This window comes from Capricornis sumatraensis, chromosome 19 (genome assembly GCF_032405125.1).
Source record: "Capricornis sumatraensis isolate serow.1 chromosome 19, serow.2, whole genome shotgun sequence".
Classification (NCBI taxonomy): Eukaryota; Metazoa; Chordata; class Mammalia; order Artiodactyla; family Bovidae; genus Capricornis; species Capricornis sumatraensis.
Window position 1 is genome coordinate 74,059,849 of NC_091087.1, and position 286,797 is coordinate 74,346,645.

General features: G+C 48.0%; 1 protein-coding gene and 1 non-coding gene across 2 annotated transcripts; both read left to right on the forward strand.

Annotated features, from left to right (window-relative positions):
• Positions 1 to 64,235: 64,235 nt before the first annotated feature.
• Positions 64,236 to 179,869, forward strand: RCOR1 (REST corepressor 1). The gene is made up of 12 exons (XM_068991313.1): positions 64,236 to 64,542; positions 64,627 to 64,686; positions 146,785 to 146,868; positions 160,400 to 160,452; positions 161,839 to 162,000; positions 162,616 to 162,734; positions 164,992 to 165,070; positions 170,081 to 170,275; positions 175,356 to 175,433; positions 175,656 to 175,713; positions 176,393 to 176,619; positions 179,567 to 179,869. Exons 1-12 carry the CDS (start codon positions 64,236 to 64,238, stop codon positions 179,606 to 179,608), a joined length of 1,464 nt encoding a protein of 487 aa, XP_068847414.1. The 3' UTR covers positions 179,609 to 179,869.
• Positions 165,182 to 165,254, forward strand: TRNAC-ACA (transfer RNA cysteine (anticodon ACA)). The gene has a single exon. It is a non-coding gene; the product is annotated as a tRNA-Cys (tRNA).
• Positions 179,870 to 286,797: the final 106,928 nt, after the last annotated feature.

Consider the following 286,797-nt stretch of genomic DNA (forward strand, 5'->3'; position numbering starts at 1 on the left):
GGCTGTGCTGTGTACACGTGTGTGTACACGTGTCCGTGTGCAGTGTGCTGCATCTTGCTCGTGCGTGTGCATGTGTGCTCATGTGAGCAGGACACCGATGCAGGAAAGACCTGTGGCGCCAGGACCTTCAGGCCCTCGGGGACGGCCACCAGGCGTGGAGGGGAGCCCCCAGCCTCCAGCATGGACCCTTCTTCCTGGGCGGCGTAGGGTTGGGCATGGGTGCCAATGAGAGTACGGGTGAGTCAGAGGTCTGCTTTGATGGCTTCTGTTTCCAAGGTCATCTGCTGAGCGTGACAAGGGGTGCAGGGCGGGGCTGGAGAGTTCATTGGCCACGCGGAGATCCTCCCTGACCTGAGTCCCAGCTGCCGCCAGCAAGCCTGGCCCATGGCATCAGAGCAGAGGGCAGGTGGCAGGTGGCCTGGGCCTGGGAGCACAGTTCGGGCTGCGCACTGCGCAGGGAGTCGGGGGCACAGAGCTTCCTGGGGGAGGCTGGTGCCAAATGAGCCGGGTGCTAGTCACTGCTCACCAGCTGTGTGTGACTGCACCTGTCCGAGCGCCAGTCACTTACCTGTGAAATGAGTCAGGTAGATTTTTGGATCTCAAAAGGAAGGTGTTCCAGGGGGCAGGCTTGGCCATGGCCAGTATGGGAGGTGGCCAGGATCAGGCAAGAGGCTGGGAACATCCCTCTCACCCCCACCTCACCTGGGCCCTGCGCTTCCACCACTGGGCTGGACCGGGTCAAAGCCCACCTGGCCTCCAGGGGTCTGTATTCAGAATGAGTAAGGAGCTCCTGCAGCCAATTAGTGGAGAAGGCGACGGCAGCCACTCCAGTGCTCTTGCCTGGAAAATCCCATGGACGGAGGAGCCTGGTAGGCTCAGTCCATGGGGTCGCTAAGAGTCGGACACAACTGAGCAACTTCACTTTCACTTTTCACTTTCATGCATTGGAGAAGGAAATGGCGACCCACTCCAGTGTTCTTGCCTGGAGAATCCCAGGGACAGGGGAGCCTGGTGGGCTGCCGTCTATGGGGTCGCACAGAGTCGGACACGACTGAAGCGACTTAAAGCAGCAGCAGCAGCCAATTAGGACTAACCCAGGAAGATGGGGGAGGGGTATGAATAGGCAGTTTACAGGTTGACCAGTAAACGCCTGATACTCAGCTCTAATAATTCTCCTAATGGCAAAATCCAAGGAGACGGAAAACAGCCTGTACCGACAAGGTCAGGAGTCAGGCCCTCACTCTCACACGAGGGGCGGGCAAGCACCTGGGTAAGGCCCACCAGCGGGGAAAACACTTGTGCTGTTGGGTCCAGCAGTACCTTTTGTGGGTATCTTACTCCAGATAAATACTGGCCCAAGTGCCAGGTTCCATGTACGATGCTCACTGTTATGGTTTTTGTTCACTTGCTTAATTCTTTACAATTTTAGGAGAGAATTCAAGCTTAATTTTATAGGCAGACCTCAGAGATACTGCAAGCTCTGTTCCAGACACCATGATAAAGCAAGTATCGCAATAAAAGGAGACACAAAAATATTTTGGCTTCCCCAGGCATGTGAACATTACATTCACACTACACTAAAGTTTACTAAGCGTGCAATAGTAATATGTCTAAACAACCAAGGTTTGTTTCAGTTCAGTTGCTCGTGTCTGACTCTTTGCGACCCCATGGACTGCAGCACGGCCAAGCTTCCCTGTCCATCACCAACTCCTGGAGCTTGCTCAGACTCATGTCCGTTGAGTCAGTGATGCCATTCAGCCATCTCATCTCTGTCGTCCCCTTCTCCTTCCGCCTTCGATCTTTCCCAGCATCAGTCTTTTCCAATGAGTCAGCTCTTGGCATCAGTGGCCAAAGTACTGGAGTTTCAGCTTTAGCATCATTCCTTCCAAAGAAATCCCAGGGTTGATCTCCTTCAGAATGGACTGGTTGGATCTCCTTGCAGTCCAAGGGACTCTCAAGAGTTTTCTCCAACACCACACTTCAAAAGCATCAATTCTTCAGTGCTCAGCCTTCTTCACAGTCCAACTCTCACATCCATACATGGGCATTGGAGAAACCATAGCTTTGACTAAATAGACCTTTGTCTGTAAAAGAATGTCTCTGCTTTTTAGTATGCTGTCTAGGTTGATCATAGCTTTTCTTCCAAAGAGCAAGAATCTTTTAATTTCATGGCTGCAATCACCATCTGCAGTGATTTTGGAGCCCCCCAAAATAAAGTCTGACACTGTTTCCACTGTTTCCCCATCTATTTGCCATGAAGTGATGGGATCAGATGCCATGATCTTCGTTTTCTGAATGTTGAGCTTTAAGCCAGCTTTTTCACTCTCCTCTTTCACTTTCATCAAGAGGCTATTTAGTTCCTCTTTGATTTTCGCCATACAGGTGGTATCATCTGCATATCTGAGGTTATTGATATTTCTCCTGGCAACCTTGATTCCAGCTGGTGCTTCAGCCAGCCTGGCATTTCTCACGATGCACTCTGCATAGAAGTTACATAAGCAGGGTGACAGTACGCAGCCTTGACGTGCTCCTTTTCCTGTTTGGAACCAGTCCATTGTTCCATGTCCAGTTCTAACTGTTGCTTCCTGACCTGCATACAGATTTCTCAGGAGGCAAATAAGGTGCTCTGGTATCCCCATCCCTTTAAGAAAATCACGGTACATACCTTAATTAAAAACTACTTTCTTGTGGGGCTTCCCTGGTGGTCTAGTGGCAGAGACACCGTGCTCCTGAGGTAGGGGGCTGAGATTTGATCCCTGGTGGGGGAGCTAGATCCCACATGCTGCAACTAAGAGTTTGCTTGGCACAGCTGAAGACCCCTTGTGCTGCAATTAAGACCTGATACCATCAAAGAAATAAGTTAACTTATTAAAAACATTACTTCATTGCTAAAAATGCCAAGTATTATCTTGGCTTCAGTGAGATGTAGTGGGAACATAGCTGATGACAGAAATCAGAAAAATATAAACGAGAAAGTTGGAAATATTGTGAGAATTACCAGAATGTGATACAGAGACGCGAAGTGAGGAAACGCAGTTGGGAAAATGGCCCCCGTAGACTTGCTCGCCGGAGGATAGCCACCAGCCTTCCGTCTGAGAAAAGCGGAGCGTCTGTGGGGCACCGGGAAGTGAAGTGCAGTAAAGTGAGGGCTGCCTTGGAAGACAGTGCGGCTCAGCCACCAAATAGACCATCACTGCTGTGGGTTTTTTTCTCTGAATTTTTTTTAAATTATGAAAGTATGATACTGCTGTGTTTTTAATAAAAAATTGGAAATGTCCTAGGTGGCCGTCTGAAGGGGCGCACAAAATGGTCGTGATGCCTTTTCCCAGCTGGAAGGCTTGCATCCTCCCCAACCCCCGGGGCCCTGCTGGCTCGCAGAGAGGACCTTGTGTAGGCCTGCAGCCTAGGGCACCTCTCCCTCACACCCCCCACGCCCCCACCCGCTGTGAGACACTCTTGATAGCATCTCTCAGTCCATGGGGAATCCATGGAGACAGCCATGCCTGAGGACTCCAGCTCTCTCATTAAGTGAGCCAGCTGGATTTTTATTTTTTAATGCACTATTTAATTACATGAATATTTTATCTAATATTTATATTAAAATATAAATCTCTTACTTCAGTTCAGTTCAGTCGCTCAGTCGTGTCCGACTCTTTGCAACCCCATGAATAGCAGCACGCCAGGCCTCCCTGTCCATCACCATCTCCCGGAGTTCACTCAGACTCACATCCATCAAGTCCGTGATGCCATCCAGCCATCTCATCCTCGGTCGTCCCCTTCTCCTCCTGCCCCCAGTCCCTCCCAGCATCAGTGTCTTTTCCAATGAGTCAACTCTTCGCATGAGGTGGCCAAAGTACTGGAGCTTCAGCTTTAGCATCATTCCTTCCAAAGAAATCCCAGGGCTGATCTCCTTCAGAATGGACTGGTTGGATCTCCTTGCAGTCCAAGGGACTCTCAAGAGTCTTCTCCAACGCCACAGTTCAAACGCATCAATTCTTCGGCGCTCAGCCTTCTTCACAGTCCAACTCTCACATCCATACATGACCACTGGAAAAACCATACCCTTGACTAGACGGACCTTAGTTGGCAAAGTAACATCTCTGCTTTTGAATATACTATCTAGGTTGGTCATAACTTTTCTTCCAAGGAGAAAGCGTCTTTTAATTTCATGGCTGCAGTCACCATCTGCAGTGATTTTCGAGCCCAAAAAAAGAAAGTCTGACACTGTTTCTACTGTTTCCCCATCTATTTCCCACGAAGTGATGGGACCGGATGCCGTGATCTTCGTTTTCTGAATGTTGAGCTTTAGGCCAACTTTTTCGCTCTCCTCTTTCACTTTCATCAAGAGGCTTTTTAGCTCCTCTTCACTTTCTGCCGTAAGGGTGGTGTCATCCGCATATCTGAGGTTATTGATATTTCTCCCAGCAATCTTGATTCCAGCTTGTGTTTCTTCCAGCCCAGCGTTTCTCATGATGTACTCTGCATAGAAGTTAAATAAGCAGGGTGACAATATACAGCCTTGACATACTCCTTTTCCTATTGGTAACCAGTCTGTTGTTCTATGTCCAGTTCTAACTGTTGCTTCCTGACCTGCATACAGATTTCTCAAGAGGCAGGTTAGGTGGTCTGGTATTCCCATCTCTTTCAGAATTTTCCACAGTTTATTGTGATTGACACAGTCAAAGGCTTTGACATAGCCAATACACCAGAAATAGATGTTTTTCTGGAACTCTCTTGCTTTTTCCATGATCCAGCAGATGTTGGCAATTGGATCTCTGGTTCCTCTGCCTTTTCTAAAACCAGCTTGAACAACAGGGAGTTCACGGTTCACGTATTGCTGAAGTCTGGCTTGGAGAATTTTGAGCATTACTTTACTAGCATGTGAGATGAGTGCAATTGTGTGGTAGTTTGAGCATTCTTTGGCATTGCCTTACTTTGGAATTGGAATGAAAACGGACCTTTTCCAGTCCTGTGGCCACTGCTGAGTTTTCCAAACTTGCTGGCATATTGAGTGCAGCACTTTCACAGCATCATCTTTCAGGATTTGAAACAGCTCAACTGGAATTCCATCACCTCCACTAGCTTTGTTCGTAGTGATGCCTTCTAAGGCTCACTTGACTTCACATTCCAAGATGTCTGGCTCTAGATGAGTGATCACATCATCATGATTATCCGGGTTGTTTTTGTACCGTTCTTCTGTGTATTCTTGCCACCTCTTCTTAATATCTTCTGCTTCTGTTAGGTCCAGACCATTTCTGTCCTTTATCAAGTCCATCTTTGCATGAAATGTTCCCTTGGTATCTCTAATTTTCTTGAAGAGATCTCTAGTCTTTCACATTCTGTTGCTTTCCTCTATCTCTTAGTATTTTATTTAATATGTGAATCATCTAGTTTTAGGATTAGGCCAATTGGAGACAGGGCTTTGTCACTTGAAAAAGCCCTGACTCAAGGGTATTTGCTCAGGACAGTCCCTGTCATCTCAGTGCAATTGTAACAGTGTCCCCCTTGTATTAAAAAGCAGAGCCATCACTTTGCTGACAAAGGTCCGTATAGTCAAAGCTATGGTTTTTCCAGTAGCCATGTACAGATGTGAGAGTTGGACTATACAGAAAGCTGAGTGCCGAAGAACTGATGCTTTTGAACTGTGGTGCTAGAGAACTCTTGAGAGTCCCTTGGACTGCAAGGAGATCCAACCAGTCCATCCTGAAGGAGATCAGTCCTGGGTGTTCATTGGAGGGACTGATGCTGAAGCTGAAGTTCTAATACTTTGGCCACCTGATATGAAGAGCCAGCTCATTGGAAAAGACCCTGATGCTGGGAAAGATTGAAGGCAAGAGGAGGACACGACAGAGGATGAGATGGTTGGATGGCATCACCGACTCAATGGACATGAGTTTGAGTGAACTCCGAGAGATGGTGAAGGACAAGGAAGCCTGATGTGCTACAGTCCATGGGGTCCTAGAGAATTGGACACACTGAACAACAACACTCTCAACAGGTCCTTGTTTAAATTTTTTTTTTCCCTTCTCCACTTGCAGGATCTAGTTCCCTGATCAGGGATTCAACCTGTGCCCCCTACAGTGGAAGGGCAGAGTCCTAACCACTGGACGGCCAGGGAGATTCCTGCCTGGCTCCAGTTCAGGACGGAAATCTACAGCTGCCCTGTGACTCATGCTCATCCCAAGTATTAATGTCAAGCAGCCACAGCCTCCAGTAAAGAACCTGAGTCTCCCCATCTGTCAGTGGGGATCAGAGAGCTGTCCTTGAGAAGTTACGACGTTCTTGCAGGACTCCGCTGTGCTGGGCATGGAGCTGCCCTCAATAACTGAGCTCTTAGGATTAATTTTCAACATTTCAGCATAAAAATGTTAAAAGGAAAAGCATATACATGTGTTTTGGGTTTTGGTCACACTCTGTGGCAAGCGGGATCTTCGTTCCCTGACCAGGGATCAAATGCCCCTGGCACTGGGAACATAGAGTCTTAACCACTGGACGCCCAGGAAAGTCCCTCATGATGTTTGAAAAATACTGGAAGCCACACAATGATGTGTGGGTTGCAGGGCCTCCTGGAGAGAAAGTCAGGGAGGAGGAGGAAAGGACTCTTGATTCCCTGCACCTTCTCTGTGGTTTGAGTCATTCACATATTCAAATATTATTTGTGTAATTAAGGCAAGTTTTTAAAGAGGCAGGTCCTGTGGGTGAAATGCTGCCTCATGGATCTGCCCGGTGAGGAAGGCTGCACCGTCAGCCTGCTCTCTAGGTAGGGAACCGAGCTCAGAGAAGAGACAGGACTCTGCCCACAGGGTCGGAGCAAAGAGGCCTCATCCTGGTCTGGGAAGGGAAAGCTCTGCTTTCGTGAACTCCCAAGCCTTGGTGAAGGCTGACATAAGTTCTGCTAGAAATCTCTGCCACTCACAGGATGGCGGGGGCCTTGGATGCAGGTGGAGGTGGTGGGAGCCCCTTCATCCCTGGCCAGGGAACTCGGATGGTCAGCCAGCCCTTCTGAGCAGCTTAACTGGGTAATTCAACTGACAAGCCCCTGGAGCCTGCTCTTGAGGACCCGAGGTGAGTGGGCAGGAGAGGCTTCCTGGAGGAGGCCACCTGAGAAGAAGAGGAGTCACCAGCACCCGTCACATCACCCCCAGGACTCTGCGTTCAAACACCTTGCCCCCCTCCTCACCACTCTGTTCCCCCTCCAGGGTCAGGCTGCCCCAGACCTTCCAGGCTGCAGCTTCAGCCTCAGCCTCCTTCCCGCCGAGGCGACCCTGTCAACTCAGCCCTTCTTCTGGGAGCCTTTCCTGCTCAAAGGTGCCACCCACCTGCGTGGAAAACCCCTGCTCTGCCTCAAGGCCAGTTGTTCAGTTGCTCAGTGGAGTCTGACTCTTCGTGACCCCATGGACTGCAACATACCAGGCTTCCCTGTCCTTCACCATCTCCCAGAGTTTGCTCAGATTCATGTCCACTGAGTCAGTGATGCCATCCAACCATCTCAGTCCTCAAGGCTGAACCCCTTCACATTCCAGGAGAACCTTGGCCTTCAGGCCCCAGAAGTCCAAAGGGATTCACTTCAGGTGTGACCTGGCTAGAGGAGCGGGCCCCGCCCATCTGACCATATCACCCACGGCGTCCTGCGGTCTTAGGGGGTTTCTCCTCTGTTGGCTCACAGCGTGGGGCCTGCCTGTCCCGGGGGAGGGTAGTAGGTGCTGGATAAATGCAGGTGACTAAGTGCAGAAGGAGTTGATCAGGGTGGGGCTGGGGCGGGCTAGGAAGTGAGGGAGCAGGCTGGGTGGGAGCCGGGTAAGGCCCAGTCACCCCATGGAAGAGCAGGCCCGCCCCTGGAGGGGCTGATTCACCCCTGCTGCGCCGGGGGCCGGGACACCAGGGAGCCCTGGGCGCGAGGGGACCCAGCTGGGCCCCAGCCCAGCTTCTGGCTGGCAGGAGCCCACAGAACTCGGACCTGGCTCCTCCTGGGGGAGGCCAGGTGGCAGAGCCGGACGCAGAGGGAAGATGGGTTTGCTGTCTCCAGAAGCCTCCCAGCACAGAGGGGCTGGACTCCTGCCTGGCTATGCCTTTGGGCAGGCCAGGTGAACATCCGGAGGGGCTCCCACCAGACCTCAGCCACTCGGGGGGAGAGGGCAGCACTCCAGGTGGGCCGCGCCGCGAGCAGCCCCCCTTTGTGGCCCTCCGGCTTTGTTTTCCACGTCCCCTTGAGTAAATAGTTGTGGCCTGCAGTGCAGTGTGTCAGCAGGGGAAACTGAGGCCTCACCCTAGCCATTCAGCTTAGCCAGCCGCGCACAGGAGCTTCCGCCTTCTCAAGACCCCAGACGGTCGGGGACTGGATGCCCACGTCCTCACTATCACTTTCTCGGGGGACACCAGGGGAAACGGGTGCGGGGCGGCGGAGCCAATGGGCAGGGGGGCATGAGCGTCAACTAGGTTTACAGGACTCATCAGGTCCAGGGCTTGGGGAGCGGGTCCCCTTATCGGATGCCGCTGTGCAGCCACAGGGAGGCGGCGGAGGAGGGCGACGCCCTGACTCAGTTTCCCCGTCGGCTCAGTCCGGGACACGGCGTCCGGTGCCACCTCCCGGCGCGGGCCGACACCGCCACCTGGCGGCCCCGCGCGTTAGCGCAGCCCGCGGGCCGTCACCTGGCCCCGCGAGGGAGCCGGACGCCTGGTCACCGGAGGACGGGGGTCGTCTGAGCGCCCTTGCACCGCGCCGGGGTCCACGAACAGATTCCCACCCCGCCCTCCACTCGCCGTGCGGCCGCCACCGACCCTTTCCCATTCTGGGTCTGTCTCCGCCGTGACAGTCGTGCCCATCTTACGCCTGTGGCTACTAGGCCACCCCCTCGGGGCCCGCGAACCCCGATTTCCTTCCGCGCGCGGTCACCCAGGGTGAGCGGTACCCCCCTTTCCTAGTGCGCGAGGCCACTGCCCCGGAAGGCCACTGCGAAATCCGGGGACGTGGCGGGGGCCGAAGTGGGGCCCCTCCCTGCATTGCTCCGTCCAGGCATCTCCCCTCCTGGGGTGCCCCGCTCCGGGGAGGCCTCGGACCAGCAGGGGGCAGGGTGGGGAGGGCAACAGGGCCTCTGGCCCAACGGAGGCCCCGGTGCCCCGCCCAGCCCCAGTCCTCCGCAAAGGCCTCCTCTCCCCGCAGGGAACAGAACTTCCCGCCAGCTGTTGCCCGGAATGAGGTCCACCCAGCTGGGCCTGCCTGGGCAAGCGGGCTAACTGCCCTCACCAGGGGAGAGTTCATCCTACCTCGGGCCCATTTTACAGAATGCTGGCACCGAGACCAGAGTGTCCGCAGAAGCAGGCCACAAGGTGCCCGCCTGGGAGGTGGGCTGGCGGGAAACAACGGTTGGTTGTGACCCACTTCTGTGCCACCCACCCCCATGGCACCGTGTCCCAAGCCTGTCTCTCTGCTCCCACTCCGGGGGCCAATGGACAGCACGTGCCTGGCAGAGCCCACTGATGGTCTGCTGCCGTCTGGGTGGGAGGCTCAGGGATCCCCCAGGGGCCGCTTCTCACTCTGCCACCGCTTCTCCAATGGGGAGCTGAGGCTCTGCAGAGGCAGGGAGGGCCTTGCCACGTGGCACTAAGGGCCTGAGCTTTCCCGATGACCCCTGTGCAGGGAGCATGGAACTGGGCTGCGAGGAGACAGGTCAGTAAGGCCTGGGAGGGACTTCTGTGCAAGGACAGGGAGGACTGGGCAAACTGACCAACTCCAAGAGCAGTGAACAGGAAGGGGGCAGGAGTGGTGGACGGGTGGGTGAGCTGCAGTTAGTTTGCCAATAAGCCCTGAGAGACCAGAGAGACTTCCACAGGTGGATCGGTCATCTACTGCTGTGTAACAAACAACCCCACACTGGTGGCTTGAAACACTGATTGCTCATTTCTCACCATCCTCTGGGTTGACTGGACAGTTCTTCATATTTTGCTGGCTGAGATCATTTATACAGCTGCAATTAGCTGGGGGCTCAAAGGGGGTGAAATGTCCAAGGTGGCTTTACCCACACAGCTGCCGTTGATGTTAACTGTCAACTTGGCAGTCAAATTAATAAATATTTTTAAAATAACTAAGTATACAGAAGGATATTGCATAGGTTATATGCAAATACTGTGTCACTTATTATTTATTTTTTGCTGCAGCACATGGCCTGTGGAATCTTAGTTTCCTGACCAGAGATTGAACCTGGGCTCAGGCAATGGAAGCCCCGAGTTCTAACCACTGGACCGCCAGGAATCCCCCCATGCCACCATGTACCAGGGACTTGAGCACCCTTGGAGACTGGTATTTGCAGAGGTCCTGGCATCAGCCCCTGTGCTTTGTCCTCCTTGGCTTGGCCTCTACACAGGGCTAACTTGGGCTTCTTCACACCATGGCAGCTGTGTTCCACTAAGACAAGCTTCAGTATGCAAAAGCTCATCAAACCTCTACTTCCATCACATTTGCTAGTATTTCACTGGCCAGGATAAGTGACATGACCAACCCGGAGTCAGTGTGGAATGCGACTTCCCCAGGACATGAATACCAGGAAGCATGAGCCATTGTGGGCCACCAGCTGTAAGTTTACTGAAGTGGGAAAGGAAGGCAGACAGACAAGAGACAGGAGAGCTTTGGGGGTCAGAATACCCGAGGAGGCCTCCTGAAGGAGGAAGGGCTTGGCTAAAGAGCGCTAGGAGCTCTGTTCTCCACCCTCAACCCCATCCCACCCCCACCCCGCTCCATCCTGGGGCCCGTGGAGGCTGGAGGATAACCATCCAGTGAGTAAAGATACAAACTGGGAAAACATCGGGAGATGTGTGCTCTGTGGACAATGAAAATAGGTTGATGTAATAAAATTATCGGATGTGGGGGTGGGGCAGCTGCTTTAGATAAGGTGGTCAGGGAAGCCTTCTCAGAAGAGGTGACATTTGGGCTGAGTTCAGACCAACAAAAGGAGCCAGGCCTGGGGAGTGCAGGGGAAATGAATCACAGGCTAAAGCACTGGCCCTGAGATGGGAATGAGCTTGACACGTTTGAGGGTTAGCGGGCAGATCAGGGTGGCAGGAGAGGGGTGGGCAAGGGGGCAGGCCGGGTAGGGTCGGACCGTGTTGAGTCTTCTGTGTGCTATGCTGCGCTCAGCCGCTCAGTTGTATCCAACTCTTTGCGACACCCTGGACTGTAGCCTGCCAGGTTCCTCTGTCCATGGGATTCTCCAGGCAAGAATAGTGGAGTGGGTTCCATTTCCTTCTCCAGGGGATCTGTTTAACCCAGGGATCTAACTCACGTCTCCTACCTCTCTTGCACTGGCAAGCAGATTCTTTACCACAAATCACCTGGGAAGCCCCTGTTGAGTCTTGAAGGCCTGGACACTGAAGCTGCATTTTCTCCAAGTGCAGCCCAGTGTCTCCCAAGGAACAATATGACCCAACCCAACTCGGTGCTCAGTGACTCCATGTAGGTGCTCAGGGTTATCTACTGAGCAGCTACTGTATGCCAGGCACTGTTCCAGGCACTTGGGACTGACTAGTGATCAAAACAGAGAACCATTCCTGCCCTTGTGGAGTGTGATTTGATTTGGGATTTTTTAAAAAATCACTGCTGGAACTTCCCTAGCAATTCAGTCCTTATGATCCACGCTTCCAATGCAGAGGGGTTTGACACCTGATCAGGGAATTAAGATCCCACCAGCCATGAAGTGCAGCCTAAAGATAAAAAAAAAAATTAAAGTCACCACTGAAATGGAATAAAAGGAGGTGGCTGAGTGTGAGAAGAAAAAACTGAGGAGGTGGAACTGTCAGATCTAGGAAACAGGGGGTGAAGGGTAAGAAGACAAATTCAAGAATGAGCTTGGGAGATCATCTTCATGATCTTGGGTTAGACAAAGATATCTTAGCTTTTCTTCCTATAAAACAAATAAAAAGATTTTGATAAATTGGTGGCTGTTGTTCATTGTTGTTGTCCAGTCGCTCAGTCTTGTCTGACTCTTTGCGAGCCCATGGACTGCAGCACGCCAGGCTTCCCTGTCCTTCACCATCTTCCAGAGCTTGCTCAAACTCATGGCCATTGAGTCAGTGATGCCATCCAGCCATCTCATCCTGTCATCCCCTTCTCCTCCTGCTCTCAATCTTTCCCAGCATCAGGGTCTTTTCCAGGCTCTTCACATCAGGTGGCCCAAGTATTGGAGCTTCAGCTTCAGCATCAGTCCTTCTAGTGAATATTCAGGATCGATTTCCTTTACGATTGCTGTCCAAGGGACTCTCAAGAATCTTTTTCGGCACCACAGTTCGAAAGCATCAATTCTTTGGTGCTCAGCCTTCTTTATGGTCCAGCTCTGACTACTGGAAAACCAAGCTTTGACTATACTGTTGGGAAAGTGATGTCTCTGCTTTCTAATATGCTGTCTAGGTTTGTCATAACTTTTCTTCCAGGGAGCAAATATCTTTTAATTTCATGGCTGCAGTCACTGTCCACAATGATTTTGGAGCCCAAGAAAGTAAAATCTGTCCTGCTTCCATTTTCCCCCATCTATTTGCCATAAAGTGATGGGACCAGATGCCATTTGATCTTCGTTTTTTGAGTGTTGAGCTTTAAGCCAACTTTTTCACTCTCCTCTTTCACCCTTCCCTGGAGAAGGACATGGCAACCTATTCCAGTATTCTTGCCTGGAGAATTCCATGGACAGAGGAGCCTGGCAGATATAGTCCAAGGGGTCGCAAAGAGTCAGACACAACTGAGCCACTATCACTCATCCCTCTGTCTCCCTCATCAAGAGCCTCTTTAGCTCCTCTTCCCCTTCTGCCATTAGAGTGGTATCGTCTGCATATCTGAGGTTGTTGATGTTCCTCCTGACAATCTTCATTCCAGCTGAAAATCAAGAAAATGAAAAAGATGCACCATGTCAGCTCTTGACAAGGAAGTGGAGTAGCTGGAGCTCTCACATACTGGGAGTCAGGTGCAGCCACTTTGGAAACCTTTGGCAGTTTCTGGATGACCCAGTAATTTCACTCCCAGGTATAAAACCAAGAGAAATGAAAATATATGTTCCCACAAAGACTTGTACACTCACAGCAGCACTGCTCATCACAGTCCAAAGATGGGAACATATGTCCACATGCCATTAACTGGCAAATAGATTAATAAACTGTGGTCTGTCCACATAACAGGAAATGATTCACCAATAAAAAGGAACAAACTCTGGGCTTTCCTGCGGCTCAGTGGTGAAGAATCCACCTGCCAGTGCAGGAGGCAGGACTTCAATCCGTGATCCAGGAAGATGCCACCTGCTGCAGAGTAACTAATCTGGTGCACCTCAGTTATTATGCCTGCGCTCCAGAGCCCAGGAGTCGCGACTACAGAGCCCACAGGCAGCGTCTACTGAACGCCGCACCCCTAGAGCCGGTGCTCCCGCAAGGAGAAGCCCTCTCTCCGCAAGCAGAGAAAAAGGGCCTTGCAGCAACGAAGACCCAGCATAGCCAAAGATAAATAATTATTTAGTTTTAAAAAACTGAAAAAGGAACAAAGTCTGATACATGCCACAACAAGGAGGAACCTCAAAAATATGATGCTAAGTAAAAGAAATCAAACACTCCAGGGGCACACTTCAAGTTGCGTTAGGAGGGTAGATCTTATCACAATAAAATACAACTCAAAAAAAAGAAAATCTTAGAAGGAATTCCTAAACAACTTGGGGCTTCCCTGGTGGCTTAGATGATAAAGAATCCACCTGCAGTGTAGGAGACCTGGGTTTGATCCCTGGATTGGGAAGATCCCCTGGAGGAGGGCATGGGAACCCAATCCAGTACTCTTGCCTGGAGAATCCTCATGGATGGAGGCGCCTGGCGGGTTACAGTCCATGAGGTTGAAAAGAGTCAGACACAACTGAGTGACTAAGCACACCACACACACACAAAAAGAAACCAAACACAAAAGAGTAAATATTGTGTGGTTCCATTTTGGCAGTGTGTACAGAAAAAAAGCAAGTATATAGGTAATAGGTCAATGCTTGCTGAGGTGGGAGCAGGGATTAACTGAAAAGAGGTGCTGGAAACTTGGGGGGGAGGAGGATGGAATGACCTAGAACCAGACTGTAGTGGTGGCTGCACAATTCTATAAATGTGCTGGAGATCTCTGAGTTGTGCCCTTCCGATTTGGGAAGCTTCACGGCACAAAAGCGATATATCAACAAAGCTCTTAGAAGAAGGAGAAAGAAACCAGGGCCAGCCCTTCAGGGTGGGTGGGGCTCGGCTGAGGGCGCAGCCTGCTGGAGTCGGCCCCAGCCTTTCCGGTTACAGATCCCAGACCTGCAGGGGCCTGTGCAGGGTCGTGGCACCCTGGGTGCCACCCTTGCCCCTTAGGCCAGGAACCCCAGTGGGGTAGGAGCCCAGATGATGAGGGATCCCTTCTAAGCTGTTGACAGAAAACCCACCGTGAGCGAATGAGGCCTGCTGTGAATGATCAAGGCTCCAAACCAGCAGACGTCACCCCCCAAGCCTGAATCTTTCTAACCTGGGGAAATCAGTTTCCTCCCGGTAACAAGCTCCAGCCCCAGGGGAGGCCCTGCCCAGCTGCACAGGTGAAGCGGCAATTAGAAAGGCTTCTCTGCTGGGCTGGGGGCCTGCTTCTGTTAGGAGTGCAGGGCGGAGGAGGGGGGAGTAGCCACCGGACAGACACAGGTCACCTTCCAGAGCATCTGCGTTACTCAGGCATTTAGGGTGAGAGGTGGAGAATTGAGTAAATGCATAAACGTCTTGTTGCTGAAGCGCCCCCATGTTAAAGGGACAGAGCACAACATCCACAGGCACTTGGTTCCGTGAACCAAGGGATTCGGTGCCAGCAGCCGCCGCCTGAGCCCACTGGCTTCCACAACTGAGGGGCTGCTGATGGACGAGCTGGTGTTCCATCTGCCACCGTGGGGTCAGCAAGGGTGGCATCTGCGGCTGCCTGCCAAGCCCCCCAGGTTGGCAACGTGCACACCAGCCTCTCACCCCAGAGCCCTGCTCTCATCTGTTCTCTCTGAGTCACAGAGCAGCGTGGGAGGGAGACGGGCAGGGCAAGGAGCCATGTGCCCACTTGACAGAAGGCAGCACTGATGCCAGGAGAGCCCAGGGGCCAGGAAGAGAGCGGCACGGTGCTGAGGGTCCCGCCGGAGGACTGTGGCGCCAGCCGCTCGTGGTCCTGTGGGTTGGATCTTGATTCCAGCTGCCTAGCCATTGCCAGGCAGTAGCTTGCGTGTCTTGGGGTTGGGGGGGGCGCGCGCCTTCTGTCACGTGTCCCCCAGGATGAGGAGGGCTCAGGGAGGGATGCAGCTGTACCCAGAGTCCCTGGGGTCTGGGATGCTCTGGGGATGTCAGAGCCACCACTCTGGGAGTAGGGGTTGTTTATACCGCTAGGTTGAGTCACTGCAACCTTCCATCAGTCAGTCTGTCTGACACTTGGGGACCTGGGATGGGGGAACAGGGGTGCAGGCAGGTGCTTCTAAGAACAGATGCTGGGTGGGCTCAGGGGCTTTGGGACACGTCAGCAAAGGCTGAGCAGGGGGCTCCTGCCCTCTTCCTTTCAACTGGAAAGAAGGGACTGTGATCTTTTAGGGATCTGAGTGAGATTTCCTCACTCAGGGCTTAAGCTATTTCAAAAACATTTGGGGTCCCTGCACTCGCATGCAGTGTCAAGTCACAAAGCCCAGGGCTTGCTCTGCACCCAGACCTGGTGTTTCCTTGTGAAGTCTCCTTAGAGAAGACACCCTGGGAGAGGAAGGAGAGCCCTGGCCTGAGTCAGACAGACCCAGCGGGAAACCCAAAATGCCAGTGTGTGCTGCGTTCAGTCGCTCAGTCGTATCTGACTCTTTGTGACCTCATGGACTGCAGCCCACCAGCTTCCCCTGTCCATGGGATTCTCCAGGCAAGAACACTGGAGTGGGTTGCCATGCCCTCCTCCAGGGGATCTTCCCAACCCAGGGATTGGCAAGCTGGTTCCTTACCCGCTGAGCCAGGGGCTTTCACGAGATGGAAGTTTAGTTTTCTCTCATACTGCAGATGGTTAGAGGTGGTCAGGGCAGCATCAGAAACCTGGGCTCCTTCTGTACATGGCTCTGCCATGCAGTTTTCATGTGAAAAAACTGTAGCCCAAGATGGCTGCTGAAACTCCTGCCATTATATCTGCATTACAGGCAGCAGGAAAGAATCAGGCGGACAGGATGTGCCTTGTCCTTTAAAGGCTCTTTCTGAAATGAAACATTATTCACATCTAGGCCAAAACTATATGGCCACACCACACCTAGATGTAAGAGGGGCTGGGAATTCGTTCCAGGCAGCAAATACCCAGACAGACCTTCAGAGGTTTTATATCCTTGGACAATGGAGGTGGCAGGGTGGGGACAGGAACCTGAGGGACCGAGAGAAGTCTCTGAGAAGCTGTGTGCCCTTGGGCAAGCCCCTTCACCTCTCTGAGCTCCTGGCTGACTCTGTGAACCAGGGCTGTAGGAAGACTGTCTCCAAGGCCCCTCCCTGCTCTGACACCTCATGACCCTGCAGCAGGGAGCCCAGGGAGGCGGAGACCAAGGGTACAACAGCTCCTTTTAAAAAGTGCCTGTTCCAAGATGCGCAAATCTTCAGCAGCTTAAAACCTGACTATTGATTTTCAAACTGTCAACTGATTAACACAGCCTGGGAGACCCTTTTGGGGAGGGGGGCAAGGAAGGCCCCCACGGCCTTCCTGAGACAGGAGGGATCTGGGGGGCGGAAGTCGGCTGGGCTGTCCTCTCTTAGGGCCGTCCAGCTGGGGAAGAGAGGAACAAAGCTGGGTTGGGTGCCTTTGGGGAGGGACTCGGGGGCTGGTGAGGAGGGGCAGCGGGGAGGGGGAGGTCACCCCCCCAGAGCTGGGATGGCTCTCTAGGGGTGGGGCGGGGAAGAAAGAAATCTTGGGTTGTTTTCCTCTCAAGCCTTTCTGTTTCTTTTCTCTTTAATATTTATTTGCATTTGTTTATGTGTTTGCCAGCGCTGGGGATCTTTTCTTAGTTGCGGCATGTGAGATCTAGTTCCCTGGCCAGGGGTCAAACCCCAGCCCCCTGCTCAGTGTGCTTAGCCACTAGACCACCAGGGAAGTCCCCCTAGAGCTCCCTTTTCTCCTAACGTCATCCCTTGTATGACCGTGATAACAAATATTAAAGAGATCTAGAGAGGTCCCTGGTGGTCCGGTGGTTAGGACGGACTCAGCACTCTCACTGCCCAGGGCCTGGGTTCAATCCCTTGTCAGGGAACTAAGATCCTGTAAGCCACGCAGTGCAGCCAAAAAATAAATAAGGAGCTCTTCAAAAAACTGAAGAGTCACCTGACCTGCTGGAAGCGGGGAGCCGAGGCTTCGGGACACCCCACTTGCTGTGCTCAGGCCCTTATGGGGCTGGCAGGAAGGGGTAGGGCCTGGGGAACTGCAGGGAGTCTGCCGTGAGCCAGGCCTGGGGGTGGCTTGTGACTCCTGTGTAACCAAAGGGTGATTCCTGGCAGCCAGGCCCTGGGAGCCGCCCCACCCCCTCCCTTCCTGTCCCTTGACCCCCGCCCCCGTGGGGTGGCCCCGGCGGTCAGGGAGCCAGGCAGCCTGGCCCCGTCATGCAGCAGACTTCCTAGTCCTCGTCCAGGCCTGAGCGAGGCCTGGGGTGCCTGGACTTCCCATGGGATGGGGTGAGGGGTTAGGAGGGGAAGAAGCACATTCTCCCTGTCTCAAGGTGGGGGCTCAAGCTGTTTGATACAAAAGACACATGACCCTGGTGAGCAACAGCAGGGTTTCAAGTCCCCGGTCCTCCACGTACCAGCTGCGTAACCTCAGAGCAGCCACACAGCCTCTGTGCCTTGCTTCTCCCATCTGCGGAATCAGGGGTCAAGTGAGAGCCTCCAGAGCAGCTCTCAGAGCGGCCAAGTGCCTGCTGTGCGCTCCTGCTCACTCGCTCAGTTGTGTCCGACTCTGCGACCCCTGAACTGTGGCCCGCCAGGCTCCTCTGTCCATGGGATTCTCCAGCCAAGAATACTGGAGTGGGTTGCCATGCCCCCCAACAGGGGAATCTTCCTGACCCAGGGATGGAACCGGGGTCTCCCGCATTAGTGAAAGCTAATAGGATGGCTGAGGGTCGTCAGCGATAATGACGGGAGACACAAGGCCCCCGATCTGCCCTGACGAAAGCCGAGGGCACGGGCCACACCACAGCCTCACGGCGGAGCCAGGGGCACACGGGACTGCCCGCCTCTCCTGCCAAGGCGGAGACAGCAGACCGTGTGGAGATGAGGCTTGTTTGAAGGGCAGACAGACGCCAGTCCGCTGCTGCCCGTGTCCCCACCTGGACTCTGAGGGCAGCGGGATGGCAGAGGGCTTCTGGGGTCCCCCGACTCCTCAGACCGCCACTGCTGTGCAGAGGTGACCTCCACGGGGGCCGGAGTAAACGGGGCTCCTCAGCCACCAGCTGGCCGGCCTGTGCAGGGCCAAGCCCGGACGGCGCCCTGGGGCCGGGGGCAGGCTCTGTGCTCTCAGAGCCCTGGGCCAGGGGCAGAGCCCCTCTCTTGAAATCTGAACCCCTCTCTCCATGGGTCCCTGCTTTGGACAATGTCCTTCTCCAGGCAGGAAGCTTCCTCCAGCAGCTCCCCCCTCCTCCCAGGGCAAGACCTGGAGTCCATTTCTGCACCTGTCAGCCTGACTGACCTGCATCTCGTCAGGGGCCCAAGAGGCCCACTGTGCGCATGCTCAGTCGTGTGTGGCTCTCTGTGGCCCCGTGGACTGTAGCTCTCCAGGCTCCTCTGTCCGTGGGATTCTCCAGGCAAGAATACTGGAGTGGGTTGCCATTTCCTTCTCCAGGGGATCGAACCCAGGTCTCCCACATTGCAGGCAGACGCTTTAACCTCTGCACCACCAGGGAAGCCTGCACTGGCCTTCCTTTAAATCAGCTCTGCCACTTCCAGGCAGTGTGGCTTCAAGCAAGTCACTTAACCTTGCAGAGCCCACTTCATCAGTAAACTGGGGACAACGTGGGATTCTCGTGAGGCTACGAGTAGCGTCTGTTGATTTGTGTTTCTGTCCTTCAGACAGAAACGGCTCTTGGTGCTGGGTCCTTGGCTCCCAGAGCAGGCGATGCAGGACCCTGCCCTCGGGGGTGTCCACTTCAGTGGGGCATAGGTGATCAGGGCCCACCGCTCTGGCTGATGAATTAATTCCAACTGGGGAGGAATGGGAGGGGCCATCTGAGGACGGACAGATGGGGAGGAAGGCAGAGCCTTGCTGGTAGGGGCCCTGGCAAGGGCAGAGTCCTGAGGTGTGAATCTCAGAGCGGCAGCGTGCGGGCCAGTGGGGGAGGCGGGGGCAGCCTGGGCAGCCCAGAAGGTGCATCCGTGGGGCTGAGCTTCTGGGAGGGGCTGGGGACCCCCAGGGCCCTGCACTGTCCACCCCCACACCCTGATGTTCCTATGGAGAAACAGCCACTGTCTTCCAGGGCCTGCCCTGCTGGCCTGGCCTTCCAAGACTGAGGGTAGGAGGGTTGGGCCCCAAATCTCGGCCCTAAAGTAGACCTGGCTCTTGTAGAAGTTTCCAGATGTTTAAATGCCAGGCACCAGCCTCACCCGCTTTGAAGTTCTTGGCAGTCCATTCCTAAGGCCACCAGGCTAATGGGGAAGAGGGCAGGCCACAGGCCAGGCTGGCACTTCCGGATGTTCTCTGGTCCTCACTGCAGCCCTTGAGGTGGGTTATTCCCACTCCACAGGCTGGAGACTGAAGCCGGGCAAGTCTGAAACGCTTGGGCTTTTACTGACCCCTGGGGGCTCAGATCCCAGACTCTAGGCCTGGCCCCAGCCACAGTTTGGGGCTCCTCGAGGCTCTGCGGGGGTCCATGGTCTGATTAGAACATGACTTGATGCTCGAGTCAAGAAAGCTCCTCCCAGAGACCCTGGGGTGCGCCCCACCCCCGCCTAGGGCGAGCTCTGGGCATGCCCTCTGTGCCCGTGACCACGGAGCTCCTGAGGCTGGGCACGAGCCAGCTCCCAGCTGCCCAGGCAGGGTGTGCAGGGTCCCTGGCAAGCGGTGAGCGTGGGGATGTTTCGTTACATCAGCCCCCTCAGCCGCTCAGCGCGAAGGGTGGGTGCGGAGAGCACCCTGCGAACTAAGACTCGGGAGGCTCCGGAGGCCCCGCCCCCCGTGTCTCTCGAGGCCCCGCCCCTCCCCGGGTCTCCCGGAGGCCCCACCCCCGGTCTCCCAAGGCCCCGCCCCACCCCCGGTCTCCCGAGGCCCCGCCCCGCCCCGCCCCGCCCCCTGGGTCTCCCGAGGCCCCGCCCTGCCTGGAGGGGCCGCTTGGGCCAGGGCTGGTTTGGCCTCCAGGTCGCTGCAGTCCCGCGCTGAGGAGGATGGGTGGGTCGGTGGGTCAGTGGGTGGACTCCGCCGGCCCTGGTGTCCTCAGCCGGATAAGGGGCCGTTGCTCCCTCCTGGTGACCCTGCAGGGCAAGGACAGGAGCCTTCAGGGTGGGATTGAGCCCCCAAAGCGGGATTCACTCACCCAGGATCAGAGACCAGGAAACTCCGAGAATAGAGCCCCAAGGTTCCGCAGGAAGAGCTCCATCCTGCTCGCCATTGCTTCCGAGGCCTTGGACCTGGGGGACTGAACGAAAAGCGCTCAGCTGCCTGAAGGACAGGGACCTCACAGGACCTAACACGACCCCCAGCAGCCCAAGCTCTGGAGGCCGTCCTTGGTCCAGGCTTCCCTGTCCTGGGGTTCTGGAGTCTGAGTCCAGGAGCTAGGTTCTGAGATCCTGGGTTCTAGCACCTGGGGTCCACAACCCCTCTAGTGACCTGGGAAGGAGGTGAGGGGCGTGGGGTGAAGAAAGGAGCACCCAAAGTCCAGGAGATCCAAGTGCGCGGAGCCCAGCCCCACCCAGCCCACTCGTTTTACAAAAGTGGAGACTGAGGCCTGGGCCTTTGGCGCCGGCGGGGATCTGTCCCAGGGCACTTCTGAGCGGGGATCTGGTGTGTGGGAGGCGGGGCGGGGAAGGCGACCCTGGGCCTGAGATGACCCTTCCCCTCCTCCACCAGCTTGGGGCTTTTTTGGTGGCTCAGAAGGTAAAGCATCTGCCTGCAATGCGGGAGACCCAGGTTCGTATCCCTGGGTCGGGAAAATCCCCTGGAGAAGGAAATGGCAACCCACTCCAGTACTCTTCCCTGGAAAATCCCATGGATAGAGGAGCCTGGTAGGGCTCCCAAAGAGTCAGACACGACTGAGCGACTTCCCTTTCTTTCCTCCACCAGCTGGAGGCGCTGCCCTCGGGGCCCGGCCTCTCCAGGTGCGGGGGATGGAGGCCCTTCCTGGGGAGGCCGGGCTGCTCGCTCTCCCGAGCCCGCAGCTTCCGCCCCCGCCTGGTCTCCTCCTCCGGAGCCGGGACTCGCTGCCTGCTGCCAAGAACGCCCACGGCCTGCCAGGCCGGTGGGGGAGGACGTGCGGGCCCCACCCTAGCCCATCCGCACGGATCTTCGGGGCCCTAGGCGGGTCTTCTTGGGGGAAACTGAGGCCCGGGGCGGGGGTGGGGGGGGAGTCAGGGCCCTCTAGGCCCCCGGGCTCCGGAGGAGTTTTGGAGGCTGTGCTTTAGTGGGGTCTCTTCACCCTCTCTTTTCAACCGTGAGAGCGTTGAAGGGGAGGCTGCTGGGCTTGGAGCCAGGGTCGGGGTGGAAGGGGGAGTTGGCAAGGGTCTTGGCAGGAGGCCGGGCAGGGGGGAGACGCCAGGGCCCCTCTCGGTGCTCCCTCCTGACGCCTGCCTCCCCCGACTCCTCAGCCCCCCATCCATACCCGAGATTCTCCAGCAGGCTGCCTGGCAAGCTCGGAGTGGTCTGGGGCCCAGAGGGGCTGAGGGCTGCCCTGGGAGGCCCCAGGCACCACACACCCCAGGCTGCAGGAAGGAGGGTCCTGATGGGATCCGGGAGGGCCTGGGCTGCTGGTCACACACGGCCTCTTAGGAAGAATAAGCGTTTCCCTTGCAGCTTTGTCCTGGGGTGTTTGGCAGAGTGGTGTTTGAATTCAGAAAGAGGCCAAAACTTTTCTTCCCCCAGGGCTATAGACTGGCCCCGGGGTGTGGTGTGTGCGTGTGTGCATTCGGGTTGAGTGTGTTGGTGACAGTCTTACGGGGGCACGTATGTGAGGATGTGATTGAGGTGGTAAATCGCTCCCTGTCCTACACACACACTTGGGTATTGGGGCATCCAGGGCAGACTTCCTGTCCCAAACATGCCTCTGCCCCTCCATCAGCTTGTCTGGAGTTCCTCCTGAGCATCTTCTTGTTTGTTTGTTTGTTTTAAACATTTATTTATTTATTTTATTTTGGCTGCAACGGGCCTTCCTTGCGGCACTCGTGATCTTTAATTGTGGCTCGTGGGGTCTAGTTCCTTGACCAGGAATCAGACTCAGCCCCCGGCATTGGGAGCGAGGCATCTTAGCCACTGGACCACCCAGGCTGTCCCTGAGCATCTTCTGAGTGGCGCACATGTTCCCTAAGATGGAGGGGTCATGCCTAAACCTGGAAAACAGACGGGGCTGCGTGGCAGCTGAGTTGCCTGCTCCGGCAAGCAGGGTTTTGACGCAGGCATGGCACACGCTGACACATGAGAGGCACTCAGATGGCCTACCTAGGACGCTGAGACTGGATGGGCTGTGAGGGGCTCCTGTCTCTCCTTCCTTGGGAGGGGACCCCAGCAGGGCTGGGGGAGCTCTGTACCCCGTGCTCTAGCTCCCTCTGCCTCTGTGTCACTGGCTGGGCCAGGGTCTGTCCTCCCCAAAGGTTTCCTTGTATCTGGTTCACTCTGTTCCTTCTTTCTTTCTTTCCTTTCTCACTTTTTTCATCTTAATCCCTTTAAGCCTCCTGAGGCCTCAAGCCTAGACCTCGTCAGCCTCCCTTAAACTGTGTCTCAAGTGCCAGAGCAGTGATCAGAGACCCTGAGGAACGGATGGAGAGAGGAGCCCCCACCAGGCACCCAGGCTGCGCTGCTCACTCCTTCCCACGAGGCTCAAGCAACCACAGCCATGCGGGAGGCCAGGAACTGAGGCTCACAGTGTGAAAACCTTGCCCAGAGCCCAGGGCCACCTGTCTTACTCTCAGAGGCCTGAGAGTTGATCTTTCTGGGCTTTTTCCTCCACACACACACGCACAAATCTATTGTATGACTACATTACCGTAAAGAATATATTAATAATATATTAGAACATTTTCTTCATCCTAAAAGTTCCTCCCCCCCATTCTGATTTTAAATAAAATTGAGCCATTTCATGGCCCCTACAAATATTGCAGCTCCAGCACCCAGTTGCTGTATCTGGGGAAGGGGGGTTGGCCTGGCAGGCTCCTCTCCTTGGAAGGGGACTTGAACCCAGGTCTTCTGAACCCCCAACCTCTTCTCCCCCCAAGTCTGCCACTTTGGGGAAAGACCTGGTGGATTTTTGCTGCTTTTTGGTGTTTCTTACTAGCCACCCTATGGCTTGGACTCTTTTGTTTCTGAGTGCTTGTAACAACACTGATAATTAATATTAGTGATAGTGATAGTGAAGTTGCTCAGCCGTGTCCAACTCTTTGCAACCTCATGGATTGTAGACTGCCAGGCTCCTCTGACCACAGGATTTTCCAGGCAAGGATACTGGAGTGGGTTGCCATTTCCTTTGCCAGGGGGTCTTCCCGACCCAGGGATCGAACCCAGGTCTCCCGCATTGCAGGCAGTCTCTCTACCATCTGAGCCACCACAAAAGCCCCTAATTAATAATAATGATTATTATTTTAATCATCACATTATTATTCATCATCACTCCTTCACAAAGTCTTTGACCCTTCCCAAGCCCTTTCTTCTCTATTATCTTATTCCCCCAACAATCCTGGGAAGAGCATGGAGAGCCATCGTTACTTCTGTCCTAGAGCTGGGCCAACTAGGACGCAGAGGACAGGTAAGCAGTGCCGGCTGGTAGGATCAGAGCCCTGGGCTGTGCACATCCTCTATCTGCCCTCTATCTGGGTGAGCAGGTGGCAAGGAGGGGCCTTGGAAATGTACCTGGGTGAGGTGGGAAGGTTGGAATTTAAAGGGCAGAAGGGGGAGCCGTAGAAGGAGGAGTTGGCAAGTGGGGCAGAGGGATGGCTGAAGGGGAGGGGTGGGCAGGTGTCAGCAGGGGAGGGACAGATACCTTCCGGCTGCCTATGAGGACAGGAAGAGTCCAGGGCAGCCTTCTGGAAGGAGCTGAATGGAGGCAGGGGGCAGTGTGGTTACTGGGAGGGAGAAAAGGAGACCCCGGGGGACATGTGAGAGGTACAACCACTGAGCCTCGGTGACAGACGGGACACAGAGCTTAATGTGGGGGTGGGCAGGGATGCTCCCTCAGTTGAGGCTCTTAGAAGCCCCAGAGGCTGGAAACACCATAGCCATGTGGGTAGTTAAACCACAGCCGTGAGTCAGCTCGTCACTGACTCACTGGAAAAGACCTGATGCTGGGTAAGATTGAGGGCAGGGGAAGAAGAGAGTGGCAGAGGGTGAGATGATTGGATGGCATCACCAACTCAATGGACATGAGTTTGAGCAAACTCTGGGAGATGGTGAAGGACAGGGAAGCCTGGAGTGCTCCAGTTTATGGGGTCCCAAAGAGTCCAGCATGACTTAGTGACTGAACGGCAACAATCTCAGAAGTGACGATCCTCTCAAGTCCGCCCTTTTCATAGCACAGGTCATTACCTCCCAACCACCCTGAAGGGGCAGGCATTGTGCCCAGGTATGAATACCACTGCCAAGATCATTTGGGGTCTTTTTGAAAGCTGCCCATCATGATCTCAAGGATAAAATGTCCATTTTGAGTGGGATAAGGGTCTTCTTAGAATCTAATTCACTCAGGACAGAGCATTTACTGTGGACACTGATTCAGGACCACTATCTACCACTCTGTACGTGCTTGCTAGGTTGCTTCAGTCATGTCCAACTCTTTGAGACCCCATGGACTGTACCCCGCCAGGCTCCTCTGTGCATGGGATTCTCCAAGCAAGAATGCTGGAGTGGGTTGTCGTGCCCTTCTCCAACCACCCTATGAGTTCAGCGCTATTATCCTCCCCATTTGGGGGGGACACAAAGAGGGAAGGAGCTTGTCCTCAAACCCCACAGCCCGGATCAGGCTGGGATTCGAACCCACACGGATCTGAGCCCAAGGAGGAAGCTGGGTTGGGCATGGCGTGTCTGAGGAGCCTGCCAGTGCCCTCAGGGGAGCTGTTGTTTGGGTCTGAAGTTCAGGAAGAGGCAGGTTGGAACTGGCACGCGATGGGCGCCTTTAGCTGCGGGAGGGGTGGGGGTGATGAGCCCTGGGGAGGCAGGCTCGCCCCCAGGAAGAGTGAGTACAGACCACCTCCCTTGGCCGCCACAGATCTGCCTCCTTGGAGCGGTGCTGGGAGGGGGCAGAGACAACCCGAGAGTGAGAGAGGCCACGGGGTTGGGGCGGGGGCGGAGGTGAGGGGAGCATCTCTAGAGAACGGCCCGGCTGTGTTAGAACAAACCTTAGAACAAGTCCTAAGATTTCTGTTAGGGGTGGCGCGGGGATGGGGGGGGCGGGGCGGGGGCGTATCCCGGCCGTGGCCACACCCTCTGCGCTCTCTGAGGGGCGGAGCAAACCCAGACCCCGCCCAGGGTGACACCCCCGGATGTGGCTTCCCTGGTCACCAGCCTCCAGGCAGGAATGTGTCACGGGTGCCGCGCCCAGGGGCTGTGCCCCCTCCCCAGCCGGTCCGACCCGTTGACCGGGCGCCCGGTTGGCTGTCCTCTGCCCTCAGCCTCTGCGGCCCCCACCGCCTTCCGTGGAGCAACCCACCGCCTCCAAGCAGGCTGTCGCACTGCCAGGTGCCTCCTCCTCCCGGGAGCCCGCTGGGCCTCCTGACCACTCCCAGACCCTTCGAGGGGGCAGATGAGGCATCTGTGCAGAGAGAGCTGCAGGAGTCACCCTCACGCCCCAGCAAAGGCAGACACGTCATGCTTTCTCCCGAGAACCAGCTTCCCAGCGCTCACCAGGTGCCACAGGCTGGTCCTCTTTCCCCGCCCGCCTCCAGACCAGACGGACCATCTCTGGAACCTCCGGGCTGTTCCCCCGATCGCATCTGATCGCCCAGCTCCCCAGCTAAGCCTCCTGCCCTCCGGCGGGCGGATGCCCTCCAGCGCGCCCTCTGGCCGACCCCGCTCTCCGCCGGCCCCGCCCGGGGCTTAGCCCCCCGCATCCTGGCCCACCGCCTTCGCCCAAGCGGGTCCCCTGCCTAACACGCAACTCTCCCTCCCCAAATGCCCAGATCGCCGTCGAGCTTGAACCAGCGACCTAACCACTCTGGGCCTCAGTTTCCCCGGCTGCAACAGGAAGCGAATTCTGGTCGGGGAGCGGGGAGGAGCGAAGGGCGCGCGGCCTGTGGGGCGCCTGGCGCACAGGAGGGCCCTGAGCCTCGCGGCCTTCTGGGCCCGTCTGCCAGCCCGCTGTGCTCCTCTTCCCGGCCAGGTGCTCGCCGAGCCTTGCCAGGTGGTGATGACACCACTGGCGGCCCATCCCCACCCCCCAAGAACCAGCGAAGGGCCCCTAAAAGGCGGCGCGGGAAGCCCGAGGGGAGACCCTCTGTGCGCCCGCTGGGAACAGGTGGCGGGGTGAAATCCGAGAGCCCGGGGCTCCACCTGACCCGGGCTGGGGGTGGAGGGGGCTCTGTGTGTGTGTGTGTGTGTGTGTTGGTGTATGTGTGAGAGCCCGGGGCTAGCCTGACTCGGGCCTGTGGGTGTGTGGGGGGCGGGGCCTCTGTGTGTGTGTGTGTGTGTTTGTGTGTGTGTGTGTGTGTGATGTTTTGCCCGCTCAGCCTGGCTGAGCTCCAGGAATTCTCGGTCCGCCCCCAGCCGTGCGCCTCTGTGAAATGGGGCGATCGCACCGCCTCCAAGCCTCACCCCTAACTGCGAGTCTCTTGAGGGAAGGTTTATTGTCCAAGACCGACAGTAATGTACAGTCACTGGCGGGGGGGGGGGGGCGAAATCAGTAAATAACTCCCCTCCCCCATAAAGTGAAGAAGTGAAGTCGCTCAGTCTTGTCCGACTCTTTGAGACCCCATGGACTGTAGCCTACCAGGCTCTATCCGTGGGATTTTCCAGGCAAGAATACTGGAGTGGGTTGTCATTTCCTCCCCCATAAAAATACCACCAAATCTATGACCCGAACGCCACCCCTAGAAGTACCCTTGCCGCTATGGGGCGGGGGAGCGGAGCGCGTCCTCACGAGGCAGGTTTTATTTATATTATCCCACGTTTTAGGGGTGAAGAGCGAGGAGAGGGAGATACCGAGGAGCTCAGTGGCCCCCAAGGTCTCAGGAGGGGGAGATGGCGTCGAGATTCGAACTCCCCACCCCCGCCTCCACACACAGCCTTGCGCGCTCCATCAAGGGCCGCCCTTCTTCCCTGGTAAGGACTCGCTACTGTCAGGCACCTGCCCCAGCTCAAGCCAGGAGCAACACAGCACAGCCCGGGGACCGGGACGGGGACCGAGCGGGGCTTGAGGATGCGAGTGTCGCGTCCAGACGCGATCCTGTGGACTTGGGGCTCCACATCGCGCACCCACCGGCGAGTGGCTCCCCCGGCCCAGGGCGCATGCGCCCCTCTGCCTCTCACGCGAGGAGATTACTTGTGAACTTTGAACCCTGTCCCCAAACCCTGATGGGGAAGATTAACCCGATTGTTTTCAAACCCTGGCCTCGCAAAAGAGCCCCGCACCTAGGCTGCCCGCCCCGTCTCTCAGGCTGGTCTGCGACGCCCCCTGGCTTTGTGCTGGGCGATTGTTGACCCATTTCACGGGCGGCAAATGGGCCGGGGATCCCAGGGACTCTTTCCTGTGGGTGTGGACGCTTCCCTGCCCGCTGGAAGCCCAGCTCCAGAGGCCCACCTTATCCCGGAAGCCTACTCTCCACTTGGTGACTCACCGCCCGGGAGTGGGTCCTTTGTTCAGCTCCCTGGGCGCTGCGGGGCAAGGAAGGCACGCAGGCCCCTGCTTTATTCCTCCAGCTCCGGGCTGGACCACTGTGCGGCCTGGCCCTGGACCAGCGCTCGCAGTGCTGGACTCAGTGGCCTAGGACAGCTCTGCAGTGGCCCCAGGGCTGGTCCCACTCCTCTGGGCTCACCCTGGGAGGGATGTCTAATCCCTCCTTCTTCTAAGAGCACCCTGGTTCTCCAGGGGGACCCTACCCAGGCCCCTTCCAGGGATACGGTGAGGGAGTGGCGCCCTATCCTCCTAGTTCTAAGCCTGCAAGCAGCATTCTGCCCCACTGGTTTGGAGAAGGACCCCCAGCCCTGCGGGTGGGGAGGGGGCTGGTGACCTGGGGGCACCTGGGCTACCTCAGGTGGAGACCTCATCGGAGGGAGGGTGAGGGGCAGAGAGCGCAGCCCCGGGCTAGCTGCGGCTGAGGCTGGGTCGCTGCACTTGTCTGCTCGACTTGATGGCTTCAGGCTGTTTACAGGTTTCGCCTCACCACCTGACCCCCGAGGATCCTCTGACTTGGTTATCTGTCCACTGGAAGCTGCACAGTGGGTTCTGCTGCCCATGTTCCTGCACTCAGCCCCTGCTGTCTGAGACGGGACCTGTCCTGAGTGAGGCAGACACAGCCCTGCCCCCCGGGGCTCACAGCCTGGGGATGCTCAGGGGGGTCTGTGCCTCGGAACTGTGGGGAGGGGGACGTAAGCGGGGCCGGGGCTGGAGACTGCCTGAGAGGGAGAGCCTGAGAGCCCTCAGGAAATGACTGGGGGAGGGTCTGGAGTTGAAGGGAGAGAAAGAGCTCCAAGTTTTCCACCCCGAGACTGGGGAGGATTCCTGGTCTCCCTTGAAACAACGACGAGGTGGGGGCGGGGCGCGGAGACCGCCCGCAGAGCATTGTGGGCCTTTGGATCTTAGCCCAGCCACACATGGATGGGCTGTAAGCAGGGGTTTAGCGCGGCCAGTTAGGGTTTTAATAGATCCCTCTGGCCTTGATGCCTTCCCAGGGCTCTGCCAGCTTGTGAAGGAAAGAATTCCTTGCTTGTCATGCAATCCTGCCAACAATGCCTCCTCGCCCTGGTCGGCTTCATGGGGGTCGAGGGACATGGATGGGAGCCCCACTTTGCAGATCTTTGTGGATACGAGATCCTGGACCACTTGGAGAAGGCTCCCAAGGACAGGGGCCCCAGCCTTCAGCTGAGTGGGCATCACTGGGAGATATGCCCAGAGGTAGGGGAGGGGAGGAATCCCAGAGAGGGGCTAGCATGTGCAAAGGCACCGAGGCAGGAGACAGTGCAGGGTGCTCAGGGAACTCCTGCATGAGAACTTGAGTGTGAAGGACTTGGAGTGTGTCTGCGCGTGTGTCAGTGTCTCTCTGAAGGTGCAGGCAAGGAGCAGCGAGAGGCCTCTGCATTGGGTGGGCTTGTGGTTGCAGGACGTGCGGGGTGGAGGATGGGCAGAGGGGGCAGGGAAGACCACATCAAAGCCAGGCTGTCAGATGGGGGAGGCTTAGCTGGTGGGTAGAGGGGGAGGTTTAACCTGGAGACTAAACCTCATGCTCACCTCTGCTTCCTCTGGAAACTTCATGAAAATGATGGCAAAACAGTTTAAAAAGGTATAAACACGAGACAGGAGAGTTCTGCAGATGAGAGGGGCCGCACACTTTAGGAAGATGGAAACTGACCTGTGTGCCTCCCTGGTACCAGAGACTGGCACCCACAGACTGGCAGGGACTGGTGGTGGGGCTGGGTCTGGGCCCCACTGCGGAAGGTGGGGGCAGGTCTGATGACAGCCCTTGTAGTGGACAGACCCTAATGTGACCCCAGCGATTTCCTGTCCCTTGATGTTCACACCCCTGTGTAACCCCTGGCAGGAGCTGTGACCCGCTTCTAACCAATAGACTACGGCACAGGTGATGGGATGGCCCACCCCTGTCTAAGGAGACCCTCCTGGCAGGCTGGACAAGATAAGCAGCCTTGAAGAGGAAGCCCATGAGGCGAGACACGGCGTGTGGCCTCCAGCCAGCAGCCTGCAAGAAGCTGGAGCCCTCAGTCACACAGCCACAAGGACAGAAATCCTGCCAGCAACCAACCAAATGAGCCTGGAAGTGGACCTTTTCCCCAGTAGACCCTCCAGGTGGGCACGCAGTGAGTGGCACCTTGATTGCAGCCACGTGAGACCCGAAGCAGAGCAGCAGCCCACCTAGACCTCCAACCCCTAGCAACTGTGAAAGAATAGATGTCTGTGGTTTTCAGTTGTTCCGTCTGTGGTCATCTGTTACTCGGCGTAGAAAACACAGACTCCCAGGCCCTCCCACAGCTGCTCACCATTCACTTCCCTGTTTGCACCGGCCCCTCCTGCAGAAGACAAAATGCATCCTCTTTGGAGAGAGATTCCAAAATCAGGACCTTGGGCATGGCAGAGGCAGGAATGAGTGTGGAGCTGAAAAAGATGCTTAAGTGACCACGGATTCCCAATCCTTCCCTGCCCTGCCTCTGGAATGCCGGCAACCACGTGTGTGTCCCTGGGAGGAAGATGGAGGGTCTTCTGTGGACACCCAGAAGCACCAGCACGGGAAGATTCCCCATCACTCACTGCCCCGTGCTGCAAAGGCCATGTGACCTGCTTTGGTGAATGAAGAGAGAGTGGAAGTGACATGTACTTTCTGAAAATGTCAAAAGTCGTCCTGTGGTCCCACCATTGCTCTTTTCCTCTGCCACAGAAGACTGTCCTACATGGAGGCAGCTCCTTCAGCCGAGGGCCCAGGATGAAAAGGACATGTGGAGCAGAGCTGCAGCAACCTGCAGGCACCAAATAAACCTTTGCCGTTGTGTGTCTCTGAGATTTGGGGGGATTGTTTGTTACTGAAGCATAACTTTGCAAAGCTGACTGATACACCCAAGAAAGCTGCCTGGATGCCTGAAAATCCAGGGAGTCCTTCCACACAGGGATTCCAACTGGCCCTTCTGTGCCCTCTGGGGGTGTGCATGGCAGCTGAGTGTCATCAGACATTAGAGGAAACCCATCAGTGGAAGAAGAGAGAGCAAAACAAAGATAGAAAAGGAAGTAAGATGAAAGGAGAGGAATCAGGGGGCAGAAGAAAACGTCAGAATTAATCCTAATTCCTCAGAGAGGACATTAAGCCAGAACAATGTTATTTGTTTTAATGGAGCCAAGAGCTTGTAGAAGTTTAAAAGACAGTAGTTGAAATAAGGATGGAGTAAAAGGTAGGGAAATTGCTAAGGAGTAGACTTGAATGACAAAGAAATGGGGAGCGGGGGAAATTAGAGGATAAGAGCTAAATCCAAGTACAGAAGTCCCAGAAGGAGAGGCCTGCAGAGTATGAGTCCCCAGAATGCAGAGGCCTGCCCTGCACAGAGTTGCACAAAGACTATCCCCGTCTTCCCCTCCCCTCAAGGCAGAGGGGTTCCAGAGCACCAGGAATAAAGCAAAGATACTAATCAGTTCCAGAGACGAAAAGTCTGTCTCATGGAAAGGACTGAGGGTCAGAGACACTCTGGGCTTCTCAGCAGCAGCCCTGGGAGCTAAGAAGTCGATGGAGAAATGCCCTCAAAGTGCTGCTGAAGGAGATTCCCTGGTGGTCCAGTGGTTAACAATTCACCTTGCTGAGCAGACAGGGCAGGTTCAACCCCTGGTCTGGGAACTAAGATCCCACATGCCATGTGACATGGCCGAAATGTTTAAAAAATAGTTTAAATATTTTTAATTAAAAAAAAATTAACTCTAAAAAGAATTGCTGGCAAAAATGATTTTTAACTTGAAATTCTATACTTAGCCAAGCTATCACCAAGCATGATGTTGGCTGAAGACCTCTTCAGATGTGCAAGAGTTATACTAATCAATCTTCCATGCTCCTTTTCTCAGGAAGTTCCTGGAGGAGGTTCTCTAGCAAAGCAAGGAAACCAAGAACAAGAAAGACTGGGTCGGGGAAATGGAAGCAGCCAGCCTGTATTGTTGAGGGGTGGTGATGATGATGGGGTGGTTCTGGCAGGGAAGGTAAGGACCGAGTGGAGCACAGTTTCTTTGATAGTTAGGAAATAATATTGAGAGACTGTCCACCATCGGGTATACTTAGAAATGGATAAGTAAGCAAGCTATTAGTAACCCATCATTGCCTAACAAACTGTCACAAATTTACCTTCTGGGCAAGTCTGGGCATAACTGAGCTGAGTCGTTGGCTGAGGGCTTCACAAGGCTACACTCAGGGTGCTTGATGGTACTGCAGACTCATCTGAGGCTGGACTGGGGAAGGATCCATTTCCAGGCTTGCTGACAATGTTGCTGGAACTCAGTTCCTTGCTGTATAGGACTGAGGGCTTCAGCTTCTTACTGACTGTTGCCCAGCATCTGCCTTCGACTTCTAGAGGCCACACACAATTTCTTGCTGTGACCGCACGACTTGGCAGCTTGCTCCTTCCTAGTCAAGGGGGGTCCAAGAGCCACCTGCGTGACAGGCTCTGCGATCTTATACTACAAGACCGTGTCTATCCCGTTGCCTTTGCCATGGTCACTTGGTTAGAATGAGTCAAGGTCAGGCCCACACTCAAGGACAGGGGCTGCAAAAGGGTGTGAACACCAGATGGTGGGGTCTTTGGGAGCCACTTATTTCTATTAAGTAATTTTTATTGGAGTATAGTTGCTTTACAATGCTGTGTGAGCTTCTACTGCATAGCAAAATGAATGAGCCATACATACACATACTTCCCCCCTTTTTTGGGGTGTCCCTCCCATCTAGAACACTGTAGTGCATTAAGCAGAATTCCCTGTGCTCTGCAGTGTGTTCCCATGAGTTGTCTATTTTATGCACAGTTTCAATAGTGTAGATGTGTCAATTCCAACCCTCCAACTCCTCCTACCCCACTCCCCCTTGTTATCCATACATTTGTTCTTCATATCCATGTCTCTGTCTCTGCTTTGTAAGTAAGGTCACCTGTATCGTTTTTCTAGATTCCACATATATGCATTAATATACAATATTTACTTTTCTCTTTCTGGCTTACACTCTGTATGACTCTCTCTAGGTCCATCCACGGCTCTACAAATGATCCAATTTCATTCTTTTATATTGGGAGCCACTTTCTTAAAATTTAGGACCCACTTTTAAAGTAGCCTAAACAAAGCTAATTATTAACTTCATGAAAAACTAAAAGTTAAACCAGAAAGGAAATACAACCACATTTACATTACTTGACTCAGTAGCAGACAGTGTTTACATAATCATTAAACAACTGAATATTCCTTGAACTAAAAATTGTTGCATATTGGTAATAAGAAGTGACAGAGGGGGAGAGTGCTGTGTGGGTGTGTAGCCGAGGGGGACTGTGTGTGAGAGAGCTCAACCCTTGTCTTCTGTAAGAGGAAGTCAGCAGATAATGGCTCAAATTGGTAAATCAAGTAACAGCAGCACAAGCATGTTATTTATAAACATGGAGATAAAACCCAGAAGAAGCCAAAAGCGTTGACTGTGGTTGTTTCCGGGGAGGGTTGGGGGTGGGGTGGTTGGGGAGGGCTTGCTGCTCGTCACTGTAGGCCTGTGTATCTTGGAAAATTCTGTGCGTGTCAAGTGCATATGCTTTAAACTATTACATTGCTTCGATAAAAATACACATTAATTAATAGAGAAAGAGATAAGGGGTAGGAGCACCATCCCCTGGAGGGAACAGTGGAGTCCCCGGGGATGCTGAGCCATCCGAGCTTCTCCTTACCCTGCGGGGAGGGGTTCTGTGGATCCAGGGCAAGAATGGCAGTCCCGGGGGAGAAACTGAGTGGCACATACTCCGGGGAATGTGGTAACTGGAGCTTCCACATGGAGAATACGGTAACAGCCTGGGAACTGGGAGGGTTTGGGAAGGAAGTAGGGAGGGGCAACCAGGATCCCTACCCCAGGATTGAGGGGGGGACTCAGGCCCCCGGCGAGATGCCCCCACCCTTGTTGTCCCCCTCTCCGTAGACATTTCTTGGAAAAACTCTGAAGCTTCCCGTGAGGCTTTGTTTTTCGTTCAGTAGATTTTGTATAATTTGTTTTTAATCTAAGTAGTAAATGTTTCTGGTAAGAACACTGGGAAGCAGGATGCCTTGGAAAAGCGCGGCCCAGCAGGGGTGTCCAGCCCCTTGCAGGTCCCCAGGGGTCCTCCTGTTCCTGCTGACGTCTGTCTCTCTCTCCCAGGCACGCAGGGATCTCTCTCTGCACACCCATGTTCTGCACCCCGCTTTATTCACTTTGCTGCCTGGCCAGGCACTCTTCTCTCATGCCAAGACCCCCAGAGAGAGCCGTCTCACCCCTTTTTCCAGACCCCTGTGCCAGGAGCCTGCACTGGTGTGCCCAGTCCCCAGTGGTGGGTGTTCAGCTTGAGTGTAAGATTTTGCTCTTAGTAACTCAGCTGCTGGACATGAGTTTGAGCACACTCTGGGAGTTGGTGATCGACAGGGAAGTCTGGCATGCTGCAGTTCATGGGCTCCCAAAGAGTTGGACATGACTGAGTAACTGAACTGAACGGACTCAACTGTGGCTGGACACCTCCGGGCAGACCGCTGGGCTTTCTCCCCCACCCCCTCACTGCCCTGGGAACCTGAGTCTGTCTGGGAACACCTGTCACAGGCCTGAGTCCTAGGACCTCATAGCAGTGTGGCCTGAATGTTGAGGAAGGTCTGGTGCAAAGTTGCTGGGAGGAGAGGAATGGTGTGAGAGGTGGAGACAGAAAGGGATCGCTGGGGGTGTCTGCCCACCTTCGTGGGCAGGGCACGGGGCCACTCAGGGCTGCCCACCTGCCAAGCAGGGCTGGGACTGGCTGAGACACCCCGTGCCTGGAACATTGTGGTTGGAGGACGACTCTGGCTTCGTCACTTCCTCCCTATACCTGCTTTAAAGTGGCCTTGACAACTTGCTTAACCTCTCCAGGCCTCAGTTTTCTCATCTGCAAAATGGGGATGACAAGAGCACAGCTGTCCTCGGAGAGGAGGCAAGAGACGGTGAGGAGGGCAGAGGGAGGATTCGGGGGCCCTCCAAGGGGAGCGTGGATGGGACTGGGCCATGAGAACAAGAAGATCCTCCCGAGTAGAACCGGAAAGGAGTGTGTGTCAGAATTTGGGTCTGAACTGCCTCCCCACCCCCCACCCCCCATCCCCCCGTCCCAGTGCTCCAGCCCCTCTCGTGGCTGGGCCCCAGTCTCTTGGCCTCAGTTGACTCAGGCTGTCCTGGAGGGACAGCTTAGAGCTAATAAGAGACACGTGCCTGCCCAGGGACCCCTGCAGCCCAAGTCCAAGGCCCCCCAGGGGGGTGTTTTCAGGCTCCTTTCCGGAGCTCCCCGGTCTCCCACAATCAGGGCTCAGGTTGTAGCAGGGGAGGAAATCCTGATGGTGGGGATGGGGTCTGAGAGGAAGGGCTGCTGAGCCGCAGAAGTTGGACTGCCTCCCAGGCTTCCCTAGCTCTAGAAGGAGGTGGGGACCAGCCAGAGGGTGGGGCCTGACACCCTCCCAGAGACCGTCGGGGGTCCCACTGCCTGAGCCCAGACCTCCGGGTCAGTGGATCCCTTTTCAGACACAGACCACTCTCTCCACTCCTACGCTTGCCCAGAGCAAAGCCTGCTGAGTTCTGATGTGGACTCCACTTGCCCCCGACCATGGACACGGGCGCTCCGGAGCTGGTTGCTCCATGCGGCGGCAGGAAGCGTTGCATTCTACCCCATGCCCTGCACATACGTCTTCAATTACAGCAAGGAAAAGCTTATGGAACAGAGCTTACCCTTATTTCATTTAAAAAAGTGCTTCATTTGTAGTTGTCCAAAAATGGAAACAATCCAACTTTCCATCAGCCATGGACGGATAAACAAATGTGGTGTATCTGCACAGAGGAACACCGCTTTGCAGTGAAAATAAAGTTCTAGTGCACAGGGCTTCCCTGGTGGCTCAGCGGTAAAGAACCCACCTGCCAATGCAGGAGACGTGGGTTTGATCCCAGGGTTGGGAAGATCTTCCGAAGAAGGAAATGGCAACCCACTCCTGTATCCTTGCCTGGGAAATTCCATGGACAGAGGAGCCTGATGCGCTACAGTCCATGGGGTCACAGAGTCAGACACGACTTATTGACTAAACAATACCCACAACACCACGCATGAATTTCACAGACATGACAGTGAGTTGAAAGAATCCTGGTGGATTCTTACCTACTGTATGGTCCCATTTATGTGAAGTGCTAAAGCAGGCCAAGTTAATCTACGGCGACAAGAAGTTGATCTGTGGTGGCTGGGGGCCCAAGGATTGATGGGGAGGGGCACTGGTGAACATCTTGGGGTATGGAAATGCTGTTTCATGACTGATACATACACTGGCTAAAACTTAAAGAACTAGCTACTTAAAATGAGCACGTTGCCCTGTATGAAAATTTTGCATAAAAGAAAGAAAACGCTGCTTATTTCATAAATTGATTTCATGATCCGCTTGTAAATCAGTAGCCCACCACAGCGGCTGTGCTAACCTCTGCTGCGAAGAGGGGCAGGGAACTACAGATGTGTGCGAAGGGCCACGCTGGGAAGGTGGAAAGACTGCTTTGAGAAAGAAAGTCTGAGGGGAGCATGAGAGAATTAAAGCAAAAGAAGTGAGGGGAGGGGTGCGTACAGGCGGGGGAGTAAGTCCCAGGGCCGGGTGGGGGTGGGGGAACTGGCAGCCCTAGGCCTATGCTTCTCTGGAGGCAGGTCTTTGTCCTTCTTGTTCTCTGATGTACCCCCAGCACCTGATACATTGTTGCTGTTGTCGTTGGTCAGTTATTCAGTCCTGTCCTGACTCTTTGGAACCCCATGGACTGCAGCATGCCAAGCTTCCCTGTCCTTCACCATCTCCTGGAGTTGGCTCAAACTCATGTCCATTGAATTAGTGATGCCATCCAGCCATCTCATCCTCTGTCACCTCCTTCCGTTTTTAATCTTTACCAGCATCAGGGTCTTTTCCAGTGAGTTGCCTCTTCGCATCAGGTGGCCAAAGGACTGGAGCTTCCGTTTCAGCCTTAGTCCTTCCAATGAATATTCAGGACTGATTTCCTTTAGGACTGACTGGTTTGATCTCACAGTCCAAGAGACTCTCAAGAGTCTTCTCCAACACCACAGTTCAAAAGCATCAGTTCTTTGGTGCTCAGTCTTCTTTATGGTCTAACTCTCACATCCATACATGATTACTGGAAAACCTATAGCTTTGACTATATGGGCCTTTGTCAGCAAAGTAATGACTTTGTTTTCTAATATGCTGTCTAGGTTTGTCATACATAGAAGGTTTTCATTAACAGAAACATACTGATAACAGAAAAGTGAATGCTGGGACCAAGGGTGGGTATTGTCGGGTGAGGCTGGGGCTGGACAGGTGAGACTGTAAGCCACGGGGAACCCTCTGGCTTTATCTCTATGGAAGGGTGATTGGATAAATTATGTGGTTTATCCATCCAGTAGCGTATATTCAAGGCTTCAAAGGGAAGGAGATTCGGACAGAAGCTACAGCATGAATGAACCTTGAGAATGTTATGCTGAGTAAAATAACCCAGCCACGGAAGGGCAAGTCTCCATGATCCCATTTATGGGAGATGCTTAGTGTAACCTTGCTCAGAGACAGAAAGCAGAAGGGTGGTTGCCAGGGGCTGAGGGGATGAGGAGTGGTTTAGCTTTGCAAGATGAAGAGTTCTGTGGATGGATGGTGGTGATGGCTGCACACAATGTGTGTTATTTAATGCCTCTGAAGTACACACTTTTGCAATTATTATTGTTTTGGTGGGAAGTAAAGTTATTTCAGATGCTGGGAATGGGGCTAGGGACTGGGGTAGGCAGGTGGGGAGGACAGGCTCCTGTCCAAAGGCTGACTCCCTGCCCTGACTGTCAGGGGCAAGAGTTTTTATATGCAGAGGGAGGGGGCTACATGTAGAAACAGCAGTCAGCTCTGACAGTCATCCTGAACTTGGTCATCAGGGGGTCTGACCGGCATCATCTTGCTTTTTTTTTTAATGTGTTTTTTAATCGGAGTATAATTGCCTTACAATTTTGTTAGTTTCTGCTGTACAAGTGGAATCAGCCCTAAGTATGTATATACGCCTCCCCCTGAGCCTCCCTCCCACCCTTCCCCAAATTATTATTATTTTTTTAAGTGTTTATTTATTTGACTGTGCCAGGTCTTAGTCACAGCATGTGGGATCCAGTTTCCTGACCAGGGACTGAATCCAGGGCCCTCTGTATTGGGAGCTCTGAGTCTTAGCCACTGGACCACCAGGGAAGTCCTCCCCAAATTGTTATTATTTTAATTGAAGTATAGTTGACTTATAAGATTGTGTTAGTTTCTGGTGTTCAGGAAGGTGATGGTCTTCACACACACACACACACACACACACACACACACACACACATATATACATGTTTTCTTTTTCATACCCTTCCACTGTGGTTTATTTCAGGATATTGAATAAGTTCCCTGTGAACTGCACACTTTAAAATGGTAAATTCTATGTATAAAAAAATAATAATTAAACACAAAACCCTCCATTGGCTCCACACTGCCTCGGTGAAGACCAGCTGCATAATCTGCAGGCCCCAGTGTAAAAGGAGACTGCAGGAACTCTGTTCAAAAATTAAGAATTCCAGACTGGGCAACAGCAGGGCTGAGGACCAAACACGGGCTCCTCTGGGTAGGAGCCAGAAGGGCTGGCCTCCCCGCAGGTCTCTGCGGGGTCCTCCTGTGACCTGGCTTGCTTTCAGCTTAGGGAGGGGCCCCAGACCTCTGACGTCTGGATCTTTGTCTACGTTGTTCCCTCCGCATAAAGTGCTCTTCCCTGCAGTATCCTTTGTCGTCAGGTCCAGGCTCAGCTCTTCCTAATACTGGCTGGGGGTGGAGGTGTGGTCTGCTCAATGAGGCCGCCGCCCTGCACCAGCCGGGCCTGCAGACCCGGCCACCTGGACCCAGGTCACCACGTTTTATTCAGAATAATGGCACTGCCTACCAAGGAGTGGGCACCTGCCCGTGTCCCTCGGCTCCTGGGCCCTTCCCGCCACCGCCTGCCATCTCATCCACGTGACATGGGCGGGAAGGGGCGCAGAGACCCCAGGCCACTCAGCACCCCTAAGGAGAGGGTCAGGGGCTCCGCCGGCCCCTCCCTGGCGGCGTGCCCGCCCATTTGCCGGGTCAGGAGACCGAGGCCCGCCCGCCCGCGCCGCCGGCCGCGTCCCGCCCCCGCCTGCGGCCGGGTCCTTGCAGCCCCGCGCGGAAGAGAAATCCCGCCGGCCACGGTCGGAGGCGGCGCTGGGACGCGTAGCCATGGTGACCGCGGGAGACAAAGAACCCGGCGCCCGGCGACGGAGGCGGCGTAGGCCTGCGGGGACCCCCGCGGGGGCCAGCGCCCGCCGCGGCTCAGCCCGGGGCTCCGGGTGGCCTCGGGCCAGCCTCTCGCGCTTGGGGCCTCAGTTTCCTTGTCTGGACAGCGGGCCCGGCCACACTGGCTCCTCTGACCTCTCGCTGGGTTTGGCCGCGCTGTCCCTTCCTTGCACCGCCTCCTCCCTCGGAAAGATGAATCAGTCTGGAGGGTCCTCCTAAGGAGGCCCCGGGGAGGCAGTGCGCGGGGCAGGCGGGGAGCAGCCCCCCTCGTCACAGGAGAAGCAGACAGGTCCTGAATGGGGACGGAGGGTCCCCCGGCCCCTGCTGAGGCCCAGGGCCGCCCCTCCCAGCGTGGGGACAGGCTGTGAGGAGCCCTGAGTGACCGAGATGGTCCCCCTCTTGGCCTGGCCCCGCCTTGGCACTGGCCACAACCCAGGGGGCCCCCCAGGACCAGGTGGCAGAGGCCCCAGTCCCAGCTCCACTTCCGGCCCTGCGTGCCCTTCCGGTGGAGAGGCAAGGCCCAGCCCGGCTCTCCACCTCCTTCTTGAGAGTCCAGAGAGTCTACAGGCTGGGGGACACTGGTCCTCTCCTTTACCCCCAAGCTGGGCCTGTTTCCCCATTTGTAAAAGGGGGCACGCAGAGGTTTAGACTCTAGCTTTTTGCAGCCCTAAACTCTGCCAGGCCTTTCCTGGTCCCCGTGGGCTGATCTGAGGGGTGACAGAGCCCTGGGCCCCTCTGGGCTGTGTGTGCCACCCTGGGCAACCGAGGAGATGCTGCAGGTAACAGGTGAACAGGTGGTCTTCTTCTGTGCCCAGTCCCCTTGGGCTAGACTCCAAGCCAAGGGTCTGGTCCCAGTGAGGGCTGGGCCTGGGCCCTGCCTCCCAGAGCCCCCCAGCCCCAGGACCCAGCAGAGGGGGCCAGGAGGAGACCTGAGCTTGTTCCTCACCTAACAGTGCGGGCTGACCCCAGTTCCTCCCCTTGTGTGTGACCAGCGGGGAGGGGCCGGAGCGGAGAGGCTCTTCCTAAATGGACAGTGAAGAGTGAGGGGTCACTCCCGGGGTTGGGGGGTCATCACAGAGGCCCACCCACCCCTGCTGCTTGGGGTCATGGGAGCTCAGGGCCCCAGAGGCAGGCCAGCAGGAAAGCTGCCCCAAGCCTCAGCCCAGCTCCCACCGTGGGACTGCCCTCTCCAGCTGCAGGGTGCCCGAGGGCAGAGGCTTCACACTGACCCTCTCCTGCCTCCCGAAGCCTGGGGTGTCCTTCGCACCCTTGGCTGCCTGGTAAACCTTTGATTGTCCCTCACCCCTCAGCTCACATCTCCCCTCCTCCAACCCCCTCGTGGATCCGCACAGCACTGTAAAAAATGTTTGTGTGTGTGTGTGGTAAAAGTCGTGGGGTCGCAAAAGAGTCAGCCAAGACTTAGCGACTAAATAACAGCAGCGTAAGTCACATCATACAAAACATACTATTTTAACCATATTTCACTGCGCAGTTCGGTGACACTAAGGACATTCATAGTGTTGTGCAGCTCTCACCATCATCCATCTCCTGAATTTTTCTCCCCTAAGCTTCCCAGTGGCTCAGATGAGCCTGGAGCCTGGTGGGCTGCAGACTGTGGAGTCACAGAGTCGGACTCTGCTGAGCAGCCAAGTTTCACTTCTTTCAAGCTGAAACTGCGTGCTCATTAAACACCAACTCCTCATTGCCCCTCCGCACCCCCAGCCCCAGGCATCTACTAGTGTGCTTTCTGACTATGAATTTAACTGATCTAGGAATCAAACAGTATTTGTCTGGATCTAATGTATGATGCTCAGTCGCTCAGTTGTGTCTGACTGTTTGCAGCCCCATGAACTGTAACCCGCCAGGCTCCTCTGTCCATGGAATTTTCCAGGCAAGAATACTGGAGTGGGGTAGCCATTTCCTATTCCAGGGGATCTAAATCAGGATTGAACTCAAGTCTCCTGCGTCTCCTGCATTGGCAGGCGGATTCTTCCCCACTGGCACCTAATGTATACTGGAATACATTTTGCAGGTTAGCATGTGCCCTATAAACAGCTTGTGCCTTCTCTCCCGCCCCAACCACCGTGGGTTCTCATTAGTGACCTCTTGTATACATAGCACTGTATATACCCAGACAGCACTATTACCCATCCTGGTGGCTCAGTCCCTTTGCTGGTCTGTCCCCCAGCAGCCAGGGAGAGGCTACGGCTCTCTGTGGGGTCGCTGTCTCCGCCCCTCTGGGCCTGGTGTATTTGTGGGACCATCTGATAGAGACTGTCCTCTGAGTAGGGAGGCAGGATCCTCCTCCCCTCGGTGAGGATGGGGACACTGAGGCCCTCCAACAGGAAATGATGTGGCCCAAGGCTGCAAGTGGAGCCAGAGCTGGGACCGCAGCCAGATGGCTCCTTCAGGCAGGGAAGGGGCACTGCAGTTCAGAGGGCAGCGCCAGAGTCCGGCTCTGCTCGGGTTCAAGTCCCCGCTCTGCCGCTGTCTCATGCGCGTGGCACTGAGCAGGTGACTTCTGATTACTCCTGGGCACAAGGGGGACGATGACAGATGACGGCTTCACGGGAGCCAGCGGGTTAACCCGTGGAGCACTTGGCAAGAGCTCACCTGGGCTGAGTCTGATGAGTAGAGCCTTGGCAACCACCTCGTTGGCATCCCTGCACCTACCCCAGCCAGAGACAGGGCCAGGGGCCTCTCTGCTCCTCGGTTCCCTCCTACTTAGCCTCCAGCAGCAGAGACTTGGACCAACGAGACAGGCTGGGGAAGGGCATTCCAGGCGAGGGAACGCAGTGAACAAAACGGAGGGATGGGATCAGCTAGGGGCCATTCCAAGAACAGTTTGGAATCAGGTTCCTTTTGCAGGAGCCCTGGGCATTCATGTGATGGGAAAGGCAGGGACCGGACCTCAAAGGGCCTTGAATGCTAGGCTGAGGAGCTTGGTTTGGCCTGGAAGTGTCTGGGAGTCACCAGATGTTCGGGGCTGGGACCAGCCACGGTCGTGTAACTGGGGCTGGACCGGAGGGTCTGGTGGGGGCCCAGTGACTGGTAGGGTGGCCTCCAGGACAAGGAGGGTGTCCAGGGGATGCAATGCTGCCCCCAGTACCCAATTCAGGACCGCATGGTGCAGACCCTTGATTAACGAATGATTGAGGCTGTACCCGGGATGGGAGCCACTTAAGAGATGGGTCCATGTGTCCCGTGAATACTGCAGCCCTGGTGAAACTGCTGGGAAGGGCTCTGGGGAGGGGGGCTGTGGTTCCCTCAGCCCCACACGGAGCTCAAGAGAAGAGTGGCTCTGTTCTTGGCAGAAATGGGAAATCACCCGGTTCCATCTTGGCTGTGATTATATTTGGGGATCCAACTGCCCCCTGCATAGCAGCTGCCAGGCAGTCTCTCTAGGGAGCCACAGCTGTCCTCCAGGGTGGGACATGGAGAATAGAGGGGGGCTGCCCAGGTACCACCAGAAGACCCAAGGTCTGGGACCCACCAGGGTCACAGTCTCCGTTCCACCGCCAGGGGAATGCGGCAAGGGGTGGGTGGCCAGCCCTGCTGCCCACCAGCCATGAGGTCTGGGCAAGTCCCTTCCTCTCTCTGAATTATATTATACAGGATGGGCTAGGATATGTGATACTAATAAGCAACCTCAGATTCTTTTTTTTTTTTTTTTTCCTTTTCGCCTACAGATTTTAAAAAATCTAGAAGGTTTTTGAGATACCATAGAACTCCCCACCTGGAACGTACCATTCAGTTAATGCACTCGCAGAGCTGTGTAACATCAACATAAACAATTTTAGAATGCTTTCATCACCCCCAAAAGCAACCTCAAACGCACTGGTAATCCATCTCCATTAACCCACTCCCTACTCCCAGCTCCTGGCAACCACTAATCTTTCTGCCTGGATAGCTTTATCTATTCTGAATATTTCATATAAATGGAACCTTGTATGTTGCCTTTTGTGGCTAATTTCTTACCATAAGTTGAAGGTTAACCCGTGGTGTACTTTGTTCCTTTTAATGATTGAATAATATTCCATCATATGGGTAGAAAACATTTTGCTTATCCATTCATCAGCTGATAAACACTAAGTTCTTTTTGCTGCTGCTGCTGCTGCTAAGTCACTTCAGTCACGTCCGACTGTGCGACCCCATAGACGGCAGCTCACCAGGCTCCCCCGTCCCTGGGATTCTCCAGGCAAGAACACTGGAGTGGGTTGCCATTTCCTTCTCCAATGCGTGAAAGTGAAGACGCTCAGTTGTGTCTGACTCTTCACGACCCCATGGACTGAAGCCTACCAGGTTCCTCCGTCCATGGGATTTTCTAGGCAAGAGTACTGGAGTGGCTTGCCATTGCCTTCTCCGAAGTTCTTTCTATGTTTTAGCTGTTATGAATAATACAATTGTGACCATTTGGATACAAGATTTTCGTAGACCTAAGTTTTCATTTATCTGGGGTGTAGACCTAGAAATGGGATTTCTGGGTCTTACAGTAACTCTGTGTTTAACATTTTGAGAAACTGCCCAAATGCTTTTCTAAGTGACTGTACTATTTCACATCCCACCAACAGTGTATGAGGGTTCTAGTTTCTTCATTTCCTGCCACCGCTTGGTATTGTCTGTCTTTTTAGTGAAAGCCATCCTTCTGGGTGTGGAACCTCGCTGTGGTTTTGCATTCCCCTAACTAACTGATGGCCATTTTTTGACGTGTTTATTGGCTGTTTATATAACTTCTTTGGAGGGACATCTATTCAGATCCTCTGCCCATATTCAATTTTTTAAATTTTTAATTGTAGTTGATTTACAAAATATTAATTTCTGATTTACTGCAAGATGGTTCATATATGTATGTAATATCTTTTTCATAGTTTTTTCCATTGTGATTTATTACATGATATGGAATATAATTCCTCGTACTATACATTAGGACCTTGTTATTTGTTTATTTTATTGTTAAATTTAATATGTATTTATTTGGCCGTGCCAGGTCTTAGTTGTAGCACATGGGGTCTTCGATCTTTGTTGGTGGCATGTGAAACCTAATTCCCTGACCAGGTATCAAGCTTGGGCCCCCTGCTTTACGATCTCAGAGTCTTAGCCATTGAACCACCATGGAAGTTCCATCTATTTTATACATGATAGTTTGTATCTGCTAACCCTAATCTCCTAATTTATCCCTCTCCCTCTTTCCTCTCTGGTAAGCATTAGTTTTGTTCCCCCTGTCTGTGACGGTTTCTGTTTTGTAAATAAGTTCATTTGTATCAGATTTTAGATGCCACATATAAGTAAAGGGCTTCCCTGATAGCTCAGTTGGTAAAGAATCCACCTGCAAGGCAGGAGACCTCGGTTCAATCCCTAGGAAGATCCCCTGGAGAAAGGATAGGCTACTCACTCCAGTATTCTGGCCTGGAGCATTCCAGGGACTATATAGTCCATGGGGTCGCAAAGAGTCAGACACGCCTGACTTTCACTTTCACTTTTCACGTATAAGTAATACCACGAGATATTTGTTTTCCTCCAACTTGCTTCATTTAGTATGATAACCTCTAGGTCCATTCATGTTGCTGTGAGCAGCATTATCTCGTTCTTTATTACGGCTAGTAATGTTCCATTGGATGTGCGTGCCACAGCTTTGCTCCTTTGTCGGTGAACATTTAGGTTGCTTCCATGTCTTGGTGGTGGTGGTGGTTTAGTCACTAAGTTGTGTCTGACTCTTGCGACCCCATGGACTGTAACCTGCCAGGCTCCTCTATCTTTGGGATTCTCCAGGCAAGAATACTGGGGTGGGTTGCCAGTTCCTTCTCCAGGGGATCTTCCCAACCCAGGGATCAAACCTAGGTCTCCTGCCCTGCAGGCAGATTCTTTACCGACTGAGCTCTTGGCCATTGTAAATAGTATGGCTATGAATATTGGGGTGCATGTATCTTTTCAACTTAGACATATGCCCAGGACTGGGATTTCTGGGTCGTATGCACTGCCCTTTTTTTTTTTTTTAAATTAGACTTTATTCTTTAGGTTCACCCCCCAGTGAATTTTCCCATATGCCCCTCCACCCCGTTCATTCGTTAGAGGCGCAAAACAGGAGGGACATTTTCCTGGTCTTGTTTCACATCCATCACTGGCTGGCACGGTCTCTGCTCCAAGTCTCCTCAGTCCAGGACCCAGGCTGTTGGAGCTACACTGGTGGCCAAGGCGGGCGTGAGGGGGAAGTGGAGGGGGAAGTGTTCACTCACCCACTGGCTCGTAAAGTTTCCACTCAGAACACATCGCTTTGCATCTCAGTGGCACAGCGAGTTCCCCAGCCATGCCTCCCTCCAAGGAGATGTGCAGTCTTCCCCTGAGCCTGGAAGGAGAGGATTCCAATATCTTGGAACATCTCTGATGACTCAGCAGTTGAATAGCATCCTTTCCTGCAGGACTTCTCAGTGCCTTTACTGCGCTGTTGTTCCCTGTCCCTCTCTGGAGAGAGTGGGGTGCAGCAGGCAGAGGAGCCCAGATTTACTTGCCTGGGAAACCTTTTCTCCCAGAGCATCTCATGGGCTGAGAGTTTCCTAGAATCCCCTATGGGAACCACTGCCAATTCCTAGAACAGGGATGGGCAGACGTTTTGGGAAGCATCGGATAGCAAGTAGTTCAGGCTTCGCAGTGGGTGGGGGGAGCCTCTGAACCAACTGTATCTTTGCGTGAAAAGCAGCTGCATGCAATATGCAAACAAGTGGGCGTGACTGCGTTCCAATAAAATGTTATTTATAGAAACTGAAACTTGAATTTCAGACTCTTTTGATTTTTCCAACCATTTAAAAAAGTAAATAGCCAAAGTGGAAACAGAGACTTCCCAGTGGTCCAGTGGTTAAGAATCCTCCTTGCAATGCAGGCGACTCAGGTTCCATCCCCAGTTAGGGAACTAAGACCCCACTTGCCTCCGTGCACAACTACTGAGCCCATGAGTCACAACGAGGGACTCCACGTGCTGCAGTGAAAGATCCTGCACGAAGCCACCAAGACTGCAGGTGATGCAGCTGAGACCTGACGCAGCCACATCAATTAATTAATTAGTTAATTAAAAAAATAAAGTGAAACCATTAGCTCACGGGCTGTACGAACACCGGTGATGGGGTAGATGTAGTGCCTTTGGGTTGGTCTGCTCACTCCTGTCCTGGGGGATGAAGCCCATTCAAAGTCCTCATGTTCCTCAGCTTTTTCTGCCACCACATCTCTACACAGAACCGGGCTGGGGGTGTGGTGGGTGATTTTCCAGGAACAAGTCATATTCTTTCACTCCTGGGCCTTTGCACAGGCTGTTCCTCCCTCCGGGAATGCCCTTCCAGCTCTTCTCAGTTTGGGAATGCTGCAGCCTCTCTTGGCCCTGGGGGAGGATCAGAAGCTGCCACGGCTGTCAGCTCTTTCACTCCCAAGGTGCCTTTGCCTTGTATTCTGCCCTCGTAGCTCAGTTGGTAAAGAATCTGCCTGCAATGGAGATCTGGGTGCGATCCCTGGGTCGGGAAGATCCCCAGGATGAAGAATATGGCAACCCACTGCAGTATTCTTGCCTGGAGAATCCCATGGACAGAGGAGCCTGGCAGGCTGCAGTCCGTGGGGTCCCAAGCGACTAAACCACCACGACATTCTGGTTTTTCATAGATGTATTTGCTTCTGCAAATCTGAGCTTCTGGAGGGTGGGGATCTTGTCCTCCTGATCTCTGGGCCCAAGGGAGGGAGCGCTGGCATGGCCTAAGGGCCACTAAGGAGGAAAGGAAAGGAGACCAGGTTGGGGGTGGAGGGGTGCTCCCCAGGGGACCCCAGCCCCAGCCAAGGTCCCAAGATGGGGACACGTTTGGAACCTGGAGGGACCCAGACACCGTCTGCTGCAGCCAGTTGGGGGGTGACAAGGGACATGGGGCTAGGAGGCCTGTGTGGCTGAGGAGCAGGAGCCACGGAAGGGTCGTGAGCAGAGGAGTGTCTTGACGAAACTGATCTTTGGGGTGCTCTAGCTCTCACTGTGGTCTTGGCCAGGTCCAGCCCCTCTGGCTGTTCTCCACGGCCCCGAGCCCAGTGGAGTCTGTGAGCTTGGGTCCATCTGTCTTTGACTGAGAACAGGGGCCCCTTCCCAGCTTTTAAGGCCCCATCTTGGTGCTCCTCAGGGGTGTCCAGATGCAAGTCCTGGACCAGCACTCAGAAGTACAGGTTCAAGGTCTGGTTCCACCTGCCCAGCTTCCTGTGTGGTCTGGAACAAACAAGTCCCTTCCTCTCTCAGGGCCTCATTTTGTACATCTGTCAAGTGGGAGCAATGACTCCTGTGTTGGAGGCCTCCTGTGGTGCTGCGATGGTCAAATAAAGCCTGGTCTCGAGGGGACTGGGACCAGGAGAGAGCTAACCTTGGTGGGGGACCCTGTCGCTGTGTCCCCGGCACCTGGCTCAGTGGGGTGCTCTCAGGGTGTGGAGCTCTCGTGAAGAGGGACGGAGGCTGATGGGAATTCCCTGATGGTCTAGTGGTTACGGCGTCCCTGGTGGCTCAGCTGGTAAGGAATCTGCCTGCAATGCGGGAGACCTGGGTTTGATCCCTGGGTTGGGAAGATCCTCTGGAGAAGGGAAAGGCCACCCCACTCCAGTATTCTGGCCTGGAGAATTCCTTAAACTGTACAGTCCATGGGGTCCCAAAGAGTCGGACTCAACTGAGCAACTTTCACTCATACTCACTGGTGGTTAAGACTCTCCCCTCTCCCTGTCAGGGCCTGGGTTCAGTTCCTGGTCAGGGAACGAAGATCCCACAGCACAGTTAAAGAGTGAAGGAGGCTGTGGACTTCCCTGGTGGTGCAGGAAGGCAGGGGACATGGGTTTGATACCTGGTCCGGGAAGATCCCACATGCAACTGAGGTCGTTCGTCACAACTACTGAAGCCCGCGTGACTAGAGCCTGTGTTCTGCAACTAAAGAGGTCACCGTGGTGAGAAGCCCGAGCCCCACAACTAGCGAGGAGCCCCCGCTTGGCGCAACCGGAGAAAGCCCCCAGCGCGACAAAGACCCAGTGCAGCCAAAACTAAAATTTTAAAAATAAGTAAATAAAGTGAACGAGGCTGAGAGTGGGCTTAAGTGAAAGGGGCTCAAGTCTCTGAGGTTCAGATAAAACCACTCAAGCCTCACCAGCACTGGCACATGGCGTCAGAGCATCCTGTAGCAGATCAGGTCCCATTTGGACCTGAAGCTGAGGCAGAAGCCTCTTATTTTACAGATGGGGAAACTGAGGCCAGAGAGCCCCAGGGACGGGCTCAGGGGCCCTCAGGGCAGCCCTAGTGCAGCAAATCTTGGCCCAGGTTCAAGCTACACTGCCCTCTGCCTTGGGGGTCCCCTCGCAGCATCCAGAGAGTCTCGCCACTATGCCCTCTCCCCGGGAGACACAGATGCCAGGATGTGCGGGGAGTCGGTGCCGCTAATTAGGCACATCATTTTTGGCATCTCACACAGCCTCAGGGAAGTGGAGAACGTCATTGTCAAAGTATTTTTGAATATTTGCCTTCTCAGCAAGAAGACGCAGTGAGAACACTCCGTCTTGCATACGGGCGGCTACTAACAGAAATAACAAGCGCCGTGGGCTGGAGGGATCTGGGAGCCCGAGAGAGAGGCCTGAAGGAAGCCCTGGAGCTGCTAGTCAGAGCTGCACCGCTCTGCCCCTCTGGGCCCGGTGTCCTCCGTTTATCAGATACTTACAGAAGCCCACTGTGTGCCATGCACTGCTCTAGGTTCTGGAGAAACAGAGTGAACGAAGAACACAGGAGTACTTGCCCTCAGGAGGCTGTCATCCTAGGCGCGAGCCAGACAGGGTTATCTGTGGTCCAGTCGCTCAGTCCGGTCCAACTCCTTGCAACCCCGTGGACTGCAGCACGCCAGGCTTCCCTGTCCATCACCAACTCCTGGAACTTGCTCAAAGTCACATCCATTGAGTCGGTAATGCTATACAACCATCTCATCCTCTGTTGCTCCCTTCTCCTCCTGCCTTCAATCTTTCCCAGCATCAGGGTCTTTTCCAATGAATCTGTTCTTCACATCAGGTGGCCAGAGTATTGGAGTTTCGGCTTCAGCCTCAGTCCTTCCAATGAATATTCAGTGTTGATTTCCTTTAGGATTGACTGATTTGACCTCTCTGCTGTCCAATGGACTCTCAAGAGGATTCTCCAGGATCATAGTTCAGAAGCATCAATTCTTTGGCACTCAGCCTTCTTGACGGTCCACCTCTCACATCCATACATGACTACTGGAAAAAACACGGCTTTGACTAGATGGACCTTTTTCGGCAAAAACACACCAGCTGATGATGTGTGCAAATGAAAAAGTGTGTTGGATGGAGGGTGGCCCGTTTCAAAAGGGCGGTCAGATCCGAAAGAGGTAAGGAGTGAGCTGAGGGGCTCTCTAGGGGAAGAGCACTCCTGGCACAGAGAACAGCAGGCGCCCAGGCCCTGAGGGCTGGCCGAGCTTGGTTTGTTCGAGGAGCAGCAGGAAGGATAGTGGGGCAACAGCCAAGTGGTGACAGAGAGGAGGCCAGGTGACAAGACAGGGCCCAGGAGGGCCCAGGGGCCTGCTTGGGTGGGGCCTTCGGAGCCACTGGAAAGCCTTTGCTTCCATTCTGAACAAGGTGGGAGCCCCTGGAAGGTCTGAAAAGTGCAAGTGTTAGCCACTCAAGCTGTGGCATCTGACTGCGAAGCCGAGGACGATAGCCCACGAGGCTCCCCAGTCCCTGGGGTTCTCCAGGCAAGAATACTGGAGTGGGCAGCCATTCCCCTCCCCAGGGGATCTTCCCGACCCAGAGGTCAATCCCAGATGTCCTGCACTGCAAGCAGATTCTTTACTGTCTGAGCCCCCAGGGCGGCCCGGAGATGGTTTAGAGCAGGAGAATGAGCGACCTGGTTTCTGTTTTCACCATCTTCCTCTGGCAGAGGCCGAGAAGCCAGTCGTAGTAGTCCAGGTGAGAGGTGACAGGTCTCCTCCCGGGCAGGGACCCTGGAGGAACCAGCGGAGGCTGGCTTCTGCACACGCCTGGGGGCAGAGCAGATGGCGGAGTTTGAGGAGGAGAGAAGCCAAGCAAGGTGCCTCCAAAGTTGTGAAGTGAGCGCATGGGAGAAGAGGTGACAGTCCCCGGGGTGGGGGTGGGGGGGCGGGAGGGCAGGGCGTGATGCCCATGGGCCACCAGACAGTCCTGGAGCGGGCGGCCGGGCTTGAGGGGCGAGTTTCTGCTAGAGACTTACATTTGGGAGTCATCTGGTAGAGGTGTTCTTTAAGGCCATGAGCCAGCCTGAGATCACCAAGGGGTGAGCGAGAGAGGAGGCTGGGGGCGGATAGTACCAGCAGCGCCTCCCACTCCGGGAGCACTGGCGGGTGCTCAGGCCCGGGTGCTTCTCTCACTGTGACAGTCGTGCCTGACACCCAGGCCGCTCCATCACAGACCACGTCCAGACAAGAGCTGGGGTGGCAGCTAAGCCTGTGCATTGCAACTACTGAGCCTGTGCTCTGGAGGCCGGGAGCCACAGCTACCGGGCCCACGGACCCCAGGACCCATGATCCACAACCCAAGAAGCCACCGCAGTGAGAAACCCTCGCGCTGCAGCTAGACGGCAGCGCCCTCTCTGCATGACTAGAGAGAAGCTGCCACAACAAAGAAACAGCACAGCCAAAATAAATTAAAATCATAAAAATCATAATAAAAAAAAGAGCTGGGGTCGGAAGGCTGAGGGAGAGTGCAGGGTGCACAGCTGTGTCCAGATGCAAGGCTGTCTACCGCCTGCCCCACCATCCCCTCTGGCCCTGTTAGGGGGTCCTGGCCTTGAATTTGAAGGCTGGACTCCAACCCTGGCCCCTCAATTCCTGTATGTGTGTTTGAGAGAGAGAGAGAGAAAATACACATACGATGTATCATTTTACCATTTTGGCGCCTGCCTATAGCTCAGCTGCAGTTAGGTCCATCCACAGTGTTGTGCAATCATCTCTATTATCAGTTGCAGATCCTTCTCCTCGCCTCGGCAGGAAACCCTGGCCCCATAAACAGTCACTCCTATTCCCTCTTCCCCAGCACCGGACAACCCAGATCTGCTTTCTGTCTCTGTGGACTTGCCTGTTCTGTATGTCACAGAAATGGAATCAGACACAGTGGGGCCTGTTTCCTTCACTTAGCATGTTGCTCTCAGGCTCATCCACACAGTCGCCGTCTGCCCACGGTTCATGCCTTTCTTTGGCCGGGTCTCTCCGTCCTTGGCCGGCTCTGCCACCTGGAGTCACATACCTTAGTCCACTGGGTTGACATGAGGAGGTTTCAGTACACCAGAAGGTAGTGAGCCCTCCTCCTCCTGGGCCAGGGCGGGGGAAGAGAGGTGGGCCTGGTGGGGATGGGAGGGCTTTGGGGGTCTGCACAGTCAGAGGCAACCCCTCGCTTCCCCCAAGTGGGACTTGGAACCAGCTCTAGCTGTGGGTGAAGTCAGTGACCACTCACCCACCTGATTTTTGGCTTCCAAGATTTTGCCGCTCTTCTTTCTGTCCATTTTGATGGGGCTTGGGGCAAGACCGAGGGCTTCCCTGGTGGCTCAGAGGGAAGCATTGCAAGCATCTGCCTGCAATGCTGGAGACCCAGGTTTGATCCCTGGGTTGGGAAGATCCCCTGGAGAAGGAAATGGCAACCCACTCCAGTACTCTTGCCTGGAAAATCCCACGGAGGGAGGAACCTGGTAGGCTACAGTCCATGGGGTCACAAAGAGTCGGACACGACTGAGCAACTTCACTTTCTTTTCTTTTCTGGGGCAAGACTGAAGGTGAGCGAATGGGCTCCACCGACCATCATTCCATTCCTTCGCAGGCTTCCTGAGATTTCCGAGGCAGCCCTTGGGGACAGGCTTCACCTGCTCCTCAGAGGGGAGTCTGACCAGGCGGAGGCCGCACCCTGGAGATGGAGTGGGGCAGCCCCGGGTCTGCCCCATTCCTCCCTTGGCTCTGAAAATGCCAGGTGTTTAGTAAATTGGCCCGACACTATTGAGCTGTGCCCTTGCCTGAAAGGACATCTTCTTCCGGGGCCACCCACCAGAACCCCTAACTTTCACTGAGGCCCACATGTTCTAGGCCAGTGGGAAGACAGATATCAGCAAGACAGATGTTCAGGGGGATTCCCTGGCAGTCCAGTGGTTGGGACTCTGCACTCACTGCTGAGGAGCTGGATTCGATCCCTGGTCTGGGAACTAAAATCCCACAAGTTGCGTGATACTGCTGGAAAAAAAATCCTGTCCTCGTTCAGTTGGTCAGTTGTGTTCGACTCTTTGCAGCCCCATGAACTGCAGCACGCCCGGCTTCCATGTCCTCCACTGTCTACTGGAGTTTGCTCAGACTCATGTCCATTGAGTCCATGATGTGGTCCAACCACCTCATCCTCTGTCGCTCCCTTGTCTTCCTGCCCTATCTTTCCCAGCATCAGTCTTTGCCAATGAGTTGGCTCTTCGAATCAGGTGGCCAAAGTATTGGAGCTTTAGCTTCAACATCGGTGAATATTCACCATCAGTGAATATTCCAACTCCCAATGAATATTCAGCGTTGATTTCCTTTAGGATTCACTGGTTTGATCTTGTTCTCCAACAGACTTTCAAGAGTCTTCTCCAACACCACGGTTCGAAAGCATCAATTCTTTGGCGCTCAGCTTTCTTCATGGTCCACCTCTCACATCTAGTACATGACTACTGGAAAAACCATAGCTTTGACTAGATGGACCTTTGTCGGCAGAGTCATGTCTCTGCATTTTCATATGCTGTCTAGGTTTGTCATAGCTTTTCTTCCAGGGAGCAAACGTCTTTTAATTTCATGCCTGCAGTCACCATCTGCAGTGATTTTGGAGCCCAAGAAAATAAAATCTATCACTGCTTCCACTTTTCCCCCATCTATTATTTGCCGTGAAGTGATGGGACCGGGTGCCATGATCTTTGTTTTCTGAATGTTGAGTTTTAAGCCAGCTTTTTCACTCTCCTCTTTCACCTTCATCAAGAGGCTCTTTAGTTCCTCTTCTCTTTCTGCCATTAGAAAAAATAAAATAAATTTTTTTAATTAAGAAAAAAAAAACAGATGCTTGGGCCAGAGGGAGGAAGGCTGGTGAAAGGGTGGGAGGACCAAGGAGGGGCTTCTTCTGAGCCCTGCCCTTGGGCCACAGTAGCCCTTCCTGCAAGTGGTGAGGGGTCTTCTTCCGGCCTTATCTTCACCTACACCGCTCTCAACAGCACCCCACCCCACGTGGGGGCCACGAGGGGGACCCGGAGGTATAGTTTCCTCTAGGCCAGGCACCGGCCAGGGCTGGAGCACGCTGTGAGCGGGACAGACAGACAGGTCCTGGTGCCAAGGTGGAGTCCAGTGAGTGAGTGATAACACACAAGAGCAAAGAGCCACAACTGTCACTGAGATAAAGCTGAGGGCCTGCAGGAGGAGGCCTTGGCTGCTGGAGGTGGGAGGTGGGAAGGTTCCCAGGAGGTGACGGCAGAGTGAGAGGGGGCAGGGACTCCAGGCCAGGAACAGCTTGTGCAAAGTCCCGGAGGAGGTGAGTGGGTGGGCAGGGATCAGAGGGCGGGAAGGGAGACCCATACCCACCCAGGGCCTGGAGCTTGTGGAGGAGGCTTTGAATTGTATCCTTAGCAGGAAACCTGGGGGTTGCGAATTGGGAAGGCTGGTTCCAGGTCCTGTTTTAAAGATGATCTCTGGCTGTCCTGGGACTTCACAGCTGGCGCAGTAGTAAAGCATCTGCCTGCCAATGCAGGAGAGAGAGGAGACTCGGGTTCAATCTCCGGGTGGGGAAAATTCCCTGGAGGAGGAAATGGCAACCCATTCCAGTATTCTTGCTTGGGAAATCCTATGGACAGAGGAGCCTGGTGGGCTACAGTGCACGGGGTCTCCAAGAGTTGGATAGGACTGAGCGACTGAGCATGCATACACACTGTCTGGATGTCCTGGGGCAAAGGGATGGTGTCCGACACACATTCAAGCTGGGAGGGAGGAGGAACTGCCCAGGTGTCCTGAGCTGCCCTGCCCAGGAGAAGACCCCACAAGGCTCCCTTGAGCCTGGCACCTGTGGCAGTGACCTGTCTCCAGGACCCAGTGCCCCCACAATCACCTGCCAGGGCCAGCTGTCTCCCTGGTCCGTGTGTCCGTCTGTCTCAGGGGGACTTTAGCAGGTTTGCCTTTTTCTGCCACAGCATCCCATGGAGTTGGGGTGGGGAGGAGTAGCTAACTCCCACTGTCCCTCCTGTAGATAAGGGGTGCGTCCTCGGACAGGAAACCACATGCTGGAAGGCGGTTTCTAGACGAGAGACACCCTGTCTCTGAGTGTCTAAATGTCTGGGTGCAGCTGGTGGCAGCCTGAAAGCTGGCATCTGCCAGCCGCGGGGCTACCTGGGAAGCCACACATGTTCAGGGTTTATTGCACGGCAACACGTTTACACTCTGACTCGGGTTTTGTCGAAACATCCCAGACTGACCCCAGGACCCTTAGCAGGGGTATTTTAATGAACCCTGCTGTGCATGAGGCCCTCAGACCACAGAGTGGCCTCATGGAGCTTACTTTCCAGAAGGAGAGAAAGACAGAGCTGCAAAAGGTGGTTATCATTGTGACTGGTGCCAGGAAGCAGGATCACAGGGACCCGGGCTGGGACAGGGGCCTCAGGTGGTCAGGTAGGGCAGAAGGGCTCCCTGGAGGAGGTGACCCATGAGCTGAGACAGGATGCAGGGGGCCATGTGGCCTGGTGGGAGTGGCATGCCCTAAGCAACCCCAGGAAGGCAGAGGTCCCCCAAAGTGAGGAAATGAGACAGACCTGGGGCTGCAGGGCCTTTGAGCTCCAGCGAGAAGACTCCCCATGGCCACCTGCAGGCCTGGGGCTGGGGTCTGTCTCAGCTGACCCTCCATAGGCCTGTAGCCCGCGCTCCCCCCTGCCACTTACTCTGGGCCTGTGGCCATCTCCCAACCCTCTTGGGGAGGCTTCTTAGATAAAGAGGGACATATTCCTGAGGCTACTTGAAGGAAGGGCAGCAGGAACAGGGCAAGAAGGACGTGGCCCTGGTACTTCTGTTCCTGAGTCCTTCCCTGATGGCAGGCTCCAACTGGGCCTCTGACCTCCATAGGGTCGAGGCTGCAAGACTCCACCTGGGGGCTGACAGACTGCACAGCGCGGACCTGACCAAGCAGGGAGCTGCAAGACAGGACCTAAGGGGCCCTTCCTGTAGTCACTACGCTGGCCCTGGCATCCCAGCGAAGTTAGGACTTCATCAGCCAGAGGAGGCCGATGCGGGGAGCCAGACCCGAGACCTCCAGGCCCAGCGGGGGAGGCTTGACTGAAAACAGCTTTACTGAAACCATTCATGAACTATACAATGTACCCATTTCAAGCGTACAGTTTACTGAAACCATTCATGAACTATACAATGTACCCATTTCAAGCGTACAGTTCAGTGTGTGTGTGTGTGTGTGTGCTCAGTTGCTCAGTCGTGGCCGACTCTTTGCCACCCCGTGGACTTCCTAGGTGGCTCAGTGGTTAAGAGTCTGCCTGCCCATGCAGGAGACATGGGTTCAGTCCTAGGTTGGGAAGATCCCCTGGAGGAGGCAACCCTCCTGTATTGGCAACCACTCCAGTATTCTTGCCTGGAGAATCCCACGGACAGAGGAGCCTGGAGGGCTCCAGTCCATGGGGCCGCAAAGAGTCGGACACAATTAGCAGAGATCAAACCTCCATCTCTTGCGTCTCCTGCATGGGCAGGCAGATTCTTTACCACTGTGCCACTGGGAAACCTGTACAATTCAATGGTTTTTAGTGTAGTCAGAGTCCGGGACCAGCACTACCAGCAGTTTGAGAACATCCCATCACCTCAAACAGAAACCCCATACCCATCAGCGTTTCACTCCCGAGTGCACTCCTCTCCCAGCCCTTGGCTACCTGCATTCTTCTTTCTGTCTTTATTCATTTGTCAACTCTGGACATTTTCTATAAATGGCATCATATAATATGTGCTCTTTTGTGACTGGCTTCTTTCATCTAACATAATGTTTTCAAGTCTCATCCATATTGTAGCATGTGTCTATTTTTTCCTTTTTATTGTTGACTAATATCCCATCTTATGGTGGTCCAGTCGTTAGGACTCTGTGCTTCCACTGCAGGGGGCACGGGGTCAGTTCCTCATGGAGGAACTAATATCCCACATGTTGTGACGAGGCCAAAAAAATTAACTATATAGTAAAGTTTAAAAATTCCATCTTATGACTAGACCGCATTTTGTTTAACCATTCATCAGCTGATGAACATTACTGTTTCCATTTTTCCTCCCCTTTTATTTTGGCTGCGCTGGGTCTTCACTGTGGCTCGTGAACTTCTCTAGCTTCGGTATGTGAGCTTGGTTGCCTGGAGGCCTGTGGGATCTTAGTTCCCCAACCGGGGATCCTACCCGTGTCCCCTGCGTTGGAAGGTGGATTCGTTTTGCTCTTTTTTGACATGATGTTTTATTTGGAAGGTGGATTCTTAACCACTGGACTACCAGGGAAGGCCTTGTTTCCACTTTTTGACTATTGTGAATAATACCACTATGAGCATTTGTGCACAAGTTTTTGTGTGGGTATATGTTTTCATTCTTTTGGTTATATATCTAAAAGTAGGATTGGTGGGTTGCATGGTAACTCTATGTTTAACTTTTTGAGGAACTGCCAGACTATTTTTCAACGCAGCTGCATCATTTCACATTTCCGCCAGCAGTGTATGAGGGTTTCAACGTTTCCTCATCCTCCCAAATACTTGTTATCACCACTCTTTTTTTATGATAGCCATCCTATGGGATGGATACCTGGTGCTATCTCATTGCAGTTTTGATTTTCATTTCCCTGGTGGCTATTGTTGAGCATCTTTTCACGTGCTGATTGATCATTTGCATATCTTCTTTGCAGAAATGTTTAGATACTTTTACCCATTTAAAATTGGTTTAGGGCTTCCCTGGTGGCTCAATGGTAAGGCGTCCACCTGCCAATGCAGGAGACATGGGTTTTCCCAATCCTTGATCTGGGAAGATTCCACATGCTGTAGGACAACCAAGCCCGTGCCCCACAGCCACCGAGCCTGTGCTCTAGAGGCCAGCGTCACAACTGCTGAAGCCCTCTCACCCTAGAGCCCTTCTCCACAGCAAGAGAAGCCACCACAAAGAGAAGCCCGCACATCGTAACTAGAGAGTAGCCCTTGTTCGTCACAACTAGAGAAAAGCCTGTAAAGCAACGAAGACTCAGCACAGTCAAAAATAAATAAATAAATACATTGGCTTGCTGCTAAGTCACAGTCGTGTCTGACTCTGTGCGACCCCCTAGACGGCAGCCCACCAGGCTCTGCTGTCCCTGGGATTCTCCAGGCAAGAACACTGGAGTGGGTTGCCGTTTCCTTCTCCAATGCATGAAAGTGAAAAGTGAAAGTGAAGGCACTCAGTCGTATCTGACTCTTAGCGACCCCATTGACTGCAGCCCACCAGGCTCTTCCATCCATGGGATTTTCTAGGCAAGAGTTCTGGAGTGGGGTGCCATTACCTTCTCCAAATAAATTGGCTTATTCATCTCTTATTATTGAGTTGTGAAATTTCTTTATGTATTCTAGATCAAACCCTTTACCAGGTATGATTTATAAATATCCTCTCCCATTGTGTGGACTGTCTTTAACTTTCTTGATAGTATCATTTGTAAAAGAAAAGCAAAATATTTAAATTTCGATGAAGTCCAATTTATCTATTTTTTCCTTTTTGTTCCTTATGCTCTTGGAATTGTGTTTAAGAAGTCTGTACTTAAAAAAAAAAAAGTCTGTGCTTAACTCTAAGTCTCTCCTTCTGAAATGATAATCTACTCCTGTATTTTCTCAAAAGAGTTTTATAGTTTTAGCTTTTACACTTAGGTATATGATCCATTTTGAGTTTTTCTTCAGTTATTAACACATTTAAGTAACAACATCTGGAGGCAGGTCTAATATCTGCTGTGATTTTGGAGCTGAGTGTACACACTGTTCTGAGATCTCTCCAACACGTAATGTGATGAGACAGTATCATGATTTCTATGGGGAGACAGAGCCCTAGCCATTGCTAATACTGCCTACATTCATAACTGAAGAAAATGATAGATTTCAGTTAAAGGTTCGTTTAAACAAACCTGTAACTACCCTCTAGGGCTCACAGTACCCCTGAGCTCTATCCATGGGTTACAGGTTAAGAACTAGAGAGCTAAAATTTCTGCCTGGAATCTCAGTTTCTGAAGAGTCTTCTGGGGGAATGAACCCACCCAGGACTGGCTTCTGGGTGTTTTTCTGCCACAGCCCAGCACACATCCTTCTTCCTGGCTCCAGCTTTGTAGAAGCTATTCCTTGCCTAGCAAATTTCTAACAAGCCATCTAACAATAATACTAAAACTAAAAAAAAAAAAAAAAAAGAGTAGCAGTAAGAATTATAAACACAGGATTTCCCTAGTGGTCCAGTGGCCAAGAAGACATGCTTGCAATCAAACCAGGGCCAGGGGTTTGATCCCTGGTCAAGGAACTAGACCCCGTGTGCCACAACTAAGAGGTCACATGCTGTTACTGAAAGGTCCTGAAACGAGATCGAAGATGCAGTGTGCTGCAACTGAGGACCAGGGCAGCCAGATATACAAATAAATGAAATAAATATTTAAAAACAATTATAAACACTGTGTGTAGAATCAGAGGGCTTCCCAGATGGCGCAGTTGGTAAAGAATCCCCTTGCTAACGCAGGAGATGAGGGTTAGATCCCTGAGTTGGGAAGATCCCCTGGAGAAGAAAACGGCTACCCACTCCAGTATTCTTGCCTGGGAAATCTTATGGACAGAGGAGACCAGCGGGTTGCAAGAGTCAGACATGACTGAGCACGCACGCAGGCATGCTCACACGGTATGTGTAGAATCAAACAAGGTCTTTTACCCACATCCTCAAACTTTGTCCTCCCTGCCTTCCTAGGTCTCTGGTGAGGCATGTGGCTTGCATGGCTCCGTGGCTGAGACCTGCTGTGGGGCACGTGGTTCAGACAGATGCCTTTACCTCTAGGTGTCTCAGTTTCTTTACCTACAAGGCATGGATGAGCCCCTGGGATTACTAGGTGAATTAAAAGAACCCAAGATCTCTACCTGGAGAGCAGAACTAGGCAGAGTTATATACCTGAAGACATTAGCTATTATCTTTAAACCTTTCACAGGAGAGAAGGTGCTATTTCTCTGCCAGCATTTGGGAGACCTGGGTTGGGAAGATCCCCGGAGGAGGGCACAGCAACCCCCTCCAGTATTCTTGCCTGGATAATCCCCAGGGACAGAAAAGCCTGGTGGGCTACCGTCCCCAGGGTGGCAAAGAGTCGGACATGACTGAGTGACTAAGCAGAGCATAGCATATCCGTTCTCTCCTTCTGCACTGGGTTAGTGTTTACTTATTTGTATCATTCAGGAGAAGGCAATGGCACCCGACTCTAGTACTCTTGCCTGGAAAATCCCATGGACGGAGGAGCCTGGTGGGCTGCAGTCCATGGGGTCGCTAAGTGTTGGACAGGACTGAGCGACGTCACTTTCACGCATTGCAGAAGGAAATGGCAACCCACTCCAGTGTTCTTGCCTGAAGAATCCCAGGGACGGCGGAGCCTGGTGGGCTGCTGTCTATGGGGTCGCACAGAGTCGGACACGACTGAAGCGACTCAGCAGCATCAGGATTCTTTGAGTTGTAGGAGAATCTCCAATCTCTCTATCTCAGGATCTCCAATGGCTCTATTTTAAAAGCCAGGGTTTCAGGCCTGGCTTACGGGGCATGAGCAGTGGGGACAGGTCAGAAGATTGTATCAGACTCAACTGGCCTTTCTGCATAGACTGGGGGTGTAAGAAGAGCTCCAGGGAACAGGGCCTGGACTGGCGTGGGCGAGCGAGCCCTCGCAGGGCAAGTGCCTCCTCCAGCTTCTGGCCCTGCAGCCCGTCTCGCCTGTGCTATCCCTGGCCTTGCCTTGGAAGTTCTAGGGTTTAGAGCCTTGGGTCTTGATTTCAGGGAGTGAGATCCCTTCCTCCCTGAGAGCTCCAAGAAAAAGTTCAGGCGAGAGCCTTGATTGGCCTGACCAGGTCATGTGCCCTTGTGGAGCCAATCACTGCAGCCAGAGTTCTGGGGCCCTCTGATTGGCCAGACCTGGGTCACATCCTGGTCGGAGATGGGGAAGCCCCAAGCCAACAGCTGGGAGAGGGTGGTGAGCATGGGCTGCCTCTTGGGAGATGCTGGGCTGACAAAACCCAAGGTCCTCCTCAAGGGTGTGTTTCATGTTGTCTCCGTCAGACCTCACCTGTGCCAGGAACCCTCTCCTCACTGGGCTTGGCTCCTGCTCTGTGCACGCATGGGCAGCCTGTGTTCCCTATCATTTTTCACTCAACAAATATTTAATGAGTTCCTACGATACATCAGGCACAGAGAAGGGGGTCCAGGAGGAACCCCAACACCTACAAATCGGGAGGAGAGGGTGGAAGCTGCAAAGGGGGCTGAGGGGGGAGTGGTCTGTGAAGGAGGAGGAGGAGGACCAAAGTCCAGGGAAGTGAGGGAATTTCCCAAGGGAGGAGTGGCAGACCCAGGTGCTGCTAAGTGCACTGAGAACAGGAAGTGACCGCTGGATTGGGCAGGAGGGAGCTTGTGGGTGACCTTAGCAATAGTTAAGGGTAGGGATAAATCCCTGCTGGGGTGGGTTGGGGTGGGGAGAGACTGGGAAGGGAGGGAGTGGAGAAGGCAGGTTTAGACTAGCCTCTGAGTTTTCTACGGGGGGGCGGGGAGAGCAGGCAGAAGGGGGCTTGGGAGCAATGGTGAGCTCTGCGCCCCCTCCTACCTCCTTTTTGGAACATGGTACCCAAGGGAAAAGAGAGAGAGGCTGATGGTACAGGACAGCAGCAACGGGAGGGCAGCAGGAAGTGGGTGCTTGAGATCAAGATAGCGGTGGGAGAGCCTGAGGGGGAGGTGGATGCCAGGTAGGGAGATGTGTCAGTTTGGGGACTGGAAGATGAGAGATCCCATATGACGGATTCAGTTTTCCTCACTGAAGAAATGAAGCGAGGTCATTTGCTGGGACTGAGGGCAGAAGGGCTGTGGGAGGTGTGTAAGGAGAGGGAAGAGAGTGTGAAATCTTAGTCTTAGAAGGTGGGGAGAGTGTCCCCAGAAAACATGGTAGGGCTGCTGACTCTGTGGAGTGCCTGCTTGAAGTCTGACATCACAAATTCCCAATCAGAAGGGCTGTATGTGGGCCCCCTTGCCTGCCCCCCAACAATAGGCAGGGGCAGGAAAGGGGCTTTCCTTTAGGTTGCAGGGTTGCTTCAGGTGGAAGGAGAGGGGATGGGGAGATGGAATTTGTAAAAATCCAGCAGGCTAGGAGGTAAGTACTACTATTTGTGTTTTACAGACCAGGAAGCTGAGAGGGTCAAGACCAGTATGGAATTCTGTATGACTTCGGGGTCAAACTAGAACTGGGCTTGGCACATGTTAGCTGTTATATATTTGTTGAAAAAAGTGACTGGCTGGAAGGCCCAGTGATGTATCCACTGTCATTACCCAGCTAGGAAGTAGCTCCAACCTTGGGGTTTGGTATAGGTGGAACTGGTGACCCCATATCCCACATCTTCCCTGTGGCCCTAATAGATGACTCAATATCAGCCATGTCCCCTTGTAGGCTAATCTCTCCAGAGTCTGGTAGTAAAGCTCCATAGACACCCAAGTGAGCAGGGCAGTGTTCTCAACCTCATTTCTCACGCAGTGCTCCCCAGATGAGTCACAGCCCTCAGCCAGGTGTGAAGGCCACTTCTGGTTCCCAACCTTTGGCTTTGCTGCCTCTGTCCTCTCACTGCGGCTGGTGCACACACCTGCACCACCTGGGCTCTCCAAGGAGACGGGTGTCCTTTTAAGGGGAATCCAGGAGTTGAGACCCTGAACTCGGTGAGGGCAAGTCTCCTCCATTGCGAGGGCACAGCGCCTTTTCTTACAGGCCCTTCGGGCAGAAGTGAACGTGGTCACTTCATTGAACTAATAACGACGGTCCATGCTGCAGAAAACGTGGAGGAGAACATCCTGCTTATTTATTCAGGCTTTTAAAACCATCAAACTCCAGATCTCTCCCTGTAGCTATTTATAACCAGAGCTGGTGTAAACTGTCCCCATATTAAGCGCAGGTTCGAAGTAACTTAAAAGAAAAATAGCCATCCGCTGCATTTAAAATAAAAAAAATTTTTTTTTTCTCATTTATAGACCTGCTCTCGCCTCCCAATTATGTGTGAAGAGGGCGCGCGTCGTTTGGGGGAATCGGTGGGGGTGGAGCAGATACAGATCTGGGGGGGAGGGGGTCACACTCTCCCATCCCCCTCTCACAGCTAAAAAAGCAGCCCCTGGGCTCACTGGTCACTGTCCAGAGCGAGGGTATTTCGGCCTGGGTCGAGCGTTTCCTCACCGGGGGGCTCAGGGTGGAGCGGCGGAGGCCGTGCAGGCGGCAGATCCGGAAAAGTGGCTCTTGCCTCGGAGGAAGTTGACCCTCCTCCCCCTACCGAGGACTTGGGATGAAAACGGTTTCTACCCCCTTTACCCATCTTGGACCCCCAGCCCGTTTCTGTAAGCCCCCCGTCCCCGTTTTCTAAGGGCTCCCCTCCCCGCCCGGGGACAATCCTGCCCCTTCACAGCTCTCCAAACGGCCATCTGGGATGGCAGGGGGACCCCCCCCACCCCACCCCGCGCCCCGACTCTGCGTCCGGGCAGGGCCCCCGCTCAGGACCCTATCCTCCGGCCTCTTAGGCGCGGCAGCACCCCGAAACTCGGGCGATTGCGGCGACTTCCAACGTCCCCCCTACCCCCCAATTAGCAGAAAGCCCCACCAAAACCCCACCCCGCACCCCGAGCTCCCACACTGCCTCCTCCGACTCCAGGAGACACCGCCACCTGGGAACTCTGTCCCCCTGGACCGGCGCTGCCCCAGGCGCGGAGACACCCCCCCAAAACCCCGTGGGAACCGCGGGGCCGCAATTAGTTTCTTCCAATTAGTTTCCCTTCTTTGTATAAGAACCCATTCAAACTGCGAGAGGTAGTCCTCCGCGCGAGGGGGAAAGTAGTCCCGACCTCGCCTTCGGTCTCCTCTCTCGCGTCGAGCATGTTTCCCTTCAGGAAATCGGTGGGGCTCTCGGCGGAGCCCTCCGGGGAACGCAGGGGCCGGGGCCGCGGGGTGGGGGTGGGGTGCGCTCAGGGGAAGCGGGGCGGGGGGGTGCCGGCAGAAGGAGGGGGCGGGGAGGGCGGCTAACTCCTCGCTATTGCCTAGAGAGATGGATCATGGGGCGTAGAGAGACGGCAAACCTCAAACCACGTACAGCGGGCGATACGCGTCAACCCAACCTGACCAACGGAAGCCTGGTACCACCCCCCTCCCCGCTCTCCCGCCCCGGCCCCTCGGATGGACGGCTGCCCGCAGCCAATCGGGCTGCCGCTCGCCGTCCAAATCGCACGAGATCCAATGGGGCGCGCGGGGGGCGGAGCCACTCCCTCCCCGCGCCGGGTTCGGCTGCGCGCGGCTTCCCCCCCACCCCCCCACTCACCTCACTGCTGGCCCAGGCCCCGCCCCCCTCCCCTCCCGCTCTCTGCTCCCGGAGTAGTTAGAGCCAGTGAAGTGCGGGCGGCGAGGAGAGCGAAAGTTGCGCTGGGCTCGGCGCCGGGGGCTCTGAAGCGGCTCCGCGCTCCGCCCGCCAGGGCCGCCTCAGCCCCAACTCGCGCCCGCAGGCTCCGGCCGCGCCCGCCCGCACCCCCTCCCCCGGCCCAGCGCACCCCCACCCCCACCCCCGCCTCCTCAGGAGCCGCGGGGTCCCCCGTCACTTTCGCCGGCCCGGGCCCCCCGCCGATGCCGGCCATGGTGGAGAAGGGCCCCGAGGTCTCAGGGAAGCGGAGAGGGAGGAACAACGCGTCCAGCGCGGCCGCCTCGGCCGCCGCCGCCGCTTCGGCCGCCGCCTCGGCCGCCGCCGGCTCCTCAGCCCCCGCCGGCTCCTCAGCCGCCGCCGCCTCCGCCGCCTCAGCCGCCGCCTCGGCCGCCGCCGCCCCCAATAATGGGCAGAATAAAAGTTTGGCGGCGGCGGCGGCGCCCAATGGCAACAGCAGCAGCAACTCCTGGGAGGAAGGCAGCTCCGGCTCGTCCAGCGACGAGGAGCACGGTAGGTGGCAGCCGCCCGCGCCGCCCCCGCGCCCGCCCGCCTGCCCGTCGGCGCGCTGACCGCCCCCCTCTGCTTTTCCCGCAGGTGGCGGCGGCATGCGGGTCGGACCCCAGTACCAGGCGGTGGTGCCCGACTTCGACCCCGGTGAGTAGCGCCCCGGGCCGGCCGGGGACCCGAGGGGGCGGACGGCCTCGGACAACTTTTCTTTCTGTGGGTGTGGGTCCTGCCGTCCGCGGGGAGACGCTCGCGCCAGTGTGTCCTGCCGGCCGGCCGGGCCCCCCGCCCCCCACCCCGGGGAGGCCCGAGGGTCGCCCGGGCGGGTCGGACGCGAGGCGGCGGCGCGCCGGCCACACCTGGCCACCTGGCCCGGGGTTCCGGCGTCCCCGGTCCGCGCGAGCCGCGCCGGGGCCGGGCGGGGGTGGCCGCGCGCCGGAGACTGAGCTTCCTGCGAGCGCCCCGGGGCTCGGGACGGCCTCGGACCCGCCTCTCCCCTGCGGAAGGTTGCCCCGCGTGCCCGCTCCTGCCGGCCCCCGGCCTCCTGCCTGCCCCGGACTCCCCTCCCGTCCTGAGATTCCCCCCAAAACCAGTTAGTCGAAGAAGTGTGCTTCCCAGAGGGCGCCTGCCCGGGGAAGAGAGGCTTGCCGGTGGCACTTTGATTTGTAGGACCTATTTGTAAATATGTGTGTTATTTCCTTTTTTTGTTGTTGTTTGTTTTTTTGTTTTAAAGGAAGAGGTTGTGAAAGGTTAGAACCCTCGGAAAGCTTTAGCCTAACACCTCCAAGGCATCCCAACCCCCTTGCTTGGAACATTTGTTACCCTTGCTGCGCTTCTGTGTGCAAGCAAATTCAAAGTACCAGAAAAATCCTACCAGACAAAGGAATTCGTCAGTGAGATTCTAGCTTGTCTCCGTATAAGACTGTCTTTAAAGATTGTTGGCGTGGAAAATGTTTGAAAGGACGTGGGTTTTATTTCAGAAATCAAATTCAAAAGAGAACCTTGTGGAACTGGAGTTAACAGTCCTCCTGGTTGGAGGGCTTTAGAACTGGTGGTTCTCTATGTAGGTTACACCACGAGTTTATTTGAGAGAATAAATGCATAAATGCTTTTCCTTGGAAACAAGACTGCAGAAAATTGCAAGGATCTAGCCCTTGAAAAAGGCGATTGCTCTTAAGCTGTTATTAAGGTATGAAACTCTGGGTGTTCTTTGAAGTGAAAATACGTAGGCATCCCTGAGTGAGCTGTTGGGTTCTCTGGAAATAAATGACCTTTCCCGCATTTGCCTTCTACAGTTTTGGTCTGTTGATGATTTAAATCTCTTAAAGTATCTGTAGTCTGACGCCCAGGTTTGATTCCTTTTAAACTTCTGTTAGTCTTCCTATAGTTTCTCCTTCCCCCACGTCTTCCTTTTTTGGTCGTCACTTCTCATTTATAAGAGCGACAGATTGGGACTCCCAGGCCAGGCTTTTTCTCCCCTGTGCATGCCTTCTCCATTCCTCGGTTGGCCACCAGGGGAAGCATACTGTTTTTTGGTTACAGTTGACCCTATCTTCATTTTGTAGGTCAAGTCCATCTTTGTTTTAATACACAGACCATAAAGCAAAGCTCTTCACCAAGTTTCCCCCACATATTAAAAAAAAAAATATCAACTTGTACACATCTTTGAATAAGTTGGTCAGTTTTGGGGTACATTTTGGTTACATTCATTTGAAAGCTTTGTTTAAATATGTTGGCTTTGACTAAAGATAAGTGCATATTTGATGGCAACAGCAAGAGTTAGATTTCTGATATTGTTCTAAATGTTGATGCCTAGCTCTGCGTTGTTAGGAATGAGGCAGACTTCTTTGGAGTTGTTATCTTTGAAACAGCACATGTAGTAGGATCATATTTTGAGCTGTCCTTGCAGTTTTGATGGACTAAGGGCAAGCATAAATTTGTCAGAGACCTGCCATTCTAAACAGTGAAACACTGCAAATGTTTTGCTGTATAGTCTTACTGTCAGTTGATTGGCTCTTGGCTTTAACATTTCCTATTTTGTGTTTGTTTTAATCTGGAAAGGAATCTAACTGGTGTGAAATAATTTGAAGCCTTGTTTTGCTGTTCTGAGCAGTGGGACAGATGCCTAGGCATGGCTGGAAATTGTAGGACTTTACTTTTTACTACTTATTTATTTAAAAGATGTGTTCTCATTTAACTTAAAATCTACGGGAAGGGAAGACTTCCATTTTGGAATAGAAATGACACACCAGGTTTGTTTCATGTCAAGCAAATTTTTTTTTAGGTCTTTGGACTTAGTTTTTTTCCATGAGTACAAGTTAGGAATAATATGGAATTGAGATTGTGCTTGTTACTGCTTTTTCTTTTTCTCTTCCTGAGTTTTGAATGCATATTTATTTATTTATTTATTTTAACCACCATTTGAACAAACTAGTGAATGTGAAACTCACCAGAAAGCCACTTTAAAAAAAAAAAAACAGAAAAACCTATCTCTGTAAAGATGTATGAGTGGAAGAATGTTGATTTTTTTTTTTTTAAGGTCAGGTTTTGTTTACCCACAGTCTCCCAAGTTGACCCTATTTAGCTTTAAAAACAAATGGTTGAAACTAGATCCTCTTGAAATTCCCTGTATAGTCCAGGAAAGATGCATTTGTGTCATCCCTCACACATGGTGAACAAAGTGGACGGAGCAGTTGTCCTAAAATGCTGATTCATGTCTTATTACCTAATTACGACCTAAACTGGACCACTGGATCAGAACTTGGTAGTTAAAATAACATCTTTGTTTATAATGGTGAACAAGTTTTATCAGGTAGGTTTAAAAACAAAGACCAGAATGCAGTTTCATATATTTAACTTTGTCTTTGTTCCTGTGTGGGGTCCAGACTGTCCATACTCTATTTCATACTCTATGCCTTATCGTATACTGAGTTGGCTTTGGTTTCTTTTAGAATTTAATAAACACACAGTAAATAAGAGGGAAGAGTGCTTATGCTAGCCTACCTCTGGTCAGTTATTTCTTGCATTTGCAAAACATAATTTATTTTGAAACTAGTAGTGTTCTTCTATACAAAAACGTAAGTAATTCCATGGTCTTACCGGTAAATGTGCAGAGGAAGAAGCGGTAGCCTCTGTGTTTCTTTGATCCCTTGTTTGGTACTCTTCCTCTTTGTTGTCTTCTAACTAGAGGAACACAGTGGCAGGATTTTAAGATTGACTCAAGTTCATTGTTTTCTGAAGCATGTGTTGTTATTGTCAACTTCTATCGGAGTTAGTGATCACAGTTCACTAATAGTAAAATTAAGGCTCTTACAGAAGAGGAAGTGTTAATGGTAAATTTTTTTGAGGTAATGGCTCTTTAAACATGCAACCTGTATTTGGAACATTGAATCCAATATATTTAATCAGATTAGAAAATTTGTGGTTGTCATTGGTTCAACTGTCACTTTCAGAGTTGACTTATATTAATAAAATGTAGAATAATTTTCCTGAACAGAGTGTCTTTACCTGCTTTTCATTTCTTCTTGGTGGTGATTCTGTCTTCCTCTTCGAACACATTATTTGCTTTGCTTTAGTTTCATTGTAAAAATAAATTTTATAGATACCCAAAAATTCATAAGTTATGGTGAAGTCATGGTGGAGGCACACTTGGAGGCAATGTTTACCCAGATGAGAGGTGAGGGTAATGAGAAGTCCTGTGCGTGACCCCTTTGTGATGCAGTGCAGTAGGAGGTGCCTAAAGCTGTCTCTCGGGAGGTCTAGTGCCTTGTCTCTGTGATTAAGAAGGTGGTTTAAAAGGGTCAAGCTGGTCATTTTATCTCAGGAGCCTCTGTTTCCTGCATTGTGAATCAGGTTCTTTCCTCACTGTGGCCTGTGATTATGTCAGTTACAGTCATCTTTTTAATTTCAGGCTTCTTTCAGAAGCAACATAGAGCAGACTGTGAGCTTGGGTTGTGAGAACCATCAACCCAAGTTCAGATCTTGACAATGCCTCTTGACAATTATATTTCGGCCCTGGGCAGGTTTCTTTATTTTTGCTTTCATCTGTGAAGTAGAGGTAATGGAACTTCTTCCTCAAGAAAAGAAATTAACTGAGTTAATACACGTAAAATGTCCAGTGCAGTGCCTGGCACTCAGCAAATGCTAAGCAAACATCTTCTGCTGTCTTACTTTAGTTATCGTTCGAAGGACTTTGAAGTTGCCAAGTAGTGGTCCTTGCGTTGCCTGCTTTACTGCAAAGGTAAGGCTGGATTATAATAAAGCCGTAGATTTGAATGCGAATTATGCATTCAGAGATACTTGAAGATGATTGCTTTGAAGTTACATGGACCTGCTGCAATTTAGGTAAATACCCTTTGCTGGGAGAGAGAACTAGTCCAAAACATTTTTATAGCAGAAAAGTACAGTGAGATCCAGAGGGAATAGATAACCCTGTTCAGATCAAGTTTCAGGGTAGTATGGACCTTGAGTCCATCCCTGGGCCAAAGTGAAGCACACATTAATTACATTCTGAGTCAGGGAGTTTTTACTCTCAATTCTCAAGTCCTTGTCTTTGAGAGTTAATGTCAAAGTGAGGTTCTGCTGCTGCTGTACTTCCTTGGGTGAGGAGTACTTCCTTGGGTGTGATCCAAAGGTTAGTTGGTAGAGGCTCATCAGAGCAGAGTTGTTTTAAAAGCAGTGTTGAAAGTCATTGGTACTGAAGAAATGTAAGCTTACTCTTTTCTTTTTTAAAAACAATTTTATTAATTTGTTTAGGCTATCTGGGCCTTCGTTGCTGCCTGGGCTTTTCTCTACTTGCTGTGAATGGAGGCTGCTCTCTTGTCGAGCAGCATGGGCTCTAGGGCATGCGGGCTTCAGTAGCTGAGGCGTGTGGGTTCCGTAGTCGCTCCTCCTAGCTTGAGAGCATGCATGGCTCTGTAGTCGTGCTGCACCGACTTAGTTGCTCTGCAGCATGTGGGATCTTCCCAGATCAGAGACCGAACCTGTGTCTCCTCCAATGGCAGGTGGATTCTTTACCACTGAGCCACCAGGGAAGCCCTAGGCTTATTCTTTTTTCTTTTCCTTCTTCTTTTTCTTTTCTTTTCCCTAGGCTTACTCTAGGAAAGCTAGTTTCTTTAGTGTTATAAAGTTCTATAGGGCAGTTTAATTGGAAAAAAATCTTAGTCTTTGGAAATGAAACATCAAAGTCTATCCAAATTACTGTATTCTTCCCCAGTTTATTTTACTTTTTATATTTTACTCTCTGCTATGTTGATTGTTATACTTAATTTATAATTTAGCCCTCATTTTCTTCTGAGCCTTTCTTTAGAGGTTCCATGCATAATGTTAAAGTAAGAAATAAGGCTTCTGTTTGTCCCCTTAACTCTGATGGAAAACAGTGATCTTTGCTAAGGAGGATGTGTTCTGTTGGTATTTACATTAAAACGGAGAGCTGGAAAAACCTTGCCATAGAGGGAGTCTCTGGAGCAGCAGTAAAGGCCCAACTGAGGCAGGAATGCGGATTGAGTGCTGGCTCAGTGATTGGGCTGAGTCACCTCTACAGCCTCAAATAGCGAGTATGGAAAATACGTGTGACCTAGGATTGATCAGGGATAAGGGTTGTAATTTAACTGTTTCTGTTTTGTGTTCTGGAAATTTTACTAATACACATATCTTCTGGTTGAGTTTTATATTTTTTATTGTTGATTTTTTAAAAAACAGAGTATAAAATAGAATGGTTTAATGTGACCAAAAGTGTTTTGATAAAATGTTTGAGATAAATATTTTTAAGTAAAATTAAAATGTCCTTTAAGTGAAATGTTGATAGTAAGCCCTAAAACGCCTACTTTTTTCCAAATTAGTCAAATTTTGTTGTTTCTTTTTTTTTGTTTAAGTTAGTCATATTCTTTATTTAATATGAGGATCATGTAAAAATTGCATGCTAGACATAATTCTTTGAAGTTTCTGGATTTTCTCTCCCTCAGAGCAATGAGAGAGAAAATTGTAGTGTCCACTCAATGCAGCCTTCCTGTGTTCTAGATGAGGAAGGTAAGGCCTGCAGAGACAAAGTGACTTGTATTTGTCTTTCAGTCATTAAAAGCATCTCCAGGTAGGTTTGAGGCGTGTGACACCAAATTTTATCGTTTTAAAGCCTTGTTTCTGGGTACAATAACATGTGCATAATTTTAGATAAAGGTAGTGGAGGTGACGGGATTCCAGCTGAGCTATTTAAAATCTTAAAAGATGATGCTGTTAAAGTGCTGCACTTAATATGTCAGCAAATTTGGAAAACTTAGGATTGGAAAAGGTCAATTTTCATTCCAATCCCAAAGAAGGGCAATGCCAAAGAATGTTCAAACTTCCGTACAGTTGTGCTCAATGCTAGCAAAGCAATGCTCAAAATCCTTCAAGTTAGGCTTCTGCAGCACATGATCTGAGAACTTCCAGATGTATAAGCTGGCTTTCAAAGAGGCAGAGGAACCAGAGATCAAGTTGCCAGCAGTCTTTGGATCATGGAGAAAGCAAGGGATTTCCAAAAAAACATTTTTTTCTACTTCATTGACTATGCTAAAGCCTTTGACTGTGTGGATCACAACAAATTGGAAAATTCTTATGGGTGGGAATACAAGACCATTTTACCTGTCTCTTATGAAATGTGTATGTAGGTCAAGAAGCAACAGTTAGAACTGGACATGGAATGACTGACTGGTTCAAAACTGGAACAGGATTATGACAAGGGCTGTATATTGTCACCCTGCTTATTTAACTTATGTGCAGAGTGCATCATGTGAAATACTGGGCTGGATAACTCACGAGCTGGAATCAAGACTGCCAGGAGTAATATCAACAACCTCAGATATGCCGATGATAAAACTCTAATGGCAGAAAGTGAAGAGGAACTAAGGAGCCTCTTGATGAGGGTGAAAGAGCAGAGAGAAAAAGCTAGTTTGAAATTCAACATTAAAAAAAACTAAGATCATGGCATCTGGTCCCACCACTTAATGGCAAATGGAAGGGGAAAAAGTGGAAGCAGTGACAGATTTTCTTTTGGGTGCCCAAATCACTGTGAGCAGTCACTGCAGCCATAAAATTAAAACATACTTACTCCTTGGAAGAAAAGCTATGACAAACCTGCTGCTGCTAAGTCGCTTCAGTTATGTCTGACTCTGTGCGACCCCACAGATGGCAGCCCACCAGGCTCCACCATCCCTGGGATTCTTCAGGCAAGAACACTGGAGTGGGTTGCCATTTCCTTCTCCTAGACAGCATATTAAAAAGCAGAGACATCACTTTGCTCACAAAGGTCCGTATAGTCAAAGCTATGGTTTTCCCAGTAATCATGTACAGATGTGAGAGTTGAATCATAAGGCTGAATGTGGAAGAATTGATGCTTGTGAACTGTGGTGCTAGAGAAGACTCTTGAGAGTCCCTTGGACTGCAAGGAGATCAAACCAGTCAATCCTAAAGGAAATCATCCCTGAATATCCTTTGGAAAGACTGATGCTGAAGCGCCAATACTTTGACCAGCTGATGCGTAGAGCCAACTTACTGGAAAAAGACCCTGATGTTGGGAAAGATTGAGGGCAGGAGGAAAAGGGGATGACAGAGGTTGAGATGGTTGGCTGGCATCACCGATTCGATAGACATGAAACTCTTGTGCAGGAGTTTCATAGATGTAAATGCCTGAGACCGCAGGAGGGAAGAAGGTGAGGCAGCAGAGCCTTCAGGGTGGATGCAGATGTGATACCTGTGAAGGAAAACAGAAGGAAGGGTGATGGATGGCGAGATCTAGGAGCCTGAGACTGCAGTGCAGCCTGAGCGAAGGCGGTTTGTTAGCCTGTGTTGGGCAGGACCAGGCCTTCTCTAGAAAACTGGCTGTATTCTGTCGTTGGCCTGGAGTTAGCAAGCAGCGTGCTGCAGGGGACCGTGAAGGTGCTGGGCAGCTGGGACTGTCAGCTAATTACACTCCTCCCAGCTCTTTCTCTCTTGAAGGGAAATCTGAGTGGCAGGCTCTCAAGGTCATCAGAATGCTTATGCCTGTTTTTGTCCTTGAGTATATACTTATGTATGAAAAGTGGTATGTTTTGTTATTGTCAGAGTATTTTGGTAAATGGAATTCTTTGTGCATATTCCTGTAACAGGCACAGAAAATTCCTTTCCTTCATTCAGTTTTCACAGGTGTTGGGCTTGTTGACTTCTTGCAGTGCTGTCTTTCTGTCGTCTGTGTTGGCATCTTTCTAATGGCTGGTGAGGTCAAGTGTGCTTTTATGTGTTTTTGCAGCTACTTGGTTTCCTTCTGTGTATACTTCTTTTGCTGTTTTTCTGTAGGGTGTTCTTTTTCTTACTGATTTGTGTGTGCTCTTTGTATATTTGGATACCGATCCTTTCTTAGGGTTGTAGAGTTGTAAAGTTTTTGTTGTAGTTTTCCTCTCTAGTATGGGAGTTGATGGAATTTCTTTTCAGGAAGCAGTAAAAACATATCCCTGGTTGGATATATTTCTGGTCAGAGACTGGACTTGGTACATAGCTCCTTACCAGTTGTCACTAGGACTCCTGGTTTCTAAGATGATTGTCACTGAGAATTTGATACATCTTTTTTTTGTTACGTTGCAACTTTCTTCAGTTAATTCGGTGTACTAATTACTAACCAATTGACCTAAATTGCAGTGCTGGATGACTTGAAAAGCTCTGATTTAATTTCTGTTCAACATCTAGTTTTAACAGCATAATAGCTTTGTTCATAGTGACTTGTGAAGTCAAGTGGGCCTTAAGCAGCATCACTATGAACAAAGCTAGTGGAGGTGATGGAATTCCAGTTGAGCTGTTTCAAATCCTGAAAGATGATGCTGTGAAAGTGCTGCACTCAGTATGCCAGCAAATTTGGAAAACTCAACAGTGGCCACAGGACTGAAAAAGGTCAGTTTTCATTCCAATTCCAAAGTAAGGCAATGCCAAAGAATTCTCAAACTACCTCATAGTTGCACTCATCTCACACACTAGTAAAGTAATGCTCAAAATTCTCCAAGCCAGGCTTCAGCAATACGTGAACCATGAAATTCCAGATGTTCAAGCTGGTTTTAGAAAAGGCAGAGGAACCAGAGATCAAATTACCAACATCCACTGGATCATTGGAAAAAGCAAGAGAGTTCCAGAAAAACATCTATTTCTGCTTTATTGACTATGCCAAAGCCTTTGACTGTGTGGATCACAATAAACTGTGGAAAATTTTGAAGGAGATAGGAATACCAGACCACCTGACTTGCCTCTTGAGAAACCCATATGCAGGTCAGGAAGCAACAGTTAGAACTGGACTTGGAACAGCAGACTGGTTCCAAATAGGAAAAGGAATACGTCAAGGCTGTATATGGTCACCCTGCTTATTTAACTTCTGTGCAGAGTACATCATGAGAAACGCTGGGCTGGAAGAAGCACAAGCTGGAATCAAGATTGCTGGGAGAAATATCAATAACCTCAGATATGCAGATGACACCACCCTTATGGCAGAAAGTGAAGAACTAAAGAGGCTCTTATGAAAGTGAAAAAAGAGAGTGAAAAATTTGGCTTAAAGCTCAACGTTCAGAAAACGAAGATCATGGCATCCGGTCCCATCACTTCATGGCAAATAAATGGGGAAACAGTGGAAACAGTTGATGGCTTTATGTTTTTGGGCTCGAAAATCACTGCAGATGGTGACGGCAGCCATGAAATTAAAAGACGCTTACTCCTTGGATGGAAAGTTATGAGCAACCTAGACAGCATATTCAAAAGCAGAGACATTACTTTGCCAACTAAGGTCCGTCTAGTCAAGGCTATGGTTTTTCCTGTGGTCATGTATGGATGTGAGAGTTGGACTATAAAGAAAGCTGCTGCTGCTGCTGCGTCGCTTCAGTCGTGTCCGACCCTGTGTGACCCCACAGAAGGCAGCCCACCAGGCTCCCCCGTCCCTGGGATTCCCCAGGCAAGAACACTGGAGTGGGTTGCCATTTCCTTCACCAATGCATGAAAGTGAAAGTGAAGTCGCTCAGTCGTGTCCGACTCTTAGCGACCCCATGGACTGCAGCCCACCAGGCTCTTCCGTCCATGGGAGTTTCCAGGCAAGATTACTGGAGTGGGGTGCCATTGCCAAGAAAGCTGAGTGCCGAAGAATTGATGCTTTTGAACTGTGGTGTTGAAGACTGTTGAGAGTCCCTTGGACTGCAAGGAGATCCAACCAGTCCATTCTAAAGGAGATCAGTCCTGGATGTTCATTGGTAGGACTGATGTTGAAGATGAAATTCCAATACTTTGGCCACCTGATGCAAAGAGCTGACTTGTTTGAAAAGACCCTGATGCTGGGAAAGATTGGGGGCAGGAGGAGAAGGGGACGACGAGGATGAGATGGAGGGATGGCATCACCGACTCAATGGACATGAGTTTGGGTGAACTCTGGGAGTTGGTGATGGACAGGGAGTCCTGGCGTGCTGCTGTTCATGGGGTTGCAAAGAGTCGGACATGACTGAGTGACTGAACTGAACTGAGTTAGAGGTTAAAGTCATAACTTTACTTTCTGTGATGGTCAGTTGTTTTTCTGTAAAAGGTGAACGTGCTATGGACTAAAACCCAATTCAGCTGTCTTACGGTTTTGTCACTGATTTTGAGGGAGTGGATGAGTGGTGTGGTGCCACTTGTCATCACAACAGAAAACCCTTGAAGGAATAATGTCAGTGCCAGGTTAGTGTAGAGTTTGCTATATGCAGACTGGTTTGAATACTTCATTAATAATTTAACATGACAATCACAACAATCACATCAGATAAAGTTGTTATCACCATTTTCCATATGAGGAAACAGAGGCACAGAGAGGTTTACTGTTATGGTTCACCCTAGTAACTTGCCCAAGGTAACCCATTCTAAGATGCCATCTGTTGTCAGAAGCATCATTATTTTGTTTATTGCTAAGGAAGGAAAAACACCAGGATACCACTAAGATAAGTTGCAGTCAGACTGCAATCTAGTGTATTTCAGGTAGACTTAGCCAGAAATCCTCTCTTAAAAAAAAACCACTTAGAGCAGCGCTTTATTGGATCAATTGCTTAGTTGTTTGCATGTGGTCCCAGGTATTGTGGAGATTTTTGTGTAGGGTGGCCATAGCCTGATTCGTGCCCAGTTGCATTCTTCCTCTTCTTCTCAATGAAAGCACAAATGAAGTGGGAGGTGTCTGGCTTGGTTGACTGAGGCGAGTTGGAATGAGTTGCTTTACTCTTGCACGTATGTTGAAATAGTCATTTTCAGAGTGTAAAATATAGTTGTTTTTTGAGGGGAGTGATTTTTTGTGATTGGATGACTTAAGGTCACAAAGGACCGTGTTATGTTGGTTACCTTTTAGCTTAACAGATGAGAGTATAACATTTAAATGTCTATTTTCCCCCCTCCCCATATGTTTTTCTGCAGGTTCACATTGAACTTGAGCTGTGGAATGAGTTTAAGAACCATGTCTTGAATAAAGTGTGAAAAGATACACACACTAAAATATCTAAGTATTTTTAAAAGCCATTGGTTTCACCTGTACAACTATCTGGTTAGTATTGTTCAGCAACTAATTCTCCTTCCTTGTATATTATTCCCAATCTCCTTCCCCATCAAAAAAATGAAAACCAAACTAACTCTGCCTCTCTTCCCCTGAAAAAACCCCAATGTATGTATTTCTTAGTGTTATTAGTGAATTGTGTTCTGTTTTTCAAAGACCAGAGTATACTTACAGAAAATTGTAAGTTCTATTCTGGTTGACTTAAATGTGAGGTTTGCCATGGTTGGTTTGATCATAAGGTTAACTGAGGACTAGCTTCTGTCTGCCCAGAAACCAAGGCTTGCCTTGTGTTTTCACCGCGGGGCCCTGGTGAGCCTCTGCCCCGGAGCTTGGCTGTGCTTGTCCTTCTTGAGCAGCTTCAGCTAGCGACCAGGAAAGACTCCCTGATGGCCATCTTTACGTCTGAAAAGGTTCATTAAAATTTTGGGATTGGTTGAACATTCCATTCACTTGAACTCAGGGTATTTCTGTGCTATTTCACACATATACACACACACTTACTGAAGGCTGCACATCCTGTTTTACTGGCACAGAAGCTTCTGGGCTTGGGACTTGTCTGCTTTCAGACTTAGCGTGCACGTGCGGGAGCAGGATGGTAAGACGGGTAGGGTAAGACTTGGCTAGTCTGATCTCAGGTGGTCCCATGAAGTCTTCGTGGTGTCATGCACTTCTGCTTTCTGAGTGTTCTGAGCCGCCAGTTCTGTTTAAATATCTAAAGGTTTATCTTTCTCACTTGACATAGTCGAATGTGGTTCTGCATTTAATAAGAGCACTTGTGTGCACTGATTGACTTTGCTCGAATAGGCATTTTGTAGTGGACAGTTGATAATTAAGAACCAAGTTTACTTAAAAAATGGAAACCTAAGGGAATAAGTGAGCTTTAAAGTTGCATTAAAAACCTGGTGTTCCCTGTTTTAGGTGCTTTCTTAATAATGAATTTGTATGAGTTAGAGATACACATCTTAGATACATTCTTACAATTTTTTTTTCCAAGGTGAATTTCATATAACATGGGGCTTCGCTGGTGACTCAGATGGCAAGGAATCTGCCTGCTGTGTAGGAGACCTGGGTTTGATTCCTGGGTCAGGAAGATCCCCTGGAGAAGGAAATAGCTACCTACTCCAGTATTCTTGCCTGGAGCATCCCCATGGACAGAGGAGCCTGGTGGGCTACAGGCCATGGGGTCCCAAGGAGTTGGACATAACTGAGTGACTAAAGCTGAAACTCCAGTACTTAGGCCGCCTCATGCGAAGAGTTGACTCATTGGAAAAGACTCTGATGCTGGGAGGGATTGGGGGCAGGAGGAGAAGGGGATGACAGAGGATGAGATGGCTGGATGGCATCACGGACTCGATGGACGTGAGTCTGAGTGAACTCCGGGAGTTGGTGATGGACAAGGAGGCCTGGCGTGCTGCGATTCATGGGGTCACAAAGAGTCGGACAGGACTGAGTGACTGAACTGAACTGAGTGACTAAAACGCTTTCACTTTCATATAACATAAAATTAACCCTTTAAAAATTTTTTAATTTATTTGGCCACACTGCACTGCTTGTGGGATCTTCGTCCCCAGACTAGGAATCAGACCTGGGCCCTGAGCAGTGAGAGCACAGAGTCCTAAGCGTTGGGTTGCCAAGGCATCCCCAGGTTAACCGTTGTGAAGTCAGTAATTTAGTGGCGTTTAGGACACTTACGTTGTTGTGCAGCTCCCACCACACCGTCTAGTTCCAGAATGTTTCCCTCACCCCAAGAGAAAATCTCAAGTCTATTAAGTGGTTCCTTCCCCCTCCCCCTCCCCCTCCCCCTGCACATTGCTGATGACAGAGGGCGCTGGCAGCATAGTGGGGTGGGGGTCTCCTTACTTGGGGCTTAGTGATTGAAGAAACCAGGAAGAAGTTGTAGGTGAAGTGGTTCTTTGAGCCAAGTCTTGAAAATAGGGGTTTTCCTGTGTTTATGATTTTATAATGTTTACTAATTTAAAAATTAATATTAAACTATGAAGTTTAAAACTATAAAACTGTTAATTTGAAAATGTTAAATCTTTCTGAAAATTTCAATCCAGATTTTCTTTTAAATTGTTTTAAGCTGTGCTGTCCAGTAACGTAGCCACTAGTAATCTATAATTATTTAAATTTATTAAAATAAAATCAAACTGAAAATGCAGTTCTGTCACACTAACCACATCATTTCAAGCACGTGGCTCCTGGCTGCTGTGTCAGACTGCACAGAGTGGGATATTTTCCATGCTGTTGGACAGCACGAAGCCAGAGAATTTTAGGAGTGAAAGCTTGTTCTTTTTAATTTTTATAATTCGTTCAGAGGTTCTGCCTCTAATCAAGGTGCATAGTGAAATGTGATACTGGAATGTGATGGTTGCATATGGAATTCCTCTAATGGAGTATTTGTTAAAATATTGCTGTTAAGGTATTCAAAATAAGGCTTCTTAAGAAAGCAAATAGTAATTGAAAGCTTTTTATGTGATGGTAGGGGGATGGTTGTATAACACCTAGTTAAACCAAAAGGATAATCAAGATGTGTGACTATATTGAAGAGAAACGTAGAACTTAAAACATCAGCAATGTGAAGGGTTACCCTTGTTTGAAAATGTTAGGTTTCATATCTCTCCTGAGCATACTCATCCTTTGCTCCAACTTCTCAAACACATTTAAACACTTTATAATTGTTCTAATGCTCTTGTCTAGTAATTCTCTTATCTGTCTCATTTCTGAGTTGGTATCAGTTGATTGATTTTTTTTCCCTCATTATGAGTTGTCTTTTCCCGTTTCTTTGCTTGTTTGGTAATTTTTGTTTAGATGCTAGACATTATGAATTTTATTTTGATGGATGCTGGATATCTTTACAGTTCTATAAATATTCTTGAGGTTTGTTCTAGAACATGGTTAAATTCCTTAGAAATGGTTTGTTCATTGCACATCTTGCTTTGTTAGGTGGGATCAGAGCCACGTAGCCCAGGGCTAATTATTTTTCATTCTGTGTGCTCTACCCAATCAGAAACCTCAAGTATTTTCTTTACAGACGTGTGCTGATCAGTACTGTGCTGAGTCCTCAAGGAGCTCTCTGGAGTTCGGTGAGGCACTCCCCTTCTGGAATCCTGCCCTGCAAACTCAAGCTGCCCTGGCTTCCTTGGCCTCAGCTTGCTTCCTAAACTTGGGGAAACTGCTTGGCTTCCTTGGGCTCTTCCTCCCTGTGCTGCCAGCTGGCAGCGCTCACTAGGCAGTGGCTGGGGCAGTTGTGGAATTGACCCTGTCTTGTTTCCTGTCTCTCAGGGCTCAGTGTACTCTGCTGCTTGATGTCCACTGTCTTGAAGACTGTCGCTTTGTAGATTTGACTGGTCTTTAGTTGTTTATAGTGAAAGTGAAGTGAAAGTGAAAGTTGCTCAGTCGTGTCTGACTCTTTGCGACCCCATGAACTATACAGTCCATGGAATTCTCCAGGCCAGAATACTGGAGTGGGTAGCCTTTCCCTTCTCCAGGGGATCTTCCCGACCCAGGAATCAAACCAGGGTCTCCAGCATTGCAGGCAGATTCTTTACCCACTGAGCTATCAGGGAAGCCCTTAGTTGTTTATAATGATAGGATAAATCTGGTTCACCCCACCTTGGCTGGAAACAGAAGTCTAGGTTTTTTTAAAAAGAAAAGTAGAAGAATTGGTTTCATTTCGTTTTTTGAAGAAAATATTAGTATACATTTATATGTTGTCTGTTATTCTTAATCTATTTCATTTCTTCTTAAAGCTGTTAGGGCTTTTAAAAAAATTGTTGTATAGTTAATGTACAGTGCTATGTTAGTTTCAGGTAGACTGCATAATGATTTGACTTTTGCATGTATTATGAAATGATCACCAGTGTAAGTCTGGTAACCATCTGTCCCCATACAGGGCTGTCACAGTATTATTGACCATACACCTTAGGCTGTCTGTTACATCCCCATAACTGGAGGTTTGTTTTTACAAACTGAAGATTTGTATCTCTTTTTCCCCATCCTCTGTTTCACAACCACTCCCACCCCATCCCTTCTAGTAACCAGATGGACTGCCTATGTTTCCTTCTAGGAGTTGTATGGTTTCAGGTCTTAAATTAAAGTCTTTAATCCTTTTTGAGTTTATTTTTGTATATGGTGTGAGAAAGTAGTCCAGTTTGATTCTTTTGCATGCTGCTGTCCAATTTTTCCAGCACCATTTATTGAAGAGGCTGTCTTTTCCCTATTGGATAGTCTTGTCTCCTTTGTCATGGATTAATTGACTGAATAAATGTAGGCTTATTTCTGGGCTCTATATTCTGTTCCATTTTTCTGTGTGTCTTTTTTGGGTCCAGTAGCATACTGTTTTGATGACTTTCGCTTTGTAATATGGTTTGAAATTGGGGAACATTATACCCTCAGTTTTGTTGTTTTTTTCTGAAGATTGCTTTGGTGTGTTATAGCTTTTAAACTTTTGAGTCTTACGTTCATGGAAGCCTTCTGTAAATGCTTTTAGAAACCAGGATATTAAAATTTCACGTTTTTATATAGCCACTATTCATTTTAGTGCCCATGACAAAGTGCTCAGACTAACTGCTTACTCATTGAAATCGGATGATTCTAGCCCAGAATTTTCCAAAGCAGAATAGTTTTTTTTTTTAGTTCACTATTCTTTATAAATTATTAGTATAAATTAAAACTATTAAAAATTAGCTTTAAACATTATTAGCCCTAGTTAGGAACTAATTTTTTTTTTGGAGAAATTCTCTTTGAAAAGTGTAATTTAGGAAATATCTCCTTCTTAGACTGTGTAAGATCTCCATTTTGCTGTGCTTAGACACTCAGTTGTGTCTGACTCTTTTGTGACCCCATGGACTGTAGCCCACAAAAATCCCATGGACAGAGGAACCATCTTGCTGGGATGTGAAAAAAACGAGTATTTGTAATAAAATTGGTATTTCCTTTTGAAGCCCTTCTTATAGAATTTTCATTGTTTCCTAGTCATTTTCAGCTTGATGTCTTCTAGATTTTGAACATCTGCCACTTTCATATACCATGTATTGACACTCCTGAACTGCATTAGGGTTTTGTATAACTGATGAACTCTCATTCTGAGCCCTGCTGGTGTTCTGCTTGTGTGGCAGCGGGCCAGCTTCCATGGCATTGCCGTTTTGTACAGCGGTTGGTGGAGCAGAGAGGCTGGGGGTGGGCATGCAGGCCCTCGCCTGCTAACAGGGTCTGAACTGGAATAACTGAGCTTTTATTTAGTTTTGCATTTTAAGTTTCTAGATAATTTTAAAAACAAGAGTTCTATTGCTGTAAAAAAGTTTTAAATCACACTTTCTGTCTCATGTGATCAAGTAGCAGTGGCAAAGTGAAAGTGTTAATACCAGTGAAGTGTTAATACCAGTGATTTGAAGTGTAAGTTCTAGAAAGTTTGGTGCAGATGAGACAGGCTAAAAACATGCAGCTTTTACCTCAGTTGGACACATTCATTGGTGGACTGTGTTTAATTGTGAAGGAAAAAAAACAATTTAAGAACATGTATGAAATTGGAATTACGCTCTGGAAAAAGCAGGATGAGATGTAATTAGGTGTTTTCTAGTTTTAGCTTTTCAGGAACATAATTCCGCTCTGACATATATTGTCTAGCTTTTTACCCATAGTACTTTTGTACTATTTTAAGGAACTCGTGTGAAAAAATGATGGACTGCTTTTACTTCTGGTGGTCTAAAAACACTAATTTTTCCCTCTGTTACAGGATTTTACACTTGTATAGTTTTCCTAAACATTGATGAGTTGCTTTTTTGCTTATGGAGAATTTGAACATGTAGAAAGCAATAGAAATATTATTGAGTCCTGTATTGTCTGGCAGCCATCTTTAGCCAAATAAATAAAAACACTTTTTTTTTTGGCTAAAGTTTAGTAAATTCGCTTTCCACATTATAGAAGGTGAAGTTGCGTGTTAGACTTTTGGATGCTTCCTGGTCCAGCAGTCATAAAGCACCTCGCCTGGGGTGCGGTGGGCGCTGTGTGAGACAGGCGGGCCTGTGCTCTAGGGACGGGCGTGGGCGCTGTGTGAGACAGGCGGGCCTGTGCTCTAGGGACGGGCGTGGGGGGGATCGGTGTGGAGGGGAAGGCTTTCCCCAGGTGATCCTGAGGACGGTCTGGAAGGGTAGACGAAGGGGAGCTCTCCAGGACTGAGAGATGTGATGTTTTTGAGGAAGTTTGATCTGACCGTAGAGGCAGCATATGACAGAACACTGAGGCTGTGTGTGCTAAGCTGAGGAGCTTATTTAATTTTTAAATAATAACTTTACTAAGATATAATTGACATCCATAAAGTTTACTCTCTTAAAGTGTACAACTTGGCAATTTTCAGTGTATTTACAGAGTTGTGCAACCATTACCACTGTCTGATTCTGTTTTCCTCACCTCCAAAGAAACCCTGTACTTATTAGCAGTCATTCCCCATTTCGAATTTATTTTAAATGTCATTTAAATGTTTTTATTGTATTTTATTATTTATTTGTTTTTGGTTGCATCGTGTGGCTTGCAAGATCTCAGTTCCCCAGCCAAAGGCTGGACCTGGGCCATAACAATGAAAGCGTGGAGTCCTAATCACTAGGCTACCAGGAAATTACCTATTTTATTTTACTTAGAGTTGGTTTACAATATTGTGTTAGTTTTGAATGTGCAGCATAGTGATTCAGTGTTTTTACACATTATACTCCATTATAAGTTATTATAAGACAATGGATATAGCTCCCTGAGCTGTGCTGTAAATTCTTGTTGTTTATCTATTTTATATATGGTATTTTATATCTGTTAATTCCATACCCCTCACTGTCCCTTCCCCTCTTCTCTCTTCCCTTTGGTAACCGTAAGCTTGTTTTCTGTATCTGTGAGTCTGTTTCTGTTTTGCATATACATTCATTTATTTTATTTTTCAGGTTCCACGTGTAAGCAGTATAATAGTTTGTCTAATTTATTTCACTCAGCATAATATTATTCTAGGTCTATCCACATTGCCACAAATGGCAATATTTCATTCTTTTTTTATGACTCACGTTCTTGTGTGTGTGTGTGTGTATCACATCTTGTTAATCATACTGTCTTTTGTCGGGCACTTGAGTTACTTTCATGTGTTGGCTGTTGTACCAGATAGTGCTGCTGTGACCATTGGCGTGCATTTTTTTTTTTCATTTATCTTTTTGAATTAGTGTTTTGTGGTTGTTTTTTTTTTTATATATATACTCAGAAGTGGAATTGCTGGATCATATGATAGTTTTATTTTTAGTTTTTTAAGGATCCTCCATACTGTTCGGCAACTCACTCCAGTACTCTTGCCTGGAAAATCCCATGGACGGCGGAGCCTGGTGGGCTGCAGTCCGTGGGGTCGCTAGGAGTCGGACATGACTGAAGGACTTCACTTTCATGCATTGGAGAAGGAAATGGCAACCCACTCCAGTGTTCTTGCCTGGAGAATCCCAGATGGTGGGCTGCCATCTATGGGGTCTCACAGAGTCAGACACGACTGACGCGACTTAGCAGCAGGAGCAGTATACCGTTCTCCATAGTGGCTGTACCAGTTTACATTCCCACCAGCAATGTTCCAGGGTTCCCTTTTCTCTTCATCTTCTCCAGCATTTGTTATTTGTAGACTTTTTGATGATGGTCATTCTGACTGGTGTGAGGAGTTACCTCACTGTGGTTCTGATTTGCATTTCTTTAATAATTAGTGATGTTAAGCCTCTTTTCGTGTGTCTGTTGGCCGTCTGTATTTCTTCTTTGGAAAAATGTCTCTTCAGGTCTTCTGCCCATTTTTTGATTGGGTTGTTTGGGTTTGGGGTTTTTCTGATACTGAGTTATATGAGCTGTTTGTATATTTTGGACATTAGCCCCTTGTTGGTTGCATCATTTGCAAGTATTTTCTCCCGTTCTATAGGTTGTCCTTTTGTTTTTTTCAGTGGTTCCCTTTGCTGTGCAAAATTAAATGAGCTTTAATAATCATTTAAGACTTATTTCTCTTAAAAATAATCCTCCTAACGTTTGTGTTGTGGAGGCAGTAGTGTAATATTTTTGTGAAATAATACTGTGTCACAGGTGTTGACCATGTATGTTTTTAAAAATTCATTTCATAACTTCTTTTTCTAAAAAGTGTTGTATTTATTTATTTATGGCAGTGTTAGGTCTTAGTTGCCACATGCAGGCTCTCCATTGTGGTGCTCGGGCCAGTCTAGTTGCGATATGGGGGCTTAGTAGTTGTGCTGGGCTGGTGGGCTTAGTTGCGCTGAGGCATGTGGAGTCTTAGTTCCCTAGCTAAGGATGAACCCACGTCCCCTACCTTGGAAGGTGGATTTTTAACCACTGGACCATCAGTGAAGTTCAAAGACTAGAGAACTTTGAGCCACAGAGTGCTGTGAATGTAGTTGCAGTTTGGAAAGATCATTGGTTATTGTGATGAGGAGAGCTTGTGAGAATGAATTAATGGAAGGTAGAGAAGACCACTTATTCAGAAACTCGTAAATGAGCATGTACTATGTGCCAGACACTGCTGGGCACTCTGAACAGACTGCACACCTGGCCTTCCTGGAGTTAAGTGGTAAGGGGATGCTGTGAAGGTGGCTGGGATACGAGGATGTGCTGGCAAGCTTTTAAGTGGTTACGGTAGACAGACTGGAACAATGGATTTAACGTGTGCCATGGGGGGACGACAGCTCCTGGGGTCTTGGCCAAAGTGACTTGCTGATTGGTGGTACCATTCTGCCAATAGAGGATGTAGCTCTTTTGAGGTTGAGACACCCGCACATAAGTCCGGCAGCATTTATGGGGAATTTTCATGGACCGTCCTGCCATCTCTCCTCTAACTTGGGTCTACCTCATCTGTCTTACTATTGAACCTTGGATTTACGTCTGTTATAGCACTTCTGTCTCTTTAGGTAATTACTGACTTTCTTGTTGTCTTCTCCCTGCCCACTGAGGGTGGGAACTACCTGTATCATTTTCCCATCCCTGCCTGCAAGCCGTCCCTGCCAGCCTGGAGAACAGATAGCTCCTCTTGGCCTCTACTGCGGCTGTCCTCCTGTGCACCATCGTCTGTAATGTGAATTACTGAGCTTGCCTTCCAGTAAGTGTTCTGCTTCCACGTGCTTCAGTGTAAGCCAGCATGTTTCTCTACTGCCGAGAACCTCACAGTGGCCTTACGAGACCTATTTAGTCTGGTTCTTGTGTTACTATTTTAACTTTTATCTCCTTTGTGTCTTCCAAATCTGTGCTTAAATAGTACCTTCTCAATGAGGCCTATCTTGACCTACCTACTATCCATCTATAAGTATGCTGTCTCTAAAATACAGTCTAGCTTCATACTGTATTCTTTCAACTCGATGATATCCTGTGACAGTAAAAAGATGAGTTGCTGCCAGAGGTTAGAGTAGGAGGAGGAATGATTAGGCAGAACAGATTTTTAGAGCAGAGAAAAAACACTGTTGAATGCCTAGTAATGGATACCTGCTACTACACGTTCGTGCAGACTCAGAGTGTCCGGCCGAGAAATGAGCCCTGGCGTGTGCTGGGCTTTGTGTGATCATGATGCGTCAGGACACGTCCGTCAGCTGTGACACATGTCCCGCTCCGCTGGGGTGCTGGTGGTGGGAGCAGCTGTCATGGGTGGGGGCAGAGAGTATATGGGAAATCTCTGTATCCTCCTTTCAGTCTTGCTGTCAACCTGGAACTGCTCTAAAATAATTGTCTTTAAATGTAAAAGACAACAACAGCATCAGCAAATATATAACCACAGATAGCACAGTTAAGTAAAAATAATGTTTGTTCCTTCATGTGATTAAATCTCCAGTCAGCTGTTTTTAAACAGTTGTTTAGACCAGCATTCAAAATGATGTACATGTTGCATTTAAAAAAGTAGCTTTATTGAGGTGTAATTGACACTCAGTAAACTGTCATATTTAAAGTGTACAGTTTGATTAGTTTTGACATATGTACACACCTGTGAAATTATTACCACAATCAAGAGACTGAATTTTAAAAAAATTAAAAAAAAAAAAGAGAGACTGAATATATTCATCATCCCACACCCAAGTTTCCTCATTGCTCCTTGTGATTCCTGCTAGTTGCCCTTCCTCCCCCAAGCAGCCACTCATCTGCTTCCTGTTACTGGAGGTTAGTTTGCATTTTCTTGTGTTTTATATAAATGAAAGCTTAACTTCTGTACTATCTTGACATCTGGCTTCTTTCAGCATAATTATTTTGAGACTCATCCACCTTGTTGTGTGTATCATTTGATTAATTTTTATTGCTTAGTCATAATTACCTTGTATGAATACACCAGAATTTTTTTATTCACTCACTTCTTGATGGACATTTGAGTTATTTCCATTGTTGGGCTGTGACAAATATTAGTATGAATAGTATGTGTCATTTAGAAATTCCAGAATGATAGAGTAATACTTAACAATATACCTTCCCCCTTATATGTATTTTATTAAAAGAAATTATAGGTAGGTGGTAATGACCTTGGCTTTCCAGGTGGCACAGTGGCAAAGAATCTGCCTGCCAATGTAGGAGATGTAGGTTCAACCCCTGGTTCGGGAAGATCCCCTGGAGTAGGAATGGCAACCCACTCCAGTGTTCTTGCCTGGAAAATCCCATGGACAGAGGGCTACAGTTCATGGGGTCACAAAGAGTCGGACACAACTGAGCACGCGTGAATAATACTCGTGTACAAGTCTGTGTGTGAACATGTATTTCCTTCTCTTGTGGTAAATGTTCAGGATGAAATCATATTGTAGTTGTATACCTAAGTTTTTAAGAAACTGCAAACTTCCCCAAAGTGGGTTTATCCAATATAATTTCGCATTCTTACCAGCAGTGTATGAGAGTTCCAGTTGTTCCACAACCTTGCTAACATGTGGGATGGTCAGTCATTTTAGTTTTAGACATTCTAATGTGTATGTAGTGGTATCATACTGTGGTTTTAGCTTACATTTACCTGCTGACAGATGGTATTGAACATTTAAAAATAAGTATATTTGCCATCTCTGTAGCTACCTGTAACATTTAGTTCACTTTCCTGCCTCCGTGGCGTGGAAGCTCTCAGAACAGGAAGCTGGGACAGCAGTAGGGCTCACCTCTCTCGTTTCCCATCTCTGAGCTATCACTGATGTGCGTCGTCTGGAATACCGTTGTTTCATGTTTGTTTGGATTTTTCAAGGAGGAGGGTAATTCTGGTCTCTGTTACTCCCATGTTGGCCAAAAGCACACACATGAATTTTAATATCTAAATTTCACCCTTTCTTTTTGATTTCTCTCATAATTTAATTATAGAAAACCACTAGATTGTCTGGCTGAGTTTCCCTCATTCTAGGTTTTCTCATTACATCCCTGTGCTTTTTAAAAAACATGTTCCTTTGTGCTTTCTGTAACGTGTGTGTGCACACTCAGTCGTGTCTGATTCTTTTGTAGCCCCCTGGACTGTATGTAGCCTGTCAGGCTCCTCTGTCCATGGGATTTTCCAGGCAAGAGTAGTGTGATGCGTTGCCATTTCCTTCTCCTGGGGATCTTCCTGACCCAGGAACTGAACCCTAGTATCTTGCATTGGCAGATGGATTTTTTACCACTGAGTCACCTGGGAAGCTCTTATCCTGGTATACTGTTTCTTATTTTTGTAGCACTTACTAACATAAATGTGTACATTTGTTTAATGTCTGTTCTAAAATTTAGACTCCATAAAGGCGCAGGTCTTTGTTTACTGCTGTATCCTCAGAGTCTAGAACATTGTTGAGCATCTAGTTGGCACAGAATACAAATCTTTTGAATAAAAAAAAAAATTAATGCAGTAAAAGGTGCAGAACTGGTGAACTGTCCTTAGCCTGATTCCTTTGATAGAAAAGTAACATTTTCTTTTGTGAGAATAATTGTGTTTAACAACCCTGTTAGAGACAGTGTAAACTCTTCTGGGTCTTGGGCAGTTAGGAACTCCCCAGGTAGATTTGGGAGAGGGGTGTGTAACCAGATCTGCTTCTTCCTCTGAGACTAACCCTCCTTTTGGTAGCTACCAGAGATTTATTGGCCCTTTAAAATCCCAGGTCAGAGTCCCAGCCTTTTTCAGGGGATCAAGAAAGCGTTCCTGTGCTCAGAATGAGATGGCTACCCTGCCAACCTCAAGGCTTCAACAGAAGTTCAGAGGAAGCCCCAGAACTTCAGGTGTTCCTGGCGGATCTGCACCCCACCGTCCCCTCCCTTAGCGCTCCTAGCATCTCTGTCTCGCTTTGCCTTTGGTGTTGATCTCATTATGTGCTTTTTTCCTTAGTAATCGGTCACCAGGAAGGCCAGGGTTCCCAGGGCATTCCCTCGTTCTGTGGGCTCTCTAAGACTGTACGTTCTTTTTGATCCCATCTCGCACCCCGACCTTCTCTGGACACTTGTATATTCATTCAGCCTTAAACTCGGGGTGCAGCAGCAGAATCCCTCTGATCCTCTGTTTCTTCTGTGGCGTCCCTCACCTTCTTGTTCTTACTGCAGCTTGGTGGTCTCCTGGGGACACCGTCTTCCCTGCAGGCCTCTCCAGTGGACCTTGCTTTCCCCTTACATTCCTCCTGTCGTCGTCACATCCCACTCGAGAAGTGGGATATCGTCCTTGTTCTGTGTTAACACTTCTGTACCATTTTTTTCTCTTCCATAAAACACCACAATGACTGTGATGTCCAAGATTTATACCTCTCAGTACTGCTTTTTGCTGCCTCTCCCAAGATTGCTGTGGAAGAGCCAACCCCAGTGATGGAATGTCACTCCTTGCCTCTCCTAACGCTTTTTGCCTCGTCAATATAATTAGGCCAGTTGCTTCTCGTTAGTGTTTGCATAGTGACTTTTTTTTAAATCTTTGTGCTCTCAGTCTTTCTTTATTCTTCTGTTTTAGGTATGTCTATACACATTTTCATCCGAATCTTAAAAGCAAATCTTTGCTTTTACCTTGGACATTTAGTACTGTTCACAGTTTCTTTTAAGTATTCACTCATATATTTGTAGTTAAATCTGCTGATTCAAAGCTTTCTGTTTATTTGACCCACTTGTTCTCTTTCTTGTTCCTTTGCTCTTCTTTTGCATTTTGTGTGTATTATTCTTCTACCCTCTCTCCCTAGCTTGGTAGTTATATGATCTTTTTCAGAATACTATTCTCTTAATGGTTACCTGAGAGGTTTAATTTTGGATTTTAAATATTTTTATTGTGGTAAAATACATGCAATAGAAAATTTATGATCTTTCATCATTTTTAAGTGCACAGTTCAGGGTATTCAATACATTCATGATATTGTGCAACCATCACCACCATCCATCTCCAGAATGCTTTTCATCTTGTAAAACTGAGACTCAACCCATTCAATACACTCCATTCCCTCCTCCCCTCAACCCTTAGCAACCACCACTCTACTTTCTGTCTCTCTGAAATTTGACTACTCTAGGGACCTCATATAAGTGGAATCATACCGTTTTTGGTTGTTTTGTGTGTGTGCGAGAGAGACTGATTTCTTCATTTGGCATAATGTCCTCAAGACTCGTTCATGTTGTCGTATCTGTCAGAATCTCCTTCCTTTCTAATGCTGTTTAAAGAACAGTGTTGCCAGATACAAGGTGTTTGGTTGATGAGTCTTTCCTTTTAGCACTCTCGAGTATACTGACTTGCCTGTCTTCTGGCCTCCAGAGTCTCTGATGAGAAATCTGCCTGTGCTCTTACTGAGGATCCTTGGGATGTGATGTGTCTTTTCTCTCTGTTGAGAATCTCTGTCTTTGACTTTCAAAAGTTTGACTGTTTCTGCTGTATAGCAGAGTAATTCAGTTATGTATACTTTTTTCATATTCTTTTCCTTTATGATTTATCACAGAATATTGAGTATCGTGTTGTACAGTACAACCTGTTGTTGTACAGTACAGCCTTGTTGTTCATCCATTCTCTCTATAATGGTTTGCATCTTCTAACCCCAAACTCCCTATCCATCCAGCTGCCACCTCTCTCCCCCTTGGCAGCCACAGGTCTGTTCTCTATGTCTGTGAGTCTATTTTTGTTTTGTAGATATGTTCATTTTGTGTCATATTTTAGATTCTGCATAAGTGGTGTCATATGGTATTTGTCTTGTTCCTTCGGACTTTGCTTGGTGAGATGATACTAGTTGTATCCATGTTGCTGCATGTGGCATTATTTCATTATTCTTTATGGCTGAGTAATATTCCATATATATATATACTATATCTTTAGCCATTCATTTGTCAATGGACATGTGTTTCCATGTCTTGGCTATTGCAAATAGTGCTGCTATGAACACAGGGATGCAGGTATAAAAGCTGAAGTTGAAATTAACACAGTGTACCTTCCAAGTCTTTTCTAGAAGTTGCAAGCCTTCAGTAGCCCCAGAGTTCTGCAGCAGCTACATCACCAGATTCTGCCAGTGTAGTTGTTGTCTAGCTGGGGAGACAGATTTCTTGTGCTTCTTATTCCACCATCTTCCCAGAATCTTCTCCCCTAGCGATTACAGTTTTTACATGCTTGATTTATCAATCTGATGTAAACTAAGTGCTCTTACCCTCTTGAAGGACAGTGCGAGGACTATAGACCCCTTCAGTTACCTTTCTGCTCCCTATGTGCCTTTGTTGTTTTATATTTTAAGTCTTACATGTTTTAATTCCTATAAGAAACAGTTTTCTTACACAGTTATTTCATTTGGATTTATTAACATATTTACCCTTTTTGTTGCCCTTTGTTTCTTTGTGTCTGTCTTCTCATAATTTTCTTTCTGGGTTTATTTTTCTTCTGCTTGCGGAATATCCTATGATATTTCTTTTAGGGGACAACCTGCTGGTGATGAATCTGTCTGAAAATGTTTTTATTTCAGGTTTATTATGAAAGGTTGTTTTTATTGGGTTTCTTTGAGCACTTTAGAAGTATTTCATTGTGTTTTGTCTCTTTTAGTAAAGTAGTATAATTGTAACCTGCCTTTTTTTTTTAGGTGACTTAAAATTTTTTCTCTTCGTTTCAGCTGTTTTATTATGATGTTCCTAGATATGAATTTTTTTTTAATTTGCTCAGAATTCTTAGGCTTCTGTGGCTTGCTGTGTTTCATTGATTTTAGAAACTTCTCAGTCATTGTTCAATTATTGCTTCTGTTCCATTCTCCTCTTCCTTTTTGGAATTTCAGTTTCATATATGTTCTGTATCCCTGTCTCTTAGCCTGTGGTCCATGTTTTTCAAATTTTAATATTTTTGGGCTTCATTTGACATATTTTGGTCTAACTTGTCTTTCTCTGTCTGCTTCTAAATCCATCCATTGAGTTCTTGGTTTCAGTTGTATAGTCTTTTTTTAAAATTTTAGACCTTCCATTTGGTTCTTTTTTTTTTTTTTTAATAGTTCCTAGTTCTCTGCTAAAATAGTATGTTTTGTTTTCTATCTCCTGGAACATTGTAAGTGCAGTTATTTTAAAATCTGGCGTCTCTTAATATGTGGAATGCTTGGGATCTGCTTCTATCTTATATTTCTTCTGTCTTTTCATGTTGTATTTTTTCCTCATATGCCTGGTCATTTTTTATTACATGTTTTATATCAAACTTGGAATTTGCAAAATTGATTAGAGAAGAAATTTGAGGTCCAGGATACTGGAATCACCTTAATCCAGTTTCAGAGGAGCCAGTTGAAATGATTCAGAGCTAAGGTGCAATCCCTTTGAAGGTCTGTTTTCCTCAGTTTCATCTTTAACTCCTGGAGGCTAGCCTGCTGGAGTGTCCGCCAGGAAATGGGCGCCCTCTCGCCTGTCTTTCTCTCCTCTCTCTGGCGTAGTGCTGCTGCAGGCCAGTGTCTTTGCCCTAGCTCCGCAAGCCTGTCAGAGGCATTGCTCAGTCTCTCAGTGGTCCCCTGTGAAATTGGCAAACCACCTTGGGGGAAAAACGTGACCTCAGTGGCTGGCCTTCCCTCCCCAAGCCTATCTCTCCTGCATTCTGACATTACCTTGTCAGTTGTCTTGTTGCTTCAAGCGCATGTTTTAAATATTTTGCTCAGTTTCTGTAAGTATCCTCAGTGGGTGGGGTCTGAGTTACTAGACTGTCCCTAGAACAGGAGTAACTTCTACCTTTCTGTGGCTGAGTACAGTCCAATGTCTGTAGTCCTCTGTGATTTCAGTATCCCTGAAGATAACTGATCTCAGAGCTGCTGTGAGTGGCTGGGCAACGGTTACATTACAGTGACCCTGGTCCTTAAGCACCTCAGCTTCCTAGTTCTTTGACCCGTTTCCAGGTCCCCTGTTCTCTGCCCGTCCCTGTGTTTCCGTTCCCTTGGATTACCATCATCTGAAACCCTTCTGTCATCGTAGTATCAAACTTAGCACTCTGACTGTTCCTCCTTGATCTTTTTAGCTCATATCTTTCCAACATCCCATTTCCTACAGACTTCAACTCCATCGTGACTGTCAGTTCATTGATCCCACCACTTTTCCTCTGAGCATTGTCGTGGTTTTGTTCACTTAAGTTCCATTGTTGGTCGATATAATCACATCCTCTACTCCTGTTCGCTTGTGTTCTTCTGGTTTCATCTACAATCTTGGCTAAGCCACAACCTGTGTCTTAGCCTGGATTTGCCAGAAAAGAGAGCATAAGACAAAGCTTATATGCTAATACTTTATGTGAAGTTAGAGTAAGAGGGGAACAAGAAAGTGAGGCAGAGAAGGAGAGAAAGCATATAGGAAAAGGTATGTTGCCAAGCTGGCCGCTGGTTCACAAAGACCTTAGCTGGTTGCTCAGCAATGCTGAAAGTCCCCAGAGAACCATAGCACCTCTGAGAACACTCCCAGGGGCGGGGTGTGGGGAGGCCCGCGCAGACATGCCTTGGCTCCTGTCTCTTAATGGTCAGAGTTGCCTCCCAGGGTCTAAAGTATTCTGTGCGTTCGGGTTTGTCTCTTGGCTTCCTTATGTACCTGCTGGAAAAGCAGCTGAATTTGGGTGTTGGAGCTGGTGTGGCTTGTGCTAGAGTGGACAGAAGAAAGCCCACCAAAGCCCAGCCCTCACCCCTGGGGGAGGTGGCGACAGCTGGGGTGTTGGGTGTGGGCTGGGGCTCTGTGAGCATGTGAAGCTTGCGAGCCTTGGCAGCCTGGTAGGGCAGCTGGAGCTGGGAGGTGGGGTCTGGGGGAGGGGCACAGCTGCATCTGTCGTGGCCTGTTTAATCCAGCCTCTTGCTTATCCTTTGCTTGTGTCTGCACAGCTGAAGAGTGGCTGAGAAAGCCTAGTGACTAGTCTGACTTCAGAATCCTGGTCATCAAACTTCAGCAGGCCAGTTCTCGGTCACATTCTGTTTTACTCTAGTTACTCTCTTGAACGTTATTTAAATATCTCACTTTAAACCTTCCAATTCTTCCTTCCCCATCCTTCCTTTATTTCACTGGAAAAGAAACTGAAGCCATTGGAAGGAAACGTCCACAGGCTCCCACAGGCATATGTGCCCCTCCTACTTGTGTGCCTGGCCCTCTGCCTTGTCTTGTGAGAGTGTTTATGCTCCTGGCCGAGACCACCACCTCTTCACGTGCACTCGACCTTCTTCCTACTCGAAGACTCACTCCAGTTATTCTTCTTTATATAATGCTATTAGATTTTTCTTCTCTATTGTACCATTCTCAGTAGCCTAAAAAGCACTGTTACTGTTCCTTTTTTTAAAAAATTCCTCTTGTAGTTAATTGTCTATATTCTCTTCTTTCCTATCCCTTTATTCTTTCTTGAACACATTCCATTTAGGCCCCACTCCAAAATCACTCATAACATCATTAGTGACTTCCTTGTTGCTAGATCCAGTGGTCAGCTTGCAGTCCTCATGTTATTTGACCTGTCTGCCCCCAAGAGACCCAGTAGATTACTCCTCTTTGAAGTCTGGTCAGGCAGGGTTCTCCAAAGACACAGAATCAATAGGAGAACCATCTGTGTCAATATCTATATGGCTTATTACAAGGAATTGACTCATGTGACTCTGGTGGCTGAGAAGTTCCAAGATATGCCCTTGGCATGCTGGAGACCCAGGAGAGAGGACGGTGTAAGTTCTAGCCTGAGTTCAGAGGCCTGAAAACCAGCTCAAGTCGTCAGGTTGGAGAGGTTTCCTCTTAGTGTTTTTGTTCAGTTCAGGCCTTCAGCTGATGGGTTGCAGGCCATCCAAATTATGAACATAGTCTTCATAATAGGTAGGCTTTATTTAGCCTACCGATTCAAGTGTTAACTTCATTGGAAGCACACCCTCCCTGACAAGCCACAGTCATGTGTGACCAGTATCTGGGCACCCTCTGGCCTGGCCCATCTTCTCGTGACATCTAGAGCAGGATGCCTGGTCATCCCTCTGAGATCTGGTCACTGTCACCCCTGACCTCAGCTCCAGCTTTGCTCCACTCCGGTCACAGATGCCTGCTTGCTGTTTCTTGACCATTGTCAGAGACGCACCTGCCTTAGGGTCTCTGCACTCACTTTGATTCTGTTCCTCTGCCTCCCAACCCTTAATCCATGTGGCTCATGGCCTTCTCTCTTTCCCTTTGCACTGAGATACCACATTCTCACTGAAGTTTTTCCGGGGTCAGTCTGTCGAAGCATTTCAGCTGCTTCCTGTTCCCTTTCCTTGCTTTATTTTTCTTATTCACTCTCATTAATCAGACATACTTCCTAATTTATTTTGTTTATTGTCTGACTCCCTCAGACACCCACTAGAAGGGTCAGCTTTCTGAGGTGAGAGCTTTTCAATCTAGTTGCTTTTCATACCCCAGCTTCTGGGATAGTGCCTGGTGCAAATCTGTCTCTCAGTAGCAACTTTCTTTTTGTTTAAAGATATGGACAGAATCTCTTCCCAGGAAGTTTATAAAATACAGGTTTCTAGCCTGAGTTCTCAGCAGTGAATATCTTTATTGGCTTGCAGGTGCGTTTTGTATATGTCCTTTTAAGATACATCTTTAGTAGTCTAACTGTGAAAGAGCTGATGTCATTCTGAAGGCGCATTATCGGCTTTCTCACCTTTGTTTCTAGCTCTGTGTGTGTGTGTGTGTGTGTGTGCGCGTGTGCATGCACGCGTATGTGTGCAAGAACCAACATTGCTGAAGCGCTCTACGGACACGATTATTTAATCCTTAAAAAAATCCTGCAACACAAGTTGTATCATCCCCCTTGTACAGATGGTGAAACTGAGATTTAGAGAGCTTAACCAGCTTGCCCAAAGGTCTCAGTTGGTGAGTGGCAGAACCCAACTTGGAGTACCTTGATTTTGATCCTGTCTTCTTGACGACTAGTAGAGATGTCATGTTGTTTTGTGGCATGCAGGAATTTAGAAATCTTGGACAGGCTATTTGTTGCATTTCAGCCATTATGGTGATAAATATTCAAGATGTTTGAGATTCCACTGGAAGTCAGGAATCCTCTCTAACATCAGTGGAACAGTAACTGAACCTCAAGCCTTTCTCAGCTTTAGCCTTTCCAGATCTTCTTGGGCCCGTCTACTTGTTATGTTAGGTTTCTGGATCTGAGGTTCATACCTTGTCTAGGAGATTAGACAGGAAGTGGTGACTGCCATCACCAAAGATCCTGCCCTTTCTGGCTCAGGTTACCAAATCAGCTCCACCTACCACTGGAGTATTCCATAAGGAATTACAGAAAAGTGTGACAAACTACTCAAACCTCTAAGCTGTAGATAACAATGCTTACTTTGTGGTTCTTGCGGAGCCTGGATAGCTGTCTTGTTGGGCTTGCTTGGAGTGCCTCATGAGGTCGCTGTCTGGAAGTCGCCGGGGTTGGTATTGTCTGCTGGCTTCACTGAGCAGCTGGGACACCTGGACTCTGTGCTTCTCCGTGCAGTTGCAGGGCCTGTACTTGGGACAGTGAGATTTCTTACGCAGTGGCTCAGGGTTCCCCATAGCAAGCATTTCAAGAAAGAGGAAGCAGAAATTGGCTGTTCTTTTTATAAAAAACTTTATAAGCTTTTACTTTATTTTGTTTTTTGGCCACACGGTGTGGCATGTGGCATCCTACCTAGTTCCCCAACCAAGGGTCGAACCTGGGCCCCCTGCATTGGGAGTGTGGAGCCTTAGCCACTGGACCACCAGGGAAGTACCAGAAATTGCTAATCTTTTTAACCTGTAGGTCCAAAATTGGCACATCGTCAGTCCTGTCACATGTGCTTGGTTAACACGGGTCATAGACCAGCCCAGATTTGTTGTGAATTCACTACACGAGGCATGGAGCAGGTTCGTTGATAGTAGACTAGTCCAAACTACTTCTGAGAGTGAACCGGGGCCTGTTAAAGCTTATGTTGAGCTGGTGGGTATAAACTGAAGCTGGCTAGGCCTCGCCTGCACGTGCGATCATCATAGTTATGCCTGTGCCCTGGAGGAGGCAGGAGCTGGGCTTACCCTCAGTCTTGGGTTTCTCTCACTCAGGACGGAGTTTGACCATGTGAAGTTCGGGTCTCATGTTTTAAGTGGAACATGACTTTTAAATAACAAGCCAACAACTTTGGGTGCTCAGTAAGTGAGTATAGGAGTTATTTTGACAGTGAAGGCTTTACGTTTCCTGAGATGACTTTGCTTTTTGGCCTCCAGTGGGGAGTTTTCTTGAGGTATTTTTCAAGATTGATTTTGACTGTGTGCCTTTTTCACATTACATGATAACTTGGAACCTCATCCTTTCTTAAGATAGAGCTTCATTCTGCAGTTAATCAGAGGATCTCAGAAGGTCTGTTTGCTCAGAAACTCCCTCTCACCTGGTAGGAAGTTGTTACAGGTGCTCACAGGACAGCGGGCGTATCTGCAGCTCCCATGTGGTCTGGGGCCAGGTGGGATCCAGAAAGCTGTGTGGGTGGAGTTCTTTTTACTCTGTACTTTGAAGGAACGTCAGTTTGCAATCCAAAATGGAACTTGTGCTCCGTAGAATATTTCATCTGTAAAAGAAAATTCTAAAATTAAAAATCTTGTTTTTCTGTATAATAGAAGGTAGACTTCTGAGGTGTGACCTTTAAGATCCCATTTTGATGTGAAGCACCTCCAGAGTGTCTTGCACTGACATGCTTGTGCACCCACACGTAGCTGTGCTTGCAGAGTGTGGGCTGAGGGCCGTTCTGTCTTCCTTGAGTTCACTGGGGAGGGACGGACTTCCTGAGGAGGGCTTCCTGATGCCCTGTGCTATCTTGCCCCAGCTGGTGAGGGGGAGTGTCAGTGAAAATTCTAGGCTTGAATGCAGTGTAATAGCCTCTTTATTAGCCCTGACTGTAGTGTAAAAACCAGAACAAAACCGACCTCTCCAAACCAGAACAAAACCGACCTCTCCAAACCAGATTTCTGCAGATTTGAGTAGTTCGGAGACCTCTTTTTTGCTCAACAAGTTGAGAAGTGGACTGTGGTCAAGTGAAGCGCTATGCTTTCTGCCACTGGGGGCAGAGGGTTTCATGTAGTATACAACAAATGTTTCGGTATTTATGACTCTCTTCCGCAGTGTGTTTTGAGTTATGTTTTTAATGCTGCGGCAGCTGTGACACTAGGAGCTGTGTTTGTAGTAAGGGGCAAGGCTCAGTTTACATATTGCCTTTGGTCTGTTTTCCACTTGCAGGACGGGGAGAAAGGTGGCTGGGGTGACTATTGGGCTGGGATGCGCTTGGCAGACTCGTGTGTATTGAGGTTCAGGGGATGGTAGCTAGTTTGTTCGCTTTTCAGATGAGTTTGGCGGTGGTGGCATTTGGTTGCTCAGCCGTGTTGGACTCTTTGTGATCCCGTGGGCTATAGCCCGCCAGGGTCCTCTGTCTGTGGGATTTCCTGGGCAAGAATACTGGATTGTTGCCATTTCCCGGATTGTTGCCATTTCCTTTTCCAGGGGATTCTCCTGGGTCAGGGACCAGGGATCCACATCTCCTGCATTGGCAGGTGGATTCTTTACCACTGAGCCACCAGGGAGATCCTGAGTTTGGGGTAGGTAATGTTAATTTTTAAAATTGTTAAGTAATTATGTAGGGAGAGGATTATCTTTTATAGATAGATGTACATTTATAGCAGTCTTGTGAAGAACTCTGGCCTTTTACCCAGAGGGAACTAAGACTGACTCACCCAGTGTTACATAGTTTAGTCATCTGTCAAGCTTGGATTGAGCTCAGGTTTGTTTGACTTAAAAATTCTCACGGATCACCCCTTCCGCTCTCCCACCCCCCACCTTGGTAATTTACACAAAAATCCTTCCCAACTAGAGATGGTCTGTGCCTTCTCTTCCACTGAATATGGAGACCCACAGCCCAGTGTAGAGCAGTTCCACCTGGCTGTATTGCCCTGTGATTTCCATACGCCTGTTTCTTACGCTGTGGTAAACATACCGATCACACAGGGTTTTTTACCTGGGACCTAGGAACCCTCTGAAGTGGTGTGCAAAATGTTGTGCTTTTTTTGTGGAAAATGTCCGCATTGAAAACTTTCATTAAATTCTCAATGGTTTCTGACTCAAATAAAAGGAAAAAAACCAACCCCCAACAGTAATGCTTTGTGCCATTAGTATTGTCCTAGCATTATTATTAAATGAATTAAAGTACATAAAGCGCTTAGAACAGTACCTGACAAGAAGTAAGCTCATTATTAGTGTTGTGATGACATTAATAGTTTTCTATGTGTATGGTCTTCAGAACTTTTAATAATTGGATAACGGTACTTTAAATAGAATATTACCAGACATACCCTCTCTTTATTGTTGGTAATATTCAGGTTTAATTTCAATATTCAGTTTTAATTTTTTTTCTTATAAGCAATTTGAGATAAATCTCCATATATATAAAACAGTTCCCTGTATTTTGGATTTTTTCTGTGGATTCCCCAAAGCAAAATTACTAGGTCACCATGTATGAACATTCTGAAGATCTTTAGACATATTTCCAGGCTGCGTTCCAGAAGGCACACAGTAGTGCGTAGCAGCAGTAAATTGCAGTCTGTTTTGCTGTATATATTTTTGCTTGCACTAGACAAATAGACTAATAAACAAGAGTGCCTTGTTTAATAAAAATTTTTGCAGCTTCCAGAGGTAAAACATTTTCTCTGTACTCTTTTGAATTGTCTCTACATCCTTTTATCATTGAATCTTTTTTTTATGATTTTCTTATCAATGTGATATATTAGTTATCTGTTGCAGATATATGGTCTCAGATTGCTTGCCATTTAGATACAATGTTTTTTTTAGTAAATCTGTGGCTTTTTTTTTTGCACCTACTGCTATTGTTTTTAATTTCTAAGTCCTTCTCTGTCCCATATCTCTAGTTTCTCTCATGCCAACTTTAAAATTTTCCTCCATATAAATTTCTAAAATCTCCTATGTAGAGAAATACTGAAGCCATATATATTTATTAGACTGTATATATACACATATATAGAAATGAACTATAAAGGCAGCTATTTTTTCTTCATAATGACTGTGTAGTGTTTGTGTAGATTTAATCATAATTTGACTTCCCTGGTGGCTAAAATGGTAAAGAGTCTGCCTGCAATGCGGGAGACTTGGGTTCGATCCCTGGGTCGAGAAGATCCCCTGGAGAATGAAATGGCAACCCACTCCAATATTCTTGTGTGGAGAATCCCATGGACGGAGGAGCCTTCCAGGCTACAGTTCATGGAGTCACAAAGAGTCAGATACAACTGAGCAACTTCACTTCACTACAGTCATAATTTAACCCTATTGATAAACATTCTTGTTTCTAGTATTTTCTGTTACAACTTCTGCATGATTGTCTTGCTACATGCAGTCTCTGCTCACTTAGGTTCACTTTTCTGTACAGTAGGTACCCAGGTGGCTCAGTGGTGAAGAATCTGCCTGCCTCACAGGAGATGTAGGTTCAATCCCTGGGTTGGTAAGATCCCCTGGAGAAGGAAATGGCACCCCACTCCAGCATTCTTGCCTGGGAAACCCCATGGACAGAAGAGCCTGGTGGGCTACAGTTCATGGAGTTGCAAAGAGTCAGACATGGCTGAGAGACTAACACAACAACTGTGGATTCCTAGAAATGAAACAATTGGATCAAAATTTAGATAGAAAACTAGGAGGATTTTGAAAGTGTCCTTATTGTAAGAATGAGTCTCAGTCTTTTTGTATACGTATACATATATTTATGGATCATTTGTTTTTTCTTTCTATGAACTATTTGTGACCATTGCCCATTTTATTTTCTTACTGCTTCATGAGGACTGTTTGTACATTAAAGGCACTAGCCTTTTGATATATATTCATGCACTGGCTCTCGATTGCTGTGCCCAGGCTCTCTCTAGTTGCGGTGAGCAGGGGCCGCCCTTTGTTACAGTGTGTGGGCTTCTCACTGCAGTGGCTTCGCTTGTGGAGAACAGGCTCTGGACACCTGGGCTTAGTAGTGGTGACGCATGGCTTAGCTGCTCCACGGTGTGTGGGATCTTCCCAGACCAGGGATCAAAGTCGTGTCCTCTGCATTAGGAGGCAGATTCTTAACCGCTGGACTGCCAGGGAAGCCCTTGATACCAGTTTGGTAAATGCTTTTCTTTTGATGATGTAAGGAGTTTAGCTCTTAAAAAATTAAAAAAATTTTTTTTAAGTTTTAGATTTTATGGATACAAATTTGTCATTTTATTTACGACTTCTAGGATTTTTAGTTTTTGGTCAGATTGCTAGGAGAAAGATGGTTTAAAGAAAAGTCTTTGCCTTTTCTGTGTTAGAAGTTTTACAGTTTGGGAAAAAGTACATTGTTATGAGGGAACATTTCTTTATTTTCTCTAGTTGTAGTGTATTTAAATTTAGTTTTTTATAGTTTTTATAGTGTTTAAAAACTGGAAATAAATATCCAAGTTTAAAGTAATTGTCTTCACAGTTTGTCTTAAGTACTTCTTTTACTTCAAATATCAGTACTTAAAAAAATATTAGTTTAAGAAACCAGTAAAAACATTCAACTTTCCTCAGATTATAGATTTAACGCATAGAATGGGTTTCCACCTTGTGTCCAAGCCAATTTGACAAATTTGCTACATCAGAAAGAACTATGGGAACCAACCCTGGGAATATACAGATAGGCCAAGGTCACTATCAACTCTGATGTGGACGTTGTTACTGAACTCTTATTAACAGTTTTTTTCAGAAACACTGATTGGGGGTCGGTTTAAGGAAGGAGATTCTAGCAGAAGGATGTTTGGACTTGTAAGTAACGGAGAGGTGAATTTTAATGGGAAGGGTACTAGACATTATCCCTACCTTCGTAGTATTGTTTTCTGTTCAAGTTTTCAATATGAATCTCTTGGGGTTCTTTTCCTGATTTTGTACAGCTGCCACTGTACTGTTCATGACTGTATCCATGGGAACATAAGTAGGGTGACACAAGTTTATAACTTGTTGCTAGGCAGATCTAGCTTGAACTGTAATAAAATTTCCTCATTAAAAAGTGTTTGGATGTTTTACCTTCTGTGGGGGAAGGTAACTAAACAGAATAGTTTGGAATTAAAACTGTGAAATTGTATACACCTTTTATAGTGGAAAGAACTGGTCATGTTTTTAATTAGTTGAATGTTTGAAATTGACGAGAATAAGATAACTCTGTGCTGCAAGCTTGGCCTTTTAGGTTTAAAAGGTTAGTATTCAGCTGTGTAGGGACTAGATGTGGACCCCTAAATCTGTCTCAGAACACATGTTCAATTCCAGAAAGACGACAGATACTCTAGGTCATCCTTCCCAGACTTGGCAGACTCATGAAGGAGGCCTTGTGGGGCATCAGATGCCTCTCCTATTTTGGTTGAAATTTCATTTTTTTAATTAAAATCTTTTAATAGGTAATGTGTCATTGGTGTAAAACAGCTAAATTTGAAAAAGGTACAGAGTGAAATATAATTGGTTTCTTACCTTTTTCCTCTTGAATCTCACAGTTACCCAGAGACCACCATACTTACTAACCTCTTGTCTGATTATAATTTAAAGAATATGTTTGAGTAGTTATTTAGAAATCGTAGATGACATTTATGCATTCTGTATGCCAGCCACTGTGGTCAGTGCATCGCAGGACAACCTAGGAAGTAGTTTCTACTCACGGTTTTACAGATAGGGAAGCCTACTCTTAAGGCTTCAGAAAGTTAAATAAGTTGCACAAGGTTTCATATTTCTTGCCCGCAAGATTAATCCATATTTTATTTCTGCTCTGTCCTCCTGTGTCTAGTATAATGACTGTGGGGTTGGGGTAGTGTGTAAAGTGTAGTATGAAGGCTGGTTTTACACAGGTGGTCATATCCTCATCTGCTGGCTTTGAACTTGTGTAGCTGTGACTCACTTCTCTTTGTAGACAAGTTACACTGAGGATTGGCGCAGCATTGCGTCTGAATATTCATGAAAGGAATCTTATATTTCTGGATCTCATGTTGGGGACATTTGGGAGAACCTCCCTTGTGATTGGATAAGTTCAGTATTTGAGGATGAGGGTATTAACATAGGCATTGATATAATTATGACTCCATTCCTTGTGGGTGTGTTTGGTTTTTATCCCCTTTTCTCCTGCCTCAGCTGTATCTTGGCCCATGTCCTTTTAGTTTCATGATGTAAGAGAAGGAATAAGTGGGACTAGGAGTCATCTAGAAGGAGTAAAGTGTTTTGTTAAATGCCAGTATTAGCAAGTGTCTGTGATTTTGAAAATCTGTTTAGTGTAAATTATGTGTAGTGCCTCCAATTTTTTACCTTTGAACTGTAGAAAATAAAATTTTAGAGCTTGGGTAACACTATTGAGATTATTTGGCAAGAGGAGAATGAGAAACGATTCAATTCCATAGGTAATTGTTGAACTACTTTCTTTGTTAAGTGAGGATAATATTTATCTCATAGGGTTGGTATGAGGATTAAGAGATAATCCTTACGAAAGTCTTGGGCTGATTATTTAATGATAATACTAATCGTTAAACTCACTGAACACTTTGTATGTGCTAGCATAATATGAGCAGAGAAGTATTCTGAGACATCATAGGAAGGCCTGGGTAGAGTGTAGAAGAGAGTTAGGAAGGCCATTTGAAAGATTTTATAGTGAGAGTGAAGGCTGAACTAAGAGATTAGCTTTGAGGGAACGTGAACAAAGCATATAGAGCTGGCAGATGGGTAGGGAAGTAAAAAGACTGAGTTTTGATGCCTTGAGTAATGGGATACTGGAAAGAGTAGAGCAGTCTGGAGATGTCACTAGTGTTTTGGAAACTGAAAGTAGGCTAATGTAAAGTAACTACCTTGGCAGAACTGAGGAGGCTGAGCCGAGGGAGGGAGAGGTGGTGTGAGGCTCTAGGACGCAAGAAGGTTGCTGCTGCAGCGCCTCCCAGAGGCCAGGGTGGCAGGCAGGTGGACGTGCCAGCTGTCTGCAGGGCCTAGTGTGGGGTGGGCAGGGCTCAGCTGCTGGGCCGGCCGGAAGTCTGGCTCCACCCCGGTCACCCAGCAGCCACCCCTTCCCTCTCCCAGCAGAGGGCCAGTGGAGTGTGAGCCCCAGGGACGCTGGAGGGGAGGGCTGGAGTCGGGGTGCCTAGACCAGAGAGGGTGCTAGGTGCAGAGATTGTGTGACGTTTCCATGTTGAATGGTGAGAACCTCAGGACATCCCAGAATTCTTGCAGCCTGGTTATACCCTCCAGGCAGCAGATGAGAAGATTCTTCTTTGAGAGAAAACTGGCCCAGATATAAAGGCCTACAGCCTGCAACAACTGTCAGCCTGTATCCTGGTCACTGTTTGTATTGCTGTTGTCATGGCTATTGCCTGAAAACAACAACTGTTATTTCACTATTTCACATGGATTTTGGTGGTCAGGGTTTAGGAAGGGCTCATGTGGGCTGGTTTGGCTTTTATTTCTCTTCAGGTTGTGGTCACATAGCGGCTGCACACAGATCAGCAGGGCCACTGAAGCAGCTTGGACTGGCCCGGCAACTCCTTTCCTGGGTCTCAGCATGGGCACGTGCCAGGAGAGCCAGGTGAAAGTCGTTATCGCCTTTGTGACCTGCCTCGGGAGCCTCATGGCCTCGGTTCTGCCCTTGTCTCATGTCTGTTCAGCCTCAGAGGGAGGCAAGGTAGACTCCACCTCTTGGCAGAATTTGAATCAAAGTCTGATTCTGAGGAGAATGTGTAGGAGGATGTTGTGGCCACTTTTGGAAAAGATAATTTACCACAATTTACCTTTTGATTGTAAGATGTTCCCCATTGTTGATGTTCAGTCCCTAAGTTGTGTTCAAGTTGTCGCAACGCCATGGACTGCAGCACACCGGGCTTCTCTGTCCTTCACTTCTCTTGGAGTTTGCTCAGATTCATTTCCATTGAGTGGTGATGCTATCCAACCATCTCATCCTTTGTCACCCACTTCTCCTCCTGCCCTCAATCTTTCCCAGCATCAGGGTCTTTTCCAGTGAGTCAGTTCTTTGCATCAGGTGGCCAGTGTATTGGAGCTTCACCTTCAGCATCAGTCCTTCCAATGAATATTCAGGGCTGGTTTCCTTTAGGATTGACTGGTTTGATTTCCCTGCAGCCCAAGGGACTCTGAAGAGGCTTCTCCAGCACCATAGTTCTAAAGCATCAGTTCTTCAGCTCTTGGCCCTGTTTATGGTCCAACTTTCACATCTGTATGTGACTACTGGAAAAACCATAGCTTTGACTATATGGACCTTTATCTGTATAGTCAAAGATGTTCCTACTACATGCAAATTATATTCATACCCTCCCCCAGCACCCTTTTCCAGTTGTGACATTAGATCCTGTCCCCTAAATCAGGCCAGTTGTAGCCAGATGTGTTTCCTCAGGTATAGTTCTGGATCTGGACACATGTGAACTTAAGAGCCAAGTAATCTACTGTTTTCTCCACATGGTAGATAAGGCTTAGGATAGATGCTGCAGGCACGCCTGTTCAGAAAAGGAGAAAACAGGCACAGCAGTCACGGGTCCAAGGTGTTTCTGAAATCCAGGTGGGCACAGCTGCCGGCCCTTCATCAGGAATCCGTTCTCTTACCTGGGAGTGATTCTCCAAGGCTCTTGGCTCTACTCTGAGAGTTTTGTTTTGCCTTCTGAGTTATCCTTTACTATTAGTAGTGTCTAGGTTTTAATAATTGGGTTAAAATACATGTAAGATAAAATTTTCCATCTTAATTATTTTTTCTTGTGGCTCAGCTGGTAAAGAATCTGCCTGCAATGTGGGAGACCTGGGTTTGATCCCTGGGTTGGGACGATGCCCTGGAGAAGGGAAAGGCTACCCACTCCAGTACTCTGGCATGGAGAATTCCATAGACTGTATAGTCCAGGGGTTGCAAAGAGTCAGACACAACTGAGCAACTTTCAGTTCTCTTCAGCCATTTTTTACCAAAATATAGTTGCTTTACAGGTCATACTGCCATGCCAGCCCCTGCTGCGCAGCGCCTCAGTCTCACACATGCACCTTCTTTCCCAGTCTTGTCCATCGTGCTCCATCCCTGGAGACTGGATGCAGGTCCCTGTGCTCTGCACAAGGACCTTCTTGTTCCATCTTAACCACTTTTAAGTGAACAGTTCAGTGATATTGAATACCTTCATAGTGTACAGCCGTCAGCAAAAATCCACCTCCAGAATGCGTTTCATTTTGTAAATTGAAGCTCTGTATCCATTAAACACTTAACCTCTCATTCCCACAATCCACCTCCCCCCAGCTCCTGGCAATCACTATTTTACTTTCTGTCTCTGTAATTTTTAACTACTCTAAGTACCTCATATAAGTGGACTCATGCAGTGTTTGTGATTTTGTAACTGGCCTGTTTTTGTTAGCATAATGTCCTCAAGGTTCCTGCATGCTGTCCTGTGCCAGCATTTCCTTCCATTTTCAAGGCTGAATAATACTCCATTGTATGGATGTGTCATATTTTGCTTGGGTATTCTTTTGTGGATGGACACTTGGGTTGCTTCCACGTTTTAGCTATTGTGACTAATGCTGCTATGACTTAGGTGTACAAATATCACAGAGACCCAGCTTTTAATTCTTTTGGATATATACCCAGAAGTGGAATTACTGGTTCATATGGTAATTTAATTTTTTTTTAGAAACTGCCTTGCTGTTTTCCACATCAACTGTACCATTTTACATTCCCAGCACCACGTAAAAGTTCAGATTTCTCCACATCCTCACTAATGCTTGTTATTTTCCATTTTTTTTGGTAGTAGCCATTCTACTGGGTATAATTTTGTTTGTATTTACCTAATGATCCTTAGAAAGCATCACTACAAACAAAGCTAGTGGAGGTGATGGAATTCCAGTTGAGCTGTTTCAAATCCTGAAAGATGATGCTGTGAAAGTGCTGCACTCAATATGCCAGCAAATTTGGAAAACTCAGCAGTGGCCACAGGACTGGAAAAGGTCCGTTTTCATTCCAATTCCAAAGAAAGGCAATGCCAAAGAATGCTCAAACTACGGCACTGTTGCACTCATCTCACGTGCTAATAAAGTAATGCTCAAAATTCTCCAAGCCAGGCTCCAGCAATACATGAACCGTGAACTCCCTGACGTTCAAGCTGGTTTTAGAAAAGGCAGAGGAACCAGAGATCAAATTGCCAACATCCGCTGGATCATGGAAAAAGCAAGAGAGTTCCAGAAAAACATCTATTTCTGCTTTATTGACTATGCCAAAGCTTTTGACTGTGTGGATCACAACAAACTGTGGAAAATTCTGAAAGAGATGGGAATACCAGACCACCTGACCTGCCTCTTGAGAAATCTGTATGCAGGTCAGGAAGCAACAGTTAGAACTGGACATGGAACAACAGACTGGTTCCAAATAGGAAAAGGAGTACGTCAGGGCTGTATATTGTCACCCTGCTTATTTAACTTCTATGCAGAGTACATCATGAGAAACGCTGGGCTGGAAGAAACACAAGCTGGAATCAAGATTGCTGGGAGAAATATCAATAACCTCAGATATGCAGATGACACCACCCTTATGGCAGAAAGTGAAGAGGAACTAAAAAGCCTCCGGATGAAAGTGAAAGAGGAGAGCGAAAAAGTTGGCCTAAAGCTCAACATTCAGAAAACGAAGATCATGGCATCCGGTCCCATCACTTCATGGGAAATAGATGGGGAAACAGTGGAAACAGTGTCAGACTTTCTTTTTTGGGGCTCCAAAATCACTGCAGATGGTGACTGCAGCCATGAAATTAAAAGACGCTTACTCCTTGGAAGAAGAGTTATGGCCAACTTAGAGAGCATATTCAAAAGCAGAGACATTACTTTGTTGACAAAGGTCTGTCTAGTCGAGGCTATGGTTTTTCCAGTGGTCATGTATGGATGTGAGAGTTGGACTGTGAAGAAGGCTGAGCTCCAAAGAATTGATGCTTTTGAACTGTGGTGTTGGAGAAGACTCTTGAGAGTCTCTTGGACTGCAAGGAGATCCAACCAGTCCATTCTGAATGAGATCAACCCTGGGATTTCTTTGGAAGGAATGATGCTAAAGCTGAAACTCCAGTACTTTGGCCACCTCATGAGAAGAGTTGACTCATTGGAAAAAACTCTGATGCTGGGAGGGATTGGGGGCAGGAGGAGAGGGGGACGACAGAGGATGAGATGGCTGGATGGCATCACGGACTCGATGGATGTGAGTCTGAGTGAACTCCGGGAGATGGTGATGGACAGGGAGGCCTGGTGTGCTGCGATTCATGGGGTCACAAAGAGTCGGACACGACTGAGCGACTGAACTGAACTGAATGATTACTGATACTGAACATCTTTTAATGTGCTTCTTAACCATTGGTGTGTATTCTTTGGAGAAATGTCTGTTGAAATACTCTGCCCGTTTTTAAAATCTCTTGTTGATACTGTTGAGTTTTGCAAGTTCTCTATGTATTCTGGTTATTAATCTCTTATTAGATCTATGATTTGCAAATTTTTTTTTCAAGAAATGGCTGGTTTTTAGAGTGGGATAGATTGGGAGTTTGCAATTGACATGTATTCTGGATTGACTACTGTATTTAAAATACATAACCAACAAGGACTTACTGTGTAGCACAGGGAACTCTGTTCATTACTCTGTAATAACCTGAATAGAAAAAAATTTGAAAAAGAGCAGATACATGTATATGTATAACTGGATCCCTTTGCTGCGCACCTGAAACTATCACAACATTGTTAATCAGGTGTGCTCCAGTATAAAGTTTAAAGAAAAAAGGACTGGCTGGGTTTTAAAGCTGAGGGAAGTTTTCTTAGCCTGCTTCATGCTCATAATATTTTGGGAAGAAAAAAGGCGTTCATTCTGTATTATTTTTGTCTCTTTCAGTCCAAACTGGTACACTTCCTTAAAAATTTGTGTCGGTTTTCTGTGTGTCAATTTATTAATCCATTCCAGTTAGACAAAAGCTACCCTTCTGATGGGTCCTTCCCTTCCTCCGGCTCCTTGTGCATCTGCTGCGGGACAGCTGCTCCTAACAGTCTGAGCAGCTCCAGTGCTTCAGTGGAGAGGCTCTTTAGAAGCAGCCCTTAATGTTTTTAGAAGACCCTTGGTTTGTTTTGAAATGCCAATTTGGAACCTTCTTGGATCTTTCTGAGGTATTTAAAAAAGTTTTTAAGCCATAGCCTGGATTTGATTTCTCCCCCATAGCCACTTCTCATTTTGACCTATTCCTTTATTTATTTATTTAGACTGTGCTCGGTCCTTGTTGCTACCTGGGCTTTTCTCTAGCTGCAGTGTGCGGCTTGTAGTTGCCGTGGCTTCTCTCGTTGCGGAGCATGGGCATTAGGCTCACAGGCTTTACTACTTACGGCACTCAGGCGCAGCTGACTTCCTTTATTTTTAACAATTCGTTTTCCCTAGCTACTCCTTCTCTCTCTCCCCTCTCATTTTATCATAGGCATTGTGAAGAGACTGGTGACATGTTCAGTGTTACGCCTGGGAGTCTCCTTCGATGGGTCGTTTGAATTGATTAGGTAAAAGATTCCACATGACTGCACACCACATAACAAAGGTCCCCTTTTTTCCAGTGTATAGTAGTATTTTTCTTACTTTCGTGCCTAAAAAATGACCCCCCACGCTATTTGCATGGTTTCTGTGGGTCAGGAATTTGGGGGAGCTTTGCTGGGCGATTCTGATGTCTTGGCTGCCTTCAGTCGGTGGAGCTGGAAGAGCCCTGGGCACAGGGAGGCGGGTCTGCGTGCGTGGTGGGGGCACGGCAGGCTCCTTTCTCAGCATGCAGTCTCAGGGCCTCTCCACGAGGCCTCTGCGTGCGGACTAGATTGTGCTGCTGCTTCGAGGCACTCAGATCACGTGCTCAGACACACGCTTTGCAAAGGTGTATGTCTCAGGAGAAACAGGTAGAATCTGTTTTGTCTCTATGCTTGAAAGTCAAAGCATGTCACATGCTTTGGTTACAAATTTGCCCAAGTTCAAGGGGGAGGGAACATAAACCTCACCTCTTGGAGGCAAGAGTTCCAGTTGGTCACAGTGTTAGAAGATCACATGAAGTAGGAGGTACTGTGGTCAGCTTTAGAGAATACAGTCCATCATGGCTCTCAGGGAAACAGATGGATCCGTGTCCCGTCACTCTGCAAGCCTTGCTGCTTAGGAAGCCTTGTGTGCACATGCAGGGAAAACCTGCTTTTTAGTTAAGACTTCCTTCCTAACTGTGCCTCAGCAGTCAAGGATCATTGTAAACATGAAGAAAGCCTCTAACAGTAATGTAAGCAGGTAAAAAAGACATTGAATGAAGAGAGAAAATGTAAATTGCAGAAGGAAAGTTCAAACTTCAAAAACAAAAGGCTAAAAGAACTTAAAGAAAATGTTAAATTCGTGATACAAAAATAGTATTTTAAAGGGACTTCCTTGGCAGTCCAGTGGTTAACACACCACACTTCCATTGCAAGGGGCATAGGTTTGATCCCTGGTCAGAGAGCTAAGATCCTGTGTGCTGCACAGCCAAAAAAAAAAAAAAAAAATATATATATATATATATATATATATATATATATATATATATACACAAAATAGGGACCCATTCAGAGAATAAGAAAGAGCTCTTGGAAAATAGAATAGCAGAGGAAATTTTCAATAGGAAACTGAAAAAAAATCTTCCAGAAAGTATTAAGCAAAGACCGATGAAAAAGAGAATGTAGAGTGCCCGAGCCTTGGTTAGATCATTGGAGAATATTGTTTGAGGAAGAGGACTGCGTGGGGCACTGTGAATGTGGACTGTGTATTAAGTGTCGGTTTTCTTCAAGTGTGGTAATGGTGCCGAGGCTTTGTAGCAGAAGTGTACTGAAGCAGCACCGTATGCTGTCTGCTTTCCTCACGTGTATGTCTATATGTACAGGGAAGAGAGACGCCATGCCGGGAGAGAGACGATTAAAGCAATTACGACTTTATGTTAATAATTAGTGATAAATGCAGAAGCAAAACAGAAAGAGTATATCACAGTTAATGGATCAATTCAGGGGAGCCTACATCTGAATTACTAGAGAGAGGGGAAAAAAGAAAATTGAAAGGACACAGTGATTAAATTAGTCCTTAAAAGTTTTCCCAGAATTGAAGGTCATAAATCCCCAGATTGAGCAGATCCACCAAGTGCCCAGCACAGTGAGTAAAGGAAAAAATAAATGAACAAATTTCAGAACGTTGAGGGTGGAGAGGATCCCACAGTCTTGCAGAGGGAACAGATGAAGTTCAGCAGTGGACTGGGGTCTGTGTGGCTCTGGAATCTCCGGGATAGTGGACTGGCACCCTTGGGTCCTGGGAGCATTGCTTCCAGTCTTGGATTCCACACCAAGCTGTTTTCCATTCTTGAGGGGCTGCTCTACTTCATGTTCCTACTGGCAGTGTATGAGGGTTGCATTTTTTCCACATCTTTGTCTACACTTGTTATTGTCTGTCATTTAAATTATAACCACCCTGGTGGTGTGAAGTGATATCTCACTGTGTGTGTGTGTTTCTCTTTCTTTCTTTGCCCTGTGGCTTATGGATCTAATTGCCTGACCAGGGATCAAACCTGGGCCATTGCACTCATCACTGGACCACCAGGGAATTTCCTTGGTGCTTTTAATTTGTGTTTCCCTGTTGACTGATGATATTGAGCATCTTTTCATGTTCTTATGTGGATGAATATCTTTTTAGATCCTTTTTCCACTTTTAATTTGGTTGTCTTTTTATTATCAAGTTGTAGATTATTATTTTTTAATGTATCATTGTTTTTCCTATAAAGACAGACATTCTCCTTTATAAGCACATATCAAAATCAGGAAATTGGAACATAGATTCAGTAATACCTTTAATCTTTTTGGCCACCAGCACCTTTAGAACACTGTCTTTGGAGGGAATTTCCCACATTATTCGTCCTAAAGTGGAAGCCATTACTGTGCTTTCCCACCCTTCTGTGCAGTTAGCCATAGGCATGTGACTTCTGCTGCATGAACCAGGGCAAGATGGAGGATGGGAAGGAGCCAGAAGAGCTGAAGGGACCAGCCTCAGGCAGCAGTTTCTAGGAGTGGTGTTCGCTGCCCCTGGCCTCATCGTGAGGAGCACCTGTGGCTATAAGGTCTCCTCAGAAGCAGTTCTGTGGCATCTGACCCCGTGACTTCTAAAGCTGAGTCTTTGACCCTCTTAGAGATGGTGTGAGCAACTGAGTTGCTGGGTTAGAATGCAGTCTGTGCTCTACAGTGAAAAAGTCTGACTAGTGAGGAAACGGGCATTCTGTCTGATGATCCACCATGGGTTGGTTCTCTAGCCTGGCGGTGTGTGAGGGCAGTGAGGCAGAGGGAGCTGGAAGCAGTGTAGTGACCAGCAAGCAGTGCTAACGACCGAGGTTACCATGAATCAGTGTGTAGTAAAGCTTCAGGAGGAAGTGAGTGAAAAAAAGCACACAAACCTCACAGACCTCACCACACCCATCAGTGAAACAAACCAAAATAAAACCAAGCAGGATTTCCCGGGGGAGAGCGGGAAGAGGGGGCAGGCTTCAGAGTGCAGTAGGTAGGGAGATGTCCTCTCTTGCCTGTTAGTGGAATCTGGAGGTCAGGTCCAGTTTTCTCGTTTTACTGATGGGGAAACAGTCCCAGATACTTTCTGAAATTTCTGTATTTTTGCAGGAGTTTGATTATTCTGCAGTTGTTGTATTAATATATGAAGGAGTGAACTCTGGGGTTACTGAACTCTATTTGGTCTCATTGCTATCATGGATATTCTTTCCAGCTGAGTTTGGAACTGATTTCCCTGAGATATTTTAACATCATGGAACTCTTTTTTTTAAAAAATTAAATGAATTAATTTATTCAGCTGTATCGGATCTTAGTTGTAGCCCACAGGCTTTAGTTGCCCTGTGGGCATGTGTGACCTTACTTCCCTGACTAGGGATGGAACCTGCATCCCCTGCATTGGAAGGTGGCTTCTTAACCACTGGATGGCCAGGAAAGGTGCCCCCTTTTAGAGTTACGAATTATTCAGTGTTGGATGGCTTGCCATGTACTGAATAGTCTGTCTTCTCACTCCTAACTGCTGTGTAAGTATTAGGACTTGGACTCATAGTAGAATCCATGTATTTTAATGAGAACATTCTCACTTTTAAAGTGAACTCCTGATTTACCAGCAGCTAATAGAACTCTCACGGTTGCATCACAGATCACCGACTGTGATTAGGGAAAATAATTTGACTTGTAAGTTTTGATTATTGCCATTTATGAGGGATATAGAGTTAAAAATAGTTTCAGACTGAAGTAGAAATTCTTGATATGAGTAAGCGTACTTATAGAGTGAATGGGTCCCCTCATTATTTAGAGACTTGCATGTATCTGATCTCTGGTGGCTGAGAGTTGCCTGAGTTGATTATTAGTAGTAGGCCTTTTAAATAAAGAAAACTTACTCTTTAAGTTTTAGATCTAGAGGATCTTTATGCTTGGAATAAGTAGAATTGTTAGGTTTGCTTTCGATGGGAGCAGGGTAACCAGGTCTCTTAGAAGCAGCTTTAGGATTGAATCTAGTCCTGATGTCTGGATCATTTATTTTAAGCCCCTCATATGTGCTAAATAACCTTTGCTGCTTGTTTTAAAATGCTATTTTATTTAATCTCTATGAGGAAGAAATTGTTTTCTTCATCTTTACAGTAGAGAAAACTGGGGCTTAAAAATATTAGGCAACTCTACTTCAGTCTGGACAGAGTCTTGTTGCATTCCAGAACTGTTTCACTAAACCCCGTAAATGGCTGCATCAGAGGATGACTGGCAGGATGGAAGAAGGGTGCTGAGAAGTGCCCGGTGGGTACCTTCCTGTCCTCTGTCTCCTCTGGGCAGTGCTTAGATTTCTCAGACCTTTGCCTGATTCTTGTGTCCTCAAACTAAGTGTTTTGTGTGATGTTATTTGTTTTGTCCTCTTATTAAGCTTGCCTGTCTGCTTGTCCTTCTGACCATTTCCCTTCACATATTGTTGTACCATCTGCCTGCATTTGTATTTAAGTATTTTATTATGTCCTTTCATTGAAGCCTTACTTTGGGTGAAAATTCTCAAAACTACATTTCTCTCTAGCATATTCTGTTTTTGTAAACCTAGAACCAGCCTCCCAGCTGAGATTTTTTGCTTAGAAGCTTAACAGCCACCTACTGTTAACATTTTCTGTCTTCCAGTTGACAAAAATATTACTATTGATAAATAGTGAATGTGTTTAGAATGTATGCTGCTGCTGCTGCTGCTAAGTTGCTTCAGTCGTGTCCGACTCTGTGCCATCCCATAGACAGCAGCCCACTAGGCTCCTCTGTCCGTGGGATTCTCCAGGCAAGAATACTGAAGTGGGTTGCCATTTCCTTCTCCAATGCATGAAAGTGAAAAGTGAAAGTGAAGTCGCTCAGTCGTGCCCGACTCTCAGAATGTATAGGTAAAAATAAATTAGAAGGGTGTGTGTGTCCATTTGAATATAGCTGCTGTCAAGGTTTAGTGTTATTTCTTAGTAATTCGTAAAAGATTCCTGTTACATGTTTGTAGCCATCAGGTAAAATGTGGATTCCATTTTGAGTTGGGCACTTGCATAAAGCTGAAGAGGAAGTAAAGACAAGATTAAATTCTGATTTGAGCTTGTCATTGAGTAATGCCTTATAATGGCTGTGGGTTCTGACAACATCCCCCTTCCTGTGATGTGGAAGGCCTGGACGTTTGCGGGAACCACGGTGTTCCCAGCCAGAGGGCGGTGATCCAGCCAGTCTCAGTAATTGAGGATCGGTGGTCGTGGACACAGCTCATTCCCCGTAGTTAACTTTTTTCCTTCTCAAATAAAAATTTATTGAATATTTGGATAGGTATTATAGGCATGTGGTACACAATGAAAAGATGCAAAAGGGTTTGTATGATGAAAAGGAGAGTTCTCCTGCATTCTTAGCCTTCTGTTTCTTCTCTCTGGAGACAGCCATTTTACTCGTGTCTCCTGTGTGTGTTGGCACTGGCTTCCAGAGAGTGTCCTATCTGTCGTCCTTTAGAACGACTCATATTCAGACGTTACTTCTTTCCTTTTATGGTGCTCATTGGCATTAGGACCTTGTCTATGGCAAGCCTCATAATTTACTTTTTTCCACTTTATCATGATGTTTTCCTATGTTTTTATGGTCTTTCAGTTTTTAAGAACTGACTCTGGTATATTTTTTAGAGATGATTATAAGTTAATGTTTGTGAAAGTACCTGGCACATAATAGTTGGTTAATAAATATTTCCTTTTGTCTTGCCCCATCTCTTCCTCCCACTTGGTTTGTATAAAACAAAAGACAAGATGAAAAAGAATTTGTGAACCAGGCAATACAGTAAATTCCAAAATTAAGATTAAGCTTGTGTGAGTAGTAATGTTTCTTGGTGAACTCATTCGAGTAGAAATAAATTATTTTTATTCTTTTAATTCACTTTGCCTCAGCTGTTAAAAAAAAAATTCTTCTAGTTTTGGTTTTTGCCCTGAAGTAGTTTTGTTAGATTGACTGTGTAAGCCCAAACACATGCAAGGTAGGAATGTGTAAAAAAGGCTCTTGCACTTATCTTTGCAAGATGTCTGGAGGAGGAAATGGCAACCCACTCCAGTTTCCTTGCCTGGAGAATTCCATGGGATCTCAAAGAGTCAGACACGGCTAAGCAACTAACACACCCAGCCTTCAAAAGGCATTTTGTTTCTTTGTTTTCAAGATGTTCTTCATCCCAGTGGTGGATACTAGTATGTGCCCAGTGTCTGGATTTAGGATTTCCCGCCTGTATTGTTCTTTTGGTGAATCTTCCCAAGTGACTTCATGTCCTCAGGTTTAAGGCATGGAGACATAATGGCTTTTTGTTAGGTGCTTTAAAGCCCAAGTATTTTGATCTAAACCTGGTTTACTTCCACTTGAAGCTGACTGACTTAAACCTTTTTAGGCAGGTTGTCTTTGCTTTGAATAAGATTTCTGTAACACAGAAGTATTGTGAGGATTGATGAATTAATGGCTTTTGAAGATGAAAAAAATTTTCATAATTGGCATATAATTAAAATGGCTGTCATCATCCTGGAAAAGCTATCTGTAGTATAAAGCAAAACTTTCAATCTTACCCATCCTTTTTGATATTAGATAATTTGATTTATTTATCTAGTGAGATTTTAAACTTTATATGTTTCTCCTAAGGTATGATTATTAAGGATATAATTTTAACTGGACAGTTTCCCATTGCATTGTTTCTCTGAAACAAGTACAGGGTTTTTCTTTCTGATGAGTGATCTTTTTAAAAATGATCTGCAAATTGTAGTTTTGACATTTTCTTATGTTTATTGTGCTAATTCTAGAAGTTTTGGGGGTGTTACTTTCTCAGAAGCCGATGGCTACTGCCCTCCCCTTCCTGTACACTGTGGATCATCAGGTGCCTCTCCCAGGGCCCCTTGGTGCTGGCCTCTTAGGTTTCCATTCCCGTCTATCGCAGCATCAAAGGAAGAGGCCAGCGCTGCTGCGTCGCTGTTGCCTCAGCCTTATTCAGCTTCCACTGGTTTTCCCATTGATGTGCCTTTTCTGTTCCAAAATCCAGTCCAGGTCTCCATATTGCATTGAACTGTCTTGCCTGCCCAGTCTCCTCTGGGCTGTGACAGTTAATCAGTCTTTCCTTATTATTCATGAGCTTGAGAGTTTTGAGGAGTTTTGTAGAATATTCCTGAATTTATCTGTCCTTTTTCTTACAGTGAGGCTGGTGTAATGGGTTTGGGGAAGACTGTACAGTGGCAGACTTCCCTTCACTTCTCATCACATTAGAGTGTGTGTGCGTCACGGGTCGGGGGAGCAGGGATGGCGTACGTGCTGGAATCATGAAGAGAGCAGAGCCATGCCATGTTAACCTTGATTACCTGGCCAAGGTAATGGTAACCAGATCTCTCTCCCGTAGAGTTACCCCGCCCTCTGTCCTCCTCTTTTCTTTGGAATCCAGTTACTAAGTCCAGCTCACAAGGGAGTGGTGGGAAGTAAAGCTCCACCTCCTGGAGAAAGGGAGTATTTACATAAATTACTTGAAATTCTTCAGGGAAGCCACTTTTTTCTAGGAAATAGCTTCTTTGCCCATTTTTCTGTTGGCTTATTGGGCTTTTTAAAATTTAACTGTTAAATGAAGTGTTTTACATAGTATCTTAACAAATATTTGGATAAATTATTGAGCTTAGCTATTTGCATATAAATAAGTTGGTTTGTTTGGTTGATAGAAAGTTATGAGATCTCTACTATCAAAACAAATATGTCTTCTCACCAGCGTTATGAGTGGCTAGGTGGCAGAGTCATTCCAGCTCATGAGCCTTCTGTTGGTATTTTGGCTCTTCTGGTGGCAGGTAATATAACAGTAACAAGAACAGTTACTTTGTTTTACCAGAAATTTCTGTGAAGTCCCACAGCACCATGACAAGGAACCATGCTTTTTTCCTGAGCGTGAAAGGTCTGGACTCAATGTGATCAAGTGTGGCTGAGAGCTGGGGACTGAAATAGAAGTGGGAGCCTGTATTAAAGACTTAGCCTTGGCATTGAATCACCTTGGGCAAGACACTGCATGTCTCTAGAGGATGGTCTCCTCACTTGTAAATTAGGCAGACTGTGAAGTTCTTTGTAGCTGTAACGTTATAAGTCAGGTTAGGAGCCGGCATGAACTTCGGAGAGATTCTTGGAGGAAAATGTGAAGTAGAGTTACATGAGGTAATGTGAAATAGAATTACACAGGCAAGACAGATGTTTCCTGAATCTGTTTGGAACAAGTTTGGATTTGGAGGCAAGGGGAGGAGGCAGAGAGTTTGATAAAGATGTTGCGACCTGAACAAGGCACTGAGGGCCTGGGTCAGTGGTTTGGAATGTAGGAGAAGAGAGCCATAGCTGGGAAGCACTTAGAAAGTTATGTTCAGTTTTTCTCAGGTGGTACTTTTTGCTTGTCTTACTCCAAACACTGGCTTTCATAGTAAGAGTAGTCAATTTTTCATTTGAGAAAATGAAGACTTCTTTCCAAGGAATTTTTTCAGTGTCTTAAACTTTGTAGGCAGTACACCTAGAATTCTGACCTACAGTAGTTTGAGTTTGAACCCATCTGTTTAACCGGTTCATCATCATGGGTTCTCTGTGGATGTGAACCAGAGTTTGTGTGCTTTATGTGATCTGATGAACGTGAACATTTTGCTGCTTTTTAATAAAATTGTTCTATGAATTTGATGTACAGTATAAGTGGTATTTGTTGTGATTTCCCTAACAAGTATAAAAATTTGAACAGATATTTTTGCATAGGTTACTTTGGGGGGCAAAAATAAGTTTTGTTTATAATAAAATTATTATAATTTAATAATCTTATATAATAAAGTTAACTTTTCCATTTGTGCTAAATTAAAAAGAGATGTTCCTTTTCTAAGACTAGTATTAAGAAATTGAAGGCATCTGGTTTTCCAACATTTTTAAAATGTGATATTACCAGATTAGTTCAGTTCAGTTCAGTTCAGTCACTCAGTCGTGTCCAACTCTTTGCGACCCCATGAATCGCAGCATGGCAGGCCTCCCTGTCCATCATTAACTCCCGGAGTTCACTCAGAGTTGCGTCCATCGAGTCAGTGATGCCATCCAGCCATCTCATCCTCGGTCGTCCCCTTCTCCTCCTGCCCCCAATCCCTCCCAGCATCAAAGTCTTCTCCAATGAGTCAGCTGTTCGCATGAGGTGGCCAAAGTACTGGAGTTTCAGCTTTAGCATCATTCCTTCCAAAGAAATCCCAGGGTTGATCTCATTCAGAATGGACTGGTTGGATGTCCTTGCAGTCCAAGGGACCCTCAAGAGTCTTCTCCAACACCACAGTTCAAAAGCATCAATTCTTTGGTGCTCAGCCTTCTTCACAGTCCAACTCTCACATCCATACATGACCACTGGAAAAACCATAGCCTTGACTAGACGGACCTTAGTCAGCAAAGTAATGTCTCTGCTTTTGAATACGCTATCTAGGTTGGCCATAACTCTTCTTCCAAGGAGTAAGCGTCTTTTAATTTCATGGCTGCAGTCACCATCTGCAGTGATTTTGGAGCCCCCCAAAATAAAGTCTGACACTATTTCCACTGTTTCCCCATCTATTTCCCATGAAGTGATGGGACCGGATGCCATGATCTTCGTTTTCTCAGTGTTGAGTTTTAAGCCAACTTTTTCACTCTCCTCTTTTACTTTCATCAAGAGGCTTTTTAGCTCCTCTTCACTTTCTGCCATAAGGGTGGTGTCATCTGCATACCAGATTAGTATGTTAATGAAAAGATTGTATGACAGTTTTCAATTTCAGCTGTAATATTAAGGATAGAGGTTTTGTTAATATGGTGTGATTTATAAATTGGCTTAGATTTGTTTTTAAAAGAAAAGAAAACAGTAAAATTGTGTATTGTGGTATTTCTAAACTCTTCTGAGATATGATGTGATTTTTGTATTTATATGTTACTGTTTGAATTAGAATAGTAATAGTCCTAGCTTCAGACTATATGCCCAACTAAGATCATTGCTTACCGGAGTGAGACCCATTGCTTACAGGTGGTACCCACCCCCCAAAGTCTATTACTAAGTTGTTTGTATATCACTGTATATCAAAAAGAGAGGAATTCCCTAATTTCTATTTAAAACTACAACAAAAAGTCTTATTTTAAATTTGGTTTCATGTGTTCTGTTTTAAGCATAGATATTTAACCTTTTGGGTGCAAAGTGTTTTACAATATTCTTGGGTTCAGTTAGGTTAATGGCATTGTAGTCATAGAAAGTATGCTTATTCTACATATGTTAGATTTCTTGTAGTGCTTTTTTTAAAGACCATTTATGGGACCATGGGGGGCTTCCTACATGGCTCAGTGGTAAAGAACCCACCTGCCAACAATGCAAGAGACACAGACGCAGGTTCAGTCCCTGGGTGAAGATCCCCTGGAGGAGAACATGGCAACCCACTCCAGTATTCTTGCCTGGAGAATCTCATGGACAGAGGAGCCTGGCAGACTACAGTCCATGGGTCTGCAAAAAGTCAGACACGACTAAACTGAGTTAGCATGCACCCATGTGGGACCAAGGATGTCCAAAATTTTTTCAAAGGGATAAAGCATTGTAAAGAGAGATTAAGAAGGCAAGAAGCTAATAAAATCCTCACAAATCTGGATTAGTTATGGAAGAGTCAGCAATAATTATGAAGATTTTTAAAAATTTGATCCATAGTGCTGTTTTTTAATTCCATCAATAGATTGGATAATCATTCCTTTTTCTTTGATTAAACTATGTCATTGGGTTTATATTCTAAGCATCTCCTAACTTCCTAAGACATCAGATGGAAGGAAATAATTTCTTACTAAGTGTCAACAATTTAATCATTTATTAAGTCTTCAGCTGTGAGAGAAGCCTTGGGGAGGGAGCATCTGTGAGGACAGTAGGTGCTCTTGTTAGAAGGCAGCCCAGCCGGGTGAGTGGGCTATATTGGGGTTTTCTTAGGTATGGAGTTATGTTAATAGAAACGTAATTGTAAGTGGACATGAGTTGTTACCCTGGATGATTCAGTAACATACAGCGCTTCTTGTAGTCTGCTCTGTTTTACTTGGTGTATTGTCTCCTCATGTTATTAAATGTACATTTTAAAAAAGCAACTTCTTTTAAAGTGTTCGTAGTTTCCCTTGTATCGTTATATCAAACTTTTAAAGTCTCTTGGACGTTTGAGTTGTTCCCAATTTATTGCCACTTTTGGTGGCACTTGATGAGCAGCTTGGTAGATGAATTTTTATGTAACTCTATGATGATTTTGTTTTAGGATAAATTGCTAGAGGCTTTGGTAAACATTACCAAACTGCCCTTCTGAAAGCTAAACTAATTTATGTCAATTGTCGGTATTCTGTCAATGTTTTTTTGCCAGTTTTTCTGTATTCCTCTCTAACATCTTGCTCTGCCAAACTTTTGGAAAGAATTCCATGTTCTCATTTCACCAACCCAACTCTTTATAAGTAGATTCTAATTAATAAATGGGTACAATATTAAAGCTGTGTCCTCAACTGGTAGTTCAGTGACTGAAATTTTCCCTGGGCCATGCAGACGTGGGGATGATTGTGTAGGATAAACCAGCCCTGTGTATTTCTCATGGTGGTGGTGTATCACCATTAGTCAGACGGTGGCCAGAGGGGTTTTCCCTTCTTGGTGTGCCTGGTGGTGAAACACCAGTAGTTCTGCCCATTGGGACCCAGTGTACTTTTGTGACATTGCTCGTTAGAATAGTGTTAAGAGAAATAGGGAGACCCAGAACACAAAACTTTTCACTGTGTATTTAAATGGTGCTGGAAATGTTTTGTCCCTCCTTGTTATGGTTTAAAGATTATATACATAGTGATATTGCACTGGTATTAAGGAATGAGTTTGTTAGATTGACAGAATGGAAGGAAAATGTTTATGTTTTCTCTAGAGAAGACTGATTTTGAGTTCAAGACACCTGTAGGCTTCAACAATACGTGAACTGTGAGCTTCCAGATGTTCAAGCTGGTTTTAGAAAAGGCAGAGGAACCAGAGATCAAATTGCCAACATCTGCTGGATCATGGAAAAAGCAAGAGAGTTCCAGAAAAACATCTATTTTTGCTTTACTGACTATGCCAAAGTCTTTTGACTGTGTGGATGGCAATAAACTGTGGAATATTCTGAAAGAGATGGGAATACCAGACCACCTAACCTGCCTTTTGAGAAATATGTATGCAGGTCAGGAAGCAACAGTTAGAACTGGACATGGAACAACAGACTGGTTCCAAATAGGAAAAGGAGTACGTCAAGGCTGTATATTGTCACTCTGCTTATTTAACTTATATGCAGAGTACATCATGGGAAACACTGGGCTGGATGAATCACAAGCCGGAATCAAGATTGCCGGGAGAAATATCAATAACCTCAGATAAGCAGCTGACACCACCCTTATGGACAGAAAGTAAAGAGGAACTAAAAAGCCTCTTGATGAAAGTGAAAAGAGGAGAGTGGAAAAGTTGGCTTAAAGCCCAACATTCAGAAAACTAAGATCATGGCATCTGATCCCATCACTTCATGGCAAATAGATGGAGAAATAGTGGAAACAGTGGCAGACTTTTATTTTCTTGGGCTCCAAAATCACTGCAGATGGTGACGGCAGCCATGAAATAAAAAGACGCTTACTCCTTGAAAGAAAAGTTATGACCAACCTAGATAGCATATTCAAAAGCAGAGACATTACTTTGTCAGCAAAGGTCCGTCTAGTCAAGGCTATGGTTTTTCCAGTAGTCATGTATAGATGTGAGAGTTGGACTATAAAGAAAGCTGAGTGCTGAAGAATTGATGCTTTTGAACTGTGATGTTGGAGAAGACTCTTGAGAGTCTCTTGGACTGCAAGGAGATCAAACCAGTCAATCCTATGGGAGATCAGTCCTGAATATTCACTGGAAAGACTGATGAAGCTGAAACTCCAATGCTTTGGCCACCTGATGCGAAGAGCTGACTCACTGAAAAAGACCCTGATGCTGGGAAAGATTGAGGGCAGGAGGAGAAGGGGACGACAGAGGATGAGATGGTTGGATGGCATCACCGTCTCAATGGACATGAGTTTGAGTAAACTCCAGCCGTTGGTGATGGACAGGGAGGCCTGGTGTGCTGCAGTCCATGGGGTCACAAAGAGTCGGACACAACTGAGCAACTGAACTGCACTGAACTGATAGGTCAGGGAGAGTGAGAGAAAACATGATGTTTTTGTTAGGGGAAGCACACTAACTGAAACTGCCCACCCTGGCCAGGCACCATAGTAACCATTCAATGTGAGTTATTTTACAACAGCAGGTCCTGGTAAGAAACACGGAACTAACAAGCCACCACTAACAGAAAGAGTTTGGGAAAGGTCAAAAAGAGATTCCACGTGTCCAACCACCTCCCAGAATCCTTCTCGCCGACATTCATCTCGGCTGAGCAATGTGTGCCACCAGGAAGGACCCTGAGTCAGAATGATTGTCCAGAGACAACCTGGAAACTATTCATGTCAGCATAAAACCCAAGACTGCAAGCCATGCAGCAGAGCAGTTCTCCTGGGTTCCCTTACCTGCCTGCTCTCCGCCCAGGCGCCCCTTCCCAATAAAATATCTTGCTTTGTCTGCACGTGTGTCTCCTTGGACAGTTCATTTCCAAGTGTCAGACAAGAGTGCCCTTTCCAGCCCTGGAAGGGGTCCCCCTTCATGCAACATTTTTTAATTAGAAAGGATCCGAGTATACAAGTGCATTTTCTAGTGTAGCGTTTACTTCCGTAGCATTTGATCGGAACCTAAATTCCTTGAAGAATCAGAGGGACAGAGATCAGGATTGGTTGGACTCAGGTTACCAGAACTGAGGAAGGTTTGCACCCGGTGTTGTCAGCTGGAAATATTGTACATCGTTGTATGTTTGAAATGGCCTTCTTGTCAGGCTAGATTCTTGTCCTCTTTGAGGAGAGGTGTTGGAGGGTTGGGGGGAGGTAAGACCTGCCTTCTAGAGGTGGAGGGGTTCATCATACCACTCCCTCCTAAAACTTGCCACTAGTTGGCGGCCTACCTTGTTACTTTATGCATTCCAGTTTATTCAGCTTTTATGAAGCCCTGGTCACGGTCCAGGCAGTGAAGACACAGAAGTCTCCAGGGCCCCAGTCTAACAGAGGAGACTGAAGGGAGTGATAAGTATGTATTGGGTACTTAGCATGTACCCTTCTGAATGAAGCCCAGGCTCTCGGTATACACATGGATCCATGAAGCTGAGTTCATCCTCACTGGGCAGCAAAGTGGCAAAGTGGGAATGCACTCTCAGACAGGAGCTCAGATAATGGCCACTGTATAGAAAGATTCATAAGGTAAACCAATTCTTATCTCACAGGGCTGTTTTGTGTGTTTTATGACATAGATATGTACAGTACTTTAACCCTGTTACTGGCACATAGTATTAATAGGTAATAATTAGATCGTACTGACCCCAAAGCCTCTGGTAATAATTGCCACCAGTAATAACTGAGTTTAACTTACAAAGTCATTGTTCTTTCCACAGCAGCTTGTGTCTTTATGGAGACCATTGTCGAAGTCTAAGCTGTGACAGAAGCTGTCCCTGGTGATACAGGAGTGGTGAGGGGGTGGACTACTGAGCTGTTCTAGGAGAGTCAGGGCAGGCTTTCCCAAGGTGGTGATCCTGGGGCTGTCTTACAGGACTAGTAGCAGTTACCTTGTGCGAAAAGATAGAGAGGGACATTGCAGTGAGAAGGAAGTGTAAGAGGAAATATGTGGGAGAGCAGAAAGGCTTAGTGACCTAGTTATCACGTGGGGATGATTGTTGGCAGAGTGGAGCGTGGAGTTAGAAAGGCTGGCCAGACTGTGCAAGGCATTGGAATGCCATAGGTTTATCCTGAAGACAGTGGGGAAGCTGTGAATGGAGGTTTTTCAAAGTAAACTTTCTAGTTTAGAATAATTTCAGGTTTACAGAAGTTACCAGGACAATCCAGAGAGTTCCCACACACCCAGCACCCCTACTGCTGTCTTAAATTAGTATGGTACATTTCTTACAATTGATGAACCAATGTTAATACATTGTTATTACTTGAAGTCCATATATTTCCTGTTTTTACTTCCTTTGTTTTACTTTTTCTCTTCTAAGATCCCATCCGAGATACCACATTACATCTAATTGCCATGTCTCCTTAGATTCCTCTTGTCTGTGATGGTATCTTTTAAAAACTTTGTTGGAGTATATAGGCTTCTCCAAGCTCGGCTTCAACAGTATGTGAACCGAGAACTTCCAGATGTTCAAGCTGGAGAAAAGGCAAAGGAACCAGAGATCGAATTGCCAACATCCGTTGGATCATAGAAAAAATAAGAGAAGCATCTGCTTCTGCTTCATTGACTATGCTAAAGCCTTTGACTGTGTGGATCACAACAAACTGTGGAAAATTCTTAAAGAGATGGGAATACCAGACCACCTTACCTGCCTCCTGAGAAACCTGTATTCAGGTCAAGAAGCAAGTTAGAACATATGGAACAATGGACTGGGAAAGTAGTACATCAAGGCTGTATATTGTCACCCTGCTTATTTAACTTACAGTCTGAGTGAAGTGAAAGTCAGTCATGTCCAACTCTTTGTGACCCCATGGACTATACTGTCCATGGAATTCTCCAGGCTAGAATACTAGAGTGGGTAGTCTTTCTCTTCTCCAGGGTATCTTCCCAACCCAGGGATCGAACCTAGGTCTCCCGCGTTGCAGGCAGCTTCTTTACAAGCTGAGCTGTCAGGGAAGCCTGATACAGGCAGAGTACATCATGCGAAATGCTGGGCTGTGAGGCACAAGCTGGAATCAAGATTGCAGGGAGAAGTACCAATAACCTCAGATATGCAGATGACACCACCCTTATGGCAGAAAGCGAAAAGGAAGTAAAGAGCCTCTTGATGAAAGTGAAAGAGGAGAGTGATAAAGCTGGCTTAAAGCTCAACATTCAGTAAATGAAGATCATGGCATCTGGTCCCATCACTCCATGGGAAATAGATGGGGAAACAGTGGAAACAGTGACAGACTTTATTTTCTTGGGCTTCAAAATCACTGCAGATGGTGACTGCAGCCATGAAATTAAAAGATGCTTGCTCGTTGGAAGAAAAGCTATGACCAACCTAGACAGCACATTGAAAAGCAGAGACGTTACTTTGCCAACAAAGGTCAGTCTAGTTAAAGCTATGGTTTCTCCGGTAGTCATGTACGTATGTGAGAGTGGGACCATAAAGAAAGCTGAGCACCGAAGAATTGATGCTTTTGAACTGTGGTGTTGGAGAAGACTCTTGGGAGTCCCTTGGACTGCAAGGAGATCCAACCAGTCCATCCTAAAGGAGATCAGTCCTGGGTGTTCATTGGAAGGACTGATGCTGAAGCTGAAACTCCCAATACTTTGGCCACCTGATTTGAAGAGCTGAATCATTTGAAAAAACCCTGCTGCTGGGAGGGATTGGGGGCAGGAGGAGAAGGTGATAACAGAGGATGAGATGGCTGGATGGCATCATTGACTTGATGGACATGAGTTTGGGTGGACTCCGGGAGTTGGTGATGGACAGGGAGGCCTGGCGTGCTGTGATTCATGGGGTCTCAAAGAGTCGGACACGACTGAGCTACTGAACTGAACTGAACTGAACCGTCTGACTGCCTTCATTCCATCCCTCCCCTCTCCCCAACCTTGTAATCCCAAATCTGATGTCTTTTTCTGTGATTAAAAAAAATTTTTTTTAATTGACCTGCAGCTCTATGTTAGTTCCTGTTACACAACATAGTGGGCTTCCCTTATGGCTCAGCTGGTAAAGAATCTGCCTGCAATGCATGAGACCTGGGTTCAGTCCCTGGGTTGGGAAGATCCCCTAGAGAAGGGAAAGGCTACCCACTCCAGTATTCTGGCCTGGACAATACAGTCCATGGAGTTGCAAAGAGTCAGACATGACTGAGCGACTTTCACTTCACTTTACTTCACACAACATAGTGATTCAGTATTCTTATACATTTCAAAATGATCACCACAATAAGTCTATGTCACCATAGAAAGATACTACATAATTACTGACTGTATTCCCCACTGTACATTTCATACCTGTGACACATTTTGCAACTGGAAGTTTGTACCTCTTATTCTCTATCATCTACTTCTTTCCTCCTCACCCCACCTCTTGGCACCACCTATTCTCTGAATCTATAACTCTATTCTGTTAGTTCGTTTCTTTTTTTAGATTCCATATATAAGTGAAATCATACAGTATTTGTCCTTCCATCCCTGACTTATTTCATTTAACATAATGCCCTGTATGTCCATCCATGTTTTTGCAACCAACAAGGTTTCTTTTTTATGGCTGACTAGTATTCCATTGCGTATATATACCACATCTTCTTTATGTGGTCATCTATTGATGGGCACTTAGGTTACTTCCGTATCTTGATTATTGGCTGTTAAATGAACATGTTGTTGTTCAGTCACTAAGTTGTGTCCTACTCTGTGACCCCATGGACTGCAGCACGCCAGGCTACCCTGTCCTTCACTATCTCCCAGAGCTTGCTCACACTCCTGTCCATTGAGTCAGTGATGTCATCCAACCATCCTCATCCTCTGTCTCCTTCTCCTCCTGCCTTCAATCTTTCCAACCATCAGAGTCTTTTCCAGTGAGTCAGCTGTTTGCATCAGGTGGCCAAAGTATTGGAGCTTCAGCATCAGTCCTTCCATGAATATTCAGGGTTGATTTCCTTTAGGATTAAATGGTTTGATCTCCTTGCTGTCCATGAGATTCTCAACAGTCTTCTCCAGCACCATGGTTCAAAAATTGTCAATTCTTCAGTGCTCAACCTTCTTAATGTCCAACTCTCACATCTGAACATGACTGTTGGAAAAACCACAGCTTTGTCCATATACACCTTTGTCAGCAAAGTAATATATCTGCTTTTTAATACGCTGTCTAGGTTTGTCATAGCTTTCCTTCCAAGGAGCAAGTGTCTTTTAATCTCATGGCTGCAGTCCCCATCTACAGTGATTTTGGAGCCCAAGAAAATAAATCAAATCTGTCACTGTTACCACTTTTTCCCTTTGTATTTGCCATGAAGTGATGGGACTGGATGCCATGATCTTAGTTTTTTGAATGTTGAATTTCAAGCCAGCTTTTCCACTCTTTTTTCACCCTTATCACGAGGCTCTTTAGTTCCTCTTTGCTTTCTGCCATTAGGGTGGCATCATCTGAGGTGGTGATATTTCTCCCAGCAATCTTGATTCCAGCTTGTGAGTCATCTAGGTGGTCATTTCCCATGATGTACTCTTCACATAAGTTAAATAAGCAGAGTGACAATATACAGCCTTGACCAGTACTCCTTTTCCAGTTTGGAACCAGTCTGTTATTCCATGTCCAGTTCTAACTGTTGCTTCTTGACCTGCACACAGGTTTCTCAGGAGGCAGATAAGGTGGTCTGATGTTCCCATCTCTTTTAAGAATTTTCCACAGTTTGCTGTGATCCACATTGTCAAAGGCTTTAGTGTAGTCAGTGAAGCAGAAGTAGATGTTTTTCTGAAACTCTCTTGCTTTCTCTGTGATCCGGTGAATGTTGACAATTTGGGTCTTATGCCTTTTCTAAATCCAGCTTATACATCTGGAAGTTCTCAGTTCATGTACTTGAAACATAGCTTGAAGGATTTTGAGCATGACCTTGCTATCATGTGAAATGAGCACAATTGTGTGGTAGTTTGAACATTCTTTGGCATTGCCCTTCTTTGGGGTTGCAGTGAAAACAAACCTTTTCAAGTCCTGTGGCCACTGCTCAATTTTCCAAATTTGCTGACATATTGAGTGCAGTGAACGTAGAAGTGCTTGTATCTTTTCTGATTAATGTTTTTTTGTTTGCTTTGGATAAGTACCTGGAAGTGGAATTGCTGGATCATATAGTAGTTCTATTTTTAATTTTTTGAGGAATTTCCATATTGTTCCATAGCAGCTGCACCAATTTACATTCCCAACAACAGTGCGTGTTTCCTTTTCTCCACATTTTCACCAAGAATTATTATCTCCACATTCTCACCAAGAATTATTATTTGTTGTCTTTTTGATAATAGCCTCGCTGGTGGATTCTTTACCAACTGAGCTATCGGAAAGATCCTCTGGAGAAGGGATAGGCTGCCCACTCCAGTATTCTTGGCTTCCCTTGCAGCTCAGCTGGTAAACAAGCCACCTGCAATGTGGGAGATGTGGGCTCAGTCGCTGGACTGGGAAGATCCCCTGGAGAAGGGAAAGGCACATACACACACACACAAAAACAGCAGGGCTTCCCTGATAGCTCAGTGGGCAAAGAATCCACCTGCAATGCAGGAGACCCCGCTTTGACTCCTGGGTTGGGAAGATCCACTGGAGAAGGGATAGGCTACCCACTCCAGTATTCTTGACTTCCCTTGTGGCTCAGCTGGCAAAGAATCTGCCTGCAATGCGGGAGACCTAGGTTTGATCCCTGGGTTAGGAAGATCCCCTGGAGAAGAGATAGGCTACCCACTCAGTATCCTGGCTTAGAGAATTCCATGGACTGTAGTATAGTCCATGGGGTCGCAAAGAGTCAGACATGACTGCGTGACTTTCAGTTTGATAATAGCAATTCTAGTAGATGTGAAGTGGTAATCTCACTGGTTTTGATTTACATTTCCCTTATGGCTAGTGAAGTTGAGCATCTTTTCATGTGCCTGTTGGCCATCTGTATGTTTTTCTTGGGAAAGTGTCTCTTCAGGTCCTCTGCCCAGTTTTGATTGGGTTGTTTGCTTTTTGGATTTGAGACCTATTCATTTTTGCTTTTGTTTCACTTGTCTGAGGAGACATATAAAAATAATTACCAAGATTAATTGATGTCACAGAGCTTACTGCCTATGTTTTCTTCTAGAATTTTTATGGTTTCAGGTCTTACATTAAGTCTTTAAGCCATTTTGAAATTATTTTTGTGGATGATTTGAGAGAGTTGTCCAGTTTGATCCTTTTGCATATAGCTGTCCAATTTTTCCAACACTGTTTTTGAAGAGGCTGTCTTTCCCTGTTGCTTCTTCTTGCCTCCTTTGTTGTAGCTGTTGTTCATTTGCCGAGTCTTGTCCGACTCTTTGCAACTGCATGGTCTGCAGCATGCCAGGCTTCCCTGTCCTCGACTGTTGCCTGGAGTTTGCTCACATTTATGTCCATTGAGTCAGTGATGCTGTTTAATCATCTCATCCTCTGCTGCTCCCTTCTCCTTCTGCCCTCAATTTTTGCCAGCATCAGGGTCTTTTCCAGTGAGTCGGCCCTTCGCATTAGGTGGCCAAAGAATTGGAGCTTCAGCATCAGTCCTTCCAAATGAATATTCAGGGTTTATTTCCTTTAGGGTTGACTAGTTTGACCTCTTTGTGGTCGACGGGACTCTCAGGAGTCTTCTCCAGCACCACAATTTGAAGGCATTAATTCTCTGATGCTCAGCCTTCTTTATAGTCCAGCTCTCACATCTGTACGTGACTAGAAAAGCCATAGCTTTGATGGAACGCACCTTTGTCAGCACAGGATGTCTCTGCTTTTTAATACACTGTCTAGAGTTGACATAGCTTTCTTTCCAAGGAGCAGACGTCTTTTAATTTCATGACTGCAGTCACCATCTGCAGTAATTTTGAAGCCCAAGAAAGTAAAATCTATCCGTGCTTCCTTTTTCCCCCCTTGTTTGCCATGAAATATATTATCTCTGTTGTAGATTAATTGTCAAAAAGGAGTGCAAGTTCATTTCTAGGCTCTCTATTCCATTCCATTGATCTGTGTGTGTGTTTTTGTGCCAGGCTCATGCTGTTTTGGTGACTGTAGCTTTGTATTACAGTCTGAAGTCTATAGTAAGTTTTTAATCTATAAGTCTAAAGGAGCATGCACTTTCAGTTCTGTTCTTCTTTCTGAAGATTGTTTTGGCTATTCAGGGTCCTATGTTTTGATAGAAATTTTGGAATTTTTTTTATACCATTGGTATTTTGATAGAGTTGCATTGAGTCTGAACATTGGCTTGAGTAGTATGATCCTTTTAACAGTATTAATTTCTTCTAGTCCATGAGCATGGCATATCTTGCCTTCTGTTTATATCATTTAGTTTTTTCATCATTGTCTTATAGTTTTCCATATACAGATCTTTTACCTCCTTAGATTTATTCTTAGATGTTTTATTCTTTTTGATGTGATGGTAACTGGGGTTTTCTTAATTTTTCTTACTTATAGTTGGTTGATAGTGTATAAAAATGCAACAGATTCAGTATATTAATTTTGTATCCTGCAACTTTTCCAACTTAATTGAAGAGTTCTTTTAGTTTTTTGGTGGCATCTTCAGGGTTTTCTATGTATAGTATCATGTCATCTGCAAAAAGTGATAGTTTTACTTCTTTCTTTTCATTGTGGATTCCTTTTATTTCTTTTTGTCTTATTGCTGTGGCTAGGACTTCTGCAACTATCTTGAATAAAAGTGGCAAGAGTGGGCCTCTTGTTTTGTTCCTCTTCTTAGAGAAAATAATTTCAGCTTTTCACTGTTGAGTATGATGTTAGCTGTGTGCTTGTCATATGTGACCTTTATTATGGTGATGTATGGTTCCTCTGTACCCACTTTGTTGAGAGTTTTTGTCATAAATATATGTTGAATTTTGTCCATAGCTTTGTCTGCATCTTTTGAGATGATGATTTGATTTTTTTATTCAGTTTGTTAATGGAGTGTACTGCATTGATTGATTTGCAGATAGTGAACCATCCTTGTACACCTAGGATAAATCCCACTTGCTCATAGTTTATGATCCTTTTGGTTTACTGTTGAGCTTGGTTTGCTAATAGTGTGTTGAGGATTTTTGTGACAGTGATATTGGCCTGTAATTTTATTTTGTGTGTGTGTGTGATATCTTTGTTTGGTTTTGGCATCAGAATGATTCTGGCCTCACTGAGTTAAGTGTTCCTTCTTTTGCAATTTTTTGAAATAGATTGAGAAGGATAGGTGTTGACTTCTCTCTAAATGTTTCGTAGAATTCACCTGTGAAGCTGTCTGGTCCTAGGCTTTGTTGAGAGTTTTTAAAATTACTTGTTCAGTTTCATTACTGGTAATTGGTATGTTCATATTTTGTATTTCTTCCTGGTTCTGTCTTGGGAGATTGTACATTTCTAGGAGTTTGTCTGTGTCTCCTCTAAGTTGTCCATCTTATTGGCATATAATTGTTTGTGGTGGTCTCTTGTGATCCTTTGTATTTCTGTGGTGTCAGTTGTAACCTTTTCTGTTCATTTCTGATTTTATTGATTTGAGCTCTCTTTTTTTCCTTGATGAGTCTATCTAAAGGCCTATCAATTTTATCTTTTCAGAGTCAACAGTCAGTTTAGTTGATGTTTTCTATTGTGTGTTTTTTTTTAATTTACTTATTGATCTTTGTTCTTTTATACAGTTGATAAGGTTCTCAAGGGAAGTATATTGGGGTGGTTTGCTGTTCCCTCCTCCAGTGGATCAGATTTTGTCAACTCTCCACTATGACCCATTAGTCTTGGGTGGCCCTACACAGCATGGCTCACAGCTTCATTGAATTATGCAAGCCCCTTCACCATGACAAGGCAGTGATCCATGAAGGGGATATTACACTGAAAGATGAGTCCCCCCGGTCTGTCTGAAGGTGTCCAGTATGCTACTGGGGAAGAGCAAAGAAGAACTACTAGTAGCCCCAGAAAGAATGAAGTGGCTGGACCAAAGTGGAAACAGTGCTCAGTTGTGGATATGTCTGGTGATGAAAGTAAAATCTAATGCTGCTGAGAACAGTGTTGCATAGGAACCTGGAGTGCTAGGTCCATGACTCTAGGTAAACTGGACATGGTCAAGCAGGAGATGGTAAGAAAAAATATCGACATCTTAGGAATCAGTGAACAAAAATGGGTGGGAATGGGCAAATTTAATTCAGATGACCATTAAATATACTACTATGGGCAGGGATCCTATAGAAGAAATGGAGTAGCCCTTATAATCAACAGAAGAGTCCGAAAGGGATTACTTGGGTGCAACCTCAAAAACAACAGAATGATCCTGGCTCATTTCCAAGGCAAGCCATTCCGTATCACAGTAATTCAAGTCTGTACCCCAACCACTAATGCTGAAGAAGCCGAAGTTGATCAGTTTTATGAAGACTTCCTAGAACATACACCAAAAAAAGATGTTCTGTTCATTATTGGGGATTGGAATGCAAAAGTAGGAAGTCAAGAGATACCTGGAGTAAAGTTTGTCCTTGGAATACCAAATGAAGCAGGGCAAAGGCTCACTGAATTCTTCCAAGAGAATGTACTACTGGTCATAGCAAATACCCTTTTACAACAACACAAGAGATGACTTTACACATGGACATCTCCAAATGGTCAATACAAAAATCAAATTGATTACATTATTTGTGGCTGAAGATGGAGAAGCTCTATATAGTCAGCAAAAACTAGACCTGGAGCTGACTGTGGCTCAGATTAGCAGCTTTTCATAGCAAAATTCAGGCTTAAACTAAAGAAAACAGGGAAACCGCTAGGCCAGCCAAGTACGACTTAAACGCCCTATGAATATGCATTAGAGGTAACGGATAGATTCAAGGGATTAGAACTTGTAAATAGTGTTCCTGAAGAACTATGGACAGAGGTCTGTAATATTGTATAGGAGGCAGTGAACAAAACCATCCCAAAGAAAAATAGCAAAAAGGCAAAGTGGTTATCTGAGGAGGCATCACAAATAGCTAAAGAAGAGAAGCAGAAAGCAAGGGGGAAAGGGGAAGGTGTACACGACTAAGCGCACACCCCAAAGGACAGCGTGGAGAGAGAGGTCTTCAGTGAACAGTGCCTAAAACTCGAAGAGAACACAGAGTGGGAAAGAGCAGAGAGCTCTGCAGGAAAACTGACGATATCAAGGGAGCATTTTGCCCCGAAGATGGGCACAATAAAGGACAGAAATGATAGAGACCTAGTAGATGCTGAAGAGATCAAGAAGAGATGGAAACTCTACACAGAAGAACTGTTCAAAAAAGATCTTAATGAACTGGATTGCTACAATGGTGCAAACAGTCACCCAGCGCCAGGCATTCTGACGAGTGAAGTCAAGTGGGCCTTGGGAAGCACTCCTGTTCATAAAGCTAGTGGATGCTTTTAGGATGGTAGTGGAATTTTAGTAGAACTCTTCGAACACTAAAGGACGATGCCATCAAGGTGTTGCATTCAATATGTCAGCAAAGCTGGAAGATGCAGCAGTGGCTACAGGACTGGAAAAGAGCAGCCCTCCTCCCAGTTCCCAAGAAGGGTGGTGCTGACGTGCTCATCATCGGACAGTCGCACTTACCTCGCATGCTAGGAAGGTCGTGCTTAAAATCCTGCATGCTGCACTTCAGCATTATGTGAACCAAGAACTTCCAGCTGTCCAAGCTGGGTTTAGAAAAGGAAGAGAAACCAGAGACCAAATTGCAAACATTGGCTGGATCATAGAGAACGCAGTGGAATTCCAGAAAAAAAATCTACCTCTGTTTCATCGACTGCCTCAAAACCTTTGACTGTGTGGATCATAATAAACTATGGAAAGCTCTTCAAGAGATGGGAGTACCAGACCATCTTACCTGTCTCCTGAAAAACCTGTATGCGGGTCAAGAAACAACAGTTAGAGCCCTGTATGGAACAACTGATTGGTTCAGGATTGGGAAAGGAGTGTGACGGGGCTGTCTCCTGTCACCCTGTTTGTTAAATCTATATGATGCCATCATGAGAAATGCCGGGCTGGATGAGTTACAAGCTGGAATCAAGATAGGTGGGAGAAACATCAGCAACTACAGATACGTGGATGATACCACTCTAATGGCAGAAAGCAAAGAGGAAGTAAAGAGCCTCTTGATGAGGGTGAAGGAGAGTGAAAGGGTTGGCTTAAATTAAAAAAAAACAACAACAAAAAAACACCTAAGATCATGTCATCCAGCCCCTTTACTTCATGGCAAGTAGAGGGGGACAAGGTGGAAGTAGTGACAGATTTCCTCTTCTTGGTCTCCAAAATCACTGCGGATGGTGACTGCAGCCATGAAATCAGAAGATGTTTGCATCTTGGCAGGAAAGCTTTCAACAGTGTCTTGAAAAGCAGAGAAATTACTCTGCCAACAAAGGTCCTTATAGTCAAGACTATGGTATTGCCAGCTGGACTGTAAAGAAGGCAGAGCACCGAAGCGTTGATGCCTTCGAACTGTGGTGCTGGAGGAGGCTCCTGAAAGTCCCTTGGACAGCAAGGAGATCAAACCAGTCGATCTTAAGGGAAATCAACCCTGAATACTCATTGGAAGGAATGATGCTGAAGCTAAAGTTACAGTGTTTTCATCACCTGATGAACAGCTGACTCACTGGGAAAGTCCCTGATGCTGGGGAAGATTGAGGGCAGGAGGAAAAGAGGATGTCAGTGGATGAGATGGCTGGATGACATCGCTGATGCAATGGACATGAACTTGGGCAGACTTCGGGAGATAGTGAGGGACAGGGAGGTGACTGGGCAACTGAACAACAGTAACGTTTATGTTTGGCTTTGCTAGGTCTTCGTGCTGCATACAGGCTTTCTCTAGTTGGGGCTGTGCTGTGCTTAGTCGCTCAGTCATGTCCAGTTCTTTTCAACCAACCCCAGGGACTGTAGCCTGCCAGGCTCCTCTGTCCGTGAGGATTCTCCAGGCAAGAATACTGGAGTAGATTGCCGTGCCCTCCTCCAGGGGAATCTTCCCAACCCAGGGATCAAACCCGGGTCTCTGGCTTTGCAGGTGAAGTCTTTACTGACTGAGCCACCAGGAGAGCCCTTAGCTGGGGCAAACGAGGGCTGCTCTTTGCTGCAGTATGTGAGCTGCCCACTGTGGTGACTTCTCTTTTTTGTGGAGTATAGGCTCTAGGGGAACCTGGCTTCAGTAGCTGTGGCATGGGAGCTCAGTAGTTGTGGGGGTATGGGTTTTGTTGCTCTCTGGCATGTGGGATCTTCCCCAACCAGGGGTCAAATCCGTGAGCCCTGAATTGTCAGCTGGATTGTTAACTACTGGACCACCAGGAAAGTCCTGTATCTATTTTTTCCAGATTATTTTCCTTTATAGTTTATTACCAGATAGTGAATATAATTCCCCAAATGAAAGTGAAAGTGTTAGTCACTCAGTCATGTCTGACTCTTTGTGACCCCATGGACTGAACCCCCCAGGCTCCTCTGTCTATGGAATTCTCCAGGCAAGAATACTGGAGTGGGTAGCCATTCTTTGCTCCAGTGGATCTTCCCGATCCAGGGATCGACCCAGGTCTCCTGCATTGCAGGCAGATTATTTACCATCTGAGCCACCAGGGAAGCCCCATAATTCCCTGTGCTATACAGTAACTCATTGTTGCTTACCTATTTTATGTATAATAGATTGTAGATTTTATGTTAGCCCCATGTTTCTAATTTATCATCTCCCCTTTTCCCTTTTAGTATGTTTGTCTTCTGTGTTTGTGAATCTGTTTCTGCTTTGTATATAGATTGATTTTTATTATTTTTTAGATTTCACATTTAAGTAATACCATAAAATGTTTTTTTCCTGCATTACTTCACTAAGTGTAACATTCTCTAGGTCTGTCCATGTTGCCACAAATGGCAATATTTGATTCTTTTTTTATGGGTGAGTAATATTCTATAGTGTGTGTTTATATGTATACACACATGAAATGGATGAAGCACAAGCTGGAATCAAGATTGCCTGGAGAAATATCAATAACCTCACATATGCAGATGATACTACCCTTATGGCAGAAAGTGAAGAGAAACTAAAAAGCCTCTTGATGAAAGTGAAAGAGGAGAGTGAAAAAGTTGACTTAAAGCTCAACGTTCAGGAAACTAAGATCGTGGCGTCCAGTCCCATCACTTCATGGCAAACAGATGGAGAAACAGTGGAAACAGTGTTCTTGGGCTTCAAAAATCACTGCAGATGGTGACGGCAGCCATGAAATTAAAAGACACTTGACTCCTTGGAAGAAAAGCTGTGGCCAACCTAGACAGCATATGAACAAGCAGAGACATTACTTTGCCGACAAAGGTCTGTCTAGTCAAAGCTATGGTTTTTCCAGCAGTCATGTATGGATGTGAGAGTTGGAACATAAACCTGAGTGCCAAAGAGTTGATGCTTTTGAACTGTGGTGTTGGAGAAGACTCTTGAGAGTCCCTTGGACTGCAAGGAGATCAAACCAGTCAATCCTAAGGGAAATCAGTCCTGAATATTCATTGGAAGGACTAATGCTGAAGCTGAAGCTCCAGTACTTTGGCCACCTGATGCGAAGAACTGACTCATTTGAAAAGACCCTGATATTGGGAAAAATTGAAGGCGGGAGGAGAAGGGGACGACAGAGGATGAGATGGCTGGATGGCATCACCAGCTCAATGGACATGAGTTTGTACAAGCTCCGGGAGTTGGTGATGAAGAGAGAAGCCTGGTGTGCTGCAGTCTAGGGGTTGCAAAGAGTCAGACACAACTGAGTGACTGAACTGAACTGATTTGTATACACATTGCATCTTCTTAAGGCGGTCATCTGTCTATGGGCACTTGGGTTGTTCTCATGTCTTGGCTATTATAAATAGTGCTGCTGTGAACATTGGGGTGCATGTATCTTTTTGAATTTTCATCTTTTCTGGATTTATGTCCAGGAGTGGCATTGCTGGATCATCTGGTAGCTCTTTTTTTTTTTTTTTTGGTTGTACCACCCTGACCCTTGCGACTTGCGTTGGAAGCATGAAGTTTTAACCAGTGGAATGCCAGGGAAGTCCTATTTTTTGCTTTTTGAGGAGCCTCCATACTGTTTTTCAGAGCAGCTGCAGGAAGTGTAGGAAGGTTCTGTTTTCACACCCTCATCAGTGTTCATCATTTGTAGACTTTTTGATTATGGCCATTCTTAGTGGTTTGAGTTGATACCTTGTTGTACTTTTGATTTGCATTTCTCTAATAATTAGCAATGTTAAGCATCTTTTCATGTGCCTCTTGACCTTCTGTATGTCTGCTTTGCACAAATGTCTGTTTAGATCTTCTGCCCATTTTTTGAGTGGGTTCTTTATTTGATGTTGAATTGTGTGAACTGTGTGTTTTGGATATTAACACTTTGTTGATCATATCATTTACAAATGTTTTCTTCCTTTCCGTAGGTTGTCTCTTTGTTTCACTGATGGTGTTCTTTGCTGTGCAGAAGCTTTTAGGTTTAATTAAGTTTCATTTGTTTATTTTTGCTTTTATTTCTTTTGCCTTAGGAGACCGATATAAGAAAATATTGGCATGAATTTATGTCAGAGAGTTTTTTGCCTGTGTTCGGTTCTAGGAGTTTTATGGTGTCATGTCTTATATTTAGGTCTTTCAATCATTTTGAGTTTATTTTTTGTAGTACAGTGTTATTATAGTCACCATGCTGTTCATTACATCCCCATGGTTTATTCATTCTAGCACTGAAAGTTTGCACCTTTTGATCTTCCCCTCATGATATCACCCCGTTCTGCCCTCCACCCCTGGTAAGCACTGATGTTTTCTGTGTCTGAGCTTTTCCAGATTCCACATCAGTGAGCTCACGTGGTGGTTGTCTTTGCCATGTTTTCCTTAAGTACTGCCCTCGGGATCCACCCAGATCGTCCCAGATGGCAGCGTTTCATTTTCATAGTTGAATAGTATTCCTGTGTGTCCATTCTTTTACCCACGGATACCCACTGAGGTTGTTGCCAGCACTGGCTGCTGCATCCAGTGCTGCTGTGAGCGCTGAGGTCCGTGCATCTTTCTGACCTAGTGCTTTCCTTTTCTTCAGACAAGTGGGATTGCTGGATCATATGATAGCTTTATTTTTAAGTTTTGAGGAACCTCCATACCAGTTTACATTGCCGCTGACAGTGTGCCTTTTCTCCACCTTCTTACTGATGCTTGTTGTTTCTTGTCTTTTTTCATAATAGCCATTCTAACAGGTGCCAGGTAACACTTCATAGCATGTCCCTGATGATTAATAATGTTGGGCTTTTTTTTTTTAATGTACATGTTGGCCACCTATATATTTTCTTTGGAAAGCTGTCTAATTGAATCTTCGGCTCATTTTTAAATTGAATTTTTTTTTTTTTGCTGTGAAGTTGTATGAGTTCTTTTTTATTTTGTATATTAGTCACTTATCAGATATATGGTTTGCAAGTATTTTCTCCCAAAATTTACAAGTATTTTCTCTTTTGATTCAGTGGTTTTCAATAGGTTGCCTTTTCATTTTGCTCATAAATGCCTTTGCTTTTATTCTGATGTAGTCCCACTTACTTATTTTTACTTTTGTGCTTTTGGTTTTGGGCTAACATTGTTATACATGTCTTTGTGTTTGCTCTTTTGTTGCTTTCTCGTTTCTGTGATTCCCACTTCTGTTTCTTTAAGCATTCCATATGTGTTTATAATTCTGTGTTTGTTAATTGCAGTATCTGAAGTCCAGTGTCTGCAAACTGTTGCATACAGTGTTTTGTTGAGTATTTGTCCTCTTTGAGTATATTTTTATCATGGCAGTCTGAGAGGCTAATCCTCAAGGAAAGTTAGCTTAAAATTGTTTTCCTCCTGCTGGTCAAGGAGAGTAAACAAGAAATAGGTTGTAGGTTTTTCAAGTTGTTTGTTTGTTGCCCACATTTTTAGGCACTATTTGCCTCCCTGTGATTACAGGAGGAAACTGAGTGAGACGGCGTTTCCTGAAACTTAGTGAGGCTTTGCTTGCCTTTATTCCATTGCAGTGGGTTTCCCCATGAAAGGTCTAAATTCTTTAATTTTGGAAACATACGTAGTTTTCTTTTTTAAGTAATCTGTGCAGGTTTTCCAGTTTTTAGGAAATGAGCAACATAAGAGATGTAAAATTGCAATCATGAAATAATTCTCTGTAAGTTTTAAATGAATTCTCTTTTCTTTTGTAAAAGAGAATTTAATCATCTATTACTTGAATGCATTCTTATGAAGAGAATCCAAACAATAAGAAAGTATGTGGAACAAAAAGCACAAATTTCATTTTTTCCTCTCACTCCAGTGCCCCCACTTCTTTTCTGGGATTTATCCACTGTTTAAATTTACAAGGTGGTTTTTCTTATCTCTGGTTTGATATTTTTACATTTTAATTCATTTACTCATAAAAAAAATACTTAGGCTAGAAACAAGTTTTCTCACTTTTAAAATAATGGCTTTATTAAGATAGTCACAAAATGTACAATTTAGTTGTTTAAAGTGTACAAATCCGTGGTTTTCAGGGTGTTCACAGGATTGTGCAACCTTCTCTACTCAGTTTTAGACCATTCTTGCTGCCCTGTGAAGAGACGCTCTGCCCAGTAACAGTCGCTCCACCCCACCCCCACTAGCAACCACTCACTTACTTTCTGTCTATAGAATTGCCTACTCTGGACATTTCATATAGATGGAATTGTATACTATGTCTTTTTTTGTGACAGACTGCTTTCACTTTCAGTATGATTTCAGGTTGAATCTATACTGAACATGGATCAATTCTTCATTCTTGCTTATGGCAGTATAGTAGTCCATCATATACATAGACTAAATTTTGCTTATTCATTCATCAGTTGATGTACATTTGGATGGTTTCCACCTTTTGGCTGTTATGAATAGTGGTGTGAAAGTTTGTATACAAGTTTTTATGTGGCTACACACTGGTCACCCACTCCAGGATTCTGGCCTGGAGAGTTCCATGGACAGACGACCCTGGCGGGCTACAGTGTCACAAAGAGTTGAACATGACTGAGCAACTGACACTTCCACTTTTCACTTTCACGTTTTCCTTTCTCTGGGCTGTACACCTAGGAATGGAATTGCTGAGTTATGGTGACTCTGTTCAGGCTTTTGAAGAACCACTTGACTCCTTTCTTTTCTGTGCTTCGTCCCTTTGGATATCTATACTGTGATTCAGCCAGTTCCTGTGGATGGACTTTGAAGATTTTGCCACATTATAGCACTGTAAACAGTGTTGTAGTGACCATCCATGTTAGAATTCTCCAGAGAAACAGAAGCAGTGGTGTGTGGGTGAGTGTGTAGACGTTATTTTATGGTATTGACTTCTGTGATCGTGGATGCCCAGCACGTGGGAACTTTGTAGGGCAGGTCCTGCAGGAGGAAGCTGAGGCTCAGTGTTGAGGCAGAGAAATCTCAAGTTTTCCCCATAAGGCCTTTCAGTGATTAGACAAAACACACCCACAGGATGGAGGGTTTTTTCCTTACTTAATGTCAGCTCATATAGCCAAAGGTATAGCACCTAGATTGACGCTGGATTCCATGCGTGGTGTTATAACCAGCCCAGTTGACACCTGTGTTAAGAAATCTCTAGGCAGGTACTTAAAAGCTTTGAAAAATATGCTGGCGTTTTCTATTCTTATTCTTTCTTTTTTTTTTTAAATGCTGGTTAGGACCCAATCAGTAAATTGGCCTAACTTGCACTTTGAAAAGCATTGCAACTGATACATGTATTATATCTAGAAATGGGTTGCTGGGTTGCAGAGTATCTATGCTTCATACATTGCCAGCTTTCCCTGAAGCAGTTGTACCGATGTACATTCCCACTGGCAGTGCGAATTCCCTTGATGGCAACTGATAATGTCAGTTTCCTTGTCTTTCTTCAGCTTCCCTCCAGGTAGGGAAGGTTTTTAACACTTGGTAATCAACTTTAAATGAGGAGAATGTTGTGAATCACTGTGTTGTACAACTATAACTTATAAAAATCTTGTACATCAATGACACTTCAATAAAAGCTCTACTGAACAAAAGAGAGCAGCTGCAGAGTTGTTAACACCTTCAGGAGATATCAGTGTCTGTCCAGAAATGAATGGCACTGCTTTCTTTTCATTGTATCTGTATTCAGATTGCATACAGCGAAATGGACTGGTATTTGGCGTCCGTATTTGTGAGAATCAGGGCATGTGTAGTTTCATGTAGCCACCCCTGCAGCTGGGATACAGAACAGTTCCATCTCCTCAAAGCATTACCTCACACAACTCTTAGCCTTCCTTCCATTCTTTCCCTACCTTTATAGTTTTCACCTATCCCAGAATGTCACATACATGGAATTACACAGCGTGTAAACTTTTGAGGTATGGCCGCGTTGCTGCTCTACCAGTAGTTCATGTATTTTGAATGCTAGGTAGTATTACTCTGTGTTTAACCTTTCCAGCTTGTTTAACCTTTTACTTTTTGAAGGACATTTGGGTTTCTTCCCCAGTCTTTGACAGTTGTGAATTGTAAGCCATTGTGTGCAGGTTTTATTGTGAACATATATTAACTCTCCCTGGAGAAGGGAATGGCAACCCACTTAAGTATTCTTCCCTGGAGAATCCCATGGATAGAGGAGCCTGGCAGGCTACAGTCTGTAGGATCACACAGATTCAGACACGACTGAAGCGACTTAACATGCATGCATGTATGTTAACTCTGTAGGGTATATAGTCAGATAGAATTGTTGAGTCACTCGTTAAATACAGTTGTATCTGATTAAAGCTGCAGAACTTTTCTTGAGTGATTTTATCATTTTGCACCAATCCCAGCACTGTCAGAAAGCTTCAGTTGCTCCTTATTCTTATCAGTACTTGGTATTATCTGTCTCTTTTATTTTAGAAGTGCTAATGGTTACACACTGGTTTCTCATCGTGGCTTTAGTTTGCATTTCCCTAATGGCTAATGATGTTGCTTTTCATGTGCTTATGTGCCACCTTTGGTGAAACAGTTGTTAAATCTTTTGCCCATTTTAAAAGTTGGGTTATTTTCTTACTGTCGTGTTTTAAATGTCTTTTCTGTGATCTGGGTACAAGTCCTTGTCTGGTGCCGTGCTTCGCAGATGTTCTCTCACAGTCTGAGTTTTTATTAAGCTCAGTTTATTGTTTTTAACTTTTATGGATTGTGCTTTTGGTGTTATATCTAAGAATGCTTTCCTTAATCAAGTTCATGAAGATTTTCTCATGTTTTTTCCTAAAAGATTTGTAGCTTTAGATTTTACCTTCATATTTGAAAGGGCTTCCCTGGTGGCTCAGAGGGTAAAGTGTCTGCCTGCAGTGCAGGAGACCGGGGTTCGATCCCTAAGTCGAGAAGATCCCCTGGAGAAGGAAATGGCAACCCACTCCAGTACTGTTGCCTGGAGAATCCCATGGATGGAGGAGCCTGGTGGGGAACAGTCCACAGGGTCGCACAGAGTCGGTTTATATTTAAGATCCATTTTGAATTGAATTTCTGTAAGGTATGAGGTATAGGTCGAGTTTCACTTCTTTTGCATATAGAGATCCATTAAAAAAAAATACTTCTTGGTCACACCACACACCATGTGGGATCTTAGTTCCTGATCTAGGATCAAACCCGCTCCCTCTGCAGTGGAAGCGCAGTCTTGACCACTGGACCACCAAGGAAGTCCTTCCGATTATTAAAGTACCCTTTGTTGAAAAGGATACCCTTTCTCCATTGAGTTGCTTTTGCATCTTTGTTTCAAATCAGTTGACCGTATTTGTATGGGTTTATTTCTGGTCTGCCATCTGTTCCATTGATCTGTGTGCCTCGTTTACCAATACCATACTGCCTTGAATACTGTACTTTTATGTAGTGAGTCTTAAAGCAGAGTGGTGTAAGTTATCCAGCTTCAGCCTGGCTGTTGTGGCCTCATTTGCCTTTATGCTGTCCATTTGTCTGTGTCAGTATGAACTCATAGATCATTATTACTTCATGATTTATGGATTATTATTTTATTATGATCATTTATTTTGCTCAGATGATTGCAGATTCGATCCGTGGTAGATAGATTCCATCATTCTTTGAGCACTCTGCTAGCGCTTGGGATTCCCCAGTGACTCAGCAGTAAAGAATTTTCCTGCAGTGCGGGAGATGCAGGAGACACAGGTTGGATCCCTGGGTGGGGAAGAGGAGGAAATGACAACACACTCCAGTATTCTTGTGAGGAAAATCCCGTGGACAGAGGAGCCTGGCGGGCTAAGATCCGTGGGGTTGCAAGAGTCATACACTGAAGTGACTGAGCGTGCATGCTACCTCCTGGCATAACAGAATATTCCAGGTTCTCTTACACTTTTCCTGTCCTAGCCCTCCTAGGCCTGGAGTCAACCATTATCCTATGGAGATCTAGTTTCCTTTATTGTAGAATGGTAGTTGGAGACCAAGATTTGACAGCTAGATGTGCTCATTTTCTTACTAGGTTGTCATTGTGTCTAGAGTCTTGAGGTGGACAAACCGGGATCAGTAATGTATTTATGTATGCACACATATGTACGTCTGTGGACACTAAAACCCGTTGGTTCTTAATGGTAAGCACCAGTTTCTGTCTAGCACCTCAGAATCCTTTCTCACCTTCCCTTCTGTGTCTGTAATGCTTTCACTCAGCAGGATTCTTCTGAGATTCGTTCATACCGTGTGCCTGAACAGTTCATTCCTTTTTATTGCTGAGGTTTATTCCTTTAAATGGATATACTGCAATTTTAGGAAGTTTGCTGGGCTTTCCCCCAAAGTGATAGTACCATTTCACACTTCTGCCAGCAGCTTAGGAGAGTTCTGATTTCTCTACATTATGGCCCAACTGTGGGCATTGTCAGTCTTCTTAACTTTATACTTTGTAGTAGGTATGTTGTGACGTCTCATGTGGTTTTGTCTTTCTCTAATGACTGTTGGTGTTTAATGCCTTTCCATGTGTTTGCTATCCATTTCTTTGGTATTTATTCAAATGTTTTGCCCATTTCTTGACAGTTGAGGTTTTTCTTATTGTTCAGTCTTGAGAGAGTTCTTTATATATTCTGGATACAAGTCTCTATCAGATATGTGGTTTATAATTATTTTCTCTTAGTCTTTGGCTTGGCTTTTATCCCTTTAGTAGTATTTGAAAATAAGTTGTTACCTTTGATGAATCCAATTTATAAACTTTTTTCTTTTATGGATTGTGCTTTTGGATGTTTATCTAATAAGATCTCTCTAAACCTAAGATCAAAAATATTTTTTACAAGTTTTATAATTGGGGGTTTATATTTAGTCTTGAACAAATTTTTGTATATGAGTAAGACTAGATCTATTAATTTTTCTAAGTATGAATATCCATTTGTTCAGGCACTATTTGTTTAAAAGATTATTTTTCTCCATTGAATTTTACCTTTGCACCTTTGTGGAAAATCTATTGATCCTATATAAGGGGTTCTGTTTTTGGACTCCACTCTATTCCATTTCTTTCTCTATGTGCCAATACCACACTGTCTTGATTACTGCATCTTCATAATTAGTTCAGTTCAGACTGTATATGTTTTCCAGCTTTGCTTTTTTTTTAAAAGTAGTTGTGGCTATTTTAGGTTCTTTACATTCCTGCAGGAATTTTAGAATGTTTGTCAATTTCTACAAAAAGGTATACTGGGATTTTGATGGGATTGTGTTGAATCTATAGAGCACTTTGGGGAGAGTGCTATCTTAATAATATTTGAGTTTTTTGATCCATATACATGATATATCTTTTTATTTACCTAGATCTTTAGTTTTAGTTTCTCTCAAATATTTAGCAGTTTTCAGTGTTTGTCTTCACTCTGACGTGTTAGTCACTCATTCGTGTCCAAACCTTTTTGACCCCCTGGACTGTAGCCCATCAGGCTCTTTTTGTCCATGGATTTCTCCAGGCAAGTGTTGCCATTCCCTTCTCCAGAGGATCTTCCCCACCCAAGAATCAAACCCGAGTCTCCTGCATTGCAGGAAGATTCTTTACCATCTGAGTCACAAGGAAAGCCCAAAGTGAAAGTGAAGTCGCTCAGTCGTGTCCGACTCTTGCAACCCCATGGACTGTAACCTGCCAGGCTCCTCTGTCCAGGGGATTTTCCAGGCAGGAATACTAGAGTGTGTTGCCGTTTCCTTCTCCAGGGGATCTTCCCGACCCAGGGATCAAAACCCGGTCTTCTGCACTGCAGGCAGGGAAGCCCATGTCTATCACATCTATCAACTAAATAGGGGTATTCTTTGATTTTGATTTTTGATTACATACATATATAGAAATTGAGTTGAAACAACTTGTTTCCTGCAACTTTGCCGAAACTCATTCATTCTAACAACTTTTTGTAGGTACAGTAGATTTTCTACACAGGTGATCATGAATAAAAACAGTTTTAATTCTGCTTTCTCAATGTGGATTCTTTTATTTCTGTTTTGACTTTGGATTTTTATTTGAAATACCGAAAGCCTGTATTCCATGCCTGGTCCATCCTCACACGAGTATTTGTTGACTTTATTTTTACTTTTAGATTTTGTGTAGCCTTAACATTGTTCTAAAAGTCAGAACCATATTTAAAAACCATATAAAAAAGTGACTTAAAAGCAGTCACTCCCATCTTTTATCATACTCCAGTGTCCCTGTTCATTACACCCTGTTCCTACCCAGCAGGTAAATTCCACCTTTAATCTTGCCTTGTTCATCATAGTCTTGCCTTCCCACCATTCCATCAGTTTTCTTTAAAGTAGCTGCCACACAGATTTTAGCAAAAGTGCATAAATTCATTAAAATCTAGAATATGTTGTTATACAAATTTATATAAAAGATAAGATCAAAAGATCTGGCAACTTCATAAAAGCAGGAATTCTTAAACAGGACTTGATAAATTTTATAAAAGTATGTTTATATTGGTGTGTGTGTTTGAGTTGAATTTTTTTCTGGAAGTAGATTGCAAAACTTTCATCATGTTTCAGAGGAATTTATTTAAAGAAAAAAAGGTAAAGTAAGATAATGTCTTTAGAATGAATGAGTTTGGATCTAAATCAGTCTAAAGACTGATTAGTGAGCCTCTTGTCTCTTGAGTCTTTTGTACCTTCTGAAGATAACATCTTAATTTTTGACTGTTGTTTGTGGTCAGTCCAGTTGTACATGTCATTTGTATACCTTTTGACCTACTGTTTTGTATCACAGATTTTTAAGAATTCACATCACACATTTCCTTTCAATTTAAATCTTTTTAAATGGTTGGTTATTCTTTCTAAAAGACTTCCCTGGTGGCTCAGTCGGTAAAGAACCTGCCTGCAGTGCTGGAGACATGACTTTAATCCCTGGGTTGGGAAGGTCCCATTTAGGAGAGCATGGCAACCCACTCAAGTATTCTTGCCTGAAGAATCCCCATGGACAGAAGAGCCTGGTGGGCTACAGTCCATGGGCTCGCAAAGAGTTGGACGCTGAGCAACTAAACACATACATAATGTTCTTTCTTAAAGTTGTTAGAAGAATTTTTGAATTCCTGCTGTCAAATCACTAAAATAACCAGTACACTAATGACAGTGAAGGGTAAGGTTATTCAAAGCGCATGTGAAAAATTCATAGTTTGAAAAGAATCCTTGAACAGCTTGCCACATGCGGCTTCCCATGCTGCATCAGCTTCCATTCTCTGTGTTCCTGTCTGGGCGCGGAGCATCTTAGCCGGTGGTGACTAACCCTCAGGCACCGTAGCCGTCCCTGCTGAGTGTGAGCTCAGCCAGGTTTGCCTCCCAGCGGCTGAGTGACCTGTTTGTTTCCTCACCTCACAAATGAGAATAGCAGTCACACCTACTTCATATGTGCTTGTTACATAAATAAAAGTTTAGGTAGAAAAAGACTTGGAAGCAGAAATGTTTCAGCAAACTTCAGGACTCCCCCTACACCTGCCCATGTTAAATGCGCAGATTCCATTGGGGCAGATTTCAGTAGACTGGGTGATGTCATCATCTTCTGAGGTTTTAAAACAGACCAGAGTGGTGGTGGTAGTATGTCTGCTAAATTTTTAATAAGAATTTTCTTTTTTTATTTCTCCCAAGCCAAACTAGCAAAACGCAGTCAAGAACGAGACAATCTTGGAATGCTGGTCTGGTCACCTAATCAAAATCTATCAGAAGCAAAATGTAAGTTTTAAAGTACTTTTATCTTCCATCTTTCTTATTTACTCCAAACTTTTAGAGTTACCTTTGTAGCTAAAAGTCTCTAGATATAGTACATTTATTTTACATTTTTTAAGTAAGTAATTTGAAGAATCTGAAAATATGTTCTTTGTTGTATCCTGTCATAATGATTTAAAGATTCTTAAAGTATGGTTTCATAATTTACTTTATATGTAAAATGCGGAAGTAGCTAATATTGTGAAGTAACTAGGAGGAAAGGTTCAGAGTGGAAAGAAAATGATAATTCAGTGTACAACTCCTTCAGCTGGGAATTTATAGATCTATAAAGATGAAGAGTTGAACAGATTCCTTAGTGGAAGGATTATAGAAGGCACATGCGTTTATTGAAAACAGATTTCATGATGTACGATTCGGCCTGGTCAGAGGCAGAGCTTGGCTCTTTTGTGTTTACATTTTGGGAGCATGAATATTCTGAGCTACTTTGGGGTTTCTTTTAAGGGATGGGGATCCTAGAGTGTGATTAATTGTATTTCCCAACTTTGCCTTTTCACTTTTTCTGTCCCCTCTGCTCAGATGATCAGGCAAGAATAATTTTATATTTGATATATTGCCATAAGTCTTTGCTGTTTTCAAAGTTTTTGTTTTTGTCATAGCTTTAAAGACAGAAAAAACTCTAAATTCCCCTCTTTGAGAATTATTCAGTGTGTGTGGGGTTGTCCATGGATGGAATTTATGGGGATTTGTGAACTCAGAAATCACATGCCTTTTTTTTGAGGGGGGATTTATATATGTTTTCCTGGAGAAAACTGGGGTTTTCAAGGGCTCTTTGAAAGAAATCGGATAAGAATCAGTGCTCTAAAATGTGTTAGGGCTTAGAAAACATCAGTGGTAAGTGTTGGTCAGGAAACTTGAATTGTGAATGAAGGCTGTGCTCTCAGGCTTCGACCGGAATTTCCCAGGTTGTGCTTTACAGTAGGTGTCAGCAGGTTTCCTCCATCATGTAAGAGTTAGAGGTGATGCACATTGAATGTACCCCTCTTACACAGGTGACACGCATGTTTGCACATTTAAGATGCAGAGAGCTCATATGGTAAAGAAACGTTTAATTTTGACCAAAAAGGATCTTTTCTTAAAATACAGTACCCTCTGTGGAGCACAGGAAATTCAACTGCTCTTAGTAATGCTAAATTTAGCAAGAATAAAGTAATCTCAAATCTAATCTGATTTTTATAGTGTCTTAGTTTTGCCTCCATCAGGCTACTGCGTGATGAGTTTATCATGGAAAAAGGAAGAGCAGAAGGAAGTGTATTGGTGTTTCTGATGCCCCTACTGTGCTGGGGAAGGAAGTCCTTTTTCGTATTTCCTGTTGGCTTTATCCCTTTGATCATTTGCTCAAACATGTTGTTGCTTCTAACAGAGCTGAAAATCTGTGTCCATGTAATTTTTAAGCTTTGTTTTCTGATCTCTGCTGAGTAAGTTTGCTTCCCTTTGGGTCTTAGGTGCTCAGTTTTCGTGCCACCTTTGCTGTCCCTGTCCAAGCTAACTCTGCCTGGTGGCCTCCAGGGTTTCCTCTTGCTTCAGTTTTGGAGTCTTTTTTCATCTCTGTTGCACAGCTGGGTATATTCTATTTAATCACAGCGCCCCTCTTAAATTATGATGTCCAGAACTAAACATTAAAAATGTTGAGCATTTGTTGAGCATTGGATTAAAATGCTTTTCCATATTCTTGTATCAGTCAGTCTTTACTGTAACGGAAGAGGACTTTTTTGTCCCCATGTTACAGATGGCATTCCACAATTTAAAGAGGCTGTGAACACAGAGCATCAGTAGTGGCGCCGGGAGTGTCTGTGTTGCTGATCTTCACCTTAGCTGGTGCTCCCAATGTGTCCCTCAGGTCACAGGCATCAGGTCTCAGCCCCCTCTTCATTCCAGTTGCTTCCTGCTGTTATTGCACTGAAGATTGTATGTACTAACTCTCGCTGTTATTGTATTACCTTTGAAAATCCTGGGAGTCAGAATTTAATTTTAATATTAGCTTGTTTTTCCTAGACTTAGATGTAAAGAACAGAATATGAACAGTAATGGATTTTTAAACAGTGGTATTGCCTAAAATAAATTTGCAGCTTTAATGTAAGTCCTGATACTGTTGATTAAAACTTTAACTCTTAAACTAATCTAAAAGTAACATTTATATATTATTGAAAGTTCAGAAGACACAGAAGAGTATGAAGAAGAAACAGTTCACCTCACCTATCACTTCATTACCCAGAGATAACTGTTGGTAAACATTTTGGGATGTTTTCCCAGTCCCTTTTTTCCTCTGTGCATGTTTTTGTAAGTGAGGTGATGGATTTCTCTGTGTGTGAGTGCGTATTATCTTCCTGAACAGTGACTTGCGTTTGTCACCTTATTGGACCCCTGGTGAACATTAATAATATTGAATATTTTATCATATGAATGTATTGGGTATTTAACCATTCTCTTTAAAATTTAGATTGTTTCTAATTTGTTGCTATTGTAAAAGAAGGTGATGGTGAAAAACTGAATCATAGGGCTTTGTTCTCTTTTGTTGCCATTGTTGTGTTTTTAGTATTTTGTAAGATACCTCATGCGAAGAGTTGACTCATTGGAAAAGACTCTGATGCTGGGAGGGATTGGGGGCAGGAGAAGGGGACGACAGAGGATGAGATGGCTGGATGGCATCACTGACTCGATGGACGTGAGTCTGAGTGAACTCTGGGAGATGGTGATGGACAGGGAGGCCTAGCGTGCTGCGATTCATGGGATCACAAAGAGTCGGACACGACTGAGCAACTGAACTGAACTGAACTGAAGATACATCCTTAGGAGTGGAATTGTGGATCCATGAGAGTTTGCTTAACTGCCCAAGTGTGAGGATGTGAGTGTAATCCATGGTGTCAGTTAGGTTCCACTTGTGGAGCTTTGGGGATCACACTCTTTGAGTAGTCGTCTAATCATAACTAAAATGTAACTATAGTTACACATAATTTATTCTCTTTACCATCTGTCATTTCCCCCTCAGCTTCTCTCCCTCCCAGTATATAGACAAAAAAGAAGTCTCTTTTTGTCTTTCTCATTTATTTTGAAAGAAAGTGGAAATCTTGATTGTCCAACAGTTGATTCTGATTTTATGTAGAAGCAGGAGATGGGGGACATCTACTAGAAGTGCAGAGATGTGCCCATGTGTAAGGATGTCTGTAGATCGCTGGCTTTCTCTGTGTTGGTTTCTTTCTTCATAAGTAACTGCTTAGAGTTCTTCCTCTTAGGGTTACTGCAAGTTTACACAATTATTTTGTGGTTATAAAAATAAGTGCTGTTGTAGAAATTTTGAACAATATAGAATGTATAATGTAGACAACTAAGCCCTCTTATAATTACTATTTACTATATATCTATATACTTTTCCTAGTATGTTTATACATATTAATAAGTGTATGATTTTTAAATCACATATATGAGCTGTTTAGCAGTTTTCTCTTAACAATATTATCTGGGACTTTGTTCTGTTTGACTATATTTACAATTATTTAGTTTTATGGGAAATAGATGGGGAAATAGTGGAAACAGTGTCGGACTTTATTTTTGGGGGCTCCAAAATCACTGCAGATCGTGATTGCAGCCATGAAATTAAAAGACGCTTACTCCTTGGAGAGAAAGTTATGACCAACCTAGATAGTATATTGAAAAGCAGATATTACTTTGCCAACAAAGGTCCGTCTAGTCAAGGCTATGGTTTGTCCAGTGGTCATGTATGGATGTGAGAGTTGGACTGTGAAGAAAGCTGATTGCTGAAGAATTGATACTTTTGAACTGTGGTGTTGGAGAAGACTCTTGAGAGTCCCTTGGACTGCAAGGAGATCCAACCAGTCCATCCTAAAGGAGATCAGTTCTGGGTGTTCATTGGACGGACTGATGCTGAAGCTGAAACTCCAATACTTTGGCCACCTAATGTGAAGAGTTGACTCATTGGAAAAGACTCTGATGCTGGGATGGATTGGGGGCAGGAGGAGAAGGGGACAACCGAGGATGAGATGGCTGGATGGCATCACTGACTGGATGGACATAAGTTTGGGTGAATTCCAGGAGTTGGTGATGGACAGGGAGGCCTGGCATGCTGCAGTTCATGGGGTCACGAAGAGTCGGACATAACTGAGCGACTGAACTGAACTGAAACTAACAAGTATGGGTGCACTATAATTTAGTCTTTTCTTTTTATATTTTTATTCTTATTTTTTAAAAAGCACATTTCCTCCAAAAGGATCTCAGTTAGAGTTATATCGAATTGGTGTTTATTCAGTGAGAATTGATTTCCTTCACATTTTTATTGAGCGGTCTTGTATGCCTGGTAGGTACCTGGAGGGAGGGATTCAGGAAGTTTATATTCTGATGCACAAAGAGGGGGGCAATGAAATGTGAACAGATCATTTATATGTATTTCCTTTAGTCCAACTGTTTCCTTTTAGTTGCAAAAACCTGGGATCTGGAGAAGTTAGGTCAAATGTTTAGGGTCCCTCAGCTAGTTAGTAGCCAAGGTTGGTCTAGATTTCTGGTTTGAGCCCTTATCACACAGGTCTCCCTTGGTGTGCTGTCTGATTTAATAAACCAAAAAGTTTAAAGTATTACTGATATTACACAGTTGCTTTTGGGTGTGTCTAAGTAAAACTTCCTTAAGGAAGGATGCAACCTTTGGAGTATGCCTAGAAAATGCTGCAGAGACGCATTTCATGTAGAGGAAATGTGGATAAGTCCAAGTAGCATAGATGAGAACAATGGCATTTGGGTATTATTATAAACACTATTGTAGCGTATTACATGATTAAGTGATGACATGATATTTAGGGGGCAAAGGCACAAATGACGGTTCGGTCCCATAATGGAATCTGGACGTCGGACAGTGAGAGAAACTGGAAATCACCTCTCCGAACTTTAAAGAAAAAAATTAACGCTTTCAACAGGTAGACGTATAGAACTTAAAATCATGTCAAATTAGGGATTTTAAAGTAAGTTTTAGCTTTTAGGGGATGAGAACCGTCCTTGGACCTGCATATAAAAAGTTATTTCTGTATTAAGTCATATGACTTCAGTACCCATTTTCAAAATTATATTATGAGTGAAAGTTTCACAGGTATGTAGTAAATGCCTAAACTTTCATAGAAATATATGGTAAATGTGTCAGGGTCTCTATTCACAACTTTCTAGATGACTGTAAATTGAAGTCAGAAGACCTGACAGTTGCCACTAGGCACCCTGGGGTCTGAGCCCACCTCTGCCCTCTGGACGCAACCAGAGCCCGCTCCCCTTGTCCGCATCCCTCTTGCTGAGTTCTACGTGGTGCTGTCCCCTCCCCTCCTCCTGGGAATGGCTGAAGTGTCCCTGGGGGGGCCCCTTCTTGACCACACTGTAGAGACCATACTGTCTGATCTTGCTTTCCTTTGTTCCACCTTTCTCCCCTGTTCATAACCCCTCAGCTGGAGGCTTGAAAGGAAATTCTTTCACATGATTAAAATTCACAACTCACAAATTTAGAAACTTCATTTTACAGTAACATAAAAAGCACATTTCTCCTCATTTTTGTAGTTCTGATATTGGTGTAATTGTTTAAATGTTTGGGCTCATTGAGGTGGTTTCTGTCACATTAAAATGGGAACTGTTCTTTACACATCAGTGTTACTCTCTAATTCATTGATTGATCATAGTCACCTGGGATCATTATAAAAACAAACCCATAGCATCAAGAGTATATTGGATTCTTTATTTGATCTGAGTGTATTCATCTCCTGAAAATGAACCTAGCTGTATCGTTACATATGTGCTTTTCTCTACACACATCATACTTTACTAGAAGCTCTATATATGCATAAAGTATACGTATACATCCATGCACACACATATATGTTCATAAAGATGAACACACATACATATTTATACACATACATTACAAAACAGGGTGGAACCTGAGTCAGTACTAAAGATGTTTGTCAGACAGTTCTTATCAGTCAGGATTGGAAACTACTGAAACAGAACATGGCTCTGGTGGTGTTCAGGGACTGAGTCGGTGCCTCTGAGTATTTATGTATATTTTTGTACAGAGAATTTATAAAAATACTTCTTATTTGACAAATGATGAAATGGACTTAGCTGCAAGTTCCTGATAGAAACTTAAGGGCTCTTACTCATCGTCCAGGGCTGTTTGCACTGTAGTTCACTGTGAGATTATAGGTGAGTCAAGGTTAGTCTTTTTCTCCCTCTTTTAATGTCAGGAAAGGTTGCCTTTAATTGAGGAAGATGCAGACCTTGTGAGCGTGGTTCCTTCCTCAGCTTGTGTGCACAGAGCAGCTCCCGAGAGTGGACAGGACAGGCTTGAGGGCACAGCTGCCTTGGGGCCGTGGCCGTCAGGTGCTGACGTGCTGTGACGGGGTGCAGGCGGCTAGCAGGCGAGTTGCCACTGTGTGCATCTTACTCCTTGCCACAGACTTGGGCCATGTTTAAGGAGAAGGATGGTTATTTTGATTAGTCACAACTAAATGTCCTTCATTCCAGTGATGATCAGTTTCTACAACAGAGAATAGGCATATGCCTTTGTGTGTGAGTACTAGAGTAAACGGGGAGGAGTGCACTTATCTTTTTATTGGAAAAAAATTTAATGCAACACACAAGCAAGTGTAAATCTAACAGTTAAATGGTTAGCCCTGGAAGGCATGATGGTCTGCCTACTCTTAGAGGAGGGCCCTGCGGCACTGAGGTGGGGGAGAATGTGTCCAGAGTCATATCTGCTGATTCTGGGTGGACCGGGTAGGAATAGATGCTCGAGGCTGAATGCCACTGTGTGTGGCTTAGTGAGGTGCTCGTGTTTCTTATTTCGCTTGATGAGATTGTCTGTGAGATTGGGCTGGATTTGTACTGTTTACTTGGGTGCAGAGGGTGGGGGAAACTTTTTCTCTAAAGTGGGCTTTTAACAAAACTACATTAAGAAATGGCATTGTCATAAAGGAAGCATATTTTATCCCTGACAAGGAGGGACTGGTGCTTTCATCATAGCCTGACTGAGTCTCTGGCTGAGTCTCAGCCCACTACTCCCACCTCGAGATATCACAGGGATCATTGAAATGTTGTAGTGATGGCTGTGCCCACCAGGTGGCACAATTGCTTTACCTAACCGATTCAAGCTCATTTTGATTCTCAGCGAGTTATGGTGATGATTCATTTCTTTAATAGCTCAAGGAGATGCCACAATATTTGTTATCATATTCTTGAAGAAAACTTTAGCATGCTGTTTTTGAGTTATGAGAGAGAAAGTGGTACCGTATTTCCTTTGCAGCACCTGAAGCTATAGTAAATATGATGATAAAAACTTTACAGCTGTCCTAAGCCTGTGGGTTTGTCCTCCGCAAAGGTGTCAGCCTCTTGCTCTGCATAGACTGTGCAGGATCACAAGTATTCCAGGTCGCTGCAGTATCTGGGGAGGGAAGGGTGAGTTAAGGTTACTGTGGCAGTTTTCTTCTGCATGCTTCCCAGTTTTGCAGTCGAATTTGAGATTCTTACTAATGGTACTGGGAGCATTTAGATCATCAGGTTAGAACATGAATATAAAAACCTATGAAGCTTTGCTCAAGGCAGTCATCTGTCTGTTAGCTTCTGACTCCGTCACTTCCTTCATCAACCACAGTTTTGTTTTCTTGACTCCATTCAAACGGAATAGACTGTGTTGCTGCCTTGCTCAGCATTCTCTGCCATGGAGCTGTCCTTATCTGAAGTGAGCTTCTCCTGTCTCCCTTACTCAGGAGAGAGGATTGCTAACCGAGGTTTAACTCGATGGGTCCTGGGGCCAAACACTCGGGGTGCATTGATACAAGAGTCCTGTCTCTGCCTTTACCAGCTGTGTGACCCTGGCCAAGTGACCTAACCTCTCTGCACCTCAGTGTCTTCGTTTGTGGATGGGAGTGATAGTAGAATTATTGGAGAGGATTAAAAAGAGAAGCCTGGTAAAGAGCTTAGACCAGTGGCCCACATGTAGCAGCTTCTCAGACGTTAGTGACTTTTGTTAATCAGTACAGCTCCACAGAGTCGCAAAGAGTCGGACACGACTGAACATCTAAACTGAACTGAACCGCTGTTGAGTCTTCAGGAAGTTTCTCTTGAGTGGCCGTCAGCAGCGGCACTGCCTTCTCAGGCTGCCCTGCGACTGCACTTGCTGCCGCATGCATTCGTGTTCTCCTCTGCCACCTGTGTGTTGGGTCACGGCACTGCAGGAAATCGTCTTTCTTTTGTATTTGGCCTGCTGTTTAATACGGTGTTCTGTACGTAGTGAGGGTAGTTCAGTAAATGTTTGACTAAGCTCTGTTAAATTTTGTACATTTTCTTGATAAATCTCACACACATTCTACCTTTAAATGATGTTACCCCCCAAACAACTCATTCAGTTGTGCTATGCATAATGGTAAGTTGTTGTCGAAAAAGGCATGGTTTGTGTAGTCTGTGTAGTTCTTTAAAGGATTAGAGTGATGCATCCATCACGATTTAAGATTAGACCATTCTTCCTGGCTGTTTCTGTAGGAGCTTTCAAGTTTTTAAAAACACGGCATTATGCAATGATAGGATTGTTTTTAAAGCAGAATACACTTAACGCTGTGTTTGACTCTCCTACTTCTGATGACAGATGAGAGTGGCAGCTAAGCTGCACAAGGCAAGTCTGCCTGTAGCTCGCCCATGACCCCGGTCCTGTCCCGAGTGCACTGGGGAAGACTGGTGGGGGCAGAGCCTGGGCCTTTCCCTAAGCCCCATGGACTTTGCTCGTCAACCTGATCACACTCAGTCAACCACTCTGCCTGCAGTGGCTGTTTGCCCCAGATTGGGATGAACTCTGGTTAACCTTTAATCTTCTAGAGACAAAATCAAGATTATTGTTGCCAGATAATAGAAAGTGCTGGGAATGTCCCCACCCCCACCCCCCCTGCGTTCTTTGTCTCAGGCAGCTGGTACTTTTCTTGTTTCCCTTGTTTCACCTTTGTCCCCCACCTCAAATATCCAGTCATCCTTTGTTTTTCATAGGAGCAGGTGGGAGTCAATTTTGTTTTCTGAGATTGAAAGCTCATTTTTACTTAAGAAAGCCGTGCAAGAGGTTTTAAAAAATGTTCCATTTTCTTCATGAACTGCCAACAGCTCCTGGCAGGCTGTGTAAAGCAGCCAGGCAGGTGGTGGGGAGGGCCTTGAGAGCGCAGAAGCTGAGGTAGGGGTCCCTGTCCACCGCTGATGAAAGGGAATGAGGGCTGGGGACGGCTCAGAGAGGGCAAGCAGGGGAGACAAGGCCTGTCACAGCACTGTCTGTGCCTGTGGCTGTGCTGAATTTACGCTGGTCCAGAGCGCTCTTTGAGTAGCAGGGGACAAGGAGGCCTTCCCTCCGTGGTGTAGTTTTCAGTTACGGGATAACCTAGCTCTGCTGGTGTGAGCAAGTTGCTGAGGGTAGCACAGTCTTAAATACAGTGCTTGTCAGGCACCACTGGATACGAACGCATTTTATCAACAGACAGAGCCAAGATTTGACCTGAGTCTGTCTTACCCCATGCCTAACCTGTGCTGCCTCTCTTTACTTCCCTTTCTTTCTTTTAGTTAAGGTATAGTTAATTTACAGTATTGTGTTAATTTCAGGTGAAGAGCAAAGTGGTTCAGGTTTATATATATATATATTCAGATTATTTTCCTTTGTAACTTATTACAGGATACTAAATATAACCCTCTGTGCTATACAGTAAACCCTCGTTACTTGTCTAATTGTGTGTGGTGGTTGGTATCTGTGGATCCCGTGCGCCTAGTTTATCTACCCCGTCCCTCTCTCCGTCAGTAGCCATGGGTTTGTTTTCTGTCTGTGAGTCTGTTTGTTTTATGTATAGATTGATTTGTATTATTTTTCAGATTCCGCCTATACATGATATATAATATTGGTCTTTCATTTAGTATAATAATCTCTAGGTTCATCCATGTTGCTGCAGATGGCAATATTTCATTCTTTTTTATGCCTGAGCAGTAGTCCCTCTGTACAAATGCACTGCATCTCCTTAAGCCACCTGTTAGTGAGCACTTGGGTTGTTCCCGTGTCTTGGCTTTTGTGAACAGTGCTCCTGTGAATGTCGGGGCCTGTCTTTTCCAGTGTGTGTGCAGGAGTGGGATCACGTGTTCTGTGGTAACAGCCTCCACACTGTTCTCCCTAGCGGCTGCACCAGTTTCCATCCCACCAGCAGTGCAGGAGGGTGCACTTTGCTCCACACTCTCTCCAGCATTTGTTATCTGTAGCCTTTTTGATGATAGGTGCTGCCTTTCACCTTGCTAGTAAAAGAACCTAAAATGTTAACATTGTACATATCACAGTACGCTAGCATTCATTCAGCAGATGTTTGTCTAACCTTTATTGAACACTGGGCAGGGGGACAATGAAAAGAAGGAAAAACTGGGTTTTCACTGGCAGGTATCAGACGGTAATCCTTTTCTAAGCTGCAAGGTCCCCCGTATGTTAACTTATTTCTTCGAACCTTCAAGGGCAGGTGATGTCACTTCAGTAGCTGTGATACAGGTCTTTCTTCCTTTGCTTTAGGTTTGAGTCCTGAGGGTGGTCTCTAAGAACACCTAAAAGATATGACTTAAAAAGCCACCGTTAGCTGTTTGTTGTTGTTGCTCAGTTGCTAAGTCATGTCCGACTCTGCGACCCGATGAACTGCAGCATGCCAGGCTTTTTTGTCCTTCTCCGTCTCCCGGAGTTTGCTCAAACTCATGTCCACTGACTCGGTGATGCCATCCAACCATCTCATCCTCTGTCACCTGCTTCTCCTTTTGCCTTTAGTCTTTCCCAGCATCAGGATCTTTTTCAATGAGTCAGCTTTTCGTATCAGGTGGCCAAAGTATTGGAGCTTCAGCATCAGTCCTTCCAATGAGTATTCAGGGTTAATTTCCTTTAGGATTGACTGGTTTGATCTTCTTGCAGTCCAAGGGACTCTCAAGAATCTTCTCCAGCACCACAGTTTAAAAGCATCAATTCTTCGGTGCTCAGCCTTGTTTATGGTCCAACTCTCACATCCATACATGACTACTGGAAAAACCATAGCTTTGACTATGCACACCTTTGGTGGCAAAGTGATATCTCTGCTTTTTAATATGCTGTCTGGGTTTATCATAACTTTCCTTCCAAGGAGCAAGTGTCTTTTAATTTCATGGCTATAGTCATCATCTGCAGTGATTTTGGAACCTAAGAAAAGAAAACTTGTTACTATTTCCACTTTTCCCCCTTCTTTTTGCCATGAAGTGATAGAACTGGTTGCCATTATCTTAGTTTTTTGCTTGTTGAGTTTCAAGCCATCTTTTTCATTCTCTTCTTTCACCTTCATCAAGAGGCTCTTGAGTTCCTCTTCACTTTCTGCCATTAGAGTGGTATCACCTGCATATCTGAGGTTGTTGGTATTTCTCCCAGCAATCTGTGTACAACATGGCAAATGTTACATCTACATTTAGCAGCAGCAGCTGGGATCCACTGTTTTAGTCTGTTTTACTGGTCCTACCACCAGTTAATTTTTTATATAAAAACAAAAGAACAGATAAAGATAGAAAAAGCATCTAAAGGAAGCTTTTGTTTCCCTTGTAATATTTTTAGGGAAATCTGATCAGAAACAGTGGGGACCATTTTAGTGGACTCTGTTACTGATGTAGCAGACTGTGGTTCTGCCCTGAGAGGGTGGGCAGGGCAGGCTCCCAAGGGCTCCTGCATCACAGCCTGCCTGTGCGTTTACTTGTCTAAAGATCGTAGGACTGACTGGGGATCACATGCCCGAATGTGTGCACACACCACACATTCCGTACTCTGTGAAGGTAAATAATAACTTCTGGAAACCTGTATGCTTGCAGAGACTATATAGCAGAAGTTTGAGGTGCGTTTATTGTTCATTCAGCAGATATTTATAAAAAGAAGGAACCCATAAAGCAGACCTCCAGGGCTGACCCTCAGTTGACTGTAGTTTGTTTTTCTCTCTTCCTCTTATGTGTTCTTGACTTGAGCACATCTCATTACCTGGCTTTTGTCCTCTGACCTGAGGTCCATCCCCGGGGTCTAGGGTGCCTCGGGCAGCATTTAGGCTTCTCTCAGGCAGGCATGCAGCCACCTACTTTAGCAACCTTACTTTTCAAGACCTTTTTTTTTTTTTCTTTTTAAATAACTTTCCATCATTTTTCTGTTATTTGGCATAATTTACCCTGTTGTGAAGTAATAAGCAAGGGACATACTTTGAAACATTTCAGCCCCCAATTAAAAAATCACCAGTTTCAACTTTGGGGACAAACAAGGGCCTTTATCATTTACTGACTCTCAGGTAAATGGGAGTTTTACTCTATTCTGAGTGGAGTAGCCAGTCAGTTTGTGAGTATATTAGATGTAAAAAAACAGAAAGTTAGTGCCTTACTATTAAAATGCACTATATGTAGTTACTGTCTGAATTAAATTGGGTCTTTTGTCAGTAGAAAAAAAATCCCCCCTGGTATTAGAATATATGCTAATGAACTTGAATTCATTCTCAGAGTTGATTTCTGTTTCCTACTTGGTGGTCAGCTTTACTGCAGTTAGGGAGGCTGGTGCGGTGTGGCTGATCGCAGCTGAGACCAGGCGCTCTGGCTCTCAGGCGTCTTCTGCTCGCTCTGTCCCTTTAGCCTGTCCCCTCAGCGCGAGTCTGGTCATTGCCCCTGGAAAGTGAGATCTGAGGGAAGGGTCTTAGGGCTGGAAGGAGTGCATGTTTGTTTCCTGCAATTCTGTGCCACCTGCATTTTCCTTTCTGAGTTTGTCTTGCTTTTGTAGTTGGTAAGGAGAGTCACACAGGAGCATAAGGAGGTGCTGTTGGTTAGTGGTCTCTTCCTGTTCCGGGAGAAAGCCTGGGAGGTGTAGCTGGGAGGTGTAGCGAGGATGTGGGCCCTCCTTGGGGTGGCAGCTGAGGGAGTGTGAGCCCGGCAGTCTCCTCGAGCTCCTTTCGTGAGTGCGTGCTGGCGCTCGCCACCTTGTGCCGGACTTGGAGAGCAAGTACTCTGTGCTGTTCCTGTGGTTTATTGCCGAGATTTTCTTTATCATGAAAGTAGGTTGCTTGCTCTTGCGTCTGAGAATAAACCCCCATTTCATATTTCTTTTTATTTATAAATAATTATGTTTTCAAGTGCCAAAGTAATGTTTGCTTATCATAGAAAATTTAAGTAAAAAAAAAAAGAAGAGAAAATTTAAGTAGAACCTTGTTTTAAAAAAAGGAAAGACCAGTATCATAACCTCACCATCCAGAAATAAGAGCTGTATTTATTCGTTCCGCCACTTCTCTGTGAGACCTGTGCGTGTAAGATCCGTAACGAGGTGACACTGTGTAGGCTCTGCTTCACTCCGGTCTTGCCTTCGTCTTCATCCTCACGCGTGGCAGCCTGAAGCATGAAATTAGTACCAGTTCTGGTGCCCATAGACCGTGCCCGCCTGCTCTTGTTCACGGCCTCCTGTCTTGTTTTTCAGTGGATGAATACATCGCCATTGCCAAAGAGAAGCATGGGTACAACATGGAGCAGGTAACGGTGGGATTTTGTTGTTGTTCAAAATGGGTTTTATAGCTCACCTGTCAGGTGTCTCGTGCTCTGTGTGTTAGGCAGCGTGGTTTCCTCATTGCCGTGCCTGGTGGTTACTGGCAGTGCTATAGGGGCTCTGATCCACTTGTTACTGCCTGAGACGGGCAGTAGAGACCCTTGGCCTGGAGGGGCGTCTGTGGGCTCCGCCGGTCCTCGCTGCCCAGGTCAGCAGTGGCTCTCAGTGGGTACTTGGGCACAGTGCTTTCTTACTGGAATGTATGGTTTGTTTCTTGTTCTTGTGGTTTCCTGACGCATGTTGTCACCCTCAAATCTACTCAGACCTGTTTTGATTGTTTTGAATCATTTTTCAGGTTGTAAAATTTTACTCAGGTGTTAAGAATTGTTTGGAGCCAATTAATGAGAAATCCACAAGATTAATTTTTCTCCAGAAGCGTGATATCTTATTTCAGCCTTATTTTTAGTGACAATTATTTCAGATTATCACCTTGTTAGATTAATACTTTCCTTTGTATTGATATAGATTTTACAGCCTGTAAATAATTTTTTTTCATTTACCCTAATGCCCAAGGATACCACTAATTTTGGTTACATAGACATGGACCCTTTCTTTTTGCCATGGCCTCAATTTTGGTTATTTTACCTGGTAGAACTGTTAGGGAAGCCAGTTACAAGAAGGGAGTTACAGAATCTTTTGAAGCAAGAAATGTATGTCTCTTTCTCCAAAACCTGCTCTTGAACCTCACAAAGCTGCTTAGAAATTATTAATTTTTCATTTTGTTTAGAAAGTGTAACTATTATTGGGTGACTGCTAAGTGCACTTGTATGAAATTTGTAAGGATTTTGGTCTCCCAAAGTATGATTATTTCCACTTTAAAGTAGAATTATGGGGAGTTTTCTTAGAAGAGTATTCCTAAATTCTCTTGTTTCTACTTTGTTCCTTACTCATTTGTATTTTTTTTTCCTTTCTGAGCTGAAAAACAAAACTCTTATATTTGAACTTTTTGGCCAAAGAAAAACAGTGGCATGCTCTTTGAGTCACTTCCTCTTTTCATGTCCACTGGCACTAGAGTGTGACCCTTCTATAAGAGCAGATTCCAGAGCCCGCTGCTTCTGCCATTGTCCACTGTGACCATCAGACTGGGTTTCTCAGGCCCCTGTATTCCAGTCTGAGTCATGAGGAGAGGGGGACTTACCTTGTAGGGCCTGAGATAAACGAGTTAGTGCACAGAGGGGCACGCAGCGGCATTGTCTGTGAGTTCCCATGTGTGTTTGTCAAGGTGTACAATGTGCTCCCCTTTGCCAGCCTCATTTCCACGATGTTTTAGTCACATTGTTGGTCTAAAAATTTCACTGATACTATTTTTCTAGGCTCTTGGGATGCTCTTTTGGCATAAGCATAATATTGAAAAATCATTGGCTGATTTGCCCAACTTTACCCCCTTCCCAGATGAGTGGACTGTGGAAGATAAAGTCTTGTTTGAGCAAGCCTTTAGTTTTCATGGGAAAACTTTTCATAGAATCCAACAAATGGTGAGTAGGTGAGACCACTGTGTGTGCACGCCAGCCCCCTGTCCCCTTCCAGTGCCCCAGTAGGGCTGCCCTCCTCCGGTGTGAAAGGTCCTGTGTTTGGTGCAGTGGGAGCTGTTGGGTGGGCAACATTTCCCTGCACCTCCCTGCTTGATAGCCCCCCAGCCCAGCTCTTGGGTCAGGACTGCCTAAAGTTCTCTCTGTCTTGAGAGAAAGGGTCTCTGATGGTGAGTGGGTGAGGCGTGGCATTGGAGGCACTGTTTCCCTGAGGAGTTCTGCTGATCTCTCACATTTTAGAATGGTATTTGGTGGACTCCTACCATGAACACTAATTGACGGTCACAAAAACAACCTAGAAATTATGTTAGAAGCTTCAGCAGTCTGAAAACCCTGATTCACCTTCAACTGACTCTGCAGTCTTTCATGGGCCAAGTTTCACTTGGAGTCAAAACTTCAGTCATTTGAAACTGTATCGATGAGGGTTCTTCTATGAATTCAGAGAAAAATGACTGTGACTTATGACATTTCTGAATATGTGAGCGTGATCCTTATGAAATATATGTACACACATTTGATCTTTAAAGATTAAACCTGAACCAGCTCATCTCTTCTGTCCAGCTTCCTGATAAATCTATAGCAAGTCTGGTGAAGTTCTACTACTCCTGGAAGAAGACGAGGACTAAAACCAGCGTGATGGACCGCCACGCTCGGAGACAGAAGCGTGAGCGGGAGGAGAGGTCAGTAGGCACGGGTGGTATCCCAGCCGTCCGGGGAGCTCTGACGGCCCTGGCGTCTCTAGGAGCAGGTGGACACACAGAGGAAAGGGAGAGGGACCAGTTTCCCCAGGGCCTTCAGAGTGGACCCAAAATTTACACAGATGAGCTGCGTTCAGGGTGTTACGTTCTGAAGGCATCTTTCCTCAGCATTCTGCAGTCACAGTGAGTGAACTTCCCCACACATTCCTCTCTTCCCTTTAGGGGTGTCTCCTTTAGCAAAAAGGAATCTCTTACTTCCGGGGTTGAAATTCACTCATACACTTCTGCAGGATTCAGCTGACATGTTTTTATGTCTGATTTGTTAAAAATCTGCAGTTTAGATATCCTTCCTCCCTTTATCGACCATCTGTTCTGTGTATGTGAGTGAGAGCGCTGGTAGGGGATCCTTTTATGACTTCTTTATAAGGAGCTTAGTCTTAAGGACAGCTCAGTGTGCAGGACACACCTGAGACACCATGCCCCCAGCCTTTTGTACAGCAGAGGCGTGGAGGCAGCCTGTGCTCGCCCACGGAAGTAGGTTCTGGTCTCAGTAAGAGGCCTACTGGTGGGGTCCGTGCACTCATTCCCAGGCCTCTGTCTCCTCAGGTCTGAAGGCAAGACACAGAATGAGTCTTGTGTTACTAGGAATATAGGTGGCTTTTAAAAATTATGTTTTCTATAATATATTACTTTTATAAATTGCCAATGCAAAAATAAAATGAAGCAATAAAATAAACTCTATGATCTTCATGGCCCTGTCTCAGGAGAGTGTTTTATGATTTCAAATGAAAGGAATGACGTGTGGGGACAAGTTGATAATCGGGTGTCACTTCTGGAGAGTTCTAAGGTCTGGGCACAAGCATAGAATGAGAGCAATGGGAAGAACACGTGCAGAGCTCTTTCCAGCTGCAAGATTCCGTGAGACGGTGACCTTGGCAGTCTGCGTATTTTTTGGTCTGTATCACGTGTAGCCAGTGGGTCTATTTATGGATCAGTACTCTCTGTAACCAAAGAAAAGCAGCAAACTATTGAATTTGTTTTTAGTGTTAGCAACTTTTGATTAACATTTTTTGTTTTTATTATACCTTAGGTTTAATTCACCATTTGTGAAATAAATCTATTACTACAAACAGGTGCAGTTTGCTAAGTTGAAATCAGAATTAAATCTAAAAAAGAAAGATTGGGGTTTGTCATCCTTGAGGGTGGAACCATAACAGGTTGGCGAACATGCCCAGGTTCTCACTTTCTGTCCGCCTAAGGCTGCTCCCGTCTGCCCTGTGCGCCTGCACCACCATCAGGAAGCAGATAGAGGAGGAACACAGGCCCCAGAAGACCCCAGGAGACGGCTGACTTTCTGGCAGGACCTGCCTGTGAAGGGAATGACAGGGCCGGGGAGAATCCCCTTCGCCCCCAGCCCTTCCTCCTCTCAGCGCCTTCCTCAGCCAGAACTGCTTACAGTGCGGGCCTGGGCGCGAGAGAAGAGGACGGGGTGCTGGTGGGCGTCCCACCGGGGTGGGCCCCTGAGACAAGGGGTGTTGGCACTCAAAGCCCTGAGTGTGGTGCCACCAGCCCTGCTCAGCTGGCTTTAGCTGTGGGCAGACAAGGCAGGTGTCTGGCCTCTGGGGGCTGTCATGCTCAATTTTTGTAAAGCTCCTACCCCCGACAGAGCTTTTTTTTTTTTGCCAATACTTCATGGAAGAATATAAACCAAAGCATTTGAAGCACCGTATCGGTGTGAGCATTCATTTTGAAGTTCACTTTGAGTTTTTCAGGCCACCAGAAACCTCCAGTGCTCAGAATTGTGTAGCTGTGGGAACACAGATGGGACATGAAAATGAGATTTTACTTGTGGGTGAATTTATTCCCAATATCATGAGCCTGTGTTCTTGAATAATTTCTCAGCTATATCTAATGATCATGTCCTGGTCCTCTACTAGATAATTAAGGAGAATTAAAGTCTTAAATTTGATATTTTCAGTTGAGAGAAAACACTTTACAAATATAAAGTGACAGTGTTCTAGGCTTGGTTTGGGAGATAGAATCCTATTTCAATAGCTTTTTTAATCATTTAGACTAAAAGAACTATGGAGTTGATATTTTATTTGAATTGTAAAAACATTTTTCTCAACATTCTGAAAACATATACTGATTTTATATTAAATCAATTTCTTGCTTATATTTGTATATTAAATAGAATTAGCACAAAATAATCTTTCAGTAACTTGTTTTTGTCTTCCAGTGAGGATGAACTGGAAGAAACAAATGGAAATAACCCCATTGACATGGAGATTGATCAAAACAAGGAAAGCAAAAAGGAGGTATTTTTTCCCCTAGTATTATTAAGGCAAATAAATTTCATTTACTAGTTTCAAAGTAAAGCATTCTTTTTCCTTAGTCTACTTAATATATTAAGTGCCATGTAGGAGACTTCCCTGGTGGCTCAGACGGTAAAAGCGTCTGCCTACAATGCGGGAGACCCAGGTTCGATCCCTGGGTTGGGAAGATGCCATGGAGAAGGAAATGGCAGCCCACTCCAGTATTCTTGCCTGGAAAATCCCATGGACGGAGGAGCCTGGCAGGCTACAGTCCATGGGGTCGCAAAGAGTTGGACATGACTAAGCGACTTCACTTTCACTTTCAAGAGATATCATGGTATGTATGAGTTTTTAAACAATATTATCAATAACCTCAGATATGCAGATGACACCACCCTTATGGCAGAAGGTGAAGAGGAACTAAAAAGCCTCTTGATGAAAGTGAAAGAGGAGAGTGAAAAAGTTGGCTTAAAGCTCAACATTCAGAAAACTAAGATCATGGCATCTGGTCCCATCACTTCATGGGAAATAGATGGGGAAACAGTGGAAAGTGTCAGACTTTATTTTTGGGGCTCCCAAATCACTGCAGATGGTGACTACAGCCATGAAATTAAAAGATACTTACTCCGTGGAAGGAAAGTTATGACCAGCCTAGACAGCATATTCAAAAGCAGAGCCATTACTTTTCCAGCAAAAGTCCGTCTAGTCAAGGCTATGGTTTTTCCAGTGGTCATGTATGGATGTGAGAGTTGGACTGTGAAGAAAGCTGAGCTCCGAAGAATTGATGCTTTTGAACTGTGGTGTTGGAGAAGACTCTTGAGAGTCCCTTGGACTGCAAGGAGATCCAACCAGTCCATTCTAAAGAAGATCAGTCCTGGGTGTTCTTTGGAAGGACTGATGCTAAAGCTGAAACTCTAATACTGTGGTCACCTCATGCGAAGAGTTGACTCATTGGAAAAGACTGATGCTGGGAGGGATTGGGGACAGGAGGAGAAGGGGACGACAGAGGATGAGATGGCTGGATGGCATCACTGACTCGATGGACATGAGTATGGGTTGGCGATGGACAGGGAGGCCTGGCAGGCTGCAATTCATGGGGTCACAAAGAGTCAGACATGACTGAGTGACTGAACTGAACTGAACTGAACCTTGCTTTATAGAACTTAAGAGTTTTGTTTGCCAAGAAATATAAGAAAGGAAGCCTTAAAGGGGAAGATGGCATTAATGAGAGGTTTTCTGTAGGGAAGCAGTCCTCACTGTCCTCTTTGTTGGGCACTCACTCAGCAGGTTAGAAAGGGGCCTCTTGCCCTCCTTTCGGCCTTGGGGCTCCTTCCTCCTGTGGGCGCCCGGGGCCTATGCCCTCTGGGTCATGGAGAAGCTTTAATCTCTCACGTTTTAAAAACCATGATGCCAGAGGTTTTTAGTCTGTGGATTCAAGAGGCCCACAAACCCCCACAATTATATATGACTTTGGGGGGTATATTTATAGCATTTATTTATTATAAACTGTTCACTGAGAATAATGGGGTGTCTGGGTGATCTTAGCCTTTGAAATGAGGGTGATAAACTTGGATTCTTTTGCTGATTCATAACTGAATAAAGCACATGTAGGATCCGTGAGGACCCTCTGAGGACACCAGGCCTTGTCACTGTGGCCCAGTGGAAACCCCCACAGTACATACGTGCCTGCAGGCAGTCCCTGATGCAGGCCCCACCACCTGGGCAGAGGTCCCAAGCCCCCTGGTGTCCGTCCCCTGGAGTCCCATTCAGGCTGGAGTGTGGAATCCCAGCGTTGGTATTACTTGTACATGTATTCAAATAAGTGTCTGTTGTTTCATTAAAATCTAAAAGTTTCTCTGTCTCAGAAGGTACTGAAGTATGAAAAAAACAAAAGAGTCTAGATGTACCTAAACTAAAAATATACCAGTAATAAATGCTTTTTTATAGATATGTAGGAAATACAGCTAAACGAAAGGGAAAAAATGAAAATGGTTTATAATATCATCAACCTTTATCAGGTCTTGGGTAAAGAAGCCGCCTGCCAATGCAGGAGTGAAAGTGAAAGTTGCTCAGGTGACCCCATGGACTATACAGTCCACAGAATTCTCCAGGCCAGATTACTGGAGTGGGTAGCCTTTCCCTTTTCTGGGGGATATTCCCAACCCAGGGATCAAACCCAGGTCTCTAGCATTGCAGGCGGATTCTTTACCAGCTGAGCCACAAGGGACACCCAAGAATACTGGGAGTGGGTAGCCTGTCCCTTCTCCAGCGGATCTTTCCGACCCAGGAATCTGACCCAGGGTCTCCTACACCGCAGGCAGATCTTTACCAGCTGAGTCACCAGGGAAACCTACCAGTGCCGGAGGCATGGGGTTAATCCCTGGGTCAGGGAGATTCCCTGGAGGGGAAAATGGCAACCCATTCTAGTATTCTTTCATAGAGAATCCCATGGACACAGGAGCCTGGTGGGCTACAGCCCATGGGGATGCGAAGAGTCCGGGGATGCAGAGTCAGCCACGACTGAAGTGACTGAGCACGCACCCACCGTCACTGTTAACATTTTGGTGACTCTTCCCAGAGGACCTTCTGTGTAAAACGTGCATGTGTGCATGCTCAGTCATTTCAGTCACGTCTGACTCTTTGCCACCCCATGGACTGTAGCCCGCCAGGCTTCTCTGTCCATGGATTCTCCAAGCAAGAATACTGAAGTGGGTTGCCATATTATATAGTTCCCTGTGCTATATATATAATAGGACCATGTTTTTGCATTAAATATATAATAGCTTATCTCTGCTAATCCCAAACTCCCAATCCAACCCCCTCTCCCTCCAGCAACCACAAGTCTGTTCTGTGTGTGATTCTGTTTGTTTCATAGATAAGGTCGTTTGTGTTCTGTTTTAGATTTCACATATAAGTGAAATCGTGTGATACTTGTCCTTCTCTGTATTGCTTCACTTAGTGTGATACTCTCTCGTTGCATTCATGTTGTGGCAGATAGCACTGTTTCCTTCTTATGGCTGAGGAGCTGTCTTCTGCTCTTCCCCAGTAGCACATTGGACACCTTCCGACCTGGGGGCTCGTCTTTCGGTGTCACATCTGTTTGCCTTTTTATACAGTTCGTGAGGCTCTCGTGGCTAGTATACTGGGGGGGGGGGGGGGGCAGGGGGTGGTTTGCCGTTCCCTCTTCCACATTTTGTCAGAACTCTGCTGTGACCCGTCCATCTTGGGTGTCCCTGCACAGCCTGGCTGGTAGCTTCACTGAGTTAGACAAGCCCTTCACTGTGACAAGGCAGTGATTCCAGCACATACGTACCACATCTTTTTTTATCCCTTCGTCTTGTCAGTGGACACTTGGGTTGTCTCCATGTCTTGTCTGTTGTGAACAGTGCTGCTGTGAAGAGAGGGCTGCATGTATTTTTCGGATTACAGATTTGTCCTTATATATGCCCAGGAGTGGACTGTAGCCCGCCAGGGGTCCAGGGGTCACTGGACCACATGGCAACACTGTTTCCAGTTTCTTGAGGAATGCTACTGCTAATCCTGGATGTATTTTTATGTCGAATATATTTGTATGCATAGCAGTATGTTTGTTATTCTGTCATACAAATCTTTTATAATTGAGTTGATTTATACAAATTTTTAACAGTCTTTTTCCCTATAATTAATGCTGAAATCTGGTACATAACTACATATTTGTGCACTTAATTTTTTCCATTAGAATTAATTTCTGGAAGTAGAATTATTGAGTCAAAATATTCTAGATCTTAAGACTTCTTTTGGCATAGTATATTATTATCAAATAGGAAACTGGTCATACTTTCTGGATGGCACTCTCACCAGTGATCTATGAGTGCCCAGATCGTTTTAAGGATTAGTTAAATTACATTGTTTGTGAAATCAAATTGAATTTGCAGTTTTTAGTAAGCTTTGTTTTTGATGCATTGTTATTTATTAGGTTCTTCAGTGGAACATTTTAAATGAAAGAGAAGAGGCTTGGTTTTATATTAATTTCTATAATTCTTACTTACATAGCAAAATTTCTGATTTGAAAAGAAAAATGGTTAGTTTCTTATTTAGTTTCTTAGCTTCTTAACGTGCTAGAATGTATGAAAACAGACTTGGTTAGTAGGTGACCGGCACCGTGCTATTATAGAACACAGATTATTGCTGACTCAGATTTTTATGTGTTGTTTATTACCACTTGTTTGAGAGCTTATTGCTACCATCATAGTCTGCATGGTCTTTTTATCTGTCTTAAAATGTGAAGCAACAAGCTTGAATGTATTTTCAGCTTTACCAGCCAGTGTTAATAGACTAAAACAAGGTATTATGATCAGTTAACCTAAACTTCTTGTTAAAATGGTTACCAATAGGATGTTATCCTTTTCTTGCCAACATGTGAGTACATTTCATTTCCAAAGGTTTTGGTTTTAGAAAGAGCATTTTAAAAAATAAGCAGCTGTCACACATTTCTGAATGACAGCTTATAGTTTTTGAAGCAGGTTACATGCCATGGAAAGTGTGTCATCTCAAAAAGGGGTATATAAACAAGTTTCATATTGAAGTGTTTATTTTTATAACCTTCTATCAAGATTTAAGGAATCTAAATGGATCCTTACATATGTGCTGAACCATTTTTTTTTCTTTCTGTGGCCATATGTCTGTCTACATTGCTAGGGACTGTTAGGGTGAAATCATTCGTTATTCGTATATACACAGCTCACCAGGAGGGAGCACGGGTTATTTTTTTTCCCTGTATTCTCCCAGAAGCTGGGAAGGCTTCTTGTCAGAGGTTGATAGAATAAAGGAAGGAAGTAGAGTCCACTTTGAGTTGTTTATTTAGCTAGTGTTCTTTGTCTGTTAACTGTGTTTTAGAACTTGTGGATGGTTATTTTGATATGGCATGGTATTTGTCTTAGATTGTTTGGAGCCATGTTAAAATACGCTTATTGCTGTTCATTTGACATTTTAATTTTTTCACTTTCTCATTTATCAAATATGTGTACCATGCAGGTGCCCCCTACTGAGACGATTCCTCAGATCAAAAAGGAAAAACATAGTACTCAAGCTAAAAATAGAGCAAAAAGGAAACCTCCAAAAGGAATGTTTCTTTCTCAAGAAGACGTGGAGGCTGTTTCTGCCAATGCCACTGCTGCTACCACGGTGCTGAGACAACTGGACCTGGAGCTGGTGTCGATCAAACGACAGGTGCCGTGCACCCCATCCTGGCGAAGAGTGCCCTGCACTGCAGCTGTGCTCTCGCTGCTCACTTGCTTCACAAATCTCAGAGGAGTGTTCTGTTTCTAAGGAATTGGACAGAGGATCTTAGGCCCGTTGATTCTTTTTTCTCCTAACTTAATCATGAAATTGAAATCTTACATATCCGTATCGATCTAGATACAGAGCTCAGTGATGTTCATCACATGAACACACCCAGGTAGCCTCTTTCTGGTCAAGACCTGGAACGTGGTCTCGGGCACCCTGTCCATCTCCCCTTTGTCCCCGCTCCTACTTTACTTTGAGCTTGGGCTGTCTCCCCTTGTTGGCTGTCACTGGGTGCTGACAGGAACGTGGCTTACGTGCCTCTTGGTGCGTGGTGTGTGTATGCTTGTTGGAGACACCCCTCAGAGTGCAGCTGCCAGGTTGTTGAGCATGCACACATCCAGCGCTAGAGAACTGTCTCCCAGGCTGGTTGTGTCACTTTGTGTGAGTGTTGGTTGCACCCTGGCAGGATTTCCTAATTGTAGCACAGCTGACTTTTTGGGCCAGATAACTCTTTTTGTGGGGGGCAGTTGTGTGTCTTGTAGGACATTTAGCAGCAGCTTTGGCTTCCACCCACTGGACACCAGCAGCGCCTCCCCCCACCACTCTGTTGTGCCCACGTTGTGGAATTACGGCGCTGGCAGGGGGTTGTCTCACGTTCCCATTTGGAGGCCTGCCTTTTTACACACTCAGTAGCACCTATTTTTTTCCCTAGTATTTGTTTATTTGGCTGCACCAGGTCTTGGTTGTGGCATGCAAATTCTTAGGTGCGGCTGTGGGATCTAGTTCCCTGACCAGGGGTCAAACCTGTACCCCCTGCATTGGAAGTACGGAGTCTTAGCCACTGAACTGCCCCCAGCCCCTCCCAGTGGTATCTTTGATGAACTGATGCTCTTAGTTTTGAGGTGGTCCAGTTTCTTGTTCTTGTCTTGTGTGGTGGGTACTCTCAAGTTCTGTTAGGTCATGAGGCACTGTGTTAAAAGCTTTGTTTTGCGTTTTGATCTTCAGTTTACCTGGAATGTTTTTCTTTGTTGTTCTGTGTGGGGTTGTTTGGGTTTTTTTTCCACATGAATATCTAGTTTACCAAGCACTATTCATTAAAGACTGCCCTCTTCCTGTTAGAAGGCCGTGGGACCTTTGTTTTAAATCTAGTGTCCATCGTGTGTTGGGTCGGGTCTGGAGTTGGGTTTCTCCTTTCTTCACCAGCATTGCATGGTCCTGATGACACACAGATTATAAATGGCGCTTCGTGGTAGGGGAGTCTTCCAACGTGTCATGGATCCCTGCCCTTGTGTTTCCATATAAAACTTAGAATCACCTTCTCAATTTCCAGAAAAGTAATTTTCCTAGAGGGGATGCTGTTGAATCTATAGATCAAGATAGAGAGTTAACATCTTCTCACCCATGAACATGATTTGTCCCCGCACTTCTGTGATCTTGTTTCTTCCAAAATTTTGTAGTTCTTGATGGGAACAAGTCTTCTGTTTCTTTTATTGGAGTTACTCCTACATGTTTGGTACTTTTTTGGTGCTCTTGTAAAGAATAGTGCTTCTAAAATGAATCCTTTCCTGATTGTTTGTGCCTCGTGTGGGAAATGACTCATCCTTTTGGTCTGATTTTGCATAGAAGTCAAACTGAGAAATCAGCCGAGTGGCCCAGTGTTGTCCTTGCCTTAGTCATCTCCCCCGACCCCCACCCTGACTTCAAGGTGAACTAGGGACTGGCAGTTCTCACTGCTTGGACGAGATGAGAAGAGCAGGGCGGCCTGCTCTGTGGCCTGTCTGTCCTCTGGTGCACGAGGTGCACAACCCAGGGCCAAGCCAGCCCCATGGACTCACGGGCTTGGCTATCTGTCCCAGCCGCTGGCAGAGCGGTATTCTAATCTTAGGAGAATCAGTTAATCTTTCTGGGCCTCTTCTCAAACAAGGAAATTCATCCTTGTCTGCCTGATGGTACAGGATGTATGAGGACTTGTACGCTGTGTGTCGGGGGGGGCAGGCTGTCTGGTTAGGGCCGGGCTCCCCTCTGCATTTCCTCTCCCTCTCCCGGGGCTTCAGTCCCACGGCCAGGTGGGTTTCTGATGTGTGCTGTGCAGTATCAACATGGAAAGGGGATGAGACCCTTTCCCACAGAGCTGTTACTGGTAGATAGAGAGCCTTCAGTTTTCAGAGCCAGGATCAAGAGCAAGAATGTTTTATTTGAAAGTAGCTGCCCAGAGTTGACATTGCTAAAGAGTGAATTCTCAGAGTCTTCAGTTACTGGGAGATGAGGCCAGTTGTTTGCTTTCTGCAGCCTTTAGCTTTGCTGCCAGCTGCACTCCCAGACTTCCATGGTGGTCAGTCACGTGGTAGGCCTTGTGTTCTGGGCACCCCCACATCTGGTCCTATGTCTGGGACACATTCATCGATGGTAACAGAAGACGTGACTAACAATGTCTCAAAGAGTGAGCTGTTTGTTTCTTTTTTATTCTTATAAAATAGCAAGAAATTCCAACATCAGTGGTTGCTGGTTAGTTCCTCTGCTCAGTGCTGCTCTCAGAGTCCCCAGATTCTTTCAGAATTTCCTGCATCCTTAGCTTCTAGGGTTTTCATCTTGCTTGTGGCCTCACGCTTGACACTGCAGAAGCCATTTCATCACCTTTGTGCCTGTGTTCAGGGCAGTAAGAAGAGGGAGGGGGAGCGGAGCTGATCCTTCTGTCCCTTTCAGCAGGAAAAGCTCTTGCCTCCTCAGAACCTCCTAGATGTTCTATGCACCAGGGCTCTGCAGCCCAGCTTCTCCTAGCTCCAAGAAGATCCTCAGTTGCTGTCAAAGATACAAGTGAGATGGGGACTGGGGACAGGTTAGCCAACAGACACTCCCTGTTGCATCAGGACTTGCTGGGTGGAGGGAATGAAAAGGTCTGACGTTAGAGAAGAATCTCTAAATACGTCGTAAAGCAGGAAAAAGAAAGTTGTGTTCAGCCAGGAGCCCTCGGTAAGACCCCAAGCCAAGTGGACTGCTTTGTTTGGTTCTTTTTATCATTCTGGTTACTTTCTTACCCTCTGTCTTATCTAGCTGGTTGCCACTCTGGCTTCCTTTCCAGTTGGCATAATTCTGTCAACTAACCCCTATTCTTACACTTGCTAGTAAACACAAATGATTAGAAGAAGGCCTGTAGGTAAGTGAGAATATTGAGCTATCTTTTAGTTCAGAACTTGTGGATATTTTACCTTGTAGCCACTCATTTAATGTCTATGCTTTTTTATCCACTGATTTTAGAAGATGCATGTGATTCTTAAACAGATTGGTCTGCTTGGAAGATACATATCACTTAATCCCAGTGCAATATAGATAGATAAATAGATCTCATGTACTCTCTCAGCTTTGTATCATGTATTATAAACATATAGCTAGAATGAATAGAGTAACTGGAGTGCCTGAGGAGAGGGGGAAACATGGGGTATTTTAGACCCCTGACTTGAGAATTTGCTCATTGCATGTTGGAAGTTTCTGGGTTTCATTTTCAGAATTCAGGGAACATAATCTGAGTGCCTTGCAGTATTTTGTGGTTTGTTGGTAACTGCAAAGTCTGAGAAGAATCTAAGATTTTGCTCTTTATTATCAGAGAGTGTTCTATTAACTAATGCTGGTCTGAGAGCTTGGAATTACTTACTCTGAGTAAGTTTGGGGTATTTTCTTCTGATTTATATACCTTTTCAAAATAAACTAAAGCAAATTTCAGTAAAGCATGGTCCTAGTTTATGGTTTTTACTGTAGAGTGAGTTCTGTGCGTGTTTCCAGTATTTTTCTTTTCAGTTGTTTTTGTGTTCTGATGTGGCATTGTTATCAAAAGATTTGGAGTGGGCTGCATGACGGGTAGACTGTGAGGCCCTTACTAAAGGCAGACAGGGTCGGTTCTGGTCCTTAGGAGTGCTGGTCTTATTTACTTGCCTGCTGGTCCCATAGCATTGAAAAGTCTTTCCTGTATTCCTCCCCCACCTGCCCGATGCCTTTAAACGTTTGAGAAGTAAAACACAGGAGGAAAGGATCTGTGAAACTGGAAATCAATGAAATGTAAGTAGTTGAAAGTGGGATTTTTGAAAATTGTATAAGTATGAAAAGTTTTAGAGAGACAAGTATTAGAAGTGCCCATATGACAGTGTCTCTACTCATCTCCCACCTCTTCCCTGGCTCTGAGAGTCCTGCTTTTCTTCATTTGCCTAGGGCACTTTCTGCTCACAAAATGTTTTTGGTGTTTCCCTTGGAAAAATGAACCTGTTCCTCTGCTTGCTTTCTTATTTGCTCAAGTGATACTCAAGAATGAAAGTGCTGGGGCCAGAGTTCCCCTGGTGCTTGGCACAGAAATTCCCCTCTGCCTAGAGCGGAGTGAAAGGGGCCCCATCTGTGACCCAGCTTGCTCAGGAGTCCAAGCAGAATTAAGGAGCAGGCCTGAATTGATGGAATGGTTTGTCCTGTTGTGTCTTTCTTTTGATTAGGCAAGCTCAGTGAAAGATGAGGTCCACCGAATCAAAGCAAGAATGTGGAAAAGATAATTTGTGAGAAAATTAAGAAGTTACAGTTGCTCAAAATTAGGCTCGTGGAAAAATAGCTTTTTTCCTCTCCCCATTAAAGAAGTCTGAAGGGCGGGCTTCTGCCTTCACCCTGCCTGCTCTGCTGCTCCCTCAGCTCCACTCTGGTTGGGGGCACAGGCGCTGGGTCGGTATCAGACTCAGGTTGTGCCTGCTGTTGTCCAGATGGGCACCTGTTCGCGAGCTATTGGATTAGGGTTGTGTGTGCAGGAGCCTCCCTGCCGCCATCCCTTCCTTGTCTGTTCCTTGTTTGTTGCCCTCAGCGAGTTAATTAAAGCATCTATTAATAGTTAGCTGCTCTCAAAGGATGCGATAGGGGCCTTGTGTTTGGGGCTGTCATATAGACCAGAAACTGCTTTCCTCTTGGCTTTTTGTTTCTTTTAACTTTCATAGTTTTGTTTTCTTTTCATACCTTTATAAGTCTTTCATTTTTAAAATGAGAATCTTGTTTCTCTTAGATTCAGAATATTAAACAGACGAACAGTGCTCTAAAAGAAAAACTTGATGGTGGAATAGAACCATACCGACTTCCAGAGGTAAGATTATGTAAATACCATCTTTGAAGTCACACCCAAGTTTATGTGTTTAAGAATTTACTATCTGTGTCTCCAGTACACATCTTCTAGAAGGAAAGGTATAGACATCATTTATTATAACCCTAGTTAATGTTAACATTCTGATATAAGATTGATTAATCCTCATAAGGACATGCCCGTGCCTAAATGTAGTGTGCTAACAGGACTCATTTGGATGTCCAGGTCATTCAGAAATGCAACGCCCGCTGGACCACGGAAGAGCAGCTGCTCGCCGTACAAGGTAGGAAGCTTGTACTTATAAACAAGAAGCTTGTACTTATAAACTTAGAAGCTCTGCTTATAAACAGAGAGCTTAGGCAGAGCAGTCGCCTCAGGAGGCAGTTGTGCCCCAGCCTGCTCTCAGCACATCGCTCACCTTTAACAGACTCCTGTGAGCTGACATCCTTCTAGTGGACATCATATTAGCTGAATTTCTGCATTCCCTTTGGGCTTTGCTTTTTTCCTTTCCCATGTCTCACAAGATGTAAAAATTAATCTAGCAGTCTCAGTGTCTCAAGGCATATTTCATTTTAGCAGCTGCTTGTTGGGTTCTGAATAGTCAGAAAGGACAGAGTGAGGGTTAGGGCTGTAAGGTTGGAGGTGTTCTAGTCCTGGGACCCTGGAAAGGCCTGTGTGGAATGTCCACAGCACAGAATAGCTGCTGGGTGACCTCAGTTATACCATGTGGTGTGTGGTGAGAAGGTGCAAACTGTACATGACAGGTCACACAGACTGTGACTGGTCTCGCATGCAGACTGCCGTGCTGCTCTTCCTGTTGGTTTCTACGCTAAGATAGTGTCTGCTGTTAGGAGCCCCCGTGCTACCTTATCTGGATCAGGGGTGAGTCTCAAGTGTGTGTGTGAGTGTGTGTTTTATTATTTTTCTCTTGTATTGAAAAAGACGCTTTCTTCCATCCTTAGCCATCAGGAAATACGGCCGAGATTTCCAGGCCATCTCAGATGTGATTGGGAACAAATCAGTGGTGCAAGTGAAAAACTTTTTTGTAAATTATCGACGCCGCTTCAACATAGATGAAGTTTTACAAGAATGGGAGGCAGAGCACGGGAAAGAAGAGAATGGTCCCAGCAGCCAGAAACCTGTCAAGTCCCCAGACAGCTCCACCAAGATGCCTGAGGAGGACGACGAGGTGAGTCTGAAGCAGCTGGCCTCTGCGGGATTCATGCTCGAGCTCCAGTTACTTTCTTCACTGACGACCTTTTCCAGCTGTAGAAATAGATTTAGGCTTCAGCTGTGTCAGTAATGACTCTTACCCGTAAATGCTGTAATATATGTTGACTTCAGTCACTTCTTGGTCACTGTGTATGTATTCACGTTTGAATTCCTGGACAAATTCTAAAGTCCACCCTACTTTCTCTAGCCACAGAATATTTCACATTACCAGTATTTCCTTAAATACAGTAACCATTTGGCCCTGAAACAGTAAGTTAGAAGTACCTTGGGGATCGGGAGAGTTCAGTCATGTGAGCTGTGTGTCGTCCCCTGTGAGGTGTGTGAGCTTACAGGGGTGCCTGCAGGCTCCTGGTGCATCTCTGCGGCCACACCTCCAGCCTGGCTGCTGTTGGGGGGCCAGTGGCTAAAGGACTGATGGGGACAAGCCTAGGTCTTGGGTTGCTTGGCATTTCCAGAGTGGAACTAACGTTCTTGTGACCTCCTGGGTGGTGGCACTGAGTCCACTGGCCCAGTCGGCAGAGATTGAGGGGAGATTGCTGAGGCTGCAGGGTCTGTCTGCTGCCTGCCTGCTTCCTGCGGCAGGGGGCTGCCCCCTGCATGCTCACCCTTCCCCACAGACAGTGTGTAGGGCTAGGGGGTGGGAGTGCACACCATCCACTTATTTTTGCATTTGCTCACTGACATGGTGGGCTTCCCTGATAGCTCAGGTGGTAAAGAATCCACCTGCAATGCAGGAGACCTGGATTCGATTCCTGGATCAGGAAGTTTCCCTGGAGAAGGGAACAGGCTACCCACTCCAGTATTCTTGGGCTTCCCTTGTGGCTCAGCTGGTAAAGAATCCGTGGAGACCTGGGTTCGATCCCTGGGTTGGGAAGATCCCCAGAGAAGGGAAAGGCTCCCCACTCCAGTATTCTGGCCTGGAGAATTCTAATGTGAGGATTATTTTGCTCATTACTTTTATCATCAAAATCTTTCCCAAACGAGGCAGGAAAGACTTGAAGTTACTTCTTCTGTGTTGTCCTGTGACTCTTTGCTCCCAGAGCCTGGCTGCAGAACTTGGAGGCCCCCAACCTGTGCGTGCATGAGCCTTGTGAGGAGGGTGCCCTGAGAGCATGGCACTGCCAGCCACCCCCACCCCTCCACGTCCATATGCCAGTTTAAGAAAGGGCCTTGAGGCATCTACACCTGTCAGAAGAGGCGGTTTCAGAAGCACACCAATTTCCTTAGACTGCTTAGAAAGGGCCTTGAGGCATCTACACCTGTCAGAAGAGGCAGTTTCAGAAGCACACCAATTTCCTTAGACTGCTTAGACTTTGCTCCCAGAAAATGTCTGCAGTCGTGTTCAGTCTCTAGTGCTGGCAGTGCAGTGGTCCTTGACTCACACCCCCCCAGCCCAGCCTGCCCACGGATGGGACAGCACAGAGGCAAAAGGGGTGTTTTTATCTTGGGGCAGTGACTTTATCTGACAGCTAGTTACCCCTTTAACATCAGATTACCTTCCCTGAAGTCCTGGCCTCAGTTTAGGAAGCATTGAGAACATGATGATTACTGGGGAAAGGCCATTAGAACTTGGAGAATGAAAGCTTTCTTCCAGGTCTGTTTTCTGACTTAAGGCTCATGAAGCAGAAATGAGAGGAAACTCAGATCTCTTTCCGCTTGAGATTTCATCATAGCCGGCCCCAGAGAATTAGCATGAAAAATTTGCTCACAGGTTGAGGACGCAGAGTCATCATTTTCCTAGACCTGATCCGTTGATTGGCTTAATCTGTCAGCTGATGTTTCCTCCTGTCTTGCTAGCCCAGAAGGTCTGTCCTTCCTTTTTTTTAGTCCCTTTCTTCTTATGCTTCTTAAGGCACCAGGCCTCCTGCTTTGCCACCCTCGTTTTCCAGTCTCTGTGTTAACCCATAGAAGGAAATTAATCTGTAAGGACCAGCTGCTTCTCTGTGTCCACCAAGGGCCTAAGGGAACTAGCTAATTGTCTGTCTGATCAGTGCTCAGAACTTAGTGTGCTTGTAATTACTCCATTCCTGTGGAGTCCAGCAGCTCAGAAAGATGTCTGCTGGTGTCCAGCCTGCCCGCGGGTCTTACCTGTTTATGCAGCGCAGGCAGATTTGAGAAGTTCATGGTCATCTGTCAGCTATGGGCTTTCTTCCTTTGGAGCTGAGGAGGGAGAGTAACCCACGAGGGTTGAGCGTGTGAGACTCAGGGTTCTCTGGGGAGGGCCGGGCACAGATGGAGTCCGGGGAGGTGTCAGAAAGGCGTGGAATGATGCTGAGGTGACTGGTTTGGAGGTAAACATTCTCACTTAAAAGTGTAGAGCGATTGAGTGTATTACTATTAAGGAGAAATTGATTTCACTAGTAATAGTTCTCATAAATTGGGGTTTCACCTAAAGGCACAGCTGTTTTCAGATTTTGGACTCTTAAGTTTGGCTGTTTCCTTAGAAATAAGACACCATGGGGGAGCAGCAAGTTCTGAGACCCTCGGTGATCTTGAGGCCTAGGTCCAGCAGTCAGTCTTTAAAAATGAGAGTAGAGAATTAGAAAGGCCTTTGAAGTTTATAAGAAGCTACAGCCTTTATGTTGCAGCTGTCTGCTAACCAGCGTGGGTGCTGGGACTCCCAGCAGGGCACCTGAAGGCCCTGTGCGGGCCCCTTAACCCTGTGAGGTGGACCGTGGTGTTGGGCACCTGCTGCTGACGAGGACCCTGCTAACTCGCCCCGGGTCCACAGTTCGTAGGGCACGTGGCCATGGAGGCCTGCCCACGTGGCCTGGCACAGCCTCCACCTCTGCACCCTGGCCTGGGAGCTGTGGGGCCGGAGAGGGTAGGGGGGCTGCCCCAGACTAGAGTCAGCAGCGCGTTCCGGTGACCTGTCTGCGTTTCTCTGTTTCCTCCTTGCTCAGGCTGCTTCTGTTCTTGATGTCAGATACTCATCTGCCTCCTGAGACACTCTGGTGGCTTGAGCGCTTGGTGTGGACGCCTGCATTTTCCAGGATTCAGGTACCTCCAGACTTCACCCAGCCATCCGCATCACAGCTCTGTGGACAAGCAGCTATTACCAAAAAGGCACACACTCGCAGTCCTGGGCTACACCTGCCTTAATTCTTCGCTCGTTCCTCGTGCGGGGCCGCTTCCCCGAGAGCTCTCTGTGTCTCTCACTCCGCCTCAGTGCGGGGATCCTGTGGCCTGCACGCTTCTGCGACGCCGGGGCCCGCCGCCCCCATGGAGCCCCGGCCCACCTACGGCAGCTCTTCCCCATTGGCGGCTTCGGAACAAGGAGTCACTCGGAGGTGCGACTCTGTTCCTGCATGGCCTGCAGTCCCTACTTTGTGCATAATGTAATTTTCAGAGTAAATGTGACCCGTTGGCCTTCTGGGAAGTTTCCTTTGTTCTTTTCTGAGGCATCCACCTAAGTGATATCATGCTTCTTCAGAAATCACCGCATATTGGCAGACTGCGTCATAACCTTCATAGTGCCAAACAGCTTGATACAGCTCCCCTTTCCCTCAATGTAGGTATAATTATGGTTTATAAATTCACTTGGCTTAAATCTCTCCCCTCTCCCTGCCCGTGTGGTAGAAAGCTCATTCTCTGCACTGTCCTTGGAGGATCGTGGACCCCAGCACTCGCTGCCTTCAGCATCGTCACCCCAGGATGGGCGCCGCCCGTCTTCTCCTTCCCCTCCCCGCCCCGAGCTCCAAGAGTGTCCATACACTGTACCTGGTGCTTGTACATTGGGAATTGGTGCCTTCTCCTTTTGGCAACCATGTTTTCAACCCTCTTTTCTGTTTCAGTGTCTTATTTCTTCTTTAAAGTTGATTGCTTGCCAAAGATGACATCACTGAGATGAGGAGACGGGGAGGCCTTGCTGCAGGTGCTTGACAGAGTGCGGATGCTCGATGTCACGTGGGGCGGTGATACGGGCCTGCGGCCGGCTGGCGGCGGCTCTGTCAAGGCTCTGTGCTCTTCGGGCACTGTCCTCTTGGGACACCTGGCCTCTTGCCCCTCTCTCCACGTAGCCTCTTCTCTGTCACGTGCTGGCCGTGCAAGCACCGCTCCCTCGATGTTACAGAACAGGCAGGGACGTGTTCGGTCACTGGTTCTAGTGAGTCCAGGTGGGAAGAAACCATCTGCAAAGGGGTATGTGATGCCTTTTGGTTGGGCTGGGAACAAGTACAGATATTTAACAAATATTCTAAAACTTCCAGAATCACTTTTATTCTCTTGCCAGGCTGTGGGCCTATGAAGGGGCTTAGGGTAGACTGCGCCGTGCCTCCTGGTGTGCCCCATTCCCTGGCCTGTGGTCGGTTCAGTCTGCACTAAATATGTGGAAGGAGCTTTTTTTTGTTGGTTTTTGCATCAATGAAGTATTTTTTGTGCTTTCAATACCAAAAAGAAAAAAATTCCAGATGCTTTAAGGCATAAACAGAATTCTTAAGAATTTGAAATATGCAATTAAAATTTGTTGTTTTGACTCCCACGCACCTTGCCTTTTTTTTTTTTTTTTTTTAAGTGAGCTGATTTTCTCTTTAGGAAGAGGGACAGCAAGACACCTAGAATGTTTGGAATTGTACTTCTTTTTTTGAAATCTGGAGAAAGGTTATCAGAAAGGGAGTGAGACGGGACTTCCCCGGCGCCCATCACCTACCTGTCCCTGCACGCGGTGTCTGTTGGTCACGTGAGGGCTGGTGAGGAAGAGCCTCCAAGGAGCCCGGCGCCCCCGCTGCTCGTGCCAGGCGGGCAGCGCAGTAACAGTGGTCACTGTGCAGGGTCCGTTTTGTTTTTGTCGTGAGCCTGCCGCCTGATTGGAACATGGCAGGAAAACACGGGCAAGAGGTGGCAGGAGTTTTGCACGTTGCTGAAAGGGTACAGTAGGCCTGGAGGCTCCCACTGCGCCCGGCCTCTTCTCCAGACCTCCTTGCTCGTTAGAGAAGCAGTGGGCGCCTCGCTGCAGCGGTCTGTCTGCCAGTTGTGCTTCCTCTCTTCACCCCCAGGCTCCTTCCCTCAAGAGTCTATCCCGCTTGGCAGTGCTTCAGGGCTGGTGCTGGTCTGTGCTGCGCGGCGGGCACACCGGCAGTGCCAGGCCCGTCTGTGCTCAGACATCCCCTGACCTGGCTCCTGGCGACAGGTGGTCCCCAGTCCCGAAGAGTCATGGTGCTGGTGTACTTGCCATTGTGGCCACTGGGTTTTAGCTTTCTCACCAAGGGAAAGGGGGGTGTGGTTTTCATTTGCTAGAAGGAAAAAAGATAGTTGTCTTTGCCTGACTGCCTTCGTTGTAGTTTCATGCATAAGATAGCACTGTGTTTTAAACTGTTTCATTACACTGTCTTTGCAATGATGTTGTAAATGCAAGAAATCACTTCCCTTTAGAAGTGAAGTGGTTTGGTCTTATTTATGGGACGACCCTTTTTAACATACCAAGACTTGGGTGCGTCAGCAGGTTGTGTTTGGATGTGTAAGGGTCCATGATGACTGCTGCTTCAGATGCAGTGTTCACTTAAGCTTTGTCTTCTTAAAAATTATCAATGTGAATGTCATAATTATATATATTTTTTGTGGAAAATTTCTCCTAAGTATAAGTTATTGTGCAAAATATAGTACCATTGAAGCAAATGATAGTTTACCTTTTAGTTTAGAAATCCTGAAAGATATAAATTGTATTGCATATGCATTAAAAGTTTGTTTTATTTAATTTTATGTAGATGTGTAAAGTGTTAGGTAAACATTTTTTCACTTACTCATTTGAACACCTTGTTACTTGAATATTGTTTTGACTGGTCTGAAACAGTGATGGATTCTGTAGGATCACTCTGTAAGCAGGAAGCAGCCCTGCCTGCTCCTGCTAAGTGGGGAGCCGTGGGGCAGCAGCGCCGGAGTCGGCTGGACCCCGAGGTTAGTGTAGACCCCGCCTCCCCACGTCGTCTCAGTGCGTCCACGCCCACCAAACATCAGTTCCTCAAGATGGCTTTGGATAGTTTTTAACCTGCCAGATCCTTTGATGGTCGTAAACCTCCGATCAAAAAATGAAAAAGAAAACGTAGTTGAATTTGGAAAGCTGACTGTTGCCACACGCCACTCTAAGTGTGCTCGTTGTCACTTTAATTTCAACTATGCCCTATTTTTGTCTTTCTGATTATCAGATTGTACTATTGGTATAATTGCATACCAAAAATAAGCCAAATAGTGCATTACACTAACTGGATCCCTGCTTATATGAGCAAAGGTCGGATGAAGCCAGCTCACCTGAGAGCCTCGTTTCTTGTCTAGCCTGATGTAAACTGAGTGACCCCGGATTCAAGCTTGTGATATCAAGTGAGACTTTATCTCAAGTTTAATTTGAATCTAGTGATCTTGTGCAATGCTCAAAACAAACCCTCTCTCTGCCACTCCCCGGACCTCTGCAGCGTTCCCTCCTTAGAGTGAAGCACAATTGCAGTAACGTTACAGTCCAGCGAAGGAAGGTCAGTACAGCCTATGCATGTTGTATGATAATGAGTGTTTACAGCCCTTCTCCGGAACTCGAGTCTGTGCTGGAGCAGATGGTATTCCATTACGTAGACTTACCAACTTTGCTAAGTGCTTTTTAGATTGCTTAAAAATTTTTTCAAGATTTTAAAAGATGTATAAGGTTAAGTTTGCAAATATAATGGAAATGCTGTATATCTTTTGAAGTGATAAAAATCCATGTTGGAATTTTAAAGAAAATATGTTGTAATAATGCTGTTGTAAGTAATATTTTAATGTCTCTCTTTGCCTGTTTTCTATTTCAGCACATTCATTGTGGTGAATGTTCATAGCATTATAATTGCTTAGCCATTGAATGATAACATTTGTTAGTAGAGACTGAAAGATTTATTTGTGAAATTCTGCAGAATTCATTTTTCTATTTCCAATATTTGCTGAAGTTAAATAAAAATTTTCAAGCCATTGATGTAATAAAATATGAAACAAAAGACTGTTCTGACCCTCCAGGCTCCATCAAAGCAGCAGCCCACCCTGAGTGACACCAAGTGGGTTTTCCCTGCCTCTTGCCTGGGGCCTCTGGGTTTCTGAAAGCATCCATTCCCCAGCACTGTGCACTGTGGGAGCACATGGCTGGGGTGCTTTTGTTTTTAACCTTTAGATCTACTTGAACTACGTTTTTTATTTTATAATATATGATGATCCTACGGTTGGGATCAAATCAGTGGACATGAATTTGTTATGTTTGTGATAGTTGAGGACTTAAATGTATAGGTTTGATGAGAGGAATTTTTTTCCTGTTAATGGTTTTTCGGCTCCAGTGGGCTTTGATGCATGGCTGCCGGCCTCAGCACAGACATGGGACTGTGGGAGAGAAGAGGCGAGATGACTGCCTGTGTTGCGTCTGGTCAGCCCAGTGGACACGGCCCAGGTCTCAGTGCCTCTCTGAATCACATGAGGACCTCTGTGAGTGCCCAGTGGCCATCTCTGTGGTCCTTTTTAGCCAGAATGTAGGATTTTGTTAGATAACACTTGTATAAAAATCAGCCTTGCCTCACACAACATGTAAAACACACAGGTGGGCTCGCTCTGTGGTGACTTCCCTTGGTGAATGGGTTTTGCGTGACGCTTCCCAGAGGCCCTTGCCTGGCAGATGCAGTCACTGTGCTGAGTGTCTGAGGAGCGTGTGTGCGGTGCTGCCAGGGGTGGCCCCTGGGAAAGGAGCTCAGAGGCTCAGAGACGTCAGCACATGTCTCTGGAGGTGACTCCGGTCCAGACCCAGAGGGAGCCAGTGCCAAGGCCAGGGCTGGGCTTTCCTCCAGGAGACTGAGAGGGTGTGCGACAGGGACAGAGGAGGCCACGTTGGCAGCTGGGGTGGGCCCGGTGAGGGCTGTTTGGGCTTCTGATGAAGTTCCCCCTCCTCACTGCGCTCTCTGAGTTCTCCTCCTCCGTGTGTGGCACTGCTATGTCCAAGCTCATCAAACTAGAAACATGGTGTCGCCTGCCTCTGACCCCCAGCTCGAGGGCCTTCCTCCATTACTACGTCCCGTGACAGCTCAGGCCCCTCCCAGTGTCCTGAGCTGATGCTCTCGCTCCGGATTCATCTTAACCCTGACATGCCTCTTTTCCTGCTCGCTCTCACCCTGCATCTCCGAGCCATAATCAGGGCCTTTTCCCGCTTAAAACGCTCCCTCTGCCTTCCAGAAAAGCTCATTCATTCCAGAAAAGCCCTTCATTCTGTCTTAAGCCGTATCACATGCCTACTGCAGGGCCAATCTCTGCTTTTCTCAGAAACAACGCCACACCTCCCTACAGGGCGCTGAAGTCCTGACTCACAGCTCAGGGCTCCACCTTCAGCAGAGGAACCAGTCTCAGGGCCTCTGCCACTTACATGTCTCTGCACTTCCTCTTCGTACTGTACCGCAAAGAAATGGCTTTACGTTTGCTCTTCTCTTGAATAGGTAACCAGCATGCTTGCTACAAAAGGCAGACAGTGGGACGTAAGCTCCCCGCCTGTGGCCTCCGGCCACCCGCCCCTTCCGCGCCTCCTCTGAGAGCGTATCAGCAGGTGTACAAGCATGCACGCTCACTTGCACGTGTCACATACATTTCCATGCAGATAACGTGCAGTCGTCTCTCCGTCAGTATGTGGGGGATCGGTTCTTGGACACCACAGACGCCAGGATCCAAGGATACTCGAGCTGCCCCTGTAGCAGGGTGCAGTCAGCCCTCCCTGTCCACGGGCTCCCCGTCCACGGGTGCATGCAGAGGCGGACTGTAGTGTGTATACTGTTCTTACTTCACATAGTGATACCTTAGTCCGCTACACCAACCCATGGATAGGAAGGTGCTTCATTCCTCTGCACTGGTTTCATGGTATCCAGTTACGACAGTAACTGTTTATTTAAACTGTGTCATTTGATAGTCAGTGAAGAATCATGTGATATCAGAAGACTGGAGCCAGCCTATGTCATTTTGCCTACAGGCAAGTGTAGTTGTGGGGATAAATATCTAAGATTGGAATTTGAGTCCAGAAATCGGTTCACTTTGACACTTGACACATAGTGGTGTGTTTCTCCCAGAGGGGTTGTAGCAGTCTCTCTTTCCATCAGCCGTGAATGAGGCAACCTGTTGCCCTGTGCCCTTCCTAACTCTGTGATAATTAAACGTTTTGATCCAAGGTGTTTCATAAGCTTTTCATGAGATCCAAGACTGTCATAGTCATCTCTGTGCCCACAATTGGCGATAATAGGCTTGTGGAATAAAGAGCTGTGATGTCAGCACGTTGAAGAAGAAGAATGAGCGCCTGCTGGCCCTTGTGTGCAGGATGAAAGGCCCCATTGTGGTCTGTGATGGCCGCCCCCGGAGGGGAGGGGGACTCGGCGGCTGCTGGTTCCTGGGCATCCAGAGACGGATGAGCTGAGAGGTTTGGGGTTTTCCGGGCCCTTTGCTTCTTTCTCTAGCTATTTGCCTTTTTTTAATTGCCCAAGGACTGAGGAAAAAATGAACTGGAATTAAAGGTCTGGTGCTGATACATTAGGAATGAGGTTGGAGAGTGCTCTGTGCAGCCTGGTTTTCTGGTCCTCCGTCCCCGTGCACTGTCGCCGCCCCGCCCCAGTAAGGTGCCACACGCACCGTGCCAGCTGACCAAGAATCCTGTCCAGAGATGCTCCACAGACGCCTTCCAGCCGAGACGCCACAGGCAGTGCTTCTCAAATCCAAGTGGGCCGTGGGGAGAGATCGTCCCACCTGGGGCATTCTTGGAAGGCATCCCTGAGGAGGTGACAGTTGAAGGCGTGACAGCTGGCCTGGCATCCCTGCAGACCCCGTGGTTTATGTGGGACGGGCCTGTTTCCTCGCCACCCACTGGAGGGTGTTGGAACTTCCTGTGGCTCCACGGTGATCCCTGTCTCAGTCTAGGTCCCCACTCAATGCCGAGGCTGGTGAATGTCGCTGCTGCTTGGAGATGGGGAGCAGCCAAGTTACCTGCAGGCACCGCACACAGACTCCCTCCTGAAGGCTGCCCCTTGGCCGTCAGGGTCAGAGGACGGGGTAGGGCTGAACGCTGGCACGTGGCTCTCCAGCTGTGGTTTCTGTCAGGGATTCCCCGGCCTCTGGATTGGGCAGCTGCTGGTGACCCCAGGCCTCAGGCCAACGTCCTGCCTGAGGACAGGCGTTGCTGGAGGGGGCGCCTTGTCCTCCTGCCAAGACTCTTCGTGGAATGAAGTTATTTGGCGGATGGTGGCTCGTGACACTTAACTGATTGAAAAGTAAATCTAGTAGCAATTATCTCATATTCTGCATAATCATGAATAGGAAATTATTTGTGGTTTTTAGTATTAATTGCTTGATTTGTTGAAGATGGCCTTGGCCTCCAGGGACCAAACATGTTTTGCTTGATGTAACGCTCATGGCAGCCTCACGCAAAGGGCCTACCATCCTGGTCTTAGGGGAGACCGAGACTGGGAAAAGAGTGTCTTCCCAAGTTAGATGAGCAGAAAGGGCCTGAGTTGGGACACACCAGAGGCTCTGCTCTACTGTGTGGCCTCCTCCTTAGGCCCTGGGACATGGCCTCAGTCGCCTCCTCAGCTGCCTCATCAGTGAAGCAGGGACGATAGCCGTCTGACTTACCCGAGGCAGTGCCTGGAGACGGCTTGGTCCAGCTCAGGGGCCTGCAGAGAGGAGATGCCCCACAGAAGTTTCACCCTTCCCTTCCACAAAGACCAGTTTTCTCAGGAGTGTGTGTCGCCTCGTCTCCTGCGAGCAGGGGATGAACCAAGTGTTTCACAGTTTGTGGGCCTTCAGATGGAGCCCTCGTTTCTCTTCCCAAATTCCCACCTCCAGCCCTACCCCTAGACCAGTGGCTCTCCAGTGGTTTTGGTGGCGACTCTTACCAGACAGGAACTTACTGACGAGGCGCCTCCGTGCCCACATATTCACCTGTAGCATTTGTATGGCCAGTGCCTGTAATTAGTATGTTCAGAATTAGAAAAACCCCTGGAGCCATTTTCTTGGGTACCCTCTATCCTAGACAGCTCACTGGCACTGCTGGTCCCTGGCCGTCCCTGCTCCGAGGCTCAGGAACGCTGTACTGTGAAGGAGGTGCACGCCGACCCCGGCCCCTGTGTCTGCAGGAGCCGAGGCCAGAGCGCGGCAGCGACGGGCACAGGGTTACTCAGCCGGCAGCTGGTGGGCGCGCCTTGAGACTGCTCCTCACCAGGCCTGCTGCTGTGGCCGCCAGGTGGCCGAACTGCTGTGCGAAAGGTGAGGGGGGCCCTCTTCAGTTTGGCTGCCCCCAAGGCCGGGCCCATTCTGAGCTCCCCCATTGCCAGCAAGCACGGTCCAGCTCCCCATCTTGAGTCCAGGCCCCAGGGCCAGTTCTAGAGTGTCCTTTCCCGCCTTCAGCCTCTGCCAATGCTGGCCGTGGGCACTCTCTCTTCCTGCAAGGGAACTCATGTCTCCAGGGCTGCTCGCCTCTAGAACGGATCCCGATTTCACACTGCCGTCATCACAACAGTTGGTTTTGGATGCCCTGCTGGTCACTGTGCACCTGCCCCTGAACCTGCATAGTGCCCAGGGCTGACTGGACCTGGTATCCAGCTGACCTCCTCAACTAAGGCCTGGGCACCCCCACCTCCTCCCATGGCACCAGACTGTCCAGAGAGGACTCTGGAAATTTCCCCACTGTGTCCCATTTCAGGCCGCCCAGCCATGGAGGTCTCCCGGGGGGTGATCTTTGGCTCCTCTGTAGCCTGGGACTCTGGGCCCAGGGCCTGGTGGTGCCCGGTGAATCCTGCCCAGCAGCACCGTGAGGCCCGGGCTTCCGTCAACCCTCTTCACAGCAGCACTGGGATGTAATTCTGCCCTTGTCTGGCCCTGACCACAGAGGTGGAACTGATGACCCCTTTTCCCTGACTTTGCTGGTAGGAAAGACTCTTGGAGGAGTGGCCCCAGTGAGTGACATCTCCAAGTATCCTCACCACACACTGTCACTCAGCCCAACTCTTCTTACTCATGGACTTGCTTCACCCCACAGAACCTTAGCAGTCATAACGTGAGCATCAGCCTGTGCTTTCTCTTGTAGTTGAACATCCTGCCACCCTATGGAGAAGCTTTGCAACCACCTTCTGTACACACTGTGAGAGTCCCAGGCAAAAAAGAAAGGAGCAGAGAGGATATTTGAAAAAATAATGGCCAAGAACTTCCCAAGTTTTATGAAAGATACAAATATAAACATACAAAAATCTCAACGAGCTCCAGGTAAGATGAAGTCAGAGACCCACGCAAAAACATGTTATAATGACTGTCAAAAGCCAAGAGAATCTGGAAGGCAGCAAGAGAAGAGAAAAGCAACTCTGCACACACATGGGATCCTCAGTAAGATAATGAGCAGATTTCTCATGAGAAACACCAGAGTCCAGAAGGCAAAGGGTTGAGCATAACAAAGGCCATACGTGAGTGAACATCATGTTCAGTGGTGAAAGAGTTGAAAGTGCCTCCTTTAAGATCAGGAAGAAGGCAAGGATGCCTGCTTTCACCAGTGTAGTACTGGATGTCCTCACCAGAGCAGTTAGGCAAGAAAAAGTATAATAAGAGGCATCCACATTGGACAGGAAGAAGTAACATAATCTCTGTTCATGAATGATATGATCTTATATGTAAAAAATCCTAAAGATTCCACAAAGGAACTTAAAACCAATAAATGCAGCAAAGTGCCAGGATTAAAAAATCACATGAAAATCGGTCTATACCTTTTATACACTAACAATGGACAATCTGATAAAGAAATTAAGAAAACAATTCCATTTCTAGTGGCTTTAAAAAACAATAAAATACTGAGCAATAAATTTAACCAAGGAAAGAATAGGTTTGTACACTGGAAACTACAGAAGGTTGCTGCAAGAAATTAAAGACAAAGGACATCCCATGTTCATGGATTGGAAGGCTCGATATTGTCAAGATGTACGGTGAGAACATTTAAGATCTACTTTTAACAAATTTCAAGTCTACAATAGAGTATATTTATTTGTTCGCCAATTTTTGGCTGTGTCAGATCTTCACTGTGGCTTGAGGGCCTCGTTGCTCTGCAGCAGGTGGGACTTTAGTTCCCCGGCCAGGGATCAAACCTGAGTCCCCAGCACTGCAAGGAGAGCTCCTGACCACTAGACCACCATGGAAGCCCCACGATACAGTACTACTGTAGGATCGTCGCCGTGCTGCACGTTGGATCCTCAGAACTTATCCGCCTTATAACTGACTGTGTGTGCCCTTCCTCCACCCCATCCCACATTCACTTTACAGTCACCCTAGACCTGCCTGCATGCTCTGCTCTGTAATCCTTGCATCGGCTTGTTTGCTGCCGTGATCACGGACTCGGGTGTGCTGCAGTGGCAGAGACTCCTGGGCTCCTGTGGCTCAAGAAACTCCAGTAACACTTTACCTCATAGCCAGACTCTGAACCCCTTGCCTCCGGCCCAGAGACTTCCTGCTGCTGCTGAAGTACCAAACACAGTAGGATCTTCTCGGTAGCCACGGCACTGTGACAGGCGTTGATGCCCTCCCCGAACTCCAGCCATAGAGGATGGCTGGACTCAGCCTATTAATTCTTCTCCCTCACACCCTGGACTCTGCGGAGATGTATAGCTTCATACAGCCTCACTGACGATGTATCATGAGGTTGACCTGAAGCTATGGCTGGTTCAGAAATGGAAGTGAAAGTGCTGGTCGCTTCTGACCCTGCAAACTGTAGCCCACCAGGCTCTTCTGTCCATGGAATTCTCCAGGCAAGAATACGGGAGTGAGTTATCTTCCCAAGCCAGGGAATGAACCTGGATCTCCTGCACTGCAGGCAGATTCTTTATCATCTGAGCCACCAGGGAAACCCCTGCACCTTCTTAAATTTGCTCTTGCTGCTTTCTTTATTCCTCACTTGCCTTGCCTTGCACTTACTGACAAAGAGCTTTTACCTCTGGCTCTAGTTTCCAGGGAGCCTGGCAGTCTGCAGTCTTCTGACTTGTCATCCTAGTGAGCATGCCACAGGCTGGCCTGACGGTGCGCATTTGCAGGACTCATGTTTGCTAGTGACGGGAACAAACTGGCCAAATTAAGCAAAAGAAGGGAGTTCTTAGAAGGGCTTTAGAAAGTTAAAGATAGAATTGGGTTCCTTCGAAAGTTAAAGAGAATTATCATTTGACCCAGTAATTCTGCTTCTGGAAATATGTCCAAAGAATTGAAAGGAAGGTCTTGAAGAAGTACTTGTACACCCATGTTTACAACAGCGCTATTCACGAAAGCTAAAAGGTGGGAGCAACCCAGCGTCCTTTGACAGATGAATGGATAAACAAATGTGTCAAGTGAATACTGTTCAGTCTCAAAGGGGATCTGAGATGCGCTACAGCGTGGAAGTACCTTGAAGACTGTCTTAGTCCACTTGACTTGCTAATAGCAAAATAACGAACTGGGGAGCTAATAAAAAGAATGTATTTCTCACAGCCCTGGAAGCTGGGAGATCCAAGATCCAGGCATCATCTGATTTGGTTTTTGATGAAGACCTTGTTCCTGGTTTCTAGACAGCTATCTTTGCTGTGTCCTCAAAAATGTCCTCCTGAAATGTCTTATAAGAGCACTAATCTCATTCATAAGGGCTCTACCCTCACGACCTAATTACCTACCTGCCAAAGGCCCCACCTCCAAATACCACCACCTTGTATCAAAATAAGGGTTTTGTGGGGACACAAACATTCAGTCTATTACAAGGACTTTATGCTAAGTCAAATAAGCCACAAAGAGAAAAATACTATATGATTCCGTTTACATGAGGTGTTGAGAATAGGCAAATTCAGAGACAGACGGTGAAATGCTGGCTCCCGGGTGCTGGAGGGGAGAGGGTATTTGTTTCATGGGTACACTGTTTGGATTTTGCAAGGTGAAAAGAGTTCTGGAGATGGTTGGTGATGGTTAATGTGAATGTACTTCACACCACTGAACTGTACATATCTAAGTGATTAAAAAGGTAAATTTTATGTTACACGTTTTTTACCACTGGAAGTATTGAAGACTTCCAGTCTGATAGTGGAGTGAAGTGGTCAGGCCGCCCAACCTGCATATAACTATGATAAAATTTTAGCAAAATACTAAAACAAATACATGCCAACTATTTAAAAGAACTGGAGAGCTTCCCTGGTGGCTCAGTGGTAAAAAATCCACCTGTCAATGCAGGAGGAGACACAGGTTCGATCCCTGATGCAGGAAGAGCCCACATGCAGTGGAGCAGCTGAGCACGTGCACCACAGCTACTGAGCCTGCGCGCCAGAGCCCAGAGCCGCAGCTACTGAGCCTGAGCTCCAGAGCCCGGGAGCCGCAGCTGCTGAGCCTGCGCTCCAGAGCCCGGAGCCGCAGCTGCTGAGCCTGCGCACCCTAGAACCCGCGCTCCACAGCAAGAGAAGCCACCGCAATGAGAAGCCCCCACTCGCTGCGACTAAAGAAAGAGCCTGCACAGCCACGAAGGCCCAACACAGCCGATAAATAAATACATACTAAAAAGAACTGCAGAGCATATTCTTCCTGAAATTTTAACAACCACAAGAGCTAAGAATCGAGAGTTTGTTTTCCCCCTGATGATGCTGCCCAGTGCCCTTTGCCATAGCGGAGGAGAACACGCAGAACACCACATCCCTGTCAACCTCAAGTAGCAGAGAACAGGTTCAGAGCCGAAAGGAAACCCGGGCGAGCCTCTGGATGTGAGAGAACCACAGAAGGGATAACACCAAAAATCTGAGTCAACCTGCGGCTCAAATCCCTGGCTGACCACAGTTCTACGCGTGTGCTGCAGACTCAGTGAAAAACAGGCAGGAATCTGTCTACTCTTAGAAGTCACCTAACCTAGATGATATTGGCGAGTTTACTGCTTTTTATCTGACTGCGTTCCCTAACTATGTACAGCATAAGTGGTAGAAAGCTGTAGCAGTACACTTGAGATATCAGAGGATGTAACCTGGCGCTGGGAGGAAGCCGAGAATTTCGGAGGGAATGCTCAGAAGGAAGGAAACCACAGAGGGTAAGCTTCTGAGTGTCAAGTTTACTGAGATCCTTGACTGATGGCCAAACTATGCAGGCAGAGGGGAGTATCCCCTGCGGAACAGGGAAAGAAAAGCTGTGCCTACAAGAGACCAGCTGCCGTACCCTCCCTTGGGAGACAGAATTCAGTGTGAATATAGGCAAATTAACTTCCCTCTAGAACAATACCAGTAGCAAAACAATCATGCTTAGAACACAACAAAATCTAGAGACACTACAATATGTTGTCTGAAATGTCTAATTTTCAACCAAAAGTTAGACATGCAAAGAATTGGGAAGATATCATTCACTGTCAGGAGAAAAAAAAAAAACAAAACAGTAGAAATTGACTCCAAGTGGATTTGGATATTGAATTTAGCAAAGACTTCAAAACACCTGTTATAAATATGTATCAATAATTAAAGTTAGGTATTTTAATTAGTGAACAGGTAGGAAAACTCAATAGTTAAAAACTATTAAAAATGGAATTTCAAGAGCCAAACAGTATGAAAAGTGAAATTAGAAATTTGTGGGGTTTTTTGGATGGTTTGAATGGCAGATTAGAGATGGCAGAAGAATGAGTGGACTTCAATAAGAATTAACCCTAAAAATGAAGAGAAAAAAGAAGAAAGATGAACAGAGCCTCAGATGTAGGGGCAATATGAAGGAGCTGACATGCATGTAATTGTCTTAGGAGGAAAGGAAGTGGGGAGAGGGACAGGTGATGTTTTTAAAGAAATAAAGGTGAAACCAGCCAAAATTTTTGTGGAAAACATTGAAGATCCAAGAATCTTACTGAACCTAAAGCAGGTAAAAACAGTCCTTGGAACATCATAGTCTAACTGCCAAAAGCTAAAGCTAAAGGAGAAAATCTTAAATGCAGTGAGAGAAAGACAACAGGTTATATGGAACAGTTCTCCGGCTGACGGCTGACTTCTCAACAGAAAAAAACAAGCCCCAAAATTTTGGAATATCATATTCAAGGTGCTGAAGTTTCAAACTATCGAAGTGGAGGCAAAATGAGGACACTTTTCTGGAAACAAAAATTGAGGAAATATGTCACAAAGCAGATCTCCACCATGAGAAATGCTAAAGCAAGTTGTTCAGGGTAAACGGAAATGACCTCAGATGACACCTCTGAGCTACGGGTCAGCATGGGCGGCGCTGGGAGTGGTAAATGTGAGCGAAGGGCTAGATCTGCCAGTCAGCATCCTGGCAGAAGACAGAAACCACTCACAATCTGAACAGAGAGCTTTGAACACAGAATTACAGATTGGTAAGAGATGGTTCGGGCCTCCCAGGTGGCTCAGTGGTAAAGAATCCACCTGCCAGTGCAGGAGACACAAGAGATTTGGGTTCAATCCCTGGGTCGGGAAGATCTGGAGAAGGGAATGGCAACCCACTGCAGTCTTCTTGCTCGGGAAATCCCATGGACAGAGGAGCTTGGTGGGCTATAGTCCATGGGGGTCATAAGAGTCAGACACGACTTAGCAACTAAACAGTGACAACAAAGAGATGGGTAAAGAGAACTTGAAGGATTACAGGAATACAAATGCGGAAAACGGCTCGGGGATAAATTGAGAAGGTGGGATGCCTCCTCCCCCCCCCCACCACTGCCACACAAGGCTGAGCTTCAGACCTCTGTGGCATGTGCAGCTGGCAGTGGTGAAGAAACAGAACAATGCCGGCTGAAGCTGGGTCCTAGGCAGTGACCACAGTGGCCAGGGAGCCCGGTGGGCCTCCTGCCAGCTGCTGGCAACTCCACCACCAGGGGATGAAAGCCCCGGGCCCGCGGGGAGGAGCTGTGGCTGACTGGCCCTGTGGTGGCCCTCCTGTGCCCTCTATTGACAAAACCTAGCATCGTCCAGCAGGCAAGAGAGCTTCCTGTGATCAGCGCCAGTTCCACAAAGCAGGGCAAAGGCGGGTACACGTGGAGCTGAGAGCCAACAAGCTGGTAACTGGCATTGCCCCCCCCCACTTTTTTTTTTCGGCTGTGCTGGGTCTCCATTGCTACACGTGGGTTTTCTCTAGTTGTGACTTGCAGGCTCTACAGCATGAGCTCAGCAGTTGTGGTCCACAGGCTTTGTTGCCTCTCAACACGTGTAATCTTCCTGGACCAGGGAGTGAACCTGTGTCTCCATCATTGGCAGGTGGATTCTTAATCCACCAGGGAAGCCCCTGGCACACTGTATGATGTCCGCTTTTCTAAATTCCTTTCTTTACAAATGTATTTTTTTGGTTGCACCGGTCTTAGTTGCGGCAGGTGGAATCTTCTAGTTATGGTGTGTGAAATCTTAGTTGTCACATGTGGGATCTAGTTCCCTGACCAAGGTTTGAACCCGGGCCCCCTGCATTGGGAGCACAGAGTTTTAACCCGTGGACTACCAAGGAAATCCCTCTTAATTCCTTTTTAGAGATATTATACACAGTCTGGGCTTCCCTGATAGCTCAGCTGGTAAAGAATCCACCTGCAATACAGGAGACCTGGGTTTAACTCCTGGGTTGGGAAGATCCCCTGGAGAAGGGAACAGGCTACCCACTCCAGTATTCTTTTTTTTTTTCCACTCCAGTATTCTGGCCTGGAGAATTCCAGGGACTGTATAGTCCATGGGGTCGCAAAGTGTCGGACACAACTGAGCAACTTTCACTTCTTTCATATGCATTGTTGTGTTATGACATAAATGCGATATGGATGGCAGCATGAATAGAGAGGCACATGGTTGTGTTTTACCTGAAGGAATCCAATACCAATCCCATGCAGACTGGGACACATTGAAATGTGTACTTCATCTCTAGAGCAATCACTGATTGCATATGCAAAGACAGCTGGAAATCCAATAGGAAAATTATGGGATTCGAAGAAATACCATGTTAACACAAAAGAAGGACTAGAAAGAGGAACCAAAAGAGATAAGTAGCAAGATAACAGACCTAAACCTAACCTAACTGCAACTGAAATTCTATGGAGATGGAAGAAAACTCCAATTACAATGTATGTACTGTTGCACTAGATCAATGCAAAGAAATAGAGGAAAACAACAGAACGGGAAAGACTCCAGATCTCTTCAAGAAAAACAGAGATACCAAGGGAACATTTCATGTAAAAATGGGCTCAATAAAGGACAGAAATGGTATGGACCTAACAGAAGCAGAAGATATTAAGAAAAGGTGGCAAGAATACACAGACGAACTGTACAAAAAAGATCTGCACGACCCAGATAATTATGATGGTGTGATCACTCACACTCACCTAGAGCCAGACATCCTGGAATGTGAAGTCAAGTGGGCCTTCGGAAGCATCGCTATGAACAAAGCTAGTGGAGGTGATGGAATTCCAGTTGCTGCTACTGCTGCTGCTAAGTCACTTCAGTCGTGTCCGACTCTGTGTGACCCCATAGGCTCCGCCATCCCTGGGATTCTCCAGGCAGGAACACTGGAGTGGGCTGCCATTTCCTTCTCCAATGCATGAAAGTGAAGTCACTCAGTCGTGTCTGACCGTCCACGACCCCATGGACTGCAGCCTACCAGGCTTCTCCTTTGAGCTATTTCAATTCCTGAAAGCTAATGCTGTGAAAGTGCTGCACTCAATATGCCAGCAAGTTTGGAAAACTCAGCAGTGGCCACAGGACTGGAAAAGGTCAGTTTTCATTCCAATCCCAAAGAAACGCAATGCCAAAGAATGCTCAAACTACCACACAATTGCACTCATTTCACATGCTAATGATGTTCAAAATTCTCCAAGCCAGGCTTCAGCAATATGTGAACCGTGAACTTCCAGATGTTCAAGCTGGTTTTAGAAAAGGCAGAGGAACCAGAGATCAAATTGCCAACATCCGCTGGATCATGGAAAAAGCAAGAGAATCCCAGAAAAACATCTATTTCTGCTTTATTGACTATGTCAAAGCCTTTGACTGTGTGGATCACAATAAACTGTGGAAAATTCTGAAGGAGATGGGGATACCAGACCACCTGACCTGCCTCTTGAGAAACCTATATACAGGTCAAGAAGCAACAGTTAGAACTGGACATGGAACAACAGACTGGTTCCAAATAGGAAAAGGAGTATGTCAATGCTGTATATTGTCACCCTGCTTATTTAACTTATATGCAGAGTACATCATGAGAAACACTGGACTGGAAGAAGCACAAGCTGGAATCAAGATTGCTGGGAGGAGTATCAACCTCAGATATGCAGATGACACCACCCTTATGGCAGAAAGTGAAGAGGAGCTAAAAAGCCTCTTGATGAAAGTGAAAGAGGTGAGTGAAAAAGCTGGCTGAAAACTCAACGTTCAAAAAATGAAGACTGTGGGATCTGGTCCCATCACTTCATGGCAAATAGATGGGGAAACAGTGTCAGACTTTATTTTGGGGGGCTCCAAAATCACTGCAGATGGTGATTGCAGCCATGAAATTAAAAGACGCTTACTCCTTGGAAGGAAAGTTATGACCAACCTAGACAGCATATTAAAAAGCAGAGACATTACTTTGTCGACAAAGGTCTGTCTAGTCAAAGCTATGGCTTTTCCAGTGGTCATGTATGGATGTAAGAGTTGGACCATAAAGAAAGCTGAGTGCTGAAGAATTGATACTTTTGAACTGTGTTATTGGAGAAGATTCTTGAGAGTCTCTTGGACTGCAAGGAAATCCAACCAATCCATCCTAAAGGAGATCAGTCCTGGGTGTTCATTGGAAGGACTGATTTTGAAGCTGAAACTCCAATACTTTGGCCACCTGATGTGAAGAGCTGACTCATTTGAAAAGACCCTGATGCTGGGAAAGATTGAGAGCAGGAGGAGAAGGGGATGACTGACTCAATGGACATGGGTTTGGGTAGACTCCGGCAGTTGGTGATAGATAGGGAGACCTGGTGTGCTGCGGTTCGTGGGGTCACAAAGAGTTGGACACGACTGAGTGACTGAACTGAACTAGATAAAAAAGCAAGTTTCAACTTTGTGCTGTCTACAAGAGACACACTTTATACACAAAAGCACAGATGGGCAGTAAGTAAGAGTGTGGAAAAGGAGACACAGACTGACCTCAGAGATACTGTGGGTTCAATTCCAGATCAACTGCAATGAAACAAATATCACAGTAAAGCAAATCATGGGAAGTTTTTTATTTCCCTGGGCATATGGAAGTGGTCTTTACTGGGGGAAGGGTGAGTTAGGGAGTTTGGGAGTGGTTATCCATTCAAAATAGATAACCAACAAGGGGGCTACCCCTGGTGGCTCAGATGGTAAAGAATCTGCCTGCAATGCAGGAGACCTGGGTTTGATCCCTGAGTTGGGAAGATCCCCTGGAGAAGGGAATGACAACCCACTCCAGTATTCTTGCCTGGAGAATCCCCATGGACAGAGGAGCCTGGTGAACTGCAGTCCACGGGCCGCAAAGAGTTGGACACGACTGAGCAACTAAGAACAGCACAGCCAACAAGCGCCTACTGCATAGCGCGTGGGGCTGCTCGACGCTTTGTGCCAGCTTGGATGGGAGGGGCGTTTGGGGAAGAACGGATGCATGCATGTGTATGGCTGAGTCCCCTACCTGTTCACCTGAAACTACTGCAACGTTGGCAATCAGATATACCCCGAAACAAAAAAAAATGGCTTAAAGTTTGGGGGAAAGAAGTTGTATTTACACTACACTAATCTATTAACTGTGCAATAGCATTATCTAAAATACAGTGTACATACCTGAATTTGACAGCGCCTTATTGCCCCCCCAAAAAAGCTAACCATCATCTGACAATACTATGTTGCCACAAACCTTCAATTTGTAAAAATTCCAATATCTGCAAAGCACAATAACGTGGGTACGCCTGTACCTTGCAAGCACCCTAGGAAAGCTAGAGAGATTGTGTTCATATCACACAAAATAGATTCTAAGGCAAAGCATATTATTAGAGGCAAAGAGGGACAATTCTTACTGATGAAAGGGTCGGTTCATCAGGAAGACGTAAAGTTGTAAGCGGTTATGCACCTGAAAACAGCTTCCAAACATGGGACACAAAGTCTGATGAGAGGGCGGAGGCGGGTCTGTAATCGCAGCTGGAGACTTGAACCCCTGTCTCAGCATCCTGAGAACGGCTGGGTATGGAAGTGACGCAGGACTCCGGGAAGAGGATTGGGAAGTCCACAGAACCTGCGAGGGGCTGAGAACCCGGCCAGGAGGCCCTGCTGCTGGCAACCGCCCCTACCTACATCGCGACCTAAGCACTTCCACGGGGACCTGGCAGCCTTGGCTCCTGGGCAGCAACCCCGCAGGCTGCACCCACCCCGGCCACTGAGACCAGCCCCTGGGCTTGGAGCCACAGCCACCTGGGCCCTGCCGCCTCCCCAGCCCTGGCTCTCCCCGCCACCCGCCCCAGCCCATCCTCTGAGCATGGCCCCCCACCCCCACCCCCGGGAGCCTGCGCCATGCCCGGTGAGTCACCCTCCAGGCCTTCTTCCTCCAACAGCCGTTGTTCCTCCCACTTGTTACTGAGACCGGAGTTTGGAGAGCCCAGCAGCAGCAAGTGCTGAGGCGGGATTTCAGCCCAGGCCGGGCCCTTCCAGGGCCCCTGCTGGGGCCCTCCCTCCCTGCCGCCCCCTGTCAGGACGGGGTCCTCTCTGGGCCTCTAAGGACCCCAGTCTCTGGGACCATCAGTGCTCTGGGGCCGGGTAGATGCAGCCTGGATGGACAGAAGCCCGCTGGGTCTCCATGGCTGGCCAGGGAGGGCGTCTGCTTCCCAGGAGAGGTCCTGGTGGAAGACGGAGGGAGGGTCCATAGGAGCCCCCCGTGCGCTGTCCACCCTCTTCTGCTGAGGACCCCTGGCCTGGGACCCAGCCCCATGCCTGAGCCCCTGGGCGCCGGCCTGGGCAAGAGTTTGGACGGTAGCGGCAGGCATGCCCCTTCACCCCAGGTCTGGGAGAAGGAGCTGCCAGGATGGGGGCTTCTCCTCCATACCTGGGGGGAGGCTGGTTCTGGAAGGGCCCTCGGGCGGTGGTGCACCGGGTGGCCGGGGCGGCAGGTAGGAGGGGTGGCGCCTGCTGGACGTGGTTTCGGCAGAGATGTTGCCCTACCCGGCTCCTTGGGGAGGGTGCCTGAGGCCCACATGGTGGACACAGGCCTCTGGGGGGGCTGCCTGGCTGCGGGGTGAGCCCACTGAAACCTTGGGCTCCAGGAACTTCCAGAAGCACCCTTGGAGGCACCGTGTAGGGGATGGATGGGGAGGGGCACATGGTACCTTTGGGGCCCTTGCTGTCCCCAGGACTCCCAAGTGGGATTGGGGTGCGAAGTCCCCCAGAAGCCACTGTGGCGGCTCTCCGGGGGCGCAGGCACAGGGACCCCAGGAGTAGTCTGGAGCGAATCCCTGTCCTGCCCTCAGCCCACCCTTGAGGGGCGTCAGCTGCGGGCAGCAGCCCCAAACGCTGAGGGGAGAGGCCTTTGGTGGAAGTCAAGTGCCCGTCGTTCCCTGTGCCCCCTCCTGGGGGCTGCTGTACTCCTGGACCCTACCCCTGTGCCCCTGAGGGCCTCCGTCCCACCTTTGCAGCCTGGGTCCTGGGCATGCAGGTGGTGGCTCAGGCGTGGGGCGGGATCCCCGGGGGAGGAATCTTCAGCGGAAGAGGTGGACGGTGCACAGGGGTGGGAGGTCGCTCCTCTCCTCCTCCTTCCACCCTGGGAAACAGGCTGGGAGAGCCGGCAGGGATTCAAGGCGAGGGGCCAAGCCGGGCAGGAGAGGGGTTGAGGGCTGGGTCCTGGGGAATGCCTGGGCCTCACAGGGATGCCCACCCGGCTCCCACCAGCAGGGCAGCGGCCTGTTGCGGTGTCCCGAGCCGCAGGCGAGGAGGCAGACAGTGACAGCAGTCTCAAGTGGGCTGTGAGAGATGGGTGCTGCCCAGCACTGATCCCTGAGCCTAGGCAAATGCTTCCTGACAGCCGCCAAGCGTACACGCAGTGCCCGGGGGCAGAGCTGGCCCCTGTCTGTCTGCTCAGGAGGCTTCGGCCAGGGCAGGGGAGGTGGGGAGGGCTGTTTGCTTGGTCCGCTCGGGACTGCGGGGGTGACTGTCTTCCCGGGGCCCAGACGGACCAGCTCCATCGCCTGAAGTGCCTGCTGGCAGGAGGCCCTCTGTGAGGGCCAGGCCCTTCTGGGAGGCCCCGGAGGCAGGGGGCCGCCACTTGTCCCCACCCCTCCAGTCTGTTTGTCCCTCTGTCCTGCCCAGGGTCTGCTGCAGAAAGGGAGCCCACGCCTGCTGGCTGCAGCTCGGGCCTGTGCCCCCTGCTGCAGGCAGCTTGCCCGGCGCAGGGAGCTTCCCGCATGACCACCGGCTGCACGGGGACGCGGGTGTGTGATGTTGGTGGATTTGCCACCTGGAGGGAGGGCAGCGGTCTCGTGGGGACAGGGCTGTGCTATGGGCACCCTCTCAAAGCCCAGATTAGCCTTGCGAGTCATCAGCTTCTCCAGGGGGCACGTGGGATTCTCCTGACCCCAAATCTGCACCTCCTGGTGATGGGCCAGGGGTCAGCACCCCACCCCACGCCCTGCCCTGGCCGTGTACCTGTCCCAGCTCCCAGGTGCCAGGCCTCGCAGCGCTCCAAACCCAAGCTGGGGAGCCAGGCTGCCCTCTGGCCATGCCGGGAATAGTCCCAGGGTGCGGTATTTTGAAGACATGAGCTGAACGGCCAAGACTGTGGGCTGGCCCTCCAGCCCGGACGTCTGGCGCCCTGGCCGCTGTATTTTGGTGATCAAACCATTTTAGCCTCCAGAACGTGTCACTTTTCAGAAGTTCTGGATGGGAACCCTGTCCAGTGGTAGCTTATTCTTATCAGCGGGCGGGGACCCCAGGCAGGCTGGGTGGGGGCCCGGCCTCCGTCTCCTCTGCGCTGGGAACAGAGTGCTTATGCCCAGCTCATGTCCACCTTTCCCACCCTGGCCAGAGAAACGTCGCCCGCAGGAGACTGGGTCCTCCCTTGAGCCCTGAGCCGGGTGCCAGGCTGGGCTGCCCGCTCCCTGCCGTCCCCCATTCCCATCCCCCTGTGAGGACAGGCTCACGGTCCCCGAGGGCAGGTGAGGAGGTGCACCCCAAGAGTGCAAATGCCCCCATCTCACACAGCCAGGACCCCCAGCACTGGCTCTGCTTTGGGGCTATGCTTGGCCTCAAGCTACGGGGCCTGTCCCGTCATTATCGTCTGTTGATTCCGGGTCCGCACAGCCGCAAATATTCACGTATTGCAAACCAAGTTCCCTGCTGTTTGCTGGCTCATTCAGGCAAACCCCAGAATGTTTTGCCTGCGCACTCACCCCAGATCGTGGACAGGGAGAGGGCCCTTCCTCCACCCATCCTTGGAAAACACTTAGTGGGAACTGCCTGCCTCCGTGGCCCTGCAGGACAAGGGCCCGATCCCCTCTCCCTCGTCCCCGCTGCAGCTCAGCTCCTGGATCTGGGGTCCCACCGCTAGGCTTCTCTTCTGCCACAACTGGAGGGTGACCCCCCCACCCCATGAGGTGCCGGCAGCCTGTGCCCGCCATGCTGGGGGTCTATTCCTGTCTTACCACCTGCCGGGCAGCCAGGAGGAGTGGGTTCAGGAGCAAGGCCCCAGCTATTTTTAGCACCTTGGGCTCTGAGGCTGCTGTAAACACTGTCCCAGCCTCTCTGGGCCCCAGAGACCTCTCTGCCCACAGCAGCAATCTGCCCTGCGTCCCCCAGCTCCCAGGTCAGCGATTTCTTCTGCAGAGCTGGGCATCAGGGCCCAGCCAGCGTCTGGACCAGGCTGCACCACAAGGCTGCAAGTGCCACAGAGCCGGACCTGTGGCAGAGTCGCTGTGAAAGAAGCAGGGCTGGGACTTCCCTGCTGAACCAGTGGTTAAGGCTCTGTTTCCACTCCAGGGGGCATGGGTTCTATGCCTGGTCAGGGAAGTTCCACATGCCACACACAAAACGTGGCTAAAAATAGATAACAAAATTAAAACCCATAAAAAAATACAATCTTAAAAAAAAAAGCAGAAGGGCTTCCCTAGGGGCTCTGCGGTAAAGAATCCAGGGGACCTAGGCTCCATCCCTGGTCTGGGGCGATCCCGCATGCCATGAGGCTACTAAGCTGCTGTGCTCTGGAGCCTGGAACCACGACTCCTGAAGCCCGTGCTCCACGACTAGAGAAACTACGGCAGTGAGAAGCCTTCCCGCTGCACCAGAGAGGAGCTCCTGCTGGACGCAACTCGAGAAACATCCACACACAGCTACCAAGACCCAGCACGGCCAAAACTAATCAGTCGATTAATTAATTAAAAAACAACTCAGGGCCCTGTGCGCCAGCTGCCCGCTTCCCATGCTGCTAACCGCCACACCCGTGCACCCTGCCCGGCGTAAGCAGCTGTGTCGGGCCTCCATAGGGATGGCGTTAGCTATCACCCATTCTGCACACCCTCCTTGGCATGCTGGCGTGTCACGATTTATCGCGACAACCCAGGTGGCAACTGGTAGGTGCCAGTCCCGGGGGGTGGACCCAGGGGAGGGGAAGCAGCGAGGTGTGTGGCTGCCCGGGGTTAAAGTGAAAATCGTTCAGTCGTGTCTGACTCTCTGTGACCCCATGGACTGTGTAGTCCATGGACTTCTCCAGGCCAGAATACTGGAGTGGGTAGCTATTCCCTTCTCCAGGGGATCTTTCCAACCCAGGAATCAGACTGGGGTCTCCTGCATTGCAGGCAGATTCTTTACCAACTGAGCTATCAGGGAAGCCCATCCCAAAGCCTCAGCGGCTCCCATTGAGCGGGGCCCCTCCACTGCGGTCGGCTTTCTGAATGCACGGAGCTGGCCGGAGCTGACCTCTCTGTGAGCTGCTTACCTGCTGGCAACACATTTCCCACTAATCGGCACGTGTTCTCCCAGAGCGAGCGGGGGAGGGGCCCTCTCCTGTCCACGATCCGGGGGGCGAGCATGTAGTTAGGATGTTCTGGGGTTTGCTTGAATGAGCTGGCAAAAACAGCAGGGAACTTGGTTGGAGATACGTGAATATTTGTGGCTGTGCAGACCTGGAATCAACAAATGATAATCAGCAAATCAACAAAAATTACACCAACAATCAACAAATAAGAATACACCAGGCATCCACAAGTACCAAGAGCGAGACTCTGCGTTAGGACATTTCTCAGCTTCCGTGTCTTGCCCTGGAGATTGCAGGGCCTGGTGCCATGTGGTCACAGCCCAGGCCACACCGGGATCAGTTGTCTGACCTCCCGAGGTGGCCTGCGATCTTTTATGCCCCCTTGTGGATGAGGAGGTTGGGGCTCAGAGAGGTCCCAGTGCGCAGTGAGTGCCTGGGAAGCAGAAGTTGAAAAAGAGCTTGGGAGCAAGCAGTTCTGTCCAGGGGATCCTGGGAGGCGGGGGCAACCCACAGGCAGAGAGAAGGCCCTGTTGTCCCAGGGGCTCCCGGGGCTCAGGCTGCTGTGGACGCCCAGGAAGTGTGTATCACACGCCTCAGGATGGCTGGTCAGAAGGAGGGGAGGCTGGTGTTTATCCAGTGGCTTCCGGTCCAGTTGGTTGAGGGTCACCCCTGGGGGGGGTTAACACTTTCTACTGGGACGGGCAGGGTGGTCGCCCTGGCTTCTGAGAAACCTATGACCCCTGGGGCCAGAAATCTGTGACCAGCCGGGGTGGGCCTGACATAGGACCTGGCCTCACCCGGCACTGTCCACCGGGGCTGTGACGAAATTGGGGTTCAGGACAGGGACACCCAGAGAACACGTCAGGTCTGGGCCTTGGGGCCTGGCCCTGGAAAAGAACACCGTGATGCTGACAAGGAGGTCTGCTTCTACAAACGCCCGGAGGGCTAAAGATCAGCAAAGCCCTTTGATTTTCAGCACCAGGACCTCATGGAACGGGCTCTGCGGGGAGCTGCCTGCCCAGGACTCAGAGACTCCCCGGAGCCTGGTCTCCCATGAGCAGGAACAAGAAAGAGGTCACGGGGTGACCCGCTCAGAGGAGGACAGACATCCCAGTGCAGCTGCACCCGCGCCCAGACTGGGAGAGGAGTCGGGGGGCTGGGAGGTCAGGACTCATGGAGGGCTCTGACGTGCAGTCACTGAGGCCCCAGGAGCCCGTTGTGGGGTTGTTAGGGGCCGGGAAGACAGACCAATCCCATCTCAAAGTGTCTGCTTTGATGCTGTGTGTGCTTGCTGAGTCGTGAGCTTGCCCTTGAGCTCGGCTGATTGCTGGGGCCGCTGGTGACGTGGAAGGCGGGAGGCCCAGGCTTCCGCGGCTGCACTCAGATCTCCGCTCCAGGGTTCAGATGCTGTGTGACCCTGGGTGGGTTACTTCCCCTCTCTGGGCCTCATCGTTCTCCTCTCTAAAACAGAGATGGTGCAAGCTCCTGTGGGGCGGCAGTGAGGATCAAGTGAGGTGATTCTGAGGTGCGCTCAGAGAGCTGGGCCCAGCAGCAGGGGAAGGGCAGCCTCTTATTACTTTTTTATCATTATTAATGGTGTCCACGGGGCAGAGGCGCTTCCTTTTCAGATGCACGTTACGGCTTCTCTGGGAGCCACGCTCAGGGGCTCCCATGTCCCCTCCTGGTCCCTCACCACCCTCCTCCTTCCCCACAAGGGTTTGAATCGGGAAGAGCCAGCTGGGCCAAGGCTGAGGTCACCACCGACGGCTGCATCTTCCTTCTCCAGAGACTGGGGACAGGGCTGGAGGGTGGAGTACCGGCTGAGGTGGGAGGGGAGTTGGGGCGCCCCAAGGGGTCGATGGGGTTGGGGGCCAGGGTGAGCAACCAGTGCACACCTAGGGTTTGGGGAGAGTTCTTTTTTTAAATGTTTATGTGGCCGCTCCAGGTCCTGGCTGCAGCACGTGGAATCCAGTTCCCTGACCAGGGATGGGACCGAGGCCCCCTGCACTGGGCCCCCAGGGAGGTCCCGGGAGGCTTCTTTTAACCCAGGGACAAGTTAGGAAAATTGAGCCTCATGGCTTTTCTCCCAACTCAAGATGAAAATAACTTCACTGAGACCCACAGACAAAAATTGTCCAGAGAGATCTGAGATACTGCGGGTTCCGTCCCAGACCACAACCGTAACGCAAATGCCATCATGAAGGGACTCACGTGAATTCCCTGGTTCCCAAGTGCATATAGAAGTCATGTTCACACTAAGGTGTGGTCTGTTAATATGGAGCAATAAATAGCATTATGTCTAAAAGAAGTACATGCCACAATTAAAAAACACTTTATTGCTCAAAAGTTCTACAACATCGTCTGAGCCTAAGGGGAGTCACAGTGAAGACCACTGGGCACAGGTCACCAACCAAATGATAACGAGAAGCCTGAACTATTTCAAGGATTAGCAAAACTGTGACACAGACACGCGAGGTGAGCAAATGCTGTTGGCAGAATGGTGCCAGCAGGCCTGCCCAAGGCAGAGTGGCCACAAACCTCCCATTTGTAAAACTGCAGCATCTGCAAAGTGCAGTCAGTGAGGCACGCCCCTCAGTTCAGTCCAATTCAGTCGCTAAGTCATGTCTGACTCTGCGACCACCAGGCCTCCCTGTCCGTCACCAACTCCCGGAGTCCACCCAAACTCATGTCCATTGAGTCGGTGATGCAATTCAACCATCTCATCCTCTGTCACCCCCTTTTCCTCCTGCCTTCAATCTTTTCCAGCATCAGGATCTTTTCAAATGAGTCAGTTCTTCACATCAGGTGGCCAAAGTATTGGAGTTTCAGCTTCAGCATCAGTCCTTCCAATGAACACCCAGGACTGATCTCCTTTAGGATGGACTGGTTGGATCTCTTTGCAGTCCAAGGGACTCTCAAGAGTCTTCTCCAACACCACAGTTCAAAAGCATCAATTCTTTGGCACTCAGCTTCCCTTATAGCCCAACTCTCACATCCATACGTAACTACTGGAAAAACCATAGCTTTGACTAGATGGACCTTTGTTGGCAAAGTAATGTCTCTGCTTTTTAATATGCTGTCTAGGTTGGTCATAACTTTTCTTCCAAGGAATAAGCATGCCCCTACTCTTACAATAAACACCCCTAGATTATTTCACAGAAAAACTGGCCTGCATGTTCTGTCAGTGGAACGTTCTCATCACCTGAGAGATTGATGGGCCCTAAGCTGTACCTGGCCTGCTTCCTGGGTCACATGTGGGCTGGAGGTCAAAGCCCCCTGGGGACCCTCTGGAGTCAGCAGCCAGATGTTCTCGTGCCTTGATCTCCTCGCTCTCAGCAGAACCGTCCCTTCCCTGTCCCCCCTACCATGCAGGGGCCAGGCCCAGGCCCCCCTCTCTGCCTCTGCACAGACAACCTCCATCCTGCCAAGGCCCTGCGCAGTCCTGACTCCTCCAGCCCGGCCGCACCTCCTCCCTTCCCAGGGCTGCCTGCCCGGTGGGCTCCGGTCCCCACACTCGCTCGGGAGCAGTGGTTTTATCCAAGGTCTTCTGGACCCTCCCCTTTGGCAAGTGCACCTGTGGCCGGGCTGTCCCTCATGACCCCCAAGCATGATTTGGAAGGGGCACCCCTTCCCCAGGGCCCTTCAGAGCACCCAAAGGAAAGCCATCAGACCACACTGATCAGTTAGAGCACGTCCCTTTGCCGTGTACGGGTCTCAGATGTCTGCACTGAGAAAGGTACCTGCTCAGACCTCTGACCTTGTGTGGTTCACACACAGGGCCGCCACGGAAAGGTTCCTGCCGTCCTCGTCCTGTTCTTGCTGGGAAGCATCTGGCTCAGGTGCTCATTTAACAGGGCAGTTTGGCTCATGTGAGCATTGCCCACGGACAACCTCTGGGTTTCTCCCCACAGGCCCTCCCCCTCCTCCAGGGATCTCCCCGCTCCAGGCTCAGCCAGGCTTCACCTCCCAAAAGCCTCCGGGCCCCCGGGCATTCCTGGAGGGTCTCACTCTGTCTGATAGGTGATTTTACCTCCGCTCGGGGCGGGGAGGTCATCTGGTGGAAGGCTCTGGTCTGTGTGCCGCAGGGCCTCGGGTGCTAATGGCCCACGTGGCCCCGCCTGCTCGGAGCCTGAACCCCGCGGGTCCTGGGAGGGGCACCACTGGATGACTAACCATGCTGTCCTGGAAACTCGCTTTTCTGCTGTTTCCCATCACCGGCCCCCGCCCAGGCCTTCTCACAAGGTCCGTGACTTCTCCCAGGCCCCCATTTCAGTGGGTGGCACCCCCATCGATCCAGCCATCCAAGCCGCCATCCGGAACATCACCTGGCTTGCCAGCCTCCAGCCCGTCTGCCTCCGACACCTCCCTAAACCGAACCTTTCGCTCGTGGTCCTGTGCTGGCCCCAACCTGCTCCCCCATTCCATCTGCCCCGATCTTCTGGTCCAGCCCCCATGGGGCCCCCAAGGGACTCTCCAGGATGCCCATCAGCGTACATCCGACCAGGTCCCTCCTTGCTGGGGCTCACCCGGGGCTCCGCCACCTGTGCCCCCTCCAGCTCTTGCTTCTGCCAGGCCCCCTGCCTGGACTCCTCAGCCAGCTCACTCTGCTCAGGCCTCCCCTCTACTGGGGAGCCCCACTCGATGACCCCAGGCCCTGAGCCCTGGGTCCCCCCACCTGTACTGACCACACTGTGCACATGTTGGCTCCTTCCCCGCTAAAGCAAAGCCCTTTCAGGGTAATGCATGTGTGCTAAGTCTCTTCAGTCATGTCCGGCTGTCCGCGACCCCACGAACTGTAGCAACCCGGGCTCCTCTGTCCATGGGATTCTCCAGGCAAGAATACTGGAGTAGGTTGCCATGCCCTCCCCCAGGGGATCTTCCCGACCCAAGGATCGAACCCGAGTCTCCTGCGGCTCCTGCATTGGCAGGTGGATTCTTTACGGCTGAGCCACCAGGGAAGACTGTGTCTTATTTGCTTTTATATGTCCACCCCTCAGAGGCAGACACAGCCACCGCCACTCTGTAATTAGCCGCTCCGGCGTCTGGACTCACTCTGTGAGTTCATGAGCCGAGTAACGTGTCTGCGGTGGTTTCGGGAGGACTGAGCTGCGGGGCCATGGGGATGCTGGGAGGTCCCAGCCGGCAGACTGCATAAACCGGCAGCCCCTGGTTTTCCAGATCAGGGCTCTGCAGGGCATCGCTGGCCCTGGGCATGAGAGCCTGAGTGGCCCAAGCTCTTGGCTTTCGGAGGTGATGAGCTCGCTGGCATCCAGTGAGGTTGAATTCCGCCTCCTAAAACTGCATTCTCAGAATATATATATAAATCCTTATTTTAGGATTGGCCAATTGGCGTCAACATCTGATGTCGGCATGATTTTTTTGGACCTGACTATCTTCAGGACGGCGGCATATTGGGAAGGTCAGTAACTTGGCCAGTGTCCTTGTGGACAACCCAGGCCTGAGAGAAGGAGAGAATGGATTTAGAAAGGCCAGGACTCTAAGCCAATTCCTCTGGGGACAGAGTCCACAGAAGAGAGCTGGTGGCCTGAGAAGTCACTCGAGGACACCCCGGAGCCAAACATGCCTTTTCATTTATTTTGATAGGTGGAATTTAGTTTTAATTATTTAGGAGAATACTTCATGAGATATTTTCAAAGAGAAATGAGATCTTAATAATCTAAGCTCTCATTACAGCCCTCGGCTATTAAATCTTTATAAATCTCTGCTGGAAGCTTGGAGAGGAAGCTTGGTTTTGGAGGCAGGAGCGAGCGGGGAGCAGGGGCTTGAAAGTGGCCAAGGCTCATTGTCTCACCTGGGGCCTCGGGTTCAAGGGTGAGGGCTGCTCTGTGGGCAACATCGCGGGAGGGAGCAGGTCTGACGATCGCGATGGGTCACGGGGAGATGGAGGCCAGGATGGAGCCAGCCAGCCTGGAGGAGACCTGGACGGTCTCCCAGCGAGCTGGCTTCGCCTCGCTCTCGCTGGAGCTAACCCCGTTCTAAAAGTGGGGAGTTCCAGCACCTCGGGGAGAAATTCAGTCTGAGTGATTTTTACCACCCTAAATTAAACGATGAGTGTCCACGGGCAATGTCTATCACCGAGGCCTCCTTCTTGCTCTCCTGACTCTCCCCTCGTCCTCTGAGGTGTTCAAGCTCACGGGAACCAAGCGAGGCCAGGACTCAGCCTTGGTCCACCAGGCTCCCTGCCGAGAAGGACCGCCTGGCTAGGGCCCTGTGGGTGCATTTCCTCCACTGCGGGGCCCCTGTCTGCACGTCCACGGCCCCCAGCCCTGAGCTCCAGCACCCCTGCTGCCCCACAGCTCCCTCGGGTCTCCCCAGGACATGAGACGGGAGCCTCAAACTGCCCACGAGCAAGGTAGTGCCGCCCGCCCTCCCCAGACCCACTCTTTCTGCACCCCCGCCCCAGGCGCCCAGGCCAGAGCCCTCGAAGCCTCAGCGTCCACCTCGACTCCTCCCTCGATGGCCAGGTGGTCACCAAGTCCTGTTGCCTACAGAGCCTCAGCCCACCTCACATCAGCCCCGCCCTCCCACCTGCTCGCGGCAGACCCTCAGCAGGCCCCAGGCCTGCTTGGTCACAGCAGCCCACCCCGGGGCCGCCTCAGTCTACACTCTGCCCAGAGATTCGAGCATCCTGCCCCTCTTCTTTCATTGGCTTGTGCCCGGAGCCCACAGGTAGGATTCAGAGCCGCTCTGACCCTTCCCAGCACAGCCAGTGACGCCACAGGGGTGTCCCTGCCACTCCTCCGTGTCCAGAGTGCACGGCACTTTGGTGTCTTTCCGCCCCAGCCCGCCTTGGGTTCACTGCCTGAAGACCTCTCCCCTCTTTCTGAGTCTGGATGGCCCCAGCTGGTCTGGAGAAGCAGTTGAACCATTGCTGCCTTTGTGGAGCCTAAGGAATCCAGCTCATGTCACAGGATGAACGAATGAATGAATGAATGGGCTCTTCTCTGAGAGTGGCCCTTTGTTCCTCCCGCCACCTGCCGCCATCACGGTGGAAGCATAGCACACCTGTGATAGGAGGGGGATGGAAATTCTCCAGGCCTCTTGGTCAACAGGAGAAGCTCAGGTAGAGGTGGGGCTGGCCCCAGCCTCCTGACCTCCAGGACAGACCGGGGTCTACAAGACCACAGTCTCCTAAAGGGGTCCCCAAGCTGCAGGCTGGAGCAAGCATCTCTCCAAGGCCTTATGGGAGCTTTCTCCTGGCAGCTCCTCCCTGAGCCAGGAAGAAGCGTGTGATGCCGGCTCCAGCCTCTCAGGGTACCTCTGAGAAGAGTCACCCTGAGAAGAGTCCTAGGTCACAGCATCAGCGGGGTTGATATCCTCTCTATTTTAGGGTCAACGATCAGACACACAGAGAAAACTTCAAGTGAATGGCGAAGTTCGTACATAAGCAAGGCGTCATTTTTCTTTTCTAGCAACTAGTCCTAGAGCCCAGCACACCTACCCATCATAGAAGAAATACACTCTCTGCAGCCACGCCCTGGAGAGGAAAGCACGTGACTCCAGGAGAGAACAACCCGGTGGCTTAGTTAGAAATCTATTGGGAAAATATGCCTACTGGCGGTCCCTCTGGTGAGACGAGAAGCCCTGTACCAGCGAAATCACCCCTCGTCGTTACAGGCTGGGGTCCTCTGCGCCTCGCACACTATCACTGGGGCACTCCAGCTACAGATCCAGCTGAATTAAATAACAAGGGGAGCCATGTGTCCTTTCCCAGGGAGAGCAGCTCTGTGCTGACCCGTTCACCCCGCAGTGGCGTCTTTTTTTTTAATATATCATTTTATTTTTATCCGGGCTTCCCTGATAGTTCAGTTGGTAAAGACTTTGCCTCAAATGCAGGAGTCCTGGGTTTGATCCCTGGGTTGGGAAGATCCCCTGGAGAAGGGAAAGGCTACTCACTCCAGTATTCTGGCCTGGAGAATTCCATGGACTATATAGTCCATGTGTTACAAAGAGTGGGACACAACTGAGTGACTTGCACCTTTCACTTTATTTTTATTTTATAAAAAATTTATTTATTTATTGATTGATTTATTGCTGTGTTGGGACTTAGTTCACTTGTCACTTTATTTTATTTTAAAAAATATTTACTTATTGCTGTGTTGGGACATAGTTGCAGCACACAGGACCTTTCGTTGCAGCGTGCAGGCTCCTCTCTACTGCGGTATGCAGGTTCAGTAGTAGTGGCTTGAGGGCTTAGTTGCCCCCCACCACACCCACACCCTGCATGGGGCATCTTATCTCTCCGACCAGGGATCGAACCCAGGTCCCCTGCAGCGGAAGGCGCATTCTTAACCACTGGACTACACAGGGCGTCCCCCACGGTGGCATCTTGAAGGGCCATTCTCCAGCTTTTGCTCTGACATACTCAGGTGCCTGCAAAGTGGCTGAGATGACTGTGTCACCTGCAGCCCCAACCAACAGAAGAAGGAAACAAGTCATCTCTGCTCTCTGTTGCTTACCAGCCAAGAAACTTTTCTCAGTATCCCTCAGAAGCCAGCCTCCCCGATCTCATTGGCTAGGATTGGGTCATGTGCTCTGTGCTACACCAATCATTGGCTAGGAGAATCATGGGCTTAGCCAATCAGCAGTTACTTCTGAGGCACCCAGGGCAGGGCTTGGACTACAGCGCAAAGGTGGGCTCAGTCAGGGAGGTGGGCCCATGGGGACTGGGATACAGATCCCTGGGCTTGTTCTGCCGAAGGCTGTCATCAAAGCCACTTGTACCTTGTTGTGACAAAACTCTCGGAGCTGTTCTCTGCCAGGGTTGAGGTCAGTCTGAGGTCCCTGAGGGAGGAGAAAATACTTTCTAGAAACTTCTAGAAACTGGAAGGACCTCCATTGAGTGTTTCCTGAGGCCGCCTTGTTTAAAAGCCCTGCTGGTCCCAAGCCCAGCTCCCCAGGTGGCTCAATTGATCACCTCGGCAGCTCCAGAGCCGGGGAGACCGGAGGGCAGAGGCCAAGATAAATCACCCAAAGCTCCACAGCTGGTCAGTAGGGGAGCCGGGATTGGACCGGGAGCTCACAGTGTCACCCATGCCCGTCCAGCGAAAGTCCTTTCTAAAAAATTGAATGTAATTTGCATACCATACAATTCACTCTTTTGAAGTGTACAGTTCAGTGGTTGTTGGTATATTTGCAAGGTTGTGCAGCCATCACCACACTCAATTTTAGAACAAGTTCTTTACCCCCAGAAGAAACCACTCAGGCTCAGTGGTCGCCCGTTTCCCTGCCTCCAGCCCCAGGCAACCACTGGGTTACTTTCTGTAGACTGGCCGATTCTGGACATTTATATACGGGACTCCGACAGCACATAGGTCTTTGTGTCTGGCCGTCTTCCACTTAACGTGGTGATGTCAAGCTCGTGCATGTAGAGCAGGTGACAATGCTTTGTTCCTCTTACCCGTAGCCTGTGGCGTGGCCACAGCACGCTGCGTTTACCAGTCATCAGCTGCCGGGCATGGGGCTGTCTCTGGCTTTTGGCTACTGTGACGAATGCTGCTGAGAACAGAAGTTCTTATTCCTTTAGAGTAGGCACCCAGGAGTGGTGTCATCGGTGAGAGTCCTTTATCCGAGGTGGAATCACATGGTTATTTAAGGGTTAGCGAGCAGGCTCAGAGTGTTCCGAGCACTGGAGTGGGAGTTAGGAGGTTGTGGTCTGGGGGCTCTGGAATCTTGGGCAGATCTCAGCCATCTGTGTTCTGGAGCAGATGCTCCCAGCCCTGCCCTGAGAGGGTACCTGCAGGCCCACTTCTCCCCCGACACTGTGCTAGGGAGAGATGAAGGTGCCCGCCCGCAGAGGGTATAGAAGGCCGCAGAGGTGGACTTCTGCCCTGGCATGGGCTCCCTGACCAGGCCCTTTGCTCCCAGAGACAGGAAGACCCTGCCCTCCTGCTGTGATCACCACCAATTTCTCATTTGCACGTTCTTGTCTTCACCGCTTTGCTCTGTGGTATCCATTTAGACTTGCAAGTAAACCTTAGCTAATTCTAATAAAATAGCCGTGCCAAGCGCTGCCAGAATTCTAATTGTATTTACTAAGCAGCTAATAAATATTTACTACAAATCTCATTGCTCCATAAAATTGAAGACTGCACCTTCTGCATATGTTCTTGGTGGCGAGGCAGGGCTGGGGGAGAGGGAGAGAGGCCTGGGAGCGGGGGAGAGGGCTTGACCTGTCTCCTTGTTATAGCGTCACCGGGGTCCTTCGTTTGGGTTCTCAGTAATGAGATCTGATCATTCACCAGCGCCTTTGAACTGAGGTTGATCATTTGAGTCAGAAAGCAAGCTCTCACAATGGTTCATTTCCGCTGCGATTCCAAACCAGATCTCTTTGATTATGCGTGGAAAGCTTACAAAATTTTCCACTGAGATGATTTTTGAATTAACTGAAAACTTAGCGGCTTCATAATTTTTGAATTGTAGATTTTCGCCTCCCCTTCTTGGTCTTGTAAGTCCATCGCTGGGTCTTTTTAAATCTGAAATTTGCCATAGGCTGAGTCCTCGAAGAAAGATATATACCCTTGACATTTAAAAAAAATTAATGGAAAATCACTAAATCCCTTCAAATGCTACATTGAAATGTAGTTACAGCTCTTTCCTTGTGCCCAGTGAGAATTTAATCATAGCAAAATCTTAACGTTTAATATTGAAATCCTTATCCAAGAGACCCAAAAAATCTTTTGCAAGGGACAGCTTGGCATTTCCCAAACCTGCTGACAAAGCTCCCTGGATCTAATTTGAAGTCGTGGCAACTGGAAAGATGACCCAGTGACCCTGACTTTTACCTGGATCCCAAATTTGGGGCCCCGGAGGTCAGAGACCTAAGGGCAAAAAGTAAGGGCTTGGAGATCATTACTCTGGGAATTCCTTGAGGGCTTGTTCCTACATACCTCCAGGATCCTTAGTGCCCCCACACCTCCAGCTTGGCCACGGGTTTCATTTATGGGGCAGTGGCCTCTGGCTATGCAGGGAATAGCCTTGGTCTTTGACTCACTCTGCACGTCAGTGTGAGTAGCATGCCAGAGTTAGAGGTCCAGGACCAGACCCAGGAGAAAGTCCCTCTTTTTCTCCCTCCCTGCAATTATAGGGGGTTAGAAAGCCTTTAGGGAAGCTAGATTTCTGTAGTGGACACCATTGGTGCCTATATTAGTCAGCTTTGATGTGTGGGAAACAATTGAGAAACTTATTCTCTTCAAATAACAAGCATTTATAACGCTTTGATTCTGCGAGTTGGCAATTTGGGCTGGGCTCAGCTGAGCGGTTCTACTGGTCTTGCCTGGGCTGACTCATATGGCCCACTGAGGCTGCCTGATTCAGGGTGGCCTGACACACATTTCTGGCAGCTGAAGGCAGATGAAAGCTATTGGTTAGAATGCCTTGGTTCCCTTCTATGTGGTTTCTTGGGAGTTGGCTTGGATTTGTTCCCATAGTCTCAAGGTTCCAAGTGCCATAGGAGAGCATAAACCAATACATACACAAGCACTTTTTAAAAAAGGAGACAATATGTTCTAATTAAAAAAAAAAAATTTCTTAGCATGTGGGATCTTAGTTCCCGTGGGGGGTCAGGAATTGAACCCACTCCCATTGGGTTGGAAATGCAGAGTCCTAACCTCTAGACCACCAGGAAGGCCCCTGCACAAGCACTTTTCAAACCTCTGCATGCATCAGGTTTACTAATGTCTCATTGGCCAAAGCTAGTCCCATGGCCAAACCCAGACTTAAGGAGGAGGAAACAGACTCCTGTTGATCGAAAGAGAAGGGCATGAATGCAGGGATAGGCGGAACTTGCAGTCATTCTGCAAACTAGCACAGAGCCCCCAGACCAGCTTCACAGGCCGACGCATCGATTCCCCAGCTGCTGTGAGCGCTGGCCAGGAATCCAGCTGCCTTCTCCTCCAGAGAGAGGCTTCAGCTCATGAGAATCACACCCCCCACTTTATATCCCTCCTCTCTGCCTGGGTGAGGGTACAAAAGGCTGGCCCCCTTTCTGCAGGGAGCAGGTAGCTGTGGTGTGATTTGTGCTCCCAAGCCCACCGGGCACCAGTCTGGGGTCAGACTTCACCTGACCCACACCCGTGCTGGGCTCTTTCCCCTTCCCTCCCACTCTCTCCTTCCTTCCCTCCCTTCTTCTCAGGTTTTTATTGAAAGCAGGTGCTGATTCAAAATTGGGAAAGGAATACTACAAGGCTGTATATTGTCACCCTGCTTAGTTAACTTCTATATAGAGTAAAAATGCCAGACTGGATGAATTACAAGCTGGAATCAAGATTGCTGGGAGAAATATCAACAACCTCAGATATGCAGATGGTATTACTTTAATGGCAGAAAGTGAAGAGGAGCTAAAGAGCCTCTTGATGAAGGTGAAAGAGTAGAATGAAAAAGCTGGCTTAAAACTCAACATTCAAAAAACTAAGATCATGGTCCATTTGGTCCCATCACTTCATGGCAAATGGATGGGGAAAAACGAAGCAGTGACAGATTTTCATTTTCTTGAACTCCAAAATCACTGTGGATGGTGACTGTAGCCATGAAATTAAAAGATGCTTTTCCTTGGAAGAAAAGCTATGACAAACCTAGACAGTGTATTAAAAAGCAAAGACATCACTTTGCCAGCAAAGGTCCGTCTAGTCAAAGCTATGGTTTTTCCAGTAGTCATGTATGGATGTGAGAGTTGGACTGTAAAGAAGGCTGAGCACCAAAGAATAAATACTTTTGAACTATGGTGTTGGAGAAGACACTTGAGAGTCCCTTGAACAGCATGGAGATCAAACCTGTCAATCCTAAAGGAGATCAACTCTGAATATTCATTGGAAGGACTGATGCAGAAGCTGAAGCTCTAATACTTTGACCTTGGAAGAACCCTGATGCTGGGAAAGATTGAGGGCAGAAGAAAGGAGAGACAGAGGATGAGATGGTTGGATGACATCTGACTCAATGGACATGAGTTTGAGCAAGCTCTGGGAGATGGTGAAGGACAGGGAAGCCTGGCGTGCTGCAGACCATGGGGTCACAAAGAGTTGGACACGACTGAGCGACTGAACCACAACAGACCACACGCCCCCAAATCCCTCTCTAGCGCTGCTTACAGGGAACCCTGCTGTGCTGAAGGCATTTCCAGGCTGGTCCAGCGACACTTCCTGTCCCACATGTGTCTTCACAGTGTGCCCTGGATGCTCTTCCTGTTGAGAGGTGGGGTCTGTGTCCCCTCCCCTGAAACTGGGCGGGCTGGCGACTTGCCTGGAATCACAGGGAACAGCAAAAGTGACAGTGTGTGACTTCCAGTGGAAGGTTATCAGGGGCCACGCAGGTCCTGCCTATTGACTGCTCTTGACTGAAGCTCTCCTCCCGCCCGGCTGCCCCCAGGCTGCTCTGTTCTGGGGAAGCCCAACCCGCCAGCCCCACCCTGTTCACCTCTGCTATTATCTGACTGTGCCTGAGAGAGACCCTACCCAGCTAAATCTTTCCTGAATTCCTGACCCACAGAAACCTTGAAAGATAATAAGATGATCGTTGTGGTCTAAGCTCCTACTTTTAAAAGTTAAACTCTTTGTTTTGCATTGGACTATGATGGCTCAGATGGTGAAGAATCTGTCTGCAATGCAGGAGACTCAGGTTCGACCCCTGGGTTAGGAAGATCCCCTGGAGAAGAGAATGGGCTACCCACTCCAATATTCTTGCCTAGAGAATTCTGTGGACAGAGGAGCCTGGTGGGCTACGGTCCATAGCTCACAAAAGTTGGACATGACTGTAGCAACTAACATTTGACACACACATAGTCGGTTAACAATGTTGCTGAGCCCCTACATTTTGATCTAATTTTTGATGCACCGATCTTAGATAGTGGAGAACACAGATAAGGAGGGGCGTCCCCAGGACTTGAGGTGTTGTGTCCAAACTTGTGTGTGTGTGTGTGGGGGGGTGTTGCTATTTTTTTTTTGCTTGTTTTTGCAAAGAGATTTTCAGGTTTTCTAGCACCATTTGTCATTCCATACCATGCGGTATGTGGGATCTTAGTTCCACAAACAGGGATCAAACCCATGCTCCCTGCCTTGGAAATATTAATACATAGTCTTAACCAGTGGACCACCTGGGGAGCCGTGTGTGTGGCTTTTTTTGTCTCATTTGTCTTTCTGTCCCCAGAGCCTCTCAAAGCACCTGGATGTTGGTGCAAGTTCCTACACCTCAGGGCCCTCTGGTCAGACGGATCCTCCTAGTCTCCGGCAAGCCCTTCTGCCCCTCTAACCTCCTTTCCACTAGACGAAGCAGGAGAGGAACTTCCAGAACAGTAGGTGCCTCTGTGGTTGCCCAGCAGAAGGGATGGTGGTAAGGGCTGGTTAAAGATCTTCTCTATCGGGAACTCTGGAAGCATCCATTTCCAAAGGAACTGAAATTTGTTTGGACTTGCTCCGTGCCTGCGGGGCGCCCTCCATCCTGTTAGAATAGATGTGCAGCTCTGGGAGGGCAACTCTGCAAGACAGGAGGACCTAGAGTCTTCAAGGACTAGGAGAGCCGGCAGGGCCAGGAAAGATGTGGATCCTGGGGTTGCGGCTTTCGGGGTTACGATGCAATCTAGAGGTGTTGGCTTCTGTTCCCAGCCCATGGAGCCTGCCTTCTCTTCAGCCTTTGCTTAACAGCTGGGTCTGGGGCTGAGTGACACCCTTCACCACCCAGGAGGTGGAAAGTGGTGGACGGAGGAAGGGTCGGGGGAGAGAGGTGGGCATGGGGGGGACAGAGTAGGGGAGAGGAGGAAGAGGGAGGGAGGTGGAGATGGTGAGGGCAGGGCATTCAATAGGAAGGTATGATGAGGGGTTGTGAGTGGCAAGGAATGGCTTGGAAAAAATTCCAGCGCTTTTGAAAGGATGCTAACTAACTTCTACGTGTGTAGCTAAACGATGTTACTGGATTTTGCCTGATTACAAAAGGTATCAGGAGTTGTAAATTTAGAATGTCTTGTTTTTCTGGGCAAACGTCAGAGATACTATTGCATTATTGGGGTTTCAGGTCTTTTGACAATATGGTGACAGCTGGGTCCTTGACCAGGGGAAAAAGCCTCAGAACACACAATTCTGAAGACAAATTCAGCGAGTTCATGACTGCCCCGTGTCCAGGTCCATCCCAGGGGGTCAAAGCTCAGGCAGAGTGAGGTGAAAAAAGGGGAGAGTAGGGGAGATGCCTTCCAAGGCAGATACCAGCCACATTAGTGGGGCTCACAGGATGGGCAGCTGCAGTGCCCCTGGGCCCAGGGCTGGGCAGCTTTTGGGGGTTTACAGGTGGACCGGGCTTGGGCAAACCCCAACTGTCCAGTGAATGCCACAGTGTCTGAATGGATGAAGTAATGGCTACAGAGATACATAGATGGATGTTATTTTTTCTGATCCTGGGGCAAAATCAATCTCTTTTATCCTTAAAAATGGTGGTGAAAAGTGGAATCAAGGCTCTGGACAAACTGGGGAGTTTTCCTTAATCCTTTCCTAATTTTTATTTTCTTTGGGGAATCAACAGATGTTACGTCTGCCTGAGTCCCATCACCTAACTAGCAACTTCACACAGACCCCTGCCTATTCAAATTACTTCCCGAGAGCTCGGGGTCAGAGCCAGGCCCCGGGTCCAAGGGGCCTTTCCGGGGAGCCTGGAAGAGGCTGCCCAGAGCAGCCTGTGCTCTGAGTCCCAGCTTCTGCATTCGGAGTTGCAGAGTCAAGTGGTCCCTTGAGTAAAATCCCCCCAGGCGAGTGAGAGTGTCCGATTTTGGTTCCTTAACCATCTGTGGGGGAATTTTGTAGTTTGCCTCACACTCAAAAAGAAACAGCAAGGGAGGAAAGGCCGTTTCCTGTCACAGAGCCACCGGGGCAGCCGCCCCAGCTTCGGTGCCCAAGTGCCCCCCGCCCCCGCAGGCCTTGCTTCCACCGGGGCCTCCGGTCTCATGTGAACCCACTGACTTAAGCCGGCGGGTGCCTATTATTATCCCCTAGAACACCACCTGGGAGGTGCAGGGACGGGCCCCAGGGTCAGGAGAGAGCCCGGGGACGCCCGTCCTGTCCCTTCAGTCATGTCCTCAGGGCTCCTTAAGCCAGCTCTGCCTCTCCTCGCCACCTTCAGAAGAACAATCCAGCTGGCGCACTGCAAACTCTCGTTATACTGATAAAGCAGGGTTATTTAGGAAGCCTGCTAATTACAAAGAAACGAATTTTTACTTAAACCCCGAGACTGTACACACATAGTACAGTTAGATTCCCCCTGTGAAATGAGCTTATTTGGGTCCACGTTGAAAAATAGAGGGAAATTCACACTTGGTAGTTATGAAAAATCACCTACGTTGCAAATCACTCATGGAAATTAGCATCTTAGAACAACTGGTTAGCTGGAGGTGTTAAGAGGAACCTAAATTTATGAATCTGCTGCTCCTTTCGTCCCTGTTCCCCAGCTCAGGGAGATGTGACAGTTATAGGACCAAGTAGATCCTTCCAGCCTCCAGAAATCCCAGTCCCCGTCGTGGAAGGACAGGCCGGCCACATTCCTCCACGCCAGCTCACCCGCCAGTGGCCTCAGTTTATGCTTCTGGCCTGAAAACACCCCCTCAGTTTGGGAACTCTAGTTTTTGTTGACTTTGTAATCACAGATTTCAAGTGAATCACAAGACTCAAGTAAACTGGGCCGCCCCAGACACAACCTGGGAAGAAAGAACAAAGTCAGAACTGGTCATCATGGCAGCTCCCCGGAACCTGAAGTCCACAGGGTTCTAGAGTGGATTCCTTATGAGCCTGGTAGGCGGGAGGAGAGGGCTCGGGTTTCTTCTGAGTCCAAAGATGCCCCAGTCTCCAACAGCCCCAGGCCTACCCCAAATCCACATGTTAAATAAAGGACTCGTGCTTGTTCCAGCAGTGAGGATTCAGGACAAGTCCCTCGGACGCTCCTCTAGACAGCTGACCGCACCATAAACCTTTCCTGTGTAGAGACCTGGAGTTGGCCCCAGCTCTGCGTCCATCCTCAGGCCAGAGTCCTACCTGGGGACTTGCTGATGAAGTGAAATGAGGTACATGGAGTGGACAGGCATGATTCAGCTTGGGGCAGCGCCAATGATTCATTCATCCGCCCAGTCATGCTTTGCTTCCCTTAGTCACATGTTTTAAGGGCTGCCCAGGGCTTCCCACCAGGGAAAGATCAAGGAAACCACTTTGGCCAAGTGGACCGAAGCCTCTGGCGGTGACATGGAGAAGCCACTTGTGGAGAAGTGGGCCCAGCGTCCTCCACTCAGGAATCTTCAGGAGGATGCATGCGAGTTCAACCGCACCGTTGTTTATTTTGCTTAATATAACAAACCTCATTAACTCAAACTCTACTAATTTTGAGTATTTCACCCAGAGCAGGTGGAAGTTCCAATTGGCAGGACACACAAAACAGATGTCAACAGGTAACGAGGAAAATAACTTTTAAACAAGACCCCCGAGCCGTGACTCCATTAGCATGGCGGCTTTGCAAACGTCTGCTCCAGAACCCACAGCAAGAAATACCTCAAGACAGCCCAGCTTAGTTGGGTATACCCATGCAGAACAAAAAACCAAAGTTCACAAAACTACACTGATCCGAGTCACTCACACCTAGTAAGCGTGAAGCGTTTTGCTATTTCCTATTTTTATTTTATCTCATTTTTTAAAAAAGATACTGGTCACACCCACTCAACTGATTTTTCAACCAATTAATAGATTGCAAGCTGCAGTTTGAAAAACGCCAGCTCTCCCGTAAAGGGGTTAGCGCAATTTTGACAGCTTGTTGTATCCACTGTGTGGGTCTGAGGACCAGTCCCTCAGAAAATCCTTTTCAGGGAATTGACAGGGAAGTTTGTCATCAGTTTAACATCACACAAAGGGCTGGCAAAGTGTGATGGGAAAGCATTAATAACATCCCTGAAAAACAACGGAGCATTTGATCTTTATTCATGGCAACTGATCGTGGACACCTGAAATTAAAACAATCCCTCCGGCTCTGGGAAAGCCGGGTGCACCCTTTACATGTAATAAAAGCAACAGCATCGGAAATACAGCCCCTGCCTCCCTTCGGGGTACCGTGGTCTCTCCCAGGGACACGCTGGCCACAGGGTCCCCACTGGCACCAGGCGCTTTCTCAAAGCCCCCTGGGGTCGGGCAGGCCATCATATTTCCGCTCTACAAAAGGGGAAACCCGGGGGCAGGGAGGTAAAAAGTGCTTTCCTAACATCAGTCAGTCATGAGTTGAGTTCTGCTTTTTCGATTCCTGGTCTTGAATTCTCCCGCTTGAGTGAATTCCTCCCGTTCACCTTTCCAAGGGAACTCATCACTAGGATATCTGGGGAGCTCGTCCCTGGCCTCTTGCCACCGTGCTGGGCCAGGGGGCATTTGGAGGTGCACTGTGGTAAGCCCCGGAGACAAATCTTTCATCTAGAATCCTCACAGCTGGCTCTGACCCAAGGGAAGAGATAGTAAGTCCTGTAGCTAGCTGAGGGGAGCGTTCTGGGCCAAGGGAGTGGTGTGGGCCAAGGCCCTGGGCTGAATCTGCCTGGGTCCACGAGGTTCCCTGGAGACCAGTGCGGGGGGGAGCAGGTGAGCACAGGCAGCCATGGGGCCCGAGGTGACAACCACGGGACTCGGCCACTGAGAGCCGCTCTGCAGAGGCTGCTCTGTGGGGACCGCGGGGCTGCGGCTGGAACGCCGGCTCTAGGCAATGGGCCGTGGGCCCTCGCCCCCATCCTGTAGCAGACACCGCACTCGGAGCCTTGCCTGGGCTCTGCGCATCGCCCTGCTGGCTGGCGGAAAAGCGCCCACTCCCTCTCTTTGGCTCTGAAGGTGGGAGGTGCCTAGTAGTCTCCTGTGTGTGGTCTTATTTCTTTGGAAGAGTCCCGGATGTGGGCCACTGGGTCCCAGGGCTCCCCACCCCCTCCAGCGCTCCAGTTGCGGGCTCACACCAGTGTGCGCCATCGCCAGGGCCGAGTATCCTCGGCTGTGACCTTGTTCACCCCACAGCCAAGTCATGCCCCGCTGTTTGGATTTGCCGGGTGCTGAAGGACAGTAAAATAAGATCAGCTACAGGATTCGTTTGGATAGAACACGTTATCCATCAAACTTCACAGTGGCCCCCATCTCGGAGCAAAACCAAGGTCCTGTTGATGACCCCACATGGCCCTGCCTCCTCACCCCCGCGCTCACCCCCATCCTCTGTGACTCTCCTCACTGGAACCCCCACATCCTCTGTGGCTCTCCTTCTCACTGGCTCAGCCCACACTGGTCTCCCCAGGCCTTGCTGACCTCAGGGTGTCTGCCTGGATGCTTTCCCCACCCATACTCACAGGGTACCCTCCTCTCTGCCCTCGGGCCTGCACTCAAATGGCCCCTCATCCGCCAGGACCCCTGACCACCCGCTCCAGGCCTCCCTCTTCCCCTCCTGTTACAGATTCGCTTGTGATTTGTTTGCTCGGTCTCCACCTGCTAGAAGGTAAACTCCCAAAGGACAAGCACGTAATTGGTTTCATGCTAGAAGAGAGGCGAGCAGGGGTCATGCTCAGCAAGCAGGTCTTGACCACATGAACGGAAGGACCAGGCGAAGGTGGAACAAGCTGTCTTGATCCAGCAGCATGTGACATTTCAGGCTTGCCGTCACCAGCCTTGAGAGATGCCTTTATTCCTAAGGAGATGGCGTATTGCATTTCTGATGGTTTAGAATCCTTGTACTCTTCAGACCGTTTATCTCATTAATCCAACACTGGGTTTGGACCCAGTCATCTTCTCCCGCCTCATTTCTAATGTGTGTGTGGGGAGCACCGCTCACTGTGGAGCTGCTGGGGTGGGATGAGCTGAGTGCCCAGAGGGGGCGGCTCCAGGAACCGCTGAGTTTTGTTTGCTGAGCGAGGTCTGCCAGCTAAGGCCAGAGCTGAGTTGTTGTGTGTGTGTGGGGTAACACAGAGGCTATGAGGAGCCCCCCAACCCTGGATGGAGGAGAGGAACGGTGATTACAAAGACAGGTGGAGTCTCTGAGTGGGACTGAAGGCTGGCACTGTGGTTCCGTGGGTTTGGGGACTTTGCTGTGTGACTTTGATGCAAACCCTCTTCCCTGTCTCCCGTGAGGCCTGCAGTAACAAAAATCCCTTTTCTTGGTGGAGTTGAGTCTGTTTTTCAGAAGTGAAGTCTGAGTAGGGGGTTCTGATCAAGGCTGCCTGTGGGAGGCTGGCCTTACCTGGAATTCATGTTCTCCTGAAGGACTGGGGGGAGGAGCCAGAGATGGTGGTGGTGGTGATGGGTGTACAGTTGTGCACACAAATCCCGAAACAGGTTTCCCTAAAATAAGGACAACTTCATCCCCAAGAGGCCCACAGAATTGAGAGGAAATTAAAACCTTCTGTGGCCAGTTACCCAAACCTCCCACCTTGCCTTCCCTTTGTCTCATCACTTGCACGAAACCCATGGCTGTGTTTGCACACCCCGCTTAGGCCTCCTGGGCCTCTCCAGGCCCCATTTCCTTTGCATTTGTTTTTGGCAGACCTTGTCCAGAGAAGGGGCACTGGCAGCCTGCTTCTTTGCTGGTGCACCTCTGATGTTAGCCAGGGCCTACTTCAAGGACAGGACTGGGCGGGAGAAGGGGGACTGGGGTCCTTGGCTTTGCAGCCCCACACTGCAGAGCAAATGTGTGATAGAGCAGGAAGAAGAGGGGTGCCTTCCCATGATGACCACCCCAAACCCCAGGCCACTTCCACCATCTTCAGCAGCTCTTTTAATCTAATGTAGTATTTTCAAACTTCAGGCCATGAACCCACGATGAGTTGGGACAGTCAAAACCAGCATTAATAAATAAATGGAATGAAATAGAAAATATCGGAATACATGTTTGAGATGAAGCATCTGCTACATATATGTGTATATATATGTGTATATAAATGCACACGTTACACACAACCGGTTTGTAAAGTGAATCGCATTCAAAAGTTTGGAAGACACGTGTCTGAACAATTAGTTTAACGGTTTTTTATTTTGCGAGGTGCCCAGGCGTTTGAGTGGGAGAAGCTGCCAGCACATTTCAGTCCAATCAGACCCACCGGCCACCGGCCTTTGAGTGGGGAGCTCTCCCTTGCGGGTCTGATTGGCCGGGAGAGTCTGAGGAAACCCCTTTAGAACCCTAACACTAACCAGTGGGCACTTTCCCCTTCTGTCAGAAGAAAAACAGGAATGGCTTCTGAGCCATTGTACTTAAGTGAGTCACTCCAATATCCTGTGTGCACTGCTCCCAGAAATGCAGCAAACAGAACATGTAATGCTACATAAATTCCTGCGAGAAATTTCTTTGTCCAGAAATGGTGTCAGCTTGTTGTCCCACGTTGCCATAGGGAACAGAGAGCTCAGCCTTTGAAATGCAGTGAGGAGCGCTGTGATTGGCCAGCCTCGCTGTCCGTCACTGCTGCCCAGCGGCCGTAACTGCAGAGGACGGAACGCTCGCCCCCCAAAGCGGTTTCCTGCTTCGGGGCAAACTTTGTGCTGCAGCGCCCTCCAACTCCCCAAAGCAGGGGGTCCAGAACTGCAGAAGGTTGGAGAAGAGAAAGAAGCGGGGAGGAAGCGGGGAGAAGACAGGGAGCAGGTCCTCACTGCCCAGCAGGGGGCTCAGCCACGGCCGTACCTGAGTCTTCATCCTGCATTGCTGCTTGGCACCGCTTTGGTGGAAAGCACGGAGAGTTGTAGAAAACCCCTCTGACGGGTCTTTGAAACTTCTACCTTGTTATTTGTATTAAAAGAGCCAAAAAAATGGTCCAGCCTAGAGAATTTCTGGCAAAGTCCTAAAAAGACCCCAGTATAGCTTGAGGCAGGAGGTGGGAGTGCGGCCGGAGCCGGCCCGGGGGACCTGGGAGGAGATGAGCAGATACACAGAGGCCTTGGAGCCCGGGCCCTGGTCTGAGTAGCAGCGGCAGCCATTAAGGCTTCTGACAGGCAGGAAAGGACACCCAAGGCTCGGGAGCAGAAGGGAAAGCACCCCGTGCCGCCGAGAGGGGAGCGCCTCTGGTGAGCGCGGTTCCAGTCAGAGCCCAGCGGTCTGCGCAGGGCTGGCGGAGGCTGACCCGCCACCTCCACATGGTTGCTGGGGGGACCACAGCCATCTTGGGTTCTCCGGGTTGAACTCAGGGAGCTGAGTCCTCTCAGCAAGTGGCCCGAGCAGGGGCGCTGCTGCAGACTGAGAGTCTAGAGAGCGAGGCCCCACCTCTGCAGCTGGAGAACAAGCACACTCGGGGTTCCAGCAGCCTGACCAGACTGTCGGGAGTTCTGGAACGTTCCACAGAGAAAGCCTCTGGAGGAGATGCTGAACTTCCTGCCTTTATTCGACGAGTCATTGGAGAAGTATAAGAAGGGGCACTGGCTTAAGCTGGTGACACTGGCCTCGGCTCTGGAGATCTCCATGAACCTTCTGAGGAAGAGAAAACGGGGCAGGCCATTCTGTCCCCTCTGTGTTGACTGTCAACTGGTGCAGAGATGGCCTTGCTCTTTGGTTGGCCTGGAGCCTCACGGAGAGATGCCCTCTGCCGTGCCCCATCGTGCCAGGCCCAAACAGGTCGGATACACAGACCTAGAGGACTTTGGGGAATCACTGACCGCTTGGAGCGGGGCAGAGAGCGGAGGCCTGTGGAGAAACGGGTACCCCAGAAGGCCTGGGGCTCAGGGAGGGGAGGGGGTTCACAGGCCAGCGGGGCGCTCTGGGAGCTTGTGGCAGACTGGCCACGTTTTTCACACTCGATCAAGACACAACTTCCTGGGTGTGGGAGGGGCCCCGGCAGCAAGGAAAGGCCAACCAAAGGGTTAGGAGTTCCCCCCTCCGCCCCCCCCCCCCCAGAGGGAGCGGGGCCCAGACAGCGGTGTCTCCCTCAGCTCCACCACCTGGTCCTGTGTAGGAGAGGGAGCGGTGTGGAGGAGCGAGTGTGTATGTGTGAGTGTGCACAGGCGTGACGGCGCATGGCTGTCAGCGAGTGTGTGAATGCATGTACAAGTGTGAGCGCATGAGAGCATGTCTGTGACCAAGTGTGTCTTGGAGTGCGTGTGCACTGTGTGTCTGCGAGCGTGTCTATGTCTTGTCAGCATGTGTGTCTGAGCATGTGTAAAAACGCGAGTTGGCTGTGTGTCGGTGAGTGTGAGTAGTTGTGTGAGCCTGTGTGCTCAATGTGAGTCGGTGTGAGTGAGGGTGGCCGCGCTGGTGAAACGCGTGACGCCATGGCTCCCGACCCTAAGGGGACCTGCACCTTTCGGGCCCCCAGGCGGCTTGCGTGGCTTTTCGACCCGGAAAGGGGGGGACGCCCGGGGCGGGGGCTGCGAGGCGCCGGGGGCCGGGCGCGCGCGCGCGCGCGGGGGGGCGGGGCGGCGCGGGGGGCGGCCGTGCCCGCCCCCGCCCGCGCCGCGGCGCCGTTGCTAAGGCCGGGCGGCGGGCGCCGGGGGGAGGGCCTTAGCGACGGGCGGCGGGCGCGCGCGGGGCCGGGCGGGGGCGCGCGGGGCGGCGGCGCGGAAAGCCGGCCGCTCTCGCGGGCTCCCGCAGCCCCCACGCGCGCGGGCGCGGGCCGGCGGCGGGGGCGGGGCGCGCGCGCGCCCGGGCGCGCTCCGGCGGCCGGCGGGGATTTCCAGCGCGCGAGAGGAAGTGCCTGCGAGAGGGTGCGTGAGGGCGAGGGAGCGCGGCGCGGCGCGGCCGCCGCGTGCGCGAGCCGGGTTGCAGCCCAGCAGGGACTTTCCAGCCGGCGGCGGCGGCGGCGGCCGCCGGCCCTTCCCCGCCCCCCGACATGGGGCTGCCCGGGGAGCAGGACGCTGCGGACCGCGGCGGAGGACGCGCTCGGCGCTGCTGAGCCGGCCGGGCGGCGCGGACGCGGGTAAGGGGCCTGGCGGGCGGCGGGCGGCTCCATCCCCGGCGGCTCCATCCCGCGCCCTGGGCGGCGGGCGGCGGGCGGCGGGCGGCGGGCGGGCGCGGGGTCGGTCGGCGCGGGGCCGGGGCGGCGCAGGCCTGGCGCCCGGCGGCGAGTGCCCGGTGCGGCGCCGTCTCGCCCCCGCCCCAGCCCGCGCCCGCCCGCCCCCCGGACGCCTCAACTTCGGGAAACTTTGTCCTCCGGCCCGGCCCGGCCGAGGGCCCCGCGGGCCCGGGCTCCCGCAGCTTTTCAGGAAACGGGGCGCCGAGGCCTCTTGGAAACGTGACCCCCCCCTTACCCCGGGGTGGCGAGAGATCAGCATCTCCTACGAGGCTGTGTGTTTTGCGGGGTGAGGAGCGGACCGTTTCGGGTGTCTCCATAGCCGAACGTGTTCACCCTGGGCTGGCTTGGGTTCTTTTTTTTTTTTTTAAGCCATTATTTAAAAGTTTATACTGAGTCATTCCTCTGCAGATGAACCTCTGACTGATTCATAACCGAAGAGCTGCAGTGGCCTCGGAGGCAGGCGGGTACTGGGATCCAGTTTGGGGCGAAAGGCACACATTCCGCCTTGGGTTAATTGCTCACGCACACTTTGCCACGTTTTCACCCCGTTTGGGGACATCTATTTAATATTTAGGCCTTTAGAAAGAATCTCGTGGGGAAAAAAAATTCTTTACCTTTCTCTTGAAAACATAGCAACAAAATGGAAATCGATGGAGTGTTGTGGACGTGCTTTGAAATCTAAGAAGCCTTCATATAATTGTCCGTTGAAGGAAGCAATTTTATTTCATGGTTTTCGTTTTAAGCTGTGAATTAGTTTTCAGAATGAGATGAAGGGGTGTGTGTGTGTGTGTGTGTGTGTGTGTGTGTGTGTGAGATTTATTCACTTATTTTTGTGGATTCATAAAGGCTGTGTTGAGCGTTGTTGCCGCTTGTTAATTTACATTCACAGCATACAACTGAGGGGAGCCATAATTTTTATTTTTTTCTTAGCATTTGCTGGTGAAGCTTTTGGAAATGTTGTGTGTTCTGTAGTCTTGGATTTGTCTATAAAATCCTTATCTAAGGAGATGACCAAGTGAACCATCAGTTGGTGCTAGAATCTTTTCCCGTCTCTCACATCTCTGAAAATGGCCTGTTCAAAAGACTGCAGCATGTGAAGGATGTCTGGCAAGATTGTGTACGTTCGTTTTTCAAATGAAAGGAAGTGTTTGCTTTTTCACTGTTGTGTGGTGACAGTATATACATACTGAAAATTAGTTCAAGACGAATTTTTTGGCCAAAACAAAAATAAGCCTTATTAGTGTGAAAACCCTAAAATGCACAGGATTGGAAATCTGGTGAGTAGGTGTTCAGGACCGAAACCTTGACAGACCTAGGATTCCAGAACCACTAGTCAAAATCAGACCTGATCAGGGATGAGGTTTAAGATGTAAGGTGTCTCACCCAGACGCCATCTGTTCCAGCTGTCACAGTGCAGAAGCCAGGGCAGCAGAGAGCCGGCAGGGAGAATTCCAGCATTTTTTTTTCCCCTTTTTCCTAAGACGTTCATGTGAATTTTTCTGTGAGGGGGAAGAAAACCAGTTATTTTTCTTGGATGCTGTCCATTCATTTTGGAGTTAATAAGATGGCCTTACTCGTTGTAAAGAAGGGTGTAAAGATCTTCCACTGGAAACCAGCAGTAGCAGCTGGCCAGTGGTTTCTGTTAATACAATCAAAATATTCCTACTCTGGTTTGTGCCTTGAAAAGAGTCCTTAGTTTAACTGAAACATTTGAGCTGCTTCTAGCTGTTTTCCCCTGCATTTGGGGTTTTGATTCTGTAAAGACCCCTACTAGAATTCGTTTAATTTTTCGCTGTGCAGAGTGGGAAGGACCTTGGGGGGGGGGGGGGTTTGTCGAGATAGATATGCTAATACGCTGAAGGACAAGAATGATTTATCACTCCGTTGAAGTCCTTTTTGATGATGTTAAAGCTGTACTTTAAGAAAAACTGTCACTGTGGTGTTGCAAGTCTGGGCTAGCTCAAGCAAACAAAGGAAATTGCGTTAAATTTGCCCATCTCTATTTTCTCATCCTTGTAGAGCAAGACTCTACAAACAGCAAGTGATCTAACCTATCAAATATTATGCAATAGCTGAGTTTCCTTGTAATGGTCAGTTTAAGAATTGTTAACTTAGCAGAGGAGACCTCATATAGCCAGGGCCTCTGTGTCAATCCCATGGATTCCCGACCCCCTGCATGCTTCTTTCCAAGTGTTCTGTGAGGAAGAAAATTATTATTATTATTATTTTGCTGGTGGAGGAGAGTCATCATATTGACTTGAAATACAGAGAGAAACTGAGGAAAGAGCTCCAAAGTGAGAAAAAAGAAGGTGGCAAGGCCAGTGGTTTTGGAAGGTGACCAGAGAGAGGCAGCCGAGGCCTAAATGTGGAGATGATGCTCAGACCTGCTCTGGGCAGAGGGAATGGAGCCAGCGAGAGAGGGCTGGACGCCTGCGGGCAGGAGGGCGGTCGAGAGGCGGATGGGGACAGGGTGGCTTGTGTCATCGCAGCTGGCTTTGGGTTCACAGCTGCTCATGGAGTAGGAGACAGTGCAGCTCTCAACAGAAAAGGAAAAAAAATGTAAGAAAACATCATGTGTGCTCGGGTGAGGTCTAGTATTCACAATTAAACAGTACGAAATGGCTTTCTCACTTTAGAGGGCCTTCATCGACTGCGGTCTGCCCAACACAGTGAGGGCTGGGGGACTGACCACTCCAGGAAGGAGAAGGTGAGGTTCTTGTCATCAAGCATCGAAACCTCCTTTTGGGCCAGAATTGCTCGTCTCTCTGTGCAGACTTGTTCGGGGGGAGGCTGGCAGGTGGTGAGATGCCATAAATGTGGGTGACTGTCGTGGGTTTCTGTCAGCTCCGGCAATCACGTTGGAGTCCCTTGCTGAGTATCTGTCTTCTGCAGGATAAGTCGATCATCGGCTGGAATGGGGGAGCCTTTCTCCTTGAATTTGATGCTCAGTGACTGTGCCTTGAGTTCTCATAACTCTCTGGCTCCCGTGCTCGGGTGAGGGAGTTGCAGCACCTGCCTTTGAGAGCGTGGCCTCAGCCCCTGTGCGCGGTGGAGGAGGAGGCCGGAAACCAGCACTGTTTGACCAGGTGGCACCAGGACTGAAGCCTGTGCCCGGAAGGGAGAGGGGCAATGAACGTTTCACCATCCTGCCTTCAGGAAGTTGGCCACTCAGCTAGAGAGTGCAGTTCCACTAGGAAGAGGCAAGAAAAGTCCTACAGAGGAGACTAAAGTGGACGAGTGGGTCGTGCGGGGGCTGGAAGTATGGTGGAGGTTCAGGAAAGGGTGGACAGCTCCTGGCTGGCGGGGTAGTCAGGGAAGGCTTCTGGGAAGTGGGTGTTGAGACCCAGTGCCAAGAAGGCCGGTGCCACGGGCCCACCCTGAGATTGGCAGGAAGAGGACTTCTCCCTGCCCCACTTAGTTTTGGGAAGATGGCATCTGACGGTCTGCGGTCCTGTTTATGCCAGTAGACACGGTCTCGGTGATGCTGGTGGCCAGTGGGTTTCCGGTTGTAATGCTTCCCATGCTGTCCCCTGGCCCCTGCCAGGCCCTTTGTGACCAAGAGGTCTGCCCTGCGGTGTGCCAGGTCTGTGGTGGGGGACAGAGCGGTGGTCCCTGACCTGGGCGGCTGCACTTGGCTATCCCTGCCATTTCTCACTGTAGGTGGAGAGTCTCAAAATGTGGTGGGGAGGGGAGTAAGTGTTAGAATGCCCCTTCCCCAGGGGACACCCCCAAACCTACTGCTCTGTCAGCCATGCTGAAGTGACCTAAGTCTCTTCAGTTCTCAAGAAATAGAGAATCTCCCTGTACGTTCATTTCATGGCTTCCATTCTGTAAGGTTTCCTCCATGCTGGTGCACAACTCCACGGGTTTCTTTGTTTATTTCTGACTGCAGTGCACTGCTTTGGGATCGTGGTTTCCCATCTTGGGATTGAACCTGGGCCCTAGGCAGTGGAAGTGCAGAGTCCTAACCACTGGAGCCTCACGGAATTCCTGACTCCCTGTATCTTTTTTAATGGAGATTACTTGGTAACTTTTCATGAGGCCATTCCACCAAGAAAGGTATCATGCCTGCTGTTCTGATATCCTAATTTCTTTTCCAGTTAAAACACCCATTCTGTGGCAAAAACCATAAGCATATTTATTGGAAACTTGGTTTCTTTGAGTGGAGACAAAAGCTAAATTTATTAATCGATTGGGATAATGTAATCTTCAGGATGACAGTAGCATCAAAAATACTAAAACATTAGTTTCCAGGAGTCAAATTGTAGTGAAGGTTTTCAGTGACTGACTGTCCCCTGGAAGGTTAGCGTCCGGCAGGAGATGTGCATACACTTGAGGTAGCGGGGTGCTACCCCCAGGGCCTGGCACGCGGTCGACTGCCGCTCCGTCAGTGTTCGTGTCAGGAATCTGCAAGTTTGGGAAGGAAGAGGGATGTGACAGATGCTTGCCTCGTGGCTCCATGTGGTTTGGCATATGTGTCTGCAGGTGGGGACGCCCTGTGGCCGCGTCTCTGGACTGTGCTCCCTCCAGCCCCAGTTCTCATAGTGCTTAGCTCCCAGGTTTGTTGTGTGAGGGGGCTTGTAAGATGGGGGTCTTCATCCAGCATCTTAACTTCCCTGGGTGCTTTGAATGACTTAAAGAGGAAACGCAAGGAAATCTGTTCTCCTGAGTCCTGCCTTGCCCAGTAATGCCCGGGAGTCACAACTTTATTCTGGAAATTAAATTCTGTCCTTTTTGGATTAATATAGCCTGGTGTTTGAAATGTTATTATGGGGTAAATTAAGTGTTCTGGTTTCAGAATGCTATTCTCTGTGGGAAAGGCATGGTTTTAGTTCAGTATGTCTCAAACCCTTGAGAGGAGTCCAAGCCCATTAAGTTTTATCTTAAAATGTAATAGGAATTTCACACCGTACTCAGTAATATGTCTGTTTTTTTTTTTTCTTTTGCTGTAAACACACGTTGCCCCCTTCGGTTGTTGAGTGCATTGGATTCTCCAGAAGATGCATTGTGTCCATCCTTGGCTCCCCCAGGGTTGGCGAGGGTCCCCTGGCATTCCTGCCACATGTCTTAGGGGCCATCCACCTTCTGGCTTGAGAAGTATGGGCATGGCGGAAGGCACCAGCTTTAAAGATCGGAATCCCAGTCCTGCCCTTTTGCACACCAGCAGAACCACCCAGAGTGGCTGCTGGGCCTCTCTGAATTAGTGTCTCCATCTGTAAAATGGGACGAGCAGCAGCAGGCGCAGACTTGCTTCTTACGAAAGAAATGGGTGAACCTTCTACTGATGTTAATTTTTGTAGTAATAGAGGACTTCAAGAGCTAATAGAGGAAGAGGGTTGAGGCATTCTAAGGCCTGAACCCTAAACTAATGCGTCAGATGGACGGGAGAGATGTCCGAGAGAAGTTCCCTCCTTTTACACGGGAGGCAGCTGGACGAGAGTGTTGGGTGAGGAGGGCTCCCAAGTCAGTCCATTGTCTGGCAGGCCCGCATGGTTCACCCAGAGTAGAGGTGGTTTTTTTTTTTTTTTCCCCTTGCCCCCTGCAGTCTTCATTTCCCCAGGATTGGCCCCAGGGAAGCTGCTTGGCCTCTATCCAGTTTGGGATAATTGAAAATTAATCAACTCACATATTTAGGGAGAACTTACCCAGGAGCTAGGCTAGTTTGCTAGTGCTAAAATGTGAAGTAAGACACTGTGTGAGCACTGCCCTCAAGGAGCTTCTGCGAGACGAGTAAGCTGGGGGAGTGGTGGGCGCCGAGGCGGAGGGGCAGAGGCGCTGTGGGAGCCGGGGCGCAGGGCGCAGAGGTGTTTTCCGGGACGGTGAGAGAGAGCGAGAGGGGCGGGCCTGAGAGCCCGCGGGGCTCTCTGTGGCTGCCGATCAGGGTGCCGGCCTCAGAAGGAAACGGGCTGCCTTTGGGCGCTGCCTCTGTGCCAGCCTGGCTCTGGAGAGAAGACTTGTCCCCATTCTACAGATGGGGAAAAGAAAGAGCCTCAGGCCTGCTGGCCTCCAGAGTCAGTGTTTTCACCACTCGGCTCTGTGGTCAGTTTAGGCTGAACTTAGAATCCGTTTTTAGATCTTGTTCTTATCCTAGACTTTTTAGTTTTGCTTTCGGATTCTAGAGGTTTGACATCGCGTCTTTTTCCAGCATATGCTTTTCACACGGCCCTTCCTCTGCTCCAGCGTCTGTTCTGCCTGTATGGACTTCTTTTCCTGCTGGTGCTCCATCCCTTCTCTCTGTTCCATTTTCCTACAGCAGCTACCCTGCATTTCACGTCCTTTGAATAAGATCAGTGAAGGCATTCTTTGCTCTGTGGTTCTTGCTGAGGAGCGGTCCCAAACTTGATTTACTAATGTGTTTTCTTTCCCCTTTCTGTCTTAATTTACATTCAAACCGGTAGTCTAGTAATAATGATAGTATGTAGTCATTATGTCTTTACAGGGTTTTACAAATATTAACTTGTTAGTGGTGAACAAGTCCCAGAGGCCTGGTCACTCTAGAGAGAGCTGGTTACAGCCCAACATGGACAGATTCCACCCATTCATGTGGAATTTAATTATAACTGCGGATTGCTGATGGGAATCTGAGTTAAAGACAAAGAAACCTCCACAGTTAGCAAGGAAATGATGTCACTGGTATTTTGTTGAAGATTTTATGTGGCGCTTCTGCTGGAACCACTGTAAAGTTTTGAAGAGGAAGCTGGTGATGCCTGGACTGAGAGGCGGGGGCGTGTTCCGCAGCCATCCGTACCTGCCAGGGGGAGGGCTGTGTGCTTGGGGTCTCAGCTGGACCCTGAGGTCTCAAGGGCAGGTTCCTCAAGCGACAGAGGGCAGATCTGTGTCCTCACGCCAGGTCAGAGGCCGTGGGGTTGAGGCATTGTGCGGGAGAGAGAGTAAGGGCCTCACGTTTCTGGGGAGGACTGCCCTGCCTTCTCCAGCTTGAGGAAGGTTCTGGGGTACCTGGGTTGGATCTCTAGTGTTGCGATGACAAGCTTCTTAAGGACAGGGCTGCTTCGTCGTATTTTCCCAGTCTGGCCCAGAATGTTCTCGCGCCATCTCTGATGGGATGAGTTTCCATGTGGGAGGAGTTTGGGTCTGAAGTCAGACCCAGTTTGAATTCTGATCCTTCCTTTGGGTCGCTGTGATAGTAAGTTATTTATCCTTTCTGAACCCCAGTTTTCTCATCTGTGAAGGGATAATTGTGAGGACTGAAAGTGAGAGTGTGAGTGGATGTGGGGACGCGGCGGGTCATGAGTGGGAATTCCTTTCCTGCGTGGGTTCCTGAAGGGAGAACATGCTTGCTAACAAGGTGAACAGTAGCTGTCTTGGGAGTGAGCCTGGCACTGGAAGGCAGGGAGGGGTAGCAGCAGCACATTATTGGACTGTAAAGAAATTATGTGTAACAAAGAATAAAATATCTGGAAACTAAAAATCACTATTTGCACAAAAAGGAATGTCTCTAGATAGGCCCTCTCTTTTTTAGCAATTTTTTCCTATGATTTTTTGATAAGTTTAAAACTGTATTTTAGTACATTGTTTTCTTCCGTTATTTAGCGTGATAGTATGAAGCTTGTTCTGGTCTCTGTTCGGATGTCGCCTCCTCTAGGCTTTCCCTCAACACCCTGGTTAAGATGGCCCCTGCCTTCACTCTCTAGTCACTTACCTTGCATTTTCAATTTTTGTCCATCATCTTAACCCGTTTCCTAGAAGAGTGCCTGGAGTATGTTAGATACTCAGATGTTTGTATGAGTTGATCGGTGGTTTAACCAAATTTTCTTTTATTGAGGCAAAATTTACATAACAGTTAACTATTTTAAAGTGTACAGTTCAATGGTATGTAGTGTGGTCACAATTTTATGCAACCACAGGGCTTGCCCTAGTTTCAGAACTTTCCTATCACCCTGTAAAACATGCTGTACTCAATACGTAATCATTCCCTATCCTGCCTTTTCTTCTAACCCTTAGAGCCTCTAATCTTTGTGTACACACACACACATACGTATATGTTTCTGTGTAGACATAGTGTTTTCATTTCTCTTGCATAATATACCTAGGAGTGGAATTGCTGGGTCATATGGTCATTCTGTGTCTAACTTGTCCCCACCTGCAATGTACTAGGGTTCCAATTTCTGCACATCATTCTCAGCATTTGCTTTTTTTTTTTTTTTTTGGATTAAAGCTATTTTAGTGGATGTAAAATGGTATCTCATGGTGGTTATGTATTTCCTTAATGACCAGTGATATTGAACCTCTTTTCATCGTGTATCTGTTTTGAAGCAACATGCCTTCAAGTCCTTTGCCTGTGTTTTAACTGAGTTGTCTCTTTTGTTGTTGAGTTGTAGGAGTTCTTCGTATGTTTTGGGTATTTAACTCTTAATGGATTTATGATTGACAAATATTTTTCCTGTTCTGTTGGTGGTTCTTTCACATTCTCGATAATGTCCTTTGATGCACAAAAGTTTTTAATTTTGATGGATTCCACTTTATTTTGTTGTTGTTTTTCCTTTTGCTTTTGGTATCAAACCTGAAAATCCATTGCCAAATCTGAGGTCATGAAGATTTACCCGTATATTTTATAGTTTCAGTTCTTAGCTTTAGATCTTTGGTCCATTTTGAGTTAATTTTTATAAGTGATGTAGGACTCCCACTTCATCTTTTGCATTTGATTATCCGGTTGTCCCACCACCGTTTATTGAAGAGACTGTTCTTTCTCCATTGGATGGTCTTGGCACCTTTATTGGAGATAAATTAGCATATGTGTTTGCATTTATTTCTGGACTCTCGGTTCTGTTCCATTGGTCTGTATGTCTGTCCTTATGCCAGCAGCATACCATTTTGATTATCTTAGCTTTTTGAAAAGTTTTGAAGTAGTAAGTTTGAGAAGTGTGAGTCTTCCAACTTTATTTTTCTTTTTCAATATTGCTTTGACTGCTTGGCACCATTCATAGCTCCATATTAATTTGAGGATCAGTTTTTCTTTTTCTTCAAAAAGGTCATTGGAATTTTGACAGGGATTGCATTAAATCTGCTTTGGGGAATTGCCATATAGTACTGAATCTTCCAATTCATGACTGTGAGATGTCTTTAATTTCTTTCAGTAAGATTTTATAGTTTCAATATATAAATTTTTCACTTCCTTGGTTAAATTTATACCTGGGTATTATATTCTTTTGGATGTTATTATAAATGGAATTGTGTCTTTAATTTTCTTTTTGAATTGTGCTGGTTTATAAAAACACAACTGATTTTTGTGTGTTGATAATATACCCTGCAACCTTGCTGAATTTAGGTATGATCACCTCTGTCAGTTTTCTTGGTAGATTCCATGGGATTTTCTACATATATAGTGATGTCACTGGCAAATAGAGATGCTTTGTTTCTGTCTTTGCAGTGTCGGTGCCTTGTATTTCTTTTTCTTGTCCCATTACTCCGGCTGGGCCTGCTCCTGCAGTTTGAATAGCAGGGATGAAAGCAGACGTCCTTGTCTTGTTCCTGATCTTAGGGGAAAACTCTTCAGTGTGATCATGAAGTTATATGTGGTTTAAAAAAAAAAAATAAGCGCCCTTTGTCATGTTAAGGAAGTTCCCTTAGATTCCTAGCATACTGATTATTTTGCGGTGAAAGGTGGTTGAATTTTGTCAGATGCTTTCTCTGGGTCTGGTTTTCCCTCCTTCCTTCTATTAATGCGGTATGCTCCCTTAGTTGATTTTTGTGTGTTGAACCTCCCTTGCTTTCCTAAGATACATCTCACTTTGTCATGGTGCGTAATCCTCTTAACGTGTTGTTGGATTTGGTTTGCTACTGTTGTGTTGAGAGTTTTCTCATCTGTGTTTACATAGAATATTGGTCCTTCGTTTTCTTTATTTGTATCTTTGGCTTTGGTATCAAGGTATCAACTGCATTGTGACTGTACAATGTGTTTCTTCAGAATTTTGAAACCTGTCCTCAGTAGTGTGTATAAAATTTTTAGGAGGGTTTTGAAGCAGACGGGAAAGCTCTCTGATAATGATCATTGTATGTACCTCCTTGCTTTCCAACACGAGGCTTCCCCAGTAGCTAATAGCTAGCAAAATCCTGGCTGACGTTACCACCTTAACTCAGTGTCAACCCTGGAGAATGGAGCAAGGGACTCTATTCCTGATTCCAGCTCCAGAGCTTCTGTTATTTCCTGAAAAAACCACAGATTGTTCTAGATAATGATTGCTGAGGAACAAACCATCCTAAGCATCTGTGACCTAAAACAGTAATTCGTTGTTATTACTAGGTAGTATGGTTCTGTGTGTTGGTCACGCAGGGTTTAGCTGGGTGACCCTTCTGTTCTGTGTGGCATTAACTGAAGCTGCTCACTAGTATTTATCTGGTCTTGAGGGTCCAGAATGGCAGTGCTCACGTGTGTGGATGGTTAGAAGGCCAGGCTTGGTGGTTCCTCACTTTCCACGTAGTGCCAGGGCCTCGTCAGGTGACCTCTCTGCTTGGCTGGTTGGACTTCTTACATGGCACCCAAAGACTCCTGGAGTGATTGCTGTGAGGAAGTGGAGCGGACAGACGGGTGGAGCGTTACTCTTGTTGCGTCTGTTAGTTGAAGAACCCACAGCGTACTCCCAGATTAAGGAGGGGGACACAGCCTGCCTGTTGTTGAGAGGAGTGGCAGGCAGCTTGCACCTTCTTTAACGCATTGCCTGTATGGTTAGATTCCGTGGTGCTGGCAACAATGTCCATATTGTGTATACTGTCTAAGAGAGGCTGCGGTGGGCTAAAATGGAAATGCCAGCGGTCGCGTGTCACCCTCTTTGGTGAGAAAATGCATTCTGTGTTCTAAACCAAGAATTCACGAGTGGACACACCCCTTCATAAAATGGTGATTGCCTATATGAAATGTGTGATTTATATTTAGTCGGGCATCCTTGATCATCTGTTGTCAGAGGTTTCTCAGGAATAATTTTGGGTCTATGAAATTTCCCTCCTATTAGTTCATTTTAAAAGTTATTTAAAAACTTCACTTTCATTTTGAAGAGTATTACAATTCTCTGCCCTTAAAACAAAATTTCATCAGGACTATATTAGTAAGCCTATATCCCAAATTTCCTTTTCTCCGCTCTAGACCACTCTAGTAGGGATCTATGAGAATAAAGTCAGGGTTCGACAGCATGTGCAGAGGTGCAGCTGCATTGGCTCTAACTAGAAGTCTCATTTTCTCTAAACCTGCCTGCTCTGCCTATCTCTGCAGATGATTGCAACACTGTTTGAGTGGGAGCAGATGTGATGAGGTCAGAGAGGATGGAGGAAGTGGATTTAAATCATGAAAGAAGGAATCTGCATCTTTGGTTCCAGTGAAGCCACCAAATACCGGGATAATAGGGGTGCAGAGGGGTGGAGCTGTGGCCCACGTGTGCCCTCTGCTCGTGCCGGCACAGAGCCCTGCCTGCCCAGCGCTGCCATGGCAGTGCCCTGGCCCAGGCGCAGTGCCACAGAGCCGCCCAGGTTCGTGTTTCCCAAGCGTGGCTTGCCTGTGTTCCCAGATGCCCATCACTCCTAGGCATCTAAACTTTGCCCAGAGTAGTGTGAGTGTCCCTTTGTGTGGTGGGCACGCTGGAGTGACTAATGCGTGAAATTTCAGGGAGTCCTGGGAGCTTCTGGATGCCTCCCATCAGGCCTGATGTAAAAACCTCTGGTCTAGAGGATCTGAGGCCTCTTATAGTAAAGTTTTATGTAAATATATATGTGTTTGCTCAGTCGTGTCCAATTCTTTGTGACTCCCCTAGACCTTAGCCCGCCAGACTCGTTTGTCTGTGGAATTGTCCAGGCAAGAATGCTGGAGTGGGGTAGCCATCTCCTGCTGCAGGGGATCTTCCCGACCCAGAGATCAGAGTCTCCTCTCTGCATCTCTTGCATTGGCAGGCGGGTTCTTTGCCACTACTGCCACCTGGGAAGCCCATAAATACATACACATATACACATATGTACACACACACACCACACACACATATGCACACACATACGTGTACATACACCCATATTATACACACACATACACATGCCCACCCGCACAGTCATACCCATCAGACTCCTCTGTCCATGGAGAATTCTCCAGACAAGAATTCTGGAGTGGGTAAACATTCCCTTCTCCAGGGAATCATCCTGGCCCAGGGATTGAACCCAGGTCTGATCTCCTGCATTGCAGGCAGATTCTTTACTCTCTGAGTCACCAAGGAAGCCCTCTCCCCCAACATATATATATATAATTTTCTGGCTGTGGGCCTCCTATTCCTTATTCTTTTATGAATTCCAGAAGTCTTCTGGCTGTGGCTTTGTCATCAGGAAGAAAGTAGTTGCTCTCTGCAAGTTTGGGGGGATGGTTCTTTTGATACTACTTACTTTTTTCATTCATTATTACCTGTAGGAGTCTGTACCAGAATGCGGTGACTGTGTGACTGTGGCCCAGGGGTGACCAACATAGGGGCTAAAGAAGGGTAATGAGACGAGCAGACTGGGGAAGATGAGGGGTCAGGAGGGCAGTGGCATTCATGGTGAAAGGTAGGACTCTGAAAGCTTTGACACTGTGTTCTTCTAAGTATAACACTGCAGACGTAAAAAGTTTCTCAGTTACATGAAGTGATGGGGAGCGTGGGGACCACCTGTTGGTGAGCCAGGGTCTGGAGAGGTGGAGGTCGGGGGATAGGGGCCTCCCAGCAGTGGAAGCCCTGCTGCAGGGCGACAAGATTCTGGCAGGCGCCGGGACCCGTGCACAAGACCCACAGTCTTTGTGGCCTCCAGCAACTTACGTTTACCCTTTGCAACCTCTGTTTTCTTTCGTGCTAGACAGGAATAGTGGTGACCGGAGTGGTTATTGTGATAACGGAATAGTAAGCCTTAAAAAAGGAGTTCACCAGAGGAAGGCAATACTGTACTTAAGGCTAAAGGAGCCTGCAAGTTTCAGCCCAGGAGAGAGTAGAGGAGGTGTCCAGCAGACACTCATTGTTTGAGCACGTGTTTATCTGCTGGGTGCTCGGCCAATTTCAGTGCTGTGTGTGTGAAGAGTATAACGGAAAACAGTTAAATATGAACGTTGACCAGATTTTATTTAGCTCAGCAAACTTTTTAAGAGAAGTTTTATTGAAGTGTAGTTGGTTTACAGTGACGTATTAGTTTCAGGTATATAGCAGTGATTCGGTTACTTACATGTGCATAAACATTTTCCCTCATAGGTTATTATAAAATGCTGAGTATGGTCCCCTGTGCTGACCTCTGTTGTTGGCCTGTTTCATGTGTAATGGTGTGGTATGTGGTAACCCTCTCTCACCCTTTCCCCTTTGGAAACCATACATTTGTTTTCTATGTCTGTTGGTCTGTTTCTGTTTTGTGAATAAGTTAATCTGTATCTTTTAAGATTCTGCAGATAAGTGATGTCAGATGACATTTGTCTTTCCTCTGTATTGCTCACTTTGCGTAGTGTAATAATGCCTGGGTCCATCCCTGTTGCTGCACATGGCATCATTTCATTCTTTTTTTTATGGCTGAGTAGTATGCCGCTGCTCAGTATATACACACACCGTGTGTTCTTACCCACTTCTCTGTTGATGGACACTTAGGCGGCTTCCATGTCTTGGGTATTGCAAGCAGTGCCGCTGTGAACACTGGCGTGCATGCGTCTTTTTGGATTACGGTTTCCCCCAGATATATGCCCAGAAATGGGATTGCAGGATCAGATGGCAATTCTTATTTTTAGTTTTTTTTCCGCTTTCACTTTTCACTTTCATGCATTGGAGAAGGAAATGGCAACCCACTCCAGTGTTCTTGCCTGGAGAATCCCAGGGACGGGGGAGCCTTGTGGGCTTCCGTCTCTGGGGTCGCACAGAGTTGGACACGACTGAAGCGACTTAGCAGCAGCAGCAGCAGCAAGGACCCTCCATACTGTTCTCTGGACTTCCCTGATAGCTCAGTTGGTAAAGAATCCACCTGCAATGTGGGAGACCTGGATTCAGTCCCTGGGTCGGGAAGGTCGCCTGGAGAAGGGAAAGGCTATGCACTCCAGTATTCTGGCCTGGAGAATCCCATGGATGGTATAGTCCATGGGGTTGCAAGAGTTGCACACGACTGAGCCACTTTCGGTTTTCATACTGTTCTCCATAGTGGCCGCAGCAATTTACATTTCCACTAGCAGTGCAGGAGGGTTCCTTTTCCTCCATTCTTTTTGGTGATGGCCGTTCTGACCAATGTGTGGCTTGGTCTGCCTTTCTCTAATAATTAGCGATGGTGAGCGCTTTTCGTGTGCCTGTTTGCCGTCTGCATATCTGTGGAGAAGTGTCTAGGTCTTCTGCCCATTCTTAGATTGAGTTATTTTTATTTTTTATATTGAGTTGTTTGAGCTATTTGTATATTTTAGAAATTAATCCCTGTTGCTCACATTGTTTGCAGATATTTTCTCCCAGTCTGTAGGTTGTCTTTTTGTTTTGTTTATAGTTTCCTTTGCTGTGCAAAAGCTTTTAAATTTAATTAGGTCCCATGTTTTGGTTTGTTTTATTTTCATTACTCTAGGAGATGGATCTGAAAAGATATTGCCGCAATTTATGTCCGAGAGTGTTCAGTCTATGTTTTCCTCTAGGAGTTTTATAGTATCTGGTCTTATGTTTAGGTCTTCAATCCATTTTTAAAAGAGTTTTCCTGTTTTTTTTTTTTTTTTTAATTTATTTTATTTATGTCTGTGCTGTGCACGGGCTCTCTTCAGCTGCAGTGAGCGGAGGTGCTCTCCCGGTGTGGTGCTCAGGTTTCTCGTGGTGGCTTCTTGTTGCAGAGCACGGGCCCTGGAGCACACGGGCTTCAGTAGTTGGTAGTGTTCGGGCTCGGCTGTCGCGGCACACGTGCTCTGGAGTGCGGGCTCAGTAGCTGTGAGGCATGGGCCTGGCTGCCGCCCAGCGTGTGGGATCTTCTCGAACCAGGGATCAAACCCATGTCTCCTGAGCTGGATTTTAAACCATGGGACCCCCAGGAAAGTCTGATCTTTAATCCATTTTGAGTCTGTTTTTGCAGGTGATGTTAGAGGATGTTCTAATTTCAGCCTTTTACACATTTCTGTCTAGTTTTCCCAGCACTGCTTGTTGAAGAGACTGTCTTTTCTCCAGTGTACATCCTTCCCTCCTTTGTTGTAGACTAATTGACCACAGGTGCACAGGTTTATTTCTGGGGTGTCTGTCCTGGCTCACTGATCTATGTTTCTTTTGGTACAGCACTGTTTTGAGTATTGTAGCTTTGTAGTATAATCTGAAGTTAGGGAGGCTGATTCTTGCAGCTCCCTTTTTCTTTCTTAGGATGCCTTTGGCTATTCAGGGTCTTTCAAAATTTTTTCTTTCTTTTTTTTGGTTGGTTCTAGTTCTGTGAAAAATGCCATTGGTAATTTGATTGTGTTGGCTCTCTACATTGCTTCGAGTAGTATAGGCATTTTAACCATATTCACTCTTCTAAGAACACAGTATATCTTTCCATTTGTTTGTATCATCAGTGTCTGACAGATAGTACAGACCTTTTGCCTCCTTAGATAGGTTTTTCCCCCCCTGGGTATTTTATTCTTTTTGATGCCGTGGTAAATGGGGTTGTTTCCTTAATTTCTCTTCTTGTTAGTATGTAAGAAATGCAGTTGATTTATGCATATTGATTTTGTATACTGCCACTGTACTGAATTCATTCATGAACTCTGATGGTTTTTGGTGGTATCTTTAGGATTCTCTATCTATAGTACCATGTTATCTGCAAAGAGTGAGTTTTGCGTCTTCTTTTCCAATTTGAATTCCTTTTATTTCTATTTCTTCTCTGACTGCTTTCACTAGGACTTCCAAAACTCTGTTGAATAAAAGTGGTGAGAATGGGCATCCTCGTTTTGTTCCCGATCTTAGAGGAAGTACTATCAGCCTTTCACCATTGAGTATGATATTAACTGTGGTTTTGTCACACACGGTCTTCATTATGTTGAGGTGTGTTCCCCCTCTGCTTACTTTCTGGAGTCGGCAAACTTTGATGAAGCGCTTCATGAAGGCTAGTCATGCTGTTACATGCTAGGGGTGTGTGTGTGTAAGTGTATGCGGGTGTATGTTTGTATAAATAACTGAGACACTCTTGTTCTTGAGAAACTCAGACTGCTCATTTCAACCTGGGACATTATACTTTGTGAAAGAGGCATGTGTTAGCTCAGGCTGTCCTAACACAGTATCACAAGTTGTGTGGATTAAGCAACGGGAGCTTATTTCTCGTGGTTCTGGAGGCTGGAAGTCCACAGTGAAGCTGTCTGCTGGCTCAGTCTCCAGGTGAAGTTTCTGTTCCGGGAGTGCAGTCGTGTCCCCTTTTCAGCGTGTCCTACATGGTGGGGAGACAGGAAGCAGGCTCTCTGGTATCTTCTCTTATTGGGCCCTGAATTGTTTCCCAGAGGCCCATCTCCAAATGCTATCACACTAGGAGTTAGGATTGTTGTTTAGTCGCTCAGTCGTGTCTGACTCTGTGACCCCACGGACTGCAGCACACCAGGCCTCCCTGTCCTTCACCATCTCCCGGAGCTTGCTCAAACTCACGTCCATCGAGTCGGTGATGCCATCCAACCATCTCATCCTCTGGTGCCCCCTTCTCCTCCTGCGTTCAGTCTTCCCCAGCATCAGGGTCTTTTCCATTGAGTCAGCTCTCCGCATCAGGTGGCCAAAGTATTAGAGCTTCAGCTTCAGCATCAATCCTTCCAATGAGTATTGAGGATCAGTTTCTTTTAGGATTGGAGTTTTCCTTTAGGGGTTAGAGTTGCAACATATCAGTTTTGAGGGGGCACAATTCAGTCCATAGCCTTCTCTTCTGGACCCCGAAATTCATGTTTCCTGACATGTAAAATATATTTATTCCATCCCAACAGCCACAAAAACCTTAAGCTCGGAAGTCTAAAGTCCAAGGTCTCACATATTGGATTTGTCACAAAGTTTGTTCAGGTTGTTAGACGGTATGGAAAAACCTAAATGAACTTTGTGTTCAGTCTGATAGATATCCTCTAGATAACATGTGGGTGAGATGGGAGGTGTGGTCCATCTTGAGCAGAATTCCTCTCCACCTGTGAACCCAGCGGAGAAGGCACTGGCACCCCACTCCAGTACTCTTGCCTGGCGAATCCCATGGACGGAGGAGCCTGGTGGGCTGCCATCCATGGGGTCACGAAGAGTCGGACACGACTGAAGCGACTCAGCAGCAGCAGCAGTGAACCCAGATGGGTTGTGTGCTTCTGGCATGCAGTGTTGGGGCAGGCGCCCCAGCATTCGCCTTTGAGAGGCGGGGATGAGGGGAGGAGTAGGGAGAGCCCCGGGCGGGTCCGCAGAGTCGCACGGCAGATCCACTCGCCTGAGACTCGAGGGTCACCTCTCTGGTTTGGCCTCCTGGGTTGCTGGCGTGGGGGTCGCGCTGGGCAGCTGCTGTCCAGCCTGTTGAAACACAGGTGATGGCCACCCTTCTCTGAGACTGAGGAGGCAGCCCTGGTGCTGTCTTGTGTGGCCCCAAAAGCCGTGCAACAGAAATAAAAGGGGGTGAATGACGGGATGGGGCCGTAAGTTAGGGATCAGAATGGGATTCTTGCTTTGTTTCTACGAGGACTTTGACCAAAGGAGCCTCTCCAGAGCACTGGCGGCCGGATGGTGAACAGGCTGGAGTGAGTCCGAGTCCCGTCGGGAGCGGCCTGGGTCTGCGTGCAGAAGGTGACTGCGCACTTGGGATTTGGGAGACGGAATTGGGTTTGTGGTGGCCCTGGGGGGCAGACACGTGCGGCGGAGGCTCTTCGGGGGCCTCCTTGTGAGGGGCGCCTTTGGCGGGCGCTGGCCTCCCTGGCGGCAGGAAAGGCAGGCCGACGTCCCTCTCAGTCGGAGGCTAGGGGACATACCGCGAAGTCCAGCTTGACGGGTGTGTGCAGTTTCTCTCCGGTCACCAGTTCGTGCCCTTGGCGTCGCAACAGCCTGAGTGCCTGCACTTCTCTCTCTTCATAGCCTCCTGCTGCTTGTCCCCCGGCGGGCGGGCAGCGGTGACGTCTTGATTCTGAACTGATGCGCGGTTTCCCCTCGCGCTTGGCCTCTACTGTGGTGTGTCTAGGGTCTCATTGGTTTCGGGGGAGGGAAGACTTCCGATCCACAGAGCCCGGTGTGGCTGGACTGTCCATCCATCCCTGAAGAACTTCATAACGTGTCCTGGTTGTCCCTGGAAGCGTCCCAGGCCCCTCAGATGGGCAGTGGGGACGCGTCGGTGGCTCTCCTGACGACGGCAGGCTGCCTTCTTGGAGGCTTCCGTTCCCAGCGACTCTGAGTCCCAGCTCTGCATTAGACTGTTAGAAGGGGCCACAAGCTCTTCCAAGGCCCCGCACATCAGATTTCCCTAGCATCTTTAAAGGGCCCCGAGGGGCATGCTGCTGTGCCCCCAGCAGGGCTGAGCCTATGGTGTAGTCAGAAGGCTCGCTTCTTTCTCCCCAGAGGATGGTTCCTGGCCCTTGGAAAGACGGGGTCACAGGCCTGCCTCACACCTGTGAGTCCCGGGCCTCAGCAGGCGCGCAGGCGAAGCGCAGGCTTTGGGGCCGAGTGGTCTTAAGCCCCTTGACCGTCCCGAGCCGGGGACGGCACGGTGGCCCCTGGTGCCTCAGCCGCGGTTCTGAAGCCGCAGAGTTCTGAAAACACGCTGGCTTTGTCACAGGTTTGGTGCCAAAACCTGGCCTGAACTGATGTGATGCTTTTTATAATCTTTATTCCGCTTGGTATGAATATTCCTGTGTTTCACTGCAGACTGTTAGTGAATGTGTGTTCTTAGGGCTGCCGTCCCAGACTCCAGTGGGAGTGTTATGTAATGCATAATACATACACTATTTCCTGTCTAAAATCCAGACAGTTCTGAACTCTAAAACACATCTGAATTCTGAACTCTGAAACACCTCTGGCCTCAGTTTGGGGTAAGGGCTTGTGGAGCTGCAGAGACTTCGAATATAGGTGATCATAGCGGTCAGTACAGATCATGTTAACGTGTGAGTACATGTGTAACACTCCCTGCCACAAGCAGGCGTCCTGCAGACTCAGCTGTTAATGCTCTTGTAATTCCTCCGTCTGTGGGTTTACACTTTCCCCATTTGGTTCCTTTGTTTTCCCAGCACCTTTATATTTGGTATGCCAGACTTTATTCTTCAGGTAATTCAATATTTTCTACAAATCAGAAGTAAATTGAATCTGCAACTGGGTATCCATCATCTATTCTGTACATGTATCTGGGCTGTATGTCCCAGGAGAGTAAAAGTGTGTGTATAACATGGTCCCTGCCGGCAGAGGGCTTAGAAATTAGTCCTGGAAATAGAAAACATGGGAAGTTTTTTTTTTTTTTTTTATGGCACCTACTTAATCAGATTTCAAGCCAAGGGGAGAAGGTGCGTGAGGAGGAGCCTTTGTAGAGGAGGGAGGTTCTTGTTGGGGATGAGAGACCTGGGGGCTTTGGGATGATGGAGCCTCCCCTGGTGGCCTGTGCCCGGGGAGGCCCCTGGGGCAGTGCCACGTGGTGGCGAAGGGCATGGGCCTGGGAGCCAGGCTGCGGGCAGTCTCCGTCTCTCTCAGCCTGTCCTGTCGTTTGTGAGGCATCCGGCTGTTGCGTGTACCATAGGAACGTGCACAAGTATCAGTCTTGACTTGGAGGAGGTGACCCTGTGAAATTGGCTAAACGCTCAGAAATAGTAGTATGTTAATGTCTGTGCCTTTGTAAACACTGCCCCCCCCCCGACTCCAGCCCCACACTGATTTTTCTCTTGAGATGTAGAACCTTGGGTTCTCGGGTGTGTTTATCAGGATGCTTCCGATCTGTGACCATCGCAGGCTGGGAACACAGGCGGGCTGTTCTTGGTTCAGAGTGGCGGATATTGAGCATCAACGTGTCCCAGCCTTCCCACCGGAAGGCCCCCAGTGCTGGAAGAGTGGACCGTGGACGCGTACCCTTCAGAGGGCTGAGAGGCAGCGCGTTTGCCAGACGGGGTTTTTGTGGTCTGTTTTTTCCTGAAATTCATATGAATTTTGCATTCACCTATATATATTCTAATATTACTCACCTCTAAAATATCTTTCTGTGTAGCAAAATTGACCCTCCAGACAAGAAAATGTGCCCATGTTCCCGTGGCCCCCTTGCCTGCCCCTGCGCTTTAACAGGCAAGAGGAAAGATCTTGACCTCCCTTGGGCAGAGCAGTCTGTGTTGAGACTGACGTCTCTTTAATCCTTACATTTCTTGTCTTCAGTTTTCTTTTTTTGGATCCTTAAGGGAGTGTTTGTTCTCCATGTATATTTGGTGTCTTTTGATTTATATAATTTAGGTAATTGGCAACCAGTTTTGAGCCTCTAAAAATTTTGACCTGGGTACCACCATCACCAGTCACCTAAGGGGGCATGTTGAGAAACACATTGGATGCTTGCTTTGTGTCTGAGTGCTCTTTTAAGATGGGAGGGAAAAGTTAAAACCTCAAAACTCTGTGGTAGACTGATGTGGCAATCTGATATTACAAATGCCTCCGGTGATTTAAGTAAGACTTACTAACCTTTATACAGAGCAGTGAGCATGAAAGCAGTGACAGGGAGAGAGAACGCCCGTGAGAGGCTGTCTCTGCCCTTGGTTTGTGGATTCCAGGGTGCTCGCAGCCCCCTTGAGGAGGGCCTCACCCCTGGGCTGCAGGCAGCCCTCCTCAGGGTCCCCATGCCGCGGGGCCTGGAGTGAGAACTGCCCGAGCCGTCTGGGGGCTCCCCCTCCGGGCTGACGCTCAGGGAGGGCGCTGAGGAGCCACCTGCGCACACTAATGTGCTTCCCCCCACTGTGTGCGCGTGAGAAGGACAGCTCCCCGGGCCGTGTTCCGGTGTGTGCCTAGAGGGCCTTGGGCACGTGGGCATTCTTCTCAGGAACCTTCGTCCTGGGGAAGTGGACAGGCTTGTGATGAGCTCTTCAGAGGAAGCAGGGGGCAGCCCTTCCAAAGATTTTCGCGTGTAAGTATCTGTTTTGCTTTCAGTTTCACTGTCTGTGTTAGTTGCTCAGTAGTGTGACTCTTGGATCAAACCCAGGTCTCCTGCACGGCAGGCAGATCCTCTACCGTTTGGGCTACAAGGGAAGTTTCACTAGAGGATGTAATTTGGGTCAGTTTTTAAGTGAGCGGTTGAAACTTAGAATTTTTTCCCTGTTTCCTTGCTTATGTCAATAATACGGAAAAGACTATTCAGGCTGGATAGTCATTCTCAGCTGGGGGAGGGGACTGCGGTTTTGTCCCCAGGGGACACTGGGCAGTGTCTGGAGATTCACCAGGGGGTGAGAGTGCTGCTGCCCAGCGGGCACGGGGCAGGGTGCTGTGGGCCTTCTCCAGCTCCCAGGGCCCGGAGTATCAGTCCTGCCCAAGGGGAGGGTGTGTTGTAATCAGCAGCGGAACAGAAGCCCGGTGTCCTTCACGTCAGTCTGGATAAACCCTTTCACGACGCCCTAGTTTGCACTGGAACTTTAGTCAGCAGGATGGGAATTTTTTGGTAGCTATCATTAGAAAAATAAAAGAATTTTCCTGCTGTGGTTCCCAAGTTCCCCAATTCATGTCCTTGACCCGTAGCTCTCTTTGAACTTTAGACTAGCCCAAGGGTTGATTTCACAGATTGGTTGGGTCCTCGGCATGTACAAGGTACCTCTGAGTGCAGGCAGTTCCCCTTTGTCCTGAGGCCTGGGCCGTGAGGACCGAGAGGGACGTCCACAGGCGGGTTCTGGGGAGAGAGGGTTGGTGGGGTAAGGGGCGGTGAGGGTAGGCCAAGAGCAGGGCGCCTCGAGGAGCCAGGAGCCGGGTGCCCGCACCCGCCGAGGAGGAGGGGCATGTTGTCCGCGCGCCCTGAGCGGGCGGGGCCCAGCACACCTGAGGCTGCCTGGTTTCACCTGGCTGTCTCGTAACTGGTCCTCGAGACTCAACTCTGGACTCCTCCCCACCTCCCAGCAGCTGCTCGGCCAGGAGACTGGGGAGTGGGCCTTGATCCCTCGTCCCCTCGCAGGCGCTCGGGCCTACATCCTGGTCATCTCCGCCCCCCGGGCCCCCGCCTGGGCCTGGGCCGGGCCTCTCGCTGACGCTGGCGGCCCCTGGCTAGTTCTGCCTCCCCCTGGGTCACTCGGGCCCTGCTCCGAACGGTGGGCAGAGAGGTCGTTTAGAAGCCTGGGCTGCCTCCTGTCCTTCCCTGGAAACCCTCCTGGCTTCCCCCTGCTGTCCAGAAAGTCAGCTTCCCACTCAGCAGGCGCCGAACCGTCCTTCTTGGCTGAGTGCAGACGGTCTGGCGTCCCGCGGACCTCTTCCCGTACGAACCTGCCTGGCCGGGCCGTGGCCATCGTCCCCTGGACTCCGCCTGCCCTGCCCGCGTCCTCGGAGGGCCCGCGCCGTGCTCCCGCGCCCTGCCTGGGATTCCGATCCTGGCAGCCTGCGTCCTCCAAGTCAGAAGTGTTCAGGTGAGAAGTCACTCACCTGGCGCGTTCACGGGGAGGAGTGGGTGACTCACGGGAGCCACCCTCCTCCCGCAGAGCTGGGGTTTTTGCAGAGGGGATTTTCCTGTTAGGTGTTTTTTCCCTCCTCCTTTGGAGTATTAGCAGCTGCGGTAGTGCTGTGCGGGGTGGCGGTGCCCACACCTCCCCGGGGTCCTCTGGTCCCTATAGCCGGCTCATATCCCCCCGTTCTCACACAGCACGGTGAGATGACCCTGCATGAACTCTGTTGCTAGTAAAGCACGGTGAGCTAGCAGGCCTTGCCTCCTCCAGAAAAAGGAAACGGCAAGCTGGTGCCACAGTTCTGGCGTGATTGCTCCAGCATGCAGATGGCTGCTGGAAGGAAGGCCGGTTATCGCCGTGTGTGCTCTGCTGGGCCCCAGTCGGGGCTGAAGAAGTGAAGGCTTATTTTGTTAGAGAGAACGCCCGCTTCAGGCATTCACAGCCGAGTCACAGTGTGTGTAACTGGCTCGGGTTTTCGGATGAGCAGGATGTGGGAAGTGGGCACAAAGGGGCCAGTTGGCCCTGTCCCCTCTGCCACAGGCTGCTGGTGGAGAATTCACAACTTTCCAAGGGGAAAGCTGAGTACGAAAGAAGGCCCAAGCTAGTCAGGAGCTAGAGGGATTCCCAGCCTCTGAGAAGGGAAATGTCAGAGAAGTTATGTAAAATGATTTGCTGCTCAGAGATGCTTCTGCGCCTGTCTAGCAGGTGGACCCCGGACACAGAGCTATTTTACAAGAAGTAATAAGCTGGAGATGCTGAAGGTCCAGTTTCCTAATGAGGCAGAGAGTCATCCTCTAACACCTGATCGTTTCTAGAAGAATTCGAGTCCTGGTCTCAATTTGCATTGTTCTGAGCTTGTTGATAGATTGAGGATTACATATCTCCTGGAAGCAGAGTGTGTATACCACAGGAGGATTATTTTTAGGTTTTATAATAAAATCTTTCACAGCATAGAATTTTAAAGACCTGTGTGGACAGAAGCAGATCTTTGAAGGTGAACCTCAGTTTGGCTTCGAAGTTCATCTCATTGAAATGAACCCGAGGAGGTTTGCCGCGTCTACCTCCAGGCAGTCTTCACGTGTTCAAGCAGCTCAGCAGAAATCTCCTGCACCAAAAACAAGTTCTTTAGTTACTTGTGATGGAAAATGCTTAAATAAGCAATTTAAAATTCAGCATAGTCTGTTCAAAAGGGATCGTTTTAAAAGGTTCCTGGACAAAGCCCTTCCCATGTGTCAGTATTTTACAGTGCAGCGGGTGATAGAAGTAGGCTGTTCTTGGTCCTGAGGAGCGGCAGGCTCGCGGACTGTGAGCTGCTAGAAGGGAGGCAGCGTGAGGGTGTGGTGGAGGGCGTGTGCGTAAATAACTGGGGCGGGCCGGGCGGCGTGGGGGTCCCGGTGCTGAGGACCGCAGTTGGGAAACGACAGGCTTAAAGATGGTTTTTAAAAATAAGCAAAGAAGAGTATGTGCCAGAGACAGCCTAAAATAGTGGCCTGCAAAGCCTAAAATATTTATTATCTGTCCTTTACAGAGAATGTAGAGTTTGCTGACTCTTGGTTTAAGGGTCGGGAAGTGCTTTACAAAGACTAAAATTTGAGCAGGCGTTTTAATAGGATAAATAACATTTTGCTTTTTAAGGTGGCAGGGGCGGGGTGCTGCAGGAGGGCCAAAGGGGAGAGAGAAGCCGGGGTGGGGAGCACAGGTGCCCGGAATCATGCAGAGTGGGGCAGAGCCTGGGTGTGGGGACTAAGGCGGGCACAGCTAAATACCAGCAAGCTTGAACTCGACACCGAAGTCACCCGTGAGCCCCCAGAAGCTCCTGAGTAGAATGTTGATGTCATGATTAGACTTAATTGTGAGACATTGAAATAATAGTCCTTTTCCCCCCTCTCTGAGTCATGCTCTCAAACTGTAAAAGAGTTCTTCAGAAGTGATTGTACTGCTAAATAGGCCTCTGACTCGATGGTGCTCAGTGTGCTCTTGGGTCCCGCGTTCCTACTGGAGCTCGGTCGATGCGCTTTTCACGCTTGTTTGCGTTTCCTGGTCAGCAGCAGACGTCAGCGAGGTCTCAGCGACCACGACGACTGAGGAACTTGAATGAGTCTCTAGAAAGGTGGAAGAATCCTTGCTGAAGTCCATCATTGTATTTCCACCATTAATCCTCTGTATGAGGATTTCAGTTTTGTGCACTCTGTCAGTCCACCCAGGCGTGTATTCTCTGAGAGGTGAAAAGTAGAAGGGGTGCCCTGAGGAGGACAGACATTCTGGATTCCCCGGGACGGACTGTCTTCTCTTCTGAGCAAAGGAAGGGCGCTCCTGACTGATTCTGAGCCCTCACTGGTGGGGAACCATTGGCATGTGGACTGTGTTTTGCAGCAATCAGAACCCTGGTCTCTGTATGAGTATGAAGCTGGTGAAGGCCTGCCTTCTAACATCTGGTTTCTCGGCATCATCCAAAGTTGCTCAGATGGGCTGACTTTGTAAAGAGATACTATTCCAGCCAAGTAAATGTTGCTTTTTTAAACCAAACTCTTCAGAAAGGTCTTGTTTGCACTAGGGTCATCCCTGAGGAGTCCTGACACCAAGTCCTGGAAGAGCAAGGCCCCAACCCACCCCCCGAGGCTTGTCCATTGGAGCCCCCTCTGCACCACGTCCCCGAGACCTGCCGCAGTCTTGGGACGCAGCCATCACCTTGGTGGGGCTGTGTGGCTCAGTGTGCCCTGTTAGGACCCCTTGTCTGGGAGATGAGCCCCTCTGGAGCTCACAGTGCACACACATGGATCCCTGTGGACTTAAGGGGTTCATCCGCACGGCCAGCCTCTGCTTTCACTCTTTTGCTGAGCTCCAAGAGCCACACTGCCCCCGTACCAGGACTTTAATGCTTGAAAGAGTGGTGTGAGTGTGTGCGGGTGTGTGTGTGTGTTGTTTGTTTCAAGAAAAAAGCCAGTGTAGTCATGGTAGAATACTTAGGAAAAGCAAATATTTCCCATCACCTCCCTACTGTTAATATTTTGATATGTAGTATGTGGTCCTTTCGGAGAAGGCAATGGCACCCCACTCCAGTATTCTTGCCTGGAAAATCCCGTGGACGAAGGAGCCTGGTGGGCTGCCATCCATGGGGTCGCGAAGAGTCGGACACGACTGAGCGACTTCACTTTTGCTTTTTACTTTCATGCATTGGAGAAGGAAATGGCAACGACTCCAGTGTTCTTGCCTGGAGAATCCCCGGGACGGGGGAGCCTGGTGGGCTGCCGTCTATGGGGTCGCACAGAGTCGGACACGACTGAAGCGACTTAGCGGCATGTGGTCCTTTGCGCCTGGTGTCGTTCACGGAGTGTAATTTTTTCAAGGTTCATCCATGTTTAGCATGTAACAGTAATTAATATTTGTAGGCGAATAATATTCCATTGTATGGATAGACCACATTTGTTTAGACATTCATCATGTTGATGGACATTGGGTTGTTTCCCCTTTAGGGGAAAATTATTATTTTTATAATAATAAATAATGCTGCTATGAAAAATCCTATAAAAGTTTTTGTGAGAACCTAAGTTTTTGTATCTGTTGTAAACAAAGCTGGATCACACGGTAACTCTATGTGTAACATTCTGAAAGACTGCAAGGCTGGTTTTCCAAGCAGCTGGGACAGTTTCCATTCCCGTCAGGAGTGTATGCAAGCCCCGCTTTCTGCGCCTCTTCACCAGACGCTGTTACTGTCTGTCGTTTTTATTTTATACATTCTAGTGGGCGTGAAATGATAGCTCATTTTGGTTTTGGTTTGCACCTCTCTAATGACTAGTTATGTTAAATCCTTATGTGTGTTTAGTGACCGATTAGATAACTTCCTTGGGAAAATGTCTATTCATATTCTTTGTCCATTTCTAAAGTTGGGTTGTCTTTTTTGTCCTTGAGTATAAGAGTGCTTTACGTAATCTGAGTACAATTCCTTTATCAGATATGTGGTTTATAACTTATTTTCTCCATTCTGTAAGGTGTCTTCCTTCTCACTTTCTCGATGGTGTCCTTTGATGCACAGCTGTTTTTTAACCTTGATGACATCTAGTTTATTGGTGTTTTTCCTTTGGTTGCTTGTGCTTTTGGTTATGATTAAGCAAATCATTGCCTAATCCAAGATCAGAAAGGTCTATTCCTGTTTTCTTCTCAGAGTTTTAGCTCTTAACCTTTAGCCTGTGATCCATTTTGAGTTAATTTTTGTGTTTGGTGTGAGGTAGGGGTCTAGCTTCATTCTTTTGCAGCTGGACATCCACTTGTCTGTTAGTTGTAAAAACTGTTCTTTCCCCCCTCAAATGGTTTTGGTACCCCTGTCAAAATTAATTGACCGCAGATGCAAAGGCTGATTTCTGGACTCTAAATTCTTTGCTGTAGATCTTTATGTCTGTCCTTACGCCAATACTGTCTTGATTACTTGCTTCATAGTAAGTGTTAAAATTGGGAATAATGAATCCTCCAAATTTGTTCTTGTTTTTCAAGATTCTTTTGTCTGTTCTGAGTCCCTTGCATTCCCTCATGCATTTTAGGATCAATTTCTGCAACATATAACTTTCTCTGTGTCACTTATTAAATCCTGAGCATCTTCCTTTTTCCTAGTCTAAACTTGGGCCGACACAGCAGCCCTGAGCCACGGTGAGCATGTGAAATGTGGCCAGTCCAGACTGAGGTGTGCTGGAAGTGTGGCCTGGAAAGAGAGAGTGTGGAGGAAACCCACAGAAGAGCTCATTAATAATTGTTTATATTCAGTACTTACTGAAACAACAAATTTTATATTGGGTTAGATAATATATATTACTGAAGTTGACCTTTTTAACCTTTCCAGTGTAGCTACTAGTAGATTTATGATCGCGTGGTTCTCTTCTCTCGGTTAGGTGGAACCGTTTTTAACTAGAAGGGCAGCCTATTCGATGGGCTGCATGATTACATGGTTGTGTCAGCTTTCTTGTTTCAGTTCTTGGTTGTTTGAACACTTAGGCTCTTTCCGGTTTTCTCCGCTTTATACAGTGTTGTGATAGTTGATCATGTAGCTGGGTCTGAATTCATAAGGAGGACTTTGGAAGTGTGTTTGCTGAACTGCCAAATCAGGGGCATGCAAACTCTTGTGTTAAAGTGTTGAGTGAGTGAGTGATGTTTCATATGAACAAAAAATAATCTTTCAAAATAAGACTGCAGACAGATTCAGTGAACGTTGACTGAGCACCTTCGCTTTGAGCTGGCTTCTGTTGCAAGAGTTGGGAACACAGTGGTGACTGAGTCTAGGTTCTAGCCCCCTCGAAGCTGGTCTTCTAATGGGGGAAAGGGACAGTCAGCCATCCAGTAGCTGTATCGGGCTGGTGAAGAGTGACCGAAGCGGATGGAGAAGCAGGCTTATGTAGGCCGGCGTGTGGCAGGGGCATCCGGGAAGCCGTTCTGAGCAGGTCACGGTTCCATAGGGACCAAAACAGAAGCAGGGAAGGGAGTCATGTGAAGATCTGGGAGAGGAACAGTTTTAAGTAGAGGGGTCAAAGTTCAAAGACCTTGCAGTGGGAATATGTGTGTTTTAGAAACAGCAAGGAGGCCAGTGGGGCTGGAGCTTGGGGAGAAGTGTAGTCGGATTGGGAATATACTTGGTTGGAGCTGACCGTCTTTACTGGTGGACCTGGTGTGGGGCGTGTGAGGCAGGACCAGTTTTTATGACCTGAGCACTTGTGTGGGGCCTTTTTCCTGAGCCAGGGATTGCTGGAGGTGGGTCCGAGGGCAGGGGGCTCACATGGAGATGCTGAGTTGGTAACGAGATGGACCAGCCTGGAAGTCACAGAGGAGGTGGGACTGGAGTCAGGAAAGCTACTGGACATCAGGCAGGTTGAGTGAGAGCCGCCCACTGGACTTGGGAACCTGGAGGTCTTTGAGGACTTCTACCCAAATGGTGTCAGGCAGCTGCCGTAGGGTGGCAGGTGCAGGATTTTAAGGGAGGATGGGGTGTATTGACTGTGTATTGACAGCTCCTTGAAAAGTTGGCTGTGAGTGAACAGCATGATGGAGGTGGGGAGCTGGGGCTAGACAGCCTCTTCCACCCCATCGCTGCGGGCCCCATGCTGGTGGGAGTGGTCCCGGAGAGAGGCTGAGACGCAGGGGCTGGGGTCCAGGATCAGCGTGGAGGGTGGGCTTCTTGACAGGCTCCAGAGAGAAGGCGAGTAGCCTAGCAGGCCTTCCATTCCCCTGGGGAAGGATGAGGAAAGTTCAGATTGCCAGTGTTGCCGAAAGCTAAGAGTGACGAGGAGGGAAGGGCATGGTAGGAGTTGCTGTGGGGTTAGATGTAAAATTTGCATGAATTTTTAATGTGAAACCTCAAACTTCACTTCAAAATGCTTACCCTCGGGGTTCTCTCTTCGCTGCCTTGGGGTGTATTTTGGTGGAAAAGTTTGAGAAGCCACTTCATTATGGTATTCTATTGTTATGTTGTTAAATCTCACCCAAGTGAGTATTTAACCTTAAAGAGTTTGAGATCCACTTACCCATTTTGTTATGCTTAATAGAGCTTTTGCAGCTGCTCCAGATCTCCCTGTCTGTGCGTCTTAATGGTTGCTTGGCAGGCGCTTCGCTGTGCGTGGGGGAAGCCGCGGGGCGTCGGTCGGGAGCGCCGCCCTGGGCTCCGCCCCCTCCCAGGTGAGGACGGGGAGGAAAGCGGCCCTGCGGCGCCACGCCCATCAGAGGCGTTGTAGTGAACCTTTTTCCTGTTTCTGCGAAACGGTTAACAGCGGCACTGCGCGGCTTTTAATTCTGGCAGAGTGGTTTGAGGGAGCTGAGGGCAGGCATCAGCCAGCCTTTTTTTTTTTTTCCAGCCAGCCTTTTAAGGGACTTAATCGCGTGGCCTGCTTTCTTTCCTTCCTATACTGTTTTAGTATAATTAAATCCCCTCCCGCCATGGTGGCTCAGACGGTTAAGAATCTGCCTGCAATGCAGTAGAGACGGGTTCAGTTCCTGGGTCGGAAGGTCCTCTGGAGAAGGGCACGGCAACCCACTCCAGTATTCTTGCCTGGAGAATTCCACGGACAGAGGAGCCTGGTGGGCTACGGTTCATGGGAGTCGCAAAGAGTTGGACACGACTGAGCGACTAAAACTTTCCCTTTCCCGCCATTTCAGTTCTGCCGCCTCCTCTGCAGAAAGTGCTGTGAACAGTCGGGTTGACTTCATAGGATGGGACGAGAGCCTGTGGGGCCTTCTCTTCCCGCTCTGTGCTGACAGATGAGATGGGCGGGGCTTGGAGCTTGATCTGTAACGGGACGACCATGTGCATGACTGGGTCACAGGGCCCTTGCTTCCCAGTTCTCCCAACCTCCTGGGGACCTGCTCCTTCTTCCGTCACCCTCTTGAGCTCCAGAGCAGGGCCTGCCCGGCCTCTCGAGGTGCCTCTGCAGGGTCTCCACTGCGGCTGTGCTCTCCTGACTGTAACTGGTGTCTGTTTGCCAGGTGTGACTCCCTCTTTCCTCCCTGGTCTCCCCTTGGGGCTCTGAGCTCCACGAAGGCAGGGACTGCAGCCTCGTGTTCAGCTGGTGTGTCCAGCCTCTGCTAAGGGGTCTGCCACGTGTGTGCCCAGAAAGTGCACACAAGAACCAAACGTATGTGTGAACCCAGACTTTGAGTCCAGATCGCTGCCGTCTCCTGGCCATCCACGGGCGCTCGGGTCACTGTGCAGCCAGAGCTTCAGTGACCCCTCACGGCTTGGGGGCCAAGGTGTTTGGGACTTTGGAATTTTTGAGGTTTTAGGATGGAATGTGTGAATAGACCACACGCTGTAGGAGGTCCTAGTACCTTGTCATCAGGCAGTAAGAGCTTTGCAGCAGGTGTGACCCGTCCAGGTGAGTGGGGTGGACACCGTGCCAAGGCGTGTTATAAGCATGTTTTCAGAGCTTCTGGGATTTCGGGACTCAGATAAGAGATTGTGGGCCAGTTTGGGTGCATGTCTGATTTTTAGGCATTGGTGCTGGAAAGCAGGGAGCCGGCCGCAGCCCTCCTGTGATATGCTGGGAGGAGCACCCTGGGGAGGGCACCTCTGGTGGTCACAGGGTTTGCTGTCCGCACCGGCCTCCCTTGCTTGGAGAAGCGCGTCCCCAGGGAGCTGGCTGCAGGGCGCTGGATGCGGTGCAGGGCGTATTGGTGCCAGGCTGTAGACACGGGCTGTCCTGCGTCATCCTGGGTCCCCCAGCAGCCTGGCCGGGGGCTCCGGGGTGCTGCACAGTGTCGGGGGGTCTTCTCTTTCAGACCCTTTCACCTCTGTGCCCTCCATGGCTGCAAGTTAAGGTTGGGGCTGGAAGGAGAACGGGAAGGCCCTCCGCCAGGCTGGCCTGTCTGTGCCCTCACTCTGTGCCCTCTTGAGCCAAGAGTTTTCAGCATTTGTTGTTGTTCAGTTCAGTTACGTCCAACTCTCGGCAACCCTGTGGACTGTATCACGCCAGACTCCCCTTTCCTTCACTGTCTCCTGGAGTTTGCTCAAGCTCATATCCACTGAGTCGGTGATGCCGTCCCAACCTCTGTCGTCCCCTTCTCCTGCCTTCAGTCTTTGCCAGCATCAGGGTCTTTTCCAGTGAGTCAGCTCTTTGCATCAGGTAGCCAAAGTATTAGAGCTTCAGCATCAGTCCTTCCAATGAATATTCAGTGTTGATTTCCTTTAGGATGGCTTGGTTTTGATCTCCTTGCTGTCCAAGGGACTCTCAAGAGTCTTCTCCCGCACCACAGTTTGAAAGCGCCGGTTCTTTAGCACTCAGCCTTCTTGACGGTTCAGCTCTCACATTCTCACTGAAAAACCATGGCTTTGACTTTTCAACATTGAGTGGATTTAATAGGTGTTTTCTGACTTTTAAAATATGAATATAGCTCTGCTTTACTGTTTTTAAGATGCGTTTTTAACGTAAATGGAACTCTTTAAAAAACTTTACCTGCTTTTTGGTATGGTGCGTGCATTTTGAAAAAAATGTTTAATTGCCAGGCTGCAGGAAAGGCTGCCCTTTGTTGTTAGAAAATGAAGAGTCAAGACTGAAATATGCCTCAAAATGTATATTTCAGGCATTTGAAACGGATACGGGGTCCAAAAGTTTATTCCTGAAGCAGATGTCACTTTGTGTTATTTCTGACAGTTTCCTGTGGTCTTTGATAAATTATGTAGATTGTATTAACTCTCATCTGAACATGTGTATTAAAGATGAGCCTTTCCAAAGATTTAGAATTATTTTTGTCCAAGGCACTGAACTTAAGGTGTAATGAGCCATGTCACTGAATCAGAAACACACTTTCAGTCTTTTAGATTTTATAAGAGACATTGTAGTTTTCAAAAAGACTTGTCAGAACGGTCTTCTGCGATGTATTTTAAGATAGTTAAGAACAGAGTTTGTATTGTAAAATCTTGTTTCAAGACACATTCTGGGGTTTTATGAGTGATTAATGTTGGCATTACCCAGAGTTTTGTGGTCAGTATTTGCAAGTAATTTACTTAACAGCGTTTTAAAGAGACTCCTCCTCGTGTTTTGTAATTACCCTTTCGGGGGGACTAGCCTGTAACATAAAAATGTCTGGTGATGCTGTGTTTGCTGCAGAGGCATTATGCTTAGAGACCTGGAAGTACTTGGTTTCTCAGTGTGTGTGTGGGGGTAGGTTGTGTAGTTTGCAATGCTTGCATCTGTATTGCTTGTATAAACAGATCAGTTTCCCAGGGCAGCCTTTAGAGCGTCATGGAAGACTGAGGGCTTTGTAAAAGGTCATAATAGAAAAGTTGTGTGTGTTTTAATTGCTTATGTGTTTTTTCCTCCTGGGATTGTTTAAAAAAAAACACATACAGACACACAACAGTGACCGTACCATGTGAGAAAATGTTAAATGTCTGCAACACTACGTATAAGATTTTCCACAGAAGTTTTCATTCGCAGTGAGGCACACTGGGAAGGCTCCATTAATTCCCTCATGAGATGGTATCATAATTCTGGAAAAACCACCTCACCATAGGGGTGTTTACAAAACCTGAAGCCTCCTCTGCCAGGTTTTGGCATTGCTTAGCTGTTTAGGTAGCAAGTGACGCAGCGTCAAAACCAGTTTCAAGCTACCTATGTTGTCAGCATGCAGATTTTCTTTATTCAGTACTTAAAGTATGGATTGACCAATCTGAGTAATTTGAAATGCATACAGTAGCGTTTAAAAAAAAAAAAAAATCAGCTCTACCAAACCGAAAACGCGTGTGTATCTGAGTAAGTTTCTTTTCTTGGTTTTGGTTAAGTTAACAGAAGAATCTTCACATCTGTAATTTCTGGTAACTTAATGAGAACACGCTGAACTTTTGGGTCATGATAAATTTTCCCATTATGTAAAATATTTTACACACTGGTTGACTCATTGTGAATTGTGAGTAGACATGATTCTCTTCCTGCGGAAAATAGAAACACATATTATCGTAATGACGGTTTCAGCCAATGACAGAACTGCTCAGATGGCACGGTGCCTTCTGTTGGTTGGGTTGTTGAGGACGTTGAGATGGACACTCAGCAACGGGAGTGAGTGGGAGCTGTTTGCTGGGTGTAGAGGAAATAGTCTTTCTATCAATCTGTTGTTTTCTACAGAAGCTTGTTTTTGTTTTTGTGAGTTTCATGTTCAGTTAGTGCGAGTGTTTTCTTTGACTGTATTGACTTGAAGTCTTATAAATATTTCTGGATGTTAAAAACCCCAGTGCTCATATTTATTTCATAGCAGAAAAAACTAATGAGCACTTTTTGGTGATGGTGGTGGGTGCCTAGTTTCCCTAATGAGCATCCTCCGTTGTGTTCAAAAGGGCTACATTTGCATGTAGGTGTGATTTCTATTTTACATTAAAGAAACTGTTGAACTCTGAGATGTGGGGGAGAAGGAGTTACCAAAAACAGTTGTGATTTGTTCTAAACAGTGAGAAGCTTATTTACTACTATTTGGAAGGGACACCCCCAGAATAATGCGTTTTGAGGGGGCAGAATGAAGACTCATAGCGTTTTCCCTGTTTGATTTCTTTTAGATGGTGCGCTGAGCCTCAGTGAGGGAGGCTAACGGCCAGACACATGGCCGTGCGCTCGACTGTGTAGCCACACACCGCGCGGTTCGCCCGCTCCCAGCGTCCAGTTGAGTGGGGTTTAGTGTGTCCACAGAGCTGTGTGGCTGTAGCCCGTCGTGGACATTTCGTATGCCCTCGGTCACACAGCACGTGGCCTTTTGTGTCTGGCTTCTTTCACGTAGCATCGTGTGTTAAGGATTCGCCCGCATGGCGGTCTGCGTCGGCAGACTGCTCCTTTTTGTGGCTGAATCATATGCCTCCGTGTGGACGCGCTGTTTGTCTGAGGCAGTGTTCATTCAGCCTGCTGGTACCTTTGTGCCACGTCGCCTTTCTGGCTGTTGTGAACAGCGTGCCTCGGGACAGTCACCTGCGGGTGTTCGTGAGGTGGACGTCCTCGTGTCTCGGGTGCAGACCTGGAGGTGTTGGCATTGGCTGGGGATGCTTCTTTGACGTACTGTCCAGGTTCCCATTTAAATGTGTAAAGCAGCTTTGCTGCTTGTAACTGGGGCCTCTCTGCCTTTTGTTGGTGACCTGGTGGCTCCTGTTTCACGTTTGAAGCCCCTTCTTTCCTGAGATCACATCACATTTGACAGTCATCAAGTGAGTGTCCCTTTAGATTTTTCTGCAGCCAATTAAGTCTGTTCCACTTTTAAGCCAACTAACCCTTACCTGTATTTTGTATTTTTCCTGGGTTCTTCCCCCCGCTTTTCTTGAGGGACACCTCTTTGTTCCCTGGCCCCAGCTGCACGGGGTGACTGAGTGAGTGGTTTGTCTGTGTATGTCCCCTTCAGGCAGTGTACGCTCACTCCTTTGGCTCTTTTGAGGTTAACTTTGGTAACTGGGTTGTCTGTTTTGAAGTAATAAACACCGTAAGATAGTCGTGATCCTCTTGAGCATTTTGGTAAGTGTCCAAATGAGATCTGTAGGGACGTTTCCATAATTTGTATGGAGCTCATGTAAGTGTGCATTAACAGCATTAGCCGATTGCCTGAGTTGGTTGTGAATTTCATCACTGCTCTTTAGTAAAGAAGCAGGTCCTGTGTGGTCATTTCAGTGAATGGGGAGAGCCCTTCAGGTCTCTCATCGTGTGTTTGAACTGAGTCAAGCTTGGAGAAGTGATCGAGCGCTTTGTGGATGCGGGCTTTATTTTGTAACAGTTGTGTCTACGTTTTGAGAAGCCTATGCTTTCAGCAACTTTTCACGTGTGTTATAGCAGTGAATCGAATCAACACTCAGGTTCATAGGATAAGCCTTACTCCTTTTCTGTCGGCAGGACATTCCAGATTCGGAAAGAGCGAGCGGTCGACTGGGGGACCGTGTCAGAGGGAGACGGGGCACCCTTTCTGCCCTGCCCCAGCTCCGGGCTGAGAGGTTGCGGGCTGTGTGCCCGCTCTAGGAGGCTTGTGCCAGGTCCAGGGCAGACAGCAGGCAGCTCTGCCCGGCCCCTAGTCACGCAGGCGCCCCACGTTGCTCCTCATGTCGGAGCCCGGCTGCCTGCTCAGCGGACGGTGGAGACAGCAGGAAGCTGGGCAGGCGGGGGGCCTGACTCGCCGCCCTCGCTGTTCAGGCAGTGAACCTGGCCGCGGTCCTGTGTGGTCCTGTAGCCTGCACCCCCTCCTCCCCCATCTCCCTGGGGACGCCGTCTCCCCCAGGGCACTGCCCTGAAAGTGCTCTCGGTGCTGGACCTGGGGGCCGGGTCTCAGCCCCGGGCAGCTTCCCTGGCCCGTCCTGAGGTATTGCTTGTTCCAGGAGGCACAGAGTCTTGAGGTGAGACCCCTGGCTGTTCCTCCAGACCCTCCTGGGAGAACCCGCTTGGGCCAGAGCACTGGGCTCTAGTGGCCAGACAGCAGTGCAGCTGCAGACAAAAGCCTTGATCCCTGATCTGAAAGGCAGCATCTAGGGGAGAGTCTGTGGGGAGCTTCTAACTGTGCCTGGAGACGTTTGATGGAAGTTCCTCTGGGTCCATTAAACCACTCCAGTGAGTGTCTGTAAAGCATGGTGTACCCACGCCGCCTCTCTGCCTTCCCTTCTGATCAGCCACCTCGTGCTGTGAGTTATCCAGGCAGTCAGGAGCTGACTCGAGGTGACCTGGTTTGATCCAGGATATTCATTTATTCACACCACACCTCCCTGGGGAGAGACGGGGTGGGAAGGCTGTGATGTTTCCATAAACATGCTCCCTCCTGCTTCGCGGAGTGAAGCCCCTGGAAGCACCCTCTTCCCCAGGCGGAGCCCCTGGACCTGGGCTGGGGGCCCATGTGAGGGGTGGGGTGATGCTGGGGCTCCCACCTGGGCGGTGGCTGACATCCTCTGGGCCTCAGGTGGAGGTGACATGGGGGGTGCCTCCCGGTGTGGGGCCGGGGGTCTGCCCTGTGCCCCCACCCCTGCGCACCAGTGAGGCTGGGCTCTGCGGGCACTCAGCCTCATTTCCTCATGGCGTGGTCACTTCCAGGGCAGACGGGAGCCCAGAGGAAGGGCCTTGCTGCTTGCTGCTTGTGGTGGGAAGGGGCTGGAGTGGTGAGGGCTTCCTGGAGGAGATTCCGGAGCTGGAGGCGTGAGGGGAGCCAGGTGGACAGGGGAAGGCGGAGCAGGACCCCCCACCCGGGAGAAAAGTGGACATCGGCAGGCAGCCGTGGGCCACTTCATGTCCCTGGAGGAGGGACCCCTCACTTGCCCCTTGGGCCCCGGCTCAGGGTGGGGCTCGGTGGGGAGCACCGGAGCTGGGGCAGGCAGCTGGCGTCTCCAAAAGGTGGTGGCGTGGGGAGCCTGGCGCAGGGCCCCCTGCTCAGTTCAGGCTCTGGCCCCTGTACTTGGTGGCCAGGTGCTCAGGGCAACCGTGTGCTTCAGGGACTGGGTGCCTGGGTGTCTGTGAGGCAGTGGCGGTGGCGCTGAGGGTCCCATGGGCTTCAGGGCAGAAACCACTCCTGCAGGGGATCGCAAATGTGTGCTGGGGACACTGCGCCATTTTGAGGGCTGCCGCCCTCATCTCCCCTTTCTCCCGGGGGTGCCCGTCCATCAGCTCCTGTGAGGTGTTCTTCCTCACTGAGCCGGCCACCCTCCAGCCCGCCCTCCCGCCCCCCAATCCTCATGCCCAGGATGACCTGTCCTGTGCGTGTCACCCCCAGCCTGCCCTCGCCAGTGGGACGGTGAGCTCGGCCTCGTTCACGGCCATTTACAGGCAGCACATGGGTGCAGCTCACTGAGTGGACCGAGTGAAGCGACGAAAGGTAAAGGTCCCTTCGCAGGCGCGCTGCTGCTGTTCGCAGTGTCTTTCCTGAGGCTGGCTGTGTGGTTGCGGTTCAGGATTGCAAGCGCACTGTCGGAGGCGGTAGCTGGGCGCTCAGGGTGACTGCTGCCACCCGGGCGCCCAAAGCCCCCGGATCTCCTGGCCTGAGTCCTCTGGCCGCTGGCGGCTCCCCTTGGGCACCGGGGCTGGCGGGAGGCAGCAGAGGTGCAGGGCTCTCACCGGGGCACTTGAGCAGTGAAGACGGTGTGTCAAGCGCGTTTCACTCCTCTCCGCATTTCCACCCAGAACAGCACATGGTCAGAGCCGCCCTCCAGTGAAAGCCACGAACTCGCCAGCCTGCAGGAAGCAGGTTGGAAATCTAGAAATGCTCTCCTCTCCCCCCATCCCAGGTTTCTGCAACATTTGTCTTTTAAAAGATCTTTAGAAAATCTTTGTGATTCAGAAGGCAGCTTCCTGTGCTGGGGAGTCTCTCTCCGGCGCTCCTGCTTCTGAGCTTGGTGGCTTGCTTCAGAAAGACTGCAATGCAGCGGCTACCAAAGTGCCTGTTAATATGGCAGCAACCGGCGGGGAGGTCTCCTGCCCCCCTTCACAGCCGTGGCCCGCGGCCTGCAGTCTGAAGGAGGAGACTGAGAAGGCGATGCCCCCCTGGACGTAGCCGGTCAGTGGTGAGGCTGGTCAGTGGGTTTTGTGGGCACTGTGGCCAGCACAGGCCTGTCCTGCAGCAGCTCCGTGAAGTTACTGATGCAGTGGGCTGCCGGGGAACGCGAGGCTGAAGATGCCTTTGCAGTCTGTGCACGGCGATTTTGTCTCCTTCTCTGTGCTCACGGTGGATTATGAGAAGGTAAGGGACTTTGTAAACCATGCATGACATGTATTTTAAATATTTATCAATATCCCCGATGAAGGCAAAGAATTATGACTGAGGAGATGTCTTCTAACCTGAGAGAGAAAAACTTTGGTTTTTTATTAAGGACAGTTTGGACCTTTGAACAGCCACCTTATTTGTGTTGACAGATGCGCTTGAAATGAATCATAAAAGATGTTCTTCAAAGAGATCTGCCTTTTCTTTGCCTTGCTAACAGCCACAGTCGAATTTCAGGGATGTAGCTATGGATGTAATGTGCTGTATCTTTAACTTAGGGGGTGACAGTTCCGTGAATCTGGTGTGGAACGTTTTGGTTTTCAGAATCGCAGCGTCTGGTGCCGGACGGTGAGGTCTGGTGTCCTCGGTGCTCGTCGGCCTTCAGTTGAGCATCCCTGTGTGTGCAGCCCCGTCCCATCCAGGGGCCAGCTGGATCTCCCTCCAGCTGTTCCTCTTTGTTTATCTAAGAGGCAGGCTGAGAGTCAGAACTCAGATTTATTTTCCTTTGAATTGGTGGCCCCAAACTGTATTAAATGCATTATGGGTGGTAATTTATATGTGCAGCGCCAAGAAATATAATGTCAGCGTTGCCATGGTGACTGCATGCATTCCAGAAAGCTTATGAATGGGTTCTGAACCTTCTGGCATTTTAAGTGAGATGTTCCAGCCGAGAGCCTGCATTCACGATGAGTGTAAATGAATTCAGCCTCCCAGGAGCCACGCGCCCCCCTCTCTGTTACCAGAGCTGTCCCTCCAGCTCCCGTCTTCCTCTGCTGACATCCGCCTCGGTCTCTCGGTTCCTGGCGACAGACTCCGGTTGAGAGGTGGTTTTTTGACTTGCGTGTGTGTGTGTGTGTGTGTGTGTGTGTGTGTGTGTGTGTGTGTGCATGTATGTGCAGTGTCCTGGCCCTCGGCTTGCCGGCGGGCAGCGTGGCGTGGGCTGGCCGTCCTGAAGGCCCCCAGCGTAGTCGCCGCCCCGTGTGCTGGTGCGGGCCTGCTGAGCTCCGTCCACCTGAGGAGCTCTCCAGCGACACCGCGGGGCTCCGGGAGCACCCGGCTCCAGGGAGGCGGCCCTGTCTGCTTCTGCTTCCAGGAGGTCTGAGAGGTTGGTTTTGGAGAGGGAGGCCCCGGTTAGAAAGACCCGCGTTCAAAATTCCGAACTTGTGAAAATAATAAGAAAGGCCTAGTGTCTGTCTTCGTTGGAAATGTGTGCAGTCTGGTTGTTTGCAGATCAGTTCCCCTGTGCATTGAAACTGTACTGATGTCTTGACTGCATGGGACTGGAATACCTGTTTGCTTTTATTTTGTGAAAAGAGTCTAGACAGTGCTGCCCGGGGGGCTGAGGTCTGAGGTAGCGCTGGGGCAAGGACGGCTCCTGAGAGAAGCCTCAGGTTCCCAGAGGACACTTCGCCCTCCTTCTCACTGTTCACAGACGTTCGGACCATATAGTTTAAACTTTAATCCTGAAGAAGGCTCGGCCTCCAGGCTCGTGGTGCTGGGTGTGCCCCACCTGCAGGCCCTGGTTAGGAGTTGCCACCTGACAGTCCTTTATCTCACTGGGAGGAGACCGAGGCCCACACGAGTTAGGCTGCTTGGTCAGGGTCCCCGGGCAGGTCACAGCCAGCTCGGGGACCAGAGGCCTGCTCGGCCTCCTCCTGAGGGTCCTTTCCTGACAGTAGAGGTGTGTTCTCAGGCCGCTGTTTTCCGCTTTCCTTTTTTATCCCAAGAGACCTACCATAGGGACTGAAGTAGTGCTCTCCAGTTTACAGTTATGAATATTCCTGCCTTCCGCTCCTTCTCTCCTCCACCGCTCATTGAGCACAATGTGTTTTAGACTTCAGGGGTGGGGTGGAGGAGAGCACAGCTCTGCCCCCAGGCCACGTGCCATCCTGAGGGATTAGTGTGTGGGGCATGCGGCCTGTGGGCCCAAATGAATTCTGCCTTCACAGTGGCACTTTGGCCTGTCTGAGGTGTTTTCCAGAGAAGCTCACTGCCCAGTGGTCACTGGGGGTGAAGCTGAATCATCACCTGTTGACTCAAGGTCACAGTACTGTGCTCACTGGGGCAGAATAACCTAGCAATATTGGATGCAGCCTCAAAGTTACACCTTGTTACAGGTAATAAGAGGTTCAGCTCACGAGGTGTAAAGTACAACTTGATAGGGTCCTGGTGGCTCAGATGGTAAAGAACCTGCCTGCAGTGCAGGCAGGAAACCTGGGTTTGATCCCTGGGTCGGGAAGATCCCCTGGAGAAGGGAATGGCAACCCACTCCTGTATTCTTGCCTGGAAAATCCTGTGGACAGAGGAGCCTGGTGGGCTACAGTCCACGGGGTCGGGAAGAGTCGGACATGACTGAGCAACTGACACATCATCCCGTGTTACATGCTGGCTAACCCAGGGTTTTTTGAAAAAAGATTTCGGTCACCTCACCTGGCATGTGAGGTCTTAGTTCCCGGACCAGGGATCAAAGCTATGCCCCCTGCACTAGAAGCTCAGAGTCTTAACCAGTGGACCGGCAGGGGAGTCCCCCAACCCAGACTTTTAATTTGCTGGTCTTCCGGAAGATTGAGATTGTCTTACAGACCGTGTTTTCCTCAGTGGACACAGTGGCGCCTCCTGTCCTGCAGACGGCCTCACTATGGGGCTTTGGCCAGGAGACGAGTCTCTGCTCCTTCTCTGTGACCTGGGGCCGGGTGTGTGACCCACTTCCCCCACTGGCATGGCAGGAGTGATGCTGTGTGTCTTCCAAGCTAGGTCTTAAAGACACGGAGCAGTTTTCACCTGGCTTCTCTTTGGGGACACTTGCTGTGGGGAAAGCCATTCTGAGGCCCCAGTCAGCAGCCTCCCGGCAGGCGAGACACATCCTGGCAGGTGACTCTGCATTCTACTCTTCTCGCTTCTCAGCCGAGACCCCAGACACTGTGGAGCAGAGCTGTGCTCAGTCCAGATCCGCAGCCCACAGAGGCTGAGACAAGTGGAGGTTTAGGCCACTCTGTTTGGGGTGGTTTATCAAATCCCTTATGGTTATGCAGTGGAGGTGATGAATAGATTCAAGGGATTAGATCTAATAGACAGAATGCCTGAAGAACTATGGATGGAGGTTTGTAACATTGTACAGGGGGTGGTGACCAAAACCATCCCCAAGAAAAAGACGTGCAACAAGGCAAAGTGATAGTCTGAGGAAGCTTTACAAATAGCTGAGGAAAGAAAAGCGAGAGGCAAAGGAAAAAAAGATATTCCCAACTGAATGCAGAGTTCCAGAAAATAGCAAGGAGAGATAAGAAAGTCTTAAGTGAACAATGCAAAGTAATAGAGGAAAACAATAGAATTGGAAAGACTAGAGATCTCTTCAAGAAAATTGCAGATATCAAGGGAATGTTTCATGCAAGGATGGGCAGAATAAAGGACAGAAATGGTATGGACCTACAGGGGCAGAAGATATTAAGAACAGATGGCAAGAATACACAGAAGAACTGAACAAAAAAAGGTCTTAATGACCTGGATAACCAGGATGGTCTGATCACTCACCCAGAGCCAGACATCCTAGGTGCCAAGTCAAGTGGTCCTTAGGAAGCTTTACAACAAACAAAGCCAGTGGAGGTGGTGGAATTCCAGCTCTGCCTTTTCAAATCCTAAAAGATGATGCTGTTGAAGTGCTGTACTCAATATGCCAGCAAATTTGGAAAACTCAGCTGTGGCCACAGGACTGGAAAAGGTCAGTTTTCATTCCAGTCCCAAGGGACAATGCCAAAGAATGTTCAAACTACTGCATAATTGTGCTCACTTCACCTGCAAATAAGGTCATGTTCAAAATCGTTCAAGCTAGTCTTCAGCAGTACATGAAGCTGGAACTTCCAGATGTTGAAGCTGGAACTTCCAGATGTTGAAGCTGGATTTAGGAAAGGCCGAGGAACCAGAAATCAAATAGTCAACATCCGTTGGATCATAGAGACTGCAAGGGAGTTCCGAAAAAATATCTACTTCTGCTTCATTGACTGTGTTAAAGCCTCTGACTGTGTGGATCACAACAAACTGTGGAAAATTCTTAAAGAGATGGAAATACCAGACCACCTTACTTGCCTCCTGAGAAAACTATGTGGATCAAGAAGCAACAGTTTGAACCAGACGTGGAACAACAGACTGTCTCAAAATTGGGAAAGGAGTATGGCAATGCCGGATATTGTCACCCTGCTTATTTATTTTATATGCAGAGTACATCATGAGAAATACCAGGCTGAATGAATCCCAAGCTGGAATCAAGATTGCTGGGAGAAATATCAACCTCAGATATGCAGATGATAACCACTGTAATGACAGAAAGTAAAGAGAAACTAAATAACCTCTTGATGAAGGTGAAAGAGAAGAGTGAAAAGGCTGGCTTAAAACTCAACATTCAAAAACTAAGATCATGGTATCTGATCCCATCACTTCATGGCAAATAGAAAGGGAAAAAGTGGAAGCATTGACAGATTTTATTTTCTTGGGCTCTAAAATCACTGTGGAAGGTGACTGCAGCCATGAAATTAAAAGGCATTTGCTCCTTGGAAGGAAAGCTGTGACAAACCTAGATAGCGTCTTAAAAAGCAGAGACATCACTCTGCTGACAAAGATCCATAAAGTCAAAGCTATAGTTTTTCCAGTAGTCATGTATGGATGTGAGAGTTGGACCATAAAGAAGGCTGAGCCTGAAGAATTGATGCTTTTAAACTGTGGTGCTGGAGAAGATTCTTGAGAGCCCCTTGGACAGCAAGGAAATCAAACTAGTCAATCCTAAAGGAAATCAACCCTAAATATCCACTGGAAGAACTGATGCTGAAGCTCTAATACTTTGGCCACAAGATGCGAAGAGCCAGCTAATTGGAAAAGACCCTGGTGCTGAGAATGATTGAGGGCAGGAGGAGAAGGTGGTGGGGACAGCAGAGGATGAGATGATTAGATGACATCACCGACTCACTGGACAGGACTTTGAGCAAACGCCAGGAGATAGCAGAGGACAGAGGAGCCTGGTGGGCTGCAGTCCGTGCAACTGAACAACATTACGAAGCCTAGTTACTGCAGTCCTTACTGTTTCCACTCACCGGTATTAGATATGGCATTTTATTACATGCTACATGTAGAAAAATTAAGAAATTACTGTTTTTTAAAAAAATAATTAGCTATAAAAAAATTTTAATAACAGCTTTTGGGAGATAATTTGCATAGTGTAAGCTCTCCCCTCTTCTAGCGCACAGTTCAGTAGTTTTCTGTACATTCCCAGTTGTTCATCCAGCACAATTTTATCACCTCAAGATGATCATCAGACTCTTAACCTAGTTTATTCAGCAGACACATACAAGCGGAAGATTAGAATTCCCGTACACTGTGTTGAGCTATGGTGCTGTGCGTCTGGGACCTAGTAGGTTCTCAGGCCATGCTTATTGAGATGTGTGCGTGCTCAGTTGCTCAGTCCTGTCCAGCTCTATGCGGCCCCGTGGACCGTAGCCTGCCAAGCTCCTGTGCCCATGGAATTTCCTGGGCAAAACTACTGGAGTGGGTTGCCATTTCTTACCCCCAGGGCTCTTCCCAACCCAGGGCTGGAACCCGTGTCTCCTGCGGCTCCTGCATTGGCAGTTGATTCTTTGCCACGAGCTCCACCTGGTTTGTCAATGTGTGAATTCACGTGGAAGGGTGGAGACGCTAACCTGGCAAATTGAACTGGGCTTGGCTGCAACCCTTTGAGCATCTGTTATGTACAGGGATTCACACTGGGTCTGTGGTGAGAGGGTGCCTGAAACTGGATTTTCACGGAGAGGGGAGTAAGGAAAGTGCTAGAGGGACAGAGACCGTGCTGCCAAAGGGTAGGGCGTCTCTGGACGCGTCCCTGTCAAGGGAGAAGGAACGTGGTGTTTGCTGGGCGGGGGCAGATTCAGACCGAGTTGCGCCTGCGCCTACCTCCTCCATGAGTACCACACGTGCTCATGCCCCGCTGTGGGCTGTGGGCACATGCAGAAGCTGACCACCTGGGCGGAAGCCAGGACAGCCCACAGAGGGCAGGGCTGCTGACATCCCAGGCCAGGGGTCAGCACACTTTTTATGGTAAATGTTTTAGGCTTTGTGGGCCAGTCCGGCATCTCCGCTGTTGGAGGCAGTGAGTGAACCGAGGAGCAGGGCTACATTCCAGCCACAGGATCCGTCTGTGCCACCTGCCGGGTCCCTGGCCCTGAAACGGGTGGGGCTGGCGCTGCCCGTCTCCTGCCCAGGCTGCGGGGCCGTCGGGGCCGTGGGTTCTCAGCGCCCGGTTGCTGCCCCGGCCCAGAGCCCTCAGCAGGGCAGCCCCCACCTCTGGCAGGTTGGAGCTCTGGCTCAGGACCCGGCAGGAGCTCAGCAGTGTCTGAATAGCTTCGGAGCCCCTGGAAAGTGATAGGGCTGTCGGCTTTGGGGATGGTGGGCGAAGATGACAGAGACAGTAAGTAAGGCTAGACCCCGTCACTTAGTGGGCATGCGGTAGAATGTGCGGAAACCTGGGACAGTGAGGAGGTTAGCGTGCGGACTTCAGAGATTTCCTCCAGGACCAGGGGTCAGTCACTGAAGTGAGGTTAAATTACCTGTCAGGGGAACTGCGTCAGGAGCCTTAGAAGTAACCTTTCAGGCGGAGAACATTTCTGCTTTTTAGATCTTTGGAGACACTGGTTTTGTTGTTGTTTTAATGGAATCCTGTAATCTAAATGCCTTAGCTAAGAGTCTAATTAATCAGGCCTCAGGACTTCCTAGTGGTCCAGTGGGTAAGACTGCACTTCCACTGCAGGGAGTGCGGGTTTGATCCTTCCTCTCGGATTTAAGATTCCAGCTACTGCATGGTCAAAAAAAGTCTAATGATCAGGCTTCGAAAGCAAATGCCTTAATAAACTGCAAGGTGTTCAGTTCCCCAGGGAGTTTAGACGAGCTGAAGCCCCAGGGAAGAAGGCCAGCGCACTCTTGGACTGTTCCCCTGTTCACATCCTGGTTGCGAGTATCGCGGTTCGCGTGTCAGGCACCTGCGATAAACCTGCAGTGGGTCCCACAGTGTCATCTCATTACAGTTGTTGTTTGGTTTAGAAGAATAAAAATTCCTTTAATTGAAGGAGGAAGGTATCTTGGCAAGTCAAAAAAAAATGCACTCAATTAAAAATGATGAACTGTCTCAGGCCTGCGTGTGTGTGAAATACACTCAATTAAAAATGATGAACCGTCTCAGGCCTGCGTGTGTGTGTTTGCTGCTGCTGTTCCGTTGCTCAGTCGTATCCAACTCGGTGACGCCATGGACTGTAGCCCGCCAGACTCCTCTGCCCATGGGGTTTCCCAGGCAAGAATACTGGAGTGGGTGGCTGTTCGTACCTCCGGAATCTTCCCAGCCCAGGGATTGAAGCTGCATTTCCTGCATCGGCAGGCGGATTCTTTACCTCTGAGCCACATGGGAAGCTCCCTTCATGTTACAAAATGGCATTTCACACGCAAACTCATTAATTAGGATTATCTTGCAGGGGTCTTCAGATCCTTGTCAGCACAAGTACCCCTTTCACACGCTTGCCCTGTAGCCTGTGCTCGGCAGTAGGACATCTGAAACAAGGTGACTCCTGTCTCCCGAGAGACTCCACCGTTGCATCTTAACTGTGTCCCTGAACTCCCAGCTTACAGAGGAAGAGCTCGTCAGGATGGGGCTTGGGTTTGCTGTGCCCTGAACACACACCTTTGATACTCTGGGGGATTGAGACATCGATTGTGAAATGTTAAAACCTCAGGAAAGGATATCATTCCGTCTATTTCACTGAAACCCACCCAGGGGTGCAGAGGGGTGTGTTTGAGCCCTGGCCTCTGGGCTCCCATCCCGCCTCCTGGGGTGACCTTCACCCCCACCCCCAGCCATAGGTCTTGTTGCCCAGGGTATTGGAATCTTGGCCTGGAACTTCAAGTCCAAACCCACGGACTTGTTCTGCCTTGGACTTGGAGAATCGCGCTGGACGGTTTTGTCATTCATCACCAGGAATAGTGTGGCATGTTACAACAGATTTGTTTTCTACGTTGAGATTTGTGCCACTAAAAGTTCTGTTTATGATATTAATTTAGAATAAGACTTCTGTTAATGAGTTGTTGAAAAACAGCTCCTGTATCACCTTTAATAAAGATACTTTTGAAATGTAATTTAATGCATGAAAGTGAATTACTTTGGAGGTTTTAGTTTGTCACTTGGAAAAGAATGTGAGAAGAAAAGAATCTATCTTTCTTTTATTTTTTGGACATGCAGCATGGCTTGTGAGATCTTAGTTTCTGACCAGGGATTGAATCTGGGCCCTGAGGAGTGAGAGCACAGAGTCCTGACCACCGGACTGCCAGGGAATTCCCAAAAAATATCTTTTCAATGAACACATTTTCTAACCTCTGGCCAGCAACCCACTCTTTCAGTTAATATTTATTAGTTTTTATCAAGCGCTAATGTTTGTTAATAAGTATAGTCTACTGTTATATTTGTGTATGCACTTACATCCTTGTGCTAAATATATGTTAGTGTATATGTTGATGTGTTACACACTTACTATATGTAAAAATATATATAGACTCATTATATGTACAGGCACACACTCATTAAAATCAAACAGAAGTATAGCAAAATGTTTGATGCCCTAGGATTATCATGGGATTTTTTTTTTTTCCCCTATAAAACTGAGTTGATGTTCAGCATGAGCCCCTTTGAGAATTTCAGAAATTGTTGATTTCTTCTGCTGCTTTGCATGAGGCGTGCCTCCCTTGGGCGGTTTTCCCGTTGCTCGCGTCCACTCCCCCCGGGCAGGCAGCTCTGGAAAGCGGGCCCTCTGCTGCTTGCCTCCTCCTCATGCTGAGCCTGCCCCACCCTGGGCACTTGGATGCTCCGGAATTCCCGGGGAGACTGGGTCCCAGAGTTCTTCTCCGGGGAGGTGGTTGTGATCTGTACCCATCTTGCCTTTGTGGAGCTGTCTTGGAGATTTTCAAGTGTTTTCTGATTCAGCCAAGAAATCTTTCTTCCATTACTAGCTTCCTATTTTTTCAAGTCATTGAATACTTCTATTTTCTTCCTCCTCCAAGGATGTGGAAACTACTAAGAATAGATGACTCTGTGTGGGTTCTTCCCTCCTTTGCTCTCTCTCAAGTTCTTCTTCTTGTAAGTGGACCAGTGGATTGTAGGGGGACAGAGGTGGAGGGATCCTTCCAGTTCAGTGGTAAAGATTCTTTAGGAGGATGAGGTTGTTTTGAGAAACTAGTAAAACCTGTTCTGGTGCTTTTGATACTTTATAGGAAATTCTCTTTCATTTTTTTCATGACAGGTGCCAGATGGTGGGAAGGGGCAAGTCATTCAAGAATATCTATCAGGCCCCTGTGAGAATGGCCGCTGGGGTCACACAGGCCTCGCTTTTGCCCCGCCTGCCCTGGACCACCTGAGACTCGGGGGCTGGGTGCAGGGCACGGAGCCGGCGCTCTGGGCCCCCGGTATGGACGTGTTTGCTCCCTGCCCTTCATCAGGGTGCGCTTGGCTTGCCGGGTCCCGTCTGTCCTGGCATACCTGAGCAGCACTGCTCTAACCTGCAAATAAAGATTTATTTTCACATTATTCTGATGGAAAATTTTATTAATGTAAGCATTTTGTTCTTATAAAAAGTGTTTACAGAGTATTTTGTGTTCAAAATATTGATTAATTTAGGGGAAAACCTAAGAGATTTGATGTTGCGTAATAAACCTCTGTTTAAATTCACTGAGTAAACTGCAGTGAATCATAACTCTATTAAGCAAAAGCCAACATTGCAGAATGGAGTTTATTTGAAAGACCGATTAGGTGAAAATTTCAGGGTGACTTGACAAGGTTTCACGTTTTTGTATAGTTCTAAGGTAAAATGATGTGAACAGGCAGATGCCACTTTGGAAACTTTGCCCTGGGGAGTCTAGCGATCTTAGCAACAGGGGTCAGATTTGATTCGGAAGTATATTTATTCTAGAGGCTTTATGTAGCGTGCAGAATATTAAATTCAAAGTGATCACAAAAATACCACACTAAATATTGATATAAAATTTCAACATGACTGTATAAAAATATTTCAGGTGTATATTTTAAGACTAAAGTGAGTATGGAGTGGTAATGGGTGTTCGTTCACCATTTCCGGGGAGTAAGAAGACTTCAGAGAAACTTATGACAATGTCAGAAACAAAACCAAACTCACCGTTGCCTCTTAGTTCCAAACCATGGCTTGTTCCACCCAAGGGCAGTTCTAGCTAACTCTGTTCCCCAGTGCGATGGGGCAGTCCTTTCACTCTTAGCTCCTCTCCTCGTCCTTGTTCAGATCTATTCGGATAATGGTTTTCAAAAGTAAGCAAAGTAATTCCATTCAGTTCTCTTATTAAAGTAGCTGGAAACTAAGCAAACAGTTATTTAAATGATGTGAGAAAGTTCGCTTTAGCCTAGCCAAGGTCTCCGCTAGTGATAAAGATTCTTGAAGTCAGAACTAGCTTTGCTTGGCTCAGCTAAAGGTGCTTTTTAAGTCCATCTGGTCGTGAGTGCGATGTGTTAGTCGTAAGGGGATAAAGAAACCCAGGGATGTCAGTGCTGACATTCTAAACAGTGAGAAAGGATGCTTGGTTTTAGAAAGAGCAAATGCTTCCGTCAGGGATTGCTGGCGTCTTGGGAATTTTGAGGTGTGTGTTTTGCGTCTTGCGGAGCCATCGTGGCAAGCTCGCACGGAGGGCGCACTCGTCCTTGATACCAGGCTTTAGTGCTGGTGACTCTGAACTTCGGACAGGTTGCTAAATGTCATTCTTTTAGTTCCTCAGTAGACCAAGGAGGAATTTGGACTGTATTACCTTTTACAGATGATTTGAGTGTGCAAATAGCAAATCCGATTTTCCGGCATAAATCTGTGTGGATTCCCACGACAACCTGAGTCAGCCACTATCCGATGACAGACACGCAGGTGAAGAAGAGAGGTCCCGGGGGCAGACGGCGCCCCTCACTTGCTCATGGGTGATGTCGCGAAGTTGCTGAATCTTTGTTTCTGTGTCTTCGTTTCCATAATGGAGGTGGGAAGGCGGAAGGTATTTGTAGAGTTGTGAGGAGTAAATGAAGAGCTGCAAGGCTGAATTAATAATAACTATTCACATACAAGCTGCAATATGTAATGAGTGTTTCCAGTGTGGTGGGCGCATTGCAAATGCTGAGGATGCAAGCGTGCAGGAGGCATGGCTGTGTCTTCGGGAGGCCCGCCGTCAGGTGCGACTGGCATCCTTGTGGTACAGACCAGGGTGTGCCAAGGGCCACTCTCCCTGGGAAGGGAAGGATGGCAGAAAGATGCGGGTCTAGTCCACCTTCATTAAAAGGAGTCTCGTTCCACGGAAATCAAGGGCTTGCCTGTGTGCCTGGCACCTGCGGGAGACTACAGGGATCATGGTCCCAGCCCTAAAATTAGTGAAAAACTGAGAATTAGTGTGAAAACTAGATTTCAAGGCCCTTGAATATAGTCTTGAGGATGAAGCATCTGCCAGGACAGCGGAGGGTGCGAGAGGGGGGGCACGGCGGGCGGGGGCGCGGTGAGCCCCCCTCGTGGTGCGTGGAGCTGGGCCAGCCAGGCTTGAGGGCGAGCATGCTGGGGGGCGACTGACCTCAGGCCAGGTCAGGACACAGGGGAGAGCAGGGTCTTCATGAGTTTGCATTGTGTTGAGTTGTTACATTTGTTTGAGTTTCATGAGTTCTAGACTGTTTCTTCACAAACATTAAAACCTTTCATTTCATAGTTTTTTATTTATTCACCAAATTTAACACCATCATATTTTCAAAAATACCTTCATTTTCTTGGAGTAGAGTTGATTTCCAGTGTCGTGTTAGTTTCAGGCGTACAGCAAAGTGATTCAGCGATACGTGTACACGTATCTGTTCCTTTCCGTGTAGATTGTTGCAGAAGACCGAGTAGCGTCCCCTGTGCTGTCCAGCAGGTGCTTGCTGGTTGCCTGTGTCACATGGACGGGTGGGCCCACGTCCGGCCTCAGCTCCTCGTGTGTCCTTCCCCGCCACGTCGCCCACGTCCGGCCTCAGCTCCTAGTGTGTCCTTCCCCGCCACATCGCCCCTTCAGGAACCATAGTTTGCTTTCAGTATCTGTAAGTCTGCTTCTAGTTTGTAGGTAAGTTCATTTGTATCTTTTTCTTATTAAAATTAGATTCCACATACAGGTAATACCACATATTTGTCTTTGTCTGACTTACCTCACTTAGTGTAATTATCTCTAGATCCATAGTTATTGCTGGCATAGTGTTTTAAATTAAGAAACTCTTTGGGAGGACATATACCCAGGAAAGACAAGTCATAGTTCAAAAAGACACAGGAGCCTTAATATTCACTGCAGCACTGTTTCCACTAACCAGGACATGGATGCACCCTAAATGTCCATCAACAGAGGAGTGGATAAAGAAGATGTGTTTGTGTGTGTGTGTGTGTGTGTACACACAATACACAATGGAATATTTCTCGGCCGTAGAAAAAGAACAAAATTGGGTCATTTATAGAGACACAGATGGACCCAGAGAGTCATTGTCATCCAGAGTGACGTAAGTCAGAAAGAAAAACCAGATGTCATTTATTCACACATATATGTGGAATCTGAAAAAAGCCGGTATGAACAGTCTTACTTACCAAGCAGACATAGAGACACAGATGTAGAGAACAGACGAATGGATACCAAGGGGGAAGGGATGGCAGGGACCGGGAGACGAGCGCTGATGCGCACACACCGATGCTACGCCTGAGAGACTAACAGGCAGCTGGCGAGAACCCGCTGGGTAGCGCAGGGAGCTCTCGGTGCTCTGTGGCGGCCTGAGAGGAAAGGAGATCCGCAGCGAAGAAGCTGGATGTGGATAAAGGAGAGGGTCTAGCTGGGTCACTCTTCTGTGCGGCAGAAACTAACACCGCGTTGTAAAGCAACTACTCCAGACAAATCTTTTGAAAAGAAAAATGCTCATTTTGGTCATCACACTTGCAGGCATGTTTTTGCACCTGTGCCTTAGAAAACTAAATGGATCATATGCAGAAACTGGGCTCTGTGTAGCAGTCCTCTGCTTGGCGCGTGGGTGGGTGTCTTCAGTTTGCCCAGTGCTTTACTGTTCCATTCGCCATAGAGGAGCGGGAGCTGGGGATGCTCGGGAGATGAGCTGGCTGGCTTCCGAAGACGGTGCTCCTGCCGCACCAGGACAGAGACTTCGCTGGTTGATTTGCTTTGAGTTGAATTCGTGTGTTCAGAGCCTGGACTCCTGCAACTCCTGCAATCAATACATTCCCCAACTTTCCCCAGTCAATACATTGACTCGGTGGCACTTGCTGTGGATGGGGGTTCTTGTTATGCGTCATAATGCAGATGTGTTGACCAGCTGTTACATAATTATGGTATTGTTTTATAGTCCCATTGTCTGTGTGCATATATATTATTTAACATAAGTGTTTATATTCTCACACCGTGTTCCTGTCTACAACATGACTACGTATGGGAACTGTTCACAGAAGACTGCAGTTGCAGATAGAAGTGATGAGAGCAGAATGGCTCTTCACATTGCAGCATTTTCTGTTTCTGAGAAAAAAAACATTGAAACCCTTGTAGTCGTCACACATTAGTATGATGCTGCTTGGCAAGAGACTTGTTCCTGGAGTCGTCCATTCCCTTTGATGGAATAACAAACACCGGGTTTACTGCCCACCAGGATTGGGCTGGGGGCTTCCCCGGTGGCGCTAAGAAGTAAAGAGCCCACTTGGCCATTTTGGCGACGTGAGAGATGCTGGTTTCGTCCCTGGATCGGGAAGACCCCCTGGAGGAGGGCGTAGCAGCCTGCTCCAACATTCTTGCCTGAAGAATCCCGTGGACAGAGGAGCCTGGTGGGCTGCAGTCCATGGGGTCGGAAAGAGTCGGACACAGCAATTCAGCTGAGGCGCCGAATTTCAGGATGCCCCAGAAAACTCAGTAGTTGAGATTGATAACATTTTAATGCAATACTTTGAGAAAATCGAATTTAATGCCAAAAAAAAAAAATCCATGGTGGAAAAATGTCAAATCTTAAATAAAGACAGGGTCAGTGTTAATTTTTCCTTTGCTTCAGCTCCAGTATGGCTTGGCTTCACACTATTACTGATACTATCCTTATTTAAAACGTTGATATTTTGCTTCACATAGATTTTTTGCATTAATTTTGATTTTACCCCATCACTGAGTATTTTGTCACTCCCTGAAAATTTGTACCTGTGGCAAGTGCTTCACTAACCTCACCCCGGCCCCAAACCTGACTTTCATCTTCACAAACTTGAAAACCGGACATAATGTATGGAACAATAGTTTTCAGACATTGGTTAACAGGAAGGTTAGGATTGTGTTCCCTGAAATAAGGGAAACAAGTGGAATGAACCCTGTAAGTATTCTAGCTTATTCTCTAGGGCTAGGAGTAAAGAAACTTTTTGAGATAAAGGGCCAGTTAGAGAGTCTCCAGGCTTTGTAGACCAGATGGTCCCTATCACAACCCCATTCAACTCTGGTACTCTCTGTGGCTGCTTTCATACCAAGTATGTAAATGAGTGGCCATGGATGTGTTCCAGTAAAACTTTATTTATAAAAACAGCAGCAAGTTGGATTTAATCCTCAGGCTAGTTTGCCAGTCCTGGTCTAGAGACAGTTTCTGCATTACAGGTCAGGGGAGAGAAACGAAACAGAGCCCCTAGCCTTACTGAAGTGACAAAACAGATGAGAGTTTGGGGAGGACAGGCAGCTAGAATTTGAGGGGCAAAGTATAGGAGAGCAGAGAGCTACTTAGGGAACCCCAGGGGTCTGCAGAAGGACCCCCACCCCCAAGATTTGGGCTGGTCTACACATGCAACTCTGGGAGTTGGTGATGGACAGGGAAGCCTGGCATGCTGCGATTCATGGGGTCGCAAAGAGTCGGACGCGACTGAACTGACTGAACTGATACACGCACCAGAGAAAGCACCTCAAAACCGGGAAAAGAAGCCCCGGAGTAGAGCGGGTACCACACGAGCTGAGATGGCGTTCCCACCACCCACGGTGATGTGTCAGGCCCTTTTAAAGCGTGGTTTTTAATCTTGGTGAGGGTGGATTCAGAACAGCTCTTTGGTTTAGGGCATCAGAAGGGTATCACTGCAGTAATGGGGCTGAATTAGTCCAGGACTAAAAGACCATTACACACCTGCCTCAACTGATTCCAGGTAACTTAACTGCATTTCCAGAACAAAGCCCCAACTGTACTTAAAATGATGTGGTAAAATCCAGCACCCAACAATGTAAAAACGTTTCAGTGTCCAGCATCTAATAAAAATTACCAGGCATGCAAAGCAGCAAGAAGATGTGATAGTAGCCAGGAGGAAAATCAGTCAGTAGAAAGCTGTGAGATTAGCAAACAAGGACATTAAAATAACTGATATAAATAAGTTGTGCCCATTCATGAGGAAGACGAGCATGAGTGACAGATACGAGACAGACTGAACCAGGACTTAGAGGTGAAACATACAGAGACGAATAGCAAACTGGCAGTACAGAAGAAGACATCAGTGAGCTTCAAGACACAGCAATAGAAATGATCCAAAATACGGTGCAAAGAACAAGGAAGGCTGAGCAGAGTGGCAGAGCGTCGGTGGCCTGTGGGGCGGAATCAGCGGAGCTAAGATGCGTGCGCCTGGAGTTCCCGAAGAAGAGGAAGGAATGGAAACAGTATTTGGAGAAATAGTGCTGAAAAATGTCCACATTTGATGAAGATTGCAAACCATGAAGCTCACAAACTCCAAATAGACTGGACAAAATCATACTAAGGTCCACAGAGTCCAGTTACTGAAAAGTCAGTGATGAAGAGAAAAAAGTATTAAAAAGCAGCAAGAAGACATGTTACAGAGGAGCAGAAATAGGGGCAGTGAGTCCTGGTCAGAACGTGTTGCCGCCAGCAGACGGCTGCCGTGTTTAAAGTACCAAAAGGAAGAAACCTGCTAGTTTATCATTCTGTACCCAGTGAAAGTATCTTTCAGAACGAAAGTGAAATAAAAATTTCTGGACCAAGGAATGCTGGCAGAATTTATTGCCAGCAGAAGTGCACTACAAGAAATTTTAAAGGAAGTTCAAGTAGAAGGAAGATGATAGCAGATGGAAATTTTTACCCAAAGGAATGAAAAGAATTGGAAATAGTCCATGGACTGGTGAATGTTCACACTTTAATCTTTTTTTTTTAGACTATTTAAAGCAAAATTAGCGAAATTAGCAATGTACTTTGGAACGTACAGTACTTGCAGAGGGAAGTAAATGATGGTAGTAGCACAAAGTTTGGGAGCGAAGGAATGGAAACACAGCGCATTGTGTCTCAGTGGTGTTATTTGAAGGTGAACTGATAAGTTAAAGATGCATATTTTATCCAGAAAGATCTCTTGTCTGTTGGGGGGAAAAAAACATTAATTGCCATTAAAAGTGAAAGAAATTTGCTCAGTCGTGTCCAACTCTTTGAGACCGTATGGATAGTCCATGGAATTCTCCAGGCCAGAATACTGGAGTGGGTAGCCTTTCCCTTCTCCAGGGCATCTTCCCAACACAGGGATTGAACCCAGGTCCCCTGTATTGCGGGCGGATTATTTACTAGCTGAGCCACCAGGGAAGCGTTCAGTTCAGTCACTCAGTCGTGACTGACTCTGTGACTCCATGAATTGCAGCACGCCAGGCCTCCCTGTCCATCACCAATTCCCAGAGTTTACCCAAACTCATGTTCATCGAGTCGGTGATGCCATCCAGCCATCTCATCCTCTGTCGTCCCCTTCTCCTCCTGCCCCCAATCCCTCCCAGCATCAGGGTCTTTTCCAATGAGTCAACTCTTTGCATGAGGTGGCCAAAGTATTGGAGTTTCAGCTTCAGCATCAGTCCTTCCAATGAACACCCAGGGCTGATCTCCTTTAGGATGGACTGGTTGGATCTCCTTGCAGTCCAAGGGACTCTCAAGAGTCTTCTCCAACACCACAGTTCAAAAGCATCTATTCTTCGGGGCTCAGTTTTCTTCACAGTCCAACTCTCACATCCATACATGACCACTGGAAAAACCATAGCCTTGACAAGACGGACCTTTGTTGGCAAAGTAATATCTCTGCTTTTGAATATGCTATCTAGGTTGGTCATAACTTTCCCTCCAAGGAGTAAGCGTCTTTTAATTTCATGGCTGCAGTCACCATCTGCTGTGATCTTGGAGCCCAGAAAAATAAAATCAGCCACTATTTCCCCATCTATTTGCCATGAAGTAATGGGACCAGATGCCATGATCTTAGTTTTCTGAATGTTGAGCTTTAAGCCAACTTTTTCGCTCTCCTCTTTCACTTCATCAAGAGGGTCTTTAGTTCTTCACTTTCTGCCATAAGGGTGGTGTCATCTGCATATCTGAGGTTATTGATATTTCTCCCAGCAATCTTGATTCCAGCTTGTGATTAGTTGGATATAAAAGAGGACACTGTTACAGATCCTGTAGGCGTTGAAAGGGTAATAAGGAGTATTGTGAATAATGTTATGCTAATAAATTTGACAGCCTCAGTAAAATGAACAAGCCCCTTGAAAAACATAAACCACCACATTTACTCAAGAGCAAGTGTATAACCTTTCATAACTATATTAAAGAAGTTTAATTTGTAGTTAAAATCTTTGCCATGAAGAATACTCCACGTCCAAATAGCGTCACCGATAATTACTAAACACCTAAAGAAGAAAGAATACCAATCTGACAAAAACCTTTCCAGAAGACAGAAGAGGAGGAAATGCTTCCTGTCTCCTTCTGTGAGGCCAGCATGACCTGAAAGCAAAATCAGACAGAGACTCTAGGAGAGGAAAGCCACCGAGCGCTGTCCGTCATGCGCACATCCTCTGCAAAGTTTAGCAGATAGAGCCAACCAGGCGGCATATAGAAGGGACATTTCATAATAATCGAGAAAAGCTTATCTCAGGAAATAGAGGTGGTTTTAACACCAGAAAGTCAAGCAGTGCAACCACCACAGTCATGGACGGAAAGGAGCAAAGGGAGCGTGAGGCCCAGCGATGTGGGTGTGGGAACCATGAAGGGAAGGCAGCATGACTGCGGAGAGTCGCGCAAAACGTCCATCATGACAACAGCACATACGCACGCATGCACACGGACTCTGCAGCAGGAGAAGTGGGGCTGGAAATCACGGTGAATGGAGTCGACGTTTCAAGGCTCTTGCTGTCCAAGAGAAAGGTGCATGTGTTGGTTGACATTGGACTTTGATAAGAACCTGTGCGTTAGAGCTTCCACAGCAGTTACTAGAGAGTGGAAACAGTATGTGAAGTGCAGACTACTAGGGGACTAGAATGATAGCAAGGAATCCCAAAGAAGCAAATCGAAAGAAAATAAAAGAAAATTGAACCTAAAAGTGAGTAACTGTTTCCAAGGTAAGTGGAGTTAAATGTTCCAAGGAAAGTTATGATCAACGTAGATAGCATGTTAAAAAGCAGAGACATTACTTTGCCAACAAAGGTGCTTCTAGTCAAAGCTATGGTTTTTCCAGTGGTCATGTATGGATGTGAGAGCTGGACTATAAAGAAAGCTGAGCACGGAAAAATTGATGCTTTTGAATTGTGGTGTCAGAGAAGACTCTTGAGAGTCCCTTGGATGCAAGGAGATCCAATCAGTCCATCCTAAAGGAGATCAGTCCTGGGTGTTCATTGGAAGGACTGATGTTGAAGCTGAAACTCCAATACTTTGGCCACCTGATGCGAAGAGCTGACTCATTTGAAAAGACCCTGATGCTGGGAAAGATTGAGAGCAGCAGGAGAAGGGGACGACAGAGGATGAGATGGCTGGATGGCATCACCAACTCAATGGACATTGGTTTGGGTGAATTCCAGGAGTTGGTGATGAACAGGAAGGCCTGGCGTGCTGCAGTTTATGGGGTCACAAAGAGTCAGTCACGACTGAGCAACTGAACTGAACTGAATTAAAAAAAAAAGATATCAAATAAGGTTTTTTAAAAACTCAACTGTATTTTGTTTATAAGAGACCCACCTAAAGCATGAAGATTAAGAGATTTGAAAGAAAAATGGAAAGAAAAAAAAAAAGAAACTGCAAACTCTAGCCAAAAGCAGGATTTTGTAGTGTCAGAGAAAACACAGTTTAAAGCAAAAAGCAGTTCTGGAGATAGTGAGTGTCATTTCACTTAATACAGTTGGCAGCTGGCTCCTTTAACAAAGCAGTCAGTAGTTTAAGCAAATTCATGTCTTGCTTGCATGAAGTTCAGTACACATAGTCCTTGGTTGGCAGATGTTTTTTCGATGGTCGTTTGGGGATTCAGCTGCTTCCCCCCATCTCTGCCATCTCCTGAGGCCCGGGATACTCTGCAGGCGCCTCTGTGTGGGGCGGAAGGAGTGAATCACGCAGGTGTTCACGGCTGGGCTGGAGGGTGAGGTGGTGTATATTAGGATTGCATCCTGTTAGGCGGTGCCCAGGTCCTAAACCAGACTTCACTGCAGGAGAGGCTGTGCCCAGGAGGTAGAAGGGAAAAACCTGGTCAACATGTAGTCTCTGCTGCAGTTTGTAATGATAAAAGGTTCAATTCAAAAGGAAGTTATAATAATTCTAAACGTGGATAAGCCATAATATGACTTCAGAATATCCAAAGTAGAGATTGCCATAAGTACAGGGGGGGAAAATAGACAAATTTACAGTTACAGTAGAGATTTCAGCATTTCTCAGTAATGGATAGAATAAGCAGGCAAAAAAAAAAAAAATCCTGTAAGCACAGATGTTTTACGTAGGATCAGTACCCTTGGTGTAATGTACATATAAGTAACACTCCATCCAAAACTGCACCGAATACAAGGAGTTAGGAGAAGTCAGTGGCGACCCGTTCCAGTACTCTTGCCTGGAAAATCCCCTGGGCAGAGGAGCCTGGTAGGCTGCAGTCCAGGGGGCGCTAGGAGTCAGACACGACTGAACGACTTCACTTTCATGCATTGGAGAAGGAAATGGCAACCCACTCCAGTGTTCTTGCCTGGAGAATCCCAGGGACCGGGGAGCCTGGTGGGCTGCCGTTTATGGGGTCGCACAGAGTCGGACACGACTGAAGCGACTTAGCAGCAGGAGCAGCAGCTCTGGTAGACTCGGAGTGCCTGAGGCAGTGACCAAAGTCATGCCCAAGAGAAAGGAATGTAAGAAGGCAAAATGGTTGTCCAAAGAGGCCTTACAAATAGCTGAGAAAAGAAGAGAAGCAAAAGGCAAAGGAGAAAGGGAAAGATATACCTATCTGAATGCAGAGTTCTCAAATAATAGCAAGGAGAGATAAGAAAGCCTTCCTCAATGATCAGTGTGAAGAAATTGAGGAAAACAATAGAATGGGAAAGACTAGAGATCTCTTCAAGAAAATCAGAGACACCAAGGGAACATTTCATGCAAAGATGGGCTCAGTAAAGGACAGAAACAGTAAGGGCCTAACAGAAGCAGAAGAGATGAACAAGAGGTGGCAAGAATATACAGAAGAACTTACGAAAAAGATCTTCATGACCCAGATAACCTTGTTGGTGTGATCACTCACCTAGAGCCAGACATCCTGGAGTGCGAAGTCATGTGGGCCTTAGGAAGCATTACTGTGAACAAAGCTAGTGAGGTGATGGAATTCCAGCTGAGCTATTTCAAATCCTAAAAGATGATGCTGTGAAAGTGCTGCACTCAGTATGCCAGCAAATTTGGAAAACTCAGCAGTGGCCACAGGACTGGAAAAGATCAGTTTTCATTCCAATCCCAAAGAAGGGCAATGCCAAAGAATGTTCAAACTCCTGCTCATTTCACATGCAAATAAGGTAATGTTCAAAATTCCTCAAGCTAGTCTTCAGCAGTACATGAACCGAGAACTTCCAGATGCGCTAGCTGGATTTAGAAAAGGCAGAGGAACCAGAGATCAAATTGCCAATATCTGTTGGACCATAGAAAAAGCAAGGGAATTACAGAAAAACTTCTGCTTCATTGACTACGCTAAAGCCTTTGACTGTGTGGATCACAACAAACTGGAAAATTCTTCAAGAGATGGGAATACCAGACCACCTTACTTGCCTCCTGAGAAACTTGTATGCAGGACAAGAAGCAACAGTTTAGAACTGGACGTGGAACAGTGGACAGGTTCCAGATTGGGAAAGGAGTACGTCAGGGCTGTATATTGCAGAGGGAATGAATGCTGGGCTGAATGGATCATGAGCTGAAATCAAAATTATTGGGAGAAATATTAACAGTCTCATATATGCAGATGATAACCACTCTAAAGAGCCTCTTGAAGAAACTGAAAGAGGAGAGTGAAAAAGTAGGCCTAAACTCAGCATTCAAAAAGTAAGATCATGGCATCTGGTCCCATCATTTCATGGCAAATAGATGGGGAATCAATGCAAACAGTGACAGACTTTATTTTTCTGGGCTCCAAAATCACTGCAGATGGTGACTGCAGCCATGAAATTAAAAGACGCTTACTCCTTGAAAGGAAAGTTATGACCAACCTAGATAGCATATTCAAAAGCAGAGACGTTACTTTGCCAACAAAGGTGCTTCTAGTCAAAGCTATGGTTTTTCCAGTGGTCATGTATGGATGTGAGAG

What these genes read in the sequence shown, in the direction of transcription:
- RCOR1 (XM_068991313.1), top strand. Translation starts at nt 64,236, where the DNA reads ATGCCGGCCATGGTGGAGAAGGGCCCCGAGGTCTCAGGGAAGCGGAGA. An exon ending in ATGGGTACAACATGGAGCAG is followed by an intron (nt 160,453 to 161,838) that starts GTAACGGTGGGA and finishes CTATTTTTCTAG; the next exon opens with GCTCTTGGGATGCTCTTTTG. An exon ending in TTCATAGAATCCAACAAATG is followed by an intron (nt 162,001 to 162,615) that starts GTGAGTAGGTGA and finishes TCTTCTGTCCAG; the next exon opens with CTTCCTGATAAATCTATAGC.